The 288,358-nt window shown below is 40.0% G+C and overlaps 1 protein-coding gene across 1 annotated transcript; it reads left to right on the top strand.

The window, feature by feature from the left end:
• Positions 1-66,912: 66,912 nt before the first annotated feature.
• LOC139696651 (sodium/potassium/calcium exchanger Nckx30C-like) lies at positions 66,913-282,848 on the top strand. The gene is made up of 7 exons (XM_071595469.1): positions 66,913-67,071; positions 67,121-67,388; positions 87,861-88,117; positions 265,363-265,543; positions 266,554-266,669; positions 267,629-267,765; positions 278,902-282,848. The coding sequence occupies exons 1-7, from the start codon at positions 66,913-66,915 to the stop codon at positions 279,140-279,142; spliced, it is 1,359 nt and encodes a 452-aa protein (XP_071451570.1). The 3' UTR covers positions 279,143-282,848.
• Positions 282,849-288,358: the final 5,510 nt, after the last annotated feature.

Below are 288,358 nucleotides of genomic sequence, written 5' to 3'. Positions count from 1 at the left end.
ATTCTGCTATCGTAATGAATATTTAAATCACATATTCAGCCCTAAAAAATTATGAATTTGGACCGATCGACGAAAATCCTTGTCTAGACATAGGAAGTGATTTATTAAGTTGAACCCTGTTTTAAATTAGAACGTCCTCGAAATGGCTCCTTTCGTTCCGACCGTTCCATAATTCATTTCTTAATCCGCCCTGTGACTCATTTCGACGGCATATGAATCACGACGGACGGGGAAGCAGCGAAGAGATTTCAAAACCACGACTGCATGCCACCACAGAACGTTCGCGCGCTCGACGATTGGCTGACAAAAGGGTTTTAAAACACCCCTATTGCTCACCTCCACTGAATTCGACTGTTGTGCAAGTTGCGAGTCTTATCGCACGTATCACGGACACGCAAAGCGCACGGACGAAGTCAAAGTCGGGTGATGTATGGTGCACCTTCCTTGCTCTTGCCAAGGCGGGCGTAGGAAAACTTTCGGAAGGTTGCCTCAAGGTAAGGGAAAAGCCCCCGTTTCACCATTCTCGATCCCCACCGTTTGCGCGGGGGAGGGAGAGGGTTAGAGAGAGAGAGAGAGAGAGAGAGAGTAGAAGGGGCGACCGGCCAATCATTAATTGTAAATAGAACGCTTCTTCCGCGAAATAGAAAAAAATACGGGGAAGGCTCACCTATTTTGGTGAACGGGGGAGGGATCGAGGGGGTTCAGCGTGCATTCGTCACACTTTCTCGATTACCTCCCCTTTTCTTTCTTTCTCGCACCCCCTCTCCCTTCTTTACTTGCCCCATTTTCATTCCACCCCGAAATTGTTGCCAACCCTACGCCAATGCCCCATTCTGACCCACCCCACGGTCACCCCCGTTCCGCGCCAGTTGGACCCACCTCCACCAGCATTCCCAAAACCCCTCCTCCTTCGTGCGCCCTTCCCCATCGCTCCTCTCCTCGTCGGCTTTCGGGAATCGGGGAGGTTTGGCTCCTCCACCACCCCCAAACACACCGCCATCGACCCCTTGCCATGAATCCACCAGTGGAGAGAGGAGTCGGTCACCCGCTCTCTCCTCTCCCTATCCCTTGAACCCTCTCCCCCGAACCCTATCCCCCACCACACCCTCACTCCAAAACTCCTTGCCCCTACTGCTTCTCCTCCCCTTCCTCACCCCACTCACGGCCTAAGTTATTGCCTTGTCATGGCAGAGCGCCCCGGCGGCGCATAAAGAGGGGGACGCGCAACCGCCCTCGACCCTCCTCCCCTACCCATCGGCCGTTCCCCTCCCCCCTTCCCTTACAACCCCCTCCACGACCCCTCGCTCTCCCTACGCCGACCTTCTCGCAACCTCCAAGACCAAATCAGCCTCACCCTCCGTCGCCGTCCCTCCCTCCCTCTCCGGGAATTCAGTCCTGAAGTGGGGAAGGAACCAACCCCACGCCCGCATTTGCCCCACGATCCCCTGCACCCCTCAGAAAATGTAATCCGCCGCTTTCCTCTCGCCCACTTCCTCGACCCCCTCTCCCCGCATTCCTCCCCTCTTCGTTCCCCCGTCGGCTCCCCCACCTCCAAGTGGGCCCAGCACGCTCCAAACAAAACTACCTCCCCATTCCTCCCTTTTTCTCTTGCTTCCTCCGTTGGAATGGCATGTATGGTGTGGAATGCGCGATATAAATTAACCTTTGCTCACAATTAATCTCCATTATTTTACTGTAATCGCCGCTTCGTGCGAGTCTTTCGAAGAGCTTTTTTTTTATCCTCCGGAGGTCAGCTCAGTACTGTCAAGGCAATTTTGGATGCTAGGTTCTTTACCTGAGTTTCTATTTCGAAAACTTTCAATCAATGCATTTCGAGTAAAATGGTCATCATAGACTATCATCCACTTCTTTGTTTTTCTGTATAAATATATATAAAATAACACCAATTTACTAGGTATCTATTAAAAGATTAGCATCGCAACAGAATCCTGATTTTACGTTAGTAATATTAAAGATAGGGATTAGCTGATTGCACAATAAAAATAATGTTTATGAAATTTTATCAACCATGTGTTATTAATGCAATTTTATGGCATTGATGTTAATATTTAAAGTCATTGATCTGATAGGATACTAAATAAATGCAATCCAATAAATTAAACTTGGAATTTAAATAATTAAGGGACATTAAATTGATCTCAACTGTGACAAACCCAAAATTTTGTCATAAAAACTCTCTACTGAAAGTGGTGATTGAATCCTCAGTCTTTCGGTTGGGTTAATTCTGACAGATTCATTAGTTAGTCATTTGTATGGATTTCCGTGACCACAGAAAAAACAAGAGTGGGTAAATTACCACTTCAAAAGGTTTTCATCGAAATTTACAGATAACCTGTAAAATTCATCCGAAATCTATCCAAACTTTTAACTTGTAAAGTTTTAGTTTTTAGGGAAATACACCCTATGATTTTTATAATATAAAACGAGAACTTTCCTTAAATTACATCCGCATAGTTCCAACAAAGAGGGCACTGTTTTACACTGTAGAAAAATAATCATGAAAAATAAACGATTGCGAATTCTTAACATCTAAAGTGCTCGAATAATAGTAAAATGCATGATTCAGAAAAGAGTAGCCCTGGAATGTGCCCGGTTATATTCTGTTATCCAGCGATGCCAAAGCCATCGAACCACTTAAGCTAATAACGAGCCTCAGTCTATCCGGAGAGTTACATTGCATCGACGGATGACGGAAGTTTGCAGTGATTAGCAAACAGGAGATTATCGAGCCAATTTTCCTCGACTGCTCCGAGGCCTCGACTGCCGGTTATAGAGGAACTGAGTGGGGATTGGAAACGGGCCTGGCGCCCAATGGTTCCGGGATCGTGATCAAATACCGCTGTAAAGACACATCAATTCGGTAACTACATACTCCCCTGGCTAATGAAGTACACCGTGTTACACTAAATAGTGTACATCCTTGGCAGCGGTGATAACTTCACTAAGAAGCTGACGATGCCTCTTGCGCATAATTCTAAAGAATTTAATGAGGAATTCCAATCTTTTGAAACAATTCCTGAGTATGCACGTGAAATAAGAATGAAATTACCTGAAATTGGAACCCCTTCCATAGGTATGGCAGGAAATGTAACAGATTTAGTGATCACTCTTTGATTTCATGTCACCTTGATCATGCTCCGAATATCCCTGTAAACATCTCTTTCATATTAAGCATCGTTTTCCATGTTTACAGTGTTTCATGATTTTTCAAGATGGACAAATCAGATACCGCCGTTTTTAGAAAAAGCAATTTCCTAGCATTGAAACAAAATATTGAGACTCAGTTCCATGAAGTTTTTCTCGTTGAATCAATGTGTCACGGAATTTTCATATTCCGAGTGGCCATAATGGGAAAATAATCATGGTTCGTATGCGTGTTAGTTGTATATTTCTGAGTTTTAGAGCATTTTTTTGACAAAAATGATATAACTGTGGTATTCAAATGTGACTTTGAAAGAATCCAACATATTAAAACGTTAAACCTATTGTAATTATGTGGTTTTTAACAATAGTGCCTTTGGCAAAATAAAAACAGATTAATTAGCATCTGAAAGAGTGGGATTTTCAGCATCTCCTTTAACTAAGCTGGGCGTTTATGACTCCTTATCCTGTAGCATAAAGTGATATTTCTACATTATGTGTTACATTTAAATGCCATAACCACTTTAATTCCTACGCAAATATTTGAAAAGGCATGAGATACATTGTTTTGAATAGTAAATATTGAGAGTGAACTGATATTTATGTCTTTAGTATTCCATCTTAAATGGACAAATTTCCCAACGAGGACAAGACAAATAGTTGAGACTGAAAAACTAATCTTTTATTAGTCCTCACTTTATTCCACACCGTTGGAAGTGAATATAGTTCATATGGTGATGCTCAGTCTCAAGGCTCCAATGAGCAGTGACGATTTGGTCATAAGGTCAAAGAGGTTTGCAAAGTTTAGAGGGGATAATGGAGGGGAAATATCCCTAAAAATAATCTAAATCGTGAGGAAGGGATCAATTACGATCGATGAGGTCGACCAATTAAGTAATAGTCTGCAGCGGCGAGGGAGATGAATCAGAGAAGAGCCTGGGGAGGGGTGGAAAAAAACGAGCAAAAGGAAATGAGATAGCATGTATACTTTAAGCGACAGGATGGAGAAAGATGTACCGGGTGAGAGGCAATGGGAGGAGAAAGGAAATTGAGGGAGGAGGGTACAAAAATCACTCCTACCCACCCGCGCTTCCTGGTCTCTCCCCGGACGGATGGGGATGAGTTCCCCACCGCACACCAACCTCTGTCCTCCCCCCCCCCTAGCGGCGGCGGCGGTGGTGGTGTTGCCAAGTCCACTCACCCCCTCGCTCTCGTCTTCATCTCCTTCCTGTGCCGGACCATCACTCTTCCCTTCCTCTCCGAACAGCCACGGCCACTTCCTCTCTAGATGAGAGAGAGAGATAGAGAAAGCCAGAGCAAGAGAGGGGGTTGGCGGGGAGGACGAATGCGGGGTTTGTGAAAGGGAAGAAGAAAAGATACGACAGGTTTCCCCTTCTCCCCAACTTTCATCCTTCCCTTCAGCCCATTCGTATCCCCAGTCTCCTCTCCTCTTCTCTTCCTCGCCCTCCCGCTGAATGAAACGAGGGGCGGAGAGGGGAGAGAGGTCCGGACGGCGGATATCTGCGTCGCAAACGCGCTTTTCGAACGGCCATAAATCTGTCACCGCAGGGTCTCTTCATCGACGTTTTGTCGGTGTGGATGGGACGAAAAGGACATGGGAGTCAAACCGCTCCCTCCAATCCCCGATCTGCGCTGCCGCCGATTCGACAGAGCAGGGCTCTCGACGTGGATCGGGCCCTTCGTTGGGCTCCTTCCCCGTGTGGTTCTCTACCGCCACATGAGACGGCCCTTACGGTCCTGTGGCATGGTTCATGTCCATCCTCGTGGGTGGGAGATGATCACATTTTACGTCAAGAACGGTTTCGCGTCCGAGTCTGAAATAATGCGTACTCCGGGATTGATTGATTTTCCGCCTGCCACAGAGAAAAGATTCCTTTCCTTTGTAGGTAGGACGTCTTCATTTTAGTCCCAGTCTTTTTTCATCCTCCAGAACAGGAACTTCGCGTATCCGGGTGTTTTGTTGGATGATAGGCGTGCAACTCACTGCGTGCCTCGTGGAGTTGAAAGGGTGTGAAATGTGGCCATATAATGGAGTTGAGGCGGTGAAAAGTGCACGGACTTGTCTCTCTCGAGTTCGCAGCGACAGCCCCTGTTAAATTCTCTGGGTTGTCCTGCAATATCCACCCGGTAACCCCTCGGGTATCATTTGGAGAACATTTCAAGGGCGTTACCCGAGGTATACGAACGAACGTTAAATTGTAATCCCAGACACCTTTTGGATGTTTAGGATAATCCCGATGTCGGGCCCTTTCCCTTTCCCCATTTCATTCCAAAGGCTAATCAACAGCCAATCTACAGCAATTCGAATCTCTCTTTCGCTTTCCTAAATAACTATTGTTCACTATAGAATTTATGGTGATGCAAAGAAATTTATATTTAGATCTATTTTATATATTTACGTAATTAAATTCATTGTGTCCCAAAACGGTTTGTAAATAATATTCTTTTAGTAAACAATATCCTTATAAGTGTGTATAGTAAGAACGATCGCTACCTTTTGTCGAAATGTATCGGAGCAAATGAGGAATATTTTGGATGATTGATATTTGTCAACCTAGAATGAAAGCTCCTCCCACTGAATCAGTAAAATGTCATTCTTTTATGTTACCTTTTCGGAGCGAAAACGTTATCTGCGAACTTTTTTAAAATTTTTATATTTCGAGCAGTAGAAAAAAGTAGGAAGTTGGTACGTTTATATTCTCAAAAAACTTATCCGTCGATCAATGTTTTACACCCGAATTTTATCTTTTCGCAAATTTATTGTTACGAAGGAAGTGTCAAGATTCTTATGGTTTCTAATATTACATTTGGAAAATATTAGGCACCTGCTATTCAGTAGGATGTTCTTCTCTCCTATCTGAAGTATATTGAATTTTAATTTCGATAACTTTGACACTTTCTGTACCCCTTATTGCGCTATTTAAGTACAAATAAATATAAAGTTATTAATTATGATGAATTGAATTTACACGGAAACGTTTTGTAATATGTATGAATGGGACACATTTTGCGGTTTATAAAAAAAATTTAAAGGTTATTTATATTGTATTCCTTGACTGAATTTTGCTATGAGAGACAATGGAAATGTGTGCATTGATTTACGTGTGGCAAATCATTGGTGATGGATTTTTCATTGATATCCTGATCCCTGCTTTATTTTCAAATCGATATTAACTCAAATACGTTACTCCTTCTATTTGACGATAAGTTAAATTGCGCGATTTCTTGGACCCTTCCGTAAAGAGAAGATAAATGCCGAGGTCTGGTTTAGCTCTATCTGTCCACCCTCCCCTACGAAACCTAACGCATACCAAGCTGTGTATTTCTAATTGCACAAACGATCTAAACTATGGTATCCTCAATAAAAAACTGAAAATAATCCACCACTGGTAATTATATTTGTTATCTTGATCGAGTGCGATTGGGAGGAGTGAAGTCGCAATATGAAAGGGGGTGGCGTAAAAGTTGGAATCGGACGTAAACTCATTGCCGATATAATTCAACACTTCTCCCGCGTTAATGCAATGGAAGCGTGCGATACGATGACAACTGATCAGGAAGGCGGTGGAGGCACGTTGGGAGGAGGGGAGGATTGATTACGGTCGGTGGTAGGAAGGTTCCTTGTGGAAATCCCTCGCCATGACATCAGCTGCGGCACGAGGTCCCGTTACCATCTTCCCCGGAAACTCCTGGCGGGGGAGAGAAGACGGGGCAGGGGGAGGAGGGGCCCATCGCTTGGATTCTCCCATTTACCTCGCATATTTCTCGCTCGATAAAGACTATTGTTTTCAAGGCCTTTCTCTCTTTCCCTCCCACCATCTCCCCCCCTTTCACTCTCCACTTCGAACCCCTACCCTTCCCTCCCCCTTAATGGCGGATGACGCCATCGGCTGGTATCAGTTTTCGGTGCGATATTCACCAGGTGACGTCACGCTTTCTTTCCCCGCTCATACCCCATTGTCATCTCCGGTAGGTTTCACCCTCCCCCTCCTCCCAGCCCTTCCCACAACCCACTGCATTCCCGTAGTCTCTCATCTGCTCCCTTCCACCCCCCCCCCATCACCCTCAAAACTCCAGTCGATTTCTTCATCGAGCCTCGCGTATGATGTGGTCGCGGAGCTCATCGTTTTTTCGAGGGTCCGTATGGAGTTTTGCGTAAGGCTCCCGGATCAGTACACTGGAGTGATACGAATTCGATTCGATTGACATTTGCAACAATCTCCCATAGGTGTAAACTGATGTAGAGGAGAGCCTGGGTCAATGCGGGTCTCGGATTGGCGACCTGAGGTGCGTATCTGAAATGGTATCTATTATATACACCCAAATATTTCTTGAGTACATTTAATATGTACATGTGTTTATAGCCATGGGTTTATGAACGAAGTAATTTCAGCCTCGGTGAACGAGGTGCACTCGGGCATTTAGAGGAAAAAATGGAAATATATGTATGAGTGTGTATATATATACATATATATATATATATATATATACATATATATATATATATATATATATATATATATATATATATATATATATATCTGGTCCGTCTCCTTCGGTTGCCCATGGTAGGATGACACATAACTAATAAGCAACGGAGTCGTTAATTCATCCAATGACGCAATCCGGGCTAAGCTTGGGGGGATATCACTCTTCAATATTGATTCCTGTTTTATGTGCATGCCGAGGAAGGATTTTCGCGAGGGGTTGCTAAAATTTTACTCTCTGCTCCGCGGAAAATTTCCGATCCCTTCGTTAACAGCATTTCAGAATTTGGTATTTGCGTGAACCCGAAGTAGAAATTTAAAGAAAACCCTTCAAAGTATGGCTACTTATTAGAGAGGTTCTCCTCTATTCCAATTGTGTGGATCTTATCGTATGTTATATGATTGCTGACTCCCATTTAAGGGTGGAATTAAACAAATTGTCATGAGGAGATAGAAACCTCTTTAATTTAAATTGATTTTATCAATTCGTGTGTACTTCTATGAAGCTTAATTATCACTGCTAACTATATTATTCGGGTTTTAATGGGACAGTCGGTATAATAACCTCCTCGTAACAATTAGAACGGCATACATTGTTTTTCTCCACTCATTACTTAGTCTTTTGAAGGCAGGACAGAATGTCATTCAAAATTGAATAATAACTTCCAATAAATATGTTAGCCTTTTTGTATCATGTAGAATTCTGTTAAACGTTAAATTCTACCAATCTCTTTCAATATTAGTATTGCGCTTTTGGAAAGGAAAATATTCATTTCATGACTCTCATAAAACATGGGTTAAAATAGTATTTACAATTTAAACTATTTACTTTAATGCATTGATTCATGAGCTGATTTTTACTCATATAAAGTATTTGTGTCAGTTTAGAGATTTTATACCAGAATATGAATAATGAATACATCAATTCGAACCAGTGAACGTTGTTTTCAGTATTTGACCTGCGTATGTGATTTTTGTTCTTAATAATTTACTATGCGCCGACTGCCAATGTATCGTTAGACATGGGAAGTTACATCCAAAGTCAGCGATGACATCATTTTCGGAAAAGAATTTGGTCAAAATATGGAAATTTTGTAGATTCTCTTCTATTTTTAGACGGTTTGAACTTGGGTGAACCTGAGTGAATTTTGAGTTGGCAGTCCTGTAAGCAGAAAAGTTGGCAATCGATGAAGGCAATGGAGTTTGATATCTTGGTTGCTCTAGCAACAGAGCGTCAAATCAACATATGATATCAAGGCGCCCGGGCAGATATTTGGGATTTGACCTTTATGTAAAACCGATACGGAGAGCCGTTTGGAGAACACACGTAGCTGATTTTGCCAAGAGGTAAAACGTTCTGAGTATTAAAAGCGTTAGAATTGTCATTCCTCTTGTGAATCAAAAATATAGCTTTCGTTTAGATATCTAAATTTCGCTGCTGGAATTCATTGGAACCGAAGAAATGCCCGAAAATCATAAGATAATAATGCAAGAAATCAAATGATCCTTGAACTCGACGGAAAAAGGTGAGGAGAGTTCAGGTTGGAGGAAAAGGTCGCCAACCTCGATATTTCGACTAGAGAATTTTACAAAAGTTTTGACCCGCGTGGATTTTTGATGGTTTTCAACGAACCCCCAATTAAACTTTCTCCAAGGAAGCTTTACTAGCACTTCACGCAATTCACGTACACCCTTGGTTACCCCATAAAAAACTTAAATTTCGCTGGCGAAGTCAAAGCAATGATGACAACTGGCTACTTGAGATTGAATTAATGGAAAATTCACAATAAAATGAAATCAATATCAACTGACGTTATATATCACGGTATAGGGGAGACAAGAAATTTTAGCGCCCTCATGAATATATCTTCTGCGACTTCTACGAAAATACATTAAGCCCCCTAGATTACATCTTCGCGATAGTAAACCTGTGTGCTTTGTTATCAACAGATAACCTATCTTGGAAGCCCAGGAAATCATAAATTTGAGATATCACGAAACGATATAGGGTTCGATGATCGCCATGCTCTCCTTGTAGGTAAAAAAGTCAACAGCTTACCGTAATCATTAGGAAATAAACTGTGGATGTTCATATACAATAAACTCGTTAAGTTACAGGTACACCTATAGCTAAAGAAGTGGTGCTTTATTCCAATTATGAACTTGTTATCTGTACAGGGATGATATTCTTACTAATAGTGTATTCTACTTTCCAAGATGTTAAATTGCTTGCACAATGTAACCATCCTCGTTTTTAAACGACCAAAAAAACGCGAATGGACATGAGAGTAGTAAACAAACATTCATGATTATATTGTGAGAAATATTTCATGAATTTTTATGACCACGTTTCCATGGGAATACTTACAAAAAACTGGGCAGAGGAAAAATATTGCCTATTTAATCTACGTACTTGTATGTGTCTCGGTCTCTGAGATTAGTCTATTGTATTCACGTCTAATTCTCCCAATGATAATTGTGGACACAGCAAATTGCCTGAAATGCGTGCTTGGTAGAAACGCCTGCCGTAGGGGGTAAGGGGGGGGGGCGGAGGGAGCGCGTGTGGCGGACGCTTCCGATTGTCTTTCATGGTGAGGAGAAGGGGGTCAGCTGCACGCGAGACGGTCGCGAATAAAATTTCGTGTAAGCGCAAATGGGAAAAAGTAACGGTCAAAATGAAAAGGAAAAGCTCTTGTACTACGTGGAGTGTGTTTAAAAAAACGAGTAACGCTATACGTAATGACTAGATAATTAAATGCATTGAGTCTCTCCTCCCAAACCCTACCACCTACCGCCGATACGAATATTGCGCACGGAAGAGGGATAACTTTTCTTCTCTCCCCGACCAGAATTGATTTTTGGTTCGCGTGTCCGCCAACGTTCCCTTAATGCGCTATTGGAAAAAATGGACACGCAAATAAAAGATCCGAGAGAAAGCAGGGAATAAATTTACATTCCCGATATTATAGCTTCCGAAGGACGAAAGGACGAGCTGGAGGAAGCAAGGCTATGATGCAGAGGAGGGGAGAGGGGCCCGAGTGGGGTGGGGCGTAGGCGGGGCGGGGAGGAAGGGGTGAGGAAAGAGCAGGAAAGGCCAGACCAGGGAACGGTCGAGAGCGTACCGAGGGCAGAAAGAGGTTCTTGACTTTGGAGAGGGTCCTTTCGAATTGTCTTTGAAAGCATGAAAACATCAATACATACGGCACGCTCCACTTGTACCTTGTCTTCAGGCAGCATGTCACGATATAAACGAATGGATTGACTTCTTTTGAAAATAGTACGGTCGGTGATCACATGAAAATAAAATAAATGATATTTGTTTTTACGGACGACATTTTAAATATATATTTAGCCGTAAATACTAACCACTGTGTTTACATTTTTGGTAGTGTATGCATGTTTACCTTATATGTGATTAAGAGAAAAATTCGTGCAAGTTTCTGTTTTCTGAGGAAAACTTTTCAAAATAAATGGTGGATGGCACGATCATCTGTCCGCCGTAATTGAGAGTGACAGCGCACCAGAGTTTTTTTGACTCTTTTCGTCTAATTTCACTTGCCTTCTTTTTCTTTGTCTCTCACGCAGCCTCAGTGTTTGAAATACTGGGATAGATTGGCTTCGAATTCTTCAAGTTCTCTCAAAGCAAAACCATGACGTCGTCATCATAAAAAATAATTGAAGTCACTCTAAATGGCATCACTTCACAATGCGAATAACAGGCACTAAGGGTAGCGACCATTAGGTTTCGATATAAATGGTGCCCTTTTCCAGTTCTCGTACTAGAGGCACACCGCCACTATGACAACCAATATTGACTACTCCTCAGTGATAATTGACGTAAATCACGGAAGTTGTATTTTGATAGATAACGCGATCTATTTCTGACATGAGTCTCGTTAAAAGTTTCCGTCTTAAAATTGTTAAACCTGACGTTTTCTCTGCCTGATAATAATAACAAAAATTACACAACGTCCTAAGCACGCACCTCCATTCTAGTTCAATCTTTTGCCATCTTGAGGAGAAATAAAAAAATTGGCCCTATCGGCGCCCGCGAAGTTTATAAATAGTTTGACGTGACTATAGTATGTGGATAGTAATGAGCGGGCGGATGATTCACTCTTGGCCGGGGGACGTTCCTTTTGTCCCCACCACCCGTAGAAGCCAGGGACAGCGGACACTCCCAGTGGCCTCCGAACCGTGGTTACCGTAGAATTAAGGAAAAAAAGACTTTTTCCCCGTCCATACGACCATCCATGGTCATTCTCTTCGCCTCGTGGCACGAGACTCACCACTCACCGTCATGCCATATTACTCTCGATCCACGCTTCAAGTTGAAATTTCAATTAGTAGAAAGAAAGGCGCAAATTTTACTTTAGTTTTTCATGAACTTGTATTGCTGCCGTTTTGTCTTCTTTGGTACATCACACCTGGCACTGAGAACCACCTATTACTACCACCCCTTACAGTTTTTATTTTCTCAACATCCCCGCCGCAACGGTAACTACCTTCGCCTTCTTTCTTCTAGCGATCCGCTCTCTCTATTTTCAACCTCTCTCTCTCCATATCTGCCTCTCCTTCAAGTCGCAAGAAGTGTGGGAAAGGGGAGGGATTGGGATGGAGAAACCTTGGTTGTCACGCGCCATTTAAGAGACTGAGCTTTTACGCTAACAGCGATCCTTCACACGTCATTACTGGCCATTGATCAACTTTTTAAGGCATCGAAATTTGGATATGGATTTTCTTCGCCTGTTCATGACAATGCCTTTCGTCCTTGGCACATTTATGGAGTCTGATGACGAGAGAGAATGCACATTCCCTGTTGGAAATTGCGTTATTTAAGGAGAGTTTGGGGTAGATATCACGTAATGAGTATGTTCAGTTTCTTTTTTTTTGTGTTTGCTCATGGATTAATCTAAGTTGACCGAGCTTGAAAGCATCGGTGAATAGATTGCACGATGGGAATTATTGACTCACTGTTATCAGGGTTTCTCTTGAAACGAGTAAATATCGCCATGATGTGAATATTACGTCTAATATACCGTAGGATGCTGTGACAAGTTCTCAACACGTTTTACAGAACGCTGATGTTACTTCATGTATCAACACTCTTATTCAATGCAGGTATCTTCACGGTATTACTTAAAATGCAAAATTTTATGGAAAGTAAAGCCTTAAGTTAATAGATCTGAAACATTCATTGCATACAATTACAACATCACTTCAATATTTTATTTCTATCTTGAAATCACAGCAGTTTAATTAAAAGCAATATATTATTATATCTTGCAATATTGCATCCGTAACGTTTCACGAAGACATTTGAAATGGTGCTAAGTTCATCATTGATACACATTGTAAAACATTCACCATATGCTATTATTATTTTAAAATTTTGTAGCGACATCGATTTGGTAGCTAATGTAATTGAATTCATAATTAAGGTCAATTCTAAGTTAAATTCAAGGAAATAGTCGAGTATTAGGGTGGCGGTATTAATTAGTGTTTTAAGGATTTCCAAGCGATCTGTTTTAGAATCTGGCAAAAAATCTCCTGCAAGACACCACATTAATGCCCGAGAAGGTTCGGAGTTAATGACCTTTGGATTAGCCCGCAAACATCATCTCACTGCGATAATCGTTTTGGCATTTATAATGATAGATATCGATCGAAGTCGATAGTTAGGAAGGAGGAATGGCCCTTTACAATTGATAACGAGATATTTAATATTTTTTTTTAATTTTCCTCCAAGCATCAGGATATAAAAAACCTTGATATTATGATCACATCGATAGAATGGAGCATAATTAAGGTGTCCCAGAAAAATATCAAAAGACGCATTTAGAATAATAACTTGAGTCTAATTCAGGTTTATCTGTAACCGAAATTTCATCAATAATATTTATGCTGTTAAAGTATGGAGCTCGAAGCCCTTTGAGCATCTACAAGCTCTTCAGTGCCTTCTCCATGGAAAGCCATAACTTGAATTTAGTAATTACTTTACGTTTTAGAGTTACCAAATAATGTGTTGACGATATATGCTGGATGTAAAATTTTTTTTGTAAATTGAAATTTCTTCTGTGTTGAAACGATTATTGATATTTTTTAAAGTTAACCAGCTCCAGTTATTTAGGTCAATATAAGTTGATCTATACTTTATAATTTGCGTTATGTGATATTTGCATTCGTGTGACATTTTCCGTTTATATTATGGTCACTGACAGTATAGGAAGCTTAAGTTTACCTCGAAGAGTTGACGTATTTGATGGGAAACTCGAAATATTATCCAAAATATTTACAGCTAATAACAATAACTTTGAATAGGACAATTGATAGGACAGTGCGTCCCCTATGCGCAAAGTTGATGCCAAATAATGTTGAAATTTAAGTTGCACATGGTGTGAAATTTAACGAATCAAAGCTTATCCTTGCAATTTGCGTATATTATATGGATCGTGGAGAGCCAACAATAATATTTTCTGCCATCAAATGTTTTAATTCGGTTACTTCAAGTATGTTTTTATTATGATAAGTAATATTCATACAAATTACGAAAGATGGTAATATTAACTCATCATTACTCACAGATTACGTTTGGTTGCCTCTTTTTCCTAAATAATGCCATAAGCACCCCCTAGTTGTTTGTGTTTTGATGGATTAGTCGGCAAAATGAAGACAATAATAATGTATGGCCCCTTCATTTATAAATCACATTATTTCACGGTTCGATGATTATATTCACAATGAAATACGACGATGCCGTGCCCAAGGCGGTGCCGTGCGACCGCATGCCATGAATAATGGGGGAACAACAAGTAAACTCCCCGAAGAAAATACCTTGAAATCAGCCTGGGCATTCATTTCCGCCCGCGACAAGATCTCGGTAGGTTAAAAAAGTGTAAGGGCAGCCAACAAATCCCAGCGGCGAGGGTTTACGGAAAACTTACGAGGCAATCATTCCGCGAAAGTGGGTGTTTTCGAGGAGGGAAGAAATACCAGGACCCATTTAATTGGCTGCATTATCTCCCACCACAGCACGACTTATGTAGTTTTTCACAAGGCCTCTCGAGTTGCAAAATGATCCGAAGTCTCCATTTCATTTCGTCCCTGGCAAAATGCGACTTTGGGGGCATATGTGGGGTGTAGGGGGATCTATAAGGGATGGGGTAGGAGGAAAAAGGTAATTAAGTACGCGTGGCGCATATCTCGCAAGGGAATCACCTCTGCCAGCCAGGGAGGTTGGAAGGAGAGGGACAAAAATAAATAAACCAATCCTGCATTAGGCGCCGTCCATTTAAAAGCGAAAGAATGGGGGGGAGAGAGAGGGGGCACTCAATTCGGAGGGGGCGCCTTTATTCCGCCGATCCCTCCCCCACCATGTTTACTCCCCTACCCTCTCTCCAACTCACTCTCACGGCCACATTCGCGTAAACTGTCCGCTGATGGCGCGATAAGGGGACCCGGACTGCAGTTCCCGCCCTTTCCGACCCGTCCCCCTTCCACCCTATTCTCCCACCTCCCCAACCTCCCCCACCTCCCCCACCCTGTCTTCTCCCTTCTCCACGAAACCCCTTCCCGCTCGCTTCAAATACAAAGGCGCATAGTGTAAAGGCCGCCGAATCCGGGTCAATAGTGGAACTCCGCACGATTTATCTTTACCGCCGTCTTTTGGGCAAATATCGGTCGGTCATGGATGGCGGGAGAGATGAGACAAAAAAATCGCCCGGCGGTACGGCACCACCATTTCTTCAGTGCCGACGGCCCAGGAAGAGGTTACGGCTAGCGAGGGAGGGTGGGGGTTGGGACGCGGCGAGGGCACAAAGGGCGCAGACTTGTAGGTTTCAATGGGTTTCCACTGAACTTCGGATTTTTACGACGCGATGGGGATCGGAGGGGCAGGCGCGAGGGATATTAGTTGAAAAATATTTACCCTCTCTGCGCGCCTTCCACTTCCCGTGGCTCTCCTCCGACTGCAGCCAGCACCACTGCTCTCGGGGTGTGTGTTCCTGTGGTCGTCGTAGTGTGACGAGAGTCTCGTCCTATCTTTATCATTGGGAGGGGGGGCGACGTTCTTTCCCTCTCGGTCGCCGTTCTAAAGTACGTCGCGACGTCTCTCCTCCCCCTTTCCCGGAGGCGTTTCAAGACGCACGTTGTGGATGTGAGCGTGTTTGTTTATGCAAGGGCGGCTGAATTTTAGAATTATTAGGCGGTGGAGTTTCCCAGAAATACGATGAATGATAGAGAAAAAAGCTGCAATGATTATTTTCTGATCCCCGCTCTGCTGTCAGAACTGGGTGGATATATTTTGCTGAAATAATCTCCCAGAGAATTACTTCAAGAAGTTCAAGAATAATCTACTGGCGATTCAACACACCGTTACTTAGAAATGTGATGTTTTTGATGCGTTTATTGATAAAAAATATTCATGTTTTCAATGCAAAGTAATTCTTAGTATGAGTGCATGAAAATTTGTATTTTAGAATATTTTTATTAGAATATAGCCACAAGGATATTTTTATTAATGTTTATTCATTAAGTCAAAAGCATAATGATTCGAAATAATTAAAAAACAATCAATGTTACACACTTTTGTAAAGGAATGTGATGTATTAGAACTCAATGGCAAAGTTAGAGACTATCATTCGCTGGTTCAAAATACTTCTAGGGCTCAAATAAGGGTCATGTCATCGATCATAAATCCCACATTCACAGAGCGGTACTACACTGTAGAATTTTGGCCATTAAAATGTATTGTTAGGGGATGATATAAAATTACTATTGAAGCTACTGAAGGCCGCTTAGCGGAATAAAAGTTATGACCTATATTTTGGGCTCCCTTTTTTTACAAAACCAGGCCTCCTCTCCTGACGGACCTCATTATTGGCATCGAGAGTTCCTCCGGATGCAAAGAAGAACTTTTCCTTCCATTTCTGGTGTCTTGGAAACTATTAGGTAGCTTTGAAAAGAAGATAACGAAGCGCGACCTGACATGAATGTGTTTAGGTTTCAAATTCACGTCTAGTGCTTTGACGTTTCCTTCTCACTTTACGTGTGCACGATTTGCTGCATTTCATCAATGACGCATAACAACAAGCAGGACGTGAAATGCTTTTGAAATACCACCACGTGTATTTATGCTCACAGTTAATCCTTCAGATGTGGTTTTTCATCGAACAAATATTTGCTAAGTTCCGAAAATGTACGTCCGTCACGCTCAAATCTCTTCAGTGAATTACAATTTGGGTATATAGTATATCAGTGTGTTTCTAAAGGGAGCATCGGCAAATCTGCAGTTAAAGCAAATATATAAAATATTCTGACACCGAAGTGACCATGACTCAATTCGCCGTCAGTACTTGGTATTGTGATCGTAAAATAGTCTTTTAGAACGTTTTCTTACTACTCGTATTTTAATTGCAATGAAAACAGATGAGCTGGAATGCAATTATTTTTCGTAGTAACTTATTTTAGTATAAGCTCTCTTTTATCGTATAAATACTGATTAAGTTACTATCCCAGTGTTGTATTTACAGTATAGTGTACAGTATGTATCTCGGGTATTATGACATAATCTCAGAAAATCTTCATAAACACTTTGGAGCAAGCGTCCGCTAAACATTCGGTGTCCAAGTCACTAAAAAATAAATTTTGAACGAAGTATTAATTTTACACTATTCCAAAACTACTTTTTCGGATATTTTATAGTTTATTTGAATCATGTGATTGAACAACAAAGTTCTACAAAAAGCAATTTATTATGCGCAATGTTGCTATTGACCTTATTATAGTTATTGATATCTCTGGAAGTTATATGACTCGTTGGTATTCGAATTTATACCTGATTTCACCATCAAAGCATTTGCTACGAGGATCCGGGAGACAAGGTCGCGTCACCGGAAGAAAATTTAGTGAAGATTGATCGCGGACCAATGGTGAGAGGCGGCGGATGAAAACTCTTCTAGACCCGACCCAAAGGGCGTCCGGGTGGGAAAGAGAGTGAGGGAAAGAGGAAAAATATTCCCAGTGTGAGATGTTCGCTTTGCCTGACTTCCATTTAATCGCGCAGGCAGGATCAACTCTGGGCGGAGGGCCGATTGGGACGAGTCCACAAAAGCGTTACGGAGCGCTATTCGTTAAGCGAGTTATAAATAAAAAAAAGAGAGAGAACCGGTTGGGGGGGGAGGGCTGCAGACCTTTATGGCGAAGGAGCGCACATCCTTTTCGCCGCCCGTTTGCTTCGGCTTCAGGGAAGAGGATTGAACGAACCGCGGGAGCGATGGGTGGGCGGGAGTGGAATGATGGGAACGAGGCTCACTCGCCCTCCCGAAGCCGCTTTTCCTTCCGCCCTCTCTTCGTGGGGCTGGCCGTTCGAGTCGGGAGGGGCGGGAGGGACGGCGCGCGGTCCGTTTGAAACGGAAAGGTCGATGCGACGCCGCCGTCGACGAAGGCCTCGGGAGCTTCGAAGCGCTCTCTCTCTCTCTTTTCCCTATCGACCCGGGCCCCCAGAGGTGCGCGCTGTGACCCAGTGAGTGAGCGAGATTGGGCACCGCATTGGACGAGGGCGTGTGAAGCATCGGTCACGCCGTTTAAAGCACCTCCTCTCTCTTTTTTCCCCCATCTACTCCTGGCCACCCCATCACGACTGACCACCCCCCGCTCCTCACCCTCCCATCCGCGTGCACACGCCTCCCCTCTTTCGCTCTCTCCGCGACACTTAAGCCATTCCGTTGCCCTCCTCTCGTTACGCCACTCACCCCGGACAACGACAACATCGCAGCCGCCGCCGCCTCCTCCCCCTCGGCCCCGCCCCGCTCGCCCAGCAATCCTCCGCCGTCCCACGCACACACACGGGACGCGCGATTGCTCATGCTGGGGGGCGGGCCTTCCTCCGCCTCCGCACTCCCCAGCAGCGGCGGCGGCCACACCTCCGTGGGAGCGGCGGGGGCGCGGCGAGGAGCGGCTCGAGGGGGGGAGGCACCACGGCGTAGGGGGCGGTCCCATTCACCTGAGTAAATGGGGGTGTGTGCTAGCAAGAGGGGGTGTGTGAGAGAGAGGTCGTGAAGTGTTATCGCAACTACTTAGTCACATTATCGACGCCGCCATAAGGTCGAGTTAATGAGGACTTATCGGGTGAGCGATAACATACGAGTGGTTTGGGAGTAATCGCACATGTAATTTTAGTTGGGGAGTTGAGTTGAGGAAAAATTACCAAGCAAATCGCAATGGTCAAACGGGGAAGGGGAAGATCCGTCCCACGAGGTGCCAAAATTTCTGCGAGTGTTTTTTACCATTTGGTTCACAACCATATCGATGTTTAACCGTGCATCGGCCTCTCTTCCTTTATCACCAGGGACTGATTTATGGAAAAAAGATTCTGATTCAAACGTAATGACTTTTAGTGTACGAGTACATTGAGGTATTTATTCTGGTTGTATTTTAAAAACAGCGATTCAAAAGATGTATTTTTTAAAGATATTTTCACTCTTATCCGTGATTAATCAATTTCTTAGAATTAAAACGACAGTATTTTAACTAAATCAAGGAATAGAACGGAATACCGAGGTGTCTCAGCTAAATCCGTCGATTGGTGTGCGTTGGCTTTATGAGCATAATACTCGGCGACCAAAGACCATCGATGCCCCTGGCGATATACTTACGAGTAGTTCTACACGTTTTTTTTTATTTCGCCGTTGAAGAAGCGGGATGCTGAAAAGTAACGTTCATGTGAGACAACATTTGGACTCGATTCAGGGTAATAGTGTTTTAATATTTCCTCGTATTTACGTTTTCTCGTCCGTGGCCCAAAATAAGTACAGTGAAACTATTAGCGGCAGAATTTTTGAATGAGGCATTCTTGAGTTCAATTTGTCATTGGTTAGTAATGGCGCCGTGAGTAAGAGGTGCCTAGTTACCATCTGAATAATCACAGAGCGTTTTCAAAGAACTCAATGATATTCGGTTAACATGACGATGCTTTCTATTTAACTTTCACTTCAAAAATTAATTAATCAATAGATATATAAAAAGCAAGCCTATTTCTTTAATGAAGAATCTTCATATTTTTCCTTGTTTTGCAATCATTAGAATTTTTATCGGTATTATTTGTTCATTTTTGGTAAAATACTGCTAAGCCTGAAGCTGCTGGTGCCAATGTTGCTGGGTTAAATAAATAGTTCCATATTTTGGGCAGACCACTGAGAGTTTATAGACCCCACAGCTGGGATGCAGGTGTAGCTGAGGGAAAGTGCGGAGAGGCGGAGATTTAAATTTATTCAATTATTCATTTTTGAAAAATCTCCGGATTCTATTTTTCACCTGTCATTGGGAATCAATTGTGACGCGTCCGTTTCACAAATAAGGTTATTTATATCGCATGCCTCATTTGCAAACTCTTTTTTTACGGCTGTGGCGTCACTCGCCACTCCTCACCATCATTAGCCCCGAATCTTTTTTGTGAGAATTGTTTAAGTGAGAATATTTTTATTAAACTGAAGAACTAATTTAGTTCCATGTAAATATTTAAAGCATGGAATTATGGTCAGCACATTTTCATAAAAACGAGTTGCAGTAGTCACGAATAGGCATGCATAAATAGATATGTTCTAACATTTTAGTAGGCATTAATTTTCAGTGAAAACGTTTTTAAAAGTTGCAAAAAATTTATTCTCAAAAACTTGACGCGTATTTAGATACACAGATATTGTGCGAAATGGAAATGGGTAACAAAAGCATTGCATATAAAAAAACTTGCGTTTTATTTTATATCCTCTCACATTTCAGGCAGATCCAGCCTTTCTCGACCATCATCTCTTTAATTAAATCATATATTGAAAATGTAAACGCATACATAACTTATGCATATCATACGGGTATGAAATAGGAATTTGTCACAACATCTAAGATAATATGGAGTTAATGTAACTTTAACAAATGAGTATTTAGAATTTTAATTAACCAGCTTTTCGTAAATGGAATACTCTTTCATTTCAGTATTCTTCCCTAAAGTACTGTGTATGAATTTTTTGAACCAACAGTAACCTCAAAATGCTAACTATATATATTTAAATGTATTTTTTACAATTTTTCCTTGGAATTTTCCGCGTTATTGGTTTTATGACTCAGATAAATATGTCGATCGAATAAATATGTTTTACCTAGAAATCAAAAGGATGAGGTCTCGAAATGCGGCCTGGGTGGTTTGCTAATTTATTTTACTGTTAATTTTCCTTTGTGACGTGCGCGTTTAACGTACGAGCATGCGAAAACTATCAAAAAACTTCGATCCCGATAAAATCACCTTTGCTTGTTAGAATTACTTTGATCAAGCCCTCTGTTTTGTAACCTTAATATTTTATCCTCGATTCTTAATTTCATCTTTTTAACTAACATAACCTTTATTAACTTCTTATTACCTCACCTGTCCAAATTTTAAATATCCTGTCTGTTTCTGAAATAATTTCCTAAAGTTTCATTAAATGACTCGAGAATGAAGTGAAATTTCATGGAATTTGAAAGAATCTTGAATAATTTTCAAAAGACTCATTCCAAAGGATAACGCACGGTTGTTGACTTATAGATTGCGCTTCGATACCAATGTGAAACATAAAATTTTCTCCCACTGCAATTAGTGCCCACAAAACATACTTTTTTCTCCCCAATTACAGCAGTCTTCTTAGTTTCCCGCAATGAATTAAAGGCGAGCCGAAGGGCAAGAATGACCGTGCACGCCCGATCCCTCAAGATAGGCCATGATTTTCCTGGACAAAACATGCAAACGCCCTTGCTTGTAAGCAGGAGTCTCTCCCGGTCGTTGTGCCCTCTCCATTTCTCCCCTATCTTTCTTTCCCGAAAGGCCTTGAAGGATTAGCCTCTGCCAAAGGTTGCCTGCCAGATGGGAAGGGAGGGAGCGTGCGAAAAAAATCAATTGCTTAATGTATTCGGGGCTTTCCGCCGGACGATATCTCCGGCTTCCGTGAGTTCATTCACATTTACATGCGGCGAAAGATTTTTTGGCTTGGAAGAGTGTGCTTGCTTTATCACAAATAGGCGGAATATAGTATGGCTTTTCTAGGCGGGAAATGGACAAAATATGCGCCTGGAAATATGCAAAAGGAAAATCTTATCCTCTCGAAACTTATAGCGTGGGAAATTTTTTTAAGAAAACCTAAGAGGTGTAAAACAGTGTTCTAGGAAAATTCCGTATTGATTTGTATTTTATGAAACGTAATGAAGGAGGAAACAGTATTCGAGGAAACTCCATTCATTCCACATTTTTGTAGCATTTTATTTCGAAACATGAGGAATTGTACCGGTAAATTTATTCTTTTGACTCCGTTTGACCAAAATAATCCGGCAGCGACTTTAGTTTTCGCGTTTCTTGAAGCGACGGTTGGTGAGAGAAATTCCAAACCAGGCATAATTTTTCTCCACAATTTTGCAATCTTTGAAAGCCGAGAGAAGAATGTTATTTTATGATTGGTGAGAATGACCGTGAGGAATAATTTTCGTTAAAGAAACACAAACATTTTGGATAAGAATAAATTAAACAAGTTTTCACCTTTCGAGGCTTCTGTAGCCATATGTATTCATACTTAAAGAGCTCTGCGCATATTATACGCACATGCATTATTAAACGGGGAAGTGGAGATGAATGCGATTTGAAGTACAACTTTTTCACCCGAAAAAAATTTTCTTTTGCCGATTGGACCGGCAAAGCAGATACAAAGTAGCTTCAGCCGTGTGGATTCCATATCAAGTGCGATGGCGTCCACTGCAAGCAGAATAAAATGGAAGAATTTGAAAAGAAAATTGCAGAATGAATTACCTAACCGGGTAGAGAGGAAAGTCACATCTTTTGGGGGCGTCGCCAGTAATGGTAGTGGGTGGCATGAATAATGGGGGTTGAGAGGGTGTTGGGCAGTTTTCTTCAATTTTGCGCCGCGGCTGGATGGGGGTGGGGAACGATGAAGCGATAAAATCAAATTCCGAATTTCGAAACAGTCTAGTGCGGAAGATTTGCAAATTTGTGCCCCGAGACCTACGAAGCTTCAAAATTTGGCCTTAATCAAATAATATCTCTTTCGCACTCGAAGACCCTTGAAAGTTTTACCCTTAAGGTTTCGGTGGTCATCACGCAACACATGAACATTTTCAACGTCAGTCTCGTCACCTTGGGAAAAGTTGAAGGTTAATTACACAAGTAAAGCTGTAAAAAAAAATCCTCGAGTACGAAATTATAGGAAAGCCGCAACCCAATGGAAATTGAGACCTTGAAACAATCTTTGCGTTTATATAATCTCGAAGGTCGCAAAAATTATAACTGGACGGAAATTTTTAAGAAATGATCAATTCAACTCTTATGCGAAACTCTTGTTTAGGTTCAGCTAATAACACTTGTCCTATTGATTTGATGAGCCACATTAATAAGTTGCGTTTGGGACTTATTTCAAAGATCTCATTATCCGAGGGTGTGTCTATGATAAGGAACAAATAAGGTAATTTGAGTTCCCGGGTAAAAATAAATCTTTACGTAATTCCCTACTGCCCCAATACGTTGCATAATGCCAAGGTTTATAAAAACGGAAAAACCGATAGTGGCAACACAATGTATGGAGATATCTTCTTCCTCTTTTATTTCAAGGCGAAACTTTACCCTTTCATTCTCTCGGGCCCTTAACCTCATAAAAAAATAAGAAATATACAAAGGTGACCGAGGGAGTCCATCAAGAATTCGACAGAAAGTCGTTTGAAGCAATTACTAATTCAAATTTCTGTCGAAGGTCAAAGCGCGGTATAAAAACCGAGGGATTTCTATGAATTTTCTGTCGTTTCCACACCTGCGAGGATTGAGATAAGAGAGATGGCGATAAAAAATACGAGGTGAGTGAAAGGAAAGGAGACCTTTTCCCCCTCCTTCCTTGTCCCCCGCCTTTCCTCCTCTTCTCCCCTCCCCCCCCCACTCCCAACACAACCACCCGTATATTCGGGGAAAGAGAGATATAAGGAGAAGGAGAAATAAAGTTTATTTTTTCCGCCTCTGATCAATCTCTCGCCTATTGGGAATAAATTGAGCCAGGGCCATTCGCGCGCGGAGGGGCAGGGGATCGAGAAGGTGGTGCCCGCGCGCGCGCGTGTGTATGTGTCGTGGGTGGGGCCGGCTTTTTCTCGTGCAGCGGCCACTTTGGACGACCCGGAGGTGGAGAGGAAAAAAGGCGGGGAAATAGAATGGGAGGAAGGTGGGAGGGGTTGTGGGCGTGTTGGGAGGGAGAAATTGAGCGTGGGGAGAAGATTTGTACGGGACGGGATACGGCTGGGTGCAATTATTTTCGGTCACGCGCGGGGGCCTCCCCTTCCACGTCGGAGGCGGGCACGGGGGAGGGGATAGGAGAGTGGGTGCCCCCGAAGAGGCGGGGGAGGGGAGGGCCTTCGACGTGGCGAGGGTTTCTGTTCGGGAGATCCACGGCAGAAAGGCTAGAATTTGGACTTCATTGAATCTTCGACTGGGCTTCAGTTCCGTTCTTACCTTTAAGCTCTTTAAACTCGGTGCACCTCTTCAAGTGTCGTTCGGGTCGTCCAAGTTCCGTTCCCTTTCCGGCCGTTAAGGAGCGTAGAGGTCCGGAGAAAGCAATACGTCTACCTAAAAAAAAGATGCCGGATAATGTGTTAAAATGCATTCAAAGTGTTCTTGATAGTATTGAATAGTGATCTGACCAATATATTCACAGAAGAAACTGTGCATAAATGGTGGTTGAACTTAAAGAGGATTTTCATAGACGTGATATGAGGTGAAGGGATAAAAATATCGACTTTACACGTCACCAGGCAAAGGGTTCTTAAGACGCCATCGCTTATTATGTACAGAGTAATTTTCGGAGATTTTCTGGACTATTTCACTACAATTCCTGGATAAAACTCCCAAATTGGTTCGATAAATTCTCCAAACCCTTTTTTCCAAGTAACATGGCGTGCAAACGGATTGATTCAAATATTTTACTAATTGTTGTATTTATCCTTAAACTGAATGGATTTTTTATTATAATACTGTGTAAAATACATTATTATTGTATATTTTTGGACAAAATTGGAATTTCTTTCAATTAAACAACACTAACCGTAAACTCATTACATATAAAAAGTTTTTGCCTAAATATTGATTTCGATTTCGTACGAACTGAAACTTACTTGCTACTTACTTGCAAGTTCGAGTGAATGGCGATTAAAAAATATATTCAAAATTAAAGAAGTAACTTCGTAATTCCGCGTAATGTTTTTAAAATACGACCTAGGTTTCGACCTTGGACGTCATCATCAGGTAGTTTCTACAGAGGACCTTATTATAAAATATATACCTTCATGGCGGGCGAGAGGGTAAGGCGGATTAAAACACACTCACGTGTATGCGAAGTGGTCATTTTATTTTGCAATAGTTGCTCTTTAAAGACTCTCAGGGAAAGGATTCTTCTTTTAAAGCACATTGTAGAGCAGGAGGACTCGGATATCTCCTTATTTTTTCGAGTTTTATTAAATATGGAGAAAGACTATTGGAGGTAGTTGGGAAGTCAATTATCCTATGGATAGAGATGAGATCGTTCCCTCTCCTCGTTATCTAAATCAGTATCTGTTGATTGCCCACAATGTAAAAAACTAGACGTGTGTGCCATGGAGAGTGGAGAATAGACAAAGCACAAGGAAATAACTTGAAAAATATGGTGACCCTTTAACGGCGATGAAATAAGAGTCGACGTATGAGTAAAACCTTCGCAGCCGGAAAAAGCCAAAGATGAAATTTTGTATTCATGAATTTATGGGATTTGTTTTTTTTCAGCTCATACAGCGTGACCGTATGAATCAATCCCTTAGCAAATCAATTTCACTGAAATGTACAACTGGCAGGTATTCAAGGTTTGCGACTTTAAGTAAAGAAATTTCAAACTTTTTGGCACGCACACTCAGTTTTACTTCGCACGCTTTCACGTTAGCTCCATCCGTAGCTCTCAGTAAATCTTAAAGATACACATGCCAGGTGTTTTTCACTTGGAGCTAAAGCACGGTTGGCGTTTGTGATTTTTCATCGCTTTTGGATATATTACGCATTCAGATAAATTATTTACAGTTAAAAACTACTTTAGCTGATCGATGTGCACCACCGCGTGTTTTAATAAGTCATAGTTTTTCACTGAGATATATCCATGAAGAATAATTTCTACGAATGCTCTTCTTATCTATTTAAATTTTTATTTCGCTTCGGGCATCGATACCGTGTAGTGTTTCACTCTATTTTTGCTATGCATTGGCGCAATTAGGTTTCCCAGTTTCTCTAAATTCACTCAGGAGATGAGACCACAAATCCAATTACTGTCGAATACTCTGCTGCTGCCCTCTGAGTCTTCAACTCGGCCGTAAACTACGCCGTGTCGCAGGTTTCGGTGGGAGACATGGCGGAGTTTGTGATTTCTCTCCGGGGAGGGGTACACTTGAGTCCATCCTGCCTGGTCCCACGGTCCGGTTGATTTTGACGAGGGAGATAAAGCTGAGAGTAACTAGAGTTTGGGTTGAAGTGGTCTCGTTGACGGAGGGTCACGAAGGCAAAGCGGAACGTAATGAGTTACAAGTGGACTTTAAAAGGGCAAAGAGCGATGGTAAAATTTGTCCCATTACTGCTGAGAAATTCCTCGGATTACCATTAGATTATGTCCACTATGGAGTAATTATCAATGCAATTATTTAATATATTTTAAACAAATTTTACAACCGCAATTTTTCTAAGCTTATTTTAATAAACGACACAACAATCAAGGTCATAATAGATTTAGTAAAAACAAATCCGCATTCAAATTCTTAGTCGTTCCCAATAAGCAGTATTCTGATTAGATTACTGCTTTCTAAGGATTTTTAAAATTTCATTTTCAAAGTCAAACAACGTGATGCTCCTGTGTCCTCACGAAATAAACACTGCAACATAGTAGAAAGGGGATATACCTCTGAACATACGTCGCACCGATTTTTTTTCAAGGGTACCGTTGGAAACCTGGAAAATTTTTACTTGACATGTGAAGCGTGACCAATGACGATTGGTTCTTCGCTGACGTCACACGCACACATATAATATGTATATATGTATGTTTGTGTGTGTGTGTGTGTGTGTGTGTATATATATATATATATATATATATATATATATATATATATATATATATATATATATATATATATATATATATATATATATATATATAAATATAAAGTTAGCCCTACCGAACAAAAACCTACAAACACAAAAAGAAAAGAAAATCACACATTTTCGAATTTTCGGTGGTCAAGCCACCTTTCTCAAGGAAGAGAAAGAAGAAAGAAGTTCCAAGGAACTCCTGTCATTATATTCCCGGTATTCCTTTCATTATATCCCCTCTCATTTCCCTCCTCCTCTTAACTTCTGCCCCTCTCTCCACGGTTCGCTCTCTCGTATTATTATTTTTTCCCTCCCTGCAACACATTCGATGGAATCTTAGTTTTGTTTCATCTTCCACTCCGCAAACGCATGTTGGGTTAATTCATTCGCTATAGAGCTGGGGAGGTCGGAGGCAAGGAGAAAACCGGAAAACGTGGAAGAATCTTGTAAATTTTTAAGGACAAAGGAAGGTTTCTTATAATTCAGAGAGGTTTGCTCTCGGGAATTGTTTTACCCTCTTTGTAAGGACTCCGTATTTGCGGTTGAAACTGAAACTTTTTTTTTGCAAATTATGCATTCTTTTAAAGTGAGATCTTCAGGAGAGATCCTTGATGAAAATGATAATGTATAGATATATGGTTATGCGTGTATTGCTTACGTTATTCACACTTATACTTTTCACAATTGAAGGGGTGGCACCCACTAACAACGAAGAGCCGGCGAAAGAATGAGCAATTTTTAAATTTTTAAAACATCCCGTCCTATCAGAGCGGGAAAATGGCGGAAAGAGATGAAGCAGCAGATATACAAAGACATTGGTTCAAGGACATAGAGATAAATGAACATAAAATACTCATGGGAATTTTTCAGCTTTTCGTGATCTGATCACCTTCTTTCTCCGGCTGAAGGGGATGTAATGAATGCCGTAATGTTTTGAAACTTCTTTCCCTTAATGTCTCTTTAATGATTCTCTAGTTTGAAACAAGCTCCTATTTTATGTATCCATGTCTGCTTGCACATGGGAAATCTATTTTACAAAGTTAATCCTATTTCAGCGAAAGATTCATTTTCAAAACTTCGATTTTAATCCTTATTAAAGTCTTTTGCTTTGAAAGCAAGGTTGTGTGATTCGATAAAACGTTATTCGTATTCCGCGTTTTGGTATTAAGCTTCCTAATTGATGTACGAGTCAGTAAATGCCACTGTATGAAACCGCTCTTTTGACGTTTTTTATGGTCTCAGTCATTCATCTCACAGCTTTTTATTACGAATACAGACTAATGAGATAACGACCGTATTTAACCAAGTTTTATAGTGCCTGCTTATCGTATGCATTAAAGTTGATGCTTTGTTTCACCGTTGAGTAATGTTGCAGTCTATCATTACTCAATCGTTGAAGTATAAAGTGGATGTTTTTTTCCGAGTTTAAAGGAATTTTTGTGCAAAATTCTTTTTGCTCGGTCTCTTCGGAAAATATTAAGTTCTACGCCTACAAAAAATAATTTTTGTGTCATTGACTTTCGGTGTAACTTTTATGCGTGACGCTTTAGGAAATTAATGGTCCTGAGTAAGTGCTATTCATCTCATATTCAGTATAAATTTAACTTGAATGGTCCGAACTTTAAATGTTCTCCTTTTCGAAAGGAAGTTGATCAATAAATAAATGCTTTCAAATATGCTCACTAAAATGTTCAAGTCAAGGATAAAAAAACCTTAAAGAACTTCCACACATGGCTAGTGTGAAAGGTCGATTGGTACGGAGTCCAAGCAGAAAAAATTTCCTTGACCGGGACTTGAACCACGAATCTTCAGTATTCCGAGCTGATGCTCTAAAGAAAGAGTAAATAGTAGCTTGATGGAGCAGGAATAATTTCTCGCCATGGCGTCGTTTTTTTGATTTTTTAAACTTATTAACTGAAGTGTTTTTAAGTCCCGATAAATCTATTTCAGCGGTAAAAAAATCATTCATTCCCCTTGCACTCTTAACGCTTATCCCCGGAATAAAAAGAGAATACTAGATTTAAATCAAAAGGCAGGATAATTACAGCATTGTTGCACGTATTTCCTCTCATTAAAACTGCTGATTGGATGCCTTAATTGAAAAACCTCCTAGTTAGATAGGGCATTGACTGTTCATTAGCATTCGACTCGAGTGTTGGAGTTGAACTTCAGCTGACAGCTGAGAGGCAAAAACTACGAATTGAATTCATAATTTAAAACTTGAACTAATTGTTTATTTTTCCTTCAATCCACCATGGAATATTAAAAACAGCACATTTAATTGCAAAATTTAGTTATAACTTTGTTTTGAGAGTAATAATCACCTCAATTGGATTTCTCTCGGCGAAAACTGTGCAGTGTTGAATGCCGAAGTGGCGCATATAACACCAGAATGCAAATTAACGCAATTTTACATGTCGCATAACATGCTTAGCTACGCCAAATCAGCAGAAATTTCATCATTAACGCAATGCGTTTTCAAATGAATATTACGATTTCATCTATCAGTAATTATTTTTAATGAGGTCCACTCTTCTCCGCAGGAGGGCAACGTTAATTACAGAGGTACGTATTGCTTTTCCTTTAAACTGAGTTCCAGTTTCGCTGGCGTAAACTATATTTACAAGCCCTAACATATATTCCACAAGGGCTGAACCATGGTTCTTACAATCAATCATTGTATTTTATTAATATAATAATATATTTATATTTGAAAATACAAAAATTATTTTATTCACAAAAGAGGTTAGAATTTAATTTTTTCAAATCAATTTGGATTTCATTAAAATTAACCTGAGAGAATGATGACTTACATAAGATTTGATGAGTGCTGCTTTTTACATTGAACAACTGCAAATTAATTATCGATCCTGCCTATATTATCAGTTTCACGCGAATATTTTCTTTCGAGAAAATAGCCTCAAACCGTGCAATATTATATCGTTTGATAAATAACGAGAACTTCAAATTTTCTTCTTCCTCAACAAGGTGAGGGGATGTCATAAATTGAGGCGATTTGTGAAAAACATCCCACCGTTACTCTATCCAGCAATTAAACGAGAAGGAAGCTACCATGTCCAAGAAGTCATGCTCTTAAACAAAACACTGGGCGCGGCCGAAGTGTATTGGGTCGCTCGTGCATCAGTTATGAGCAACTCAGCTGTTGTTTATTTTAAACCTTGGTTCCTTTCCTATTAGCCTCGAATGGTCTACCGCAAAAGAGATATAAGTTGGCAAAAAAAAGACTATTCGGAGTTCCTCATATTTTATGGCGGCGTAAAACGCTAAAAGAACAGGTCGGTCGTTTTTTACCACCGAGAATTTTTTTTTAATCTCTTCTGTTACAGTTGAGGACTCTTTTAATGCCGTCGCTCGGAATTTGCTCGGCCTTTATTATTTCAGATAGGGTGTCACGAATGTTTGATCACGTGCCGACCGTCGTAAAGAATACGGAGAGTTGTTTTAAGCTCTGCCTTGGGGGCTCGTGCATGGCGAAACGGTCTCACAATGGGTGCGGAATGAAGCTAGGGGAGAGGGGATGGCAGTGGTGCGGAAGCAATGAATGAACGGCTTACTTCTGCAAACAGGACGCCGAAGGGAATACTTTATTTTGCTGAATACAATAACAACTACATGAAAGAAACAACTCCTCTTTTCCGTCCCTAGCCGCCGTCGCGCGACGATCGTCTTAAATTGAGAACGCGATCATCAATTTTGCTCTCTTGCTGCGTAATGTGAGGGACGAGTTGTTAAAGTGTTTTTGCAAATGTTTTGCCACCCAAATAATTCAACCTCGTGATTTTTTCTATATCCATAGGATTGAGAACCATGGAAGGTTTTTTCTACTTAATTTAATTTAAATATTTAAGTCGTTAATTATGATCAAAAACCTCTCGGCGTTTTTTTCAGAATTTTCGAACTTACATAGTCGAAGGAAATGACTCGTAAAGTTGAAATCTCTATATAACTTTGTCAAAAGAATTTTGTCATTCTCTAGCTGCGGCATCTACTACATTTTAGTCTATTTTATTGTTCTTTGATGTGAAAGAGCAAAATTGCTGATGTAAAAGTGGTAACTTCCCCGAAAATTTGGTAGTATGAGTTATATTTTTGGTACATTACCGATCTTCATCCGGAATTTTATTTATGATACTTGTCGTAACCTAAATTCGAATGGCAATGGAAGCAAAATTTGGGTGCCGATACTTTTTGTATCATACAGTCGGGCGCTGGTGTTTTAGCTGCCGCAATTGTACGAGATCGTAGATTCATAATGCCTCTAAAAAGGAAAGCATTTTAAAAGATGAAATTTAGAAAATATTGCGATAATTTTCTAATTTTTCGGGAAGAATATTTAGCTAGACCGTGTGAATAATGGATGTAATGATGAAAACGGCATCATCTCACCCGATTGTAAAAAATATTTTTTTTTTAATCATGAAAATAATTTTTATGGAAAATAGGTGAAAATTTTTCAGCTACCTGTAATTTTTCATTAATTTCATATTAATAACAAAAAGTGTAAAAGTACGATATATACGATTTACAATTTGGGAATAATGCCTAGTTGAAATATCCATCCCAAATATTTATCTTTTCCTCCATCAAGACGATATCTTCATGTCGGTCGATGCCTTGCCATCAGTACCTTGCGTTACAATTTTTATTTTACTTTATGACCTACCCTGGAACTTGGACGTACTAATGGTAAAAACCTAGTTTCTTATGTTTGAGCAACTATTACTTGTAGAGTCTCATGTGGGCGAATTTCCGGTCAATACTTTTGGATTAATTTGGTACATAGAGATGCAGTCGATGAATACTTAAACGAATCAAGTAGGGTACGAAGTATTAATTTCATAGTACTCCCGAAAATAATCAATTATTCGATGTTTTTCATCTTCTGGTGACTTAAATTAACGTCTCTTCCATCTTAATAGATGCTATTCACTATTAAGAATCGAGACACAATTAGCTATGCACAGTAATAAGTGCTCATTTGAGCTTGTTTTCTGTTGGCGACTGTTACTGCATTTACTGGAGTTTTTTACAGAAATTCAATGGGGAAAAATATTGAATATGAGATGGAATTGGATGGATGGAATGAGAAGGAGTGCAAAATAAAATAAAATTTCTTGCTGTAACTGAAAATTTTGATATAATTAAGTGAACGGTGGTTTATTTAGTATGGTGTTATTTTTATTTGGGTGCTTTCCTATTTTTAATTTAATTAGCTCTAAATTTGGAATATTTTCCTTCATTATAGTTTGGAGATACTCATTTATACAAATATATATTCATGAACATTTAATCTGTGTTTATTTAGTTACGTAAATTAGTGATATATAAATTAAATAGTGGGCAAGAGGTGATTATTATATATCGGTGTGAACAAACTTTGGTCATAAAGGAGCAGAATTCTTACCCCAATAAATTTATTTTACGCATTAGCACATTATATTCCATTTGTGCGCTATAGTAAATATCCATATTATAATTTCTTCTCGGTAGAGTAATACGAAACATTAATGAATGACTAGAAGGTCGCACTTGCTTAGTAATAGAAGAGAAAACTTTCTCTTAGTTTCATGAGCATTCATAATGCATTCATTTTGATAAAATAAATAAAAAATGTGAAAATCAACAAATGAATTGATGTGTACCTAAAATGAAGTATAAGACGGTTATCACGACATTGAATACCACACTATTTTATGACAGAATGCAAAACTTAGCCTATTTGGTGTGCATTTAACTTATAGAATAGTTAATTCGTCTCAGATACAGGAATTGTTTTGTGCGGCGAGTTGTCACTATTGTATTGTAGTTAAGAATTACATTTTAAATCTTCATCAAAAAACTTATTTTGCAATTATATCGATATTTTAAATGGGTCAATATCATACAAATAGGCACCTATTAAACATTCTTTGTTTCTCAAGAAGAGGTCCTTTTTAAAACATCCGAACAATTGTTTTTGTTTTGTGTTCGAACGGTATTCATCACATTTGCCCTCATAAATGGAAAATTTACCCTCTCGAGACCTTTGATGCCATAAATTTATCCCCTCCGACGTTTGAGTAGCGGGAATAGAAAAACAATCCGCCGATGGAAAGCTATCATTTTTATCACCTCCCTCACATACCCATCGCGGAATGCATACGAGGAAAAACTGACGACGGAAATAATATCCAATATTCACATGCGCCATTTAACACGGTCGCTTCATTCGGTACCGGTAGTGGGGAGGAGTTGGTGGGTACACGGGCACGAAGTGCGGGAAAGAGTGGAGTTAGGGGCTCTGGACTATTGGGGCCTAGGTGGAACGGAAGGACGAGCAAAGGGTAGGGAGGGAGAGGACTAAGAAATAAACGGACGAAGGCAATGGAGGGTTTAGGAATGGGTTCGACTCGAGGGTTCGACACTAGAAGCATTTTAAATGCTTTCCTTAAAAGACAACGATGCCGGGCGTAAAATTCGGGACGGCAAATAAAAGGTGGGTTTTAGGATATGGAGGCGAGTTTTGGTGAGGGAAAATGGAAGCGGAGCAGGGGTTGGAGGGATGAGAGAGAGGGCAAAAGTGAAAGGGTTGGTATTAATCCAGTAATTTATTCGCTCGATTCGACATTTTCTTTAGCACCACCACTCGGTGATTCAAAGTGTTGGTTCCATGAGAACGCTTTATAAGGACGCTGCCTCGTTCCTTCCCCAAAGCAAGGATTCAATTCCCTCCGCAATTTCCTTGGAAATGTTAATGAGACATTCCTAATGTTTATTCACTCTTGCGGTTGACTAGTATTTATTATTTCATGATGCTAAACGCGTAGATTACCAAAGTTTCTCCAAAATGTCTACTACCTTCAAAGTATGATTAACTTTAATAGTAAATATCAATTTCACGGATGCGATTTTGGAGATTGATCTTTTTATCAAAATTCAAAGTTTTCTTAGAATTTGTATCTTATTGATATAGGCTATGAATACATTTATTAATCAAATAAAACAAAGCGTTAAAACCACTGCTTTGTGTGTAGAATCCAAGATGTGCTCCTTTCGTCTTCTTTCGGGGTATTTCAGGAAATAACGTCCCAAATGGCTTACCTCCGACTTGAGGCGCCAGATGGATTGGCCGTGCAAATAGAAACAATCAATTTAACCGTAGCCGTAAACTCGAAGCTTAGTTTAATAAGCGAAGGTAGAGCCTACCTTGAACCTCCTCCATCCACAATAAGGGGTTGGGTGGCTCATTTCCTAGCGCCGATTGCAGTTTATGGCATTCAGAAAATCACATAACTACGTTTTAGCGAAGGGGGGGGGAGTGAGCAAATACGTCATCCAAATGTGAATCTGGGGCCCTTCTGTTAATAGCTAAATGTTCTACTTACTAGGAAATCATGAAAACTCAAGAGATTGGAAGGTAAGATGATGGAAAGAAAAATTTAGGGAGAGTTCCCGTACGAAGGACCAAGGAAAACGTAGGAAGAATGGACAAAATTCCAGGTGGAAGCAAAATAAGTCAGACGGAGAATAAGTACTGTATCTTTGTGTCGGCATGCTATTGAATAAACAAGGGCGGAAGTGCGAGGCTCAGGCCTTTACGTTGACTGCGCTGCCATCGACGGAGCCTTAACTCAAATCTGGCAATCGGGAGAGGAGACGGACGATTGTGAGAGGGTTGTGCCCTCTGATCGTGTCGCCCCAATAACCAAAGCACCCCCTAGCTCACCCCTCTTTTCCTTAATCTCGAGTTCCGAGGTGCCTGGCGCGTTTACCCCCGAGCGGACCCGGATACGTGTCGACGTCTGTGTAGTGGTGGGGGAGGAGTCGTTGCCCTCCACCAGCCCTCGCCCCCAAAGACCCCGGGGGCGCTAATCGACCCTTCCTTAGGGCCGAGGGGCCTGCTGCCTCCCTTTGCGTGTTGCTCTCCGCGGGAGGTGGAGGGGGGGTCGGGAAGAAGTAGAGTGGGCGGGGGGAAGAGTCAAGAGGTGGAAAATCCGAATCCTCAGCGCGGCGCGTGGGAGGACAACAGTCTTTGCCGTTTACCCGACTCCTCCCCGGCGGTCGTGCTTTCGTGTGGGCGCGGGAGTGGTCGTCGAGTGCTGGACGGGGCGTGGAGGGGGTAAGAATTCCGGTGGAAGGAATGCGGAGTGGGGGGGAGTTTCGGAGGAGGCAGGCAAGTGTTTGAGAGCGTGGGGTTTAGTATCGCGGGAGAAGTATCGCCTTACAAAGGGGATTCGGAGGGGGGACGGGAGGAGGTGGGCGAGGAAATAGGAGAGCTCCTTGAGAAACGAGTTTGTTCCACGCCTGACACCCTCCTCCTCTTAGGACAGCGATTTCCATGCTATTTCCGCCCGTGTATTTAGTGAGAGCTTACTTTCATGGCATATTACAACGGTTTGACATTTTAGTACACACTAGTCAAAAGGAACAGAATCATGAAGCGCGTATAACAATGTTTATACGTGAGTGAAAATGTCACTCAGTGAAACGAGTAAAATACCTAGATTTTGTCCAGCACTATACTTTGCATAATGTATTTCCGATCAAAATTCAAATTAATTTTGTCGGTACACTCCATCCTTTACCATTCCTCTAAAAATGTAGCCATCCCCCTTATATTAAAAGAAATATTCGATGGACTTTTTTCCCTTCGTATGAAGTCGAGATTCTCCAATGAGAAAAGTTTTATTTTCATTGTGTTTTCATTCATCCTTCGCAGAGAACCTGACACTGATCTGTTTACTCTGTTAAAAATGTGTAAAATTCAGAATTCAGTAATTATCTTGAGAGAGAAATGAAAATATAGTATCAATAACTTCAAAACGGTAATTTACATTAAATAATTAAAATTTGTCAAGCGAAATTCCACAAAGCGAATTATTTTAAGCAAAGGAGGAAAATATTTATGATGAATTCATAGTGAGAACTTTAGGGGAAGTATTCCCCGTGCCCGGATAAGGAAAATATTTTATTCTCTCATAGGCTGAATGCCACGACCATATTAACCTTTACGTAAGCCTTACGCGAAAGGGTGTAGCGTATCCTGCGGGTAAGAGGAATTTAATTTTGCATTGACTCCCAATCCCCCAACCCGGGTGCCGGTGAACTCGGGCCTTATTGCCCCTTGAGATCTTAACGTCACTCAATAAAACCAGTGTGCAGATATTGTTTTCTCAGCGACGTTATTTGCAGGATTTTCATTGGAAATATTGTTTCCCCTGCCATGATCCAACTTCCCACGATTTTTCGTCTTATCGTCTGTCACTCAAGCCTTGTTCATGTGATCTGATAAATGAAAAAAGGGGAAGTTCCAGAGCTTTTGTTATAAGAATTTGACACAATGGAGTGCAGTCGATTTCGTTGTGTGATATAACGATAAAGATATAGATTTTTACATGCTGAAAGGTCGTTACACCTTTTCCATCTCATGCGATTTTAAAGTGATTCTTGAAAGTGTTTCAGGGGGGATTTTCATAAAATAATTGTATTTTTTTGTGGAAAAATATATTTAAATATTCACCAAGGATAATGGCTTTTCATCCGAGAATGGCGAGGGTTTTTAGTGTAAAATCTAATGAAGCAGTTATTTTGCTGATTTCGGCAGTCCATGACCCGTCATTTTTTACGAATCATTGTTAATTTTTAAGCATTCTTTTTATTGAAGTTAGATTTTCTTAACTTTGGAGAAAACTTATTTAGGATCGACGTTATTCCTACTGAAAATGTCGTTTCTGCTTTTTTGTGGGTACCGTTGGTTCATGTTGGCGACAGGTTGCCAAAAGCAGGTACGTGTCTCATAACTCGAGGTTTTTCGCTGATTATTTCTTATCAATTATAACTTGCTCTAATCACAGATTCCCTTGTTTGTGATGGAATTAGTTGGTGATATTATATTTGCACCGGGGCCCATATTTTCCGCATGATTTTTATATATTACTATAGCACAAAAATGTAATTATAAATGATACTTTTAGTCTTCGAAAACAGATTGAACTCGCCAAATACCATAAGTATTCTTGTTACACGATAAAATAAAAACAGATCATTATTCTAAGAGATTAATTCCGTTTTCGCGCGAATGTAAGCGCGTTTTCGGATACTGACGGCTTCCACCTCATCGGGCAAAAGCCCTCTTCCGCTCTCGGGTATTGGTGGGTAGCTGGTCTAAAGATCTCATCACGCCTCATCAAATAGGATCAGACGCTTTGAAAATTTTCCATTTCACTGGGGAAAGAAGTGTCGCTCGCCCTCAAGTTTTTTTTCCGGAAAGCAGATGGATATAACTTGGGATGACCTTTCCGTAACGAGAAATCACTTCTTGAGCAGACATTGGAAAAGCCCTTTGACTTTTATAGCATTCGTATTTCAAAGATATTGAAATAGGCGCCGGTGTCCCTCATAAAATAATTTCAAAAAAATAGCAGACAAAATCTTTTCGAGAAAGAATGTATGGTGTAAATGAACATTAATCTTCACGCATGTCCAACATTTAAATCGTGGCGTGGCGTTTCTCGGATTCGCATCAGTCGTACGACTCCTGTTTGAGACGACATGCTATTCAAAACCTTTTTTGCAGCCTAAATAATTTTTTTACATCTATTAATTTGTTTTACATCTCGGAACAAAGCGGTATTCCTCGAAAGACGAATCAAAGAAATATGAGGCTACTCAGAGAGCACAATCGGTTATTTGTGAAATTACTTAAGGTTTATAGGTAGGGAAAGTAATAGAAAAAGACATTATTGGAATTTCTGCATATTAATTCCGACTCATGCACAACAAAAAGCGTATTTAAACGAGCGATGACTTTTTACTTTACTTACTTTAAGCGAGCAATCACCCATATTATGCAAGATGTTTGAGAACTGTCCACCGTAATAGTGATATCTTAACGGCTGTTAAATTAACTCTGTGACGTTTTTCAATGGATATCGTGACTGCGTAAACTGGAAATCTTTGCGATCCACGTGTGGAATCTGACCTCTCTGGGTAGAACTAATTCCAACAGGAGTTCTATGGCATACCACGACGAGGTAATATGTCGGAAGTCATCAGGGAAATGGATGCATGGGTGGAAGGTGAGTGAGGCGGGTGAGATATCCCGTGGGAGTGTGACTCATGGCATGAGAAAGGGGGCGCGGCAAGAGGGGGGGAGGGCGGGACTGCGGCGACTCGGGGGTGGAGCGCGTGGCGTCGGCAGGCTCCATTTCACTCGAGGGCCATCAAGCGGGCTGCCGCGGACCCGGAATACCCGAATATCTCCCCTCAATCACGCCCCCGCTTAAACTCGGCCGTCAGGCAAGGGGCCTATCAGCATGGGGGAAAGTTTGCTAGAGTTAATAAAGTTGGCATTTTCAGTCGAAGGTTGCGATTTCGAAGAAATGAGAGCCGAATTGGATGAGGGGAAGGAGATTTTTTTTCTGCGTGGCTTCGCGTGCGTCGACTACGTGCGCTCCCGCCTGGGATAACGATACGTGAGATGAGATGAATAAGGGCCGCCGAGAAAAGAAGGAGGGGGAGGAGGGAATCATTCGTGAATAGAAGGTGGAAGCTGGAGAGAGAGAAGCATAACAGGAGGTAGTTGTCAAGCAGAGTATTTTTAGCTGGTTTTGCGTTGGCGGAAGACTGGGATGGGAGGCGGGTGGAGGGAGATGTGGTGCTGGGTTTGGAGTGAAGATGAAGCGGACTGAGGAGCAGGTAAAAAATTTGGGAGTATCATCTTTTCTTCTTGGATTTCTTTCAGATTTAGGTTTTTCATATGCGAATCTCTAAATGGGACAAAAAAGGGATCTCTCTCTCTTTCCCCCGCCCTGTGTCCTGGATATCACGAATTCAGCATTAAGTTTTAGATTAATATCTCCAAACGTAGCTAGAATGTTTCAACAGACATGAGAGATATTTAAGCACAAGCGTTACTAGACATAGCTCGTGAAATGTGGATAAATGGGAAGGGAAAAATTACTTTCTGCTACGGGCTCGAGCTATGAATTCCCCTTATTTGATCCGACTTTCAAGCAAAAATCTTAACTCTTATATAGTATTTAAGGAAATATATAGTAGTCCCTATAGTACTTAAAATTATTAATTATTAATATTATATGTAGAATGTTGCTTTTAAATGTTGCTATTCTATTCTATTTGTGTATATTGTGTCAGCCCATTATATATATATATATATATATATATATATATATATATATATATATATATACACACACGAGGGTCATCCGGAAAGTAGTACCCGTTCGTGAAATAAAGACACAAAAGTAAATATTAACAAACATAAAAAATTTTATTTGAAAGAGGATACTTTAAACTACTTCTCAACATAATCTCCAAGCAAATTAAGGCATTTGTCATAACGTGTGACAAGTTTCTGTATTCCTGCTGCATAGTCCTTCGCCGCCAGCTCATTGAGATACGCGAGGGACCCATCTTGCACAAATTTTTGCATAATGCAGATGGTGTTTAACAATTTCATGAACAATTGTTCGAGAAACATTGGGAAAATGCTCACAGATGTCATCAATTGTGACGCGCCGATCGTTCCTCACGAATTCGTCAACTGAGCTCACCAGTTGGTCTGTAATGACAGACGGTCTCCCCGAACGCTCATCGTCGTGTGTGTTCCCCCTCCCCATGTTGAAGTTGCGACACCACCGCCGAACAGACGACTCGTCCATTACATTGTCTCCATACACCTCCTTTAATTGGCGATGAATATCACATGGGCGAACGTTTCTTGCATTGAGGAATTTAATCACTGCCCTCACTTCACAACTGGCGGCGTTCTCAATTTTTTTAAACATTGTAAACAATCACAGAAACAACACAGGCAATGCTAGCGTCACGCAACTTGGCTCAGAGAAGGCAGACAAGCCACTGAAGCTATCTGACCTCGTCCAGCGGCTACTCGCGTCGTCAGCACTTCATGCGGCACGAACGGGTACTACTTTCCGGATGACCCTCGTGTGTGTGTGTGTGTGTGTGTGTGTGTGTGTATATATATATATACATAAATACAAAATATATAAAAAAAATACAAACACACACTATTATATCTATGTATGTATATATATATACATATATATATATATATATATATATATATATATATATATATATATATATATATATATATATATATATATACATAAATACAAAATACGTATATACAAAAAAATACAAACACACACTATTATATATATGTATGTATATATATATACATATATATATATATATATATATATATATATATATATATATATATATATATACATAAATACAAAATACGTATATACAAAAAAATACAAACACACACTATTATATATATGTATGTATATATATATACATATATATATATATATATATATATATATATATATATATATATATATATATATATATATATATATATATATATATATATAGATATAATAGTGTGTTTGTATTTTTTTGTGTATGCTATGTCGATGTAGATGTTGTTGGAGGGGAGAGGGTGTGGTGACGTGCCGCGGCTGGCGAGAGACCAGCTGTGCGTGGGGTGCGGAATAAATGACACATTATCGCGGGGAACAGGGATGGAGAAAGGGGCCGGTATTTTTTTCCTCGAGACGTAAATCCGGAGGCCAAGGCTAATCTTAACCAAAATATTCTCTCAAATATCCCTTTTCATTTATTTCCACCCTCTTTCTCGGTTAAATCCCGACGCTCTTCATCCTCGGTGCCCCTAATTTTTTGCTTGCTCAAATCTCAGGCTCTTATTTCCCTGAGTTTTTGAAGTACTTGATATTTTCGCCCGTCCACCTTTAAAGAAACTCTGTTAAAAGAACCGACGCGCCATGTTGGATAGCTCGGTCGTTTGGAGTGTAAGCGTCTTACGAAAGTCTGCGTCTAAAAGGTCAGGCTAGACCACAGGCCTAGAATAACATACGAAGCACTGGGATAGGCTCTAATCGTTACTTGAAAGCCTGCAACGGTATTATCTACTCTAAAACGAGATATCTCAACTGACGAATTTGAATGTCAGGTTAGAAAAGTTATTACATATACGTTATGTGGCCAGTTAATCATTTTTTGAACATTCTTACTCCTTTGTGAATAAAGAATTACGCTGTACAGTCTTTAGTTTTTGATAATTGTCTTTTTTAAACGATCTAGCACCACAGCCAATTTGAATATTTTTAGATAGCTATTACTATCCAAGTTTGAGATATGTCAGTCAACTATTGACGAGGGAAGTTTATTGGTATGATATTTCCGCGCACATTCTGTTTTTCTTTTTTTATATTGGACGTTGATAAGAAAACGTTCCTATCCAGCTTTCCAATAACGCATCAAAGGTCCATAACTTCTCCGAGTCATGGCCATAAATAGACTCGCCTATAGAATGGGCATAGAGTTCTCACTTCTTTCTTCGCTTCATGAGGCAGCAATAATTTTATCGACGCACGACTCAGTCTTCTTATTATAATTCCCGAACTTGCTCTCCTTTGGACTTCGCGATCCCACAAGTTAACTTCATCATGCTCGATTTATAAGTGTGTTACGAATATGTTGCAACATACATCACTTTGATAGGGAACGAAAGGAAAGCCACGATTTCTTTCAGGCAAGGTAGCGGACGAATAGGTCGCCTCATTCAACCTTTGCCGAAGTCCTTCCTGTTGTGAGGACGACAATAATCAAAATGAGGGCCCACACTCAGAGAGAAGGTGCTGTGGGCTCTTTACGAAATATTTCTGGCTCTCCCGCCTAAGCTCATCCCGCGACCCTCTCTCAGCTCGTTAAGCAAGTAAGGGGGCTAGAGAGAGAGGGAGGGCCAAGAGGTCAGAGAGGCTGCGAGAGGTAGTGGCCTCAGTGAATGACCTGGTTGGGTGGGTGTGGGGTGGAAAGAGATTTCTTCTTGTCTTTCCTTCGTCCGTTCGTGGGAAGGGGAGCGTGGGTGAGGAGCGGGGGTTGGGAAGGGAGGACGAATTTGGGGCACTCTGGGCCCGAGTTATCCACGCCCAAGGCTGGTGTGCATTCATTTTTTTCCAGGTGAGGTTACTGGAGAGGGTGTGGGAGTTAGATAGCGAGCATGAATGCCCGCGTTGAGGTGGGAGGGAGAGAGAGAGAATTCCTTTTTTTGAGGTGTGGAGGTGGGTCTAACACTGGGTAGAGTTATTGCGAGGGGGATCCCAAGGGGGGGGGGAATGGGGGAAAACGAGAGGGGGAGGGTAATGAATGAAGTGGGAGGGGGGTTGGGCGGGCGAGTTGGGGGAGGAAAGCGTGGGGGAGGAGAGGGGGCTATTTATACCACGAATCGATACTCAAGGGGGCCGTATGGCTTTCGTCATTTTTCCTCCCTCTCACACCCACCCTCCTCTTTTCCTCTCTCCCCAGTATTTTCCTGCCACCCCTCTTCCTCCTTCCTATCTCCCCCCCACTTTCCAACCCCCTCCCACGTGCCGCCGCTCCCTTAACCTCACCTGGACACTGCCTCCCTCTCGCATTCTCAGAGACAGCTCGTCGAGAGTGGTCGCCACCAATCCCGACGTTCCCCAAGCACAACTCTCTGCTTCCCTCCCTCCCTCCGTACGCTTCGCCACTCCCCATCCCACTCAACATCCCGATCAAAACCTCTCCCCCCTCCCACGCGGAACCCTATGAGAGTCCTCCCATCCGCACTCCTATTGAAATGTCTCCAATACCCAAGTGCCCAAATCTCCCCGACCCGACGTAAAAATGCCTATGACTCCCGTGACGCCACACGACGTTCTCCCTCTCAACCCTCCCACAGCCTCATTTACTCGCTCTCCTCTTCCATTTCTCTATCCCCTAACCTATGGTGTACGCAACTTGCTTAACCAATTTTTCGCACCTTTAATCGCGAAGACGACGCAGTGTACCTTCCGCCTTCGTCCACATCATCCATCGGACAATATATCGTGATTTTCGGCTCACTGAACGCGCCCATTTCTCTCTCCACGCTTTCTTTCTCTATCTGACGCCCTTGTGTTTCCAAATGTTTACTTCTTCGTCTTTGTTGATCCCACCTCCGATCCCTCACTCTGTCACCATCCCCTTAAATGACAAACTGTGAGCCTCCTCAAGGACTGTGACTTTTTTCCTGATAGGGTGCCGGGGGGGAGACGTGAGCTAAAAGTTACCTCAAGACATCTCTTGTTTGATGGTCGATGGCATCGGAGGGGCGTGCTGCCCCAGTTACGCCTTCTAATCATCAAATAAACGCATCTAATCGTATTTTTTTCAAAGTTTCCGCGGCCTTTCTGTGCCATGTTCAAGTCACTTCCGTTAGGCGTACTTTTTCAAGGCAGAACGCGGTAACGCCAAATTTTCGTCGCCTCCCAGATATGTCTTTAGTAATCCGTTTTTTCTTGCCAAAAGCTTCCCAGTTTTCTTCTCCAGCCAAGGCCTTTAGGGGTAGAATTTTCGATGCAAATTTAGAGATCTTCCGTAAATGTGTGGCCTGCAAATTGAAGAGCTCAGAATTTGAAACAACATGAACATATGGAGAATTCACTTACACCTGTCATGCGCTGAGAAAGTTCCAAAAATATGTTTATTTTTCTTTTTAGAGATGGCTATTCTTCGATTTTAAAGTCATCCCGCACACTGAAGAATTCGATGCTTGGTTGATTTTTGGAAGCAAGTATTTTGTTGGCTCAGTAGATATGTTCATGATACACCAACGGATCAATATCCACGCTACTCATATTTTTTATCGAGCGCCTGATCCTTAAGGGATTCTTTTATGAGGTATTCAGGCCAAATAGTACGCCGGTGTCATAGAAAATTGAAAATGGTCGTTTGCGAAGGTCATATGGAAAGGTTGTCCGGGAAGGTCGCAACAGCCCCTCTATGATAATATTTTTTACTCGTGCCCCACGGACGTTCATTTGCGGCAATTTTATTCATTTCCTTTGCCGACGTGAATATGGCAAATTCGTCAGAGCTTTACTTCCTTCCCGATAAGGGGCGGGGCACTCCGTCAAAATTTTGCGAGGTGGCGTAACCAAAAAACAGAATCGGGGCAGGCTGTTATTTAAATACGAGACCTTTTCTAATGCGCCCAAGGAGAAAGAAAGAAAGAACTCTCCGAGATATGTATCTCGGGGACTTCCCGGGATCATTTTTCACACGCAATGCCCCTGAAGAACCTTCAAAAATACTCTTGGCTCCCGTCTGAGTGGCCCGTCTGCATCCGTCTCCGTCACTTGCTGCAAAAACCCTCCAAAACCCATCTCTCTCCGTCCTCCTCGACGGCCACTTGCACCGTCCCGGCCCACTCCTCCGCAACCCGTGCCCTCTCACCGCCCCACTCATCTGCCTTAGTATCTCGTCATCGAAGGCCCCTTTTGTGAGTGATCCTCGATGCTTATTCCTTTGTCTACCCACTCGCGCGCCTCCCTTCCCTCCTCTCCGATCAACCCCTGATTTACCCTCTCGCGCCGCACTTCTCGAATGCACAATTCCCAGTTCTCCTTTCACTCGTAATCCATCGAGGAACTCATCACCTTTCCGTTATGCTTTTGTCTCCTACCGACGAGACGTAAAGCTTGTTATCTCTACATCTCGCCGCTATCCTCCTCGGCCATTGATCTCCTATAAAAATGTTCGGGAAACAGTTTCGAATTGGACTCCTTCCCACTTGGTTTACGTTTCGATATGATACGTGCACCGCGCAACTAGTGATGCTTCAGGATTGTCCAGTACTCCGAGATACTGCCATGATTGCTAATTCCTCACTCGGTTATCCACAAGGCATATTATTAAAAGTGTGAGTAGATGATATGAATGATAAAATTAATCGGGAATATAATTAATATTGCTTGCACTAGAACGTTTATGTTTATTAATTGAAACACTACGCATATCAAAGGGGCCACGAAAGATTACGGTACTAAAATGTCTATTCTTATTAAATTATTATCTCATTTTCGACTTCTGTGTCAACGATTTTGGTCACTTAGATGGAAGTAATTACATTTTGAACGAATTTTTCCAAACTCTGCCTAGATTTCATATTCTTGATCCAATTTATGAAAAAGCCCAATTTATGGTGTATTTCACATCTCTAAAAGAGATTCACTTCAAGTTGGCTTCGGAGAATATTTTAAGTATTGGTCCAAATTAAATATCCTCACTCGTATAATTTGCAAGTTTATCTTGTTTTACTCAAATATTAGAATAACCTTTGACAAATTATGTTAGTTTCTCCTTATTTTTATTACTTTTCCGTTAAACTTTTCATACGCTATTGACATGTGCATATTTAATACAATTTCATATCCTCTGTTATATGCATTTTACTTAGAGGAGCTTGGTTTGTAAATGAGCTTTTCTTACATTTATGGGCAACATGCGGAATAGAAAATTACATATATAATCGCACTTACAGAATCTAATGGAGTACACTTTGATTCAACAAATAAATTCTCTAAAAGTAATTAAATATTTTTATTATCTTCAAAACGAGAAGGTTTTGGGGATTCCGCTCTAAATGACCTTTCCTTCTGTAATCTTTTTTGTCTATCCCAGAGGGTTCGGACTCATTCATGTCTCGCTTTGAGACATTTTATCACGCGGAAATTTATTGATTATTTCTATTAGAATAAAATTTCAGGATGATTATTATTTGATGGAAATATTATGTCGTCTATGATTCCAATCAAGTAAACATCATTGTAATGTAGAATGATTTCCCATCGACTAAGGATATGAAACTCACCGCGGACAATGAAAGGAAGCAATGCATACCATTCCAGTACTTTTTTTAACTCATTTGCTAAAAATATGAGATCCCTAATGGAATAAAGAGGATACATGAACAGAATAAATACACTCATTTAGGGAAATATTTAATTACTCTTTTTTTCTCTCATTCAATGCGCGATCACAAAAGCCAAATTTACTCTCCCGGAACACTGATGAAAAAACCTCATGAAGTCATATGCCATTCCTAATAGGAACTCATCATGTTTGCGATAAATTTTATAATCGAAGCTTCTATGCAACAATAATAGCGACTAGTCTGGCTCTCAAGATGAAACGTATCTTCAAATTAATGCAGCATAATATCACATGTTAACTTTTATTTTCTTTGAATTTTCGGCAAAGAAAAGTTTTCAAACATGAATTCGGTAAGCAATAATCCACGATATAAGCGCCGAATATTTTGCAATGAGCTTTATGAGCATATATTAATGTCATCAGTCATAAAAATTGCATGTAGTGAATACGTTTAACGTGTGCTTTTTTCGCTTCACTTCCAACTACATCATTCACAGCTTTTCTGTTATGAATAATTTTATTACTGTTGATTAATCTATCATTTTATAATTGGAGTGCCCATTAAGCGGTATCCAATACTGAGACACGAGTGATGTTTTCCATTTAACCTATCTCATATTACATGAAATGCGTTATTGTATCTTTGTTATAGTTGCAAGCAATATTTATTTCTCGATTTTAACCACCACACTATCAAAAAAACGTTGGTTGGATCGATGAGGTTAGAGCAAACCCAATACCAAGTCGTAGCGTAAGAGTGTAATTTTCTTTCCCTCTACCGCCTGTTATTTCCTAGGAAAACGTGGTACCCGAAAAATCAGTTTGTTTGAAGCTGATGGTGCTAATATATATCACCAGGAATCGAACCCGGGCCCCAATGGTCAATAGCCAAGGGTTCTACCCACTGAACTTCCACATACCAATTCAACATTTCACATGTGAGAATTTAAAAAAAACTACTTGAATTTCTATGATATCATGTAACTTAAAATGAAACTTGCCGAGAAAAATGAAAATTCCTACTGCGAAAATATTCCTCGAAAGTGAGCACAAAGCGAATTTTCACATTCGACATCTAAGACGGACGTTATCGCTTGCATCGTAATATCCGAAGGTTACCCTCTGACTGAATGATTGAGTATCCTTCGATCCATGAAATTCTCACAATGTTCTGGTGTCCTATATATTCTAATAATTCTTTCCTTGACCGTGTTTCCCTGTTAATCTAAGGGCCTAGTTTTCAAAGACCCACACGCTATATTGAGCCAAGGATGGCTGTTTCAGGACGTTGGATAAAATTATCGTCGTCGTCATTATTGAATGCATAGTGTCGCAGAAGCCGAGTAGACCAAAACTGGATGATGATGATGATCATAACAGCATTTACCGAGACTACTCGGATTACTCGGTCAGTTTGAAGCGTATTTCGTCTATTTGCTGGGCTAAGATTGACAGATTTTTCTAAAAGTAATATTGAAGAGATATTTTCACGAAGGTTTATGTATATTGTGCAAACTTTTTATTTTATGTTGATTTGTAGTCATATTGGGAATTCAAATTATAAGTGCCCATTCATGATCAAATACAGATGAAAGAATATGTAAGGAAGATTGATTGCACTACATGGAAAATAAAACAGGCAAGCTGAAGCAAGCAAATTAGTTAAATTTGATTTTTTTTTCTTTTGGATGGATAAATTGTGGAATGAGCTCAAGCATAAGCTTAAGCTCTTTCATAAGCAATAGTTTCTACCATAAACTAAATCTTTGGAATTATTTTTCTCTTCCAAAAGGTTACAAATTATAACGACATTGAAAGTAATAAAATATCATAAAAGACTTTTATGTGAGATTATACTGCAATGATAATATGCATTCATTTTTAGTTAGTAGACGCATTCAAAAATCATGCATCATAGATTTCTGTGTGTTTCCTTCCTTGCCTCATGAGGAATGGAAATATCTTGCATAGAAATGAATTCGTCCCTCTCCTAAATACATTTTTGAAGTAGCTACGATGCGTGCTACGCATAATATTTTAAAGTCGCATTCACACTTCAATTGTTTTTATTTGAATTCAAGTCTTGATCCTTTGAAGAAGTTTGTTTTCGCAAGTTTCAAACCAAAATTTGATAATGCATTTTATTTTGTGGAGTTAAATAAATGAAAGATTTTGATTTTATATTCGAAAATTTGTTCCTGATAAAAATATAAATTTAGAAGCTTTAATAATATTTAATAAATTGCAAAAATCGACGATTGGAAATATGATTATTTGAATGCGATTGCGATTCTTGGCCAATTAGTTCGGTAGATAGTAAATATTTCACAATATTATTTTAATCGATTTTAAGCTGAAATGAAAAAGTCATAATTCGGTGTACATGGTGCTCCTATTTGCCATAGAAAGGAATGAAGGTTGGCACATTGTAATTCAAATGTAGAATTAAATATGGAATTTTAGTGTGTTATCACTATTGTTTTGCTTTGAGTTGGGAGGAGAAACGAGTTAATTAATGAAAAAAATAAAACTTTGGATTGTTTGAATGTCATTGTTATTTTTAGAGGGCTTATTTAAAAGATTTTTCGTTGACCGTTAAACATTTACGTCTCATTTCGTAAAAAGTTCATATTTAAAGGCAATTTAGAACTTTTCAGGCTCTCGCTTAAGTTATTGCTATGTTTAGTAATTTAATTGGGTAAAACTATTACCCATGCGAACTCAATTTATTAAAAAATGCAATACGTGAAATTTTAAACGGTGTATCAAATTGACTAATTTATCTTTATTTTTTCTTTGAAATTGAAAAATTAAAGTAGATAACGAGAATTTAACAAAGTTTCCATCGTTAAATTTATTTCGTGAAGTCTTTAAATCCATGATACTTTAGAAAGAAACCAAGCAATCGAAGCTGAGTTTAGAAATAATGAGAGGCATTTCGACGCTCGGAAGAACATGCAGGGAAGATTTCAGCAGGGGCCGGCCGTTAGTTCTGGGCGTATTAAAGAAATCCGCAAAAGCTGCTTCCTTCTCTCTCCAAGGGGATTTTAAAGATTGAGAGAACTCTTCATTCGCAGGTGCCTGCCTCTTCAGTCCGCCCCGTCGACTTTCCTGCACTTAGCTTCAGAAATCAACTCTCCCCTCCCGTTCCCCAACGGATCTCCCAACCCAAAGGAACACCCCCGTAACCCCCGTTTTTCCCCACCAGCTTTCCTCCCCTTACGCTAATCTCGCACTTCCCTTGTCTTAATCTCAAGTGCCATCGGCTTCGCCACCATCTCCTCCACTAACCTTTCCCCCCACCCCCTCTGCCTCCACATGGCTGCCTCGCTGCCCCCTTCCCCCTTCCCATCCGATGCGTATCCAACCCCTCCTACCTCACCGTCCAACGCCTTCCTCCCGTAGGGAAGGGCAGGCCGGTGAGAAAATGAGGGGGGCCAAGTAATTTACGGCCGTTCGGCCCAAGACACCTACCTCCTCCTCCCCCGTTTCCCCTCCTACCTTCGCCAAGTGAGGAGAGTCAAAAGCGTTCGTCGGTCCCGCGCGCAAATAATTCATGCCCTCCTCCCTCCCGCCGCGTTCCAAGCCTCCCGCCGGTCTCTCCCTGACACCTCTTCCCCCCGTTATTCCCCGCCCCCGCGGCCGTCGGCGTAAGGCGCCTCATTTTCGCATCGCATAAAAATAACGAAATAAATAAACAACCCGTCTAAAACCCTGGGTAACATTTTATTCCCTCCTCCAACTCAATTTGCATTTTCCTTCGGGTTGGAATTAAATAACACTAGCGTTCGTGTTGGCCACACGGGTGTGGCGAGCTTCCACTGTCAAAACAAAGGGCTGGCGCGGATTTGAGAGGTTGTGGTACAAATATTACAAGCGTACTTTATTTAAAATGCCACACTCGTGTTGAAGTTTTTTTCCGAACGTAGCCATAGGTTCGGCTTTCAGTCGGCGAGTTTGGAAATTACCTTGGCGAGCAGGCTAGAATATACTGTCAATTTAGGATGCACAAAAGAGGATATTGCTGTGGGTTTTCAAAAAATTGTCAGTGAAAAATGGGCGAGACACATTTCTGCATGATCATGACTTTTTCTCCTATCCTAAACTTGTAATTAATGATTAAATGGACATTAATATAAAGCTTTTTTCCTCTTCCGTTTGGTCTGATTCATTAATTTTAATGTAATACTACTTTCTTTTTTCTCTTCATGACGGAAGACTGATTTTGGAATGTGTAAGCATCGAAATTTTATTTGATGAAAAGTAAAACAAATTTTGTAAAAAACTTCAATACGCATAGTAATTCAACCATAAAAATAATTATAGTAGTTAAGGCGGGGATACTTGTACACGACACTCCATGGAGGCGGTAAAAGTATGCCTATGGCTTTCGACCAAACGCGACGGCTGTCATACCTAGTATACAGCGTGGGAGAGGCAAGGTTCTCGTGTTCGTCATCACTTGAAGTCCTTGTTCAACCGAGTCCAGAGTATCGGGAAAAAAGAAAGAGAAGATAGCTGCAACTGTTAGAGTAGGAACTTGAAACGTAGCACATTGATGAGAACAGGGAAGTCAGCTGTATAAAGCAATAGGCGGATAAAGGGAATATGGATGTTCCAGGCGTGGGCGAAGCGAGGTGGAAAGGCGGACGGGACTAATAAAAGGGTGGTTGCGGATTAATTTATAGTGAAGGGGAGGAGATTCCCACGTGGGTAGTCGGATTAGTGCACAGTAATGAGAAGAAAGCTACTGAATACTTGCGGGGGGGAGATGAGTAAGTGAAGATCAAAGTCTCTGATAAAATTCTAAATGAAGGTAAGGGATGGGAACATCAGACAAAAGGTTGGAAGATTTTAAAAGAAGGATAGTAAAAGCTACAGGGGAAATAATTACATGCAGGGGTGTGATTAATATGAAATACGGAACCATAGTTAAAGGAGTGGGATTGAGAGAATTCAAGTGAAAAATGGAAGAACGCGATCGCGGATTTTTTAAGAATTAATAATAAACTACTTTCAAAATAATAATTCGAGAGTTTATAAGATGAAAGGCTGTGTTATTTGAATACCCCAGGAAAATAATGTATTTTCATAGAAGAAATATCAGCTAGCAGACAGAATGCCTAAATATCTAGATACTAGGAGACTTTTTTTATAATACATGTTTCGTGCATATTCTTTTATGGTTTAGCGAATTGGACAATATCAGCAGAAGAAAAAAGGAATGAAAGTGATAAAAAATGATGCTATAAGGGAATAATAAAGATGTGGGTGGATTGACTAATGAATAAAGTTTAATGATAGGTGTGAGGAGAAAGAAGAAAAATAAAATTTAAAGAAGGAATGCATTTATTTAAAAAAAATTGAAATACCCTGACCTGATTTATATAGCCCCTTTCGAGGAAGTGAAAGGGAAGCTTCTGGGATGAAATATATGAAAATTCTAATGATCGGTTTCAAAGAGAAATATAAGATAGAGTAGCTCTTAAGAAACCTGAGTGAAGAGCTATGTTAAGTTATTCAAAGAGTTAGTGTCCAGTAATGGTAATGCTGATATTATGTCTGTTATTGAATATTAATTATAGTCTCTTTTGGATAAATTTATCTTATTCAGTTTTTTATCCTTTCTTTTTCGAAAATTGCTATAAAATTGTTTAGAAAATGCAAGAGAAAAAGCTCAGAGTTATTAACAAATTGAGTAGCTTCAGGCGTGATGTGGTGGAGGTCGAACATAATGAATAACCTGAACCTGATGATGATGTAATACATCGAAACCCGGTCGTAAAATATAAAAAATTTTATCAAGTGGAAAAGTGCTTCGATCAGTTATTCACTCAGAGTTATTGTGAAAGTGAGTTTAAAAGTTTCAAAATAACGGGCATAGGTTTGAAAAATACGAAAAACGTGCAAATCAGTCATATGGTTTTTCATGGAATGAGGCGAGGTGAATCTTTTTGGAGTTCGAGAAAGCGATTTGCCTGGGTCCCCACTTTTAGAAAGCTCATCGAAGGGTAGCTTGCGGAGGTAGTAGCTTTCGCTAAAGGGGTACTGCCATTGCTTTTCTTTTCAACATGTAAATAAAGAGAGGATTATTTTTTTCTAATGGTGGGCTACGAACTATTGTTAAAGTTTGAAATAATAACGATTAACAAGGTGATACGATGCTCATGATTTTGATCCTTTTGGACAATAGTGGCTTGGAGAAATCATGGCAGAAAGCGAGTCAACTAGGCCTCGAGACTTTTGGAGACCTTTTTAGCAGCAGAAATCATTAATATTTTCATTAAAAATTTAAAAGAAAGCGAAATGTCTTTGGGCAACTATTTTTATAAATACAGTTAGTCCGTAGATGTGCCGCAAACGTACAAATACGTACATTATTATTATATGTATACTCTCACACGTACCACTTGCACAATGCAAAATGGACAATAATACGTGTGTGTTACCGAGTAGGCCGGAGGGGGTCCAGGATGAATCGTAGCCTGCACAGGTATGGGAAAGGGAAAAATACATGTGCCGGTTGACCGATCAGTTAGTGACCTCTCTCTGATGACTTTGTTCCCAAACTACTACGAGTGTCACATAACTGTATTCCCACCCCACCTGCCTCTCCCAGGGATTTTGTGTCCTCTCATCTCCACTGGAGCTCCTCCAAGTCTTCTCTCACTTCCCCAAACCCCTTCGCTCACCTTCCCTTGTTGCACGCATGCGCTCAGATTTTGATGAACGAGAGCAGTATGAGCGATAACCTACCTGTCAAACGTCCCCCCCTTCTTTCCACCTGACAGCAACCCAGCTAGCAACCTGGCCTCTTTCATTTTCAAACGATAGGATATTCTCTCCCTGCCGGATAATTTCTTCCCTACTCCCATCTCTCTCGCCCATCTCTCTGTCCCATTTTAGGGAATTGGTGCCGTCGAGTGCTCTGGACGATGCACGGTTTTGCGAGTGAGTTCCTTAATGCGTGCAGAAACGATAGACATGGCCGTTGAATTAGATTTCGATTTGACGATGTGTGTGTGTGTATGTGAGTGATAAGGGTGTCCCGCTCTTGTGTCCATTGTAGGCGCGAGGCGAACACATGACTTCACAATTCATAGTCTCATGGCCAGATACCCTTTTCCGTGCACCCTTCTCCTCACTCCCGACCTATCGGACTCAAAATCAGAGTCCGTTGATTTGATTGAGTAAAGCTAGCGTTGGGATGAATATCACTCGGGCGTGGATCGCCCTTGTCTATGGCTCCCCGCACGCACCATTGGCTGCCACTGAGGCGAGTAGCTTCACTTGCTTTACATGCTCGCGAACCACATCGCCGTCGCCCACGGCAGAGTTTCTCTTCGGTAAGGATGTCATTCCCTTTTTTCGCATTTGCCATTTGCATTTCTGAGCCCATGTTAGGCATATAAATTTGCTGGATCGATATGAACAATACTTCTCATTATATCTATGGGCATACGCTAACCGATACACTAGAATGAATTATTGTGTATTAATTACATGTGATGAGGAAATACCGATACCCTGTAGTTTGAGAATGTTTTCATTTTAGGAGGCAATGATTCAGCCAAAGATTATTAGAACCTCACAATTCTTTCTAATATACAACACAGCACATGTCTTTTGAAATGTTAATCGACCACTATCGTTATGCCTTTTTATAGAAACCAGCTATCGATGAGGACCTTTCTTCAGTATTGAGAAAATATACTTTGGAATTACTCTTATTATTCCATGCAGAGAATGTTAGCATTTTCCTTCATCGGCATGCTCGTATTAGTTGTCAAAATAATGGCGAGAGAAAGAGAAAACTTGTTAAAATTGTGTTATTATAGAATTAGTTTAATTAAGACGACTCTCGTCCCCTGATTTTTATCGATCATCTCATTTAACTTTCCTTGACTGAAAGTACCTTTCACAGACTTTTACTTTTTGCATACTCTAATAACCAATTGATCGCAAAACGATAGATAAAAATTCTAGCGCTAATGAATAAACATATTCAATAACATCCTTGAAATGTAATCATTTGTAGTTAAAATACTAATGCAATGAGAAATACTAAACTTCATATTTAAAAAAACATTGTGTTCGTCTTTTAATGAGAAAATAATAGACAGATGATGTCAAATACAAGAATACCTATAAAAAATGCAAAATAATTTAAATAAAAGTGTTTTTTGAAGATTAATACCGGATGAACGATGCTATTCACTTAGAATGTTTAATTCTGAAACAAGCGTCGCTCAAATTCACGTACTTAAAAATCTAAGAATAATAATCAAATTATTAGACTATAACTTGTAAAGAATTCTAACCTTGGATAAAATTTAACAATAATTAGATATATCAACATGTAAACAAGAAAAGCGAGGATATTTAAGCATTACAGGCTTATGTGCTGACCAGTCAAAGTAATCAAGGTATATTTTAAGTTCGCTACACCATAAAATAATGCTTATTTTTTAAGGTAGCTTTAATTATGTTTAGACAAGGATTGATTTTACTTAAATAATCGCCGATTAACTTTTGCTGAATTGTTTTCCAAAAATTTAATCGGCACTTTCACCCTCTCAATAAAAAATAAAAAGTAGAATATCAGGTCGGCTAGTTTTAAATTTACATCATTTTATTCATTTCTGTTATTAAAGTTTTGAAAACATTGATCGGCATCTTAATGTAGAGATTGACCTGAGTACATAATTAGTTTATTAGTACTAATTATGTATTAGTCTACTATTATTTTACATTGGCAAGAAATGAGGTTTCGTTTATCTTTAGGCATAATTCAGGGCATTACGGGTCATGATTACTCGAGTAATTTTTCAGTTGACATTACCATTCAAAGCTTCGTAATTATCTTATTGTCATGTAAGTTGATAATAGACGTAGTTACTTTGGTTGCGTGTATTTTTCGTATAATATCTTCTGCTTCCATTCCGCATGGTCACAAGTAGAAATTTGGAAGCTCGCATTTGAGGCATCAATCATGCCTTCCTTCCACGCCATGCACATTCATATTTACCGTCTGTCATTTGTTTGCATTGTTCGCGTAGATCTAGCCCCGAAATTCAATATTTTATATCTCACAGTTTTTTTCAGGAGTTCCTTTTATTTTTCAAGCATTTTCTTTTCGACTCTTTGCCGGCTCACATTTTCAGCCATCTGTCTTACTGTCACTTTTATCGCGGAAGTGCCATCATACTCTTGCATTTTTAATCGAATAACTGTGGAGGTCAACAGATTTTCACGTTTTATTTCTCGTTTGCAACTGACATTATTTTGGGCTTGAAAAATGCATCTGCTTCTCTCACGGGCTAGCTTATAAGATAGCATATGTACCAGAGGACTAGCGCTTCGGTTTTATGCCACTTGCCTCTCCTTCCCTTCCTTCAAATCATCCTGTAATACTTTACACCATGGGCGCGTGTCCTTCTTTCCTTATTACCATTCTCTTGCTTCAGTTCTACGCATTGTGCAATTTAATCTAAGTTGCCACTTGCCTTTAAGCACAACTAAATTAAGGTCGTACATTGTGCAATACGGGACAAAGGTTTCGGTGCGTTAAAAGTTATCTGGCTCTAAATGTTATAATAGTGAATAAAAATAATATTGGTGTAAGAAAAGATTGAAAGGATCGAAATTCCATCTTAATAAAGAATACTTAATTCTGGTGAAAGGTGAAATAACAACTCAAGTCCTTAACTTATTAATGCTTTGAATTGAAGTGTTTCACTTGTTTAAGTGCAAGTACGTTATTATCAATCCTGCACACTAATCAAGCATTTGAAATTATATTTAGCCATTACAACTGAGGGAATTATTTGTCATTTCTTGACCCTCATAACCTACCTTTCTGCACATTTTTTGAAATAATTCATATCGAGAGCATTATGGATATAATTCATGGTTTTACCGTGGTATTTGATTTATTCTCGAAAGTTTTCTGGGCGAAATTACAGGAGCATATATGACATAATATTGGTGATTGAAGTTGAATTGCTTCTCCCTTTTCTTCTCTTATATTCTTTTGACTATTTGAACCTTTGCGAGGTGTTCCATGCTTTTTTTCAAAACCCTACTAACTGTTTAGGTGTTATTGGTGTGCATCGAAGTCGGTTTGACTCTTTTTTTTTGATCGAATTTCAACAAATGCTCAATCCCATTGAATATTTATGGGTACCTCTGAATTTAAGTTCTGCTAGCATATGGTAATCATTCATATCTCTCCTTGAAATATCATCTCCCAATTTTCAGCGTTGAATATGAAATTCCTGTTGCGTGAGTTTAGGTGAATATATTATCCTCAGGTGATAGCCGATTTTTCTTGATCCTCAACATATTTCGCCATTTCTCCGCTCAGAGCGGGAAAGCTACGCGTGGATTAACTTTTTCTCCACTCGACATATGTGCGACAAATTAATTCCTCTTTGGAACTCTGAGACTAACTTAACTGCTAAGGCCACTGCACATGCGTTACAGCAGCCTGCGGATTCCGTATCTGCACAATTCCTATCACAGCACAATTCCTTCCATTGCAAATTCTGTCTCCGCACTCCTCTAGGTTCTACCCTCTCTTTTCATATTCAGAAGGAAGGTGGCTCTGAGCGAGGTGTTGAATTAATTGTCTAATAATAGGGAATTATGAAAGCCGTGCGAACTGAATTTGTGAAATTTTCCACAATGCCGACTTATCGCAAATTTTGAAGTTCATTGTTCTATGAGTTCTCCTTTAGCTTTCTTCTCTTCTTTCGTGTGGCTTTAGCATATTAATGATTGAATAAAATCCTACACATTCTATTCCTTCAATATTTAATGTAAGCACAAGCAGTTGGTTTGATTTCTGTTGTTGATTGTGTGTCCAATGTAAAGAGATATAGATATTCTACTGATCGGACAGACTCGTTAGAGTGTTGGCTACGTTAATCCATTAGGAATTAGATTGGGAAACAAGTAATATTTAATGTTTCAGAACTTATTTACTATGAATATACATTTTTTACTCAAAGATATTAATAAGCCTGAAATTATTGCAATCACGTATTGTTCATGGAAATAAATAACCCATGAATAGAGTAATTTTTTATTTAAAATTCTTAATCCGATGAGCAAAAATAAGTTTTGTCAGGGATAACGGACTATATTTCAGATGTGAACTCCAAATAAAGAGTAGTAATAAGTTTAATCTATTCTCAAACCTTTTCTTCCATAGCCATTACAAGCCACAATCTGAAACCGTTATAATGACCTCTTTTACATTTTATCGTAACACTCGTGGACGCAGAACGACCTGAGTTGAACCTTTGAAAATGTCACGAATAAGTTTTTATTTCCAACGGAACCCATATATTACACGTACAGATTTACTGAATGAGGCCTAACAAGAGAAAAATAAGTAGTTTTATCTACTAAAATACCGAACTATTTCAGGCAATCTAGCAAAGTTATCGAAGTGAAGCAGTAACGTTATCTAAGCGAAATAGTGACGTAAATTAAACATATTTCAGAGACATCTCGTGAAATAAATCGCATTATTTTGCTAGCCCCAGCGTCTTACTAATTCCTAATTACCGAGTACTTAAATTTGAGTAACCAGTAACGGTTATTTGAAGATACTTAAATGATTTCTGCGCATAATAAGGTTACTTTCGCCGACATCAGTCTCGAAATGTGGTACTCTAAAGTGGCAGACGATCAACATTTCTGACGGTGTTGTGACCTCTGTAAGAAGGATTCACTACTACGTCTCTATATCAAGACTTTCATTCTTTTACCCAAATGGTTTTTCTTAGCGCTAATATTAATTTTTCAAAATTCAATTTGATCACGCCAGTTTTAGCTTTGAGCAAATCTTTCTCAAACCGATACCCTCTTTTGCTTCTCTTCTGCATCCAATCTGGCTCTCATTTAACTCAAAATATTACTGTGACGCATCACTAAAAAGTGTCTCATTATATTGTGATCATACATCCATACATCATGGAATGAAGGTTGAGGAAATGTATTGAAAAAGAAACGAATCGAATTCAAACCAATTGAAGACGACTAAACGTTGGGAAAAGCGGAGGAAAAGAAAATTTGAAAATTGCCTTCAAGATAAACGTAACTCGTGCATAGTCAACGTCTCTAATGCGTTCGTCTCGCGGCTATCATAACTGCACAAAAAAACGAAATATTTGATCATAGTGGGACGGCTGCACTCCGACTACGATTCCAATTTCGGTATTTTAGCTTCCCGCGGGAAAATTCCTCTCTTTCTCTCCAACTCTCCCCTCCCTTTCCCCCACCGCCCTACCCTCTCTATTCCCCCATCACCGCACTCTCACCGCTCTTCTCATTCTCCGTCTCTCTGTTTTCCGTTCGGAGAGAGTTATAAAAGCTCTGGGCCCTCTCACAATTCTCCCTCGCTCGTAAAACGGGAGCTCCGATACAAATGACTAGGCAGTCGCCGAGTGGTGGCCGCGAGTGCGTGCGTTCGAACGTGGGTGTCTGTGTGTTTGTGTGTGTATACGCGGACGCCTGTCTGTCTGTCTCTCTCTCTCTCTCTCTCTGCCAGTCCGTGTAAGTTTCCCGAGCCTCACTCTTTCCCTCAACTACCCTTCCTTTCTCCCTCTCTTCTCCTACACAGCACTCCCCCTTCCCCCCCACCAGACGACGGCAAGGGGTGTTTTAGGGATCAGGAAAACCACCCTGAAGAGTCCGAAAAACGAGCCATTAAATCTGCCACGGTGAAGATAGATCCCACACACCTCCCTGTTGAAGTCATTCCTTTGGGTAAATCTTTATTTTTTCTTTTTTTACTAGGTATTCGTCGCTTGGAGGGTTGAGCTGTGAGCGAGTGAGTTTTTAGGGGTGGGCATGAAAGTTACCTTCGTTGTGGGTGGGAAGGGGTGGGTTGTCCGACGGGATGGGTAGAAAGGTCGTCGTCAAAAAGGTGGCGGTAATAACCGAGTACGCGAAAAAATACCCCACCCATCCACCACTCCCTCTTCGCCTTCGAGCACGATGTGTGGTGGCGGTGGGGGGGGGGCGAGAGGGGTCGCGCGGCGGTGTGTGCGTTGTTACACGCGTAAGGTTTATGAATGTGCTCGTCGCGTCGCCGCATTCGCCGGGCAAATATTTGATGCAGCGCGTAGTCGCGCGCGTGGTTAAAAGGGTCTCATGTGTGTGTGTTTGTGTGTTAGCGGGGGAATGCTCTCGTCCGTGAGGTGAAATTTTGCCATACTAAGTGTGAACCATGGTGGACTCTTGTTCGTTTTTTTTTTAAAAAAGGACAGCTATATGAGGGCTCTCTTGTTTTAACACCGCTCGTGTGTCTTTCGTGTCTCGGTACCTCGTCGAGATACGTACGCTGATTGCAGATCTACGATCGCTATAAATCGTCTTATGTTTTCGAGTCATTAGAACCCCTTTCGTGAGCATCGGCGATCCAATTTCAGTTGTGCCTTCTTTCTTGCTTCGGTATATATTTTCCTAACCTTCTCCTTGTTTGGCCTTCATTCTCCCGCTCAAATTATTTTTTTCCATGCTAATTATATTATCTAACTCTTCATTTATGTTCTAAAATATGTTTTAGCGCAGACAAGATATCATGTGCAACTTAAGATTCGTATCGCTTAGATTCAACCCTGAGTTAAATTAACTATTCAATATTATACCTATATGTTGCCTCTAAACCTATTTTAAGTGTTACTTTTTCCAGAAGTATATATTTGAAGGCAAAAAAAGGAAAATTCAAAGCGTTCCAAATACAAATCAATATTCAAATGAATGGAAAATGCAATCTTAAATTAGGGTGGTACAAATGAAGTTAGAAATGAGATGAAATATTATTCATGACATAATTTATCGTATTCACATGAAAGTAACATTATCAAAACTATAATTAAGTCACTCAAAGTTTAATGCCTCGAAGATTTTGGATTCCACAGGGTTCAGTGCCTTCTACCACATAATATATTTGAGTAGCGTGATACTTTTATTGAAAGTATCTTTCAAGTTAAACTGTAATCGTTCGTTTAAAACCAAACCCCAAGACTAATCACATTCATAAGGTTTATGTAGGAAGAGCCCAAGTGGTCTATTTATAGGACACAGTAAATCTCTTGGATTTATTGCCGTGCTCTTAACGCTTACGTGGGCAATATCCAGGGAGGTCTCTTTAGCAGTATCGAAACGCCAGTCCCATTTCGCATCGATTTCCACCCACCCCACACCCCCTTGACTCGTCACACCTCCCCCCACCTCCACTCGAACCCCTCCGACCATTGTTCTTGGAAGTTGCGCGCGGCTCAGTCAGCGGACATCACCGTCACATCATCGAACAATCGCACCGCCGCCGGCGCCATGGCGCTAAGGGCCCAAGACGCCGGCCGTAAGCGCCCGAGAACCTGCATGGCTAATGTGAGCGGGGGGGAGCGATAGTGGGGTGGGAGACGTGGGGAGAGTTCGGAGTGGCTGAAGCGAGGGGTGGGCCAGGGAAGGCGACGGTCAGCTAGGGGTCACGCTATCCTTGTAGATTCCAAACTCTCCCCCTCCCACCTCCTCCGCTTCCCTTCTCTCCCCCTCCCACCTCATTCGCCTCCCTTCCCTCCACTGCCCCCTCGGACTCCTCCCCTGAGCACCTCACCCCCCGTCCCCACCACCCCTAACCCACGCCCAATCAGTCGCCCCTCCTGCCCACGCCCACCCGCCCCCGCCGCTCCTCCACCCTCTTCTTAGCATCGGCACCCACGCAGACGACACCACGGAGTGAGCGGCCCGCGGCGCAAAGCCGGCCGGTCGGCCGACGAGCAATCTGTCTGCTTTATCGCGTCCGCCCGCTGCCACCACCCCACGACCCTCTTCCCCATCCCCCATTCCTTACACACGCTCTCCACCCCCGCCCCGCAAGCACACCCTTTTTTTCGCTCTTCCGAAACCGTCTCTCTCTCTCTTTCTCAACCTCCCCCGGTCGCCGCCTCGTAGTAAAAGCTGGAGTTGTATGATGGGAAAGAGAAGGTGGTTGTTTAGATGGTGAGGAGGGGAGAGAAATAACGCCGACATTAATCACGAGGTTTATCAGTACGAGCTCTCCGACTTTGTTCCACACCTCTCCTCTTCTCTCCCTCGCTCTCTCCTCCGCTCTCTCCTCGTTTCCCACCCCATCCTCATTCCTCCTGTGCGAGTCGCCGATTTCTTCCCGCTCTCATACCTCCTCCTTCCCTCTCCCGCCTTGCCTCTGCTTGGCCTTCCCCTCCTCCCTCTCACAGAGATAACTCGTGGCGTGGAGGAAGACACTCCGAGGGAGAGAGGGCGGGAGTTCCTTGTGTTAAGCAAAACGATCGCTTCGCATTTTCATTTCTTTCCCATTAATTCGACGCTATGCTTTCTCTTTCTCCCACCCTCCCTCGCTTCTCTGACCTTTGCCCTATCGCACCCTCTTGCGGAATGTTTTCATTCCGTGCTTCAAGCCAAATTAAATGTTTAATGCAATGACCCTGTAAGATTCATTTTAGTGACCCCTTCAAATGTGGACTTGGTGATATTATTATGTTTTTACTATCAATTTAGAATGGGGTCAACTTCGAAACGTTTTCCATTGTTATCTTGGCTTTTGCCTACATATTCTTAAAGAACTTTTTCAACGAGGAAAATAAGGAACAGGTTTTCCTATGGGCAAATTTACACAAACACTTCTCATAATTAATCATACATTTTAAGACGTTGTCGTCATTAGCACCGGTTGAAGAATTCGTACCCTTGTATTGTTTCCTCCTAAGCGCAACTTAAAGAATACGTAGTCTTTGAGAATCAGCTTTTATATCAATTCTCGTTATTTTCTCTAAAACTCATATATAATTATTTATCGTGCGGGTGACAATGCGTTAGTTGAAGTAACCTCGTATTCAAACTGTTACAGAAGCTATAAGAGAAAGAGATAAACATGTGAATCTTTGTTACTATAAAGAATACATGGACAATAAAATAACGCCGGTTTGTTTAAACTGGAAATCGTATTAAGGTCTGTTGATAAGATTCATTCATAGGGATCCGCAGAGATTTCATAGATGATATGTTTGTACTCCAACTCTAAGATAAAATGGCGCTACTTTTGCCGTTCTCTGTCATTTTCTTAGTCAATAAATAAAGGTAGCCGATGAGTAATATGCAAGAATATACTATAAGTAAGCAGCCAACGAGGCCTTCCATCATGCCATTCCCATAATTTCTTTACTAAATTTTGAGTCATGACGATCTCAGGTTTTCCTAGGCAAGTAGAACGAACTTCGAGTTCTCGGGTAACACACCGAATGACGTTGTTCAGCATCGACTTCGCATCGTTCTTGGATCTGAAAACGATGGCCGAGTCAGCCATTGAAACATCCTCGCCAAAGAAGACCAAAGAATGCGCTACCAGAGAACTCTTAAAAACACCGTCATGAACCCTCATTCGGTTCTCAATTGCTCACAAATTAATGAACAAAACTTGAGAAATTTAACCAAAATAAACTGGCGATTACCGCGATGATTTAAATTTCAAAAGGAACCCCCGCCGTTCAAGAGAAGTAAAACGCTTTCCTTCTTGCCACCTGACTCATGGGTTAAACATACGTACAAGATATGAGAGCTTCTAAAACTCTTTCCCCGGCTCCGTGCGTTGATGTCAATAGAAAGTATGGGTTTTTAATAATACCACCGCCTCCAAGTCCAAGTTGACGTCACTTGCCGCCGAATAGGATGCGGGAGTATTCAAAGAGGGCGGGGTGAGTGGGGGTTTGGGGGCTGGGGTTAGACAGAGTGAGGGGAGAGATTTATTAGAGAGTCCGGCATTAAAAACCGATCAGCGTCGCGGTGGCTCTGGATGACGATCCTTTAAAATGGCGCCGCGGCGAGACATATCCACGTCCCCGTCGAGCTCGCCCCGGTGGTGCCTCGAAACCCCGCGTGGTGATCCTCATTTCGGGGCGGAATAGCTTTGCCATGACGCGACGGGCGATTAATGCACCCGAGCGTGGCAATTTCACCTTTCTCCCGCCCACCAATCTCTCTCCCCCTATCTTCCTCACCCCGCCCTTCCCTGAAAAACACTCAATGCGTACGCGGATGCATACAGCCTCCCCCCCGCCACAACCCCGCACCGCCCCCACCCAAAATTCCTCCTTATGCAACGCGGGGCTGAATAATGCGCAGGGCCACCCCCGGTCGAACTCACGCTCGTAAACATGGGGTCTCTCTCTCTGGCCTCTCGGAAAACTTTTTGGAATCGGATTAAGCTGTCATTGCCGGTTTAATTACCGCCATTCTTCCTGACACCGTTCCCCCGCAAGCCGCTCGCTTTCAAGGTCCTTCACCTTCCCCCTCCCTCTCCCACAGTGATCCACGGCCATCAACGCTTTTTCCCGCTGGTATATCCTCATTCTCCGGGCCACCATCCCCTCAAGTGCTTTCCCACTCAATTAAATCTCCGCGGCCGTGATTTCGCTTCGTGCTCTTTGTAGAGGGATCTTTTTCAATCAATCTCTTCCTCCATTACTGCCAAAGTCACTCACCATTACGCCCATTTGTTTCACCCACGAGCTCCTCCCGTATGATCTCGTCAATTCGTCTCCGCTCTTCTTCCAAAGGAACTCATACACTCCTCTTCAATTCGATTCTGATTGGCATAGATTGGATAGAACTCTCATCCTTTTCCCGATGCTCAATGTACCAGACCGCTGTTAAAGCGGTAGTTTTGACTATTTGGTATCTATCAGAATTTTCGTTGATTTATAAAAACTTATCGTAGGAACAATATGTGTGCAATGAATTATCTTGCAGAAGAGTAAACTTTCAAATTTTTAAGAGCGGATGTGTTGATAAAATTTTATTTAGAGGGATATCAATTGCATCCGCTTTGACGGTAACGGTATTTGATGGTGAAAGCAGTGTTATTAATGATTTCCTCGCTTCATTTTATGTCGATGATGCAATTTTTGCCGCACATCACGATGATAAATCTCCACGGATCGGGATATAACTTTAACTGTCCTATTTTATCGCGTACCATTAACTTTTATGTTGAATTTTGCAAAATTATCAATGAATACTCATCAGCAAATCTGCATCGGAAATTTTCGTTAAATTAGTTCTATTCTCAGAATATATTTATTTATCCTTAAATTTTCATACTAAAAACTAGCATTTTCCCAGAACTAAGTGTCAAAAAGTACAGATAATTTTCTGATAACCCTTGAACGGCGTCTAAAATTGCTTCAGGGATTAATATAATTCTTGAGTAGGCATAATAAAAAGAGATTTACATATATTTTGAGTGCCATGTAAATTCTTAGTAAAATGGCCAAAATAGTTGGCAAAACATTTCTGCAAGGACAAAAAAATTGGGGAGTTTTATGTAGGAAATTGGCTTGATAAATCTTTTTAACGAAGAAAACTTTCAAATGAAAGTTTTTTAAATGAGAATTTTGGGAGATTGCAAGAGGGATTTCGCTGATGATGAGCCCACAAATGGGGTAATTACGGTTAATAAAAGATACTTTCTTTTCCACAAAGTAGGAAGTTACCTTTTTTTGGAGGAGAATGCGATGCAATGCCAACGTTTATCAGTGGCTAAGATTGAATATACTTGTAAAGGAAGAATGAAAAATTAATATATCTAAACCCTTGTCTCCTTCTCAGTACTTGAGATGAATAAGTGTATCGGGATCTTTGCAAAACAATGGAGTACATATGATAAAGTAGATACTAAAAGTAGATACTTTAAAGTCTTTGTTTTCGAATATGCAAATGGATTTCAAACCATCTCTGTCAAGTAATTGGCGTCTAACGACCACAATATCTATTATGAAACAGAGACACTTTTAGCGCATTCCGTTTCACCGCCATTCATTATCCGTTAGGATGTTATATCTTTGGATCAACATAACATTAACGCTGCTTGTTATAACTCCGTAAAGGGTGACTATAATATGAGGTGTATCCTAAAATGACGATTACCTACCGGTTTATATGGTTTAGTCGGGACGTATAATATACTTCCTCCCATCCGGAGCAGATCAATTAACAACGTAATGATATAATATACAAAGTGGAATGAATATTCTTTGTGATTTCCGCAGAGGAAACTTAGGGATAAAATATATTGCCTACTAACTTCCTGTCACGTATTGAATATTTGACCTCCACCAAAAATAATTACTAGAATTAATTTGCTTCGTTCTCTCTCTGTCAATTCTCTTTTTTTCTCAATCAAGCGATCTCAAATTTGAAATAACGCCAAGTATAATTTCCACTTAGTCACATAATCGGGCTAAATACTATTCTTGAGACTTCTCTCCGAGGATCACATGCCACGAGTCCACGGAGAATATCAATTTTCAGATTAATTAGAGCAGAATGAAAATATCTCCTCTTCGTGCTGATTACGAGCTGATTTATTACTTATTTGCCGCGAAGCAACAGAAAATTAATAATATCGAATTAACTTGGCTAACATTTGACACTGGGCAATGTCAGTGTCTGTGATGAGATAATTTTAGTAAATTTCTTAATAAAATACTTTTTATCCAAATCTACTTTCACCCAACCACCGATGCTTAATTTAAACTGTACCCAATCTTTCCTTTATGTATTCATTCATTTACACACTTTCTTCGTATTCTTAAACTTTCGAAAATCATGTTCATATATATCCCTTTTTTTTAGTGCATTAATTGATAATACGTACAATCGATCATTCTTGAATTATGCCATCCTCGTTCCTCATTATTCTAACATTTTCTTAATACCATGAACTATAACCATCATAAATTTCAATTGATTCATGTGGATGAATATTATATTATGGTGCGTTCAATCCTGAGTAACGAACAGCGTCAGTATATTTCTGTCGTAACCCTGTACCTACTTGGGTACACGTAGAGAGATCAGTTTGTCATTCATTCAGCGCCTATTTCAAAGGGAATAACATTACCTTCATTTCCTTTCACTTCTCCTTTAGACGAGGCTAATGTTGCGGAATCCTCTCCGCTCTCCCAACTTTCTCTGATTCTCGTATTTATTTAAAAATATGCTCATATTAGATAAAAAATGTGTAGACGCCCACCCTAGCAAAGGAGCACCCTACCAGTTGCAACGCACAGTTCAGTGAAAAAACGAGCGAGTGCAGTCTTTTGGATGGCATACTCACGCGAGTTTTTGATGAAAGCGTGCTGATAACCAGTCTAAGCTTGTTATTTTATTGCGTAATAAACTGGTCTATAATATAAGACAAGATCTCTACCATTGGCTCAGGTACAACTAAAACTCGGTATTGACTCCCGATAGCAGAATATTATTACACGCATATCTGTAGACGGTAACAAATACTGGGTTAAAAAATTCAAGCCGTCACAGCCATTATAACAAATGTCTTGCGAATTGTTTTTAGGCCATATAAGTTTATTAGGAATAGTATCTTGCCGATTCTTACACGTCTTGAAATGGTCAACCTCTGCACCAAACATGAGAGAAAGATACTGTTTCTCGTGTTATATGAAGGAGCTAGATCTTTAATCCATAAACAGTATTTTGTGATTCCCCTTTAATGTTCTAAATACATAATATAGGTTTTGTTTCCGTAAAATCAAATAACATCATAGGCATGAAACATATTGAAGCGGAAGTGCGATGATATGTAATCATTGAAGCTTTATATGATATTTTCGTCGATGAAGCATCGTTTATCTCCTTTCCTTAGTGTACGAAGTGTTACTTGTCTGACTAATCATTGCGGAAAAGAACTCGGCAGTTGAATCTTTATGCAATATCTATGTGAATTGTATAAAAAGAAGAAAACGACATTAAAAATTATTCATGACCTCCGGAAAAATGTTTAGAATATGTACTGTTACTTTATAATTTTAAAATATTTAAGTGGAGTAATATTTTATTCACTTGCGTGGGGGCTTATTCCGCAATATCAGTACTCTCCTGCTAGATTAATATAAGCTAATAACATGGAAGAATGTCGTACTCGATACGATTCCTTGGGCAATATTTCCTACAAAGCCCATGTAGTGTACCAACAACACGTTTAATTCAATTCCAATTCCAGAAATTCGAACATACTCAACATTCTCTTCCAAAAAAGAAAGAAACCATTTTACAAAGCCTTAATTGTAAACTTAAGAAACGGAATGCTCTACCCCTTCGCGTTTTTTTCTGCATGCGTGTTATTTTTTACTGCGAGCGTTCCTACTTAAGATTATTATTTATAAATTTTGTTAGTAGTCTGCACGTTTTTGTTTACTTTGAAGTATCATGGAAGCAAATATAACGAAACCAACTAGATTTGGGCAACCGTCCAATTATTCCCTGACCCCTGATCCAAAGAGCGTGTTCTGTCAATCAATTGGACCACGCTATCGTCTGGATGATGCTGCTTTCACCACTCTCCCAACGCGGATATCCCCCTTCCTAGTTGTCCTCCCCGAGAAATTCTGACCAGTCTGTTTCCTTTCATTTACAGCACGGGACCGCCGGGACGACCTCCAGCCAGACCAGCGTGGGGGGCGGCTCGGGTACCGGGGGCTCCGTGGTGACAGCGGCGGGGGCGGGCGCGGGGGCGGGGGGCCACGCCCCCGCCCGCCCCGTGGCCTCTTCGTCGTGCTCCTCGTCGTCGGCGGCGGTGGGCAACGCAGGAGGTGCGGGTTCGTCCTCTTCTGCACATCACTCGGGCAAGTTCAGGCACGGCCTCCTCCAGCTCATGATTCACACCATCGACCCCCTCCACGACGGTGAGTGCACACAGGAGGGGCGACTCATTGCACCTCGAAATGCACACGAATCCAAAAAAAAAAATATATATATATATCTCGAGGGAAAGGGTTTCCAGATATGGGGTGTAGGTTTATGGGTGGGGGATGGTAGAATTAGCGGGTGTGCGGAGGGTTATTGGGGGTGGGATGGGACATATAGTATCCCGCCCACCCACTCAATCAGAGGGTTTATCGAAAATTGGATTGGTAACTGAAGCTAAGGGAAAGGTTTTCGAAGGGGAGGGGGTGAAGGCTGTTATTTGTTTACAATTCTTGGCTACAGCCGTGTTTCTAGTCACCCGGAACTTAGAGAGTTATGCGTTCTACTCTGATTCTAATCAAATGGGGAGATGGGATGTAGTAATATCAGACACTCCGGCAGGCAACGATTCTTCGCGTCCTCTGCAATTCCCCTCCCATTCCCTTATTTTCAATTTGTTTGACGTATAATGCATTTAAGGGTGTTCTCTTCCATTTTCCATTTATATAGATATGTAGATATTGCCAGACCACATCCTCTAAGCATTCATTAGTAATGCCAAGTTCTTTCATTTGGGCCTTATTTTACGCTGGATTTGTGAATAATAATATTGTGTCCCGCTAGACTCTGCACCACTAAACCGATTAGCTTCTGTTGAACGGAATCATCTTTAGGCTTCCGTAGTAGCATCTCCGTTGTACAGTGGGCAACATTATCGCCTCCATTCCAGTCGGCGTCTAAAGGTGGAAGTCAAATTTTGACTCCATATATGTATATAGTAAATGAGGGCGCCCGTTCGAATCGAGGCAAAATGGTTGCCAGTCATAGCAAGCCAACCTAGAGGAAATAAAATGGTTCATGCTAAAGGAAAATATATGCGCTACATAATTGCTAAATATTTGTGCACGTGATTGTTTGTATGAATTGAGGAATGTATTTATTCTCTTTTAGAGCTTAAGTATGTTTTCCTTTGCTGGTATTCATTCATCGGTGAAAAACTATATCTAACTCAAAGAGTGAAAAAAGTTTTTGATTTCAGTACTAAAAAAATTGATTACGGTTTATTCAAATGCTTTCGAATATATTTAAAGGCGCACCTAAGTTTAATGTTTGATACGCTTATCTGGTACTCACTTAAATATAATTGAAGTGTTTTTGAAGCCTTTTATTTATATGTGTAAATAATGTTCTCTGGCATTGTCAAAAAAATAATGAATGAAAAAATTGAAAAGAAATGGCACAGTAATAACTTTGTAAATTAAGAATAGCGTGTTACTTGATGGAACAATAAAATAACTTTCCTAAACCTTTTGGGCTTAGTAAAAAAAGCTCCAGGGGTTTCTGTGTGTCAAATATTAGTGTGAAATAATATTTATTGTTGTTACTTGCTCATGGATACTAATTTCACACTCACCCATAATTTTCGTGTAGCAAGATGTCAATCAAGGCATTTCTGTTATTCGATTAAATTTCTAGGGTCATTTTATGTTTTGTCAAGTCTGGTTGTGATATAATGTCTCATAAATACGTAGCATATGTAAATCGAATTCCATTATTTGTGTTTAATGTTTATAATTAAAATTATTTCCTTGCGCTCATCCTACAGTTTCCATTAATGCTATATGTTTAAGGTATTAAAAAATTAGCAACGCTAGAATGTAGTGTTTCTGCCAAAAATTCTAATTGTTTATTTGCTGCATTGATAAAATATTGATAGAACCAATTTGTCGTATAGCTATCAAATTTTTACCTGTGTACCAATTGCGTGATGTTTGTGAAACATAAATTAGGATGTGTGTGTGATCACCCTAAGCGTATTAAATATTTTAATTTTATATAATCCTATAATCCTTATTTTTGCACTAATTTAAACTTTATCAGCATTAAACGTGTGTGTATATATATATATATATATATATATATATATATATATATATATATATATATATATGCACTGTATTAATTCATTAATGCAATCAAGGCGGTGATTCTTGCTGTCATGTACCTAGTGCTAGTTCCATATATTTCCGCACACACCTTGCGGTGATGTGAGAAAACGGAAATATACGAAGTCATGAAAAAATGAAATCCACTTTATTTTTATGGCAAATTATTTGCATGATTCTTTCATAATTTCATGATGAAAGTCATGATATAAGACACGAGAAACTGCCTTGCTTGTTTCTTTTAGACTCATACATTTTATAATAGAATGTAGCAAATACTGTCGCAAATAACATCGTTAAAATATATTCATTAATAGAGAACACCCTTAAATTGTGGTATATGTACCACTGTTCGAAATCTTAAATAAATTATTTTAATACTTAGGGATTAAATAATACAAACAGTTTTAAAACATCCTGTTATGCATAAATAGGTTAAAACTTCTAAATAAAGAGTTCAACGTTTAAAAAAAATGGGGGGAAAATCCTTTAAAATAAGGTGAAATAGGGCGCGAACTGTTTTTACTTTTTTGGGTGGAGAGAGAAAACATAATTTTTTTGGCTCTTGATTATTTATTTTACCATGTCAATAATCCCTTATGTTTTTGTTTGCTTTTGAAGACAGAGATAGTCCTTTTCTCCCAGGATTCAACAAAAAGGAATTATTTTCATTTTGTTCGAGAGGAATGAGCGAGTTTCGAAAAAGTGAGAAGAGAGAAAAGAAAAGAAAGAGAAAGAGAGAGAGGGAGAGCGAGAGAGCCTCCACACATTTGCACTCATCGCAGTCAAGCATATATTTATGTCTGCGGTCTCACTCGAGCACGTGGTTGGTGGTGAGGCCATAATTCGCATGACAAGCACTAAATCATGAACACCAAATCGGAGGTGCCACACATACCGCATTTTCATCCATCACGTAACAGTTTGGTGAGCCACAAAGTACAGTATTCTCAGAAATAAGCTTGTTAATAACACTGTAGTTGCTTTAGGTAATGCATAATGTTAATATAGAGGCTTATTCCCCAAGTGTACAATTTATTTTCAACCCTTTCAAAGACCGCCACGTTTTATGCTAGTCATTAAGGCGTTAGAGGAAGTTGTAACTTGCTTTTATTTTTGTTCAAATCAGTCTTCGGGTCGCTGAGGTTCCGTCGATGATCTTCCTCGGAGACTTGGTTTGGAACAGGTAGGGGAGAAGTTTTTTAAGCTCCACCCTGAATGCATAATCTATGGCAGGGCTTGCAATGCTAACTTTTTGTGGGAGAAGAATTTTTTAAGAGAACTGCTGATATCGTCATTTTTTTATTTATCAAATTCAGCGAGTAATACCCTAAGGTATTTATATTTATCAATGTTACTTTGTTCTTAATTCCCTAGCATACATTCTTCTGTATTTAGGATGCTAACAGCAATAGATTGTCCTTTGACTTAATGACTAGAATGTAATAAAATACTTTTACTTACTTACAACAATACCTTAAATTTTTTAAATGGTAAAAAATAGCTCACGAAGGATCAACTGTCCTCTCATATTATGATCGATTTCTATGATCGTGCACCATGATTTTTAGGTATAGAATTTCATTGTGTGTCGACACAATTCACAAGTAGTCTTGATACTAGGAATGAATATGCCTCGTACTTAACTTTGAATAAATGATATAAAATGGATAGTTTCCACTAAATCTCTTCCTAAAGAGTCAATTCTTCACGTTTTTCTACGAGTGATTCTAGAACTTTGAATAAAATGCATATTTAGAATATTTTATAATTTTTTTAGAATCCGTTCTCCATCCGAAACGTGAAATTTCAACTCTCGAAGAGCTTATGTACAACGATTTACTCAATGTACAACGTGATCTGAATATTTAAATACTAAAATAGCCTTCGGTTGATTTAAAAAAAATTTATTTCCGACTCATCACTGTGCGTATTTTCACTCTCGGAGCACAGAAATGAAATGATAGATTATTCTGCTGCAGCCACTGAAAATCCTGCATCTGAAACTCTAGCTGATTCAAGGTTATTTGGAACATATCCCAGGAATAAAATTAAATGCAGGAAGCACTAAAAGTTGACCCCGAATAAACTTCCTTCAATCACAGTAAATATTTTCCACAGTATCTTTTTCTATTATATCTATTTCTCTTCTTCTCATTGGAGTTGCCAACTATTGTGTGCCGAGGCTTTTAATCATGTTTTATGCTATTCAATCATAGAAAGATAATCGATGTCACGAGATAGGAATTTGTATATATTTCACCCTAGATATAAAACCTTACCAAGAGTTGAAAACTTGAATAAGATCCAGTCTTTAACATCTGTGGCTCAAATTAATAATCTTGGTTTATTTATTCAATTGTGCATGCAAGTCTTTCCTGAACCCCTAAACTTTTTTCCACATAATATGAAATACTATTCAGTTGGTGGATGATTTTTGAGCTTTCTTTTCCTCCAACGGCTGAATTTAGCTCAGCAGCTATGATTTATTTTATTATATAATATGAATTGGGGTATTTTAATAATTTTCCGAGATATATTTCTAGTTTATCAGTGGTTGATTAATCATATAATAAGCATGTTACTGCAGTATTTTTTGGGTTGTTCATTGCAGGAATAAGTCACCACTGAAAATTGCATTATTATTTTTTATGATAGATGAGATAGCGTTGTGAGATAAAATTAATTCAATATTTAGAGCAGTCTAATTACTTACGCATCTTGTTTTCAAATATTGTAGTTAAATGTGGACTTCGACAAGATAAAATAATGATGAATACAAAGTAATTAAGTTCATATCAATCAAAAGTACAAATGACATTTTATCTAAACATGCCTCAGGCCTCCGTCGGCCTTTTATTGAGAAAATTTGAGAATCTTTTAAAATTTCTACTTAGCCTGTTTAAACGAGCTTATGAATTCTTAATTTCAGAGCTTTGTAATGCTAAAAATTGATCATTTGTTTCATCATAGGTAAATTAATGGTACTAAAATTTGATAAAGGACTGCTATAAATGTCGTGAGAAAAATATTCCTGAATACCGAATTTTAATTAAAAGGCAAACGTTAATCTATCCGAGCCGCAACCACATTCAGGTTTAAATATTTATTCGCCAATTGAGTGTATGTATGATAAAAAAATTAATTATTAACGCGCCAAATGACAAAATGCACATATTTCAAAACTGTAAGGTCATACTACCTTGATCAAAAAGTTCCCGGAATAACCACCGTGTGGCGCTCCCATCGTTCCGATTTGAGTTCTGTTTTTTTTGTTAAATTGGTACATCTGTTGTTGATATTCCCTTTAAATCTTAGTGTCATAACTTGACATTTGCAAAAGTTACGGTCGGTTTTCGGTATGTCCATCAGTGCTTCCTGCGATTTTTCCATTACTTCCTCTCGGCTGCTAAAACGCGTTCCCCGTAATGGTTTTTTAACTCGATTGAACAGAAAGAAGTCACAGGGAGCCAAATCAGGTGAATTCGGTGGCTGTTGGATGGTATTTGTCGCATTTTTCGTCAAAAAATTACGAATAATGATAGCACTGTGCGACGGTGCGTTATCATGGTGCAAAATCCACGAGTTTTCTGCCCACATTTCTGGTCTCTTTCGGCGAATTGCTTCACGCAAACGTCTCATAACGCCCAAATAATACTCTTTGTTTACTGTCTGGCCTTCTGGCAAAAATTCATGACGCACTACACCGTTGTAATCCATGAAAACCGTCAGCATTACCTTCTTTTTTGACTGAAAACGACGTGGTTTTTTTGGTCTCGGCTCATTTGGTGAACGCCATTCACTTGCCTGATGTCTGGATTGCGTGTCGTACTCATAAACCCACGTCTCGTCTCCAGTAATGATCCTTTTGATGAATGTGGGATCGGATTCAGCCTCGCAAATCATGTCTTTTGCGACGTCAACACGGTCTCTTTTTTGCATGAAATTGAGGTCTTTTGGCACCAACTTTGCTGCTACACGACGGAAACCCAAATCATTAACCACAATGTCTTGGGCGGATCCATAGGCAATGTTCAAGTCCTCCGCTATTTCTCTGATGGTTAATTTGCGGTTATTGACCAACATTTCTTTTACTTTATCAATTTTTTCACCGACTTTCGATGTCGATGGTCTGCCACTGCGTTCATCATCTTCGATTGACTCACGACCACTTCTGAACCGCTCGTGCCACTGGTGAACGACCGTTTTTTTTAGAGAATCGTTGCCGAAACACTTTTCCAACATTTCCAACGTCCGTGCGCCACTAAATCCGTTTTTTACGCAAAATTTAATACAAGTTCGTTGTTGCAAATTTAAATCCATTTCTGAAATTGTAAAAAATCGCCAACACACACAGAGATAGATGTACTCTTGGCTACGTAACTTTTGCAAATGTCAAGTTATGACACTAAGATTTAAAGGGAATATCAACAACAGATGTACCAATTTAACAAAAAAAACAGAACTCAAATCGGAACGATGGAAGCGCCACACGGTGGTTATTCCGGGAACTTTTTGTTCAAGGTAGTATTTCGAGTTCACCAAAACTAAATAAAATGTCGAGTAATTTACATTGCTCAATTAAAGAGCAATAAAAACTATGAGTGAATCGGGTTAAAATTAGCACGTGGTGGAAATTCATGAATTTTTTATTAAATTTCTGTTCTTTGAGGAGAAATTTCGTTGCGGAGGAGTCCCAAATAGGTGAATTTAAGTACGTAACACAAATTTCATTTTCGCAGGATATCTGGAATGAACAAGGCAATTGTTGAACTCGGTTTCCTCACTACCAGAACATCTTTTGTCCTTCCTCACACATTCCCTTCATTGGCGCTACAATCAACCACGGTTGTCTCAATCCACTCGATTGGGTTAAAGTTATTTTGGTTTCCGGGTGCTATTTATTCCCTTGCCCATACACCGAAACGTCCCTCGTTCATACAGCAACGGCTGTAACATGCGCCCTCTGCCCCTTCCGTTTCAAACCCCTCTATGTCCACGCCACACAAACCTCCCCCCCAACCTCTTTCCTCATCCTCTCCCTTCGCACACTTTCTTTGCCGCAACCAGTACCACGCATCCTGTTTCAGAAGGTCGAGCGGAACTTCCGGCGAAAACACTAAAATAAAAGAGCGAACGAAACTGGTGTTCTCTCTAAGTCTTCATTCTCCCATCCACCAACCCCGTCCTCCCCCACCGATCTCCTCCTTTCCAGCAATTCCGACGTTCCTTCGTCGACAACCCTCGCTCCCACTCCCCGTCCGCTTTCCTCCTTCAAGCTGCCTTCCTCCCATGCCTCCGAAATCCAACTGCTATTTTCCACCCGCCTGCCTCTTCCTTTCCCTTCGACTCCCATTCGACCCTCCGCGAATCTCCTGGCCCAGGAGCCGGTTTCTCTCCGGCACCTCTCTCTTTCTTTCTCTCCCCGACATCTCTCGGTCCCCTCTTGGTCACCAAGTGAAACTTTTTTCCCTTTCTTTCTTCCGGTCTCGGTCCGACCTTATCCTCACCCTCGCCCCGACTTTGCTTCGACTTCTCCAACGCTTTCTCCCGATTTCTCGGTTTCTCCTCAGCTCTTTTCTTCCTTCACTTCCCTTCCCCAACTTCACCTCCCCTCTCTCTCACTCACTCTCTCCATTCACTGTTTTCGTTAACCGCCCGCACCCATCCCATCTCGCTGAACCCATTCTCATGCTGCGAGTAAAGTTCCGTATATACGCACTCCATTCCCCGGAAACTATTTGCGCGCCTCCATTTCGGGAACTTAATTGGACGACGTGGGATTTAATGGGCGCGGGATGCGAGACCAGGGAAGCTCGACGCTGTTGGAATGAGTGAATGTAGGGATATGAGAAGAACTTATATTCATGGAGGCAGGCACACTATCCCCCTTGGGGCGCTCGACGATGGAGGATAGGCAACGAGGCGACGGGGCCGGGTCTCCGAACGGCCCTTTGCGGGCAATCCATCCGTTGGAATTTCTATCCTTATTCCTTTGTTTCTTCCTTGTCCTCCTCCTCTGAATGAGAACTGGTGCCGTCGAGTGAAACTGAAACTTGAATCTATACTCCTTGTTTGTTTGGGAATGGACTGTTGTAAATGCTGCCAAAGCTGAATTATTAATTAATTGAGTACAAATATATTTGTTTTTTTTCCGCATTTTAAACAAAGTGATTCGATTTGTTCACTGATATAAGTACTCACAAAGTTATGTTGGTTATGCTAGCATGGTTTGGCTTGAAATAATCTTCAATTTCGTTGTCATAAATTTGCCAATGAAAGTCCCAATCACGTGCCTAGCGCACCATGTCCTTCGAAACTCCACTCCACGACCTTGAGCAATAAATATGTCTTATTAGAGTCTTACTTTATCGCCTCCCAGAATTCTTATTCCATCCTACTCACTTATGCCTGAGTGAAATGGCTGTCTCATGGCATTACAAATTATTTAGTAAATTACATGGCGTAATCAAATAATTTACATTTTACATTTTTTCATGGCTGCAAAGCTAAAATACATATACAATGTAACAAATAATTAACCTTAACAATTAAAGTTTTAGTAAACATAACTAATTCTCTTCTTTTAGAAAATTGAATAGTCTGATCGTTTTGTTGAACTTTTTTCAAAATGTTTCAAATTACGTCAATTCTTAATTGATATATTATATTTTATATTATACCTTAAGTGAGTACTGTTCCCACAAACATTTTTCTACTTTTCAGTTTTCATATCGATCAAAGAAGTGTGTTCATCGATAAAGTTATTAATGAATGTCATCATCTCCGAAGTCATGCGAAAAAGTTCTTCACCAAAAGTCATTCAAAATAAGTATTTTTACGCCTTGTAACTTTTTGGTTGACTTTCTTTGGATAACTACGGTCATGAATGTTCATTTTTACAACCGCATTTACGATCACGCATTACGTTAGCAAGTCAGAGATTATTATTCTCCCCCAACCATTTTGAAAGAACTCTAACAAAGAATTTTTCTCACCGCCCGAACGACGAGGGGGAGGCGAGCCACTCGCAAAGAGCAGTCGGCCACGCCTCGCCTCCCTCTGCCCTCCCGCCAACACTCCGCGCGGCCGTATCCCCTCGCGCTCAGATGCTCCTGGGGCGTTGCAACGAGCAGGATGAAGTCCTATCGTAGTGTATCCTCTTTGTATGTCGATTGCACCGTGCTATGGCGGAAAAGAAGCTCCAAAGGCGTCTTGCTAAAAATTATATTCGGTTCTCTCTCGCCCGCTGACGCCCTAAAGTGGATTGTGAATTTCTCGTCTCGGCAGGAACTTTTAAATCTCAAGTTTGAATGCCTCGCAAGTACACAAAAAAACAAGACGAAAAGAATGAACGAACAAACTTTACTCCATTTCGTTCCCCAAGTCATTTTCATCACTATTTTGAAATGCCTTAAACTTCAAGTTATGTCCGTGAAGCGAACAATGCACGCGTGGCACCAGCTGTAATTACTCCAAGAATCTGAGTTCTCCATTTATGTTCTCCTTTTGATTAGTGAAATAAAATAAAATGAGAATCATAAAACAAATTTTTAATTTACTTCTCCGGAAGATAATGCCACTTTATTCAAATGTTTAAGATTAAACAGAACACTAAAATCGACCTCTAAAATCCTTTCAATTAAATCAAAATTACTTCAAACACTGCATATCATTAAACTATATTAGCATAATTCACAGAATAAGTCAATGCATTTGACATAATTAAATATTTAAATTATTGACGTAACCCATCGGTATTAATTTAAACCAAGCATCCTTTTTTACAAGTGATAAAATAGTTACTGAAGAAAACACTATGGAAACCAGGTTATTTTAAAAAAATCAATAATAATTTTAAGACAATATAGACTAGTTTTTCATCATCATCATACAACAAAAACATCATTTTTTTATTATCACCATTCTAAATTGACTAAAATTATTGATTGTCGTGCATGTAAACATGGGTTTCTACCCAATTAACTGCACTTCATCATTAAATTCTTAACTTTATTGAGGTTAAACACGATTTTATCTTTCAGTTGCACTCTTAAACAATATTACCTTGCGTCATCTGCATGTTGTGCCAATAAAGCAATTGTATCATAACGCACACCTAAACTTAACTATTAACTTGACTGACACGATCAACATGGAACGGTACGTATATCAACTCACATTCCGGAAACTCCAAGGTCTTCCAAAAAATTGGAAAGTTTCCAGAGTGATTCCAAGGCCTACTAATGTATTGCGTAAGAAAATACATTGATTTAAGTGGCTGTATATCTAAATAATGATTTCAAAATGGTGTAATTCATCAAATTGTTCATTTTCAGTTGATATTTTCCCTCCGGGTCTCCGTCCAGCATCGAGCTAATTTCCGCAATATCATCCGGAGACCCCGGGGGTGATTTGCATTCGGGGTAACCACGTCCGACGCCGCCGGATAGGTGGTTACCCTTGGTAGGATCTTCGGTAGAACCTTTAACTCCACTGAACACACACAGAAAGAGGACAACGACTTTGATAATAATTAATTATAAATCTAATTTATGAGGATATTTGGTATCAATATAAATAATTGAACGCGTACATTTTTTAAGCATCAGGAATTGTATTAAGAGTTGAAGTGATAAAGCTTAAACTATTAATAACACTTCAGTCGTGCTTGAGACTTGAGACTTGCTTGAGTCTATTTAGCCGTCTTATTTGGTTACCTTTGAATAAAGTGAAATCATGTTCTCTCTAACATTTAAACGCTGGAAATGATTGATATAGTTCATATTATTTTTGTCCTCTACTGTCGAGTCTTGAACTGCATCATAACTACATCATAAATTATGGATTCAATGAAGAAAGCAGCTAATGGTATATAAACATATAATGTGGCCTTATAACCACCAGATAAATTTAAGTTTGTTGGATAATACATGTGCATTCAGTCGTGCATCTCATCTTTCAATGTAAATATTTTTACCATAGGTGGTACCATCGGATATACTTTCTGGTTGAAAGAATTTGTTTCATCCGCTCAAAAATCCATATAGAATGATATATACATCCATTTGCAATAGTTTCTTTAAACATTAGTAGTGACATGACTTTCAAGTAGTATCCATCATCGTATTCAGTTTCGATGGAAATTCAAAACACACTGAACCAAATTTAAAAATTTTAGGGAAGGAAAATTTGAATTGACCTCGGCAATTGAAAGCTCCGATTGGACCGGATGGGAGGAACATGTTTACATACATAAGAATAAGAGTTCAACCTTTACACATGCCTTGTTTCCCAGCGTCGCTGGTTCCACATTATAATTTAAGAACTGTACCACGTCACCAACAGCACACGAAGTTCTTACGGATATACGTGAAAGTTGAATCTCTGGTCAAACTGGTGGACAAACTTTGCGGATTCATATGAACACACTCACGCTTATACACAAACAAGCTAAATTTTGGTGGTTTCAGGGGAAGTGTTTCCCACGCGAGGGGTTGGCATTTGTGAATTCAAAACTTTCAGCGAAAATGGCACGAATGACTGAGTGCACGCAAGACCAGATAATAAAGCAAACAACGCTGGAGATTATTAAAACAGAAACATTGTGTTAAATATCCGCCAATTGAAAAAAAACGTTCCAAAAAAATTATACACTATGGTATGGAATTAATGTATTCTCCATATTAGTTGTAATGCCTATCCGTTTATACCAACTAAGCACACAAAAACATGGCGGCACTAAGTACCGTCGTAATAACTAATGTTCAAACTGTACAATATTACAGTTGAATAGGGGGAAGAGGGCTACAATTTTGATTTGTATGCGGGAGTAATGGAGAGAAGGAATAGAACTATAACCAATCGTTGGTGTTTCTGAAGTTTTGAATATGAACACACTAGTACGCAGCGGGAAAATGATTAGTTAATGTTGCAATGGATTTTAGTTTGTCATGAATAATAGTATGCTCTTTGGACATTAAATTTAGCCTTATATGTGCTATTTTCCTCTCAGTGCTCTTGTATTTACTCGTATGTCAAAACAGCTATCACTCGGTTATGTCTAAAAGACTTATGCATTTTGGAGTGAAGCATAGATTCATGTGAGCTCTTATGCTATACGCCAACATAAGGGTTTATAATCATTACGTAACGGTTAGGTATTTTTTACGTGCTTGCGACTATGTTCGTGTATTTCATTGTCCATGGTCACACGCTTGCAGTAACATTATAGCTGGATCCTGGATGGTTGGTCCCAAGCGTAGGATTCATCTCTCTGGAAACCGCATCTAGTGATTAGTTTGGGCGTGAGTGCTTGCGTGCGCGCGGGGTTCCTCATGCCTGATCTCAAGCGAGGGATTAAATTTCCTCATGAAACAATTAGAGAGATTACCGTCGTGGAGACTCTTTGGAATTTAGTGAATTGCCATAACGTGAGAGTTGCCTCTTCGTCATGCAACGCGGAATAGGAGTGTCACCGTCCTTGATCATCCTCGTGCGTCGCTAATCGCTGGTAGGAAAGTGAAATTACATTCATGAAAATAAACGCTGATGTTTTTACACTGATTGTGTTTAGTGTTCACACTCTCTGCTAAAGTATTAATTCCTCGTCAATTGTCACAAAGGGCTGGTTCGGGATTTAGTGAGTGAATGTAAAATAATTGTCTCTCGTGTCCAATTCAACCACCAATATTTGCGATAAAATGACTGTGGTGAACATTTGGAGTCTCCATTTTCATTTGCTGTTAATAAGCCAATGTCGGTACTAACCTTTAAATAGGTAATTTAGAATTAATACTACAACATCTGCAGTTGATTGAGATATCTAATTCCCATATTTACATTCACAAACATCCATAGTATCAAAATACGTACATAAAATATTTTCATAATTATATTATAAACATAAACAGGTTATAAAGATACTAATTAATCATGCTTAGTTTTTCGATTTTTCCAATTTTTTTCTCCTATCGGCTAAGGAGATTGTTTTCCCAGGCATTAAAAATTTGAGAATCAATTTCATTTGGTGACCAATTTATTGGATTAATATACAGGTATATAGAACCCGAACTTGGAAGTAATTTTATTATGAAAGTGGTGATCCGGATCGTTTTGAGCCCCTGTGGATTATTCAGAATGTAGTACTAGGTTGCGTACATCATTCGTCGGATGGGATGATAAAGTTCGGGCCCTTTTGTCAGATTCTGTTTAAGAATGGAGCGTTTAAGGCGTCCAGTTTCTCTCAATTTCATTTCTTATTTCTATCGCTAATATTTTTGCTTTTAGTTCTCTGCAAATTTATGTCTCTTATATCTCACATAATGAAAAAGGCACTCGTTCCCAGGAAACCAACTCATGTGATCAACTTTAAATGTACATTATTAATAAATTCAAATTTGCTTTCGTAGGAATGAAACGTTTTTATAAATAAGGAAGATAATCTGATTGCATCATATTGAAAACTCGAATATTTTCAATGTACCTTTTGTTTTTACAACGAATTGCAATTTTAAATAACATTGTATCGATGCTAATTATTATTTATTATTATTAAAAATACACAAGTGCTGATAGACATTGTCAGGTGGCACACAAGTCCCAAATAATCGCAAAAGATAATAGATAAAATCAGACTTCAAAACACAAATCTCTTTAACAAAACAAGCGAATCCCCATCCCACTTACAACCATTAATCAGCAAGAAAAATGATAAATTAAAAAATATATATTTATATAATATAAAAATATATATTATTATATAATATAATACACCACACATCAATCAAATTATTACATATATACCTTACATCTATTCTTAAAAGTATACATTCTGTTAGGAAAGGGCTCGAATATTTTTGCAAGTAAGGTGTTCCAACCAACAATTGTTCTATTTAGAAAAGAAAATGTTCGATAATATTGCTAATATTAAATGAACTATCAATCAATATCTTAACAGATTATATTTAATAAAGTTTTAAGCCTGTAATCTTACCTATTAGCAAGATAGTTGTGAAAAGTCTCCTGAATAAGCGAGATGAACATCCGTAATGATGCGTAATAGGATAAATTAATTTGCATAACTTATTTAATTTTTCCGAAAAATATTTAATGTGAAAATTTATTATAGCCAAATTTTCAATGTATTATTATTGATATATTTTCTACCTGGACGATTTTTGTGGTCTGAAAATTCTTCTGCTCGAATTTTCGTATTACTTTTTTTCTAAAGCCAAAATAATAAACATGAATTTTCCTTTTGACGAATTCATTCATCACATTTATTCCGATATCCTTGGAGTTAATCATAGTTTTTACAAGTCAACTGCGAGAAAATCTTAACTCTGTATTAAAATTTATTATTATTTATATTCTAAAATGATAACTTTCTTATCACAGAAATATTACTTTAAATATAAATCTCTGCGGGAGTTTTGCAAATTTTATGACATTCTGTAAAATATCGAGGCACCAATGTAGTAATGATACTGTGTGTCGAAGTAGAGAGATGTCAAATATTCAAATTTATGTTTTTTTTCATTTAGAGGGAGGTTTTACGATATGGTTGACTGATAGATATGATAAATGAACACGAACACATTCGTACTCACGGAGCAACACAAGTCAATAATTTTTACATCATTTGATTGGCAAGGTCTCTTCAGACTTTATTGATTCCCTTTACTATTACTTAAGTCACTGGAATAAAACAGTGGAAGTGGGAAAACTTGATACAAAATTTGTATTGGCTTAAATCTTGCGGTTCGATTTTTTGGAGAGCGTATTATTTAATCGTAGGAGTACATAAGGAAGCAAGTCCCAGCATAACTCAAGGGTCTTCCGTAAAATTTGTGTTTAATTATCCCTGATTAACGACCAACCTCCTTTATCCACGGTAGTTTTAAGTATTACTTACCTAAATTGGGAATTCAAGGGAAATTTCACATAATACTTATTACTCAATAATTGAGTAAATTACACATTTCATTCAAACTGCTATTCGGTTATGAATTTCCAGAAATTACGACCTGAGGAATCACTCTAAAGATTAAATATTATGCTTCATCGAGCCTGAGAAAAGGTCCCTTAGAGTAACATGAAACTCAAATGAGTTACCATGAAATCTAGGCAGTATTTGCATTTAAATTTCGCGTTTTCTATGGGTATGACTATTGGAAACTCATACCCATAGAAAACGCGAAATTTAAATGGAAACGATTCCTAGATGTCTTGGTAACTTATTTGAGCTTCAGAAACATTTACTTTAGGGCCATATTTCATGAGTGGGCATCGCTGTTTCGTTTTTACGGAGCGACCAACCTCCGGAATGCGTGGCCGCAATTAGGAACCTAGGTCTGGAAGCATTTCACTCGGCCTGTCCCAACCAGGGAGAACGGGAGTGGCATAGAGCGGGGGTAGGTTTGGGTCAGGAGGAGGGACCGGTGGGGGCACGGTGGAGGAGAGGTTGGGGCAGGAAAATGGCGCTTTACTCTGCATGCGGCAAATCCCCCATCCCCTCCCCGACTCTTCCGGCCAGTCCCATTCTCTTAGGAAAAAAAGAGAAATAACCCTCTCCAACTTCCCTGCCGAGTCATTGATCCTTTTCCCTTCACGTGACAATTGCCGTGCATCACGGGGATGCCCCCAAAAGCAGTTGAGCGTATTTTCCATGTGTGTGTGAGTGGCGAGAAACAATCGCGGACCTTCCCAATGCCGCAGTGATCCCGTCGGCGGCGACCGCGGTCCCGAAAAAGTGGAGAAAGGCGGTCGAGCGGAGGGAGGGGCAGGAGCGGACGGGGTAGGGAACAGGGAGGAGTGCGGGATGTGTAAATGAGGAGGGGATGGGAGAGAGAGAGGAAGGGGGGATGGAATCGCCAGGAAATGGAGGGAAAGGGGATACGGGGGGAGTGGGGGTGGAGGGGAGTGGAGGGGCAAAAGAGCCGGTAATTTGGTGCAAGTGTCGCCGCCGTTTGACCGCGGATTCGCAATCGAGACGAGGAAAATAAATACACGTATGCCTATGTATAAAAATAAAACAGAATGAGCTTCCAAAAAAAATGAGTCCTCGCCAAAATCTTTTGGAAAAGAGACGCGCAGAAACGTCCCGTACCACAATCGATGGGAAAGCTTTCACTTTTTTTCTTTACCCCCGGGGCGCCATTTTTGCGCGGTGAACAAAAGAGGAGGGAAGAGTTTACATTGGAATTTCATTTCGTCCTCAACTGCTACGTCTTCCTTCCTCACCCATCATTCCCTCGGCTGTAAGGGAGCGGCATTGAATTTCACATTATTTTATTTACCTCATAAGAAATAATTCAGGAAGAATTAATATGTGTATGCGTGAATATATATATACGTATGTATGTGTGTGTATATATATATATATGTATATATATATATATATATATATATGTATTAATATATGACATATACACACACACACACACACACATATATATATATATACACAGATATTATGTGTGTATATATATATATATTTTTTATTATTTATTTGTGCTCATTCTCAATTCATATTTTTCATTCTCGAATGGGAAAGTTTCAAATGGATAAAATCTGATTTCCCGCATACCCGCAGTGTCATCTAAGGGAAACACTTGCGAAAACTCATTTATCAATCTCCACGAGTATTGATTTGTTCCATCAAGAGTTTGATTTACACCGGCTCGGTCATCTTTTCTCCATTTCTCGGGAAATCATCAATTTAGCAGCCCGTCTATTCGAGAATTAGTTAATATTGAGGATCGCCGAGTTGAGAATATAGATGGGGGAAAAATAGGAAGTCATCCTTGATAGAGGGGTCTGTGTACCTTGAGCAGGGGACATCATTTCTTTTCATCTCATATTCCCAAGTCCCTGTATTCCTCGGAATGGAAAGGTCGACAAGAGTTATCTCCAAGTATGGTTGAGCAGAGCGGACTCCAACCAGCCCTGAGACTATTTAAGGACTTTTTTTACAGAGATTAACAGTCCCTTGTCAACTGGCACCATTTTTTCAATATTAAATCTGTCTGTAACCCCAAAATAGAATGTGTCGTTTGAAAAAGTTACTTCACAAGAATAAACTCGGGCGAAAGTATGTTTGTTTTTTACTCTCCTGACCTTTTCATTTAAATTTTTCTAAATATTTTAATTGGCATCGTACAGCCATTTTTTTTGACAACTTTAAATTTTACTCCTAATTTAACCCGATTGACAGTTAAATAATCATGCATCAGGCAATTTGTCGTAATTTATTTTAGACTCCATTGATTTTGCTCTATTGTACTAGCCTCAGTAACTCACTCGCCATTAGGTAGTCTAGAGGAAAACTGATATGTTTGTCAAGGTTTCCGATAACTCGACAGTAGTGGTTAGAATTCTATAGGCCTTTTACATGAGCCTCTCACCTCGTAAAAGGTGATTAAATACATGGACTCTTAATGACAGGGAGATAGAGGCTTTTGAAATGAAGGGCAATTATCACTTCCCATCAGCTGGCAACTATCAACGGAGAGCAATCACTTCCGCTTACGGAGTAGTGCGTTTATTTCAGCTGTTTCTAATAGGTTGAAAAAATCGACTGCCTGATGCATCAAAATAATTGATTGGATTAAATTAAAAGCAAAAAATGCTATTTTCAATCGTCAAACGTGCCTTAAGTAAAAAAAGTTAATAATATTCACTCTAATCTTTAGAAGAGAACATGTATGGGTCCGTTTGAACAATTACTGTTACTATTAAAAATAACGTATATGCACGTACCTCTGAACATATTCGTGAAAGTGGTATATACCGTCTTCATCTGACGATGAAAATTGTGTACACTCTAAATTCAGTTGCCAGTGATTAAAAAAAATCATATTGATAATTTCTGCTATCACCGCGTGACAATCAAGACTGGATTTAGGAATGGAAGACAAATGCGCTGCTCTGATTTAAGCGGTAACATTTATCACCAACATCAACTTCGCATTGGTTTCAAATCTCCTCCTTTGAAAATACATGTCTCTCCTATTTAGAGATATTTGACAGGTTTTAAAATCAAAACGACATGGTGGGAGTAATTAAATGACTCGTCTCTGACTGTCTTCCGTTCATAATGGAATCGATTCTTGCCTAATTACCAACAAAAATCCGTTTTTAGAGTTTTATATTTGATTTTTTTCGAACTCCTAAAAGCAATGGCGTACTCAAATAAAGCATGCCACCGCATTTCCCATTCAGTAAAAGATTTTTCAAATTGAAGGACAGATGACCTACACAGTACCTCTTTCCCGTTTCAATGCGATTGATTCAATCACAGGACTCAGCAAGTCCTCCAACGTTTTACGTAACCAGCCTCCTTGGGCGGAGAGGCCATTTGTCTCGACGGAAGGGAGGAGTGCGCGTTAGAGCCTTGCGTACAAGTGCTGGCGTGCAAGCGATGATTAGTGGCACGCGCCCCTTGTCGACTTCCCTTTAACACGCTGATAGGGGGGATAAAAACATAGTCGTCGCTGACCCCTATCCCTCCGGCTCACTACTTCCGCCTGGCTAACCTTCTCCCTTCCTCCCCCTTCCCGGTGTCATGACCACCCTTGGCCCCTCTCCCCCTTTCAAACACTCTCCCCCCCTAACCCCCTCACCCGGAGGCTCTTCAGACTACATTTCCCTTTCATGCCATCGCGAGCGTTATGGCCACCGACATCATATCCGCGAATTCATTCCTCCGTGCCCCGCGGCCGGCTCATTCAGCGCACCACGAGAGAGGGAGAAAGAGAGAGGGCACGTTCGTCGCCCCCGCTAACACCGCTTGTCTCCTTTCCCCACCACCTCTCATTCGCGGTGTCCCCTATCCTGTTACTATCCCCCTACAGCTACCTCACCCTCGAAATGCGCTGGCTTCCGGTGATACACCCGGTCGGCCTCCAAACGCCTCCCTCCATCCCACCCCTAAACCTCCACACCCACTCTCTCTCTTCCTCTCCTCTCCCCCTCAAACACTGTCCGAGGGCGTAATGCGCTCTGCTGAGCCAAACGCCTCTCATACACACTCCTCTCCCTCACTCATTCACTCACTCCCTTCGCCCCCGCATCGTTCCAATGCCCTCGAAAAGACCCGCGTTGATTCATTCCGTTTAGGTTTTTTTACTTTTGAGAATTTTACTATTTTTTTATGCTTAATAGCGTTCTGAGTGATGGCCACGGACGCATCGACAGAACTTTTCGTTCTTTTTTTGCGACGCTTTCCTTTCACGCGGTCGTGTATAAAGAGGAGGAAATTCGTATGCGGGAGCGACATATACAAAGCAGTAAAATTCATTATCGAATAAAATACTATCGATCTATTATGTGTTTGTACTCCGTCATAAGTTTGTCATTACGCACCGTAAAGCACGAAAAAGTAATTGAACTTATCTTTAGATATGTTTAAACACTGAAAGCGATACTAAAGTTTGAATTAAATTGCCTGGTATTGGAGGAAATGATTAATTCATTTGCAGCATTGCCATTAACAGTAAATGATGTGCCATATACCCGTAATATATACGTCCTTTTCGATTGAATATTAGCCCACTACCTTCATAAAGCATATTACCGTTAGGTGATGGATATATTGAAGAAACTGATTTTCTGCTTGCTTTATTACCCTACACCCTCAAAACCCAACCAATCCGACATTATTGCTGCAAACCTATGGCACCTACCTACCTTGCGAGTGGTTTGGCATTTAATATGATAAGAATAAATTATTTAAAAGTAACTGTAATTAGAATATGGTATTTTGTGTAGAAAGTCACTTGCTACCTTAGCTTTAAAGTATAATATAGCCATTTTGTCGTATACGAATTTCGTCGTGGGTGTGGTTATCAGTGGTTATCCCAAATGGACTCATAAGGTAACATCAACGTAGTGCTGTAAAGATGCTGTAAAACACAGACTGAATGCTTGTAATAAATAATGAATAAGGTCCGAAAATTTAGTTTTCTAATGTTTATTTACTGAAATTAAGTAAATACAAGTTTACCGGTTCTAATACTGAAAGAAACTCCTTCCAATTGCACACAACTGCCAAGGATCGACCCAGTTTTTCCATTTTCTTATTGATAACAGCCAAAGACAAGTAAGTTTTGATTTGAACAAATTAAATTTTCGTCCAAAGCTATACTTCAAATTTCATTATTAGGGATGAACCATAGTACGTCGATCTTTTGTAGCACTGATCAGAGATATATTTTTGGAGAAAACGTTGACTATTCAATTTTTATTACAAGCAGAAAATAAACGCATATAGCACGAGTAGATGGTAAAACAGCCAGAGGTTGTTTGAAGGTTCAAAAGGGTTATGCCTTGAGGGGTCCCGTGAAGGGAGTCAACGAGGAGGAGATGAATCCCCTCCCCCAAAACCGGCGAGTGAGAGAGGAAAAAAAAGAAAGAAAGGACCGACCGACTGCTACAGCGGTGTGCACGGTAGGTTCTTTTTTGCGGGTCGAAGGGGATGATGGTGTCGGGTGTGCCTGACGTGCTCGCCGTTATTCATTGCAGGAAAAGTGGACGAGAAGGCGACCCAGCTGCATGCCATCGCCTCGCTAAAGGTTCTGCTGGACGCCACCAAGCCCCCCGCCAACGGCGCCGCCACCACCACCTCATCCACCGTGGCCGTCGCGGGGGCCCCCAACCACATGCAGTCGGCCGTGCCCCCGCCCACGGACGTGGGAAGGGGCGGCAACCAGGAGACGCAGCTGGCAGGCGGGCGGGGCAGGGAGCAGCCCAACGGCGTGGCCGGCAGCATGGAGGGCGGAGTGAGTGCATGAAACCCTTTATGAACCGAGATAAAGAGAATTCAAAAATCACACTTGAACAAATATGGCGAAACGAATGGGAAACAAAAATGTTTGCGTCTCCCCTTCATACAATTCGCACCTCCCAAAGGATTCGAAAAGGGTTCGTGACACCATATAAATCGACCAACATTTTTTTCTAGGTGTGATCTAAATTTTAATAATGCTTGTTATTCTTCGTATTGATATTCATAAGCCTTTGATGTAGTCGAAGCCTCAAATTAAAAGCTGTGTTAATTGCTGTCAGGTTAAGAAGTCAAGAAAATGAAATTAATACTTGATGTCTAATGATTATGCAACGTGCGTGACACATGTGTACAAGTTGTCACATAACTTTACGGGGCTCCTAAATGACTACTTACAATACCACTTCCCTTTCTTCACTTAAAATTTTGGCGAGGCAAATTAATAAATACTATTACATATACAATTGGTAAATCAATTATATAAAAACAATCCGATGGTGATTTTGACCATGCCCCAGGGTAATGCAAATTAGGTTTCTATATTTTTTCGCGTTTCCCAGGAGGACATGAGCAAATTCAGACGACTTTCTACGACATGAGTTATAAATTGAAGATATAAAAACATTGATATAAATTTTCTATCATTATTTTTTGCATTAAAGAAATATTTTTTAGCATGACAAAAGACGATAATTTCATGAAACTCTGCCTGCTGAACTTCGTCGCCAAAATTGCGATAAATCATACTCCTCGAATAATACTACATACGAGTACTGAGGAAAACCAGAAACTGTTTTCAAGTAACAAATTTCCTTTTAGGTATAATAGTTTTAAAGACATTTGTTTACTGTTTTTTACAATATTCATGGGTGAATTGGAAATTTTGTATCATATGTTTGGTGTCTATGATCTTGAAATGCAAGATAATATGAATTTAATAATACAGAATGTAGTAAAGCGTTGAGTTTGTTGACGGATCTATGTATCGATGTTCCGCGGATTATGCTATTAAATATGATATCATCTTTCTTGGAGAATAATTGTAGTTGATCCTAAAATAGATAGACGTTTTTCTTGCATTACTCAAAACCAAGTTGAATGGGTACATTTATATAGTGTCCTATTTGTTAATTCAAAATATAGCTTCATATATTTTACCTCTAATTAAATTTATCCGTTAATTGCATGACAATAAATTAAAAATCGTAGTATGAATCCAATTAGTATCGACGTTACCATAATTAGAATTCACGATTCACCTTAAATGTCAGTCAAACGAGGCTATAATGGACATAATAGTTATTGAAATTATGAAATTGATGAAAAAAGGGCTTGAATAAATATAAAATAATTACTTATTGACACAAAATACATGGTTGAATTATGAAATGTTTTTATATTGTGGTATTTTACATGTATTCCGGCGTAAAAGTAAAGAATTGCGTTGAATTAGAGAGCTAAAAAATATATTTCTACACCCTACCTCTCCTCAACTAAAATCTTCACCAAAACTAGTTAGGATAACATACAATAGTGAAAATGATGATGCCCATAAAATTATTCCAATTTTATTGATTAATATCAATTAAATTTATTTATCATCAATTAAAGTTATCACGCAAGTTTATCCTCTATCAGATTTTAGGAAACTAAACAAAACTAATCGATGACTTATCATTCATTTGTTTTAATTGTTAGGAAAATATATTAAACCCCAGCGCTTGTGTCGTCCAGGGACTTCAGAGCTCAAGTCCACATGTATGTTGTGGTGTCAGTGCCTCTATTAATCCGGGCGTTCTTCTTTCCACGGAATGACGGGACAAAGATGAGGTCGACGTTAATTGTGCTGACCGAGATTTTGGCCATCGTCATAAATGTTATCGGCTTCCCTGCACCCAAAAACCCCGCGGTTGGGAAAGCCGATGTGATTTTATTCCTCCCCTCCCTCCCGTCACCGCGTCCCATAAACATCACCTCCGATTGCCGAGGGCGAAGGCGAGAATAGAAAGGAAGGTTGGGCCTCGTCACTCAAAAACGCTCGGTGAATTCGGATTCATTCGTTCCGTGAATATCTCGGCGGGTCATAACGGGAGGATCTTCTCCCTTTCGCCATTCTATTAAGTGTAAGTGCTCCCCAGCAAGCTGTCAAAGGACCATTAATGGGCAAATAAAGCCTAAAATTACTACAAACATGAGAACGAGTCTAAAAGCCCTCGAATCCAATCTCTGCACAAACCGACAAATTTACCATGGAAGCTACCGTACTTATAAGCGCTTAATACGTAATCTTGGTAATTAACGGCATGAATTACGGCCTTTTGAAATAAACCCAACCGGTGCCACATGCAACGGGTGCACGAGCGTCATTGTTATGCATTACTGCAAAGCTGAAATTCACTTCGTATAGTTAGTTGTTTCTGTGGGCAGTAACAGCAGAGCGTGTGAACGCATTCTCAGAGAGAACACTTTCTCTGCCCATTTTTGAAGAGGGAAAGATAAAACTGATGTTATGTCATATCCTGAGTAACTGAAATGCGTTAACTAAAATTATGATTAGAAGTCGTGGTCTCACGCTCGGGGCAGTGCATTTTTTAATATTCTATATTAATTAAGATTATAATTCTGAGGTGGATATCCAATGTCATAAATTATCATTTTTCAGGTGATAAAACGTTACACAGGAAGTAATTCCCCTTATGCCTTTGCCCACTTGCGCAAAATACACCCGATTTCACCGTCAATAATCAATACTTGAACGCTGGACATTCCCTCGTTCGACCTTAATTTTCCTGATTCCATGGAAAACAATAATCCGTTATCAAATTGAAAAGCTAATGATGAGTAGAGTTGAATATAAATCCATAAATTTGATTAATTACGTCTAATTAATCCGCAGTGAAGAGGATTTTTCCGTTTAATAACACTTAATCAAGAACCTAAACGACACACTGCTGAAACCGGGACTTAAAACTACGACATGTCAAAAAGACTTGTAGGATGCATTGCATTAAATACTTAATGTTTAGTGAATGACTAATCAAAGTGTATTTTTGAAAAATAAACTAAGGAATTATGTTATAACATAGATTAAAACTTGCATTTTATCGAGCTTAAAACATAGGGGTCGTGTGTGTGTATGTATATATATATATATATATATATATATATATATATATATATATATATATATATATATATATATATATATATATATATTTGTATGCATGTATAAACATATGGTTTTTATAAAATATTTCCTAGTTTTTACTTTAAAAACATCAACTTATACACGTACCTATGGAAAAATACTCCAAAGTCACTTGCCATAAAACAGTAACTTGATTAAATACATGACCTTTTAAAAATTGAATTGATGCGAAATTGACCAACCAAGGTGTGCAAGCAAACATGAGAGGACACACTCTGGAGCTGGTGAAGGGCACCGTTAAGGTTGTCGAAAGGTCACACTAACCTTAACTCACCTTGATATCACATTATATGCACGTTCTTTTATTAATAATCCTGGCTGGGACAATATTTCTTGACACCACATTTTTCCCCGAAAGAAATCGCTAAGTAGATTGAAGCATGAGCAATTGTCCCAAAAAGCTTTAATAGATTCTGGAATTCAAACTTTATGATTAATTTTTAGGTTCTCCAATGCAGTTCCACATCGGAGAACATAAGAAAGGGAGTATTCTCTAATAAACGACGGAAAGTAGCGTATCAGTAAGAAACCTCGCCCCAAGAAGATAATTAACATGAACTTAAGAATAACCACGTTGTCAGATAGCTTCGTCTTAAGGAAAAAAGAAAAACAAAGAAAAATGTTGGTACCCTAAAAATATTCAGATTAATTCAGATATCGGCAGTAGGGGAATATTATAAGAGCGTGAATGAAGAAAAGAAGTTTCTGCACATTACAACGATATATTTATCAATTTTATCCTTTTGTTAAATCAAAACCTTCAGGTACTCTTACATTACTATTATGATTAATTTTATTGATATGGACAAAGTAGAGCAGAATCCAAACGATTAATGGTTACGAATATAAGTAAGTGAAATTGATAGGTTTTGTATTACATTAGAATATTATATTCATTTTCCACTATCCGATGTAACACTTTGTAATTGGGTATCAAAAAAAGGGGCCCAAATATGGATTTTCTACAGGTACCCAGACAACCTAAAGTAGATCTACAATTTGGTTCATTTTTTTTTCCTTCGCTTCTTTTAGTCACTTTACTCTAAATCAAATTTATCACATTCCACTCTTTCTCTTGGTAGATATTATTCATTTTTGGTGACGTGTCTCTCTTGTGGGTCCCAAAGGCGTATCAAAGCGGAAGATTCTTTTATGTGGCTTATTTTATCATCTGTTGTGCTACCAGGGGAAGTAAAACTGTCTGTTCAAAGAATTTTACTTGATCGAAAAAAGATATCTTGGAAATATGCTTTAAAATAATCAAGAAATTTTCATTTTGCTTTCAGATAATTTTTCACCGTCAATAGTTTAGAGTATATACTAAGTTTCAATTTGCGAACATTCTCTAGTTATACAATCTTCACTTTATGATTTATCTTATTATTTCTATCAAATCAATATTTATGAACACGTGAAGGCAACACATTTTATTTTGAAAGGAATTCCTCCACGCATGTGCATGTTACTTGGTTTCTTTCATAACATCTATTAAAATATAGATCGACGTTTTTTTAGGCACAATTCTCAAACGATTAATTTTCCATTTTATTTCCCCACTAAGGAAAACTAAGAATTTAATTTTGTATAAGTTTTGCGCATACTTTAGGAATACGTCATAAATTTACTGTGCTGCAATTTATTAGAGGGTATTTTCCAGACAACGAGGACGGTCGGAAGGAGCAAAAGAATAGAGGAAAACCGCCAACCCTTTTGAGAGAGAAAGAGAGGAGGGAGGGAAGGATTAGAGGATCGCTGTGGCGAAGCTTAGAAGCGTATTCTTTCGTTTTCAGGGGAAGAATTATCCTCGGATAGAGATTATGCAAGAGAGGCCTAGGGAGGGTGGAGGGGGATGAGCATTAGCGAGGCTCCGAAGCGAGTGAGGCCAGAGAGGGTGCGTTCCCAGATGTCCCTGGCGTTAGGGAACAGGATGGGAGAGGCAGAGGAAGTTGGCCTTCAAAGGGATTAGGGGCTGGTGGGGGTGGTAGTTCGGCGAGAGGTAGTAAATGGAGTTGAGAAGTTTAAGAAAGAAAGGAAAGTAGTGAGAGAAAAAAGAAAAGACGATAAGCAACGAGCGCGACAAATTTCAAAGAAGGTGTATTTTAGAAACTGCGATCGGTAGACAGAAAGAGAGCATTATGTAGCGCAAATATGTCATATGAGACGAAAATGGATATATATATATATATATATATATATATATATATATATATATATATATATATATATACATACTAGTTCAATGAATGCCTTTCCGCTGGGTTTGATTTCGTTTCTCTGAAATAACATAACCACTCCTTTCGACCATCAGGACTCAATCTGGGGATATGAAATAAGAAAAGAAATGGAATGGCCGGTGATTGGCTGAAGGATTCCCCGAAGGGTGAGGTGCTGGGGTGTGAGGAGTTAACTCTCCCCCTCCGCTCGCGGGGGTTGATTCTCCCGACCTTTCCGTCGAGGCAAATATTTGGAAGAGCCTGGAGCTATAATGTGCTCACTGAGACTCGGCATGAGTTTGCTTTGTGTAAAATTTAATTGTAGCGCCATTTATTAGGTTTATGAATTTTTTTCGCAAATTGTTATTTTTCAAACTCGAATATGTCCCATGAGTCGAAAACCTAATAATTATTTTCAGCAGTCACTACCGCTTGATGCAAATTCATGTCATTTTTTGACCTTTTCACTTATGTAGTTTCTTTCTTAATATTCGGAAATAATTGGGGTCACTGCGAATTACGTCTAGAGAAATGTTACCTCATTTGACATTGAAAGGACTATATCTTGATTTTTTCATGAATTTTGAAGAACATGAATAATTATTTACTTGTCTTCTAGCTTAATTCTTGCAATTTATTTTGAGAAATATTCATTCAGTGCTATCTGTTGTCAGAGATCACTAAACGAAGTGTCACTTAAATAAAATATAGTTTAATGAATTGTGTAGTCACCACGAAATTCGTCTATATTAGATATCAATTTAATTTTTTTTTTAAATCTTGATAAAATGATTGTTTATCATACGAATTTTTATCAGTAACTGCACTCAAAGGAATCCAAGCTTATTTTAAATGGTATATTAGCACTATTTATATCATTAAACTGCAAATTTATTATCTGGAAATTTGTGGTGATAGGAAACCTCGACTGTCTAACTAACCGTTCCCCATTGCTCATAACGTGCTGGGTTCATTTTAATCACCCCCACTAATCATCTCCACTCTGCCGTTTCTAATTCTAATGTTTTTCCTCCTAGAGAGATCTTCAGTCAAACGTCGTTCTCTACCACAATTCAGTATTTTTCCATGGGTTTTTTCTAGGTGTCTATCCTAAGATTACATTCATAACTAATTCGTTGCCTCTACGTGTACCCAATTGAACCGATCCTCTTTTACTTACCATTCTCGGGATAGTCTTTTCCTCTTCTACTCATCTCTGTAGGCTGTACATGTATCTATTAAAAATGAAACGTTTAGGATTTTTTAAATTTCGTTTTTATTATACCTAGTTGCGACACAAAAATTGCGCCACTGGCCTAACGGGGCTCAATTTTTATTCTCTCACGAAATACCTGTAGAACTATTTAACTCTTGAATCCCTAAAGGCTTTACGAGGACGTGTGGTCAAAAAGGATAACTCTACGAAGATCACGGAGGGCAACTCGACAGCGAAAACACGTCTCGTTCGTTTTGAGACGAGGACGAGAGTAAGAGAAAAATCTGAGGTTGTCCCCGCATTTCGCGGTACCTCCCGACCGACCATCACCCGCCCTGCGGTCCCCGGTGTGGTGGGAGGGTGAGGGTTTAGCGGAGAGGAGCAGGATTGCGGGATGAGTGGGCCAGCCGCCAAGCTAACCAGGATCTCTAAATGACAGAGGAATGTGGAGGATTGTTCTTAGACGTAGTGAGCGGTTAATGGGAAACGCGAATGAAGGGAGATTGAAGGGGATGAGGAAGCAAAGGCAATGAGGGGGGAGGGGGAGAGGACAATGAAGAGAAGGATAGATGTTCGGGGACGGGGTGACTCTTAGTTGAGGAGGAGTAAGAAGGCGATGATTGTACCCTTAGGACGGGGCGGCAGCGACCGTGTTTTCTCCCGGGAGACAAAAGGGAGGGAGGAAGGATTAGTTGGGCGAGGAGTTATGAAAGGAAGAAGTGAACGACGGGGAAGCATTCTTCGTCGAAGGCCACTGCCGAGAGATATCGGAAAGAGATACCCGGAGTAATTGAGTGAGAGGAGTCGCAGAAGAAGGAGAAGTTCGAAAGACACTCTCAACCTCCGTCATTGCGCGAGACGGGACGGTCTTTTTACTACAACGCCCTCGGGCAGTGCTCGCCCCGCGCTCTAAAGCGTTTGTTGCGCAGATGTCCCACGTAGCATAATTGTACTCGTCCTCGATTTAATTGTATGGTTGCACAAGTGCGCGCTCGTTACGAACGGTTTTCCTGTTCTGAGAGGATGAGGAGGAGGAAAGGAGATGGGGGACATTGATGATGTTTAATTACTGAGAGGTATCCGGCATAATAATGTGCCTTGCTCCTAGGGAATGAAAATATCCCATGTTGTAATGATAGTCTCGCAATCTCGCCCTTACCCCTTCTCAACCTGTTTACTGCCTGCGTCCTCAGAATTGTAAATTATCTTTAGCAAAGAGTATGTTACCTCTTTTAAGGTGAAACATTTAAACTCATAAATTCATGACAAGAAAAGTCTGCTTAGCAACCCATAACTGTGCGGATTCACGGAAAAGATCTGGCTGCAAAAGTTTCCTAGTTCCGGGAAAGGATTAACCAGATATTCCTAGAACAGGAACGCTTGGATGTTATCTCGTAATCCGTGAATAAATTTACTAACGGAAACTATATATACATACTGATCATATAGCTAGCAAAATATTTTTATGATATTGTAAATTTTTTATTTGTTTTCTTATCTAATTCTCTGGTAAATTGCTTTGAGATTCTGAGAAATAGCTATATCATGATAATGAATTCTTCCTATAAATTAAAGTTCTTATAAGATTGAAGAACCGGAGTGGAATCGATTGTTTAAGCTGGATGGTTTTAACCTGATAGAAGTAAATGTATTTATTCTGATAAAATATTTAACCTACCACGCTTCCTCCGTATTTTTGATAGGAGCGTTTTCGGAAAAACGGTAAACTAATACCAATTTTATATTTTAACATGTTTTTATTCAATTTTCAGCTAATCGTATTCACATTCTTAGCTCAATATTTCGCGATTTACTTGGTTTCAGTTTATGCATTCTGTCCTCTGGTTCTCTATTATTAAATTTAAATAGTATTAAATATGGTAATTTAAAAGTTTAAATTAATGGACTCTTAGAGCCCCTAGTATAGGAACAACCATTTTTGTACTCTTAGCAAAGTTACTCAAAGATGTGCGAGAGACTAATGACATTCATGGCTGGCTAACTTAAACATTCTGTATCACATCAGCGGCATCAGTAAGTGGGTATATATGAACCAATATTTCCTGTTCCGGCAAAAGGGATTTGTGAATACTGGAAGTATGTTAACGTCCTAATTATCTCTGAATTTCATAATGGAGGGCGATTTGAAGTGTACTGAAACTATCCTTTTAGAAATCTGATATATTTTAAAGTATACGTAGTTCATTAATTATATTATATTGGCATTCATGTCTGATATCCATTTAAATTACTTTTTTCATATATTAAATGTGGGTATTAAAAAGTTTAAATAGGTAGTATTAATCGCGTTATAAAACAGGACTGCCTGCACCTACAAAATGTAAAAATACTTGAATATATATGCAAATATTTCGTCAATCATTAAAAATATGATATACATTTCTATGATTTTAGCATGTTTACAATCTAATTACCTTTTAAGAGTGGGGCTATAACCTTAGTAAATGATATGACAAATGACCGCGGTTACGAGAGTGACCAAATCGTGAATTTGTGTACACTTAGCACAGGGTCAGGTAAGTAGTTGAAGTAATTCTTCTCGAACCGTAATTATCATCCGATTTATGAGACGCTTTTTTCGGAACGGTAAGAAAAGGTTCAACACTTCTAGCTCATGCAAAGGCGTAAAGCCCTCAAGGCGAGTCTAAGACATTCTTTTCATTTTTAAGAGTTTTCAAGATCCTCTAGTATTTCATGTTAGCTTGTGCCTTGGGGAGAGAAGAGCGGAGGAAGAGGAGCTGGGGGGTATGGGTTGGATGGACGGGGACAAGAAAAAAGAAAATGTCAGATTTTCGCATTCAATACAAATTTTCGACGGCTCTCGACTCCGCTCTCGGCGCGTTCAATATTTTCCCCCGACTCAGCACGCGACGTCACTCTCTCGAAGTCTTAGCGGAGGGGATGTTCCTTTTTAGAACGGAGGAGCTGATGGGGCATATCGCCGCTAGGACGAAAGACCTAAAAAATAATTTTAGTCGCTTCCCTCGAAGCCAACACCTTCAGGGGATTGCGGAGGAGAAGGGGATCGGGAGGCGGGGGAAATAAGATGTGTAGACGTGTGAGGAAATAATATTTTTTTAAATCAGTAAACAGAACGGCGCGTTCTTTATCAGAGGGACTCCTACAGAGCGAGAGGCGATGTACGTTAAGAGGTCCACGTCTCCCCTCAGTCTTCCTTCGAAGTGGAGGGAGGGGGCCGCGAGGACCCCTGGCGGGCCCTCCGGGCGGAATGGCCAGGGGGTGGTTGGGGAAGGGGTTTGACCCGAGGAAGGTATCTCCTCCCCACGCCCCTTCGGCCTCCTTGTCGCAACGGGATATTGGCTGATTAATTGGCTTTTATCGGCATCCCCAGACACATCGCTCTCTTCTTTCGCGGGAATTGCTCAATAAAATTCGCCCGCCCGAAGGGAAGGCGAGAAGCGAGCAAATTTCAAGTCATCGGATTAAGCTGAAGGTGCTCAAGTATGCGTAAAATTGAGTGCTTTAAAATTGCCGCTTATAACGGATAACCGAAGACAGAGAAGGGACTCTTGGATGGAGAATGTTTACTTAATATTCGGACCCTCCCAGAAACGATGACCCAGGCTGGAACTAATGTTCTCCGTGTTATACTTCTCGAGAATTAGGTCGAGGAGGCGTCCCTTATGGTTGGCTGACTTACGTATCTTAATGAATTCCGTGCTTTAAAGTTGTTTCAATATGTTGAAGTTGAAAATAATCCAAGTTCAGAAAATACGACCAGTGTGACAAGACAATTTTACTTACGCTGTTAATCTTTCGCCAAATCACGTGCCTTTTGAAAAATAAGCAATTCCCTAAGAAAATAATTTTCTCTTGGAGACGTGACCGAAATTGAAATACCGCAAGCAGGAAAAATACGCCTTTTCCTGCTACGAAGATAATAACAGCACAAGCACAATGAATGCGGACGTTTGTTTCTAGGGCAAGACCCTCTCAGGGTACGATGCTCGCCAAGGAGAGGTGGCAGTTTCCCCAATTTCCTCAATATTGGCCATATCATCGCGGAATTCTCCGTTTTAATTTTCGCCGCTCTCCGAGAAAAAAAATTCAACTTTATTGGTGAGAGAGACATAGAGTCGAACGTCCCGAGGCAGGGAGAGGGATACCGTCTCCTTCTGCAATACCAGCGGGAGGTGGCATTTTTTTATATGGCAAAAGGCAGGGCATTAAGAGAGCGGTCAAAAGGACAGAGCGAGGGGAGGGAGTCAAGCGGGAGCGGTGGGATTCTAACTGGACGGCGTTGAGTGGATTAAAAGAGGAGGTAAAGGGGGGTGACGGAAGTAAGAACGGCATTTTGACACATTACACGGACATATTGTCACGAAACAAGTCATTTCGTGAGGAGATGATGATGTGTTGTTGATGAAAAGTCTATTCACGATTGGTTTCCACGGAAGCAATCAGTACTAGTGAGTTAGGTTTAGCTAAGTGGAGAGGGGAAGCGGAATTGAGAGAATCTCAAGGAATTATGAATAATGAGGAGGAATAGATGAGGAGGAGGACGCCATGGATGAGGTAACTACAAGCAGTCTATTGATCATCTTCCTTTTTTTGGAAATAAATCATACCTTGCCAAATCATAAATTTAGTACAACGAAAAAATATATATATGTATATATTTTGCATATAGATACATATACAATCACAACCTACATTAGAATCTATCAGAACTGTACACAAATTGTTACCATTAAATGCAAAAAGAAAATTAAATGACAATTTAAAAATATTTTTGCTGTAACAATAGTCTATTGCTAAACAGTCTAAAATTTCGACATTCTAGTTTTTAAGTCATCTATTGTTATTGAGGTAACTACAAGCAGTCTATTGATCATCTTCCTTTTTTTGGAAATAAATCATACCTTGCCAAATCATAAATTTAGTACAACGAAAAAATATATATATGTATATATTTTGCATATAGATACATATACAATCACAACCTACATTAGAATCTATCAGAACTGTACACAAATTGTTACCATTAAATGCAAAAAGAAAATTAAATGACAATTTAAAAATATTTTTGCTGTAACAATAGTCTATTGCTAAACAGTCTAAAATTTCGACATTCTAGTTTTTAAGTCATCTATTGTTACCTTGTTCCCTGTGAATTTATATGATTTCAATTATTTAAAATCGTTATAAATTTTTATTTTTACTCGAAGGAAGGCGTAGGAAATGGTACAATCGATATAAATTAAATGTTTGGAAATGTAAATTTTGGTAAATCTCTCTCAGCATCTAAATTTGTAAAAATAGATAGGAGTTCAACATAACGTCAGAGCATGGTGACGTATTAGAATAGTAAACGGATGACGGACGGAGTAAAATCCTGACTTTTTGTGAGTGGGTTCCTATGGGAAGATCTGAGGCAAAGGGGACTGGGGCAAGGTGATATGAAGGTGAAAGGGAGGATGCGAACGAGCAGAGTGGAGCGGATAAAGGAGTAGAGGTGACGTCGGGGTATGAGCCTGGATGTTCGAGAGAGGGAATGAATTGGCGGAGAGGCGTTTGGAGAGAGTGGAGAGGATTGAAGGAATGTATTGGAAATTATATTAAACCCATTAAAAAAACTTGACTCAGCCATAAATGACAGGTAGTTCAATACTCGAGTGTAAGAAATTTCCACGTTTTATTTGTTGAATCTCATGGAAAATTAAGTAAATGGAAGAAAATATATAACATGCTAAAATTTCACAAACATCAATCGTGAGAGAATAGAGAAATGTTTCAATTCCTTCAAAATCTACTAAAAAATAAAATTAGTCCTCCTTGAAAGACAAATTTCAATGAAATAAAGTGAATATGAGAATATAAAATGAAATTCATCGTATGTATTCGGAGCTTTTTTCTCAAAGTCTCAGTGTTAACTGTTAAGTGTCAAATACCTTTAGTCATTATTTTCCAAAAAGCTGCAGAAATGGTATTATTACCCGTGCTCCTAACATTTCAATAAATACAAGAAAATTTCGCATTAAAAATTATATTATTAGCTTTAGGAAACTATTCGTTAGTTTTTATTTGGTTTTTATTAAAATTTAATACAATGATGAATGACACTGAAAAAGAGCTAACTGTTTAATCATGGAAATAATTCAAGCTTCTGGGCAATCTGACTGCAGTGACATGGGGAACTTGGGCGCTGCGGAGGAAAAAGTTCAGAGAGGGAGGGAAGAGCGTGCGAGTGTGGATACAGAGATAGGGAATGGAGAAATGGGGAGGGGCCATTAAAGGGAAATTGATAGGTGAATGTAACCTTGGATCTGGATTACTTTGGAGCAATGAAATAGACATAAAAATGTCCTCTGATAGCATTAAAGCTATTTTGCACATTTAAATACGGTGACAATATCAGGGACAACATATCGATAATGGTGTACATTGATGTATAATGGTGCAAATTGCCATTTGAGCTTGTTGATTACTATTCTACTTGAATAAAACTTTCGTTTTCTCCCCAAACATTCATCGATGAGCGTTTGGCAAATAATTGTAAAATCACCACTGGTATTTACTGAAAAAACCATTCATCCGAAAGAGAAAAAAACTCACGGCAATCCTAGAAAATAGTATAGCCTAATAAATCTTGATGAAATATCACTATTTCACTCATAAAAAAATCACTGGACTCGTTAAGAGTAAGTATATCGCAAAGCTGGAAGGGCATCCGGAGAATAAAATAGACGAACGCGAGGCAAACTCTTGACTCGCGCGTGCCGACTACCTGCGCATTGACAGTTGTACCTTATTGCTTAGGAGGGAGGGAGAGGAGAAAGTAAAGGAAAGAGAGGGGAGGAGGAGTGAAGGAATTGGGACGTGGGAGGGAGTGGAGGTAGGTGGCTGCGAAAGAGGAGGGAGGTAGGAAGAGGGAAGGAGTGAACATCAGAGTCGTATTGCGTGCGAAGGGCAAGGGATGGGGAGGACGGGGTGGGTGGTGGTGGGGGGAGGAGATGGCGATAAACAAAGAGGGGAGGGATGCATGGGGAAAAGAGGGAAAGGGGGAAGGAGAAAAAGGAGAGAGACATAAATTTATTATTACGGAGGAAGGAGTCCCTGGGAGCATTAAACATTTAGCCTCGCATCGTGGAATTATACAGAGACAATTTGAAGAAAAAGAAGATATAAATACTCGAGGTCAGTGTGGCCTTTCAGATCCGTGCATTACACAGGTGGTGCCAGCACATTTATAACCCACTAATGGCATCTAGGATAAAAATGCATACAGTTAGCCACTTTTCTGACTAACATAGGCGTAATCCATGGTATATACTATAACTCATAAGATTGTGTAACTTTGGAGATTATAAGATTAAGGTCCATTAAGTACGCTCCGGTGTTTATGGAGTGGCGATATAAGCCGATTCAATCCGTTTTGTTCTGGACTTTGAATTTATGTATTCTTAATCTGCGTCTATAACTGCAACGGATTTAAAAACTGCAGTATCTTTCTTATGCCATTTATTTTATAGCGACTCGCCGTTTTCAGCAAGAAAAGCGAGATTCAATATCATTGCAAAGAATAAAGTTTATTTCCCATTCGTATATTTTTTTAAACTAGAGTAATAACAGAAGTCAAAATAAACGAAAGAGAAAAAAAGCAACCTCCCATTAACACTACTCAATGTATCTATAAGTGATAACAAATAGACAATTATTGGGCATCAAAGCTAAATGTCCATTGTATGTACTTACTCCAGGTGACAACACAGTAGTTACAGAAAGGTGAGAGGACTTGCAAGCAACTCTGAATGCTATGAACCAAGTACTTTGGAAATATAAAAAAAAATATAAACGTGAATAAAATCAAAATCTTTGAGCATGGATGAGTGAAGTTGAAGACAGACAGCACAATTCGAGGAGTAAAACTAGAGAAAGTGAGATCCTTCATCAACCAGGGCAGCAGTATAATTTGAGATGGAAAACTAAACGAAGAATAGCCCAAGCTATGAAGCCGTTCATGAAGGAAAGGTAATTTTGACGATCACAGACCCTCAGGTTGCAAACAAAGGAGCAGTTAGTTTAACCGTTTGCTTGGATGAGGGCACTTTCCGGATCAGAGACAGTAAACATTGGAAAAGTTGACTAGTAACTAATAGAAGCCATTTAAAAAAATGGTTCTGGAGGAAAGTCTTAAAGATTAATCGGATAGTCAAAGTAACGAATGAAAAAGTTTATCGAACAGCAGAGAAGGAAAGGACCAAATGAAGAGAACTCTATAGAAAAGAAGCACTTAAATGATTTGACACTCCTTGAGGCACCGTGGATTAGTTAAAAACATATTAGAAGGGAAAATTGAAGACCCTGCGAGGCAGATCAATAGACAAGTGCATAGGGCTAATTAAAACAGTCGTGCATCAGAAAACTATCACGGTTTGAGGAAAGCAACATTAAATAGAGAAGAATGGGATACCGTAGTTAACTAATCTTACAATTTAGATGCTGATGATGATGAGGACACGTAGAATATCTTTGCAGTAATTCTTATCATCTAGATGGCTGTGATGGTAAAAATTACGAGCGGGAGCAATTTATCTCGCATTTTGAACTGAGAATATATACCTGATTATTTGTGGAATGGTTTATCTCACAATTTTTACATGTGTAGCAATAGTTACTTTTGTTAGAGCTATTATAAACATTTCATCACTCAAGGGTGTTTAAATGTTAATCACTCAGATATTATCACATATTCAGTGAAATCCAAGCAAATAACCTAGATTTAAGTTTAAAAAACACCTAATCTTATCACGCTTAAAACTGATATGGTAAACATATTATTCAATTCCTTGCAAAAAACTCCAGCTCTAGACTTTAAGAAATGTAAATTTCTAAAAGGAGTTGGTATAAATTTAAGCAATGGTATAGGTTCCTTTATTCTGTTTCTTCTAATTTCTTTAGTCATTCATCACACACTGTAGTAGACACTCAATTTGCTTCAATCTGTCGGAATGTCAGTGCTTCTATTGTTATACTAGGGTCTCTAACGTTTACCTTACAGAACAACTATTTTTCATACCATCTTACACATATGAACTCAGATATGTTGTATGTTGATACTATTGTGAATACATAAAATTGAGGGTGGAATATTTTAGATGGATTTGGATTAGAGGAGAAGAGACAATATGTGGATTCGGGTTTTTTCGTGGCGAAAAATTGCTATTTTTTTATTATTACATTTTACACTTGGCATATAGCGCGTTAGATATCTCCCCACCTTGCAAATTGCGTGGTTCCACCCGCTGTTCCCCTATTGTCAGTCTTTAGTCTAAAATACACATCAATATGCGGATATCAATATACCGCTGAATGACATATCATAGTATAAATATTAATTTTTATGTTAAACTATCATAAAATAATATTTATAGTAAATTTTAAAAGTGATAGTGCGAATAAAAATGACATTCCATCAATATGGATATCTGGTTTCTGAACCTACTCCTTCTGAATGGAAAGTTAGTAGAATTTACCTAAGGTATGACCAAGAACAATTTTAAAAAATTTCTGTCTTTAAAATTAACAATTAGTTCAGAAAATCGACTTCTCGCCAGTAAAGCGGATGGACTCAAAATTTAGGTTTATGGAGTAGAACTACAAAAAGCCTCTTTAAGTTTCTATTAGAGTTTAATGCACTCATCGTATCACAAATGTTTTAAGCAAGTTATCAAAAGCGTCCCGTAATTATTTCATAATTTATCAAGTTTAATTTTGGCAGAAAAATGTTTTGCAAAAATTTAAATTAGCATTCCTCCACTCATTTAGCAAGAGAGGACCATTTCATTTTTCACTCAATGATTTATTAAAGTGCCCGCCACACCTGAAAAAAATGGTTTAGCAGCTAAATACTGCCAAATGCTAGTAAAATGAATCCGTCAAAAAAAATTCTTAATAAGGATATGCTTTCTGTACATTTCACATAAAAAATGAAAAAGGAAATTGGAATGGTGTGCGAGAGTGAGTGGAGGGGACGGAGCTTGAGCATGAAAAACGTGCATTGTATGAGTGCGATGTCATGTATCCAGTGGATGGGGGAGGGAGGGAGGAAGGGAGAGTTGAGGTGGTCCAGAGGAGGAAGCAAGTCCGGGAGCGGTAGGGCGGGGAGGAGGTGCAGGGGGTCGAGGGATGTTTGAGGGGGGGGGGGAAACGAGAGGAAGACGATGGGATGGGAAGAGATGATAGGGAGACGACAGGGATGCGCCGGCGGATTGCTCGTCAGCGCGTTGCACACGCCGTCCCGGAGAGATAAAGGGCACACAAGGGGCGAATTTAGGTATGTGGAGAGGACGGTGCGCGGGGGAGGTCGGGGGACGGGTGCGGCAATGTGGAGGGCGGGGCTAGCAGGGAAGGCTCGGCGTCTCCCTCTATCTTTCACCGCTCGTCCCTTAAAAGACGGATACCGAGCTCGCGTTCCAAATCCGGATAAAAAAACAACGACACGGTGGCGCTCAGTTCGCTACTTTCCCCCTTAGTTGGGGGCGGGAAGAGGGAAGGGAGGAGGGGTAGTGCGTAGCTGTGTAAGGGGTGGAGGGAGGGGGAGGAAGACGGAGGGACCTTTTTTTATACATCACGGGAGAGGCGGAGGGCGATGAGAGGAATTCGGTCGCCTACGTGGTGGGCGTGTACGTTATCGCGGAGGGAGTGGGGCGGGTTGGAAGTAAAAGCAAATCTGGGAAGGGGAGGAGGAGTGAGGAGAGGCGGAGTAGGGGGATCAGGGGTGGGGGTAGGCGGATGAGAGCTACGGGAGTACGGGAGATAGTAACGGGTAAAGGCGGGGGCTGGTGGACGACGGGGGAGGGAGGGGGTGGTGATGGGCGCGCGAGGGGTAGGTTGGGACTGACAGTGTTTTGAGGCAGAGGAGGGGGGGAAATTGAATATTAAAAAACGCTCGTGCGTAAGGGGGGGGGCCGTAAATCTGGGAGGGCGGCGGTTGGTCGGTGAGGGGGGAATGAATTGGTGCGGGGGCGGAAAGGGGAGGGTTGCAGGTGGGGGCGAAACGTCAGCGCTCGCAGTCCGTCTTACGCCTTCCGTAGCCAGGATGGGACGAAAGGAAAGGAAATAAAGCTTTGTAAGCAGAACTCTCGCGTAAACTGCTGTCTTTCTTATGAGATTAATCCACGTGAATTTAAAACGCTCGAAACATTGGTGACGCGATTTTTCATGTACGTTGGTACGACTTGAAATTATTACGTTATTCACGAATAGGTTCAATGATCTCTCGCTTTCAATTAACGTACGGATATTCATTATTGTATCATATGTGTAAGATAATATGTGTGCTCTCACCATCACTATCAACATCCCAAATACCAATATGCATGCTCTACTCATGATCATAACACTATAATAAACACACTGGTTTTCTAAACATACCAGTGTGGAGTATAAATAATATATATAGTTGGTTGAAAATTCATTTTCATGTCCCAGATATGCTAACTTGGATCAATACCTTCTTGAATACTCCATCGTTCAAGTAAGTAGTTAATTTGAGCAAAACTGTACTCATTTGATCTGGTATTTTCCCGGCGAATAATCTTGGAAAACTGTACTCATTTGTTTGCCTACGAATTGTGTGTATATGTCCTAAGTATTAAAAAGGTAACTTTGCTCAATATCGTACGCGTCCTTGGAATTTTACGAGATTATTTTCTGGGTTTATATTTAAAAAGACCCTGATTAAGATAAACTCTCCCGACTCAGCATTTTCGTTGAAGAATCGCACTCGAAGGCCTAACTATGTTATACCTCTTTCTTGCACGCAGGATGTAGATTACATCTTGAACACTCGATCAAATCCAAGTGCGACCCATAAGTTCACTTTTACTTGGGAGTCGTTTCAAAGGGATAACTTTTGGCTCATTGCGCGCATGTATTAGAAATCATTTTCATTTCACTTTTACCTTTAACGAAACTTTACAATTCCCACCAAAATTATCCAAACCTCTTCGCGTTGAGAATTCGACGGTGACATAAGTCAAATCTCGAGTTATACGCGGTTTTAAGTTTCTCGTCGTTCACCCCTTTCGACCCGCCCACACCGTTGTCGAAGCGTTGCATCACCCCCGACAGCCTCGCGCCCATCGTACTCCTACCTCCCTCCTCCTTTCCCCTCTTAAGCCACCCTCTTTCCCCTGCCCCCTCCCTCGGAGACGCTATTGGAACTGCTGGGGGGGGGGGGCACCTTATGTCCACGTGGCATTGGAGTGGAACGGAAAAGAGAGGAGAGAGTGAATATATTTACGCAGAAACCGTAATGTGAGTGCTATCATGCGATATGCACATTTTGGGAAAGGGATTTTGGGTTCCTTCGCGTTAGGCGCACCGCATAACTCTCGCAAATAATTATTATTCGGGGATACGTGGGAGCGGTGCTTTTGCAAGGCTCCAGATTACGGTTACCAGAGAGGCTTCCTTTGAGATTACCTCCCCCCCCTGCCACGACCTTTCACGAGGGAGGTTAAGAGAACGGGTCGTAGGCCGCGGCTCGTAATAAATATTAAAATTACCTTGTTTGCAGTCTAGCATATGGATTTCTCGAGGCAGTGATTCCGAAGTAATTAGTTGGAATGTTTCAAAATTAAGTGTATTATATCACCGTCTCATTAGCAAGGGATTTTTGCTTGTTGGAACTGATATATACCATATCAAATTATGCTGTCATGATTGCTGGTAAGTTTAACCAGATTCATTGCTTTGACGAAGTTAAAACACGACAATTGATACAAGTGTAAATGGAAGAATGAGTACATGTCTAGAACATATAGTTTTAGCCGTGTATGGTTATTCTTTAGTTATCCTACTGAAGAAAGTATATCTCAATATCTTACTTAGGCACCCTTTATTAGACATTTGGACCGGAATGGAACCTTAAACCTGTGAGCTACCAGGCTGGATTTCTACCTATCGATCTGAGATCTGAAATTATCATTACTTTGATCATACATACATAATCAGTCAATTTGAAACAATAATTCAATAATCTATTCATTGTATTAGACGGATTCAGTGCATTTCATAGATAAAAAATCATTTGTATCACCCGTCACTGATCATTTTCACGGTATCCGTATTGCTGCCCAATTATTTAGTATGATAAATCTCGTGGATAATTAGAGTGTTTAGTCCATTTTATGAGTTAAATTTTCATTTTCTCTTCTGATGGGAGTTTCAGTGGATTTATGATGGAGCTCTAGCGACAGGTAGCTTCTCTCTCTGCCTCTGGCTAAATAAGCTGGAACAAAACTAACAGATCAACTTACGTAATAGTCCAATTTATTGCTACTCACTCAATGGGAAAAACTAACCAAGGTTTTTTATTTATTTTTTTGAGGAAACGGTTGTGTGGTATGATTTGTTCATATTTTAAGGGAAAAAAATAATAATCCTATGAGTACGGTTAATTTCCATCGCTTTTTGGCAGCGTTTTATATTTTTGCCATTTATTTAATGTTAAATTAATACTACAGTATTAATACAGGGTATTTGCATTAATCGAAAAATTGCCGTATTGATCGCATCGACCTAACTATAAAATTATTAAAGCCTTTTCCTCAGTTATAAAAAATACTATATTCTGCTTTTCGTGAGACGATTATCCGATATGGCTTTTAAACGAGGAATTCCAAAACAAAATACCGTTTTAACGGTTAAAATTGATCAAATTCATGAAATTTATGCATCAAAAGAACTCCAAGATTAAAAAAAATCCAGCTTATGCGCCAAAGTTGGTAATGTTTTCGCGCAAAATTTGGAAATATTTTATTACTTTTTCCCGCATCAGTCCAAATAGAGAGGTTAAAGACTGAGCGAGTGAGATGTACATCGAATATCGTGCCCTGCGCACAAGATTGTTTTAGCGCCGAATTTCCATGGTAACGCGTCGGCACAATCCCTGTCAAGAGACCGCGATGGAATTTACTATCGGAGTATTGATCGCCGTGTGTTATCTCGGGCCAAGGAGTCACGAGTGCATGCGATATCTGTTGCAGGGGGAATGCGGAAGAGCCGAGCTAATGTTTGCACTCCCGCGTGAATGAGACAGGCTAGGCATTTCCCGTGTTTAATTCGGATCGTCACTCCTCTCCCCCCTTCCCTCATCCTGCCGATCTCTCTGTCTTATTCCCTCCCCTCACTTCCCCCCGCCCCCGGCTCCTTCCTCTCTCCCCGTCCACGACTCCACCATCTCCCCACCCCCATGTTCCACCCGCGGATACACGAGGGGGGCGCCAAAGGCTTGCCTCGGAGGGATTGCGGGAGGGCCCGGGGGGGAGAGGGGGTAGGATGAGTGGTGTTAGGGTTCGAGTTAGGGGAGCGAAGGGTGGGGTGAGGGGGGCAGGGAAAGGTGAGGGGAGGTAGGCGTGTGGAGGAGCGACGGAGGGGAGAGTAGTTTGATAGGTTCTCCGCAGTGAGTGATGACGTATAGTAGGAGTGGCGGGAAGAGGATGTACGGCGAAAGAAGGGGAGGGTGCGGAGGAGGGATGGGAACCAGAGAGGGATTCTATGGGTTGGGTGAAGGTGGAGATTGTAGGGGTGAAAGATTTAAAGGGACGTTTTCCCGGAGAACAATATGGGACCAGAATGAAGGAAAGAGTCCCACGTTGCAGGTAGCTCAGTCTCAGGGATTGGTTCCGCATTGATAGTTCCGTACAGCATGCGACGCTGGTGATGCTGTATGAAGTTCAATTTCCATTCTCTTCCGAAAAGTTTCAATTTTTACTTTCCCCGTGGATGATGTTCATGGAGACGCTCTACCTTGCTTGCTTCTTTGAGAAGAAAATCGGATTCCGATGATTAGTATCGAAGTGAAAACACGTATGGCGTGTTTTCGATTTCCTGAAGTTTTTCATCTTGTTTCTCAAGTTTCTCTTAGGCACTTAAGTTGAGAGTACCAAATTTATCACCTTGAAGTTTGTCTCTCAAAAACATTTTCATGATTTTATTCATGATTTCTACTGTAAGAATCCTGTTGAATATTTCTGCTAATCCTTTTGGAATGGAACTAACATTTACTATATATTAGGTATTTTAACTTTATTCAAAAAAATACAAAAAACTGCGGGAGGTGCCGCAACAGTAACTTTTAATGGAGTCATCTGCTAACATGCATTACAATGCAACAATTTCAAACAGTTTAATGAAATTTCAAAGATACGTTAAAATAAAATTGGAATATTCAGAAATCATTAGCTACCATACTAGCTGCATCTCATCTCAAATGCGAATTGATTAATCTGAGTGAAGATGAGAATTATTCATTTTCTAAAACAAAAATATATACCTGGCCTGCCTATTTGATAAAAAATTCAATTGACTAACATTTTCAAACGATTACATTAGAAAAGATACACTCGGAAACCCTTAGAAACAAAAGCAACTTATTTTAACTTGTGACCAATTGGGTGAATGGATAATTTCACCGTGTTATCTTTGCCGTCGAAGTAATGACTGATAATTTTGGCATGATACAAAAAACTTCGAATTGAAGAAATATTTATTATTAATTGAACCGATGTAAAGAATCCTTTTATGGCACACTACTTAGTCTCGTTTTAGTTAAAAATATTCGGAAAATATTGAGGTTATTGAAAAGCTAAATTAATGCTTATCGCTTTCAAATGACGTAGATACATTAATTTTGTCTTATAAATTACAATGTTTTTATTAATTTCTAATATTCTAAAATAAGTCCTAAAGTGTCCGCTTTTGGTAATGTTTCTTCGGTGAATGTCTTAAATAATTTCACTCAACAGTTTGCCTCATGTTAGCCATTCAATCGTAATTTCGTCCCAATCTGCAGTTTTTAGTGAAATGACGAGGGATGATGTTATTTGTATTACTAACTGGAGAAAAAATGAGCTATCTTACTAATACTTATCTTGGAATTTTTTTACCTTGCAACAAGAAAATGTCTCCTTGTCGACCTGCTGTGAAAATAAAATCTAATGACCAAAAATGACGCATATTTAGTCATCGACTAGTAGGACTTCTGCCGTGCGACCTATACTGATGCAAAGATGCATCAAAGTTATTAAGTATCCATATTTAAAAAGATCGGTCATTAAAAATATGGATATATTACGCGTAAATACAGAAGTGTTCGTTAATATTCATGTTAAATGATAAGTAATCGAAGAGAATTATGTACGGGGTACAAGATATTCAATTAGAACTTTTCTCCTCTCATTGACATGGATTGTTTGAACGTTTGATGAGATGGATATGACAGTTTCAGTTCATTTATTGAGATTTCATTTTCGTTTATTTTGATTTTTTCTCAGTTTAGTTATATTCCTGAATACTATTTTTGCTCTCCATTGCGATAGTCGTTCATTCCTTCTTGGACCTTTGTTTACTTGGATAAATCAAGCCGGTGTAACCGAAAGTTCTGTGGAATAGTCCGGAGAGGAAATTAAGATGCTCCCAATGAAATGTGGGAATCGTTGCGCGTAGATGAGATCAAAATCTTCGATGATCTAAGTTCGTACAACCCATTGATAGACATTAAAATTTTGTTTTCGAATTTTGAAATTGTTTGCAAGTGAAAAAGAACCCAGGGTGGGCATCGGTAATACACATTGATAGGGATTGAAAGCCGTGGATGCGTGTAATGCGAACGAACGTTCACGCATAATTCCGTTATAAGGGCAGGGATGGGGAGGTATACGTTGAGTCGGCAATGAGAGGAAAGAAAGGAATGACTTCGGATTGTTCGAGAATGAAATGTCAAGGTACCGGGGGATTGAGATGGCGGATGGACGTTAACTGGGAGCAGGAATGGGATGCGGTTACAACCAGGGGACGTATGAGGGAGTCCTCTCTCTGTTGAGGATGTGCCGCGTTGATCGATAACGGGAGTGATTGTGAAAACAGGATGAGCCGTGTGAGTGACTGAGGGAGCGTATGCGATGGGAGAGGAGGGGAGAGGCGACGGCAGGGGAGGCGTGGAGGGTGAAAAATATCGAAGGGGTTGAATGGAGATAAAGACATTGACGCGGAGAGAAAGGGTGGAAGAGCAGGTGTATCCAAATTTGTGATAAAGTGTGCCTCAACTTTGGGCACTATGGTTATAAGGCGTCAGCGAGGAGAAGAAGGTATTTCTCTCTAAATGAAATCAAAACATCTAAATATGTGATTGCACATAAAAGCAAGCTCCTATCGAAAATAAATTGCTAAACTTATTTTTATGATGATAGAATTTCCTTTCACCAAGAGTATTCAATGTTTTAACTTTTTTATGAGGATATAGGTTAGTAATATAGTAAATTAACAGGTATAAAATAAATGAAAATAAAGATTAAGTAGCGCATGGGATGATTTAAAATACACACCGATTCTAATGTTCAGAGTTGTATTGCTATTACCATCACTGACAATCATTCCCTAATTTGATGTGACACAATTATCTTCTTTTTTATTATCTACTTTTTTTAATAAAAATCACTGAAAATTATCAAGCATTCAACTATCGAACTAAAAATCTCCTAACTGTGCCTAATACATTTATATCCATTTAATTGCTAATTGGCAAAATTGTTTACTGATAATTATCAAATGCATTGCGTTGTTAAAAAAACATTTTATCGTCTTTCTAAGAGAATGAAAATTATATGCCAGTTTCTAGGTACTAGGCTTTAAGCATTTATCCTGGAATAAAAAGCAAAATGGCAAATTATTAGTTAATAGTGTTCCGAACCTTAGAAAATGACCATTGAAGAAGACGAATGGCTGATAAATACGATTTACAACACCCCACTCCAGCACCGCACTCCTGACTGATGAACCGTTAGCCCTTAGTTCTAACGTGTAGTCTGCGACGACTGCTCTTTTACTCGTATGAATCAGCGAAGATATAGCGCTGGGCGATTTGAACGGTGGAATTCCCGCTGAATCCGCTGCGGCGTGATGCTGGATTTCAATGAGTGGAGCCAGAGAATCCTATGGGCGGAGGCGTCGGTAGGAGCCAACAGAGAGAGGAATGTTCGTTAGAGTAGGATGGGAGATCATTGACGCAGAGAATTTTCGAGAGTGGGGATCATTTTCCAAATGATAAGAATTGTTTTCAATCGAATTGGAAAGTTGAACAAGAACTACTTCCGCTCTTCTTTACAAAAATTAAACACCACCTGATTTAGTGGCCTTGTCTAATGAGCACAAAATCTGACATAGTTGAGTACCTCTAATTCCATTTGCATGCTGCAATGCACATGTGCACATATGGGAGTAAATCAAACAAATATGCATTGATTGCCAAGTACGCACGTGTTGTTTTTTTGCCGAATAATCAGACTGCAATGTAACCCATTACTCATTGGAAATGAGCAATTATTTTTTCATGTAAACCTAACAGTGAAGCACATACAATTAGAGCACTGAAATTCATCGAAGGAAGCACAAAATATCTGCCCAAGACTATAGGATCTCTAGGACTCCGATTCCCGTTGGAAACTATTCTCTTGCGTTATAGCATGGCAAATGTACCACATTCTATCTGTAGTTGTGGTGGAGGTATTCGTGGTGTGTCGACGTACACGTTATGGTCACTGATGAAACAAAGAGACAGCATTCATATGGAAAATGTAAGGTAATTTGAGTACAGTCACTGTAATAAGTGGGTAGAACGATGAGATCTCGGATGGGTTAATTAGATGAAGAGAACTCTTTTAAGAGAAGGTTTACTTCCTTATTCTATAAAAATCCCGATTGATACAGAGTTATTTTTTATCTATGTATAAATTTCGTCAATGTATTTACTAAATCCTCGAGTATCCTGGCTGAGTTGGATCATACAAATGTATCAATTTACAAGCCGAAAAAATTATATATTAGAGCATGAAACGTAAGACGATGTTGTCATGTTGAAACGTACCCATTGGAGTAACGAGGTTGTTGAAGGATGATGAGGGAGAAAGTAGAAAAGGGCAAATTTTAAAGACATGAAGAATACGTTTAGTCATAATGGATCCCTAAGAATGTTGAGATATATAGCAAGCATTGCCTCGTGTAAAATTTGACTCAGAAAAGCCAAAAATTGCTGTAAACTCAAAATAATAATGAGTTAGTCAAAAAATGCTTTTCAGAGAGTAGGAAAACTTTCATGATAAAAGTTCAGAATACGATATTTTGAATAGTTAAGCATCGCTTATAATAAAAATAATAAATTTTGAATAGTGGAAAATGAAGTAATCCGTAGCATGAGGCAAGTGAAAAATGCTTGGGTAATTTTTAAGCACACAAGGAATGGTATGTCAAAATATCTGGAACTTTGGACAAGACAGGACAAGTGGGATTTCTTATACTGCAATTTTCATTCTCCATTAAAAGCCATTAAAATTTCATTAATAATATTTAATTCATTGCTTAACTATGTCATATAACATTATCATTTTTAACAATATAATTATTAATACAATAGGTAAAAGTCATCAAATTGGAGGGGTGGTTACATTAGGCGGAAAAAAGAAGTCATACAAATATTATTGATACAGGAAAAAAAATCTCGTCAGGGGAGCTTTCTTCCTCCTTAAGTCAAGCGAGCCAAAGCCAATAACATTTCAGTAATGCTATCCTTTATTATGAAATTTCCACTTATAAATCTTGCGACTGGTTGCTGAACTTTGTCCGACTGTTTAATCTCCCCCAGAAAGATAATGTTCCCAAACTGACGACCCCTATTTTAAAATAGGCCTAACGAAGTTTTAAAGGTGAATCTCTTTGTTTCATTGGAGCTGTTTCCCAGACTTCTTTCCTTTCTCATGGCAAAGTGTAAAGCTCTAAAAGTTCTAGTTACGATGCGTTCGATATATGGTCCCCATTTTAGATCCCTACTTAGGGTTACTCCTAGATAATTGAAGTGAGTCGTCTCGTTCAAAACTTTGCCCATTAAGTAGTAATGCAATTACATAATGGCAATACATAACAGCAATTACATTATATACACTTCCTCTGATTATATTTACATATGATTGTCCTGAAAGGCTACGGTTGTTAAATAAAGTATACTCATATTTTATGTATGAACAAGAAAAAATTTATTTTTCCTTTCCATCATTTATGGATATCAGCCAGATTTTAAGCATGGTGAGCTTTTATGACTGATTTTTATCCTCGAATTTCATTGAATGGCAAAGAGTTAATTGTATCGGACTTTTCCGATTAACATTACATTAAAAATTCAAATTTCTATCGCAGCATATTTTTAATATTTTAGGAGGAATTCGAAGCACAGAAAGGCAGGCTTCTTCTTTTTTGTGTCAGTTCCAATGCTCTCAAAAGCCATTGAAATTTGTTTAGAGTCTAGAATTCCGGAAGTGTTCGCCGAATACGTACTTTGTATGTATGCAATTTATAATAACACTAGCTCATAATAAGCGTTATTAAGGCATTAAAAATAAAACCGCATGGCAATATTAAGCATACCAATTGTCGATCGATCACTGCTTTCTTTGACCACAAATGGTATCATATTATTAACAGAAATCCTCCTTAGCTACCTTCATAAGAATCAACTTTGGTCATGTACCTAACCAATTAATTTGGAGGATTTCAAAACTTTTCAACGGCTGTGCAATAAATTAATACCATTATTAACACGAGTAGTTGGCATTTTAAACCCTGCGGGTGCCTTGAAACCCTTTGCACTGGGATGACGCGGCAGAAGGAAGACAGATGGATGATTTCGTAGGTATTTTCAAATTTTTGTGCACGCTGCGTTTCTTCTTGTCATAAGTGAGTGAAGAATTTGATAAACGTGCTCAATGCATGATTTACTGCATTTACTCGACATGTAGTCTGATGACCTAAGTGAAACAAATACATTATATTTCATTTTTAAAAAAGGTCTAGCGCAGAAAAAACCTGAACTAAAACAGTGGATTTTATTCAACATGGAATAGATATTTACCCATGAGCATGAAAACATTCAAACATACACTTCTATCGTTTTTGAAAATCGAAAAATGTGTTTTCTCCTATCACCAGTGAGTAAAGAATTTGACGAACGTTTGTTCGATGCATGATCACTGATATGAGGGTACGGTGCCCATGCTAAGAAAATGTCCTGATTTTCATTCCATGATTTTCAAACCACTCTCGCAATTTAAGTAGATTAATTATGAATTTAACAATATTTTCGACTAGTATTGCACTTTATCACTCAGAGCATTGAAGAATTGTATTTGAAGCCAAATTTATGGAACCTTGCACTATTGCAAACACTAAATATATCACCAGTGAGAAGTGATATATCAGAACTTCCGTTGGAATATCTTAAGATTACGAAAGGGTGCCATATCTTTTCGCAGCCAGTATTAAAGACACCCTACTTTTCTTTAAGTAAAAGAAACCTACCTTTGGCTGTATTTTGTCCCTGTCACATTGATTTTATACACTGGGGCGCTTTGGTTAATACTTTTTTCGCAGTTGACTGAACATTGATCCTGTAACACATGTCATAAAAAATAGGAACGCTGACACGTGAATGACAGTCTGGCGAAGAAGCGAACTCGAGTGAAACGCCTAGGAATGCAGAGTGTCTTTTTCCGGCAGAGTTGGAAGCGCCATGCGGTTCCCGAGGTCCTAAGCAGAGTGGAGGGGAGGGGGAGCGTAATGAGCGGATGGTTGGGGGCGGGGAGCGGAGGGCGAATGAACACGGAGTCCTTGTATCGAGTGAAGGACGAGGGATTGCCGGGAAGGGCGGGAGGAAGTGGATTTGAGAGCTCCGTGTGCAAAAGAGAGAAAGAGAGAGGGAGTGGATGGGTCGGAAAAGGGTAATGAGGTTTAAAAGGGAATCAGAGGAAAGGGGTTTTCAAGGGGCAGTTTTCAAGCAGACATTTCGGGAAGGAAAAAGGGGTGGCTCGGAGTGTGGAGAGGGATGAGAGGGTGAGGAGCAAAGCGAAAGAGTTTTTTGGAAACGTTCCTTTCTCCAAATAAAAAAAACTGTTTTAAAAAAATTAAGGAACAAATTACGCACAGTGCGCGCACCAACTCGTAATACGCAGGAATTCTTCAGCGAGAGGTTTTCGTAGCCGGAATATTTTCAGAAAAAATTTGAATCTAACCGTGTTATTGTGGCAGATTCAATTCGTCTGTGGCGGAGGGCAAAGTCCTAGCTCAACCCCTGTTAAACGAAAAAGTAACTATCTGAATAAAACTGAATAATTTTAGCACAAATATTACCTTCTGGTTACATGTGCGCTTCTCAGCATCGAAATAGTATGAGTACTGGTCAAAACACATTTACAGTAGCTGGAGGACATATTTCTAATGGTATTATCATCTCAAGCAAATTAAACAATTCTCTTTCACGTTCTATTTCTAGCGAGAAACTTTATTATTTTTACAAGATTATTAATGCTAAAACGTTTTAGGTATAATATGCAACTATGGCGAACACACTCTAAAACAATTCTAATGATCATTACCTGCATAAAACTCGTCTGGTAGAGTTATGAATAAATTTTGGTGGACGTTTTTAAACCCAAGAATAATAAATGATATTATATTCTATGTTTTTCTCCCTACTCCGGGAGGGATTTCGCTCAAAGTCATCCTGGGTGCATTTTAAGGTATCGTTTGCCTTTTATTAAGCACTTGTGCATTATTTCTATGAATTCACCCTTTTATTTAGAATTTTTATGACAGAAGTAGGTATGGTGACACTGAAACTTTAGGAAATCATAATACTTCCATCATGATGACCGATCTTGTAAAGTTAAATACATTCATTTATAGATAAGTATTTGCTGAAGCCAAAATCCTTAGGGTGACTAACGTTGAAATATATTTCAAACAAAATTCTTTTCAGCAGTGCGGTGAATAGTTACCCAGGCAATGTTAACACTGTATTTTATACGCGTTCCAGAGTGGTATGTGGTATGGCACAGCTATGCAATGCCATAAAGCGTACTACGTGGTACTTCCAGTGTATTAGGAAAGCTTTCCACGTGGTTTTATATTTCTCATAAACTGCATGTCGGAGAGGAAGTTAAGGGCTCTGGATGAGGGCATTAAATGCGTCTGCTACAACGGTAAAAGTAGCAGTATGTGCTTTATGGGTCCTACAACAGCTGGAGCCAGGTCGTAGTATAAATACCCCATTCTAACATGAACAATGAAATCATAAAGCACTGTCTCTCTTCCGAGCCGAACCGCCAAATTAATTTTTCCTCGTATTTAAATAATCCGCTACATAAAAACTTAATGGGCCAGATTTTTGTTGGGTTCATTTTACCTTTGGATTCAGTAATTTCTTGATATTTCCTAAATATTTTTTGAAAAAGATATTAGGATAGTTAGTTGTACGAGTTGGATGGAAGTTTTTGCAATGCACTCTCGAATTTGTAAGGTGACTCTGGAAAAGGGACTCTTAAGGAAAAGGGAATTTTCAATGTACAGTGAATGGCGAGGATTAAGAAAAATATGGTTTACTATCTGATGTTTGCCTATGGCAGACACGGTGAGGATTTTTATCATTGTCCGTGGAAATAAAGTGCACTAGAGAGTCCGCAGAGGCGTGCGATGGGTGCTATTTCCGTGGCGCGTCCCACCTTTTTTCTTCTTGCTCCATGAAAGGAAATTGAAATCGTCCGAGTACGCTTTAGTATCCGCCACGAGGCTCTGTAAATTCGATTTTTACCGTGTCGCTGACAGATGGGGAACACCGAGGGGACGCTTCCATATAACTTTTAGAACTTCCACCGTGCTTTGTTACCAGGGATCGAAACTCAAAAAGAAAAAAATCCGTCCACCCGCGCTTAGATCCCAAGGCATTTTCGGCGGTGCAAATGCAAATTCAACCGTGATTGCGACTCTTCAAAAAACTTGGCCGGAATAGACAGCACATATGGCGAGGATGAGTCCATTCAGTAGAAATAATTACTCATAATCCCTCGTGACACGGAAAAGTAGGGCAACAACTATGCATGCGCTTTATTCGGAATGATTGACGAGACTCCTCTTGAGTTAGGGACATCATGACCAGACCGCAGATAAAGCCCTTTATATGTGAATCGACGTCGTAAAAAACAATGAGAGAAGGCTATCCCATTCAAACGATAACGCGTGCTACCAGTTCTTCGACAGAACTCGAATCTCTCTACAATCGTGGTTTTCTGTACAGAGTCTTTCACAGCATTCTCCTTTTTATACAACATACAGGGAAGAGCTGGCAGATGCGATAAATAATTACGTCGGTATTTATTTCATGCCGAGGCGAAAAAGATGTGAGGAGTATGGGTTTAATTATTAAATTCTAAAACGGATTTTTTTATCTATTCCATACTTTTATCCTCTCCACGAAACAAGACGAAACACTAGAAAGCAATAACCCATCGGAAACCATTTCTTTTTTTTGTGGTCGTTCTACTTGTCACAACACTAGCAGGGTGTGTATGTGTATGCTATGCGGCAATTACGATTGAATGCCATGGAACCAGCCGCATCACATGCGGAAGGCGTGCCGGAGGGTATGGCAAGGGCCGGAAAGGGAATCGTATGGCCACGGGGTTTCGAAGGAGAAGGAAGGGAGAGGCGAAGAAGGCGAGAGGGTTGGAAGGATGGGGGTGGCAAAGTGAGGGGGTAGTGGGCGGACACAAGGGGATGGGAAAGAGAGAGAGAGCGTGGAGAATGGTCGGAATGATTGTCCAATTGGAGTGGGGTGGAAGATAGTGGGAGGGAGGAGGAATTATATGGTGCGAGTCGGGAATGGGGAATGTCAGGACATGTCGGACAAAGGAGGGCAAATAAAAAGAAAGCATTTTATTGCCAAGGTTATGACTACTGTAATCCTTTCTTCCAAAAGACCCTAAATGACGATAAAAACAGTTGAACGTTGGCCGGGAGGGAAGGAATGAGAAGGGAGGAGAGAGGGAAAGAGAGACAGTAGGGATAAGAAAGACAGGACAGAGAGTATGGGCGAGAGTAAAACAAAACTAGAGGGAAGAATGAAAGAATAAAAGGATTTTTGGTGAGTGAGGGAGGATGATTTTTTTGTCTTTCATCTCCCGACAACCACCCGCCGCCGCCCATTCTCCACCCCTTGTTCCTCCCCCGCGGCCCTCCTCCATTGCTCTCCTCCCATGCAGGCGTTATGTGGTCCCGTTTGCCATCATCTCACTCTCCCTTCTCTCTCTCTCTCTCTCTCTCGTCGTATGCTTTTGAAACTCTGAAGGGGGAAAAACCCGTGAAAGAGTTTCTCAAAATTAATTTTCCACTCACGCTCCGATTTTGTGATTTGCCTTTTTTATTAAATAAAATGCGCTATCTATTTTTCACTTCCGTGCGTCAGAGAAGCGTCCAAAAGGAAGCCTGAGTAAGACAAATGATTGCACGTGTAGGCGTAAATATGAAACTCTCTAATTGCGCAAGCACCACCAATTTGTGATTCACTTTGTTGCGTGATTATACCTGTTTGCCGTGTGGGCTATTTTTTTCCTGCAAGCTTGCGACGATGATTTGTAAGTGCTCTTTTAAGGGGATTAACATTGCTGACCTTTTGGTTAGAAGCAAATCTGGCCATTTATTACTGATGGAATAGGGAAAACTGTTTAATTTTCCAATGTAAATTGGCGTAACGTACCTGGGAAACTTTGATTTCAAAAATTATTCTCAACCTGGAATTGATGGAAGAAACATTTTCACGTAGTTGTTTTTTTATTCTTAACCACGTGTCGGTTGGTATGGAAAAAAATAAACCGATTGTCAACAAATGCTTCCAATCATTTCGACATGTTCAAGCGATGACTCTTAGGAACATTTTTGGCCATGCTTGGATAATTGATTTTAGATATATGTATTAGAAAAAGGTTAAGTTGTTGAAGAGCGTCTGAATTTAAATTAATAGTTCGCTTGGATGAAAGCACTTTTATTAAATTGTAAAACGGAATTTAAATTAAGTTGCAAATGCGGAGTTCAATTCACGCCTCCTTTCCTCAAGTATAAATTAAGATCGATGCATAAAAAAACTGATGAAATGGCTGATTAACTCCAGCCACGCCTTTTCAACCATTTCATCATTATTTTTCTACGACTCGGCACATTATTAAAGAAAAAATCATGCGAGCCTTTCAAAATATTTCGACGGTCCCTCAACTTTTGGCTATTGCTATGTTTCATTTTTTTTAGCCAAGGTATCACCTAACTCCCGAAAACGTAATTGATTTTGAATTGCCAAAACTTGGGTGGTTAGTTAATTAGGTTTTCCATCATCCATCAATGGGATAAAAACGACCTTTCACGCTGCCGCTGATGGACGGGCGGGTTGCGTTGCGAACAATGGGAAGAGAATGCCGGGGATCGAAAAAGGGGGTGGTGTGCAGGGGGTACGCTCTATACCAACGGTGGCGAAGGGACCCTTCGGATGATTTTGGATGGGGTTTTGGGGGGAGTAAGGGTTTGACGAGTCGAAGGAAGAGAGCGTGTTGAAGAGACAGGAGGGGGGGGGGGCTGGAGAGATCCCCGAGGGAGGAGTGCGAAGGATACCGAGGGTGCTCGCGGGGAGAGAGCGACCAAAAAAACCGCGAGTACGTCAAGGAGATTCCGGTAAAAGCGAGCAGAGGAGAGATGAAGTACCGGAATGAGTATGCCGGGTGAGGGTAGGGTGCACTTCGTGAAGGTCTCGGATGGGTGGGGACTTCGCGAGTGAATGCATGACTCTCATAAGGGTGAAAATCTAGAGCGAAGGGCAGGGCTTGGTTTGGACATTACTGGGTCGAATTTCATACACACGTAATGTTCTTTAGTGCGTTTACTGCGTGAGAATTTATAGCTTAAGGTTGCCCCCTTTTTCGTGGAATGTGCAATTTTCCTCCCTTCATTCCTCTTTTTCCCTCAATTTCATTAGAAGAAGTTTAGCAAATCATATTAAACAGAAAAAGGTAACCAGCGCAGACTACTCCCACTGGATGGATGAGAATTTGAAACTGCAGAATATCCATTTCTTCGTAGCGTGTGCAGTATTTGTCCTTGATCTTGTTGTCTCAAAATTGTAAAAACATTTAAGCTAGCCATATGAAGCTGATAAAAGAAAACACAAGAAAAATATCGGAATGTTTCACCTCACAGAGTGCAGTACTCAATTAAATGGTCTCTAGGGAAATTTAAAGATAATGCACCAATTTGAGTAAGTGGCTGTTTATGAAGCTGAGACTCTGATGACTGCTTTGATGAATTGAGTGGTTGATCTTTTGGATTAAGTGACTCTTTTGGAGGTTAAGATTCTGATGACGTTAAAGTGTAATTTTTTTAATTCTCCCTTGAAGGGGTTAATTCTTACACTTTTGATATAAATAGTGGCCCAACGTTTTACAGATTGGAAAAAATATCAGTTTTGCATCTGACGTCTTCAACGGCAGTTCATTCCGAGTACTCGTGCACTGTTGCTTGCACGTTTTTACAATCAAAATATTCTGGTTGGAATTTTCCATTCTCCGGAAAAACGGTGTAGGTCCTTGAAACTAAGAGACCAGCAAATATGTAATTTTATGCCGTACCATAATGTTCCTCATGACTTAATAATGAACTAAGCAAAGAGCGGACGATAAACATGTATTCGATCAATAGTACAGTGAATATAAAAATTTGGCATTTGAATGTTAATGCATATTAATGGTGTTATTCTTATTTGCTATCGAATTTAAAATATCTTTAAACTTTGGAAAATTTGGTGAAGTACTCATTATAAATTGGTTGAAAGTTACCAGCATGTAGATAGTAGCTACACTCCTACATTTTGGAATTAGAAGTAAAAATATACGCATTGCACATCAAAGTAATAGTATCATTAATCATGACTTTTGGTTACTTCTCTACATTATTATTCACTGTTTAGGTTGTCCTAAGGTATATCCGTTCTGATTACGAATTTTGTTTGAAATCCATAACCGTAGATAATATTTTATGGGCACGCTAGGTAAGTGAGGAAAGTTGGGAAAAATTGGATTTTGTCAAAATTAATGCCCAGTCGGCTGAGAATATCGAACTTATAGTCTTAAGGGATTAGAAGCAAGGTGTCAGATTTAAGCGAAAAGTTTTTTTTTTTAGGATGCAGGGAGAGCGTTCTGAGCGAATTAAAAATTTGAAGAGCTCTGAAGGATGCCGGATGCAGGGCAAAGCCGCGCACCCGTCAAGATTCGAGGACAAAGGAAAAGAAGGGCCTTTGCTTGCATGCTTGTGCTGGAGGCGAAGGGCTTGAGAGAGAGAGAGAGAGAAAGAGAGAGATAGGGGAAGAAGGTGCGGCGGAAGAAAGGAAGGTGGGAAGCAAGTGGAGATGAGGACGAAGGAAGTTTGTGCGTGCGCGCGGGAGGGAGAGAGGGACGGCATGGGAATGCAGAGCGAATGAAAATGGACGAAAGTAAAAAGTAGTTAAAAGATTAGTGGAGATAATGTGTGCCGCGGAAATTAAGCTGAGGGGGCGGGGGTTGAAGTGGGGTAGTGGCGGGAGAAGGGAAACTTTAAATACTCGGCATAAGGTTGGAATTAGCGTAATTCCCGCGCGGGCCGGACCAAGTGGGCGGGTGGAGGAGGAGGGGGAAGGGGGCCAAGGGTGCGGCAAACGGTGGGCAGATGGGTGTGGGGGGTGGTGCGAGGGCCTCGTGGAAAAGACGCGGAGGGAGGGAATTGAGGGGAACGGAATGACGGAAGATGGAAATGGGCGAGGGGAACGGCGCTGGGAGGGGAGTGAGCCGCTGGGAAGAAGTTGGGGAGAAGAAAGGCTATAGATGGGGTGTGCCCTAGGTTTAAATTCACCCAACGCTCACAGCGAATAGTGCCAGGGAGCATGAGCGCGGGTGAGGCGCTTGATGTTTTTGGACGCTATTTTAATTCCATATTAAAACCAGGATGGGGCAGGGGCCCGCGATAAACTGCTCTCCGGAAATGAGGGCAACGGAGAATTGCATTCTAACATTATTAAAACATATTATCCGCAAGATATTTGTACGCGCGTAACAATTTTACAATTTTAAAAAGTGAGTTGCCTGAGAGGGGTCCGGGTGAGCATTACACGATCTTGCCATATAAGAAGCAGTCCATACCAAAGCGAAGACATTGTTAATTTTATCTTTTCCGATTTTCAAGGGGTCGCTATTGTAATGCACCTAATGAAGAATGGCAATGTAGAATTAAATCACGGTGAAATTAAATAAAATATATTCTTTACGAAATTTATCAATCGTTTGACTTGACATTTAAGTCGGGGAAAATATAATTATATTTCACCTTTTTCTTTTCACCCTTACTTTTTCAATATCATGCTCCTGAGACCTTCCTGGAATTTTGTATCCCTGCATTTTTATGGCCCAAAATTTTATGGCCGTGTCTTTCAATTCCAGCCCCGTGGAAGGGAATTCCAAAGAAAGATGTCGGTGAAACACGACCATTTTAAGGTTCCCTAAGAAGACGCCATAAACCGAAATTAAACAAGACTAAAGGTTAAAGTAAAAAGCAGTGAGAGAGAGGCTGCCGCAATATAAAGAGGTTCTGGTTGCCTATACGTAATTACTATGCAGATACGAATAGACAACTTCACAATGTATTTAGTGAAAGAGTTTGATTGGATGATATGCAGTCCCAGGCAGTTAACCTATTCATTTAAGTCAGATTAATGCTCGATTTTATACGACTAGTGGTAAAAGAAAGGCGAGCAAAAGAAAAAGCTAACGTTTTCAAGCTCCTCGCACGACACACAGCCCTCTCCCAGTCATATATACCGTAAGAAGACTGCATCCTCATTGCGGGCAGAGAGACGTAAATTTGAAATTCCTTCTCCTCTAATGTCAATGAAGACCCTGAGTCGACCCGGGGATGAAGCGTTACAGCATTAGCTTTGGAGCAGCTTTGAATTTTTGGCTGCGGCCCAAACTTTCGTTAAGAACCGAGTCGGCGACAATAATTCTGCTTCCGACCCACACTTTCACATTATCCCAGTTTCGCGAAAGGTTCGCCAAGTTAGATATTTCTTTTCCAGTGCCTCCGACGAGCCACATACTACCTTGATCAAAAAGTTCCCGGAATAACCACCGTGTGGCGCTCCCATCGTTCCGATTTGAGTTCTGTTTTTTTTTGTTAAATTGGTACATCTGTTGTTGATATTCCCTTTAAATCTTAGTGTCATAACTTGACATTTGCAAAAGTTACGTAGCCAAGAGTACATCTATCTCTGTGTGTGTTGGCGATTTTTTACAATTTCAGAAATGGATTTAAATTTGCAACAACGAACTTGTATTAAATTTTGCGTAAAAAACGGATTTAGTGGCGCACGGACGTTGGAAATGTTGGAAAAGTGTTTCGGCAACGATTCTCTAAAAAAAACGGTCGTTTACCAGTGGCACGAGCGGTTCAGAAGTGGTCGTGAGTCAATCGAAGATGATGAACGCAGTGGCAGACCATCGACATCGAAAGTCGGTGAAAAAATTGATAAAGTAAAAGAAATGTTGGTCAATAACCGCAAATTAACCATCAGAGAAATAGCGGAGGACTTGAACATTGCCTATGGATCCGCCCAAGACATTGTGGTTAATGATTTGGGTTTCCGTCGTGTAGCAGCAAAGTTGGTGCCAAAAGACCTCAATTTCATGCAAAAAAGAGACCGTGTTGACGTCGCAAAAGACATGATTTGCGAGGCTGAATCCGATCCCACATTCGTCAAAAGGATCATTACTGGAGACGAGACGTGGGTTTATGAGTACGACACGCAATCCAGACATCAGGCAAGTGAATGGCGTTCACCAAATGAGCCGAGACCAAAAAAACCACGTCGTTTTCAGTCAAAAATGAAGGCAATGCTGACGGTTTTCATGGATTACAACGGTGTAGTGCATCATGAATTTTTGCCAGAAGGCCAGACAGTAAACAAAGAGTATTATTTGGGCGTTATGAGACGTTTGCGTGAAGCAATTCGCCGAAAGAGACCAGAAATGTGGGCAGAAAACTCGTGGATTTTGCACCATGATAACGCACCGTCGCACAGTGCTATCATTATTCGTAATTTTTTGACGAAAAATGCAACAAATACCATCCAACAGCCACCGAATTCACCTGATTTGGCTCCCTGTGACTTCTTTCTGTTCAATCGAGTTAAAAAACCATTACGGGGAACGCGTTTTAGCAGCCGAGAGGAAGTAATTGAAAAATCGCAGGAAGCACTGATGGACATACCGAAAACCGACCGTAACTTTTGCAAATGTCAAGTTATGACCCTCTGATTTAAAGGGAATATCAACAACAGATGTACCAATTTAACAAAAAAAACAGAACTCAAATCGGAACGATGGGAGCGCCACACGGTGGTTATTCCGGGAACTTTTTGATCAAGGTAGTATATTCCAATCGTAAGAGATAAATTTTAGGAAAATATCAGTGAGTACTCTTAGGAAACGGTATTGTTCGGATATTATCCGGCAGTTAGCAAAGCATAGTTTACAAATGGAATTGAGTTTAACATATGAAGAGAGGTTGGCGCTATAAGTATACTCTCTTGAGTGTTAATGAATTTGGAAAAAAACGAGGAATTGTGGCTATCGTACTACTTATGAATACGCTGAAAAATTTATTATCCACAAATGATGCAGATTTAATAGAGACACAATAGCCTTGTTATCCGTATGCGATAAATCAAAATGCCGAACTCACATAAGGAACAGTAAGTGTATTCACATGTGTATATAATGGCGGAAACGAATTATTTTGATATACTTCCATTGTAGGAGTGGTTTTAAGTGCGGATATATTATTAAACCAAAGCTGTATTATATTTTGGGTAGACTCTTGACTTTTCCAAAGTAGCCTTTTTCTCTGAAGGTATATTATGCTAAGTTTAAAATATCAAATTTATTTTCCCGATAGTTGCCGTTATTATTTTAATAAGCAAAATAGTAATCGAGCCAGTCACAAATGACTTTTTAACATTAGTTCAGATGTCTTTCCTTACAACGGCCGAGATCATGAATGTGATTTACGTGGGATATAAAATTTCAACCACAGTAAGGTTTAGTTAGCCTTCAGTTCTCAAATCACGAATATTAAACAAAATCAATATTATTCAATTCTTGGTAATATTATCTTGAAAAATCGTCGATAACTCCAATAATTTTTAATTAAAACGCTTGACCTTAATATATTGACGGCATTTTCACGGATGAAAGTTGAAAATGAGCTTAAGTTAACGGAAAAATAATTATGAAAAAGAGAGGGTCAGAAACCTCCAGTGGTCTTCCCAGCTTAATTAAAGGACGTGAAGCCATTATCGGGATGGGTAAGGGAGGAATTTGAGATTGAACATTCCATGTGAGGTTCGACACAGCAGTTTTTTTTCCACCGTCTGAAAGATTATAATTCTGGACAATTAAGGAATTATATATTCACAGGCACACGCAAATTAATATGCCTCTCTTAGATAAACCTGAATAAATACAATGAACCACTTTCAAATTGTATTTTTACTTTTCATTTGGTACCATATGTACATGTATTGCAAAAAAATATTTACAAGCATATTTTCGGCCAAGAGGCAGAAGGGTTTGTAACGGATTGGCCGTCAAAAGAGGCCGAAGAAACGAATCACGAATTTATGACGTGCATCGTATTTGTTGGTCCTTTTGAAGAAGTAGTAGCCTATTCGGGAACCGACCTGATGGACCCGGCTTCAAAATACGCGAGACTCTCCGTAGCTCTGCTTCAGTGGAGCTATGTCATTATTCGAATAACGGATCCTGAGATGCGGATGAATTAGAGGAAAGAGTTCTCGCCGCGATGTGCGTAATTTAACACGTCGTGTGGCTAGGAATAGATCTCTCTCAACCCTCCCCAATCAAACTAACCTTCGTTTTTACTCCCTTGGTTTTCAATAGCGTGAAATGAATGGGATGTGGCACATAAATGTAAAAACCAATACATACGCACCACTAGCTCCCATGCTTTTTAGGTTTCACGGCTCTGGAATGCTTAAATTTATTCGGTGCACGCGAAAGGGGTTTCTCTCACTTGTCCACGCTACTAGCCGCCCTCCGTCCATTCTGCACGGCATTGTCAAGCATTCTTTTTTCGTTGACGGAGCCAGTCCACGCAGGAAAAGAAAGAACCAAAAACGGGTCCGCCTCTTTCATTTTTATTCCGTGCGGTGCGTACGAGAGACGCCGCCCAGCGGGGAGAGGGGTGGGGGAAGGCGAGCAACGCAAGGGCATGCGGGAGGAAGGGAGGGCGGCGGGAAGGGGGAGCAAGGGAAGCATTTTGCGAAGGGGCCGTAAGGAATGAGAGCATCTCGGGCGAGCGAGGGAATTCTAAGGGTTGGGAAAAAATAAGGGCGTGAGGGTTGTCGGTGGCCGGGGAGAGGTCAGGACCACAGACCGTGGAGAGCGGGGGTTGGGAGTAGGTTGCAGAGAGGAGAGAGGAAGAGATGGGTTGCAGGATGAGGGGATGGAGGGGAGAGGGCGGTTTGGGGAAGGGAAGAAGATGAGGACAAGGGGTGTGGGGAAATCCCTGAGGAGAGAGGGAGAGACAGGAAGTGGCGCTTTCGGGGGGGGGGGAAGAGGGAATGTGAGGGGGAAAGGAATATGGGGTGATGGGAGGGAGAAGCGGGGAGAAAGGAGAAGGAGGAGGGACGGCGTAGAGGGGAGGGGAGAGAGAGAAAGGGTGGGAAGAGGGATGCGAGAGAGGTCTGGGTTAAGGGGGAAATCTTAAATCGAACGGGATAAGGTTTGCGAGTGAAAGAAAGGTTTATAGAATGGGAGGAGAGGGAGGGAGGAATACGGTTGAGGGGTGGGGTCGGAGGTGGCGGCTGGGTGAATGATTGCTTCGAGCGTAAGGGGGTGTGAGGGCCGTGATGCGGAGGTGTGTTTAGGTCGTTGGTGCGTTGCCCCTTTTCTTTTGCACTGAACTTGGGAGGGGCACCACGGCGCACACTTCTGAGTGCTATAGGGCCAATCGCTGCGGAGACAGGGATGTTTAGTAGGCCAGCCTGTCAAAAGCAATTTCCATTTATTCAACCCGAATATGAAATCATTGAAAAGTAAATTATAACGGACGTCGTTTTATATTGTATTGCGCACTGTTAAATCCACACAATTTTTTATTACATGTGAAATTCTGCCGATAATTATATCCATTATTGGAGACAGATTTTCTCTTTCCTGGTTCAAGATGGTTTACTATGCCGCCATTGAAATTTCGTTAGGGTGCCTTCTATTAACAGTATTTTTTTGGCAGTGCTTCAATTTTTTGTACATTTGAAGACCCCGACCTCAATATTAAAGGTAATCCGGTTTATTTTTGTGTCATACCTGCAGTTTGGTTGACATGGAAGTGTTAACGCTTTATCAAATAGTGTTATTATTTATTGATAATAACTTTTCAAGTTCCGGATTACTCTATTTTCGCCTTTTTCATTCATTTACACGGTTTTAACATTTACAGCATATATTTTTAGATCAACGTCATATTTTAATAAATTGGTCAATACATTTTTGTCCTCGCCAAAAAAATTTGAATGCGGCCCAGGGCCCGCATTGAAATTCCCAATGAGCACTTTAACTTGAGATTTGACAACCGGGGTTTCATCATGTCCGGATTTCATTGATTTCTAATTATACGTGTAGTCAATTTAGGTCTAATTCATGGTTTACGAAGTGAAAATTTCACGCAAAATGGATATTTACCGATTGAACAATGGGTCCAAATGTACCTCAATCTGCGCTTTTCAAAAGAGTAAGCTGTAACAACACATGGTCAATTCAAGTTATGGTTCAATTTAGGTTTCAGATATAAAAACGGCTAAGACTATATTGCATAATATAGCATAATCAATCAACTTGAAGGCAAATACCTGCCGTATCCGTACTCAAGGTGAAGTTCGAAGCAGTCACCATTAGGTTGTCAGGCAGGGCCGCGACCTCCCTGAATCTCGCGGTCGGTGAGGGCTTTCCCAAATCCTTCCTCTGCAAAGTCCTTTTCCCCTCCTTCTCCGATTGCCCATACTGTCTCAAGAAGGATCAATTTACCTCAGCTGTCAACATGAATTACCTACCAACGGTATGGGATGCAATGTGAGGTGGTAGAATGAGGGTGAGGGGTTAGAATGGAATGATGTCACCGTTCCCTTTTCCTCTCCAGTATGGGATACGAGGCAGTGGCTAAGGGAACGGAGGAGGAAAGGATAAAGAGGGGCCATGAAGAGAGAGGCGTGGTTGGGAGAACGAGAATAGGGTCGCGATAAGGAGGGAGAATATAGAGCGGATTGACTCCGCGCGTGGATCGAAACCCGATTTTATTTTTCTTCGATGGGGTTGGAAAGGAAGGGCGCATTGCCCCATTTTTACGGTGCCAAAGGGGGCGGAGTGCGAAGGCCAGGGGGAGATTCCCCCTTTGAGGGAGGCGAAATGGTGTAGGGGTTTAGATGAAGAGGGGCGTGGGCGGAGGGCGTATCAGCTGAGGGGCGAGAGATAAGGGGAGCGTTGGAGATGTGGGGGCTGGGGGAGATGGGGTCCATCTGGGGTGGGTTTAGTCGGGTCACCGGGTAGGGGGAGTAGGTGCGAAAATAAGATATATGTGGCATGCGGTATTATAGAAAGGGGCGGATGGAGGCAGTGTATGTCCGTTCATGCATAGATATACAAGGATGTGAATTTCCATTCTGAAATGAAAATATTCCATAATATGCAAACATTTAATTCCTTAGTTCATACTTATTAATACTTAAGACGTATATGAAAAGTAGAATTATTCCAGAAAAATGCAATATAGCCTATGCACTGATAGCTCCACATTTGTGATGTAACCAAAAAGTCCATATCTATCCTCGATTTTATGAAAATTCAATGTTTTGAAAATCTTGAATTTGGAACCAAAATATACGTGTGAATTTATATTGTCCCAATAAAATGCCCAATGAGTACAACACTCGGTACAACAGTATTTTATATATTCACCGAAAAAAAACGATCCAGGACCAGTAATCAAACAATGCAAGTTCTGTGATCCTAAAATTTGTTCAGGTCATCAAACTACACATATATTTTACGGTGGAGTAAGCGGTAGAGTATGTCACTCAATCCCGACAAGTGTAATCCATGAAATGGGGCTCAGGTGCTGTTTCACCCCACCACCAAAGGATAAGAATACACACTTTGCACACACCTTTTTACTTTTATTGAGGGTCAAGAGAATGGGAATAGGGTCGGTATGCAATCGTCTATGGGACGTGCGGGAGGCTTGGGGGTAACGATGGGGGTGGAAGGGGAACGGGAGAATTTGCAAGGAAAGGGCCGAGGACGACGGTGCTTCCGAAGGGTTTGCTCGCTTTAGAGTGGTTGGGGGTTCGCCGCCATCGACCTTCCCATTCCCTCGGCACCCCCACCCATTCTTCTTCGAAGAGGTCCTTGGGGCCTCGAAATCACCAGAGAGGATAGGGTGAGGGGGGCGGTACGCGGAACCTGGGGATTCAGATCCCAACGCTGGTTCCACGTTCATTACGAGGGATCGAAAAAGTTGAGAAAAGGTCGCGATACCACAAACATGTAGGGAAATAAGTGTACATATATATATATAAATATATATATATATATAAAATATGTATGTATATATATATATAATATATATATATATATATATATATATATATATATATATATATATATATATATATATATATATATATAGTACAATACAAAGTAACACACAATATAGAAACACAAAAAAAAGAAGAACACTCACACGTATTTTCTTGATATTTCGACGGAAACAATCCGTCTTCATCTGAAGATATAGAAGTAATTAAGTAAGTATTACTTCTATATCTTCAGATGAAGACGGGTTGTTTCCGTCGAAATATCAAGAAAATACGTGTGAGTGTTCTTCTTTTTTTTGTGTTTCTATATTGTGTGTTACTGTGTATTGTACTATTCGGCACTTCCGTGTTACGTCTACGAAAGCATATATATATATATATATATATATATATATATATATATATATATATATATATATATATATATATATATATATATATATACACACAGGTTCGATTCCCGGGCAAGGCACTTTGGGCACCTGCAGCTCCACCTACTAAAGCTCCACCACTAAAGTGATTTTTCGGGTACCAGATCTTCCTGGGAAACCATAACCGGCACAGGGAAAGGAACTGGCCCCCCTACCCTGATGTGTGAATGTGACACGCCGTATAGGGCTTAGTACTGGGTGAACTCTACCATCACCTACTAAACCGACCTTCGGGTTGATGACTGTGTTTATAGTGTGTATATATATAATATCCTTCCCCACCTCTCCTGTGTTGTCTTTTATGTGTGTTCCCATCCATTTTCCTTATATCTATTTCCATGTAAAAGACAAAACAGGAGAGGTGGGGAAGGCGGAATCGAGCAGATTACTAGTGCAAAAATATTTCCTTGAACGGGACTCGAACCACAGATCTTTCGACTTTCCGGGTCTATGGTCTAGCCACTTGAGCCATCGAAGAAACGCGGTTTACAATGAAATCTGAGGGGGGTTTATTCAACCAAGTGCACCGATTCTTTGGCAGATTCACGGTATTTCCGAGAGACAAAAAACTTTGTAGAGTCATTGTGGTCAAAAATACTTTTTTAAATCGATTCTTGATCTTTCTCTTAAAATTATTTCCTTTCGACATTTTTTCATGAATTTAACATGCTTCCAGTGATGTAATTGTTTTGCAAAATGTAAATACATTCACAATGGTGACAATGAAACTCATTTCCGCAAAGAAAGTCGAATTATCAACTTTTGAACACTCCCATAAGTCACTGAAGATATTCAAAATAGGAATGCACATAAAAGCGATAAAACTTATTGATTTCATATTTCTGATTAATATAATATCATGCTTCCGTTCTCTTGACTGAATTCTGGATCCATCAGGACCAATGAAATAAGGGTTAAATAAGTAGTTAGATAAAATTCAAATAAGTTGAGAATTATAGTTTAAAAATATCTTTTATCGGAGTGCTACAAAATTATGCACGGGTCAAGGAATGAAACGTCACGGAAAGAGCACGTCAGACTATGGCTTTTAGAAAGAAATTGGGCATCGGGGTTTGTTTTTGGAACCAAGGTGATCAATGCTACAACGGCTGGGGAGACCAACCGGATAAATGAAAATAAGTCGACTCCCAAACTGATAAAATTGAATAATATTCGTCCTTGACTATCAACAATGGCCGGTTGACCGAATTAACTACTCCATAATAATCGACTTGAACTCCTTCTTGTCACCTGTACTTGATTTTTCAAACGTTTCATAAAACAGTTAAATAACAATTTTCCACACGTATAATATCCAAATTGCCGGTTCTAATTTCCCCAGTTATACAATTCTAACGGTCCAGTTCGCCGGGTAATATGCAACGACGGACGATTGTTTCAGTGCTATATGTTCGGGTTCTTCCTTCTCGACGTCCTCAGAGTATTGAACTCCGTCGGTTTCTCAATCCCCGCGCTACGTTGTGAGGTTTTCCAATCAAAGGTAGACTCTGAACACTCTATCCTTGTGTACTTCCTCGTTCACACTAAGTTCAGATCGTCTGCAAACATTCGAGTTCGCTGACTTAACTGTACTTCGTAGTTGTGCGTTTTATCTTCTTTCCAAAATGAAACCAGAGAACTTTACTGCTTCATTGATCCAGGAATTCTTTCATATTGAATTCGCTCGTATGCTTCGGCTCTATTTTATCTAACCGTCTGTTTGCACATGGCCACATAGGAATGGAAATAATGGCAAGGCGAACGTGATGTGGATTCAATGCGAGTTCGTGCGCGGGACTTGGCAGGTATTTTTCAGCGCCCCACCGCGGTTTCAGCGGCGGTGTTCTGCAGGGACTCGGTCTCTCCCTGGCCTATTTGAACTTTCGCCAGCGACCGTCGAGTATTTGTCCACCGCGACCGGCAGTCTTCCCCACTTTTCTCGACATTACCCCCTCTCCCCTCAGATCCATCCCAGTCTCCAGCCCCCCCCCTTGGGTACGACTGCCAACGTAAAAATCTTGCGCTCACGCCCAAGTTAGTGAGTCAAGGGAGAGCACAGTTTCCGTGCGACCTATTTTTGGCAGTGATTAAATTTGGCTAATGTGCTGCGCTTTCCAATTGCCTCTGGAGTTTGTCTACAGTTTGTGCAATGCATCGCGTGCGTCACCTTTTTCCGGGGTCGTCGTCGGTCGCGCTATCCTTCATGGGCAACTCCTACATGAAAATGGAGCGTGAAAGCCCCAGGTAAATGTTGTAAATATACCATCCACATGTGTGAAAAGGACACGGCCTAACATGACTAATCATAATTATTCTTCCACCGATTCGCTGATGTGGGGATTTTTTTTAAATTTCGAGTTGAATTCTACTACAATGCAGACCTAGTGTTTAGTGTAACGTTCAGCAATTGGTTGAGTGTTTTTCAGTTCCGATGAAATCCTGGTTCATTCCTTTGAGGAATTCCACCCAAAAAAAATTTTTTTATTCTACCATTATCTGCAAACCAAAACTTCTTGAGAAACCTCATTTGCAGGGGAAGCAAACGGACCCCGCCCCTCCCCCCGCCCTGAATGTGTGAATTTCACATATCATGGATTTTAGCAGGAGGTCAACTTCGCTCATCGAAGTCAGTCATCAAGGTGATTTCTGTGGTAGTAGCCATTAAGACACTTTGACGATCCCAAAAACTAATCATAATTATTCTTCCACCGATTCGCTGATGTGGGGATTTTTTTTAAATTTCGAGTTGAATTCTACTACAATGCAGACCTAGTGTTTAGTGTAACGTTCGGCAATTGGTTGAGTGTTTTTCAGTTCCGATGAAATCCTGGTTCATTCCTTTGAGGAATTCCACCCAAAAAAAATTTTTTTATTCTACCATTATCTGCAAACCAAAACTTCTTGAGAAACCTCATTTGCAGGGGAAGCAAACGGACCCCGCCCCTCCCCCCGCTCTGAATGTGTGAATTTCACATATCATGGATTTTAGCAGGAGGTCAACTTCGCTCATCGAAGTCAGTCATCAAGGTGATTTCTGTGGTAGTAGCCATTAAGACAATACTTTGACGATCCCAAAAATTTTGGCTCCAAAAAATTCCGCAGTTTTATCAACTGTGGTCTTTTTTAGGGGTCGGATTTCTTGGAATGCGGTCAGAAAAACAAGAGAATGCGTAGGTCTATTTTAATCAAAATTGCCATACCCTATATTAAGTATCGCTTCATACTTAACATAGGTCATCTAAAGTTGAAATATTTAGGCTATGGCAGTCATTTCCTTGCCCCTTGTTTCCAAAGGTTTCCTAGAAAGTTTTTGCACTAACAAAAGAAAACAACTGCTGCTTAATGTGGAATTTCCTGAATCATTACATCAATTTCAACTATGCGTTCCACAGCCAAACACTTAAACCACTAACCCGCTGGTTGATAGTTAAGAGGATTCAAGTAGAATATTCCTAAAGTGTAAAGGATTAAAAGCCCCTTGTTTAAGAGAAATAGGATAAACCGTGCATATATGCATAGAGCGTGATTTTAAGAGTATAAATAATATTGCTGAAACAACACGTTGCCACAAAATCTCAAAATTTGAAAAATCGTGTTTTACGGCTGGCTCCAATAAGAGAATATGCCGTCCTTGCATTTGGCAGTCTTGAGGTACAGGAGAAAAAATTTCACCGAAATTAATTTTTTTTAATACAAAGTTAATAAATCGCGAACAACAGTGATTTATGAAATGAACCCAATGTGTTCCTCACCACAAAACACCTGGGATAAGCCTCCCTCGGACCAACCTGCTCTCACATGTCCAGAGAGGTGTGTGAAGCGTTCTCTGGTACTTCATCGGGTCATATATCATTTATTGAATGTGAATGAGATTGTGTTTCATCAATTTTCAATCTGGCGCATGAAACATCTTGCAAGAATTCTTCAATTCAATTTGTCTGAAAGATATGGAGATTTTCTAAAATTTTAGTCAAGCATTCGAGTAAAACTAATTCGTAATTCTAATCTACTACCTAATCACGCACTCCAGAAAAAGAGGTGTATACACTCTTAAGTGTCGGAATAATTATCTTAAATAATTTACTAAAAATAAATCAAAAACTCCAAAATACTATTATGCTTAAGTCATACGATTATAAATCGTTTACCTATTTATTAAGGCGTGTACGCTGTTAATTTCAAATAGTTTACAGAAGTTAATCTCCAATATTTTCTGATTCGATCATGAATTTAGTAAGTGGCTAATAATAGATGTAATAAATGTATACGTCCTCTTTGCACGATCTCAACTGTATGCGCACCCCTGCAAAGGTTGTATTCCCGTATCCCAGGTGCTATTTATGCCTCTGAATGGTGCTTTAAATGGCTTAGAAATACCGAAGGTGGATGTTTTGAATTTCAAGCGCAGTGCTTCCAAGCTTCGATGCCTTGCAGTGCTAAAGGGAGAGCACGTTCCAAAAGGGTTTAAGCTGCAGTTATGACGTGTGGGTGGGCCGTCGATTGCATTCCACATTGGCGGCTATCGGAATGCACAAGATCGTTGCACTCGAGCGAAAGATAATCGCTCCGAGGAATGTACGTATCTTTTATATTGGCCGCGCGGGAGCAAAGTATTTCACCCCGGCTTCCGCGCGCAGAAATCTTTCCGCCCCCCACCAAACCCCATCTCCCCTCCGCCAAAACCTTGAGTGGCTCCAATCCGACTCCGGTGGCGGAATTGAAAAGGGCATCATGAGAGCCATTAGTTTTAAATATGCTGCGCCCTGGATTCAAATGCCTCGAAGATTCTTCGAGGGCTCTCCCTCCTTGGACTCGTAATAAATTGTTCTTTTAAGATCTCCCATCCAGTCTCCTCGTCCCACATCCCTTGCCGTTTGTCTTTCCTGACTGTCAGCCGGAAACCCCTCCCCTTTTCCGGTAAATTGCAAATCGGGGTGGACGGGAGTTGGGAGGGCACAGCGGAGGGAATTTGGTTCCGTAAAATGGTGAAATATGGCGGGTAGGGGAAAACTTATTGATGTCACGTGGATTTGGTTCATGCGGACGCCTTGTGATAGGCCTTGGGGAAAGTGTCTCGAGAGAAATCCTCGCGCTCCTCTTCCCTGCCTCCCCTTCAAATCCTTCATCCACCCAATCCTGCTCCTTCCCCCACGCCTCTCTCACTTCTCAGCGCTCTGCTCCACTTCCCCAACCACCCTATTCTCTTCCTTCCTACTCTCTCTCTCTCTCTCTTCATACCTTTCTTTGTTTAATTTATTTCCTCGCGTTGTTCCCATCCTCGACTCCTCTCTTCCTCCAGATATCCTCTCCTCCCTCACCGTGCTCCGCATTCGTTTCGACTGCCCCCTTCGCGGCGGGCACTTCCTCCTCTCACTCCGCGCTCATCTTCTGAAAGCAGTAGATTCTTCAAACACCGGATCCCTGGGAAGTCATTCCTGGTTTCTGCTCTTCATAGTTTTTTATCAGCTCACAATTTAAGTATTCGGTTGGCACATCAGAAGGGACAAAATCCATGTCGCTCACCCCCGAAATCCATATGATGATATCAAATGGAGACCGTCTCCAGTCGTCACTCAAACAAAGGTCGAATCTTCAAATTATCATTCAAGTTATGTCTGTTGGAGACAGTACTTAGTATGGGGTTCTAAATGTACATATATATTTCACATTTTTTCCGAATGATCGTGGTAGCGCAATGCTTTCGGTAAGAGGCACCCGAATTCTAAACCCTAGCGAGTGCTTTGATCGACCTTTTTTTAAATCCGAGTGATATGATTTTCACGTTACAGAAACAGAGAAAATACTTCAGCTGTAAAGTGAGCTGTACTTCCACCTATTATGTGAAGCTTAATTTTTGTGTGGCTTTCTTTAGGCGCTATTGTATTCACATCTTATCGATTTTAATGTTTCAAGTTCTTTTAAGTAAAGTGTCTTTAATTAAATATTATCCCTTCTTGTAAAGGGGCTGCGCTACAACCTGGGTAACATTTTTCGAAGCTAATAGTCGATCTGCAAATCCATTGAAGATTATTAGATGTAATATTAAACTTTTAAGTATGCTTACTGAATAATGTTGGCAAGGTAATAGCGCTGTACCAATTATTACCAGCAGACTCAGAATGTGAAAATTATAAAGAATTGTAGAATAGCCTGTATAAATGAGAAATTGAGCCCTAAAGACAACGTAGTATTAAGGAAAAAATATGAAAAAAAGACTTGAACTAGGATTTGTAAGATGAAGAAGAAGTTTTTAATTTTTGAAAGAGGTGCACACTACCATTGTTTCTTTTCGTTTATTTCTGCCTTTGATGAGCCCGTCTCATAAAGGATAAGGGGGATCGAGGTCGGAAGAGGAAGTTGGGAGGTGGTGGCTGAGGAGTGGATAGCGGTTTGGGGGATGGGAGCACGCGCAGAAGGGGGTGCCTTGTACCGGTACCCGGAAGGGAAATGTCGATGGGTATTTCGGGGGGGGGCAGGAAGGGGGTAATGGTTGGTATAGGATTGAGGGTCCTCTGCTTGGAGCATAGTACGACATCCGCCCCGTGGGCGCGGGAACGGCGACTAACATCGGAGGACCTCGAGGAAACGCCACTCGCTGTCCCCGGCGAGAGTTGCGATCCTCGGGCCGAAAAGTTTTCCCTCCTCCGCCCTCACCACCGGACCACGGCATAAAAGTTCTAGGGGTGAGGAAAAAGTTGTAAAGGAGGGACATTAGTTGTTGTTTCGAAGGCCGGAAGGTGAAAATGTTTCAAGGCCCCGAGAGATAACTGACCCAATTAATTCGACTTTGATTAAACGTAAAAAGAGGATAAAAATTGACAATAGGTCACAATTGTCGAGTTTCATCAAAACCACTTCGTTTTAGAGTTTTATTAGCATATTGTGTTCCCATAAATGGGAACGTGAAAGGTACTTTAAATTATGAATAAGTACCACTCTCTTTTTAAAGATACCCATTATGATTGGAGGATTCTTATTTGAAAGAATACACTGCAACCGCTACTGAAATCACGCGAAAACGGTATATCTTTTACATTCATAAAAGGAAATTAGTTCTATCAAAACTCCAATTTAGCTGACACGAGTTGCATATTACCCGTGAAAATTCAAGGCGTGGGAAAACCTTTTAAATGAACACGGGAATGAAACCTTTTGCGAAACCTCGTGATGAATTTGTTCCAGAAAAAATTGACGACTTGCATAGTAAAAATTAACATTACGAGAGGAGTTTTGCGAAAAAATATTAATTTGGTTTGATATGAAATTGAAATTTTTTGATTAAAAAAAATATTTTCCTCCGTTCTAAGCTGAAAACCGAAAACGACATCTGATGAACAAAAGAGGCTAGAAATTTGTAAAAATAATGCGTTCAAAATCTGTCGCCGTCAGAGGACTACAAAGTGAAAATATCCGTCGCTTGTTTTTCAGTAATATACGCCAATTTTTCTGTTACAGCTAAACGTGTTCGTATAACGCGGCGATTTCAAAAAAAATCCCATTCCCCTTTGTTTCTATTTATTTTACCATCCCGCGACGTCCTTGCTCGGTTGCTTTGCATTCTCTCCGGGGGAGAGCGTGTCCAGCAGTAAGCATTAACAAAAATTGCACGCTATGCGAGAGTAAAAATTAGGGTGTGGGGGCTAGAAGAGAGAGGATTAGCGGTTCGTGGTGTTTGGAAGGGGCGGGAACAGAGAAGAGGAGATGGGAGGGAATCGGAGTTCTATGAGGAGTACAAAATTCGGGCCTGGAGCGGATTTTGACGACTGGGATACAGAGGGGTTTCAGGTTAGAAGGAAGAGACGCAGTGGCGTCACTGTGCCCAACTCCCCTTCTCCCAGAAACCCTGAATCCCTTTCTCTACCCCTCCCACCCCACCCTCCTCTCTTTCGCCCCTTTTGCGGCACACGGATGATAAAAAATTAAGAATACCTCACGCCTGGTCGGGAAGAGGACCGAGGGATTTTCTTTTTCATTTTGTTTTTTTGAAAGAATCGGGTCGGTGAACGGTAGGAAAGTATTGGGGAGGGTGTCCTTTGGTGTGAATTGGGGCGGGGAGGAATGGTGGGTTTTAGGATGGGATGAGGACAAGGATTTAAGTGAAAAGAAACTTGAGGAGGAAGAGCAATTAGATGCGAGAGTGTCGGAAGGGGATGGAGGAAGAGCGAGAGGGACAGAAAGGGGGAGATAGGAGGAGGAGCAGGAGGGAGTGACGGTGGGGTTCTTGGGGTAGGGTATAGTTTTCGGAAGGGTTCGAGGGAGAGGTGGACTGTGGCGGAGGAAAGAAGTGTCGGAGCGCGGGGACTAAGGGGTTCACGAGAGAGAGGACGGAGGAGGAAGTAAGGGGAAGAAGGGGGGAGGAGAATTTGGAGATCGATGAAGTGGGTGAGTTGGTGAGAAGAGGAAGGTGCTCGGGAGAGTGAAGAGGTTTTGTGGGGGGTGGGGTGGGGGGAGTGTGGAACGATGAATGGCGGTTTGATGGCGGAGGCATGGGATGTGAAAGAGGGTGGTTGTGCGAGGGAGGGCGGAGATGAATGAGGGGGAGTTGGGGAGAGGGATGCAGAGAGGGAAAGGGTGAGAGGGTGGGAGGTAGAGACAAGAGGGGAGAGGGTGAAGGAGGGATCCACCGGAGGAAATGAATGTAGGGGGAGGTTGAGAGGAGGGACGGGCGAACGGTCCTGGGGGGGTGTAATGGATTCGAATTGGGGGAATGTGTCGGCTTGGGAGATGAGGGGACGACGGCCTTTTAAAGGCGGAAGGGGCTTGCGGCACGACGGTGGTCCGCAGTTTTTTAAATACACGGAGCATCATTGGGATGCGCGCAGGGCCGGTCGCAACGGGACCAGGAGCACGGCAGCTACCGGTGTCGAGCGAGTATAAGTCTCGCCGCCCTCCCCCCCCCCTCCGCCCATTTGCGCGCTGCGGGGTGAAGATACGTATTGATCATTCGCGTTCACTTTTTTTTCAATGAGAGAGGCAAGTTCTATGGATTTAAAATCTCGGTATAAAATCCCGTGACCGTTACAGTGCCTATTTTTTTTAAGTCTTTTTAGGATATCACCATGCGGACGTTCCCTAGCAATTTCTAAGCTAGTATATTGGGAATGAGATTTTGTGTTAATGATACAATCACTTTCCGCACGGCCGACTAGTTTTTGGCAAAGTACCCGTTTCATGGGTAATTAAATTAAATTGCTCTTAAAATTGGTCTCACGGTGTTGAGAAATGGGTATGGCTTTCGATGCATGATCTAGCTTATCTTTTTTTCTTTTCTAGTTGACGTTAGGTTTTCAATATTTTCTAGATGACATTCGGAAATAAAGGTTTTTTAATTACAACATTAAAAAGATTTACCCCTGCTTAAGTCACCTTCAACCTCAGATTGTGTATGAAGTTATAGATCTAAAAACCAGTTTTTGAAGAATCTGATTGGGAGTTGTATTAAAAATTTCATAAATTCATATATGCGATAAGATAGGAGTTCTACATTAATGCCTTCTACATTATGCTGAATCAAAATTTGAACTTCTATCAATAGAGAACACCATTTTTGATTATGCACTAACCTCTCTTATCCTTTCATCTCTTCACATACGAGATAAAAACTTAAATATTTTTTTAAAACTGTGGATTGATATTCATACTAGTAGTGGATCTCAAATTTCCTGTAGGACTTAATTTGACAAAAATGCGAATTTTATATGTTTAATACCGACGCCGTTTATAGGAAGTTAAGGGTTAACCACTCCGGTATTTGAGAGAGACTACAATTTTTCATTCGCAGCACATATTTACGAGTGTAAAAAGAAAATAATAGACTGAAACAAAAAAACTATTTGTGTGTAGGTGAAATGAAGACTAATTTTTTCCTCTAAATTTAGAGTAGCGAGAGTAGTATGGTATTCGTGGAGGATGTTTTGTACTACAAACGTTAAAGTTCCAATAGAAAACCGACGGAATGCTTTTAAATTGAGAACGGACATCAAAGCCCTGCCGAAAGAAAGATGAGTAGGTGCACTCAAAATGGGCGGAATTTAATTCACTGTCCTTCTCATCAGAAGCGTGGAACGTTTCAGAACCTTTGTTTTATTTGTTTCCCTTCTCCCGACTTCAAAATTAGAAATTCCGTGGATTAATGAAATGAATTTGATTCATTTCTGCCACGCTTTGAATACTTTAGGAGACTGGGGAAATCGAAAGAGTTCATGAGCAGAAAATAAGCAGGCTAATTTAGATTTATAATTTTCATTTATGCATAGGGAAAAGGTAATAGCAAAACTCAAATACCCACTAATCTAGAAGCAATTCATGTCAATGATATGATGCCACTATATATGTATATATATATATATATATATATATATATATATATATATAGGTGGATTATAGATATTAGTGGCTATATATATATATATATATATATATATATATATATATATATATAGATATATAGATTTAGATTTTTAGAATATAGAAACACAAAGAAAGGACACTCACAATTTGTTATTTGACGTTTCGACAGCACGGCTGTCGTCTTCAGACGTCTGAAGACGACAGCCGTGCTGTCGAAACGTCAAATAACAAATTGTGAGTGTCCTTTCTTTGTGTTTCTATATTCTAAAAATCTAAATCTGTGTTTTTACATATTTGTGCGTCGCCGAAGAGCGTTCCATTTCGAAGATATTTTATATATATATATATATATATATATATATATATATATATATATATATATATATATAGCCGGTGCACTTCAATGTTTTTTACTAAATTAGAAAAAAGGTAATAATTAACCTCTCATCCGGCTGAATACAAACTATATATCTTCAGGGAGTGATTATGAGGGAAGAAAGAATATTGTGAAGGATGAGTGAGAGGAGGGAATGAGAAGGCAAGGAATGGGGAGACAGCTGCGGAGGAGATGAGAAGGTATAGAACGGCTGAATGACAGGGATGCCTTTGGTCCCATGTGCGAAGGGTTGACGGTGGATGGGTTTTAGGAGGGCAAATGCTGAGACGGATAGTGCGTGGACTGGAGGGGTAGGGAAGAAGGATTGTGTAGAGAATGGGTAGGAGTGGGACGGGGGTTGAGGGGATTGATGAGGTTTAAGGGAAGAGTACATTTCCCAGAAGGAAGAGAGAGAAGGATTGGAAAAGGAAGGAAGGGAGGAGGGAGTTGAGTAAAGCCTGGGCTGACACATGGATGGGTGACAATGAGAAAGATATCGATGTATCTACGTCCGATACGTCTATCTGGAATCGTATTGAAACCGGTAAGTCGTGGTGCCCAGAGAGCAGTTTGATACCCTCAGGTGTGTATTTTATTCCGTTGTCTTAACGTCTCGTCTCCAGTTACAAATTTGTGAAAACACAAAGTTCTCGCGAAAAGCAGTAAGCCTTGGATAAGATGTGAGATCGCCATTCTTTCCCAGCAAGCCAAATCCGAGCGGGGTTTTACCTTCCCCTTTAATCGCAACCTTATTCCCTACCCCTCCCTAGATACGTACTTTTCTTGAATGGAGAAAATTATTTAAAAAATCGTGAATCCAGCTAATAACTATATATTGTATTGATATTCTGGACGACTATCGAGGAAATAGGTGATCATGAGCCAAACACTGATTTTAAAATTAAAACTTCGGTTTTATTTAGTGTGCTTATTATATATATTCATAACATTAGAATGCCCACACTTGCGTCCTCGAATTATTGAATGTTTGAAAGGTGGGTGGGATTTTTATTAACTCTAGAGCCATTCCCTAAGGCGTAGAGTGTGGTAAATTCAACTATGACTCCCTTGAAGGTAAATATTTCACAAAATAATGTTCCATTACTGCAATTATTTGAGGGATAATACGTTGGCAATGTGAACGTAGAGACACCCTCAAATACCGTATTTCTCGGGGTCGTCTGCTACCCTCAGAAGTGGTCGGCCCGTTTATCAATTTCCGAGTGATAAATTATCGGAGACCGTTGTCCTTAAAATTGTGTTTTGATATGGCCATATATTAGGGGCTCAAATAAAATTATTGGTTTTACCAGTGACGGTGTTGCGGGGGAAAAAAGAGCAGAATATTCCGATGCACCGATGCACACATTGCGGACCATCATAGGGTGGGGTTGAGGGAGGTATACAAGAGGGGGAGAGTTTGATACTGCAGAGGAGAGTACGATAGCTGGAGAGAGGGGAGGACGATGCGTTCTGAATTCTCCATTCAAGATGCGAAGGAACCAGGGAATTTACGGTTGCTCGAATTAAATTGAATAAAATAAAGTATTCTATGATTCTTCCTCCAAGAGCAAAATTATGTGTGCGCTCGAAAAGAATTTACGCCCAAAACAAGATTGAGATATCAATATTAAAGATAATGAAAAAATATAACGTAATTATATGCGTAAAGCACTAATACACTCTTATTAAATCAACAAGATATAATTATATATATATATTTATTTATTGTTGAGTGTGTGTGTGTGTGTGTGTGTGTTTGTGTCAGTATGTCCATTGACCATTAAATATGTACAATAAGATGCTATATCCTAAAAACTCGGCACCTCTACCAATAAGACCGCTCTAACGAATAATGAACGCTCTATTCGAGAGTTCGTTCAGTTTCTATATGAAATTCATCTTGAATACCTTAGATTTATTCCTTAAGTTAATTCTTTCGATCTCTTTCTCTTTATTATTGTGAAAGGCATTTGGTAAGTGGTGTTGCGGGTCTAATGTAAGCTAATATTACCTGTATCAGTTCGTGCAATGGCTTCCATGTCTGGTCGATTGGAGATGTCTATGATGAAACTTGGTCATTTGTTATGGAAACGGGCATAAAGAATTTGACAAAAGAAATATTTTCTCCGGCTCTTGTAACGTCTCCATTCAGATCTTCGATAACATGATGATATGTGGCCATCCCTAAGCAGGTAGGGCATGAATCTGATAGGACGGTCGCAGGTTGGGGCGGGTGGCGATCGGGAGGGCGTGGGGGATGTGTTTGACGCGTCGGCGCTTGGCAGCCGTGGTGGAATGGGGAAGCCATACTGCAGGAGCAAATTTATGGCTCTTATAATTGAGTATTATCGCGTCGACGAAGGGAGGATTCGGGTGAAATTCTGACGGGAGTGTAGGGCGGAAGGCGAAGGAGGGAGAGAGAGATCATGGGGAGGAAAGAGAGCTGTCGAAGGGATGTGTTCTTAAAGAGAGCCCTTTGAAGGGGATGGGGGAGAATGGGGAACACTGAGCAGGACCGGTGAGGGTTTTTCTCGGACCCGGGTAATTTTTAACTCTGATGCAACTGTCCGGGGAGGGGAATCTCCAGAGTCATAGGGTGCCCGTCTCGTTTCCCCCTCGTACCCTAGCCCTCCCATAACCCTTCCCACCACCTCTCCCTTCCCCCGCTACCCCCCACCAATCCTCCCACTGCGGGCGATCCCTTTCCCCCAACTCGTGTGCGAAGAATTGATGGAGCCCAAAGCGGCGGCGTCAACTCCACGGGTGGATCGTTCCCGTTTCATCTCCAACCCTACCCCCTCTACTACTCCTCATCCCCATGCCCTACGCCCCTTCCTCCCCATGGACCTCAGGAAACCGACCCACCCCCATCCTCTTTCCCTCGCAAGGTCCCTCGGGAGCAGCCATATCAGCAGCCTTGTGGCTCACTTCACTCGGCACTGCAATAAACATTTTCGACAATGATGTATTTCCCAGGGTCTTGGCGGCCGAACTACTCAAACGGGATGTCAAGAGCAAGCAAGTTCTAAAGGAGATTTACCCCGGATAAAAAATATTTTTAGGGCATGCATCTATTTAAAAGTGTTACACATTTTTCTACAATATTAATTTATTCACTATAACCTTCTATTGACCTTTGTAATAATATTTGTGGTAACATTGATGTAATTATAACAATGTAGATATTTGACTATGCATACAGTTTATTAATGCTTTTGGAGCGTAAGTACTATTAGATTTTGGGGAACGACTCGCAGAAATCCTCTTCATTTCCTAAGATGTAGGTAAGTTTGTGAGATTAGAGGACGCATCGATATAAACTGGAAGTGATGTCTGGGGGAAATAAAAAATCGTTCCATCGATTAGCATGAAAGATATGGATGACTTAATTAGTACTGCAAGGCATAGACGATATTGATGATTCATGGCTTGGGCGATGTTTTAGTATCGACCATTTCGTTATAGGTGCGCGAATGCCACCCATGCTGCTTCCATAAATGGAAAGAAATTGAAATATTCAGCTCCATTCTCTTCGAAAAATTATGAAGGCGTTGGATAATAAAGAAGTCAATGAAGCACACTCTTGAGATATATGGATTATGTACCTGAATATAATAACTATACGGCATATATTCAATTACGTCCGATTTCACCCGATTTCCCCTTTTATCGCTAACATATCGAGATACCCTGATCACATCGATCTTATTCTGTATCATGAGTACATATCGGATCCTCCGACTTGTAGCCTCCGCACCGAGTTTGACGCACCCTACCGTGGAATAGAAAGAGGAGAGGAGATGCCCCCCACCCTGGGAGGGAAAGGGGAGAAGGGGCGTGGGCAAGGGGAAGAAAGAAGAAGGAAATTCTGCATCCGACGAGCGCCCCGCGGCATTTCGCCCGCGACGGAGAGGAGTCGACGGACTTCTGCAATGCATACGGAATCGCGGCGGAAGATTAATGGGATAACTTGGCGGGAGGTCCTCCGTTATCCGAAGAGCTCAGATCCGGAGTCTCGGTCGGATTTTGGGAGATGTTCCGGTTTCTGCATCCTCGAGGTCCGGCGGTGGCGCAGTACTCACGCGAAGCCCGGTCCTCGGGGCGTGCACGCCCGTGCCTCTGCGGCGCTCGGATCCGCGACGTGAATTTCAATATGCGACGTCGCCATTTTTTTATGCGGTGAGCGTGCCCAGGTGGGTCCTTGAGTTGGGACATCGAAGCTTTTCCATCAGTATCGCGACTACCCCCCCCCCCCACCGGGCCTGCATTCAATAAGGAACCTGCTTTATTTAATCTCACTGTGTCACCGAACGAGTTTATTAGCGACACTGTGATTCTGCTATCGGATAAAATTGCCAGGATCGAAGCATGTTTTCGGTACGAATCAATCGATTAGAATACGACGGACGTGTAAATCGAGTGTAAGCTGCGACAATGCATCAAAATGATTAAGGATTAATTTAACCCTTTAAAAAAAATTAAGTTTAAATCCTCCATAAGAGGTGAAAGTATGCCAAAGTCTTTCCTGATGGAGAATTATTTTCAACGGTGAATGAAATTGTTGTCAATTTAACGCAAATGCACGATAAATATGTTTATAATTGAAAAAATTCTAGAAATGTTAATATTAGATAGAAAACGTTATTCTGACCTCATGCGTATATCGCCAAACTCAATGGTGGTACGTATGCGTCGTTCTAGAATGGAATGTATCATTTGAATATGCGTGTATATATTTGTAACTGAAAACCTTGGCGTATGCCTAAGAATTTGAGAAATATCTCTTACCATTTTGTTTACTTTATTAGAAAAGCGAAACGCAAGCCATAATTTGGAAAAAAAAATTAGTCCGGTTTCTTTAAAATTGCACGATTACTCAGGTTTACCTAAACGTTTCAAAAAGACTATCATGTTTCATTTTCAGAGGTTAGAGTGAAATTGAGATTTTCTTTACATTGTAACCAAATCCGAAAAGCTCATGTCCTGTGAAATGAGAATTGTAGTTTCTCTTCCTAAGCGCTCCCACTCTATGGAACATGCATGAGAATTATACGCATTGGTCTCTCGTAGAACGAGTTCAGGTTCAGGACGGCTGGATGGATGAGAATGAGATGTGGAGGAGAAAATCATGGACAGGAGAGGGGAGGTGTGGGGAGGTGCTCTGACGCGCGCTGGTGCACGCAAAAGAGGAAAGGGGGTAGGGGCGGGAAGGGGAGGGTTGGGACCCATCCCCTCACCCTCGGCGTTGACGGATTGGCTCTTAGGATCGATTGAGCGAAAATGTTCGCTCGAAGTGGAATTGAAAAATGCTTTCGAGAGGTTTTTCTGATATTTTCGCAGGGGTCAGAAGGGGTGTGTGAGAGAGGGTAGCGAGGGGGAAGAAAGGGCTTTTTGTGGGGGTTTTCGGGGAGGGGGGGCGGGAGTGGGGAGGAACGGGAATAGGAAGGTGCCTGCATTTGAGAAATTCGAGTGGTTATGGTCGACGCCACTTGACATTCGCGGAGTGCATCAATTAAGAGATCTGCACCCCACCCTCCCTTCCCCAAAACCTCCAATTCCGTCTGCAAAGCATGTGGTAAGTAACCAATGGCGCGCCATCTAAATTTACGTCAACCCCACCCTTCTCCTCGTTCTCACTTACCCATTCCAGTCCCTTAGTCTCACTTAAACGCACACTTCTGACCCCCCTCCCCTATTTTCTCTCCCTCCGTAATACTTCCCTCTTTCGAATGGTTAACGATGCGTCCTATAGTTCTCCCGACCTCGCAGTCACCAAGCACGCGTATTTCATTTCCTTTGTTGTTCCTTTGGTGGATTAATTTGCCGAGTCCATCGGATGTGTTGCGGCAGTGTGGGGGCGGGGAGCGCTTCTGTTTTTTCTTCTCTCGTCAGTTCTGCTCATTGTTTTACGTCACGCCCTTTGAGTTTCACCCATCACTCTCTCTTACCTCAGTTTGTCAAACACTTTCCCTTCATACGTGCCATCTGACTCTTAATCCTCCCTGCAATTTTGAAAATTGAAGTCATTATTTAATCTATACGGTTGACCATAGGTCCTCCCAAACGACGGAGTAGGATGGTATCTTTTTTTATCGGCCTCATATGTTGTGTCTGCAGTGTTAAATTCGCACTGTGTTCGTGTAGTTTCACACTTATCGTGCCCCTCCTTTCCTCCGTGTGAAGCTTTACCGTATGTCCCTCTTTTGCTGCGGTATATGTTGCATGCGGACCATTTCCCAGAGCTGGCCGAGCACTCTTAATCAAATATTTTAGAGTGCTCTACGAGCGCTCGTATATTCTGTAAAATATTGAGCGTCGACATGACGGAAACAGTCTATTTGGGATTTTTTTCGAACGAAAGTTTACTGTGCTTGACAATGGCTTCGTTAACATTTTATTGGGTGTAAAATACTGTTAAATATTGAATACCGGTGCATATATGAATTATAATAAAAAATTTAAATGAAATTGAATTAATTTTGTTTTCAAATCAGATTATCGTATTAGGTAAAATTAAATCAGGCGATTGGATGAAGTTAGATTTGAGGGAAGACATAGAAAGTTATGGGAGAATGTGGTCAAAGAGGTTCGGGACGAGGGATATCGGAGGCATCATGAGCAGAAGAGGATATAGAAGCGAAATAAGTTCTCAAGGGCAGAATAGTAAAAAGTAAGTTAGCGAAAGGGAGTTATTTTCCCAAAATAACATAACATTATATTGATCTGTAGACTTCTTAGACATCTAGTTGCTTAATTCATGCTTCTTCTGGGATTGCCTTATTGTTTTGTGTTGTTAAGGACGTGTATGGCAGCAATTCCGAATATGTATCAAACCCAAAGTAATTTTTTCCTAGACTTTTTCTGCCCCTCGAAGGAATGGCGTGAAAATTATGTAAGTAAGGTGTTCTTAGGTTGTTCCCTGCTTCGATTATCAAATTTCTACCGAACACTTTTGGTCAGTGGAATAAAGTATGCTCAAGTGGTATCTGAACTCTAGCTTGGTGAATACATTTTTTTAAATGGCCTTAGCGATAAATAAACTGTCGTACGACGATGGATAGCGTATCCACTGCCCCCTCCCACTGCCTGCCCCCTCCTCCTTCATTCTCAACTAATGTATCCAAACGTGCTTGTATCACCAAAAGCGTGAACTCATTAACTCCTCTCTATATCTGTATCTCTATCTCTCTCTCTCTCTGGGCATACTTCCCTCCCTCTCTATGCCCTCTCAATCGAGAAAATATTTTTGTTCGGAGCTGAACTGGGAGAGGAAACCCTTTCCTTGAATTGTGTTTTATCTTCAGAAGTTATCTTTTTTTAAATTATCTATAGTATTTGCGTAATGTCAAATGATGACGTTCCTCCCTCATCCCTTGGGGTGGTTGATGCCTTCCTTCTGAACGCCCCAAGGTTTACTCTGCGCTCCATTTCTTGTCTTTCCCCAACGTGTTGCCTCTGTGCCTGAGTTGATTGACAGATAAACCCTCGAAGATGACGGAATGTCTTCGAGGAATTACTTTCGCGGTTGCCACGGAAGGTCTGATAAGTTGAATGGTGGTTTCTGATGAGCCTCAATATTTTTCTCGAGTTTTCATAATGCGATAAACCTAAATATATAATTCAGTAACAGCATTAACTTAATTGAACTACTTGAATATTTACATGGTGGAAGTTCACCATGGAATTTTATTTCTATGAGCCAAGTTTGACAAAAGCGTTATCAATATGAAAATATACATGTCCAAGCAAATGAATTTCTAGATGCTTGCTTTGCGTACACTTTCATTTTAACAAACAATCAGGGTATGCCATTATTACTATTTTCTCATGCACCTCGCCTACCCTTTTATAACCGCTTCGACAAATGACTATTTTGTTAACATGGAATATTCGACACCACAGTTAAAGCGAAATATTAATACATAATTTTCCCATTATAATTATGGTTCTTTACATTTATTATTATTAAACATTTCTGGTTCAAGGTTTTTCTCCAGAATACAATTCTCTCCGAAATGAAATTAGACATTAAAAACTTTTTATTTAGTTTCATTTTTTCTTTTATTTAGTTTCTCTACCTAGAATTTTTAAAGCCTCTAAGATTGCTAAATCGAAGGACTAAATAGATTCAAGTGCTACTTATTACTAGTAAAAAGTTGTTAGATGTCATAACTGTTTTTATCACGGACTTTGCTTGCTAAAAAACTTCTTACTCTAAAGCTTCCCCATCAATTTACGATTGAATTTTGAGGATTTTTCTTGATAATCCCCATCTCCCTCAAGTTTCGCTGTCACATTCATTAAAATTTTCCATTATACACAGCCTTTCTGAATTTATGTATCGTCATTTTCAGAATTGTTTTCCGTAAGAACGTCCAATATCGTTTACTCCACAGTTTCAATTTTTCTCGTGCATTAATAATAAGGAACAGGTGCCAAGTCTTAATTCAGAGTCACAGAAATGAAATGACACTGAAATTTCCCTGAAATGTGGCTCCATTTATTCAAGTTTGAGGGTTTATATTTATCTTCTCGCAGAGTCCGCATTTGAATATCTAAATGGGATGTTTCTGGTGTCGCAAATGGATGCAATCTATTAGATTGCCACAATTCTTGACTATCCCAATTTCCTTAGCCTTTTCTGAGCGACGATGATTTGAAAACGTTTTACACGAAAAACGTTGCATTTAACTGCCGAATGGGACGTTTGAAAACACCACTATGATAACTTGTACACAGCATTGATAAACGGGGACATAATTCGGAGGAAGATGATGGAAATGACAATGAACTCCATTCGTTGACTTATAAAAACGAACGCAAAAATAATGTGTCAGAATGCATACAATTTAAGTCCGGCATCCTTCGGGGTGGTTTCCACATATTTTTTCTCTATTTAAACGAATGGCAGCTAGTATTGCATCCCTTTAAATTGCATACATTAAAATTTATCGCATGTTTAGAAATATATTTTATCATTGAAACTTGTCTTTCAGGTGAAAATGTATATATTTCAGTTTATTATATCCGATATCCTTTAAATCTTCATTTTTTATACCAGATTAAAGCATGAAAATTTAAAGCTTAAAATGTAAAAGAATTCAATAAATTGAGCTTTGATATTGAAAGATAAGGTTTTGAAATTTCAACTTATTTTCACGCCCATTAATCTTACAATCTATTCGTATGGCATTTTTCATCCAAAAAATTAACGGCGATATTTAATTTTAATCGGAGAAAAGATTATTGATCCATTTCACAAGAAGAAACTGGTGTTGGTTCTCAAGCTGGGTTTTGATGAATGAATAACTAATAAAATGTATCAGAATTCTTTACGGACAGAACACATGAAAAGTTTATCGAAATCCGTTATTTATATGGAAATAAAATTATCATAAAGCCATGGAATCCAGGTGTCTAACTTGGTTGGGAGTATTTCACATAAGCATCCTTACATAATCATTTAAGAGGTATTTAACCGATATCATTATTGCATATAGGCAGACGGTTAAATACCAGCAGGGAAGAGGTGTATTGCATAGGCAATATTCCATAGTAGAAGTGACTAAAATTATGAAAACACTTACTTCAACAAGAATTAACATATTAGACCAAGCGAAATGTTCCCACTTTTAGTCAAACTCATTTGAATTTTTTCTAAGCTATAAATGCTACTCAGTGAGCTTATATAAGACCTTTCATGAAATGATATTCAAATCTCGTCAATTTCTCTGGAAATAATAATATCTTAAAATTGTCATTGTATGTTAAAAAAAATTTTTTGGGATAACCTACAGTGTCAGCAGTAAATAATATCAAAACCTATTCAAGTGTCTTAGTAAAGGAAAAAGAAACAAACTTCAAATTTAATTGAAGTATATTATAATATATTAGAGTTTGTGGTTTTTTTTAAATATACCTTATGACTAGTTATTACAATCAATATTGCCCAAATGACTGGTGATAAAAAAATCCCCCAAATCCAAAATGTTACGCATAATAATTCATGCATACCTTTCTATTTATAACACGCCTGCAATCTTAAGTATCTAAGAATCATAAGAATTTTAGCTGCATCGGTATCGCGGCTGCTGCCTTTTTTTATGTGAACACTATTCATATTCATGCAAAAATATTACTCAGTAAATTATTAAATATTCTACGCACCATCGAAAGAACCAACAGACTTCTGAAATGCGTGTCTGGGAATTCTTATCAGCGGAAATGAAATTTTGGATATCTACTCCACACCAAAAAGTAGTTAAAATATACTAGCGGAATTTTATGATTATTAAAATCCTCTCTGCAGCTTCAAAGCACAATAGAATGATAAAATACTTTTGATCTTAATGAAAATTTTTTATTCAAGTGGAAAAGCTGTTAATCAGAATTTAAGGAACATGAAACTTAATATTCATGCAATGAATGCAAATTTGACGTTAATAAATCAAAAATTTTATTCGAAATTTGTCTAATAAGAGTCCATCAGATAATTCTTTTCGGTAAGCTAATTTAATACGTAATAAAAAGGATCATTGTATCATAATTACAAAAATTAAAGCTCATTTTGTATAATTTTGAAGGAAATTAACTGAACAATGAAAGTTCCTGATTATTCCTTTGTCAGTTTATTTCCCTACGTGGTTTTTTAACTCTCAAGTATTCCATTAAGTGATATGTTTCGCTCAATTAAATGCAGCAACCTCGAACAAACCGTTGTAAAGCCAGTGCGAATGTATTATTAAACCGGAAGAAACGAGGTGAAACGCTTGGCTTCCTTTCGCGCCCATAAATAATGTTTTCAACCCTTTGTTTTATTTAAACTCTTACCTTCACCATGCAGCTCTGTCCCAATTAAGAAAATTATTTAACGTTTATCACGCTCGTGATCAAATGTGTTTCTATTTTGACTTATCGATAAAGGATCAACATTTAATTTGGCCAGATTGAAATTAATCACGGCCACAGACAAAAAAATAATAATTAAGGATCCGGTTTGGTTGGATCAATGAATTCTTATTTGAAATTTTGCATTTTTCTCCGAGCTGGGCAGAGCAGGCCACAGACGGAACTGATTCATTGATTCCCACCCGGCCACTAAACGGTTTTTACGGTCCTTTTACGCTGCAATTGGGGCGTAGGAAGGATTTCGATTTTTGGTCACCGCGGCCCTCCGTAGTCAGTCATCCAGCCCCAAGGCTGAAGTCTCCTCCCCCCTTTCCCTATCCTCGGAAGTCACGAGCGTCTGACGCTTTTGTGAGACCCAAAAACGGGGAAGCAAAAATAAAAAAAATATAATGATGAGAGTATAATATGAAGTAACGGTGACAATAAAACCTCCGGATTCACCCTTTGTGGAATAAAGGAAAAAGCGTTCCCTCAATTTAATTTATTTTAAAAAACCCTGAATGCACACGAGTTGGGAGAAGGGGGGGGGGCTCTTTTCCCTCCAAGGCTGCTTTTTTTTCGTACAGGAAATTACTGGTTTTAACAAGGCTTCGAAAAGACAGGACGCTACGTGAGGAGACTTCTTTCAATTTGCGGGAATTGAAAATTTCGGAAACGTCAGAGATTTCGAGCGCCTAAGGCCGTGTTTGAGGGGGGGGGGGAGGGGTGGAGGGAGAGATTTGGCGAGAAAGAAAAAAAGTGACGGCGAGTGAGAAGACGGAGGATCCTTTTCCCTGGAGAGGGCGGGAGGGGACGGTCGGATGGGTTGTGAATGACAGGGGGACGAGGGAGGGGAGGGAGGGGAGGGAGGGAGAGAAGGGTTTTAGCGGTAGAGGTGGGCGATGTGGCAATATATTGACATCATGTCGATAATTGGTTCATGTCGACCCTGTCGGCGTAGATAATTGGAAGAAACCGGCTTGGATGGCCGATCAATATCGCCGATACATAATGCCGGTATGGAAGGTATTGCCGTCACATGAAGTAATATCTTCAGGATGCAAGTTTTCATCCCAGTGAAAACACTTGTTCGGGTGGTTCATTTCCATTCCCATGTCACTTCAAGCATTAAACATGACCGGTGCATATAAGTAGTGTAAATACCGGTGTGAAATTGTATGTGCCTACCCCGTGACGCTAATATCAATGGATGGCATTGGCGTCATATAAAGCGGAAGACTGCCATTATACGTGCTCACCGCCTCCATGATGCCTTTCAAGCTACTGTGTCGTTTTATGGGACTAGAGCGAAATAATTACGAGCATTTAAATTCTAAGTTCAGGACCTTAGGTTACAATACTGAAAGTATTGATATATGGGAGCGATGCACTGACCCCGAGGATTTGTTTCCATTTACTAACGTAAAGGCATGCCCTTATGTACCACACAGTTTTATCTGCTGACCGGAAGGATATGGTTGCTTTCCCAATAAGTTTAAACAACTCTTGATACACCCAAACTGTGTGGCATTTCAAATTCCGAATCTTATTGCGAAATCTCAAGTAGCATAAGCAAAGGGACTGACACCTTTTGGTTTGTCGATTTATGAATCTCAGACGCTATATCGTGCATAGTAACGGTGAGTTCTACCCTCCACTAGTTGACCAACCTTCGAGATGATTACTTTGGTTGTTGCATGGTTACCCAATACTGATCCCAGCGGCGTTGAACTTATTCGCATATAAGGGTGGGGGGGCAGATCCTTTCCGTGTGCCGCCTCTGGTTTCCCAGGAAGTTCTGGTACCCGAAAGATCACATATCTCGGGTGAATCTGAGAGTGCCCTGAGAAACGTGTCCCAATCGAACCCGGGACCTCCGGTCAGTAGTCCAACCCTCTACGCCTGGTCCACCATGTCCTCATGCCAATGTAGACTAAATATCCTTCTTTTCGATAAGATCAGCGCCGCTGTATAGTATTAGCAAACCGTGATAATCTCGACGTTTGTCGTAACGGCGTTCGACTTTGGCATTTGTATATCCGTATTTGTTGCGGCTCTAGGACGAAACGACGCGCGATCCTCACCCGGAAGCAAGGCGAAGGATTAACGGCAGCTGTTAGTTGTACCGCCCACATGAATCCTCCCTTCCCTCTGCCACCCCCTTCGACCCGGCTCACAACTCCAGGATTCGTCTCTACCCTCCCCGCCATTCTCCCCTCCGAGAGCCCCGGAGTGGGCTCGCAGCGAGGGCGGCGGCGCCGGCGGACCCCTTCGCGTTCCCAGGTAGTAAGTAACCTCTCGTCAACCTCCCTCCCTCCTGCGGGTGAGTAGGGCACTAGGAGGTCGGGAAGCAGGAGCCCGGGAGGGGCGGGTGATTGACTGAGTGAGTGTTGCGGAGGGTGGGAAGAGACGCGGGCGTTGGGTGGGCGGACTGACGAGGGAGGGGAGGTAGGAGGGGTGGATGGGGTGGGGGTTTGTGTCGGTGGATGTGTTTGTCTTGCCTGCTTTGGATCTAGAGAGAGAGAGCGACAGTTGCGAATTACTATGGAGTCATGTGCCTTGCCTTGCATGAGAAATTACACGCCCCCGCAACCATTGTGGCAGATGTGTTTGCAATGTCCCAGTGGGCTCTCCAGGTTTTTCCAGGTCTTTTTCCTTGCCGCGTGGGCGATCGCCTGCAGAGTTCGTTCAATCATAGATAAGTCTATGATACACGTGGTATTCTCTTTTACATGTAAACAGATACCTCTTAATATCACTGACATTCCAATGAAGCTAAGAGTAGGTCGCAAGGGCTCCATTTTCTATGGTGGTTATTTCTAATGTTTTCCAACTGAGCAAGATAGCGAAATGAATGTTAATAAACAGACGTCACTTGTGTAGATTATATTCGTATCAAACTGAGATCTCTCACACATTGGCCGATGTTATTAAGAAACACTATAAATCAATTATTCTCCATGTTCCGAGATTTTTCGACATTTCCGTATTTTAAAATTTACATTATGGTTGTATTTTGCGTACATGATTTCAAAATAGCAGATATGCAAGTATCCCGTCAATGTACTCAACTCTTCCAAAGGGTCGGGTGACGATAACAGACGATTGCAGTCTCGGACTCGCCCCAATAAAGACAATTCATTATCGTTACTGTTCCCACCATTCCCCTTTCCCCCACCGCATTCCCTCCCTCCGTCCTCGCACACCACTCGCCGCCGCGCGGAGGCGGGGATTTGGGAGGTACATGGTGTGGGCGTGGGGTGGGAGGGTGCGTGTGGATTCTCTCTTTTGAGGGGGGTGGAGGCTGGGGGAAGGGCGGACGGGGCGAGCTCCATTCCCGCTCGTGAGGGAAGGAAGGCTTCGTGTAGCCGGGCCGGGAGAGAGGCGGTCGCCGGGATGTGCTGCGTGGATGAGGGAGGGGTTACTAGGTGACCGCGAGAGGGTGTTCCTCTCGCCGAGACACCCCTTCGGCCAAGGTGTGCACACACACACACAAAACCCCGAGCCACCCACATCACTGCCCTGGAGCCCCGCTCCCCCCCTCCCCTCTCCGCACCTCTCTCACACTCTCTCAAGCGACTATTTTGCTTTTCGTAATTTGGTTATTCAGTTTACTATGTTTGTTTGTGTGCGTGCGAGGTTTTGTCACGCCGAAATGCCACAGCCATTAGTCTCTTGAGGGGCGGAGAAGGGAATATCTCTTCCTCTTTAAATTTCAACTCGGTGGGATAGTCCATGTTTGTTTTTTTGCACATTACACTTAGCGAGCTCACGTTAAATCACTCAAATCTTGCTCCAGGAAATGCATGTTGAAAGAAAAGATTAAAATAAAATTGCCTATGCTATGTGAAATATCCTTACCCTATAAATTCAAAGGTATATTATTATTACATGTGATGGACAGATAAACACGACATTCTAAAAAACCAAGTCGATAAGTCAGATCTATCTTTGGGCAAAACTCTTGACCGCTCACTGCACTCTAAAATAAACATCTCGCCTCGAACTTATTGATTCATGAGAATGATACAGAAACGGGAACGCTCCTAGTTCCGTCGCAGAGCATTGCATTGTTCACGAGTTAAATGGAGGGATGTATTTGAGTGATCTTGTTGGCCTTATCTTTCTATCTAAGCCAAACTGCGTATATCAAGTCTCCAATATGCTACACGGGCTTTGGATATTAATGCATCCTCCCGAATTCCTGGATTAGCGCGAGAGGGAAACATTTGCTGTAATATTTCCGTTCGTTGGTCGAGAGTAGTATTCAAATACGTTAATGGCTCCAGTCCTTTCTCCAAAAGACGTTATTTAACATAGTTCCCCTCCGTTGTCCTATAAGAAGAGTGCGTTGATTTTTTGCGTTTTGTTCTCCTCCAATCTGCAACGCTGCTTAGGAGTTATCTAAGTACCCTCTATGGGGAGGGGGTGAGAATGTTCTCGATGCATAAAAAGCGGGAAAATACATTCTGTGCATTAATGAATAACTTTCCCTTAGTTTGACAACCTGCTGAAAAAATTCATTCCGCGTGATTTAAGTATCACATGAAATTAAGCGTTTTTCAAATGTTAGGGAATATTTCCTCCATTGTTCTCCTTATTCGTCGAGAGTAATTTCCGCAAATTTATATCAAGAGTACGGTTCTCCTTTGCGATATAATGAAGATAATTCACCAAAAACCTTTTTTCTCCCATAATAAGGAGATAGTTAAAATTATAAAGTAGTAATTTAGCCATCCATTGCCATATGTCTTTGCTGTAATTGTGATTTTTTCTTACGCCATATATTTTGCTGATCACTCACTCTCCTCACTTGCATCTTCATCCCCTTACCTCTCATTTTTCAGTTTCGTCTGTAGATTTCTATTTTCCACAACGGACAAGTTGCGACAACTTCAATCTCCCCCATTCTCCCCGAGCTGACTCATTCGTTCCTCAGCCAGAGTTCTTCACTTATCGACAACCATTGCGTGGGTTTTAAAAGTATCGCAAAGGCTTTAACGGATGAGATCTCGCCATAATTATCCTAAAGTTGAGGAAAGGGGACAACTCTCTGAGAGGTCACCATATTTTTTAATGATAAAACTTTCAAGTCCAAAAAATACTCCTCTTTCATCCCCTACCACCCTTCTCCAAATTCCTCTCCCACGTCTCCCGACCTTCGAACCTCCATACTTTCACGCTCCACTAAATGAGGACCTCCCCTCCTTTATCTCATGAACCTAAAGACGATATTAGTCTGAACCTGGGTCGTGAAATTTAAATTTCCTTGAGATATTTATATAGTGTTCCATTCTCTGTCACCCACTAGTCTCATGTCCTGGTAAAATTGATATTTCTACATTTTTGGAAGTTCCCTTTGCGGGGAAAGTTTAGTTAGGTTTTGGTTGGTAGTGCCCCTCGATGCTGTCCCGGTATAGAAATCTCGGGAGAGAGCGTGGAAGACAGTCGGAATGGAGAGACGTTTTGGGTGTCACGAATCTCGAGATAACAACTGGACTGTATTTCATCGCAAGTAAATGTGCTCAATCACGTGGACAATCTGCAATTGACAGAACTGAGAGCTTATCTCAATCCTACCGCAGTATGTAACTGATGGAATTACTTTAATGCTCTTTCTTCTTTTAACTCTCAGTACTCATTTGAAAAAAATATGACGGCATTATTGATTTGTGTTCGCGGCATCGCCCACAGTTTCTTTGAATTTATGGAATAATTTAAATAGCTGTATCGTTACTATAGCTATTACTTTGGAATTTTCAGCACTTAAGAGCTGGAAGTATGAAAAATTGGATTATTAATTACGGTTTAATCTCTTCAAGTTTAGTCTTCTTCTCCCGTTCATTCCTCCACAGTTGCCTCCTCGTTTCCATTACTTCGAGCCTTCCCCTCGATTGTTGCTAGTACTCTTATTATAGCTGTTAACTATTGGATCCATGCCACAAATCAAAATTTAACAAGGCGTATTTTCGTTAAACAAATTTTATTTTAAATTGTGTGCGTAAGTATATATATATATATATATATATATATATATATATATATATATATATACACACACACACATATATATATATATATATATACACACACAAAAAAAAATATATATATATATATATATATGCGTCCATTTATCTGGATTGAAATACATCTCTCGGGGAAATATTTTGCTAATGATTCATTAGTTATATTCATTGTCATTCAAATAAAATGTTATTTAATTCTCTGGAAACCGCTGCGGGCAATGTAACATTGCAGTATTCTGAAACGCGTGGTCATTAAATTTTTGAAACCCATCGTAGGCAAGTTGGGGTTTGACTTCATTTATCGACGTGTCTATTTCACTGCAGTAGTTTTTTTCACATTGCACCGCATTGTGTACGTGGCAGTCCTTCGTCCATACTAAGTCCATGTTCACATGATACATAGCAAATAGAAACGCCTCGTGCAAGGCTCGTTTAGGGGATGTCATCCTCCCTGTGCCTTCAAGGAAAACTCACCCCTTGGAAAATTAAGTAGTAGCCGGCTGCATTGCTTTTTGGCTTGGCTGTCGTCTCATTCCCGTCGTAGAGTTTCCCTTTCTTCTTCACCCCCTTACCAACCGTTGTTCTGCCTCATTGACCCTTTCCTTTTTAGCCACGTTTGCTTCGGCACTTGTCCCAGCTCACCCAACGCTCCCTCTCCCGCGATTCCCACCCTTCGTTCTCCCCTCGCCGGGAGCCCTTCGCCCCCGCTCCTGCCCCTCGTGCCTCGACCGCAGACCACTCCCAATCCGACGCGATCGACCACTCCCCAGGCCCCCCACCTCCCACCCACACCCACTCCCCTTCCCACTCCCCCCTAATCACTCGCCCACTCAATCAATTACCCTCCATTTGTCTCCTCTCACTCCAAAAGGCGCACTTAGTTTGCGCGATCTCTTTATTTTCATTTTCTCTTTATTTTCGCGATCTTTTTATTTATGATGTGAGCCAATTATAAATTTCGAAAGCATTGGAATCGTATGGTTTCATTTTAATGTGTTCATCTTTATTATCGTTTCCTCTAATTTTTTGGAAATTAAGTAATATATTTCATACCGTCCGCATGTGGTTAATTGGTCCTTGGGTTTCCAATAAGAAACCAAAATGATGAAATTCACATATAAATATAGGCACTTAATTTGTCTACTGGGGTAATTTATTCGTTTAAATGCACCCGTTAATTGACGGTAAGGGACCTCATAGCTATTATTTTTGTTGGATAAAAAGATATTAAATTTACCGAAGAATAATTATTTTTCCTAGAATTTCTTCAAATCAGAAGCAAATTGTAATTGAGAAGGATTTTGAAAATGAGCTATCAAGTCTTTTTTTATTTTGGGAAATTCTAACTTGTATATGTTTTTTACTTCACCACTGACAAATATTTTTGCATGAAATCCTTAGCTATTCTGTGGATTGGAAAATTAATTTACCAATGCTATTTCAGGGGATGCAAGTCCCAGAATAAATTTACTCTCGTTCGTTTATCTCCAAAAATGTCTTGCTTGCCAATCTCTCCCCCTCCTCCCCTCACGTCCCCTCCCCACCCTCCGACCCCCTGCATCCAGCGTCTGAAAAAAGAACATCTCCCCATACACAGCCACTGTATCGTTTCAATAAACTGTCGCACTTAGTTTCAACAAATTGATTCCGTCGTGCCTCTCGTATATCTGACGCTGTTTTTCTCCCCCGCCGCCTTCCCTGCAGCCACCCTCTCCAACCTGGCCCCCGTCCTTCCTTACCTAGGAAACCCTTTGTATCTCCCTCTTCTATCTCGCTCTCTCTCTCTCTCTCTGTCACTCCCGCTCCACAATTCGATTGATAAAAAGATACACATTTCCTTTTTCCCATTTCCGCCCCATTCCCCATTTCCTGTCCCTTAAATTTAAGCCCCGCTACCGTCACACTCTCGCGCTCTGTTTCAAATCTCCTCCTCCCCATCCCCCCCTATCTCTCTCTCTCTCTCTTTCCACTCATCCACTAGCTCTGTTGTTTTCGTGAGTTGAGAAATTCGCGGATTCTATTTTTGGCTTCTCGGAATAACGGTGGCCTATAGAGGGAGACCCTCTCCATCGGATGAGCCAGTCCTCCGTTCTGCGTGGGCATGAATTTGGGGCGAATTTTTAGATTGCGTTTCGGTGATTATAATTGTTTCATTCGTTTATGAGGATGGAGAGCGCTGTTGGTAATATCAAGGGTGAGGCTGGAATTGAAAAACTGTGACCCAAATTCCAAGGCCGGCCGGACCCTACATCCTACGGGTTTGGCTACGCGGGTCAGTGGTGATTTAAAATAATTTCTTTTCTTTAAAATTTTCCTGGAAAAAAATGTGAAGATAAATAAATCGGTGCACATTTAGGGATTAACACGCCTCTTCATTCAGAAACGGTGTACATTTATTTTGTTGGTTAATTCATTTGAATGAACTCGTATGGTAATATTTTTAATCATTCGTTCTCAGTTTAGGGATGTAAATGTAAGAATTGGCTCATAAAATGGCGAGAATGGTGCGCGAAAAAACATGTTCGCCAACAGCTAGTGTGATTCAGAATAATGTCACACCAAGTCTCACCATTTTCTAGTAAACCTCAAGCAGCCAAAATGAGTGCGTATTTTATTTATGACTCATCAGCTACTCACACGCAGTTAATATGGTTCTAATTAATTTCTTCGGTTCTACTTTCAAAAATAAGAACAATCAGGAATTTGGTTATATCATTTGCAATTTTCATCTTATTTTTAGTTTTACTTATTATCTTCGGCTAAGTGTTTCAATAAATTTGTTTCTCTCGATACCTTGGCTTTCATGATATGCGTTTATATTTTCCTGCATTGAAGTTTCAGTTCAATGTCAAATTTGGAGTGGGGTTTCCTATTCTACAATGGATGTAAATTTGCCAAAAATTCATTAGATAATGTTGAAACGAATAGTGTGAAACAGTACAATATATAGAATGAGCCTAGATTCTCGTCTAAATATCATAAGCTAAATTATCTTTAACTTAAAGACTCCAGCTTAAAGAGTTTTAATTTCAAGTACAAAAAATATATTGGTTTCTTAGAAAGCTTTAATAAAATTTTAGTTTTTTACTCTAAATGTAACTGTAGCTAATGAACATATTACGCTACCGCTTAAACAGATTCGAGCGACCCACAAAAAAGTCTGTAGTGTTAAAGTTACCTCTTTTCAAGCAAGAGCCCTGAAATAATTTTTGCATAGAAATTCAAAATAGTACTTGTCGAGATAATCAATTGTGTATTGAGATTGACAAAACTTAATTTTATCGGAAACTGCATGAAATGTTTAATAAAATAAATTCTGAGTATTATTTAACCTGGGCATAATTGCAAAACCTATAAATACCCTTTGTTGCTCAAGAATAACGACAATAGAGAATAAAATGTGTTTATACTAAAACGATTTATTCCGTTACATTATAACTACGAAGCTGCATTATTTTACCTTTTGGTAATGGTCTTAACTTGAGTAAAAATAATATTTATGTCCAAGAATCACATTTCAATTATTCAAAAATTCAGTATTTCCATTCATTTTTAGTATTTATAGAAATTTTCTACCAAGTCTCTAGCCAATCCCTTCAGCAGTGTTAGTGAACCTTCAAAAATATATACAAAAAAACAGATTATCATGAATTTTCTTGCATGTAACATAGTGTTAATTACAGTAAATTACGTTTATCAATGTAACTGACTTCCTTACACAGCTCAAGACAATCCAGATAAAAAAATGCTAATTTACAAAATATTTTAGACAATTTAGACAAATACTAAACAGAAATATTTACGATTATTCCAAACTACTAAAGAAAATAAACGTAAGGCCGATTTCACAGCTTAGAATAAACACATTTGAAAATCCTACGGCAATTACTTCACCGCGATCATACGTTACCGTTTAAACAGATTTGAGTGACCCACATTAAAAAATACGTTCTTATTGATCAGCGTGTTGTTACTCGCGGCGAAAGTGGACAACTATGCAAATACTTGACAGAGTCCAACCCTAAAATAGCAATCACGTTCCAACCTGAGTGGTCATTGACATTTCCAAACAACATAGAATTCCCCATCTTTGTCGTCTCGGGCCGAATTCCCGCTTTAAAGTTGACTCCTACAAAGTGACCGGAACAAACCTAGAGCCTGTTGGTGACATAAATTCAGCTTTGCATTATATCCCAAAAGCTTTCTGTTGGAGTCCAACCGTCCCTACCCTTCCCAGGCCAATCCATTTCTCTGCTCGCAATTTCTCCCTGGCGTCGTCGGCGCGTTTGGCTAATGTCCGTATCCTTGTAGAACATTCGTGCGGCGCGAAAATCGCTCGACCGATCAAGGGAGGAGGGTATTTCGGTCCTGCAGGTCAGAAGACTAAACTGGAATAGTAACGAAGCCGGTCGGAGGGAGTTGACTAAGGTTTAATTTTCACCGTATGCTTGAACAAAATCGTGTCGTGAAGGATATTCCGCTGCTTGACCTGGTTGGAATGGAAGCCATCACAATTCAGCCTGACATCGAAGGGATCGATTCTCTCAAAAAATTCTGGTTGAATTAGTAATTCATAATATTACCATTAAAACCATGATTGTCAACCCAACGATCAGTTTGATTGGCGAGGATCTTAATTATATTGTCTTAAATTCCATATTGGCATTACGTAAGTGATCAATATTATTTCCGGGTTGTTCCAATTACTTTTCTTGGTGCCGGCTACTGTTTGGGTCAGGAATTGTGAACATAGGATGAAGGATTCCTTAAGTCGGTCTGTTTTGACCCTCAATACCCCGCAGCTACTCTTAGTAGACCCTCCCACCAGTGCAACGCGGAGCTCAAGTTAATTCTCTCATTGTCAGCGGTTTAATTTTGGAGATTTATTTTATGGCTTTAAGCGTGTCTATAATCAACGCTATGCGGGTCAATTACATGTATAATGTCCTTCGATTCAGCGATTAAGTCGAATCATTTGCAATGAACTGCTAGTTTAAATCCGTGTCTGAAATATCTGTGTCCAGTCGCTCCAAATATGGGCAATCCAATAATAATAATGTGGTGCTTTCCTGTTTGGCCATCATGATTCCTCACAAAACTTGAATATTTTCCCTCTTGCCCTTTATACGTAAATACTAAATTAGATCCTACTGCGCAGCATCTCAAATACTCTATGTAAGCGTATTCAAGGTGGTGCTCTAACCAGCGTGAAGTTATACCTCCCCTAAATAGTTTCACACGAATATTTCTTCCCTAATAGTTTGATGAACCCGAATATTTTCGATTCAATCCCGGAGATGTTTCTGAAATGTTGTCTTCATTTCAGGTCCGATATTTTGTTGTTGCTACCAGGTACACTTGGCCCGCTTTTCTTCTCTATGTTTCCAATCCCGAGAGTCTGTAGAGAGCTATAAGGGCGTATGGATATGTTTTCCTAGAGAGTCATGTCAGTACAATTTTTCATATTTCATTGGATACCCAGTTTATATGCCTATGAGTATGTGGGCGTCATTGTCGCCGAGGGGGCGCCTCCGGGAGTGGAGGTGAAGCAAGATGGGGAGGGAAATTACCGGGAGGAGGTAAAAGATGGAAGGGGATGGGCGAGCGCATTATTAGCTCTAAACTTCTGTGAGGCAAAAGCCAGGGAGGGAGGCCTCGTCCGAGCGTGCCTTTGAGTCAAAAGGGCGAGCAACAGCACCGGCCTGCGCGAATTCTTGACGTCGTCCGCCGCCCCGCTTGGCACGGGTCTCCCGCCTCCTTCTCCCACCCCCCACCCTCGACTCGTTCCCCAGCACCCAATCCCATCCCTCTCTCTCGAGACCCCTCGCAACCTCCCGCTGGCCGTAATCGCCCATTCCCTCCTCCGAAAGGTCCGAAAACCGTTTCCTCCTCCTCCTCGTCGCTCGCTTACCTCGACCAATTACCGAACCATTCTTTCCCCTTCCCTTCTCCACACACACGTCTCCTCCTTTCGTCCCCTTCCAGCGCCCAACCCACACGTTCACTCCCACCCGCCTCGCCCCCCTCCCCCCCCCCCCCCAGAATGAACATCCAGCCCACTCCCTCACCCCGTCGCCTCGTAACACGCACTCTCCACGTCAAGTGCTCTCTCGCCCTCGGTGCCTATTTAGAAATAGACTCGCTCGCTTTTCGGCATGCCCTTTTGAATGACTGGAACTGTACCCTTGGGGCGATAAAGACTGGACGGGCTTGACTGTGGCAGGACGTGTAAGCCCAACAAAGATGGTGCTAAAGCGAATGGATGGGCGCTGGAGAACACTAAGTGGGGAATTGAATGAGGATCTCCAGTCGGGTCATCGTATTCTTTTATCTCCTGCATCCCCGAGGGAAACGATATATGATTATTTTTTTCCTTTGGATGGAACATCACTCATAACGTGAACAGCTATTCTAATATCGTAATTCATTGGTCGTGTAGTCATTGGTATCGGAGTAATATGAGGGAAGAAGATTAAATCACCTGAATAACTAAGTTCAGGCGATTTAATTCTTTTCCCTAATTTTACTCCGAATATAATAGACCATAAAATGTGTTAAATCATTTGACTGGCCACTCTCCGATTCACCATTTGATCAAATATGGTTTAAGTTTGTGTTTTAAATACTCTTATCTCACTTTATGTCTCGACTTACTTGACTCAGTCGATCAAAAGTGACCCTTTTTTTTAAACATTTTCTCCAAACTTTGATTTCTGTGTTTCATTCCCTACCACCCAAGGAATTTAAAATTGCAATGGAAAATATATTTCATTATTCATTATTTTTTATGATTTTCTGCATTATCACTTATAAATCGTATCTCAAAATTATAATGTGCCCATTCCGAACCAAATTTACCTTTCATTTAAGATTCATCGTAGTCTTTCGTGTTGTGCCGACTAAGCTTACTAATATCTATTAAGACTGCGGTCCTTTTAATGAGCAAGTATGATAAAAAATGTTACTACTACCTACATATAATTTGTAATTTAACATAATGTAACCTCCCATTGCAAGCCTCTCCGAACACCTTGCTGACCTTTCATTATTATTAGACTCAGAGTTTTCAGAAGATTAGTGGAAGATGAAAGAAAACAGTCTTGAAATAAAACTATTAGCCTTGATCTTACCTAATATCGAAATATTTCGTGATTACCAACTCAACTGCATAACATTATTCCTTCTATTTAAATTAATCTTGAAATGTTGTAATTTTGTATTAATGGATAAAGTATACAATTATATCCAGGCGTGGTTGTATTTTTGCTTGTTCCCTCTCGAATATTTCTCAACTATTCTTCGTGATCCTATCAAAAATATTCATTTTCTATTTCCATTATTTTTCTCACATGTTATAATATGTTGGTTGTATCCCTCAGTTACTCTTATCATCACACGGTGTAAGATATTGAAATCGGATATTGTTATTTTTTGCCCCAAATACTAGTGCCACAATTTATCTGCTCCCTCCCATGCCCAAATTGTCCTCTTTCCGTTTAATAAAACTGGGCCACTTGTACCTGTTTCTCGGAAGCTTCTCAAAGGCAGGACGGAAAGATTAGCGGCGGTCGGACTGAATTCTCCTTTCTCCCTCCGCCTAACTCCCTCTCTCTCTCCCTCACGACGCCTGAACTCGCTCCACCGCAGTCGACTGGATATGCCCATTTTTCACCCCTGGGATCCCTTACTCTCTCACGCATCGTGGAGGTCTAATACAAATCGCCGAGATAAGTCCCCGGCAAGGGGGAAGACTTTTAAGCACACTCCCTCAGCTGCTCCGGGTCTTACCTGTAATGCCTCCTCTCCATCACTCCGCAAATCGTCTCTCCCTGCCTGTCGCGCAACAATTTTTTTCCCCGAGCCCGAAAGAACCGCCCATCAAAGCCTCCTCTCCTCCACCGTCACTCCTATAAACTGTATATATCGCCCGGTGATTTAGATTTTGTTGTAACCTATATTCCCCCGCGGAATCTGCGCGCCCAAAGCTTGGGAAGCATTTCCGGTTCTCTTCGCGTGACGTTATACATGTATTATGCGTTTCCATTTTCGAGATTCGTGATTCCCCGACTTTATTGCACTCTCGTAATTGCATCTCGTTTGTGTGTGCTCGTTTATGTACTCTCCTTTCTATATGTTTAACTGCTTTTCTACCACTCCAGGGGGTTTGGAATGTTATGATTTTTCTCTCAAGGTCTCCCGTATTTATGTGCTTTCTTCCAGCACACGCAATGTATTGGAGGAGTTGGAAGAAGACAAAAGGAAAAGGGAAACGATGACCCTAATTGTGATTTTCTCATGCTGTTAATTTCTGCCTTATCACTCACTCTTGCAATAGTTTTTACTATTGGCATTGAAATCGAGTGCAGAGCAGAGAGTATTGGAATAAGGTTCGTTTGATACATTTCTCCCGGCCCAAAATAGTTTTGATTTTTTTTATATCTTAGAGAGGTCAGACTGGGCGATAAAGCTGTAGACCCTCAAGCGTCCTGAGATGAAAGTAGGCCAATGGCGATGATCCGTTCAGACCCTCATACCCTCGGCCCCCCGATCCACACCCCATTTATTCCCTGTCTAAAGGAAAAAGTAATCACTGCCCCAATTCCCAAATAAGTTGATCTGCCCTTCATTCAAATTCTGTTCGCCATCCTCACCTTCTCCTTGTGGGATGTATTTTGCCCTATTGTTCTATCCCTCACGACCAACCTTCCCCGTTATTCTTATTCTGCCTTTCCGATTTTATGCTATAGAATAAATGCATTGTTCCTTGCTATTTTAACCTGTTTCATCTCCTATTTATTTGGCCAATTGTTCGACTCTGTCCAAGAGCACGAAGCTATTTTAATTAATACGGCAGTGATCACGCCGCTTACTTCTTTTATAAGCATTTAATTTAATCATTAATATGTTACTGTCGTGGTGATTCATCTTCCCTTAGTTTGCCATTTTCTCCTCGTTACTAGTGGGTCTCTTGATTAGTGGGTATTACTATGGTACATTTGGGTTATGTGCAGCTACTGCTCCGTTACAAGTTGTATACTATTGCATGGTTTATGGGACTTGTTGTCCAAGACCAATAGGGCAAGTTTCAGTTTAGTTCCCCGCCCTTCCCTCTGCAGGAGACACCCTCCTTCCCACTCCACACCCTCCTCCGCATTTCCAACCCCGCCGCCCCCTCCTCCCTCGTATGCCTCCCACAGCCCGACTCCCACCCGGGACCGGAATGGGCGACTACTTCCTCCGGCAACGGGGAGAGCAAGGGGCAGGAGCGGAGATGGGCGCAGAGGATGCAGCAGTGATGCACGATGGAGAGGGGGGAGGGGAAGGGAGAGGTGGAGCAGGCAGACGAAGGCCCACGCTGAAGTAAATAAACGGCTCATTTGGGAATGCTGAATTGAGGTCTTTAAGATCCCTTATTCCATTTAACCCCTCGTCATAATATTCAAGGCAAACAATAGGAAAGAAATATGAGAAAAGCTCGAAGAAATATGAGTACAATCGTATAAAATTCAAAATAATAGTAATAAGATGGGAAGGAGAGGTTCACTTTGAGAAAAACCAACGGATTTCGGATATGAGGACCCTCCCTCGATTGAGAAGTAGAACTCAACATAGAATATTCTCACGGAAAGTTTCTTTATTATTCTCACCTAAAACTAAGTTTACTGCTTGGTTGGCCCACGATAAATTTAATCCTTCGAATGCTATTTATACAGCAACTAGTGATGCCGACTGAAGACGTGGTTTTGGCACGTATCTAGCCATTTGAAACTTTTTCGAAATCATCGAAATCAAGCTACCAAACATTTTGGGGAAGAAAAAATTTCAAAGAAACTGCGGAAGGTGCCATGACAGTAACTTTTAACGAAGTCCTCAAATTCGCATTACGATGCAGCAAATTTAAATTTTAAAAAGGGATTTTTAAATTTTACACTTTTGGTACAAAAATTTCATAAAAATATTATTCCTTCCACTCGTAATACTTGTATTTTTTGATATTTTTACTTTAAATTCGACGTAAAAACTGTTATATTGGAACTCATTAAACTTTCCCTAGACCAAATGCCTCCAGCTATTGCTGCAAGTGTGTTTTGGTGATTAATTATGTATCCTATTCATTCACTGGTATGAAAGGAAACAAAATATCTCACATCTAAAGATGACCTGATTATGTCGCGAGGCGACGAAACTGGGTCGTACAACAAAAATTGTATTTGGGATTACAGGGCATTGTTTCCTTTCATAATGAAGCAATTCCACAGAATCACGTCTTCTTTTCCTTCGTTCATAAGTTTCATCATACGCTATTACTCCACCAATTCCTAATGCATTGACCTAAACTCTGGGTAATATCCTTCGGATGGACTGAGTTTAAGCAAGTGCAAAGAACTTTTTCCTAAATTAGTAATAATATTGTTTCAAAATCAATATAATTACTAGGCGATAAAAAATAATATTGCTATTATTGAAATAAATGAATATTTTGAATAATTGAAATAATTAAGTGTTTTTATTCCATAATTTCGAGAACCTCCCCTGTAAGCTTCCTTCTCGTGGAGAATGTCTTCAATTATCAAAAATTGTTAGGGAAATATTATTCGGAGTGGCATTTTCGTGGCTTCATTGGTACTCTCAAAGCTGTCTTCGTTTTGCTTGTCTTAGCCCAAAACTCCTAGAGATATTACAATAGTTATGGAAGCCGAGATAGGGGGTGGCGAAGTTGGTGCATAGAATCAATTGCTACAAGTAACGAATAAGACGTCCAATTAGGTCACCAAAACACTTTGTAACATATCTGGAAGTACTCCCTGTATAACTACGACAAGACAAACTACGCAAAACTTGGGAGTCTAATTTCAACTTTAATGTAAGCAGAATTTTAATTCTTAATAACTACGTTATGTATTTAAATTAAGTTTCGTGGAAATATCTTCGAGTTCATTCCTTATAATTTATAAAGCCTATTAATTGGCTTAAAATGTCGTTAAAACGTTTTTATGCCTTTTATTTTCCATTCAGAAAATACTGGAGTTGGTAAATAGTCAGGTACCTACCCGACGATAAAGACACCAGTAAAATCTACGAAAAAAACACGAAAAAAAGATGACGAGAAAGTCATGTAGTTAGTAATACCTTAAGTTGGTAAATAGATTGTTAGCAAATTACTACAAGAGTGAATATATTTCAGGGGAGGATGGAGAGGAAGTGAAGTGGGAAAGGATAGAAAGGATTAATGGGATGACATCAGGGGAGAGTGGTAACCCCTCACCGATATCCTTAGTCTCTCTTTCCCCAGTCATATTTCTCCCCCACAAAATTCCGTGGCGATCAATCTCATTGGCAGGAACAGGTGCTGTCATACACCTCTCTCTTGAATCTCCCATCGAGGTTTTTTTTTGAGAGAACGAAGAGAGATCCTCGACAAAGAGGGAGGACTTGCAAACATCTTTGAAAAATATCGAACTGGCTGCTCTTTCCCTCCACTACCATAGCCCCACCACCCTGCAGTATCTATGCCCTTCCCCAATGATTTTTTTCATCTCTCCACTCTTCCTTAAAAAGTGGCTCTCCATGGAGTCGCAAAGACTCAGGACCAGCAAAGCGGTGAATACTTAATGAAAGCCATAAAAATGTTCAATTACACAGAATGAATACTTTTTGTGAGACTGAATTAATATTTGATTGAGGAAGAAGTTCGAAGAAATCTTGATTCTAGCGTTCCAAATGGGCAGATGTAGGTCACTGCTTGTATAATGAGCTTTTGAAGCCAATCTAGTTATTACGGTTTCAATATTTTCGTAATTCCTTGGTTTATTTTTTATAGTGCAGTCTCTCAGTAACAACCTATTGGTCAAAGATTCCAGAGTAAAAGGTTTCATCACCGTTCAAAGATGCATGAATATAATCAGATTTGACTTGATTCGGGAATATTCAATCCTTTAAGTAATTAAAGGATTCTCTACTTCAAGTTCCTTTCATCCTATTCCTTGACTTCTTATATTTAATTTAGTTGCATATGATCATCACTTGTGAATAATGGATTGGAAGTAAAAAATTATTTATTTGCCATGGAGTAGGACGCGTTTGTCCTGTGAATGGGGTGATAGATTACTGACTGGAGACCCCGTATTTGATTCCCAGGGATGCCTTTGGGATATTTTTGGAAAATCAGAGCCGAAACAAGGAAATGTTTTGGTCCCCCTACCCTAATGTGCGATTTTACACGCCATTGGGTTTATCACTAGGTGAGCTTTACCCTCACCTATCAAACCCGAGTTGATTTCCGTGGTTGGTTACTCGTTATTGAAATCCGTCGAGTCGACCGCGAAAATCAAGTTTCAAGGTTTCCGTGGACGTAAAAGGCATTTGAAGTAAACTTGACTTCAAAAAACATGGCACACCATCCTTACTTACCAGGTACCTTACTCCAGCGGCTTAAATGGTGAAGAAAAATATTGTATCACAAATTGAAGATCCAAATCTTTCGGGATTACTTCCGCGTGGGTCCATTTTCTGGGACAACAGCTTAATCGGCGTTGCCGTCAGCGTCTTTAGGTCAGAAGATTCGAAACGTCCGTCCTAGAAAACCGAAGACCTAAACGAAGGAAATCGCGGAAGATTTGTATCTTCAATTGCCACACTACGCGGAAGCATTCATAGTGAGCTTATCACAGATGTTGTTATACGCTATTATTCATTCGCAAAGCATTTCATTTGTCGCTCCCAAATGCGTTAGTTCAGGTTCCATAATGCCTTGTTACGCTCAACACTAGGGGTGACTCAAAATTTATAAAAATGGTAATTTTTCAATCTTAAAGATAAACTATGTATATATGTTGAAATCGTGTACAAAAATTCATAGCCTTTTTTATAGAAAAATATATCATTCGACATTGGAGGATTCTAACCCAGATTTCCCAATTGACGTCGGCTTGCCTATCGCGGGCATAATCGTCCGAAATAGCGCCCATTGACGAAGCAATTCTCCGTAAACATCGATCTATTTCTCAAGTCAAAGACCAAAAAATAGAACGAATTCGACGTCAATGGTTGCTTCTCGCTTCGAAATATAGAGATTCAAACGGTATAGTAATACACTCTCAGGTGTTCCAGCTAGTTCTTGCGAGGTGCACTGTTTAGAGGGTGATTGTATTGAGGGACCCATTCATCAAAGAGACAAAGGAATCAACAAGTTAAGCGTAAATTGTTTAAAATGTGTATTTTAAATGAAAATTACGATCTGAAAAATCTTCAGAATTCAAACCAGGGTGACGTGAAATGACTTTGTCCACATATTTTTTAATGACTTACACCCATGAGCGGCACTACAAATTTCTCTGTGGCAATTTCATTGGAATTACTTTCAATCGACTATTTGGCATTGGGAATTTTTGGATGCGTAACCAATCGCGTGCACCCCCAGCCAGCAGAAGCGCATCCCCCGCAACAACGGACAACCGCTACTTGTTACGACAAAACTCAAACGCGTTAAAATGCCAATACGCCGGCCATCGGTGACTTGCGTCGACACGGACGGCGTTTGTTTTAGTTTACCATACAATCCAATTATTTTAGCCCGCCATAACCCCGCAACATCCGCCGGTGTACGCACTCCCATTAGATTGATAAGCACGTATCCATTCGCGTGAACGGTACAACCATTCACGGGCGAGGGTGCAGCGACGACGCGCAGTCCTTCGGGGGGAGGGGGGCAGGAATGGTAGAGGAGGGCGAAGAGGGGAGGTCGGTACATGCCCCTCTGTTGAGAGCCGGAGAGGCGGTGCGCCGACGGGGCCTCCGGCAAAGCCTTCATCCCCTCATCAACTTTGCAGCCGCGCTCGGCGGGAGAAGGCATTGAGATGCGAGCCGGGATGTTCTGGCCGCGATGGATTTTCCGCATTCCTCGGGAGACTTGGTGCTCGGCATCTGGGGCGCACTAATGTTCTCGCGGCCGTAAAAATTCCGGGAGAGGGGTAGGAGAATGCTTCGCGCCGTAACAATACCTGCGGCGCATAATGTGCCCCGGTGCGTGCGTGTTACGATTTTGGGGGAGGGGGGATGTGGAAAGGGTGAACTTTGGTGGGGGGGAGGGATGGAGAACTGCCGGGAGGGTTCTGAGGGAGTCTCTGTGGGTCGTGTTGGGTGCGGGGTTGAGCGTCTTGCCCTCTCGGTCGCCCTCCTCTCACGCCGGCAGAGACAACCTGAACTGTTCGCGCCTGAGGGAAATAACGCGGCGGCGGAAATTCAATCTGTTGATGCGGCCAACGAGATCGCCTCCCTTTCTTCCTCCATTAATTGAAGAGACCACCGGAGGTCAACATCATTAGTCATCAATCCTCGGATCGGTTTGATGCTCCTCCCCCAATCAGACTTCGGATCTGTTAACCTTTCCGGGTTCCTCGCCTAGTCTTCCCATTAATCCCTTTTCCCTCCTCGGTCTTCGGGAAGCTATCACCTTCAACTTGCGTCCGATTATTTCTCGGTCTTGATTTCAATTTTCACTCTTGATTTGTTTATTTTTCCACCCTTTGAAGCGCCTCTTCGCGAAAGTGGTGGACTGATGAAATGGATTGCAACGCTACGAGAATTATCTAGCTATACAACAACCAAGTCGCCACCGTGAGAATGAATAGCATACGGCAAAATGAAGTCAAATTAATCAAGAAGTCAGAGAAACATCAATCATTGCTTTTCAATGAATACTTTGAGTGGGCAAAATAAGCGAGAAATAAGTTTGAGGTATTACATTGAATTAAGAAGTAATTAGTATGAGTCGTTTGTAAATTGCCCCAGCTCTGCATTTTTGTCGGTATGAGTATTTGGGAGCATACTTGAAACGCATTCTTAACTAATTCTAGAAAATGCCACGGATATCTATTCTCCTAGTCTGAACTAACTTAATATGTGAGGGAAGACATATTGACAAAATTAAAGGAGAGAATAGCTGAAGCATAGGAGATGCCAACGGTCAAAGTGCAACAATTATATTCAAGAGAAGATGCCATCACAAAGGAGGAAGTCATCTGCACTAACTATCATTTTGAGTTTTCCACTCGGGATCAAAGACAAACCATAGGAGGCGCAGATAGGAGAAAAATAGGAGACATACTAATATAGTGCTTGAAGTTGATGCTGTTGAATAGATAAAGAGGTAAAATGAGGAGGCATATGGACAAGTAGAAGAATTCACATGGCGCGGCATACAATACAAGGTCATGAATGCGAGGAGCACTGTGCGCACGAGGCGTTATTTCATAGAGATACCGGGAAAATAAAAAAGATTGAACAAGGAAGAGAAAAGAAAAAACGTACCGGCCATGCAAAGACGGATTGTGAAATGGAAGAGGTATCGAAACTGTATTATCCTAAATATTAAACGCTCTCTTCTAGAAAGAACCATTTTTTAATGTGAACATAGGCTAGCACATTTATTTTTATTTCTTCTAATCCAGAGAAATATTCTGGAACTTACGTAATAGAATCCACCTCTTCTCCGAAAAACCTGATATTCCTTGGCTTGCAAGTTCTCTCCTGAAGTAGCTTACGTATGTGAAATGGGAAACTCTTTTATTGGGGTGCTATTCCGCAGACAAAGCCACTTTGCGAGTTCGGTTAAAGCCCGTTTGTTCAGCCTTCCACGGAATACCTTCTACTAATGCACCCTCCATATGCCCTCAGCCATGATGGACGATATCTGACCTCGGATTTATTGCTCACCACTCCCGAAAAAGATTTAAGTGAATTCTCAATACCGTTGGCTTGTCAGAAGTTTTATTTTCCTCCTTAAAAGGAGGCCTGATTTAAAGCTAAGCTTATTTTACTGACAGTAATACTTCCAATAACGCGACCAAACAGCGTGTATCCTGTGAAAGTTGTCCTTGTAGCGTTTCTTGAAAACACGGGAAAAATACCTATACTTTGTTCCCAGCGGAAGAGGCGAAATATTACCTCCGTCCCTGACAATTCAGATAAGTCAAAATCTTTAATCCTCTCCCTCCCTCCATTTCTCCTTACTCACGAGCCTTTTCTCTCTCCCAGATATATAGAACGTATATATTAGCTTTCCTAGGCATTTGAACTATCGCGGGAATTAATGGCGGTGGTCTGGCCGCGACACTGGAGAGTGCGGCACTCCCTCGATCCGTATCGATCGCCCAAGCAACGTGTATGGGCGGCGGGGGAGTGGTGTGAGGGGACGGAAGAGGCCCATGGGGAAAGATGGGGAGGGGGAAAGGGGAAGGGTAACGATAAGAGGGGCCGGGGGACGGAATATCCGAACACACACAATTGCCGGCTAATCCATCACTTCTTCCCCTTCCCCATAATACAAATACGGACGGCGTTAGCAGCGGAGACGGCCCTCCACCTCAGGGGAGGGGGCAGGGGACGGTGGACGGAGTAGTTGGATTTGGGGAAGGTGGGGAGGATACTTCAGAAAGTGCTACAGCGGCGGTAAACAAACAAAAAGCCATGGTTCAGCCGAAACCTGAGACAAAGAGGCGATGAATCACGGGTGAAAAAAAAGTCGCCAAACCCTCCGCTTCATCAACCCCTCCCCCCCCCCCCCCCGCCGCTCATGGCCGAAATTGGATTTTAATAGACGTGAGAAGATATTAAAATAAATCTTTATTCCCTCGTGGGGGATAGTTCTTCGTTTTACCAGATTATTCTTTCATATCCCTTTAGTTATGATGTCGAACAGTCGCTACAATTTCTATTGTTTACGTTTGGGATTGACTTGCCGGAGACAGCAGTTATTCGATTGCTTGCTTAGAGTTTCGGTGAATTTGTTACGGGATTTAAATGTCACACATTTCCAAAATATACACGTTAATTTTTAGGATCAATGCATTCTTTGTCAAATTTGGAGGCCTTTCCCATGTGATGTGACTCAGTAATACACGATATTTGATGAAATTCTCCGAAGGAAAACAGATTTTGTGTGCCCTTTATTCGAACGCGTGAAATGCCTCCAACTATGGGTAATTTTTGGAGATATCCATCCAAACATCTTGTTCTAGATTTGATGCAGAAATATTTGCATCGTCTTGTTTTAATACACTCCGAAGAGTGAGATCACATTATGTCCAAAGCGCATTTAATTCATGATGTTTGATTATTTCATCATGCATGCTCATATAGACGCACAAAAATTATTTAAATTGCCAATTTCATGGATTTAAACGGGGTGGCGACACAAGTCGCTCCACATGTCTCTCTAGTAACATTCAGGGATGAGTGGGAAGAAACTTTATCTGCGCAAGCCCGCAGACAAGTGGGTCCACGAAAATGTGACTATTAATGAAAGAATTAATTTGTGAGTATGGCTTTTATCTAGTACTGAACATTTTTAATCTAATGGTTTCGAATGTACCGGCATCCATTGTTGTTAAATTTCTTCCCACATGAGTTTCGGCTTCGGGAACAAATAAGCGTTAACGGAGAAATGCAAATACAATTGACAGTATTTTACACAACACTTATGGTCAAAACAATGGTTTTCTCATGGACATTAAGGTGTACCATGCGATACAATATTATTTCATTCTAGGATAAAGATTTTCGAAATTTACTCGTTAGAAAGACTCCTTTTAATTGTAAAATGTGTTACCAAAAATATTATACCAAAGACTCAAAGTCTTTGGTATAATATTTTTGAAAAAAATGTGCAATGAATTAAAACGCAATCACTTTGTTATTTTATAAGTTTTTTTATTAAAAACAAATCGAGCTTAGGCACAAATAACCTTTATCAGTTGAAGTGCTTTGTAGAAATTCCCCAGTTCATATGCTATCGAGACTGGTAGGTGGACTTCCTGGAATGTAGGAGAGGGTGTATGTGTCTTTTGTTTCAAAATTTTTTCATGAAAGCTGACGAGTTCCCCCCTATTCTTGATCAAAAACTCCTTGATTCAAGCGTATCAATCCGAATTAAAATGCATATATTTTAAATCTTTCAACTTTCACTCATAGGGTTGAAACTACTTTGATTCAATTTTACAACTATGACTTCTAAGCATTGTAAATTACCGTGGAAATCCGTAAAAGATATGACAAATTGTTTTCAAATGTACAAATCAGCGTCCCAATTTAACTTCTCAAAGGATGACCTCATAATTTCCTATGTGCATCTAATTTTTTAGTACGAATGGCACCAGATGTGCATTTTTATAGCATATCAATATGTTTTTATGAAGTTCACCAACACAATTTTTTAATTTGGGAGCGAGGAGGATATTGGAGGTCAGGGATAGCACGCGGTACGCAAACATTAGGCCTGTTTTCTCAGTAGTCTAGATGGGTCGTGGGAAATATTTCGCTTTCTGCCCAAGTTTAATTTTAAGTGGTGGCATTTCGAGTTAACTTATCATAGCACCAATCTGCAACTTATCCTAATAAGTTCACCCAAGACCATTCTCGTTGAATATGTCACATTCTTTCCTTGCTAAAAATTCCAAGTGTTCTATTGATTTACTTAGTGAAAGACGATGCTCACAAGTTGAACGTTGGAAGAAAATAATTAGTTTCCATGGGATGAGGCTGTCTAAATGTTTAAAATATTAGGAAAAGACTGAAGAGTAACTTGGGGGTTGTATTGGACGACTCCGTTAATTTATGGCAATTCTAAGTGCTACAAAAACGAATGCTTATAGAACGCTTGAACATTTTTGTTTTTGACTGACCGGAGCATTTTTGAATTTTTAAATGTTTCGAATGTAGACATGTGATACTTTAATATTACATAAGGTAAGAATAAGCTAATGCGCATGCGCTGACGAATCATTTTTATTTTTTAATGTCGACATCGAAAATTTTGAAACCAGGCAGTCAAAAATGAATCGGCAGTAATATTTTCCAAGAGAAATAGCATCATAATGTATTATGAATGAGTGTGTATAATGTAAATTATTACATCATTTTTGCTAGATCACATAAAATTGAGTAACGTATGCGTTTTCAGCGAGCTGCATGCTCAAGAAGTGATTTAATTTCACAATCAACTCAAGCCCGTCACATTACGTGCAATCCCCGTATTAATCAGTTTTGATGCTGAGTTACCGTCTTGGTTTCTCAACAGCAATGTCAAGCGAGCTTTGAGAGCCTTAGCAGCCCTTTTACTGTGGAAATGTGTGTCAAGGTGCTAATCCCCTGCCAAAACATGCACTTGCAGGGATCTAGGTCTTTTTTCTGCGACTTCCACCTTCATTAACTCATAGGTATGTGCACCAGGAGCACTGTCGAGCGAAACCCTTCTTGTACCACTCGGTCATTCTGCCCTCGACCTGTTGCAAGGCTTCCGAATCGAATCCTATTCGGAATTTAAAAAAAAAACGTTCTTCCATCAAAGTCCGCGAGTGGAGGTAGGGTGATTGGGTGGAAGTGGGTGAGAGACCGCCGCAATTTGGTTTTGATGTGTTGGCCGACGCGAGCTCATGGCTCATCACCTTGATTATTTTAGCTGGGAGGGAAAGGATGAAAGGGATCGGGCGGGAACGCCGCCCCCTCCTCGGAGAGTCGAGCCGCCCCTCCCGGTCCCTCTAAAACGCTGCCCTCGTTCCCGGAGAAATCTCGTTGGCGCGTTCGGTTATGGAGCGTGAAAGTGGACGCGTGGCCTCACTACGTGCGCGCGGCCAAGTTCACTTTATCTTTTAATACCACGCGTGCGTGCGAAGCACAATTGGAAAAAGAGGGTGCTTGGTTTCTTTAAGCTTCAATTTAGCTTTTCTGTTTGCCTTTGTGAGTGGAACAATGGTGGTCTACGCCGCCTTCAGAGGTCCGTTAAACGGGCCCTTGTCCTTGTTTCCACGGCGAAATCTCTTCCTCGGTCTTAATAGTGGCGATAGATTATTTTTACATATTACAATCAAATTAACCGCAATTGGTATTTTTTCATGCTTTGCTTTAACCAATTGTGCTAGGGCTGCCTTTTTGGAAATGTAATTAAATGAAGATTAAAATATCTTGTGTAAGTAGTCACCGACAAACCTTTCATTGAGAATCACGATGATATTTCCGTTATTTATTCCCACAAAATCATTGCAAGTGTTTTTTATTTGTGAAAAGTTTACTTATCTAGACGACCATATGCCTCAACATGACAAATTTTAAAAATATCGATAAATCATGAACAAACTAGCAAGGTGATTAAAATAGCCTTGTTTAATATATTTAATGCTCCTTTAGCTAATCTTAGTTCACTAAATCAGAGGGTCCTCTTTTGGTAAAAAGCGCGTTAAAATTTAATGTATTTTATGCAAAATAGGTGAGTGAATCGTCGATTATATTAAATGACAGATATATGAAAATATGTCTAACAGCTGCGTGATAATTTGTCACAATATAGTGCTAGTATGCACACATACACGAGATTTTGTTTCGGGTGAGCACCTAATTAGCGCGGAACGAAAGTAAGAAAACCTCGGCAGGAGATTTCTGAACCATTTCTACCAAATACCTTCTGAGGGGTGGAAGATACTTTTTGTCTCTTTCTATGATAAATTCACTATTTTTTACTTTCTTCGCTGTCAGAAAAATGCTAAGTAGCATGTATTCCGATCAATTTCCCATATTCTGCTACCAATTTTTGTTGATTTCTCCAATTAAAAACATGCTTTGCGGCAGGAATTTTTCCTTTATGGATTTCTAATTTTGAATCAATCAGCTTATTCTAGTTCTCTTTTGCGAGATTGAACCTTTAGTTTTGCTTGACAATTATTAAAATATTTCCACTCATTTTTATATTTATTTACGTGCATTCTATATTATTAATATTATGTCTTTACCCCATTGCCCCAAAGCGTTAGTCACGTTGGTCGAGTGGTGTAGCTGGACTTAACCTATGGTATTCATTAAAAGAAGTTTTGTCTTCGTTAAATGGTCAAGAGACAAAAGTCAAAACAAGAAATAGAGAGATAAACAGCATACGATATCCATTGGCGGGAAATAAATTAAGGAAAAATAAATAAAACGATGAGCAGACAATTTCATTTCCTTGATGTTCTCTCGTAGCCATATTTCGCGAAAATCGTTCCACCAAGGAGTACTAATCGATGCATTCAAAGCCGGGTTCGAATTAAATGGCGCATTCAACATTGCCTCGAGCACCCATTGGCCATTGTTCGATGCCACCCTCATGCAATGTTGACCTTGATGGCCTAGCGAAATTGACGATTATATATATATCCATCTCAAAGCGGGAGGAGTCTAAATGGGTGGGTGGGAGGACGAGGATCGCGGGGGAGGGGGCGAGATGGGTGGGGGGAGTGAAATGTGATTCTTCCCACGGAACCCTCTCTCAAACCACTCTCGCCCAATCACATCACTCGGCCCCGAGTCGTCCTCCTTATCCGTCACGGCACCCCTAGCAGCTCTCTCCTTCCCCCTTCCTCTCTCCACCACCCTCTGCACCCACCCCTTATTACCCCGACTCATCCTGACTTCGACTCCCCTCTCTTTCCGTCCTCCTTAGGAGTCCTCTTCCGTCGCATCCACACAATTCCTTCCATACCTCACGCAGGTCCCTCCCCCACTTTTTGCTCTCTCTTTCTCTTCCACCCCTTACGCCCAGAATCAGAATCCCGGCCGCGGAAGGAGAAGGGCTTAATCAATCACCTTGCGCTCCTCCGTCTTCTCACCTCTCTCTCGCTCTATTTCTCTCCTCGCCCCCCCCCCACCCATCGCCTCCCACCCCTACCCTACATCCATCTCCCTTCCACACTCACTCCAGTGCTTCACCCTCCCTCGCCCTCTCTTCTCCTCTTTCTCGTGCCATCCCTCATCCCCACATGCCCTCTCCTCGCGGGCGTCAGTAACAGAAATTCCTCAACTTTTGCGTGGGCAAAGCCCTTGATCGTCTGCCAGAAATTCAGGCGATGATAACATTTCTTCCTGATAACGCAATTTAATTTTGGAAAAGGAAGGGAAGGGAGGAGAAGAAAAAATATAGGCAGTCAGCAGCGAGCGCTCTTTTGCTCCGAAAGCTCCTTTTGTGTCAAGGGATCCCGCAAAGTGAGCGACAACTCATCCAAAAAGCGCATCGTTATTTGATAACTTTTTATGAGCGTTTGGATGGGGTCGCAATGTCTGCTATTGATGTTTTGATATCTCTATGCTCATGTTGCTTCTCGTTGTAAGAGGTCGAAACGGTTGCTATAAAAAGGGAGTAATGACATGTCTGGGCTCTTATATTCCTTGGCAGGAGATTTCCTTTGTAGCGAGCGTAACCTCGAAATAGCTTAGAAATCCGAAAAAATTAAATGCGTCTTTCGTTGACATTCCATTTTATATTTTTTCAAAGGAGCTATAAAATTCTATTTTTAATTTTTAAACCATGAGAAAATGTTTTCTTAAAGTCTAGAAATCAAATTAGGGCATATTTACTGTCCCAAGATAGTTATTTATGAAGAGTAATTCAAATATATTCAAGAAGCATATAAGGATCATTAAAGTTAATAGTTTTCCATTTCAATTGATGAAGTTTTTAATTTTAAAGCAATATTTATTCCCTTTTTTCCATAGTAATGAAATAAATATTCATGTGTCGTATTATGCTTCCTCTTCCTCGGCGTTTATTTAGAAAATAAATCAATATGTCTACATCCCTCATTTAGAGTATTTATTTTAAAATAGAACAATTAAATTCCAGATGTCCTTTCAGTTCCTTCTCAGAAATACCTTTAATCGCATCTTCTCCCCTGTCTTATTTATTTTCCCTTCTGTAAAACCAAGGAAGATTTATTTTCCTTAATATAAAGCCATCTTTCACTGAAAACAATGAAACCTAATGAATTTAGGAATAAAAATTTCCCCTCGCAGAGACTCACTAAGTCGAGAATCATCATCAAATATCACCATTTCTCACTGGTGGACCTTAAAAAAGTTGGTTCAATTTGTGAAGTAAATCTGCATTAAATTTTTAAGATATTATTTATAATTTGTGCTGTTTTTTGTGAGAATATTCAAAGATAATAGTGCAAAATTATCACGCGTCGTCATTTACCCTTCTAATCCACTATCTGAACTAGTAGTTTAAAATAATTGCTGCTCAAACCATAATGCGAGATTCAAAATTAGATTATCTGAAGATCTCGTTCCGTGATGTCAATGGGAACTATTGGAAAATATGAAGAAAAAACTTAATTTTTTTAATAGGATATTTTTCAAGTAAAGTGCCGCTTGTAAAGGTTATGAAAAATACGCAAGGCTTTATTCGACCAAATGTGTTACAAGGCCTTAAGCTAACATTCATTCTGAAGTTTATTATTTTATTCATCGTTTTATTTTAACGGCCTAGTATCGTGCACCGTAGTTTCAAGCCCTATTTCTCGGCCTATTTCATTGCTTCCATGGAGTACTTTTTATGAGCACTACCATTGCTTCCCGAGACCAGCGTCAAGGATACAAACTTGGCCATTGGAGCATTGCCACGGTGATTTATTGTCGTAATTTCTGCTCTCACATTCTACAATAGTGCTTCGTAGATGTGGTAATAATCCAAAGATGTTCAGCAGAGAACTACTGATTGGTAATTATGGATAATGAACAGATAATTACCATCTCGGTCAATTTATGAGTTTTTTTCCAGTACCACTACGCCAGAAAACTACGACAGAAATATTTTGGTGAATGAAAAACGAAACGAAAATAATAAATTTTGATTGGTGAACACATTTGTCGGGAAGGGCAAAAAATATAGGGTTGCTAGGCAAAAAATGGAATGGAACCCATTGAATTCAGAATGGTGGATTTGGAGTATCTTTTGTAGAAATACGCACCTTCCTGCGTTAACAAATGATAATTTTCATCTACTTCCAATTTAACATTAACGAATTTCTCAAAAAAATCTCTCTTCCTAATGCTTTCAATCGGGCATTGCTTTAAATAATACAATATCCTTCCGTTTATCTTTAGGTGAAACATCGCATAATATGTTGTCCATCTGATATCTTAAACAAGTTTACCCAGAATAGTGAGAAATGTTCGGCGATTTGAGGCACACTGATTTCTTTCTTTTTTAATTTTTGCTTAGTGTTCAAAAGATAATTTGAAGCAAAGGAAGCACCCTGCAATTCCCGTCCCAAAATTCGCCGCCTTTTGGTTTTCCGCTTTTTGTCACATTTCTCCCGCTCTTCCGCTCGCAAATCTCACCCTCTTGCTCCGCGAGTCACCCCGCAACACCTGTCACCGAGATTAGCCACAAAATAAAAAAATTAAATGAGAGAGAGAGATGATATCACCTCTTTACTCGTGCCGAATAACAATACGAATGCCATATTTCCATGCGTTCCAACGCTGCGCCCATGACTCACTTCATTTGTTTTTTTTTCCTGCTTCTCCTCATCCTCCGTAAAACAGACTTTTCCTCTACTGTGTTTATTTTTATTTCCTTTTCTTTATTTTTAATAGGGAGCGCATTCCCACCGTGGTGGCAGTAGCTTTGCCGTCATTACCATTAACGATCGTTTCCCATTTGGGCTTCCGCTTCCTCGGTCTTTCCGGGTCTCGCCATTGATCACCTCTGCTGCTACCTCACCAACTTCTAAGCCGTCGACCGGTCCAAAAGAGAACCCAAAGGGAGTGGAGGGAGGGGGCGTGGGATAATGTTGGCGGGTTGGGCGATGGGTTGAAAGGGGTTGTGAGGAGGGGTAATGAGCGAAAGGATGTGGGTGGGCGAGGAGGGGGAGGGGATGGACGCAATGCGAAGTGAGTTAAGTGCCATTGGAGGGACAGCGTGTAGGATAAATAAATGAGGGGCTTGACCCGAGTGATATTAACACACCCGGGTTCTCCCTCGCCCACCTCCGCATAGAATGTAAACAGATTGGAGAGAACTGTTACAAGGAATAAGACGCAGTTTAGTCCACCAGACTCGATGACTCGAATAGAGGAGTGAAAGGTCGATGGAGAAGGTAACTATAGATGTTAGGCGCACAGGTAAGAAGTATCGTGAGACAGAAAGCATCATTGTATGTATCTTTGTATTTCTTTGAGATTACAATTTCACCCAACTCCTTCCGTGGTGTTACGGGATGATTTACGGCCACAATAAAACATTTACACAATTCCCATCTGGGGACTTTATGGGTGGGTATATTCAACGAAAATCATAAGATAAATTTCCTCACAAACACAACGGTGAGAACGGTACTGCGGTGGTAAAAGACATATAATTACGCCTCCTGATGACAGTTATAGCAATAAAAATAGTTCAAGATAGCATTAAAAATTTGATTCGTGATACAGGTAGTGAACGGAAGTAAAGGCAATAACAGGGAAGAGCATGTAGATGAAACAAGTTGACTAGTGAATTCAACAGCTTATTTGTTTATATATATATATATATATATATATATATATATATATATATATATATATATATATATATATATATATAACTTCTCGTGGTTTAGAAGTAAACCAGTCGAAACGAAGAATCACCTCGTGCTAATTCCACTTGTTTTTTCTCCCCGGACTTTCTATATGGGAATAACAACAAATATGAATAAAGTTCTTCTCATTACAGATGATACGAGAGAGAGAGAGTGGTAGGCGAGGGAGAGCCGAGGGCAGAAAAGAGAAAGGGATTTAGGGAAGGGCAACGAGAGAGGGGCGAAAGGAACGGCGTGCGCGGGGAGACGAAGGAATTAATTCGAGAGTGAGGGAGAAATATAGGGGCGAGGCTGTGGGGGGGACGAAGAAGAGGATAGATGAAGGCGGTCCTGCGGGTGAAGGGAGGGCCAAAGGGCGGGGAGTGGCAGGTGGATGTGGGCCCCGGCGCGGAACGGGGCAAAGATAAAAACAGATATCATTAGCTGCAAATAGGTGTCCCAAATGATCGGGGTCAATTTACAGGAGCTCGTTTTCTGGATATGACGGATCCCCCCCCCCCCACAGGGCCCTTTCCCCAACATCCCCCGCGGGACGGCACGCGAGGAACCCGCACCGATTTGTGTTTGGAAGCCTAGCGCTGATTTTTCAAGACATCGATCTGCCCCGTTAAGTCCTAATCAACACTGATGCGTTACGGGCAACCGTCATACGTTTGTAGATAATGGCCTCTCATGAACTGAGCTAAGATGTAAACATGATAATTATGATGAAAGGCATTAGGAGAGCATTTGTACCCCGTAATAATTCGTGTTTGGGATTACCAAATATTATTCGAATATCAAATATTAATGGATATTGCCAAATATTATTCGTTTTTGGATATCTGTATTTTTCATATAAAGAATTAAGGGAAGAGACTCCACACAAATACAGATTTTCAGTTCATGGAATTGATGCAAAACTAATTTGATGGTGTTAAAACAACGATTGTTTTTTTCTGTGATTCAATCATGCGTCTTCATTGGGCACATTATGCGATTGAAAAGACGTGTAAGGAAGTGGCTGTGAATATGAAGTTAGTTTAATTCCTAGAGATTATTGCTTTCCTATAGAATTAAAGTAATAACGTAATGTAATGATTGTATTTGACGAAAAATAGAGTTTCGGATGCCTATATATTATGAATGCCAACTCATTCACTGTATTTACGTAATTTCAATAGCTCAGTTCAAGTAGGAAAACAATTTCAAAGCGTAAAAATCTTTCCCCTCGCCGGGATTCAAGCCCGGATTCTTCGATGTCCATCTGGTAGAGTGCTTTGGTCACTTAAGCTACCGAGGCATCCTCTTACACTTATAAATTTTGTTAAAATTATGGTCGTCAGATAACGTATCATAGTTTAAAATTTTACATTGCTCTTAAATAAAATTCTTCAAACGTTATGCGCCCTTAAACCAAATTGTTTCTCCCATTCATCTTCTGAAGTTAACTATGGTAGAAATGTAATGATGATTTAAAAATCAAATACGACCATTGGTTTGGAAAATATTGTCAACGTTTTTTGTAAAGCTCCTCTTTAAAGTTAGTTTTGAGTGACTAAATTTGATTGTATACACAGCTTTGACTATTTCGTGACCAAGAACAATTGAATTGTCCGATTCGTAAATAATCTTAATGTAAACCTTTTTGTGTACTAGGGAGAATTATTATAATACGAATAGAGCATTAACAGGCACATTGAAAAAAAAGCAGTCAGTAAATTCAAGAAAATTATTTATCTTGGCTTTTTCTTGAGTTCAAGGCGAACGGCGTATCTTTTAGATAGAACTTGGCGAGTTAATAACACAAAATGAAGTATTAACGCTAGTAAAATAAGCGTATTATTTATTACCGTAGACACTGAACATCTAACTCTTCACGCAACCACAGTGGAAACGTTAGATAAATATCGTTTTATATTGTAGGTGTGCCTCGCCAATATTTGACCTGGGAAATCACGTTACCTATATTAAGCTGGGGAGTTTTGAAGAATTGATTATAAAAAAAAATGTATGAGTTGGGAAGGTGGTTTTCTTAGTTTCAAAAGTGATGTATTCACGTTTCCTTGATACTCTCACGGCGTTTATCAATCAAACCGTGTGCGAGTGTAAAAATGTGAATAAATGCAAAGTAAGTTTAAGTATGAAGTATGTTTAAATATTGCGATAACATAGTGAAAACGCATCTATGCGTCCTTTTAGTGCATAGTTACGTTTTGAAATTTCAGTAGAACCACAGCTCTAATGTTTCAAATTTATGACCATTAATTACTGACCACAAGAAAAAATATTCCAATGATTTCTGTAATTTTTTACGATCTCCTACCACTTCACAATAGCAAAACCAGCATTTTTAGACGTATCTGTAGGAGAGTTCATGTCTCATTCTATCTGATTATATATTTGCAGAGTAATTTTCCCATCCTTGAGTGCAAGAAAGCTAAAATTCTGAGTAAATGGTGCAATACCATAGGGAAATCAAAGAGACTACAGTTCAGTGACCATTTCCTCAGCGTGAAGGGTTGCTCTGAGAATGCAGAATATTAGTACTCATCAGGCCGCAAGGGCTAGCCGAATGAATTGGAGGGAATTTGAGACGTAGTTTCATGAACATTTCGTTGATAGTCCATCACTTGATCAACATCATAACTTATTCATTAAATGAAGAACACAATGAATTTCTAGAACAATGGAAAAATAACTTGTGTTCTTCATTTGATGAACATGAACATCCACAAAATTGAGCCAGAAACAATCGAATACATTATAACTAATTACTAACCAATCATTATGTTCTGTCGCATTTGTTGAATTTCCACTCGATGGTTGTTTTCATGGCCACTAACATAAAAATGTTTACAATGATCACTGTTGGTTGTCAATGGTGAAATGCAAACGATGGTAAAATCAGTACATTGACGCTGACCATTCATTGGTTCTCGTTTGTTGAAAACGGGTCTATGCAATTTATCTAGCTACTTGAGCGCTTGACCTCCGGTTACTCTCGTCGCAGATACCTTAGGTATATCCGCCGACGTTTAATTTTATAAGTGGGTGATGACTTCGGAAAAAATTAAGTGCATTACGCTACTCTAAGCATTTTTCACGATATTTTAGCTTTTTCTTCATTAGTATTATTCAGAAAACTATTCAGAGTTTCATCCCGGAGTCCTATGTACACTTCAGATCACTGTTGCATCCTCAAAATTTGCATCTGTGTTAATAATTATGTGAAAAACCCAATGTCAGGTTTGCCTTTGATATTTCGGAATCAATGAATTCAATCAGAGTCTTGTCACTTTCCTAACCCAGTGCATCAAACCTCACTATCGCTGATTTCGTTTTACTATCGAACCAATGCTCCGCACGAATTTACTCGCGCGTTCACTCTCGTCGGCTACAATTGAAACGTGATTATCCAACTGCATTAAGAATTTAGGCTTTTGAAATTGGCGGAGAAGCTGATTGAATCGTAAATTTTCGTTTGCGTTATTATGAATTTTTCCTAAGAAAGTATCATCACTTTTTATGATATTGTATTTATAAAATGTATCGGATATGCCTGAAAAATCTTCAAAATTATGTATCTATCTTTATTTTCATAAAATGCTTTCGTCTCTTATATTTAAATTTATTAGTATTTTTTATTTACTTCATTAAAAACTTAACTCGAGGAAAATTCTTGAATAAATCTTGCTTTAAATACTGCAAATGCTATTCATATTTTCCTTTTTTTATTTTAAGTAAATTGGCTTTTACAATTTTGAAATAAAAAATCTTCACTAACTAATCGAAAAAACTATTTCCAATTTCATGCCAAGAAGATGCTTTTTTGAAAAAAAATTTGATTTGTCATATACTACTCCTTCCTACTGCTACAATTATATTTTACGCCATTTCACTCTTTGTGGCGTGGATAAACTGGCCAATAATTTTCCTCTTTACGTTTTTACTACATATTGAATACATACAGCATTAATACTCACAAGTAATTTTTGTGTTCCCATGGACATATAAAAAGTTTAAATCATGCCTTTTATCCTCCATCCGACTCTTTAATTTTATCCCTTTCCGAGTCACATCGGTGGCAACTCACATGTTTTTAATGGTGACATGTTTTTCAAAAACATCTCCATTAATCACCTGTTTGCTTATCCACGTTTCTTTCTCCATTTGTCAGATTTTGACTCTCAAGAATAATTTATCTCACCATAAATTTTTTTGACCTTTTTCATCAAAATTCCTCAAATATTTAATCCGTTTTCATACCTTTGCATTCCGGTAATTTTTAAAATAAATCTTCTTATCCTATTTCTGAAAGATGACCTGGAAACGTTGATTTTCGGTGTTCTCAATTGTTGAGTTTTTGCAAGCAAATGCGATAAATGGAACTAAGTCGGTAATATTCTTTCAAATTATTGGAATTAGATATGCTGCAAAATAGGTGAACTCACAACGTCTGAATAGAGCACTTGAACTTAACAATTTATGCCGATTGGCTAAAAAACTACGGTTTTTTACACCCCGTTTGGTTTCCCTTTCCTGTTGTGTTTTCATTTAAATTGAGGCGTAAATGTCGAAATGAAAGCGATGGGCTAAAAACAAAACTGGTTCGGGGTGTTTTCAATGGGTCGGTTTGTTACTTTGATATGCGTCTGATATTTGTGTGATCATTGGTATTCACCCTTTAATGTATACACAGATACGAAGCATAACTAGGGTTACTTAGACGACCGGTACATTGTTCTAAATTACTTAAAGTATCTGGTAACTTTAGACATAATATTTACATAATTTTATGTTGAAATTTTACAGTAATGGATTCGAATATTGGGCCTCACTGCATGTTTATTTGTATATAATCCACTACTTCTTAAAACGTACGCATGAATGGTTATATAAAGTACCAACGGAAGAATGAATAAAACTCATCAAAATTCGGCTTGTCTCCGCAAATCCAGAAATGCGAATTATCTGTAGTTCACGAAAAACTCATAAAGGGACGGTTGTGAAATACTTTTTTTTCAAAAAACAAAATGGATTTAAGAAAACATCATGTAATTTAAGGATATATGAAAAAATGAATATAATTGAGAAACCAATCCCTGGCAAAACTGCCAACAAATCTTCCATCAGACATTCCGTCAGCTAGAATGCTAAATCTTGCTATATTATCAAACTACATTAGTATTGCAGAATTTGAACATTTATTTAACTCTTTAGGTAATTAGTTTCGTTGAAATGTGAACACATGGCTTCCTAATAAAACGAATAACTGGCATCATCTGAGTTACTGCTCTCCATTCCGTTATATTCCCTGGAAAGGACCCGAGGTGGACGTGGCACTGAGCCAACAGAGTGAAAATCCAATTTCGAGCATTTTTAGCTGAATATTTTTTGTCGTGAAACTCAGATCAATTCCTGCGACCATACACAAATTACTTTCAGATAAAGTAATTTAAGCAATTAATGAACAAGAGAAATAATGTTAACGTAATGAAATAAAGATTTCTAGAAATTTACCATTTCACTTTTAACTGATGCAGTAAAAGAGAGGGCTAACTTTTATCTGCATTGCGTAAACCAGCGAATTGATTTTTTTCATACTTGAAGTCTCCGAGTCATATCAATCTGTAAAACCTAAAATTAGAATCGTCATTACCATTTATAATATCCATGAATAGTTAGTCACACCATATAGTTTTGTCAAACCATGAATATATATCTTCACTTCAAATAATCAATATTAAACGTATGTTTATTCTAATAGGCATCATATTTTCGTTTTCTTATCGACGTAGCCCTCTGTTTCCTGTCTTAAATGACTGAACACACTTATCTTTTCACTTTTGATTTCAGGAAGGAAAAGCTGGCGTATATCGTTGGTGTAATAGTGGCAGTAGCGGAAGTAATAAAGAACAATGAGACTTGTATTAATGTTGCTGGATCGTCAATTGTTCCGTGATTCAGCCATTATTTGTCTTCCCCCAACTAAATCCAACAGTAAACAACGATTAAAATTGTCAATTTGATTGTCAAACCTATACAAATGCCGTCAAAGAGTGATGAATACAATAACTGAGATGTTTAATTATCTTATAAACACAAATAAATAAATTCTTCTTCGTCAGTTTTTAAGCTATTATAACTCAAAACACAAGGAGTAAAAAAAACTCAGTAGGATGGCGTCTCTGGATTTTTATATTTTATGCTTTACCTTTCACTACTACTGTCCTCTTTTTTCGATAGTAAAATCATTAGTATTTACGTTAAATCGGCACTGAAACTTAAATGATTACTCTTTTAAATTATTTTCAATAATGGTACCAGATCTAGGCTTTTCATAAGTGTGATACACTTTAACACCAAAATGAATTCGATGCTGCGTTTTTCTTATGTATTATTTACGTAAGGTTTGTATGAAACTACTCATAGAATTTTATGAAATCATCTTGAATTCCATACGCATTTCTAATGCATGCAATTTTTTAAAATATTATACATAATAATGAATAGATTAAAGTGCATCTCCTATTACTTTTTGATCCTTGAGGATCCTGATAAGTTGTGGGGATGCTATCAATTTCTAATGCAAGAAAGTGATTTCATTTTCTTTTTCCTACCTAAGCACGCACATCAAAGGAAGATGTTGGAAAACTTGTAAGAATATTGTCACTTTCTATTCCGTTCAATGTAGGGATATCCGCTGAGGAGTATGGCTGAAGTTAGAAATACTTTTCATGAAGGGAGCGTTTGCGTTAATACGTCTACTTTTGGTTACAAAAGATTTTAATTGTGAATTTAGTAAAATTAATTCTTATTTTTTCAAATTTTCTTCCCACGACGCCAACAAAATAAAACTGATAATTCGCATTCATTTGGGGGTTGATTCTTCTCAATTCGTCTCAAATTTATCCTATATTAATAATCGAGAAAAGATCTTGTCTTATTTTTAAGTCCCTTGTAAATAAGAGAAACTGATTGTTAAATGGACGATAAATTAAACAGACATCCCCCGTCTAACCAATAAACACACTTTGCATGTTCCTAATAATTAATCAGAGATGATAAATTATTTCCGATCGGTTACTGTCAAGTATGTCTATTGTTAGGCAGATATTTCTGTTTCGACCTATATTTAGCTAATTGAAGTCTAAAACGGGATGCAAAATAATTGAATTATATACATGCGGTCTCAAACGTTTGTTGAGCTAACTTATTATCTTTGAGGGAAATCGAGTAAGTAATTAAGACAGCGCGCTTTCAGCAAACGAATGGAAGCCAAATTTTGATTGGTCAAATATACTGAGAAGAATATAAAAAATAAAAAAAACCCAAATGGCATTGCCTATCAAAAAATAATATATTTCTTGATAGGAGAAGCACCAACTCTAAATCGTAGAACATATTTGTTTTCCTCCACAAAATTGGATTTCTCAACATAAACAAATACTTCGTCTTCAATTGTTGTCGTACTTCAAAGCTGCCAATTTTATTCGAGCACCGTAGGCACACTTCAGAGGGAAGGGGTGAATTGTTGGAAAAAGCTCTCTCTCTCCCTCCCTCTCTCTCTCTCTCTATACATATATATATATATATATATATATATATATATATATATATATATATATATGTATATATTCAAAACGCTGTATTTTTGCACCGCGAGGCCTAGTCCCCCAAAAAAATTGGATGTGTTCATAGATATGTAGCGAATCCATGGAGTAATCCTGCGTTGGTTGCATGTGACGAGGAAAATCTTGCGGTCTCCTTATTTTTTTTAAAGAGATTTATTAAAGATGGTGAGTGAGTGAGGGGCCTGTCAGGGAGTCGGAAGAAAAGGCTGAGGGGAGGGAGAGGGAGGGATTTTCTCTTTTTGCTCTCTGGAAACGAAGGAAATAACGGTCGACGGGGGGTGTGAGGGCAGGAGCGTGAAGGACACGGGCGCAGAGGACGAAAAGTGAGATTTACGCGAGGGGCAAAGGAGGCGGGAATACTCTCACGGACGTTAAGGAAGAAATAAGGATTTATCGAGTAGATTTATCACACTTTTAGTCATGTCGCATTTATCTGAGTCTCGCGGGGGAGGACGGAGGGAAACTCGGTGTCACTGCAACTCCTTTTAAATAACTTACCCACACATTCCCAGCCTAATTTTCAACATTCACGGAAAATACGTATCGAAGAGATTTGATGTTTCCCATCAGCCTGATTTTTAGTACCTTTTGTGACCATGACTGACAGATGTGGCCAAACTTAACGGACCCTAGAGTCGCATCGAAATTTTAAAATACTCAGAAACATAAAGCTTGGATTTGCAATGTATCCACGTTTCGTATTATTAATCTGTTTGTTGGCGAAATTGTTAGGGCCTGTTTTTCGCATTAGAGCCTCCAGCCGCGGTTTGACCACAGGTGCACACTGCCACTGTACAAGTCGAAATGGTAATAAATTAACTTCCCTGGGCAATATATTGCGGAATATCTTGCAGGGTACGAGACAACCAGTGTTATTTTTATAGGAGTATTAAGCAGTCTTAAAAACAGTGGTTTGTCTTTATTGATGAGTTCATAATTCTTTATAAAAATGAATTAATTCACAAAATTTTCAAGAACTTAATAGATAAATATAAACTTCAATAATAATTTCATGGTTGAATTTTTTTTCTTGTGATATCCCACACGTTCGAGGTAGAATATCGATTACTAACGAAGTGTTAAACAGCAAATTTTTTATCCTTGTATTCATCTGAAATTTTACAGTAAATAATTTTCTTCCTTGCCTTAGATAACATTAATGATTTTTATTTTTTCTTCACTGAATTTTCCAGGAAAAAAATCAAAAAAGCCCCTGGCAATATTTTTGTATGCGCAGTGGCAATATGTAACGTCTAACGTCAGATTTAATGCTTCAGATGTGTGCCAACAGTGGAAAGAGCAGTTGTGGAAAATTTTTCTCAACTCCACCATCAAAAACTATGAAATTAATAATTTTCAGATGATTAGGAATCCATTATTTTTTAAACAACGCTCTTTTTAACGTTCGCTCCTTCGTGCACGTGGTAATCGTTCCGGAAGCGAAGCCACGAAGAGGCCAAGGGAGTGTTGAACGCAGAGAGAAGGGGATGGGGGGGAAGCCCTCCCTCCCACCGCAACCTCCCATCCGCCACCCCTCCCTCCTCGCTAATCACTTCACCCCTCCACCGATGAGCCACCGCAACCATCTGCCGCCGTCCTCCCTCCGAAATGAGATACAACGCTATCCTCAAGAAAGGAGCGCCGACAACAAAACTTAATTATGATGCGGAGTGGCGGATGGACGGGGTTTTGGGGGCGAGGCGGAGAGTGGAGGGAGGAGAGTGTTTCATGTCGCGGTCGGGCGGGGTGCGGAAGAGGGGAGGGGCGGAGTGAGGAAGTGGGCGCGGGGAACGAGCAGCTCGGGACGGAGCGGAAGAAGTTGAATGGATGAGAAATGAGGAGCAAAGGTTCTTAAAGGCAGCGCGAGGGGGCGGTGGAGGCACGAGGGAAAAAACGAGGGCGTGCACTCGAAGCGCGTGCAGCGCGGAGTGGAGTGGCGTGGAGGGCGTGGAGGCGGAAGGGCGAGGCAGAGGGTTGGAGGGCGAGGAGGTTAACGTGGGGGCGGAACGCGGGGATTAAGAGTGGATATGGAGCCACGTAGCATGGTAGCACACAGGATGATGGAACCATTGCGGGTCATGTTGGAATGAGAGCGTACGAAATGAGATTGCCTATTATAGTGATGATGAAAAAAAGATTTACAGCGATACAAACACTTCTTTTTTCTTTTAGACACAACGCATATATTCCGGAGTGAGGTGTTCGAGATGACATGGTGACATGAGCGGAAGAATATGCTCATTTCAATAAGGTTATATTCATATATATATAATTTATACGGAAATACTCATTTGTAAAATTTTTTCCCGCCTTTGTTCATGGCATATACTCGTATGGTAATAGTCAACTCGATTTGCTTTCTAAACTTTGTTAGAACTAAAATTAACGCTCACTCATTTATTAAAGTAAGAGTGGTCAAAATTTGTTGAAAATCCAATTTGTATCGGAAAATCTAGAACTTGGTCTATGACGAAGTAGTCATTTTCTAGGGCTAGATATATATATATATATATATATATATATATATATATATATATATATAAGAAATTTTAAGGCTCTCCTTAGTAGGGCCTATCGGCTCTACAGTCTCTCTAATCTCATTTCCATGAACACTCCCTGCCGGGAGTAAAATAGGACGTGGAAAATTGTGAATGGAAAGATATTAGAGAGATTTCGCATACACATATGACTGGTGCCCTAACAACCCCCGCCACAGGCACATTCGGTGGGTTGCGATGCATTGATGTGCCGACCCCGGTGGCGGCGGGGTAACGTCCTCGTCTGCTATTCCAAGGGTCGCGGGTTCGATTCCCGCCTGGGTGAGTTTTCCTCTACCTAGGGCTTGGGTGTTTGTAAATGTGATCGTTGTTACCGTTGTTAATAGTTCGATGTAAAGGCAAGAATGTGCTGTTTTCGAACTTACACTGAATAAATAAATAAATAAAAAATAAATGTAGATGTAGACGCCCTCCGTGGAGAAGGACGCTGAGCCGTGCTCTTCACCCGCGGGATCGCTCTGTCGTAGATTGACGTTTTGTCCCCTCTCTTCCTTTACTCCTCTCCCCGATCCTCGCCCCAACTGCTCTAAATAAACCAGGCCACCTCGTCGTACACCTCCCGCCGCGCCGCACTTGCTTACAACCGCCGGCAGCGACGCTCCCGTGGTCCCAATCACGCCTGCAAGGCCATGCGATTTCAACTAGGTCTCGGGGGCAGCCTTGTCCCTAAGAACCGAGCTAACACCATCCCCCCCCCCCCCATCCTCACGCGTTGTCTCGGCGCGGGCCGAAAGTATCGTTCTGCGACCCTTAAATTAGCAGCTTGCCTAAGTCTCCCCCTCTCCCCACCCGGGGATGATGATGCCGACAGGCATTGACTGAGCGACGGTCTCCAGTGCTCTGGCCTCGGCATCTCCAAATAAGGAGGAAGCGCTCACCGTTTGCTCGAATGAAAACACCTCCCGCGTCCTGTTTCCACCTTATAATTTCTCGTTTCTTCGAGCGATGCAATAGAGGTATTGCGAATCACATCGAGAGCTCTCCGATTTCTGTTTCTGTTTTGTAATTCCTCCCGGAAATGATTACCTTGCGTTTCGAGGGTAAGTTCTTTTCCCCATCGCTGACGTAAGGCATTGTATCGATTGCATTAATGTAATAATTACCACAATATTATAATGATATACTGTATTTTCTTGTTCGCAGAGTGCCAAATCCTGTTTTGACCTAAGATATCATTTCCCAGTAATTCCAGGGAGTGGTAACGTTTTTATGGCCGAATTTCATTTTTATTTTTAAACTTTTTAAATACTATATTTCAGTTTTATAATCTCTTCTAGAGACTGCCTGTTTAGTCTGTGGTTCTTAGATCATTTTCGATATTGATAACTGGGCAATAGTTGTAGTTGTAATACACATGCCTCAATAGATCTGGGATTGAAGGCCGCATACGTTTGGGGTACTCGTAGGGTTGTGCTTCATGATTTTCCTCTTTTAAAAGTTATAATCGTAATGTATAATAATTAATAAGAAAGTTTGAGATACATACTATCCATTGACGAAATACTTCTATCGCGGGCGAAATCGATAAAATATTTGGGTAAATTGTTTGTAGAGTACTCAATGTCGCCCCTGAAAATGCCGCTGAAGGGTCCACTCCGTAGCACAATTACCGTGATTGGTAAAACCATTCTATTTTCATGCACCTGTGCACTTACAAATATCACTGTTTTTAGTGAATAGGATATACTCACCTTTGAGTGATTAGTGTGCTCATTAAAAATATGGACATCTTATCATTATTTGCCGATATTTTTGCCGGGCCATTATGAGGCATGGAGGAGGAAATGAAACGTTTCCTCCCACTTATTGTTACGAGCACGGAAGGGCGCGGAGGCCACACACACACCCCCTCTCCCAAGCCCGAGAAAGCGCATTTACCTGTGACGCGACGTCACGTGAAACCAGAGAGTCGCCCCCGCTCCCCATTGGCCAAGAGAACGGTGGAACTCGATCGCGCATTCACGGAGCGAAATAACGACTTGCCGGAACGGAATGAAATAATGATTGAATCAATTCCGAATCAACGGCATGGATGTAATGGAACCTTCTCTCTTGTCTTCCATCCCTACTCATCCCCCTACTCTCTCCCCCTCCGGGCGTCGAGTTTTCCCAGAAGTTTGCCGGGATTAATCCCTCCTCCTCCTCCCCATCTTGCGTTGGAATAACTGATCCCGCAAACACAAGAATACCCCGTTATTTTGAATTGAGGAGGGATAGCAAGGGGTCCCCCAACTCCTCCTCCCTGCCACCTCGACGAAGGATTCATCGGATTCCGAATTTCCTGACGTATCCAGCCAGCCGCTCTATCCTATCCCCCCCTTTCACTCCGCTATCATCCGCCTGCCTCCACCGCCTCCCCCCCCCCCAGGGGCGTTGGTATCCGATCCTCTCTCCTCTACCACCTGGGGGGGGAGGATTCTAAGGCCGTCAAGGAAAGACACAATTGCAGCAGACAAGCACAAGGTAATCCTCTCCCCACCCTACCTCCTACCATTCGAAATCTCCACTGCCTCTCCCCCGAGGACCGCTCATTCCTCCTCCGTCTCATTCTAATGAGCCATTGGAGGCCTCGGTGGCCGAGGCTTCTTAATTAGTGAGCGACGGGACGGAGCTCGCGAGCGTCAACCCAGCGGCCAGGTAGAGGAGTGAAGGGAGGAGGTGGTGGTGGGCGATGGGGTCTGTGGAGGCAGGTGAGAGTTAGGCAGAGGGATGGGTAGGAACCAAGGACTGTTGGAGGGAGGGAAGAGTTGCGGAAGGAGATGCGGATAATGTAGAGGGGATGTTGCATTTTAAGTCCCTCCTGCCGCCAACCCCTTACAATTATATTAAGGAAACTTCGTGTGCTATTAAAAGGAATTTTAGTAAATACTTGGGATTATATGAAAAAAAGAAGAACGAGGAAAAGGTCATGCAGAGCAATTAGCGGAATAGAAAATAGACTCCGCCTTAAGAACGACTCGAGATACAATGGATGCGTCCGAAACATGGAAAAGGGAAAATTTAAGTAAATTACCTGTTTGAACAAATACGAGAACTAAATAAAGAGAGAAGGAAGGGAGATGAGCTAAGAGACCATGGGGGAATTTACAGCATTGAATAGGAAAGAATTGAGAGCTGCAATCAACTGATGAAGGTCTAATGAATTATATAATTCATTAAAACTATTGAGGCGGCTTTCTATACGATGAAAGAAAAACTAGAAGTTTAATAGGGAAATTTAGGAAACATTTCCATTCGAAGAGAGGGAGAGAAATGCACTTAATATTTGAACTGAACGAAATGGAAATTTATTCGAGAAATGAGAAAAAGTATGTACGATAACTTTCATACCGTGTTGGACACGATAATTTTTTTCGAACCGCTGCAAATACGTACATTTAGTAAATATTTGTAGGAGGGTATTTTAATAAGTAGTTAATTAATCAGGCCCAAACGTTGATGCGTGAACCGTTAACTAGAAATTTGATAATTAATGTGAATATATTTAATTATTTTTAATTTGATATATGCTCTAGGACATATTTCTACGGTATACACGTGTGTGTGGTGAAAAAGTATAAAATCATCCTCTACGAACGCAGCTCACAGTTCTATGCTCGAGAAACTAATTATTACTGCTTTCATATGGACTTTGACGATTAACAATATTGATTATCCTCATAATAACCTTTAAAGCGTTTGTATTTGTTAAATTTCAGAGAATTTGTAATGATGGATTAATTATGTGGGTGACAGATTATTTGCAAAACATAAAAATGAAGGTCCAAATTTTATCCCGAAATTCCAATGATTACACATTTCCTTTACCCTCCACTGAATACAGGGTGCTTTGATACGCTCTAATGAATAGCCATGGAGGACTTCCAAATAGAGTACGCAACCGAATTCCATCGAAACCGGGAGGAACATGAAATTAATTATAGCCAATCGGATAATATTATGATATTGGCACTCGGAAAAACACGGACAAACATCAAACTGCAAACAAGGTCGCATAAAAATCATTGTCTCCGCGAATTTACTAAAACAGACTGACGATGGAAGGAGCTAAAAATGGTGGTGCAAATTTAGGAGAGTGAAATGAAATAGTTGAAAAGGAAAACGGATGGGGCGAGTAGATGTCTGCCTTTCCACCGGACGAGTGCAAAATCAAATACGGCTTCCGCTTCCTCATGTCCCACTGCCCAATAATAAACGCACACATATGCGAAATCACAAAAATTCAAATGTAAAACTATGATAATAAAGCCATTGCGTTACAACTGAGATCAAGAACTTCGAAATGGATAATTTAATGGTGTAGTACGGTATTGGTAGTTTGAATACGCTAACTCAAAGGTACACCGAAGGGGGTTAGTACCCATCCGTAAAAGCAAGAAACGCGGTGTACCTGCGAAATCATATTGAATGATAGTTAATGTTACGGACATGGCTCGCAACGATAAATTGAGAGTATTATGCGTCGTTATTTCACAGTTTGGGCAATGAAATCAAGAAAAAACGTCCTCATTTGGCAAAGAAGAAATTCTCTTGCATTCTCGTTCATCAAGACAATGAACGGGTGCACACCTACGCAGTTTTGATGGCGACTTTTACGTAATTGAAGTTCTAATTATTACAATATTCCCTGGTATTCACCAGATTTTGACCTAGTGGCTTTTTTTCTTTTTACAAACTTTAAAAAATGCCACAAAGGAAAACGATTCGCATAGAACGAGGAAGCCATCGCCAACACAGGTGCCTATTTTGAGGACCTCCCGAAATCCTACTTTTTTTGACGGCTAAAAAAGTTAGATGAAGCACTGGGAAAATTGTGTTAGTTAAATGGATATTGTGTTGAAAAATGGAAAAAACATCAACCCAAAATAACATGTTTTAATATTTTTTTCCTATGGACTTATTGAACGATCCAGGTACCAGGAATCCAAAAAGATCACCAAGTCCATTTTACTTACATTACATCTACAAAATCGAGAGGCGAGAGAAACTTCACATTTTCAAAATCATTCACCTAGACCGGAATTTGATTCCGTATCCTTCGATTTCCGGCCGGGTGATTTAGCCAGAGGAGGGAGTAAAATAGGCAGAGAGGGGTTTGGGTGGGAAGAGGGGGAGAAGAATGCGGAGACGAGCCCTCGAAAACGGGAGTCGGGCGGGAGGGACAAGAAATGGGTAAGGGGTGGGTGGCTCTCAAAAGCGAAAGGGCAAAGGGGGTGGAAGTGTGGGACGATGAGGAGGGAGAGGCGTGGGAAAGGATTGGCCCGTGGGAAGGTGGTGTCAGGGATAGGGGTTTCGGGTGAACTGGGTGTTGGAGACGGTGGAGGGATTCCAGGAGATGGCTAATGTCGTGTGGCGGCAGCAGATTGGAGACGTAGGGCGGTCTCTTAGGAGCGGGGGAATCGGACGTGGGCGTGGGTGGGAGCAGGCAGCAGTAGGGTGGGGGAGGAGACGAGAGAAGGGACCGGGAGCGGCGCCCACGGCTCGGGAGCGCCCGTCCCGTGGCTGAAAGTACCGGAGAGTCTGGGGCGACGCAGCGGCGGATACTGGAGTGGAAGGGTGCGATGGTTCGGGCGGGGAGAATGGGAAAAAAGACCTAATAGAGGCAAGAGAGCTCGACGTCTCCTGTAATCTCCTGGGAGGAATTATATTGATCGCCGTTCCTCCCCCCTCCCCCCGCGGCATGTTTTAATTCGGAGGTGCAGCGGAGGAGGGATAGAGCGTGGGAAAGCGCGACTCATTGGAATGCTGCCGTCACTCCGAAATTCTGCATTTGCGGGAACGAATGAGGGTCTCTCTCTCGGGTGCAAGGTGTTGCCGATCCGCCGATGACGGTCGAAATTTAATCACCACCTCAGAGCATGCGAACAACTAGATTCGGGGGCATTACTCATGCACCAATTCCATTATTTCACGGATAATGAAAAAGTCATTTAGCATCCTTTTCCCATCTCTAGGTGCTATTTGTAGATTCAATTTAAAGTTGTTTTTTTCATTTTTTAAAAACCTAATGATCAATTAAAGGACCTTGGCTCATTATTCCGAACGAGCATGTCTTATTATTGAAGTTTCTTTTTACATAATAATATCCCCCAAATACTAGGCGTAATTAGACAGAAAGTACTTTTAAATTTTCTGCTATCAACATTTAAAAAAAATGCAATGTTTTACCGATGAATAAACATTCATTCTAAACCGCTTTTCCATTAAATTATACTCGTACGTTGTTTATATCCTGGGTTTGCACGTACCCCTAGAATAATATTAACTATTGTAAAAAATCTCATCTCGCACAAGACTTTCCGTCTCAATGATTTGCAGCAGCCGTAGAGGTTTTTATCCAAAGGGGAACAAGATAGTATGACTCGCCGGGTCGGACAGCGTTATTCTCTGTCCGATCCCACGGTGCCAGGGACCCCGGGGAGCGGGGAGCCCCTATCGTTCGTCCCACCATTACATGCATTACACTGATTGGAATTCAAAGCTCGGAGTCGACGCCACCGTACAGACGGCCCGAAAACGCATCAAAACATCGCAAGCAAGAGAGTAAGAGAGTCTCCTCCGTGCGGCGGCACACGTCGAATCAGTTTCGCCGGATGCGGAACCAAGTGGGTGATCGACGAGGGCGGATTCCAACAACGCCGCGGACGAAGCGCGCGGGACGGGATCTCACACACACCCACATCCGCGCAGAATGCACTCCACGCTCACATGTGGCGACTGCGACGGGAAAGGAATACGCTCAGGGTTAGTGTGTGCATGAGTTGGTCGGGTGGAGGGCGGGGGCTCCGGAGGGCGAGGAGGCGAGAGAGGGCGGAGCGGAGAGAAGGTTTTTCGGGTCTGGGAATCCTCATCCCAGCGTCCCTGCCGTGCTATGTAAGAGTGGCGACGCGGAGTAAAAGGGGCAGAGAGGGGGAAGGATCGTGAGAACGGGTCGGTGGTGTGGCAGGGTATTGGGTGCAAGGGTTGGGGCGGGGAAGCGGAAACGAGTGGGGGAGGGAGGAGGGGTGTTCGGTGAGCGAGCGTAGGGGAAGGAGGCCGGTCGTGAGCGGAGGAGGGGAGTCGGATGCGGCACTTGTTCCGAGGGAGGGGAAGAGTCGGAGCGGGAGGTGGCGGAGGGTGAGTGCGGAAGGAGAAGGGGGGAACGCCTCGCGAAAGTAGGGCACGAGTATGATGCGGGGAGGGAGACCAGAGAGGGGGGCGGGAACGGGGGACCGGGCGGCCGGAGATAGGGAAGCGGGGGAGGTCCGGGGGCGGTGGTATGGAGTACAAGGGCTCTGGCAGAATGAAGGGTTGGTTGGACGCAGCTGCGAAATGGAGTAAGGGGACGTGGCGAGGTCTATGGGTGGGGGATGGCGGAAGGGGAGTGAGGGACAAAGAATGCCGGGGGAGGGGGTTGAGAAGGGTCTTGGAGGGTGAACTAGGGTATGGAGGTCCGAGAGCTGAAGGGATTGAGAATGGCGTGAAATTGGGAATGGCCGTGGGTGGAGAGTTTAGTATCGCGTAAAGGGTTTTTTGAATCGGTTGGAGAAGGAAGATCGAGTCGGAGGAGGGCTCGGAAATGAACTGGGGTGGGTCGGGGAGGGCCGAGACAGGACGGGGAAGAGGGGGGGAGTGGTGGTCTCTAAGGACATGGACTGAAGACAAGATCGGTGCTTTTCAAGTATATGTGGTGGAGGATGAAAGCCAAAAAGCGTTAGAGGAAGGAACGCTGTTTTAACTTCCCGTTTATGTAACAAACCCGGGACACCCTCCGCTATCCAAAACGGGTATTAAGTTTGCAACCACGCGGAGATTATTTCACGACCCTGGTGAAACGTTTATCAAATTTTTTCAACCCCCCAACTTCCTCAAAAATAAATCGCCCTCCTTATCCTTGTCCGCTCTCTCGCACTTGGCCCCCGAAAGTTTTTACCTCGCCCGTGCGCATTGAGATGGCATAAAATATAGCATAAAACGCCCGGGGAAGGTCATAGAATCCGCGGACGAATGAAGGAGGGTCAGATTTTTTGGTGTTGGACGAGGTGAGGTGAGGTAGGAGGAAGGGATGTACCCTCTTACATAACGTAGGGAGAGAGAGCGAGGTGTGTTTTAAACAATCTGAATAAGGTTTTTGGGGTGAAAGGATCGGAGATGCGCAGAGCAGAGGGCCGTCGGAGTGATGCCGTCGGGGATATTATTTTTTCGCGTGTGCGGGAAGGATGGGTGTGGGGGGGGGCGAAGACATCCGGGGGACTGGAAGAGTTGTCTGTATTTGAGAAAGACGCGGAAGTGGATTTAGCGCACAACTCACTTGAGGGGGATGAGGGGAGGTGGAAAAAAAGCATACTTACGGTTAGCGCAATTCCTTCCAATCCTCCCTCCCCCCTCCCGTTTGTTATTTTACGGACACTGCAAGTTCAAGCTCGCCAAGAGCTGTCGTAAAATGCGGCGAGCTGCCGGGTTTCCAGAGGACGGTAGGCACACACAATGCGGGTCCAGTGATTCGAAAGACTTCGCCGCCCCTTCATCCCTCCCTCCTCCACTACATCCTTCTTCTTCTTTCGGGGAGTTGGGGAGATGGTAAGGGGGAGGATAGGGTGGGTTTCCACTACTATTACCTTGCCATTTTTAATTTCAAATATTTTGCTCCATTTCGTTTCCATTCTTTTAATCCTGGGAGAGGGAACACGCTTTGCCGAGTTTTGTTGTAGCCGGGAGATGATGAAAAGGAAAACATCAATTGCGAGGGTGTGGTAGAGTGAGGCTAGGAGGATGGGAGACATTTTTAAATTGCTACCTCAGGAAGAGGGGAAGTAAAACCGTGAACCGCAGGCCGCGCAACTAACTTCCTTATACGTGGTTTGTGGGAGAGATGTGCGCCACTGAGGGGGGCACGGATCCACCAAACTCGCATTGATCGCACCCTATGGGAGAATATTTTGGAGCGTAGGGAGGGAAGCATTCGGTCTAAGAAGTGGTGGCAGCGGGAGTGACCGGAAAAGCGTTTTGGGGCGAGAGGGGGTGGGGAGGGGTGGATGGCGGCACGGGTGGGTTGGTGCATGAGTGTGGTCGCCGGGGGTGGGAGAGGGAAAGGCGGAGATCGGTGATGGGCGACCCCGTCTGTGCATCAGATGGGTGGAGATCAGGAAAGTGATTCACCGAGACCACCTCCATAAATCCTCAAGTAAACTCTCCATCGAGGCACTACATGCATGAATCCACTACCACACCATGCGGTGCCAACGCTCACGTTGGGGTGTATGGAAGGAGAGTTGGGACAAGAGCCGTTCATTATGTCGCTGTTGTAAACTATGAAACGTCAAAGACGGTGCGCGGGCAGATTACACCGTCTTTTTTGTCAAAACTGATCGATTTATTTATGGGTCTTGTGGTGGATTTTTTCTGGGCATTATTCTTTATTGTGATGCTGCGGGTCAAGGTGGAGAGTTCTTTAAAGGAATGGCAGATAGCATTGCGGATGTTTGATTACTATTTCTGGCGTTTCTGTGATCGTAAATTTTATAAGGGAATAAGGAATTTTCAGTGTGTATGTTCTGAAGTTCATTTTTTATTTTACTCGGGTTGCATAGTTTTTTTATGTAGTTTTGTGATGTGGTCCCAATCACGTGTGCGGGGGCAGGAGTAACTTACAATAGTAGTTTTAGAATAGTAAATTAGTTCTGTTCTGAAGTCCTTAGCATTCCTTCTCTCTTCGTGGCGGTATCTTCAAAAATTCAGTCTGTGTTATTCAAAAATATAACTTTTTTCTGTTGCCAATAATTTTGCCAAATTAAGGATGCCTTATAATATTATATGAATACTTAATGAACACGATTGGTCCAAATTACTAGGCTTTCTTAACGTGACCTGACGAATGTTCACACTTACTTTACATGCTAATTACCTACAACCAGTCAAAGGCAGGGGGTGTTTGGTCATTTTGCTCCACTCCTTTCACATTCACATGACATCCCGTGATACATCGAAAGAGCAGGTGGAAGGAGGGCATCATTCACTATTCATTCAACATCTCTTATACAGATTACGATTATCATACTATTAGTTATTACTCCACTGACTACACTAAGAAGACAAATAAGGAAACCCATTAAAAAGGAGGTACTTAAAATGCAACGCGTTCATTAAATACCAGTTAGAATTATACTCATGCAGGATGGACAATTCAAAAATATATCAGCCCAAAATCTGTACTTACACGACACCCTGCGACTCGGCATCGAGGCGCGTGGCGTGGGGCGTTTGGACGCTATTCATGAAGTTGGCTGAAGGGGATTTTGATTGTTTGCTCCTAACTATTTTTGCTTATGGTTAATCATCACTGCCGTAATGTTTCCCACCTGTGTTACTCCCACGCATATTGTTTTAGGTCACCAGCTAGTAGTAATTAATGTAAATAATTGGTGGTTACTGGTATTACGTCCAGTTTAATTTTCGCGAAGTTCGAATTGTCGGCCATGATATTTCAAATTGCTGTCGGGAATTGTGCGAGGGAATAAGAATTCCTTATAAATGTATTTTCAACACCCAATGTCCCTGAACTACTCGCTGTGGTCTCGCCTATCACTGCAATTGAAAGGTTAAATTATCCCCTCAACGCTAAACTTGAACGATTTGTATTTATCTCATAGTTATTTCTATGAGTCTTTCATGTGATCTTCATGGATCTAATGGATATACTGTATGAAGCCAACTCAAGCTACCAAAAAATAAATCATATCAAGATTTCCATTAACGATGCATGTAGCTTTTCTCCGTGCACTCACAAAACTTCGGTGCTTGAAATCTTTGAGAAGACTAATATTGAGGTTTCCTTCGATTTCCCTCTCGCTCTTTTTCATTGGAGAAAAAGCTTGATTTCAAAATTAAAATCCTTAACGTGATTATCAGTTAAAACGAGGAGAGAGTACGATTCAGATATCCTCACAGCTCTCCCCCTTGCTGCACTAAGGCTGCAATTAGGGCGTGTGGCAGGGGATATTCTGCATCTATACATTTCCCCGCAAGTCGTTTTAAGGACAAGTGGCAGGGGGTGTTTGTTCACCATTTCCGTCGAGTGAGAAAAAGTTGAGTTTCGGGTCTGAGACGGCGTTTGGAACGCCGGGCACTCTCTCAGGTGCGCGCAAGGAGGAAAGGGGAAGGAAGCGGTTCCCAATCCCCTTCCCCCTCACCCCCTTACTCACTCGCCAGAGCCACGGCAATCCCTAAATGGAATATCACCCCCTGAGCGTCAATCTCCTTCCGACAGAACGCCCTAAGAAATAATAATGTCCCGAGTCTGGTGTGCTCCCGCAGACATGAATGTTCGCTTAAGTACCGAAATTCATGACTAAATATGGCCTGTTGCCCTGATAATGGCTCTGCAGGACATTAAACTCTGGAACTGAAACGATTGAGAAGGCAATGAAACATCTGCGAGAGAGAGGATTATCGCACATACATATATTCCAGTTGACGGGGAAGTGATATGGGAACCTAAATGCTCTGCGTCAAGTAAGTGATAGGAGTCTTATTTTACGCATACCTGTCTCAATTTAATCAATTAAAGCTATGAAAATTCGATAACTAATTACTATTCTCACAACATTGACCTGAGGTTTAGTTTTATCCCTGAGCCATTGAAATGCAACACTTTTATCGAATAGTTTACAATTCACTCACTTGATGATTTTCCTCATACACATTGTGCATTACCTTATACTTCTTGTTGCAATGATTCAGCGGTTAAAAAAATCTAAATATGAATTATTTTAACCCTTCAATGGGAGTGGAAGATAAGGCCGGAAGTATTTATCGCTTTCTTTTGACCTGATGAAAGCCGAAATACTAGACGAAAGGTTATTCGCTAAAAACAAGGAAGGCCCGTTGACGTTCGCTAAGCAGTTCTCTTGTACTACTATCAAATCTACGGATTAAGCTACCTTCTCACGCATATGGGTGAACATGTAAATACTAAGACGTTCTCATTGCATCATTAATGTTAGGTTAATATAGATTGATGGAAAGATCTTCGCATTTCTCGCTCGTATATCGACATATGTACACACAATGGCTCAAAAGCCACCTCAAGGGAGAGTGGCGGGGGGTGTTAGTGCCCCGCCATGCATGCAAAACGATTAGGTCATGCATGCATTGGAATACATATTGGCTAATACAAAAGTAGAAGTACGCTTATCCATGAATAAATATGATGATGAACATAATTATTAATACATTTTGCTCATGTCCACGAATAAAATAATAGTATAGACGAGACGAAAGAAAAACTTACACCATGGTAAACTTGAAGCTAGTTCAAAAAAAAAACATTTATCAAATAAATGTACTTGTTTGAAATCATCTATGAGAACAGCTAGATAAGAAATGTAACAGCAACAATAGCATCTATGACATTATAAACCTTCGACTTCAATCTAACGATGGTAAAATAAATGAGAGACACCTAGAGTAAATATGAAATTCATATCCAATCCCATTATTTCTACTGCAGTTCACCTGGTTTATTCGCCTATAACTAATTTAAGATATGAGGTTATTATCTATTAGCTCAGTTTGACATCCCCTCATATCTTCCCTTCTTAGAATGCTGATGTAATTAGAAGTTTTCCCTAAGTCTTTTGCAAATTCTCCGAGTGTGTTCAATTCGAATTTCGTCAGGAGATTTGATGGACGTCGCATTTAATCATCGTTCCCTTGACGATTCCCGACCTTACGTGCGTACGAGTTTGCCCTGAGAGCTAAAATTACGTGAGAGATTTATTATTAACATTCGGCAAGCGAGTGGTTGTCATACTGCTGAGTTCACCATGGCGTCTTTTAGGTTTCAGGCTCCCGTACCATATGCCCATCCTTGTGACTTGGAGGCGATATAAGTGAGGAATGATATTTGTTTCTATTTCACCCCAATGTTCTCTATTATTGCATCCGAATTTTATTGTGGCTAACAGGTTTCGAAATCTTTCGTATCGATTGTTCGGCTTCAATTAACTAAATGTTTTATTTCCGTACGATAATGATAATGCCAAAGATGACAGTTTCAATACCACTATGCATTACTGCAGGGCTAATACACAGAATCCGTATATCGTGTATTCGTATTGGAATGGCTTAGGAGTAAAACAGGAGACCGAGAAAATCTTACTGTTTTCTTGGTACATCATTAAAAACGAGGAGAGGATTTTACTTAAATATATTAGCCTAGGCTGGGAAGAACAAACATTAGCTAGCTATTAGATGTTAACAACATAAGCTTAGAAATAAATACTGGTCTTTCGTGTTTAAGCTGACTGAAAGGCCATCATTTGGGACCAGTATAGTATTGGTTGAGGTTAGATCCATAGTATAGGTAGGGTAAATGATATCCTATACGAATGGTAGAGAAATCATCGTAATCCGGAGGCACCATACGGGCAAAGCATAAGGGATGTTGGGTGCTCGGGTGCCGCGGTGTCTGTGGTGCGACCGACGAGGCCGACGACCGCAAAGAATGTGCAGCAGAGTCGGTTCAGTGTGGAAGGGCAGCTTGGAGGGAGGCTGAAGAGGGAAGAGGAGAGTTTAGGGGGGTTGGAGAGAGGGGGCGGTGGAGGGAGGGAGGGAGTGATAGTGAGAGTGAGGGGAGCGGGTGGCAGGGTGGAGTGAGGAGGGGAGGCGGGAGAGGAGGGGTGTGTGCGGTGGCTGACGGAGAAAGTAGGATCTCTCACCTGCCGGCAGGCAGAAAGGAGGGAGGGAGTGGAGGATGAGGGAGTTTGACGTGTGGGTGGGGAGTCGGAAGAGGTTTTGGTAGAGTGGCGGGTGGAGAGAAGGGGGCGCGGAGGGGATGCGGCCGGCGAGGAGGGAGGGCGTACCGGGGATGAGATTAGCGCAAGGACAATGAGTGGCGGGATTTTGTGTCCCAAGAGCGGGGAGAGGGCATTTAGAGCGGAGGGGGGAAAGGCGGCTTAACATTTTTCGCGAGTGCACGGGCAAGATTTTCCTCATACCCTCCTCTAGCAATAGTCTTGGGGCATTCAAACTTACACTATATAGTGAGGGGGAGACGGAAGCAGCAGTAATCATTAGAAGTGCTCAAGGTGATGTATTTTCGTATGTTGGGTTACCTAACTAGCCGTTTATCAGCCGAATTAAGGGCCGAAGAGCGGAAATGTTTTTTTTAATATCAAATCAATTTTCCATTATTTAAATTTTTCGCGAAAATCGATTTTGATTTTAAATCATTTCTTTTTTTCACCATAATCGTACTTTGCCGATCGCTAATTTTTAACAAAGCTCATTACTTTGTTTACAGGTCGTTGCTCATCTATGAAATTATAGTAGTATGATTATTGACTGAGAAAATATTTCAAATACAGAATTATACTACTAATTGGCCTTACATGTTTTCGTCAAATGATTTGCATAATCACAATATTCATGTGTAAGACGTAAGAATAATTCGTGTATTAGAATAAAATAAGTGGTATAAAAAGTTATTTCCTTGCGTAAGATAGCCGTTAAAGGCCTTTTTGTAACCAATAATTAATCTTTCAATCTTGAAAATAATCAGCATCTACACAGTAATTATCACTACACTTAGTAGTTTGGTGAACTATCGCAAATAAATTAATATGGCCAGAATACAGGCATGATTTATAAGTAGAACAAAATAATTTTGCGTTTTTATTAATATCGTTTTGTAGAATTTTTTCGATTCCATTCATTTTTTATTAACTTTAACTAGTCGGAAGCTTACTTTTGAGTTTTTTTCATATTTCTGATGTATATTTTATTATTAATGATTATTCTAATTTTTGCTTTCATTTTTGAATCAGGCTATTTGTGGAATTTTAATAGGTCGATCGAACGGTTATTTTTCAAATTTATATACCAAAGAAATGTTAATGGAATACAAGAGGAAGTGAATTAGTGCGTCTTTTAGTAGAAATTTAATAAAATTGTATTGGTATACCATACTGTTGGGAATTACACTTCCACAAGCAGTAGGAAGATGCCAATGAAATCGTGGATGGAATGTTAATTCTCCACCCAGTAGTGCTACAAAGAATCTCAGGCGACAGGATTGATGCGGGTAATGGGTTTTTATTGAACTAAATTAAAGGAAGGCAGGTATATTTTGCTGTCTAGTATAAAAAATAACCTTTACTTGCGAGTGAAGTGCCATTACTTACCTGAAACGTGTAGTAATTTATTTCGAAAGAAATTTTGCAAGTGCACGTAACAGCTTATGGTACAGAATTTTCTAGCATTTAGTTTTCAAAGATTGAGAGGGAAAAGCAAAATAATTGAACCCACATCAATAATTTGGCAAAGCATGTATCCTTAAACGTCTCCATTTCCGAGAAATAGGAAATCGGAAATGCCTCGATCTCCTCACGCGTCTAGAATGAGAAATTTCAGAGCGTTAAATGCAATATAAGACGTGCGAAATACTATAATGGGGCAACTACACTCACCATATATTCGCCATGCCTCCATTGGGTTAGTAGTCAAATCCGTGACTGTTGCGCTTCGGCTACTTGTTATTGGTTTGAATTTACCACCGACAGACGACTTAATTGGTTACTCATCATCATGAGGAGGCTTGGTAGAAAATTATTATTATTATACTCAAATAAATCTTTCCACCAAAGGCAGTGTTATCAACCTAGACATCTAAAATCTAGATATGTAAAATCAAAATATAAGGGAAAGGATGTGCCACCTTTTCCTTTTCCCCTTCTGTGCCACCAGCGGTTTTCCGTGAAATTTGGATACTCAGAAAATCACGCCTAAGCCCCTGTATAAATATGTATTTTTTTATGGACGAGAATGAATGATTGAATCGATTAGTAGTGATAAATTTACTTAAAATGCATCCTTTTTCTTTGAAAGACTTCCCATGAGTAGGGGTTTTAAGTATGTTGTCCCTGGTTCAGGATGTAACGAATTAGTTGAGGGAAAGGTGTGGAACAGAGGCAGTGGTGTCGCTCACCACGGGCACGTAGTGACGACTCTGAAAGAAGTGCTGTGGCTTTATCTCGACCTGATGGTTGAGATATCGCCCCACCTACGGCGATGTTTGACCGGGTAGAGTAAACAATGCCTTATGAACACCAAATGTTTTCCCATTGAGAATTTAATATGACGACTGCCCAATTTGTCGATCCTTCAACCGAATGCATGGAGCGAAGCCATTGAAAACATTGTCGATATCAGAGAAAGCGGCGAGGCCAAATCAAGCTGCCGTGTTTGGAGCTATCCAAATATCCTACGTCATACTGCAACACTTTCTGGCCAAGTTACCCACCTTGGTTTTTTTAAATGGTTTCATGACGTTTTGTGGTAGGTGTTTTGATTGATTTTCCTCGACACAAAAGTTTATTGCGTCAAATAGAGCCAGGATAACGAGTGCATCCCCGTATTCGTGTATTTTTTTCTTTCTTATTTTACTACTGAAAAAATTCCTTTTTTTTGAGAACTTTCAGTTATATACATATATATTTATGAGTTACAATGTTATATACATATATATATATATATATATATATATATATATATATATATATATATATATATATATATATATATATATATATATATTTATATATATATATATTTATATATATATATATAATTATATTATTATATATATATCTAGAGAAAAGACAGGGAATGCGTTTTAAAAATTGCGGATGTCATAGTATGATCCGTATCGAATCAATGATGTCCCTTGTTTTCCCCATAAAAACTTGACTGCTCCTTGAGTGAAAACCCACGTGGTGCAAAATGTGATATCAACGAATGCCTTGCACTCAAAACTCGTAAATAGAAAAATTTTGCAATGGATATGGGAAGGGCGCTAAGCATACTTTCTTCGCGGTGTAATTATAGGTCAGTAGCTGTCTTTCGCTTTCCTCCTCTCACTCTTGACTAGGGCTAGTTTTCCGTAATTGTTAATACAGTGATAATATAATGCGTTTGTATACAAACCTTAAGATTAGGGATATTAGAAACCCCATGGAAATGGTGTTTTTTGGTATGCATTAGTTGAAAGGCGACATGATATTAAACGAAGAAGAAACTGAAGGTAATGAATGAACTAAGGCAGCTGAACCGATTTTACGCCAAGATTTATAATAGTTATCGAATGACTTTTGGGGTATTTATGATCTAAATGGCCAATTCGAATGCTCCGCATTGCAAACAATCAACGATTTCTCTGGCAGCTCTGGGAAATGAATCGCATCCCCGAATCTGCCCTAATTTGACACAGTATAGATCTTAGCGCAAATTTAGCATGATTATTTCAATATTCCCATGTTCTGAATGTGTTCTGAAGACGTCTTTTGTAATTTTTCTATATTCACAATAATCTCAGTATTTTTGGAATAACGATATTGGTTTTCCATTTCTAATATGCTAGATATATCCATTTTTTTCCCGTTCCATTTGATGCATGCCTCTTCCCTGACCTTCCTACTCGTAACTAACACGTATTTGGCAACCTCGTGGAATGAAGGCAGAACTACATGCTGGGTATTGAAACGATTATTCGGAGCCTTAGCATAAACGAAGGGAACTGACGTCGTCCTAGGGCCGAAAGAAGGAGAGAGGAGTTCGAATCCGGATCTTGGACGAGACCAACCAACAAACCCATAGAGTTTTCCGGAACGGAAGGAGTACACCCGGAGGTCAATGTGGGCAAAGTTGAGGGGGTGAAGGTGGGGGAGGAGTTGAACGAGAATTTTCGGAGGGCCCCGTGGAAAAAAAATGTGGTGAAGGGGTGGAATGGTGGGGTGAGGGACCGAAAAATGAAAGGAGGACTGAGATGCGGTGTATGCTTGCGGTGGGAAGCGAAGGTTTTGAAGGTCATGGTGGAGTAAAAGGGCAATGGGTTGCAGGGGAGGGCGGAGCGGGGGGACAGGGGAGTGCTCTGGGGGGCAGAGGACCGAGGTGAGTGGGGAGTGGAGGAGGATACAGGGTGGATGGCGATTGAATTGTTGGCTTTCTGGTCGCCGTCCCAATCGAGTTACTCGCTCTGCTGGTCGATTACTTGCTGACGATGCGCCCGGCGAAGGGGGAATCGCCGGCGGGGATCGAGGGATCGCCACGCATCTAAATGGACTATACTGACACCAACTCATGAAGTTTTAATTCGCTTACGATGAGGATCCATTCACTTTCGATTATTTTCCCGAATGCATACCCTTTGGAAGGCTTATTTGCGCGTGTTAATATTCGTCTCTCGACTCTATAGTTCCTTAGGTCCCTGTGTTAATGAAATCGATTGCGAATTTCTCATAATGAATTTATAATTAATTATTAATAATTTTATCGCATTAAATTCTGAGGAAATTGAACTGCCAACAAGAAATTAAATGTGAATTACACAAGATTTCATGCTGTGGTTTTAAAATTCATGAACTTAAAACTTACATACCCCGTATCTTACGGAGAAACAACCTGCAGGATGGATATAAGGGTAAAACTAAAAAAACTTGGCTTGATTAGACAATTTTTTACCAATAACATGAGTTCGTAAGAAAAATCAACGTTTTTTTTAAAAAAACAGCCATCCAAGTTCTTCATTACCACATTGCTCCTTGAATCTTCTATTCTTTTCTTAATTCAACCTTGGCCTTCTTCGGAATATTTTCCCTTCCATATTTTCTTCCGTTAAGATCTTCATGGGATTATTGCGCTCAGACAAGTTTTGGGTCAAGGCTATTTAAAGGAAAGAAGAGAGTTTATTTTAGATTATACAGGGAAATTTATAATTTTTGGAACCTTTTTCTGCTCCATTAGGGGAAGTAAGTTCATTGATAATTAGATAGATGTTATTGCAGATCCATTTGAAGAGTAAAAAAACTGTTTCAAGAGAAGATTAACAGAGGCAACCACAGTAGAGGAAGAATGAATATGGTTGGTTGTCCATCCAATCACGAAGGGAAAAACTAGGCTAGAAAATTACAGAACGCTCGAATTTGCGTCTGACACCGTAGAGAAATAATTAAAACTTCCCGCTCTATCAAAAGATTAGGTCACCCAATTAAAAGCAGATAATTACACACTAATACTGTCAGATTTAAATAATCATACTTTCTCCAAACAAACCAAGAACATAACAAGACCAAAGTTATAAACTATTAAACGAAATTGATTAAACAAATTTGTTTTTTTTTTATTATTTTAAATAATTACTCACGATTTCATGATAAATAGCTAATGTCTTAACACCCCCCTACCGCGCACCTTGGTGGTATGGACTTACGTGTAAATGTAGCCGTGTTATACCACTCTTAGATAAATGCGTTAAAAGAAGAAAACTGCCGTGTCTCACCAGTGAGGTGGTTTCCTCTGGCTCTAGGTGTCAGTAACAGTTGATGAAACTGAAGCGGCAATATTAGGGGGCGTGCTTGAGGGGGCCAACTGTGTAGAGTAAGTAGTGGCCTGTTTTTTTATGAAGCATCCGCCGACATTATGATTCTTAGATTGCATGGTATTCTGCTGTATGATGCTATTTTTGCTGAAATGGTTTGCGAAGGGATAGCGCTCATTTTCGAGAAAGATATTTGAATTAGTGATTCTCGGTCCTGCTTCCCACGGAGCGCCAGCTGCTTCGTCCCTCTTTCACCTGCATCCGATCTCAGCAAACGTTGCAGTTGAAGAAATAATCTACAGCAATAATAATCCTTTATCTCTCGTATAGTGAAATACCAGTAAAAAAAGACAGATTTGAATAATTCAGCGTTCTTTCGTGATATTTTTCATCCTAACTGCTCTTTCATGAGCATTTTAGTAAGAACACACTTTTCTTTGGAAAAATTGACTGCATTCAAAAACACGCCCAGTTGCATTCAACATGTCCTTCTAAGCCTAGTGAAACAGGTAAAGCTGTAGGTGCCAACATATTCGATGTCACTAGCAAGAACAAAAACTCTTATACTGTGTGTGTGCAAATAGGTGCATATATATTCATAAATTCGAGTCTAGTGACGCGCAAAACTAGCATGAAGAATAAAATATTGCTTCACTTGCTCAGTCAACGTGGACCCAATATTTATTTTCTCGATATTGGTTATCAATGAAGTTCGTTCGAGTGAGAGTAAGAAGGGAATATGTCAAACCACCATGTGCCCAGGCACGCCGACGTGCCGTAAGGGAACTTGCGTCGGCCAATGGCGACGACATTGGGAGCCCTCAAACCCACTCACCCTGCTACAAACTGAATATTCAGGGGATGTGTTTTCCTGCAATAGCCACGAGTCGCTTGAAAAAGACGCCCACGTGCTGCGGCCCTAAAAATATCCAAATAAAAGCTTGACGACTTGGGAAGCAATTGCCTGAGGAAGGAAATATTTCCATTTCGCTCCGCAGAAAAAATCAACTCGCATGCAAATACTAATGCATATAAAATAAAGCAGAACTCTAAAGCCTTTTAACTACGTACTTGGAAATGATAGATTGACAATTTTCCTCTGCTAATTCTTCAGATTTAATTGCTGAATTACGTTCTCACGGAAGCATAATATCAATGAGGGTGTGCATTAATTACATCCATTAATTTCAATGCATTCAATTTTCATTAACTTTAAATAGTCATGTTTTAATTAATGGAAATTAAAGCATGATTATTAGGGCGAGTATTTACCTATTGCTCCAAGTAGCACCACACGGTTAATGGTTTAAAGTGGGGAAATGCGTTTTTTAGTTTTTTTTTTTGGGAAGTGACCACAGGTCATTTACGCCATTAGGGATGGATGGGAAAGGTGGAAGGGTGGCGTTGGCATTAGCCTACTCTTGTCGAAAGGCGCCAAGGGTTCCGCAGATTAACGTCCCATCCGACGGACGTCGAACTCACTCCTATCCACACAGCACCTCAGTTAGGGATCGGGATACCACTGAAAAATATTTGTTGTCTCTAGGATTTGAACTTGGGCCCTCTCCGTGGGAAGCCTGTATGTTAGCCACCGCACCATCCCAATCCCCGTGGCAATGCGCTCAAATCCAGAGAACGGAGAATTTAGGCAGGGGAGTAGTGACGGCTTAGAGCAGGGATTGTGGCATTGAAATATATATGGCTGCGGAGTTGCATTCAGAGTAGGAACTGCAGAGACTGCTATAAGATATATGGCTACGGGCACTCCGTAAAAGGATTTCCCAGAGCTTTGAATCTGTGTATTCATCCCAGGGAGGGAAGTGAAAAGGAATGAACAAGTATGGTAAGACACCATACCTAGAATCTCAGTTTTTTATTTAGTACTATTGCTTAGGAAACTGAGAAAACGCAGCGACAGCTATTCATCCTGGCGGTGGATTGTATGGAGGCGTAAATGACGCGCGCCGCAATTAATGCAAAATGCATGAAGCAGCCATGTGTAGAGAACAGAGTGAAACAGGTAGAGAGAGGGGGTAAAGGAGGCGTGGGTTGGCGGGAGAAAAGGAGGGAGACTAAACAGAGGAAAGGGCGACGGGTGGATGCCAGTACCACAGTGTACCTTACCGCTTGTATACGTAGCTTCTGAATTCATATGCTGGTAGAAGAACTACTAGTTCAAGGAAATGTTCAACTGTGATAATGTTAATGCTCCTCTGAAATTTAGAGAAATTGCACATGGAGATATTGAAGACTGTAATCAACATTGTACCAGTAAGATTTGTAAGTAGAATCGAATTGGAGCTCGTTTTTACGAATTAAAATTGTAGGGAATTCAGGAAAAATATATGACCCTTTTTGATAACCTCAAAAATGAAATAATTGCCACCCCAGAAGTTTTAGACAAATCGACTTCCCAAAGATCGAGTTAATGAACTGAGAAGTAAATTTATAAATTAGGCGGATGATTGTTATTTTTATGACTGCCATTCGAACTTGCGCTATCAAAACAGTGAGGCTACACTCCATAAAGTTAACACTATATGAAAATAAGAGTTAACACAGGCAAAGCAATCATTGAGGATGCAATGGTTTAGCTGAAAAAAGGAGAAAAAAAATCCGATGGGTTTTGTAATGGTAAAGTGTTAAATAGTTGGTTTGAGTAATCATGTTATCGTGGCGTTCGCACCAAGTGTCCCAGAAGTTACTCGCTGTAATAACGAAGGGCTTATACTAAGTAGTCCCTCGCGATTCGGGGAGTCGTCAAGGAGGGCGCTGGGATGGGAAGGAAGGGGAGGAAACGGGTTTGGGGGGAGGGAAGACGAAGAAGCTCGGCTCCTTCCGCGTGCCCTACCTCTCGGGCGAGGCTGACTGAAATGATTCGAGCGCCACCGACGGTCCCGATTCGAAAAATCCTCAATAGGTGGGTGAGACACCCCCTTCCCTTCTAACTCTCCTCTACCCTTTCCCTCTCCCCTCAACCTCCACCCCCGCATCCCTGTGCACGCATCGATTCTAATTTTCCTCCAGGGTATCATTGACGCCCACAAGTTTATTTGTCTATTTTGATGCCTTTAGTCTGGCTGGATACAAACAAAGTGCAGGCAACCCTGGGTGCATGAGACAACTATATTTGGGTCATTGTTAACCTTGACCAACACCCCCTCCTACTTGTATTGTTATTTAACCTTATTCATCTCACTATTTCTCTTATGAAAAGGGAACAACGGAATTTGCGGGCTAGACGTTTCTCATCTCTTAGATTATATAAATTGGGTACGGTTGAGATGTATGACTTCTTTAATCGAATATATATTTTAACAAAAACATTCAAGTTAGTAAATTAATCTGAAAAAAAACATTCCAACTACCTACTTATTCGTTTATATTTATTCTTAAATGTATTAATGTGAGGAATAATTTGGAGCTTACCAAATGGAAATATATTCGCAAGTTATTTTAATTAGAAAAATGTCAAATAACCTTTGTTGCTCATAATTTGAGTTGTCACCCAGAAGTTTCCAACATTCATTTTTTTCTCGAAAACGATGAAAAACAATACAAAAAACTACATAGCGCCACTAGTGTCATTTTTTAGCCAATTCTTCAACTGGCACTGAGCTGTATGGATAGGAAATTAGTTTTAATGTTTGCTTACGTCATTGTGTGAGCGTCACTTGGGGAATAGTTACTCTTTGTAGAATAGTAAACGATGAATATGCTCTAAATTTGTCTTAAACTCGCCATTCCAAGGAGAGAAAACCCGTCGAAAGAAAATTTTGAAATAGTCTGGTCTGATAAAAAATATCTGGTTTGGCATGCGAAAATAAACTGCCACTAGTTTGGTTGCGGTGAATGACGAACGCCATTAATGATAAAACATTCATCTCTCCTCCATCGTGGGCAATGGAAGGACACTCCATGACGTTTGCAAAATTTCATAGCACATTTTATCGGGCGTACTCAACTCTGAGTATTTCAAAACTACCCAGTCCTAAATGATCATAACCTCCGTCCCATAGTCATTTCGAGCGACGAAAGCTGCGTTTTTTATGGATACGATCCGGAAACAAATAAGAAAACAATCGTCCCAGTTGAAGAACTCAGCTTTGCACAGGCGAAAGAAGTCAAAAGAAGCGTGAGTTACCTTGGTACTAACAAGATTAAATATGAAAAGCGTTTCACTTCAGAGGCAGATGGCCAGTACGGCATTCGACTGAGCTATTCTAAGGAGGTTATGGAAGCTGTGAATTGGAAACGGCACACGAGCGACTGGGTTCTCCAGTACGACAGCTCACCGCCTTTCTACTGTTCAGCGTGTTTTTTTGACCTCGGTAGTCGTTCTATTCCCCCGCAATTCGTTCTCTTTAGTCCCCAGTGAAAGTCGAAGGCGCTATGATTAGTGACCTTGGAGGAGATCCGATTGATTTCGCTGGCGGTGTTGAATTTGATGACCAAGAAGGAAATCCGGTCATGGCAGAAGAGCTGAAATCAATGAGCACGTTCTGAATTAAACCATTTTGAAGAGAAATACAGTGAATAGGACCTGGAAAATATCTCTCTCTCATTTGGACAAATTTTGAGTAGTAGCTTACACATATGAACTCATCTCATCCTACCTTCCAATACCATAGTAGCAACAAAACGATGCTCGAACAAATAAAATGTTAAGTTTCCATTCTCAATTTCGTCAACAATATATTAATCACTCAACGTTATCAATTTTTCGTTGCTTTCTCCTTGAACTTACTCGAATGACTCCATAAATTCATTATGTACTCTATAACCCCATGTTTATACGCAAGTTTGTAATTCCAGAGCACATTGCAACGTTAAGCCAATCAGTATAACTGTATCAGTGTGGACTGAGTGAAGTGTTTCATCGTAAATTCAGAGCACCTAATTGTAATATTCTACTTATAACGGACTAGATGTTAAGTAGGTACTCTCTGATATTTCCAAGATTAAGTTTTTACTATTCTTTTTAAATGTTCTCTAATACCGTATGTTCGTCCTCCAAAAAATTTGAATTAATATGTTAACTTACCATTTGGCCATAGACCGAACGTTGGCCTTATATCAAGTACTCTGAGCTTAGAGAACCATAAATCTTTAAACGAGATCCTTCCGTTTTTTTCGCATGCGTGTCTTCACCGCGTACAAATATCGTGGCCATCCTGAAAAATCTAATTTAATTCGTCGAATTCTCTTATGTAGTCTGAAGCGGATATTTGTCAAAAATGCCTTTAATAAGACATTTTTGGTTTGAGATTTTTGAATAAAAGACTTTTCGCCTTAGATGTCCATATCTTAGATGTAGAAGCACTCACGAGAGCAATATGACATTTGGACGGCGCAATAGAACACAAAAATTATACAAAGAAACCTCGTAAAAGGACACACATTTAAGATAGTTTGAGCCCTCGGCCTTCTCTTAGGCCTTATTCTACTTTCCTTTTACTTGTTCTATATGAATATGTTTGTGTTTTATTGTGCCATTCAAGTGTTATATACATAAACATGTGCATGTATATGTCTGTATGTATATATATATATATATATATATATATATATATTTATTTATTTATTTATTTATTTATTTATTTATTTATTTATTTATTTATTTATTTATTTATTTATTTATTTATTTATTTATTTATTTATTTATTTATTTATTTATAAATAAATATACATATATATATACATACATACACACTTAACACAGGGAAAGAGAGAGAGAACAATATATATGAATAGAAAGAGAGAGAGAAGATAAATAGGAAGTCATTCTCTACTTGAATGCCGCCTTCCCATCTTCAATGTAAGAGCCATTCAATTAGCCTTGAGGGACCATTTCCTGAGGAGCGAGCAGCCCAGGGGAGGTAGGCAGGGGATTGATGCCACCGTACTTCGTCCCATTTCCATTCTCCTCACCCCTGCTCAGCCATTTCTCTCTCTCTCTCTCCCCTTCCCAACATCCCTCCCCCTTTCCCCCACCCCACCCTCGGGGAACACTACTACGTCCCTTAAGAATGCACCACAGAGAACTAATAGATTGAGATGAGAGTGAAAGGAAAGGGATGTGTGTGTGTGTGTGTGTGTGTGGTGGGGTGAGACGCGGGGGGGAGGGACGTGGAAGTCATCGGCCGGGGGTGGATGGGAGAGCGCGCCGCACAGCACGACCCTCTTTCCCCCTTCGGCGTGTCTCCGGGAAACAAATGGCTCCGAAATATCAGTCGTCGGCGTGTGCTGGGATGGGGGAGTGTCCTCGGGCATTCTTTCCCATCTCCCCGTCGCCCGCTCCGCCGAAGGGAATCACGGCCACGCGCGGGAACGTCGCGTTCAATGCGGGGAGAGAGAGACAAGAGGGGCGGAAGGGTTGAGACGAGGGAGAATGAGGTGGCTTCTCGAGAAGGAGTTCTTTCAGGAGAAGAAAAGCTAAGATTGCATCATTGATCACGTACACGTCATGGAATGCCGGCTACTATGGCTGCAATCATATCTTTCCAATTATCTTGTGGAGACAAAGGGTTTCAATGATGATGCTAATTAAGGGGATTTTCTTTTTCCGTTCCGGAGCTCTTTCTTTTCCCTCTCCGCACACCTACATGAAATGAGCCTTCAAGTACTCGAATTGAATGGCTTGTTGACGACAGTAAAAATAGTAATTTCGCTAGTGTTCAAAAGCACGGGTCAGGAAAATGGTTTTAGAAGTAGGTTATGGAAAAGAAGGGGGTACCGTCCTTGCTAGTTATTTGTCTGGTGCAGATAAAATAAAGATGTTGAAAATTAGTCGAACACGGATGCTTAACAAAGAAAAATGTTATTAATATCCTAGATATTTAGGTCCTCTAAGTAATACTGCCAAGATACAAAAAAAACGAATGAAGGCTCGTGTTATCATCACATGTGAGCTGTGGTACCACTTAGTGAAAGTGATGACCTCATCTGTCTTAGAAAGCATTTTGTATAATGCGGGATTGAAAGAGTTTGAATGCTGAATCTGAAGCGATTTGATTGGCTTGAAGTTAAGCTGACCTGCAGGGTGGGCAATATTCATTGCTTGCGATTTTTTTCCTGACGGTGGAAGGAGTATGGCAATTTAAGTAGGTTTGGGACTTTACACTTCACTTTTATTAACTAAACTCTCTACGCTGGCCTATTTGAGTTTGAATAGAAATCTGCTAAAATGTGAAAGTGTCGAGACAGTGATTCAGAATAAAAATTTTCCGTCTTGAGAAACGCGTGAAGAAGCTAGCTGATTCACCAAACCGAGAATTTCTCGAGTAACATTTAAATAGGTGCTTGAAAATTGACAGCGAGGAACGATGAATGGCTCCGCCAAAGTAGATAAGCATAATAAAAATTTACCTGCTAAAAAAATAACGACGACATTAGGCCCAGAGGTATCTCGTAGTATAGTAAAGTTATATAATCAAATAACAACTAAATTATCAGCTCTTTACGCGGCCTATGCTAACAATACTCCTCCAAAAGAGCCGAAATTAAAGAATGAAATTACTCGAGAAGCTGTTTATGACATGTATCGTAAATTTTCGGTTCATATTCCGGCGGTGTTGAATATTTTTCAGTAGTATCTCGATCGCTACTTGAGGTGCTTTGTGGAGGGCACTTTGAGTGAGTACGCCGTCCGTCAGATGGGACGTTAAGCTGCGGACCTCTGGGCGCCTTTCGTAAAGAGCAGGCTAATGCTGACGCCGGGTTTCTCTCCACCCTTCATCATTTCCTGTCCATCCCTAATGGCGCAAATGACCTCAGCTTTCGGTCACCTCTCCTAAATACTAGCACTACGTAAATTTTCTTAGCTTCCTATAGTCGTGGGTCAACACATTGATTTTGTGAGAGCCTCTTTATGAAATATATTGCATCATCTGTAATATATTTTCTTATTGCCCTGTATCATACATTATGAACGATAATGCCGATATTATTATATTTACAATACGTTTTCTCGTTCGAAAAATGTCTTTGTGTACGCACGCATGTAATGAGCGTTGATTTTTTAGTTCATACGAATTCGAGAACAATATTCTTAATTTTTTATGGCATCTAATGGAATCAAGGGAACTTGGTTCATATTTACAAATGAAATGAAAATTTTATATTAATCCTCTTTTCAATCATTGGTAATTTATGATAAAATCGTTCCCACCGTATAAATGTTTGTGTCGGTGTCAATGATTCGGTGTTTTGAGACCTTGAGACAGTTCATGGTAAATTTGTTTGATATCTCCTTGACTGCATGATTCAAAAACTGTTCTTTTCAGTCAATCATCCTTAATCTAACCAAAATGGAGGGAAATTGATAGTTGTGTGTGTGTATGTGTTATTTGCTACATTCTTTAGGAATGTTAATATTAGCACATCATAGGTACACCATTAGCTTCGGCTTACTTCATCGGGGTGAGTTGAGAGGAGACAGGATGGAAAGCCAGACGATGAGGAGAGAAACTTTCGTGAAGGGGAAGAGTGTTGTCGGAGTGACGAGGCATAATAGACGAGTTTAAATGACTCCGTGCCGGCGGAATTGGAAACATGTCAGCCGCTCTTATTGTCAACCAAAAGGCAGGCAGGACAAAATGTTCGAGGGAAGGTTGGGTGCGAGATGAAGGGAGCGGTCCACAAAGTGACGCCTCAAACCGCTCCCATAGGCGTGCATCAGGGAGGGGGGACATGGTTTATTAGGAGAGAAGGGAGAGTGAAATCAGGAAACAGGCCTACGATGAAGGCAAATATTAAATATGTACGGAGTCGGCGTCTGAAATTAGAGCCCCGGCCCTAAATTATAGCAAATGTTTTAATATGGCTCGCGATTCCCTTTCGTTTAACGCTCCCCACCTCACAAGATACTATGTATGAGAATTGCCGTGCTTATGTTTTGACTAATTCTACATCTTATGCTTATTATTCATACATTGCGCAAACTAAACCTTTGTCTAGGAGATCTCATAGATTCCGTATGAATTGAACGTACAAAGCAAATTAATATCATATTTCTTTTAGAATTCCGAACTTTCAAACATTATTACGATTAATAATTTAATGCTTATTCTCTCATCGACGCAGATGTTACCCTCAAGTGTGAGCATTAAGTAGTGACTACAGAAGTTTTTGATAACGTAACGTACCACAGCAGTAAAAATAAATAGCACTCACCACCAACCCTAAGGTCCTATGTGTGTTCTGGTCTTTCTCTCCTGTTATTCGACTGGGTGGTTCCGCCTTCGGTCGAAGAAACAACAAAATTAATATGTGATGTCAGTAAAGCTTAATTCTTTTGCTTTCCCATATTTTTATGAAACACTGGGTAAAATAGCAGCATTAGACCTTCCCGAATCCTTACCTCAAGCGTCATTGACCCACCTTCTTAGAGGGCCACTAACATAAAGCGAAAGGAATGTGAACATGGGGGGATGTGAAAAAAAAGAAAGGAAGATGGCCCTAAGGCTAGGATAGAAGAAGAGAAGAAAGAGGGTTTGCGTAAGTGCGTATTTGTGCTTCCGCGTGCGTGTTCCTACGGCGCCTCCCCCCTCCTCCCGCTTCGTGAGAGGCTGCTCCGTGGAAGAGTGGCGGTGTGGGAGGGCGCGGAACAGGAGAGCGGGGGTAGGGGAGGAGAGGAGGGAATTGGGCGATGGGCCCCACGAGTAAGAGTTGGTGGAGCGGCGGAGTGGTGTGTGCGGTGAGGAGGGAAGTAGGGCATTAAGTCACGTAAGAGAGGAAAAGGGTTTTCTGGGGCTGGGAAGGGCGAGAGGGGGATGGAACGCACCCTACGGCCCCTCCCCCAATCCCCCCATGCCTCCACTCCACCCACGCACACAAAGATGCGTGAATCATATTCTCGGGAGAGAGAGAGAGAGAGAGAGAGAGAGAGGAGGACTAACAGGGAGGGAGAGAGAAATGAGGAGGGGGAGGAGGGGAGGTGGCGCGGAGGAGAATGGATGAGAGGGGGGAGAAGAAGGGCTCCGGGAAGAGAAGGGGAAGGCGCTGTGTGCCGGGGATTGGCTTTGCTTAAAGGGTTGAGGGAGTTGGAACGGCGTGTGTTGGGAGAGGACGTTACGGTCGCATAGGGGTATCGCAACGGCGGGGAATGGTAGGGTATGGAAGGGGTGTGTAGGGGGGTGCCTCTTTCGATCCTCCCCGCCCTTCTTCTCATCCCTCTCTCCCTCTTTTTCGTTCTAGTCCTTGCCCTACCCCCTTGCCTTTACCCTTTCCCGTGTTCTAATCCCCCTCTCGTCCTTCCCTCCCCCTCCCGGCCCCCCTACACACACACACAGAACCCGTCACAAAACACTCTCTCCTCTTCCGCGGCGGCCGGGTCTGCGCTCAACCCGGGACGCCCCGTGCCTGCCAGCCCTGCCTGCTCTCGCCGCCTCGCTATTGATCCAGGCCGCAGAGAGAGCCGAGTCGAGCCGGGCCCCCCTCTCTCCCCCATTCCCAACCTCCGCGCCCCCTCGAAGCCCCACACCCCTCCCCGTACGTTTCCCCCCTCCTTTCACTCTCCCTCCCCCACCTAAGGAGCTCCCCTCCCTCCAGCGCCCTACTTTCTCCTCCCTCGCCCACTCCCCGCCTGCCCCTTCCCTCCTGAACCAACCCCAACGTGTATACTACACCCCCCTTCGGCCCAGGAGCAACCTCCACCACCATCCCTTCTCTGAGCGGCTCATTATAATACGTGTGGCCAATTTAAAGGGGAGCGGGTCCGCGAGGGGGCGGAGGTGCCGGGGGTTCGCGTACGCGCGGTGAACGGATTGCCGGGGAAAACGGCGAGTCCCTCCGGAATGCACGCGGGGGCGTCGCTCGGGTGGTGCTGGGCTCGTCGGGCCGACTGCACGCAACTCCCGCTCCGAGGGTTGCCTCTGGGGGAGCGCGGGCCGCCCGGGCGACCAGCCCCCCGCCGCCCCTGTCGGTACGCCCTGCCGGACGGCCTCCGCCGGCTTTACCTTCCCCGTCCTAGTCCCCGCTTCGGTCTCCGTGCTCTCCTTTGCCTCCCCAGCGCGAGTCACGAGCGGAAGAGAGGGAGTGGGGCGGGAGGGGCACAAGAGGAGAAGGGGCAGCAGGGGTGGAGGTTGGCCCTACCTGCACGTGAGGGCCGCTTGTGTGGGGGGGGGGGTTGGTAAAAAAATCGACACTGACTGGACTACACGAGGCAAAAAACTCACTACCGTAATCAACACTAAGTTTGGTTTGGGAGGTATAGATCACCTAATTCCGAGTGTTGGGGCAGTTCCTTTCATTGTGCCAAATGTGGCTACCCAGGAAGACCTGCTACCAGGAAACTCACACGGCTTGGGTACCCGGAATCGAGCCCGGGCCCCCACACCGACGGAAGCGAATTTCCGGTTCTAAGCGCTGCCTCGCGTCCAACTGCCTTTGCCTCGGGCACCGCCTTTCGAAAGCGACGCAGAGTAAACCCGGAAAACTTATTTCATTTTCCCCATATTGAAATATTTTCATGATGAAATTTAAGGTGATGTTGACAGAAAAATATTTAAATATTATTAGTCCTAGGACGGTAGACTGAAAGAATACATTACTCATTTATTACTCACTTATTTTCTTGAGCAATTATTTAATGAGTAGCATCAAGGAAAATACCGCGCAGAAAATCATATGCAGTCACGTTCAAAAGTGTAGCATGGTACCCAAATGATCAAGACCATTCCGTGAAAATACGAGATATTTGACGATAAAATTTTATAGATACATTTCAAAATATTTTGATAATTAATTTCAGACATATATCTGTGATTCGAGCACAGCTCGTCCATTAGCATTAAGGTGTGTTAGCAAGCCATACCATTCAAACAAACTCTCAAAATTTCACCATAAAGACTCCTAGGCTGTTTACCTTGATAACTAATGTGACCAGCAATTGGAAGACCCAGGTTCGAATCCTGATCAGCAGTCTTCTCATGTCTGATTTACATGCAATAATCAATTAAAATTTGACTGATACATGAGACTCAGTAGAGATTAATGTGACCGAATTGTATTCATGACGGATTATTGTAGTATTTATGCCAACCGTAGTTATGCGTGGTCGTCCGAAAATACTGGAATTCCGATGCACTGAGGAAATGTCTTAGAACCGTATGATAATCGACAAAATACTGTGTGGTAGTAGCAATATAAATTTAGTAGTTTACTACTTTGCAAAGGAAGTTTGCATGTGGCAATCCCGTCCGATTCATTATTTAGTGGACACAACGGGCACTGTTACGGGAAGATGAAGGTTCTGCCGCATCTGGCGATATTTCGCACCCATGGATTCCCATCATCGTCGGCAATCACATGGCGGAACAACATCCACGCCCGTGGAAACACTGGCAGCTGGGGGAAGGGCGAAAGGAGTCGCCGTCCCATGCCACGAGGGTTAAAAGGCAAAACATCCGGCTGCATGGCAAAGTACGGGAGGAAATTGCGTGAGGAGAAACTAAGGGTGGACCAGACGCCAAAACCCCTGCCAGTCAGAAAAAGAAACCACAATTGGAGGGATGGAGAGCCATTGGGAGGGGCACGGGTGAGAATCCGAGGGATTGAGGAGGATGCGGGGAAAGGGAAGGTGGCGCCTGGGCCGTGCGCACGGCGCCAACGCCACAACACGCCCCACCCGCACCTGGCCGGTGACTGCGTGCGCTCGTGGCTTTGCCAAGTTTCTGCGGGGATCGAGAGGGGGGAGAGGGGGGCCGGGAGTTCCCCTGTGTTAGGAGGTGATTGGGTGCCGGGTCGGAGGTTGTGTAGGCTTAATGTGGTTATGAACGTAAAACGAACAAATTTTACGTTCCTTTAATTGAATACTTTATTTAATTGCATCAACTTCGTTAAAACAGGAAATAGTGATTGAATTAAATAAGTTGACATAATAATTAGCTTGAGATATAAATTTGATTCTTTAAACATAGTAACAGATTTTACTTTGAGAGTCTTCGGCTATTAAGGCATTATCCCACTCTCCAACTCAAGGATATCCAGGACAAATGCAATATCCTTCCCGAAGCTAAATTCAAAGTCACAATTGGTGGGTTTTTGGCATCACGACTGTTAATTTTTCATTCGTTAACCACACCTACGTATATATACACTCGTTCACGTCTAAATACTCTGCTAATCTTACGAACAGGTTAAAGCAGAGTTAAAATAATATAAATGGAAGGGCATTTTATTTTATTATTGGATGTTATAGATTGAATATTCTCTAATCCTTAATCTCAACTTAGTTTTCACTTTTAAAGTTGTACGTACAACAAGGTAATTTCACGTACAAATTTACATATGCGATCAAAACATAAGCGCTGTCGCAGTAATCATTCCAAGGCACGCGTCCGTGGGGGAAGATGGTAAAGAATTTTGCATCCCTCGTATTCCTTCATTCCTTGTTATAAGGCCCTTAATTTCCCCCTTTGCCTCACAAAGAGTGTAACGGATCGTAGAGGGATAACAAACACCCACAAACAAGGAGAGCCAAGAGCTTACTTCAATATTAGCTCTCGTGGCCTCAACGAGAAAGAGAGAAGGCAAACACATATAGGTACGCAATTTTTGAATTTCCGTACCGTAGATGAAGTTCGCGCGCACGGAATGCTTCCGCAGTGTCGTGCCGAGAAAAAGAATATTGCATATGTAGTAGAAATAACCGAGTGAGTGGAAATGGGGGACCCGAGTTCGATACTCAGTGCCAGCTCCGTCCCCTCCCCCTGTCACACCCTTCCCACTGAGAGCGCCCGTCACTAATTTTCCTTCACGTTCTCTTTCGAAACCCCTTTCCCTTTTTTCCACCACGCGAGGTGGACGCCTCTCTACAGCATCCTCCGCGTGATTTAACAAGTAATTAAGTATTTTAGCGCCCAGTCCACGCATTCCCTCCCCCCCCCCCGGATCTCATCGCGCTTCCCTCCTCAACGCACGAAATGCACAAACGATCGCACACGCACACGTTTAACGACCGCGCGCGCGTGTGTGTGTGTGTGAGTATGAATACATGTGTATGTGCGCAGGGGAGGATTCGGGGTGGGGTGGGGGAGGAGGGAGAATGAGAAAGGGAGGGAAGGGATTGGTGTGGGGAGGGAGGATGAAGGGAGGGAGAGAGGTGTGGGGGAGGAGGGGCTGGGGGAGGGTTTGGTGGTGGTGGAGAGGGCTTTCCTATATCGACCCACCCCCGCCAGCCGCTGCAACGGGCGCCGTGTCAAGGCCGAGGGCCGAATCCCTCCCCTTGATTGATCCGTCGAGTGGAAACACCTCGAAACCCTCTCCCCTCCCTCACCCCACCTTTCCCATCCGTCTCTCCAGAAACCCCACCCTCCCACGCCCTACCGTTTCGGAGCGAAAAACTCTACACAAACCTCCTCCACTGCAATTCTCCCCCGCCCCCCACCCACTCACACACACACACACGCCCTCTCTTAATTCCCTCCCACGCTCCCCGTACAATTTTTACTGCCACGTTCTTTTCTCTTTCTCTCTCTCTTTCTCTACCGGTTTTCCTTCCATTTCCCCTCCCCGCGAGTCTGTCCTCTCTCCCTTATCCGTCATCCCCCTTTGTTTCTCTCAACCATTCCCGGGTAGTCTTTAGCCCATTTCGTTCTCACTCGCGCTCATTGCTGCTCTAATTCTCATCTTCTCATCCCTCGATCTCCGATTCTTTCTCCACCCCAGACCCCTCAAACACCACACTCTCTTCTTCTCCCCCGCTCGAATTATGCAATTATGCACCTTGGACCAGCACTGTAAAATTAATTTCGATCGTTATTTATGTCATCGCGTCACATCACGCTGTGTTGCTAACTTGGCGAATTTAGCCCGCTCCATCGGAGGAAATTAAGATCACAAGAGAGTTTTACTGTTATACGTACGTATCTGGGGCGTAGATTTTCAAAACGACCTCATGCGGAATTATCATAATTTAGAGAAGAGCCAATGGTGAATCATTGCGCAAGTCAAAATCAGAATAAAATTATCATGCGCATGAGCATAGGTTTATAACGGAAATATCATTGGAATGCATGAGTAAGGGATGATATGTCTGCCATTTCCCTCCCTGGTTTCCTCCTCTAATTCGCGTTCAACAGCATCATACATCCTCTCTCTCTCCCCCCCCCGAACCCCTTACTGCCAGCTGAAACTTTTCTCCCGCTTCCTCTCTCCTCCCCCTCCCCTGCTCATACACACCCCCTCCCTCCCTCCACCTCACCCGCTCCTTCAACCCCCTTTGCTCCCCGCGGCGCGAGAGATCATGTGCCCGACAACGAGAATCAGTAAGCGTTTGCGCAATCGCGGTCATTGTGAGGAAGGCGCTGACATCGTCCCTACCCCATTTTTTTAAGGAAAAGAAAGAAAGGGGTTGGTGGGTTATTGGGCCAACTCGCCACGGACGGAATGGATATTGAGAGAGGGAGTGAAATGCAGTATAAACTTCCACCTACTCAGTGGGTAAACGAATGGGTCTGCGAAGAGCACTTCTAAACGCCTAATTCGACGGGCAATGCAACAAAGGTGCCTCGATCATCATCTCTGCCAGTGCCGGTGAAATTCGTTTAACTGAATAACATATCGTCCTTCTGCAAAGCTTTGGTATCGATGAACGGTGGGTAAAGCCGGTTAACCGATTGAAGCGGCTTCGATTAAACTATTGATGGCGCGGGGCGGATGACCGTTCTCTCCGACTCGCCACTGCTATTGGTGACTGCATCGGCCCACTTCCCGAAGGCTCTCGGCGGATCGGTCCCCCGACATCACGAGTCATTCATTAGTCTGCGAGTCGCGAGCGATAAGAGGCCTGACGGGCTCACCGCCTCGCAGCCAACGCACGTGTTTGAGCGGAATAACAGTGCCTGCCGTAATGAGATTTGAACTGGTCTAGCGAGAGTGAATGGCTAGCTTGCTGTGGAGTTGACCAAAGTGCCGGCCTTTTGTTTAGCCGTTAGAACTAGAATACCAGTGGTCTTTATGGCCACTCCGCCCCACTTAAATTGAAAATTCTTTTTTAATTTCTCATCTCTTTGAAAGAAGTGATTTTTGTATGTACATGCATATATATGTATATGTATACATATATATATATATATATATGGATATATATATGTATATATATATATATGTATATATATATATGTATATATATACATATATATGGATATATATACATATATATATATATATATATGGATATATATACATATATATATATATATATGGATATATATATGGATATATATATGTATATATATATGTATATATATATATATATGTATATATATATATGTATATATATATGTATATATATGTATATATATATATGTATACATATATATGGATATATATACATATATATATACATATATATATACATATATATCGATGATGTAGAAACACTCACGAGAGCATTATAACATTTGGACGGTACAATAGAACATATAAATGGAGAACATGTAAAGAGCACGGCCTGAGTAGACCTCTAGCTTAAACTTTCTGACATGTGAGTGTATATATATATGTATATATTTATATGTATATATATTATATATGTATATATTTATATTTATATATTATATTATATATATATATATATATATTTATATGTATATATATTTAGGTATATATACATATAAATATATACATATATATTAAATATATACATATATACCTATATATTATTATTATTTGGTAATCTACCGGTTAAGGTAGGTTTTTTAATGGAAAAAATTAATAATTCAACAATTTGTGACCCCCATCAAAACAAAACATCCCACTCTACATCAGGCCCCTCTTCATTTCCGAGTACTTTCTTCCTCCCTTCATCCCGTCCAACATCCCTATCCTGTTCCTTCCCTTTCCTCGTTTGCCTAACATTCTCCCCTCTATCACAGTCTTCAACATCCCGCTGCCGGTCAGTACACACTTCATCCACTTTTCCTGCCTCCATAGGATTTCTCCCAACAAACCCCTCTCTTCGCCCACCATACCAAGTACTTCCTCATTTGTTTTCTTCTCTGTCCATTTCACCTTCTCCATTTTTCTCCACACCCACATCTCAAAAGCCTCCTGTCTACGTCTATCCTCCTGCTTCAATGGCCACGTTTCCGCACCGTACATAGCTACGCTCCATATCAAAGTTTTTACGAGTCTTTTCTTAACATCCTTACTCAACGTCCCTGTCATCAACTCCCTCCTCCTTGTGAAAGCCTCTTTGCCTAGCGCAATTCTTCTCCTTACGTCCCTACTACTTTGACCGAGTTGGTCCAAAACACTACCGAGATACGTAAACTGTTCTACCTGCTCTAGTTTTTGCCCTCCTATTTTAATGTTAAGCTTGGCCTTTTTCTTTCTAGAAAATCGCATAACCTTTGTTTTATTAATATTGATTCTCATCCCATACCTGTCGCACTGAATTTCCAATTCACTCAGCAATGCCTGCAGCCCCTTGGCTGACTGACAAACTAAAGCTTGGTCAGCAAACCTAACTGATTTTACGAATTCCCCGCCCACTTTCATTCCTACCTCGAGTTCTTCCCATGCCTCTTTGATCATTTCCTCTGCATACAGGTTGAACAGCAACGGTGATAATGGGCAACCCTGCCTTACACCCCTTCCTAACACTGCCCATCCTGACTCCCCGTTTCCCACCCGCACCTGAGAAGTCTGAGACATGTACAGGTTGCGGATTAGCCTCCGTTATATATATATATATATATATATATATATATATATATATATATATATATATATATATATATGTATATGCGTGTGTGTGTGGATCCATATATTCAACGCACACGCATGCACACACATGGCCAATTCTATCGATCAATTCATTCTATTAAAATTTTTTGCGTTAGATTTTAATGATTAAAAAAATGCATTCCGCTTTTGTATTACTGGTCACTTTCCCATCTCCTCAAATTAACATTCCAATATTAATCAATTAATTTTTTCATGAAGTATAATGCCTTTCATAATATTGAACTACTTATTTCATCAAAGTATTTATGGTCGTTTTACTTCGATGGTGCCTTTTAGTCTAATTGTCTTAATCGTTTAAAACAACATAAATTATATTATTTAAGCATTTTTTCTGAACATATTCTGATCATATTCTGTGTTTATACAGCTTGGTCTACTGTTTACACTTGGAATCTACAATCCATCACGATTTATTAAAACCAGCTATTAATTTTCATCAAAAGGTAGAAGGTTTTACACAAAATTTTAGATTTTTTAAAATGCTTCCGTAGGTTTCTCTTTTTCAAGTACGTGAATTAAATCTACTAATTAGACACAAAATCGTAAAATTCTTGGTGATTTGTTTGATGCCAGTGAAACAAAAAGATCACCATAAACTTGGGAGAAGAACCCGATTGCCTCGGGTTCGATTCAAGCCCCGAACGGGGGTATTTGTTGTCGTCTAATGAATGTTTCAGTTGTGAGATCACGCTGTGATACGATTTTAGCCGACAAGGCATGTTATTAAATCAATGCCTACTTCCACTACGGAGCTGGCTTTGGCTATCACAGTAATCCCAAGCAATCAACAGCTAATCCCAGAGTAAAGAGGATTGAATTTCTGCATTTGACATCTTTCAACATAAAACATTAATTCGTATTTTTCCTGATTCTGATTAGAAGCTCTAGTACTCCTTAAAGATTATCAGCATAAAGAGAGAGAGAGCTAAAACGGATATGATAGTTCAATAAACTCGAAAATGTCAACTTTAGAGCGTCGATTATCCATATAATCAACCACTGTAGTCAATTCGATAGGTTGGTCTATTAGGTAAGGATAGGAGTCCACCTAATACTAAGCTCAAAGGCGTGTGCAACTCATGCATTAAGGTAGAGGGAGCCAACATTTTTTTCCCTTGTGCTGCCGATCGTTTCCCTGGAAACTCTGGTACCCGAAAAATCACATAGCTTGGGTGGGGCTGAGGATGCCCAGAGGCGTCACCGGGAATCAAACCAGGTTCTCCGGGCAGTAGCTCCGCGCTCTATCTACTGGACTGCAATGTTCTCTTATTATTCGAATGTGACCAACAATTTCCAGTGGGACCAATAATGTAAATTGAAAGCATTATTTTCCGAAACTAAGAGATTTTGGAACCTAGTTTTTCTTGAAAACGCAGAGGCTTAGAAAATGTTACATTAGCTCTTATATAAGCTCATATAGTATGTGTTCACCAGACAACTGAGGCATTGGCAATAAAATTCAGTGTTCCATGTGAAAAGAATATTGAATAAAAAAATAAATTGCTAGTGGTGAAATTTGGATAATCGATAATCGAGAATAATTGTGTAGTAATTGCTTTAAATGAAAATTGAGAAGTTTCCAATAAAATTTACTTGTCAGTGTGAAAACAAACGCCAATTAAAAATAATACATTCCCAGTATTGAACTGAATTTGAATAACCGGGAAATACTTGTGCATTAATTGCTTAATAATGCTTTTTTTAAATATGGAGTCGACGCTCCCGCGTGAAAAGCTTTTCCTTTCAATATTTGACGACCTCCACCCTTCTGCGCGGTTCGCCAACTGTCACACCTGACCTCTTGCCCAACTCCTCCCTCCTTCCAGATTTCCCCCTCACCTCCCTCCCCGGCGCATCGTTTTCCTTCCCATCCCACCTCTCCCCCATCATGCTTCACTTATCTTCTCCTCTTTCCCCTTAAATTATTTACCCTCGTTCCTTTCCGCCAACCTTCGCATCCCTCCCCTCTCCCCCAAATCCCCCGGCCGATACCCCCGCGCCCCCTAGGGGAGGCCTGAGACCCGTTCGCTTCCTCCTCCCGCTCCCTCGCCCTACTTTTCTCCTCCAGTCCCCTCCCTATCCGCACCATCTATTTACAAATCCCCCTCTGCACGCCCCGCACACACTTTTCAACCTTCTTACCTTTCCCTTTTCCCTTCTCGCCGCTGTCCGTCCATTTTCTCTTCCCTCGGCTTCCCTCTCGTGCGTCTCCCTCGGCCTCTGTCTCAAGATCCCCTTCCCATCTCCCTTCCCTCCCTCCCCGTTCCGCCCGGCTCTCTAGAGGGACCGACGAGTGAGTTTCGTATTCCGAGGTCCCTTCGTTCACTATTCAGCAGTGACGAAAAAAATGAATCCCCCTGGCAAATAATACCATAAGTCGAATGAAGCTATAGATAATTTAATTTTACTAAGGTTTTACAACAATTTCAAATATTAAAATAATCTTAAATTGGCGCTAATCGCTGAATCCGCCACGTGAACGTTTGAGCTTGAAATTTGCAAATTTGTTTTGAGTGCAATTCTTCTGTATAAACGCTGGAGTTTTTCGGAAATGTGACATCGGATTCAAGTTTACACTGAAAGAAAGATGTAAAAATGAATATTGTTGTTCGTTTCATAGAATTTCCATCAGGATTCTATATTCTCAGATATTTACTAAATGGTTAATATGGCTATTTTCAATTTTTATTATACTGACTCTTTAAAAAGAGTGCACCTTCAATAGATTTTTATTTTTTTGCATTTTTGTTGGTTGTTTTTTATGTTGTGGGTATTGATTTTCTTCATTATATGCAATGCCTATTATTTACCAACTTTTTAAATAAAAGCTGGAATTTCATCAATTACAATTGCTACCAAAGGAAATAATTTAATCTCCAAGTGGGACATCATTTTAATGTAAGTAGGTGCAATGAAGACTAAAATGTAATTTAAGTCTATAATCGTCTTGCTTTTTCAAGTCTTCAGTTATTTGATGGGTCATGTTATTTCATGTACAATAAAATTTCTGCCTGGTGGTAATATTTGTAGTGATTGGTTTTAGATTTTCTGGAATTTCAATAACTACTGTCCATAAACTTTGATGAATAATTTTATTATTTGTTTGAATAAAATACGGAGTTTAAAATTGTCAAAGAAAAACTTTGATTAAGGATTGCTAAACTACAGTGACCACCAACATTTTTCGACCACATATAGGCTTACATGCAGACCGCCTCAGTTGCGGCACTGTCTATTTTCTCTATCTCCTCCTCGTATTAACATGTCCTCCCCTTGATGACTTCCCGCATTTTTTACGTTATCAGATCATCGTCTACGATCAAAAACCCTAGGTTATACTTGAGTATCTCTCCGCTTGGTTATTCTCACTCCTAACCTCTTCATTCCTCAGTCTTGCATCGACTTGACTTGAGCCATACTTGACTCGATATCATCTAATCCAGGATTTGTTAATTAGATCTTCGGCATACATGTATCATAAGCGCGAATATCAGAAAGAGGTGAAGTTACTCGATAATATTGGAAAAAATGAGAAAAAGGCTGAGTAGCTAATGACGCGGTTGTTCCTAAAACCGAGTAAAGGGACGGAATGATAAATAGAAGGATTAAAGTGATTCTGCACGTCAAGAGACGCAATGTTTTACTGAAGTCCATAATGGAAAGAAAAATAGATAGATATGAGAGTAGATCATTAGTGAATCACGAGAAGCAAGTAAAAGAATACATCAAAAGGAAGTAGGTATGATTATTAGTATCTTCAGAAAGTTTTCATGCCTCAAAATATGTTATAGTTAGTAGTTTATTTTCTCCCCTCATTTAGGGGAGGAAGTTTTTCCATTTGCTTCTTTTTTCGCTTCCTCATCCTTGCAAGTAAATCTATGCTTGTTACTCGAGCCATCCATTTAATCAGCTAGATTGCGGCATCATACTTCCATCGCTTCAGGGCTTCTTTTCTCTGGTCCTGCCACAATCCATCGAGTCATATCCGAAGAGAAGTATGCATGTTCAGCCATGTTGAAACCCAACATTATATCGCCTTAACAGGTGTGACAGATCGCGAGGTTTGCCACCTCCTTGCACGGTGTATACATTGCCTTCGGTGCTCAGAGTCGATTGAAATGCACGCTGCCGCCTCCAGCAATGTGCACACTAAAAGCATCAAAGCGGTGACAAAACGCAAACGCCGAACCCCCACGGAAATAAAGAAAAAAACATTGTACATATATATATTCGTATATGAATCCGGTGCGAAGGTGAGACTTTTACACTTGGATAAAGGCGAAATATTTGTGATTTATTCAAAGGAAAAACGCGTCTCTGTTTTGAGAAAGGGTTCCAAGAGAGCGAATTTGACGAGCCACCCGGCCCCTCCCAATCATTTTTCCTCTCTCCACTTCCTCTTCCCTTTCCCAGCCCTCTCAGGGAAAAAACCCAGGGAAATGGAACGATATACTTCCCTTGGATGGTTTTTGGGTCAAGCAAATGGGCTCATGGGTCGGGCCGTCATGCCGTTGACCAAATATTTATCACGCTATGATCAAACGTTTTATGGTCAACTCCTTATCAAATAGTGAAATTTAGGTATCTTAAGTAGCAGTTCGCTTTATTATTAAAATGTTTGAGAGATTATCCGTTACACGAGGGAATTGTAAGTTAGTAAATACCTTTTAAAATAATGCAAATTAGAACGGTCTTGATTATTTCCTGCTCCGATTGTAACGGCAAACATGAATCATCAATAACTAAGTTTTTAAATAGAATATTGGTTAATAGATATTATAGATCCAAATTTTAGCAAATAAAGCCAAGTATTATAGATACCAAGTGCAATAATTTCTGTGCTGAAGAGTTAACTAGTCTTTTTCTTACTTTCCTGTAAGTAGGAATACTATATTTGATGTGCGATCACCATTCCTCGATGCAGGCGACAACTTCACTCAGAGCCATTAACAGGAAAAAGGTGTTGTGGGAGACAGAGCCAAAATTCTAGGCTCCGCTCTAGTTGTAAAGGTACTCCATCCCTATGGTTAAATGGTCATTAATCTCCCCCCCACCTTGTCCCCTCGGGAAGTCTCTCTCGATCCACCACCGCACCCTCCACGTTCACCGCGCGGAACTCCTTTGTCGCTCCGGGGGAGGGTATGGTTGGAAGGGGTCGGGGGAGGGCACACGAGTGGCGGTGCATCGCCCTCTCTCCCCCCCCCCGTTTCTCTAATTTCCATTCTGCAGTGCGTGCATGTTTGCCTCCGCCCCTCGCCCTCCGCCTTCTCCACACCCGCCCACCCACCCTTCATTCGCATTCTTCGCGTTCCTCTCCCTCGGCCCGCATTACTGACGTCATTGATCCCTTCTTCGGTTCCTTGTTCCTCCAACCCTCGGATCCCTCTCCCGACCCCCTTCCTCTCTCTCCCTCCCCGCAAACCCTTGTCCCCATTTCCCAACCCCCCACCTCACCGCTCCCTCCACCCCGGAATACATCCCCACCCACGTTATCTCTCGAATCCCTTCGCTTCCCTCACCTCTCTCTGATGTCTCGCATATTTTATTTCGCATCCTTTTACTCTTCCCCAATCCCTGCTACCCCTCCCTTTATATCCCATCTTCGTCCTATATCCTTTTTTATCCTTCCGAAAACCAACCACCTCCCTCAACCCTATCCTTTCTTCATTTCCTTAATTTGTTTTTGCGGATTCGCCCCGATATGGGGTCCCAAGCACTCTTTGTTTTTCAGTCACAGAGAATGTATAGGGGCGCCTAGAGACAAATTACAATTGGTAGTGTTATAGTGGCTCCATTTAGACGCCTCAGTATTTAGGGTCTTGTCATAACAGTGTTTAAGGTACAATTTATTAAAGTCACTCGGCTTCTCACAACAGCAATCACGTTCATGAGGCAGCAATTTGTCACTTGCGCCAACGGGAGATAGTCGTCGCCAAAAGAGGCGTTAACATTCCTGTAATCGTTTAAAAAGCTAACACAAGAAATCGAGCTTCAACGAGAGAGGATAAAATACTTTTCTTTCAGCCAACCCCCTTTAAAAAGTCATATTTTTTCATCAAATGTCTGAAGAACCTTAAGATGCGAGTCATCAATCGCGCCTGCTTTATGGTTAATAGCTAAAATCTCTTTTTAATATTCCTGCACATATTGTTGTGTTGAAAGATATGTGTCAAAACACGGCACTAGAAAGTGAATAAACAGTGAGGAAAATACTATGCAATTAAAATTCATACCGGATTGATTGGTTTTTCTTAGCCGGCAACCAAATTTTCTTAGACGGGAAGGTCCCCCCTCTCGAAAGCTCTTACATATTTTTCTGGATCCTTCTCCTCCCAACCTCCGCTTATCTTCTCCCACCTCCCACTTCTCTTCTCCCACCTCCCGCTTTCCTCTCTCCCCGGTCCCCAAATTCACATCCACCCCTCGGAAGCTCCTACATGTCAAGCTTTAATTGCCCCCGAATCCGCCAGAGTGTTCTGACGCCACCTCCTTAATCCCGGGTGAACATAAAGCGTGTGCTTTCCGAGTGATGCTCGTGCTGTAGCGGACTGTCCTACCTCAAAAAGTTATATTTTCGAGGTAAACTGTATATACTTGGTAAAAATTCCAAATCCTGTAGACTTATTAGGCTAAAGTGACAGAGGATTAAGAGAAAAATCTAAGAAGCAAAAACATTTGGTGCGTGAATAAATTTGATCTTTGGTATTTTGAGCAATTTTCATGCACGAGTCATAAGTAACACGATTTGTCTTGACGTGCAAAACGGCGACTTTTCGTGATATACTTTCAGCTTTTATTGAGTAATGTTGTCTATCCTAATTCAGTACCCTTATCCTTAACTAATCTACCGCAATATCGATGTGTGTAACGCTGATTTGCACTTACATTGCGCTTAAAATGGAAGAAAAATTATATTTTAAGAGTTTATATTGAGGATATATATATATATATATATATATATATATATATATATATATATATCGCAGACATCGATTATGTGAATTGGGCAGTTCGGACAACCAGCATTGAAAGTCACCTCTATACAAAAATTTACTTTGATAATGTAGATTTTGTTGAAATCGAACAACTTTATCGTGGCAAAAATACACGTGTGAGAAAGAAATTCTTCAGAAATCAATGACTCCACATTTCTTTAGGATAAGCTGGATGAACCGACGATGTACATTGGACTTTATCCATTTCCTTATATTACACTTTCTCCAGCTAATCCTAAATACTTCCCGCATATTCAAAAGTAGACAAGCGCATCATTTTAATGTGCACCGTCCATGATGTATATGAAGTAAGTTTATGGGATGGGAATGTAATAATATCTTCTAGCATAGTTTCTTGCATAACGAGCAATTAACATCTAAGGAAAACCTCTCCTAATATATGCAAAATATTTTGAGAAATAAAAATCTTGTACCTGTATGATACGAGTATATTATTTTTTGTCATATCTTTAAGGTTAAAAGTCTTTTCTCAGAATACGGTGAATTAATCACCGTTCTGTTATGGCGGTTACGCGTACATTTTCATCCATTGCCCTCAAAGAAAGGAAGAGTGATGAACACTTTGATTGAACTTCCTTCGCTGAAAAAACTATACAGCTTTTAGTGGAATCACTTCGTTGTTTAAGCAATAACTTTGAGTGGATGTAAATAATATATGTTCCTATTTGTTGAGAATTTTTCTACGGTTGAATTTTTTCTCCCCATTCGTTGCATGACTTTGAGGCTGACAGCACTCCACCTCCCCGACCTCATTTCGGCATACCGCTATCCCGGCTCACACGATGGAAATATAGATTCTTGCTGCATATTTACGCCATGTTCAATTTTTTGTTGCCATAAATTATAGGCACATCATTGCATGACTCACTCCAGAGAAATTTCTCTCTCTCTGATTATTCTTGATGCTCATTATGGAACTCATAAGGGTTAAAAACATTTTATCGGTATGGCTTACTCTTACCCGGTGATTTAGTTCCGATTTCTCAATAAATATCATTAATTTCATTCATGAATTCATGTTAATCAAATTCATATTAGTTAATTTCAACAAAAAGAGGGTTCTCTTTTTGTAGAATTTTTTTCTCTTAATGTAGACTCCGAAAATCCGAGTTTCATATGGTGTGGGTTAATATCGACAGCTTTGACGACAAAGATGGTAAAGATTAAATTCCGAGAATGCCGTGTACACCGCTGTGTATTTCCCGAGAAATAGGGTAATAAAGGTGCGTTGATGTTATCTCGAAAATTGGAATTTTGTTCTATTGCCGCTTGAATCCCAAGAGCATGGGTCACCTTCAGCTTAGTGAATATCAAAGGAGTCTTAATTTGAATGATGCAGTGCCGAACAGAATAAGAATTCTTTAAATATTTCATCTTTAACTTCGGCGGGTCCGGTGGTTGTACCTACAGAATGAGCCCCGCCATTACGGATTAGTTCGTCTTATGGAGAAACCATTTGCCATCTTCTACGCTATTGTTAACTAGCTCTCGCCATATTTTTCGACTTCGTCCCATTCCGTCGCTAACACCTCCATGCCACGAGAAACATATCAACTCATTCAACTATGATACTCTGCAAAGAAAAGTTAAGTCGAAGGAATATTCGGTTCGGATAACAAAGTTAGTGCTTTGAAAGCAGTTTTATGCTTGTATGATGCTCGTATTAATAGGTTATGCCGAAGTGTGTGAAGGATTGGTTTATGGGTTATGTTACGACGGGTTGAGTAGATTTGGGAATGTGCAGTTTGGCGGGAGTTGGCGTCCGGAGCCGCAGCACGCAGGACTTATCCTCTTCCGACTCGAATAATTGGGATGCCTCACCGCGGATGTCCTTAACGACTTAACATCCAGGAAGGTGACCGCGGCGGCCGTGGCACCGACTCCAGTCCCGGCGTTTTACTCCCTCACAGGTGACACAAATCTCAATGGGCGGTGTACAGAAATATCAATGAAATGTTTTCTTATTGAGATTAATTGAGATTGACTTTATAACACGCTCGCGGTGAAATCTTTGACTCGTTTTATGATATAATAAGCACAAAATTAAAGAGATAACTTGAAGCTTGATAGTTCAATTTAATAATGCATGCATTTTCCGTGTATTTGTGTCAGTATTTGATAAAAAATTGAAAAAAAATAATTTCTTTATCCAAAATTGATTGTGAATGTTTAGGTGGTTAATAATCATATTATATTGAATAATATCCTTGTCATTCTGCTACGATTTCCGTTTACATATAATTGGTGAGTTATTCTCAAATAACTTCACTAGTGAGCCATCCATCGCTTAAACGAATACAAAAGGACCTCGTAAACGAATTACATGATGTACAAACTCGGTCAAATGCCGTGCTATCTTTTTCTTTGGCTTAACCTGAATTTTTGTTTTAATTTTTTCCATGTACATGGAGACTTGAGTTTGATGTGAAATAACTATTCAATGGGAGCCATAAATTCAAAGTAAAGCGACTTATTTCCATCTCATTAGTATTACCGTAAATGTATGGAAAACGAGTTGAAATATCACGTTGAACTCCACGTCCATACAAATTTCACATTTTAACTTAAAATCATCCTATTCCACGACTCCAGTCTTTCCCACTCTAAAAATTTTATAGTTGGTGGACGGTGTCTGGGGAGTGGACAACTAAGTGCCTCACCGGGTAGGGTTTCTACTTTTCATTGGATCCGCTATAGCGGGAGTGAGTCTACCGCGTTGTTCAAACGGATTTCTGTGAGCGATTCACTTTCATATACAAAATTGAAAATTAGGACAAGCCTCAGAAACAATAAGCATTCCTCAGCAAATGGTCGACACCTGAACTTTATTGCGTCTGTCGTAACATTGTGGAAGTCTCTGATTATTTAAAAATCTGTGAAACTCAGCGTTCGTTTCTTCACATTGTATGACTGATTTGTGGACACACCAATTTACTCTTTCATTACACGATGATCATTGCAATCAATTATGATTCCGAACACACTTTAATGAGTTAGCAACTCATTAGTTACTCAGAACATAGCATGAATCGATTAGAAAGCGACGTTTTTACTTCCCCACTTGGTGCTCAAGGGTAGATGGCGCCAGAGTAATAACAACCAGTTTCGCCGGAAAATGGCGACTTTTACTCCGCTCATCCTAGTGAGTGTGTGTGTGTTGTGGGTGTATCGTGGGTGCGTGCAGAATAGTGGGCACGTGCGTGCGTGGGTGGGGGAGGGCGAATGGGAATTCTGCAGGGGGATGAGGGTTGGGGGGATGAAAGTATTGGTGAACGGTCGCGTGGGCGCTATCAGGGGGGTGGGTGTGGAGCAATCGATTGGCACGTGGGGTGGAGGAAGAGAGAGAAAGAGTGAATCCGGAGGTGCTTCCCCCCCCCTAGCGTGTGCGGCGTAGGGACGTCGTGGTGCTCAGCGGTTATGAAACCACTGTTTGCAAGTGGAGGGGAAAGATCCGACATCTTTTCAGCGCTCCGCAAGTGACGAAACACTCTCAAAACAGTTTTTCTTCTCAATTTCTCCCTCTTCCCTTCCTTTTCTCTCTCTTTGATTTCCACTTTCGTCGCTTTGCTCATTTTTTAAACTAAAATAAGTAAATTAGTGTGCCCACAAAGCATACATGTGAAAGGGTTACTGGAGGAAACTCTAGTTGGATTTTCTTCCCAAGCACGGAGAGAAAGAGTGAGGCTCTTTTAGAAAAGTACAGAAAACAAGTTTACGCGTGAAACCGATGGAAGTGTGGGGTACCGCGCTTTCGGGGGTGGATTGACGCCAGCCTAATTAAATAAGAGAAATACACTCTTGCCCTAAATGATGCAAATACCTTTTGTCCCCGCGGTCCCTCCAAGGTGTCTTACAGAGTTTGACGTAGGTTGAAATTGGTCTGTTTAGCACATCTCTCACTCCATAATTGCCTTAAAGAATTAACGCCAAATTGTGATAAGAATCTTCGCGGAATTAGTATAATCCAATTCTCTTGGTCTTTGTTTGGTGAATGAGGACGGTGGACCAAAGCTGGTTGGCGTAGTTAGCTGAGAGAAACTCGACTTTCAGGGAGAAAATGTCAGCGAGATTGGTGAAAGTATCGCGGCTTTAATATTAATTTTTGACGGTGTTCAATACGAATGTGTGCGGCGTATTTTTGATGAATTCCTGATTAAAGCTGTGAAAAATCCGATGCTATGATTTTTATTCCCTTGTGCGAATCTGGTCGAATCTATCGCTGAGGAATTCAGCCTGGTGATTTGAAATTCCTCTTGCGTGGGTTTCGGAGAAAAAGATTTTGGCAAATACTCGGTCGTGAAATTGGTTTTTCGGATTAAACGGGCCAAAGTGGTGCTCATCTGCTTTTCGGTTTCAGCGCACGCGATTCCACGGCTGGAAAATGCACAGACCCATTCGTGTTGATGCGCAGCGTTTGAGGTTTTGTACATCACCAGCTGAATTTTGATTCCCCCCACGAGAATTCTCCCATACGTACGCGTCAAGTGAAATACAACGCATGATAATTGATGTGCAGTTGTGATATGCTAATACATGCCACTTGATGTTCTACTTAGATAGCTTAAACAGTAGTTCCGTAGTTCCTAGAAGCGTAATCTATATTTTTTTATAAAGAGGCAGACCAAATTATGATCTGTAAGACATTTTCTTGCATAGGAGAATAGAAGATTTTCAGTAATAGCAGCGAAATACCATTTGCTGTACAATCTTTATTCATCACACCTCTCCACGGTGAATAAAATCAAATTTTTATATCACGATAAAATTCATGTGGACGTAAAAAACCAAGTTAGTGTTAATTTAAAAAGATGTGTAACAGTTAGATTATTTTAAATAATCGAATTCTATGCATACTTTTTTAAATCACTTAACATAGGCTATGACATTTTAAATCACTTCACATATTTAAATTAATAATATGTCCACTTTATCATTCTAATATGCTCCTTACTTATTGATTTATATTTCCAATACCTCATATCAAAATTATTTGAGGGCTTAATTTTTCAATCACTTTTTAAATAAATTATTTCAACTCCATCCTCTGTGATTTAAAGACTCACACATTCGTTGTGTACATATCCTCGCGAATATTCATATTCACCATAATTCAGTGATGCATTCAAGGAGAGAACGGCAGATGAAGTTCTTTTATTCGTACTGCAGTGAAACGAGAGCAAATTAAAATTACTTTTAGTTCCCTAAGTTTACAGTTACCTAGCGTTCATTGATGAGGAATTTTAACATCTTTTATCATTTATATATGCTGAAAAAATGAAATAACAGATCTTAGCGTTATTTTAAATCAGTTAAAACTGCCCTGTAGTCTTGAAGAAATTCATTCCATTAGAATAAATTTAAAAATCTAAGTTACCATACGTTCAATAAATATCAAATACTTCATAATATGCAAATTCGATGATCACGCCAACCAAGTGATCAACAGTTAACATTTTCTGAGCTAAATAAGCAATAGTTGATTCAAGAATTTTTTATAGGAGTCCATTGGGTGGTATGCTTAATGATAATGCCTTTATGATGGCGCCTTTAAATGTATTCATTGCTGATAAATAATAATAAACTAAAAACCTATCATTTCCCAGACCCCCCAACGACCTGGTTGACGCGCATCCTAGAACCCGTGGTGGCTGCAAGAGTGCCCTTGTAGTTCTTCCGGATAGAAATAAATTTTGTCTGCCACCCATGCCACTTGGTTGCCCATGTTTTCCTAAGTTTACTTGTATGAACTTTTATATTATTTTTTTCTTCCTTTTTTTGTTGCTTTCTTGTTTGGCGATTACATTTTCTCATATTTTTGCGCAATATTTTCTCAATTTTGCGCAAGTCCTGTATGATTCCCAGGCACCTAATTAAATATTACGTATTTATTTTGTACTTTTCTGAAAATAATTTAGAATATCCATCTTGCAGTTGCCGAAAATAATATAAGAAAGGGTTCTACCTTGATATTTGTTTGACGGTTTCTTCGGCCTTGTTTTTTTATGAAAATACGCACCGAGAGACGAATTTTTTGTACTATGCCCCACTTTGTATAATTACACATTTTATTGGAACTCATTGGTATTGTCGGTTGTAAGAGTTTAGTGAAAGCTAGAAACGATGTACCTCTGCACTTCTGGAAAATGGCAATAGATACTAGTATATATGATACACAGCCCTGACCAATATCTTTGTGTTTCTTAAAAAAAGAAACATTTTATATCAGTATCCCTGGTATGTATATGCCTCTGTAGCTTAATGGTAAAAGAAAAGTGATAGTTGGACCTGTTTGAAAAAATTAGGCAGATAACATCACTTAGCGATATCTGCAGAGTTCCACTAATACTTAATTATTAGTATTATTACCTACGATCCTTTCATGTCCGAGGAGAACGGTGATAATTGGTGCGAAAAATGCCAATTAGTCGTATTTCATGGATGAATATGGTTTCAATTACATTGGAAATGGGGATCAGAAAGAAAGTAACCCATTTCACCCGTAAATACCCTGGAGTGTCTAGCCTCAGGCCTAAGTTTAGCTACATGCATTTCATTCGTTTAAGTGTTTCTTAACTTATCGTTCCAATACTTTTATAAAGGTACAAATGGTGATTTCGACTCTAATTTAAGCTTGGAGCAAATAGCTGAACATTTAATAACCAAAATTTTAGTGAGATTTTTATATAGATACCTGTAACTACATACTGAATTTCATAACATGAAAATCTCTCTGATTATATTCAAGTATGCACAGATTTTGCGGCAGAGAAATGAATACCACAAACATGCGTAGTATTAAGCGTGTAAAACGATATTTGTTGCCCATTATCACTCAGCAGGATGTATTTGGCAGACTCTGAAAATCTGAGTCTAGAGAGCATCCATACGTGATTCTTATTTTCAATTCTATCTCACTGTATCGAGAGTTGTTACTCGTTAGACGAAACGTCTTAAAGAGATGTTTTTCTTCTTAAAGAGAATTCCAAACCCATTTTTACCCCTTCAAATGCAACGACCTTTGCATTTCCATTGAATTTCTTTTATCCCTTTTATGCCGCAAGCGTTTAAGACATCATAGTTTTGAGTTTCCACAAAAAGCTGTTGGTGCAAAAAACATAAATGAAACAGAAAAAAAAGTTTAGTGCAACGACTTCATCTTACGGTTGCGTTACTGGATAAGCATTTTTCCCTTTTGTCCCACACTTGAACTTCCTATTACATAAACTTACTCCTCTCCTCCCTCCATCCTGTCCCTCTTCTTTCCTTCAGGGTGCCCATACCCCACACGCCCTTACGTGCTCAGCGTCACTCCCCTCCCCCATCTCCTTTCCCCCTCCTCAAACTCCGCTCCCTAATCAAATGCCTCTCTCCTCGTCCCTGCTTCCACCCCCTCCCAGCCGCCGCACTCTCCACAAAGGCTCTCCATCTCCCCCACCGTCTGCCCCCTTCCCCGCGGCCCTTAAGGGTCTCTCTGTCTCTCATTCCCCCCTCTTTACCCATCTCGCATCATTCTTTCCCATTTGCTCCCTTTATCATTCATTCCCTCGCCGACCCAGGCCCTCGGCCGCCACATTCCCTTACGCACGCCCCACATCCCTCGCCGCCGTCGGCCTTACCCTGCCGAGTTCCCCCCCCCCCGCTTTCCCACCTCCTCGTTCTCCCGCCTCCTGTCCCATCGGACCCTAACCCTCCTCTCTTACCACCGTTTTTTCCCTCCTCTCCCCACTTCTCTCCCCTCCGTACCGCCCTCTGCATCTCCCCGTCCTCCTCCCGAGGAACACTCTTGACCCAATTCTCAATTCCGCTCCTTTCCACACGCTGCCCCGCCCCCCATTCCTCCTCCCACCCCCACGGCGACCTCCTTCCACCCCCGCTCTCATCGCGCTCCTTTTGTTTCCCTCTCCACCCCATTCGAATACTCTTCCGTCCCCTCTGCCCCAAATCCACTTTCGACCGCTCCGCGTGGCCTTCCTCCCCCTCGGACAAACCCCGTCCGCATGTGCAGGGTCTTGGAGCCGCCATTCGCGTCTTTCTTCGGTCCCCGTCCAAAAACCTGACCCTCATTCACATTTGGATGTAGTATTCGGTTTTCGTGTGATTCGTGGGATTTTACCATCCTTGGCGTTAATTGGTTTTCAAATGTCATCTAAATAAAATAAAAATGTCTTTCAAAGTAGAAATTACGGTTTTTATGCCACTGGAGAATTTTGCCTACTTCGAGTTTCTAGTAATACTGTTGATCGGTTATCTGAAAGTTGTAGTGCTGTTTGGTGTTACCAAGGGAGGTGTTGCTTGTGTTCATAGGGCAGCACAATACCTATTTGACGAGTGGTCTAAAGCATGTGAAGCAGATTAATGGAAATGAGGCTGTTAAACTAATGTTCCGGGTGGTTGCGGCGTGTGTTTAAAATTTTAATGTGAACTCAGGATTATCAATAAGATCAAAATTTCTGAGTTAAATTAAGATAATACTTTATGGTTCCATAGTGTATAAGTATTTATTTAAATAAAATAATTAAATGGTTGTATGAATTCCACCCGTCGTCAAATTGAATTTCTATCTGGAATAAAACTTTTGGGTTGAGAGTAGTCCATTTGAATTTTTGACTTATTGGATTTATACGAAGGACTTTTCGAGTGTTCCGTTTTACTATATGAGTTTCCTCATTTAATGAAATCTGTAATCAGTTACGGTATAAATCCGGTTGGTTTTGCCAGCACGGCATTTTATCAGCATACTCTTTAATCCCCCTTTGCAAATGAAAGCATAGATCAAATATTTAAACAATCGTCATTAATTGCAGCGGTCAATCATGGGATATTCTCATAGTTTTGTAAATATAACTATAATATGTATGAAAGAAGAATCTTTTTAGCGTCGAAGATTATTCACAGTTTACCTTGAATTGGGTTCTTAAACAATTTCTTGAAGAAGCCTGAAAACTTCGTGTGATTCATGAGAAACCACATTTTTAATCGTCATTTAACAGCCTTAATTCTATATTTTAGACATTTTCCTTCATACACGAATGCTTTTCTGTGTGCAAAATTAGCTTAGCATAACTTATTTTTCATTCATCCTCACGAAACCTGACCCTTACCTAATTAGACTATAATTCTTTCAATCCCATTACTATATTCTCATTGATTTCAATTCACTCGACTAATTGAGGCAGTTGTAACAATGAATACATGTATAATTGAAAATATAAAAAAGAAAAAAGAACATGCAATACATTTTTTTTATATTTAAAATATTTTGTTGAAACTTTCAGTCTAAAACTTTACATTTGAAAGATATGGTAAGTGAAAGAGCGTCGTTTTTTCTGCATCCGCGACCATTTGAGTTGAGCCTAATCTACTTCCATTTTTTTCCTGGAAACTCATTTTAATTTGATTGGTGTAACATCGGAAGTCGTATAGCGAGGTTAATGTAATCACAACATCATGTTGTGGTATCTCAGCTCTACGGCACACCTCTGCTGGATACTTCTAACTAGTACGCAAGAGACCGCCACCAATTCACCCCGTTAAAATGGGCACTTTGAATGCAGAGCGCCATAATAGTTACCGTCCCTTTTGTTAATGCCCGTGCAGGTAAGTGCCCGCTGTCATTCATAGGTCGGGCGTACGGGATCGTTCACTCCTATTCAACGTGCTCACGAGAGAGTCTCTTCGGGATAATTCCGCGTGTGGGCAGGACACGGATACGGCCGTCGCCGTCGGTACGCGGGATCGCAGCATTTCATTCATTCGTCCTCTTTTCCCTTTACCCCGCTGCTTCCCTTCTTCCCCACACCCTCTACTCCCTTCTCTCCCTCCCCACCCACTAATTCTCTTTCTAACCCCCTCCCGCTCCTCCCCGACCTACTCCCCGGCCGCCCTCCCCTCCCATTACTCAGTCTCCGGACATCCCACGCCGCGCTGCGTAGCGGAGCATGTGCATATCGCCGCCGCCCTTGAGGGACGCCACTTTCCTCACCTTTGTGCCGGGGAAAAGAGGTACAGCTTCCTTTCCCCTTTTGAACCCGCCTTCGGTTTTTTTCCCTGAGACGACGGCGCGACTCGCGGGGCAAACTCGGGAAGTCCCTCGCTTACCGTAGACTTTCGCTTTGTGTTGGAGGAGGTGTGGGGGTTAAGGGGAAGGGGAAATGAAAAGAACAATGCTTCTAGCAGTTTAACCGGACGACCTGGCGGGATAGTTTTAGACGCTCCTGTCTTCGCTCATTGATTCACGGATTGAGATGAACTCAATTCAAAATTTCACTCTCATTCTTCCTCAATTGAAGTTTGAGGGGGCCAGTCTATGGCGGTGTTATTGATTAAAAGCATATTGATCGTAGAAGTGATTGTATTTGCTAATGACCACGAAAGGATAAAATATTTTGTCGGAAAATAATTGACAGAATGAATTTTTTTTGTGACATTTTATCATCAGCATTAAACCAAGTTTAAAAATTTAAGACCTGATGTGGAAGAAAGATCCCTTCATCAGGAATTAAAACTATTGCACATTTCCACAAAATAAAATATTTACAGCGGCGAACTTTGCGGCTCACTCTGAAGTTATACTTTTTCGCTAAATAAAGCTTAAACAAGCTCGCATTTTGTGGATATATGTATATTTTAATTTTTCATTATTCAAATTTATCTACCGTCATAACGAGGTGATTTGAATTGCATTGCGTTTCAAAAACATGTAGAGCTCTGGACACTGCATGAAGAATAGTAATCACCTACTCTTCCCCTGCGTTATGTCTTCTCTCTGACCATTGGGTTTGATTCCTCCACTGAGTCTAGGATCTGGATTAATATCGTAGCAGAACATTTACTCTGCTTCCTGAAGAATATAAATATATCTGCACAGAAAATATTAAATTAATTAATAAAATTATGAAGCAGCATACCGTGAAAAGGACGCACAATGGTACATCAGATATTAAATTGAAGAAAATCTTAGTTTCCAAAAAGACTGGATTATAATTGATAGGATAACAAAACTTCATCCAAAACTATTTACTTGCCTAAGCATATAAATTATAAAATTAAGTTTTTTGTGACAAAAATAGGTATCTTACTGCATAGCAACGATGGATTCCCCTAATTTCAAGGCATAACTCTAAATCAAATTTTTCATCTACATCTAAATATGAACTGCCAGTTAATTTGGCAAATATTAGCATAAGGTTATTAAACCATGAATACAGTAATCAGCGCGACGGTCAGTTTGGTAGGAGATGGTATTTTACCCATTGCTAAGCGCAACGGCGGGTGAAATTTACACATCAGGGGAGGGGGGCCGGATTCTTTACTGTGCCGCCCATAGTTATCCAGGAAGTTCTGCTATCCGAAAAATCACAGATTTTGGGTAGATCTGAGGATATACAGAGGCGTACCTGGGAATCGAACCCGGGTCTTCTGATCAGTCGTCCAACAATCTACCCCTTGACTACCATGTCCCCTTATGAGGTAATTAGGATAATTAATAAACAATATTAACATTTTGTCTTCATCTCTAAAAATGCGAAAACCTCCCAATTAAATATAATCTGAGTAGAATTTCTCGTTAAAATCCTCGCTATTAACAGTTTCCAGCTAGTAACTCTCCGAGTTGCGTAAAACTATTCACGCAAGTCTTGCAGGACCAGGAAAAAATACTACCCAACCGTCACAGGAGCGTAATATCATCTCCCGAGGGACGCTTAGAGAAACTCATCCCCACCCCTGCATCCCGATAAAAAAGGGCGCATAACAGTTAAACCAATGGCGTGCCACCAACTCACTCCGCCGCCCCTCTCCACCAATGCTGCCCCCTCTCTTTCCTGCCCCGTCTTTGAACCCCGCCCCAACATCATCTTATCTTTTTTTCCTATTCACTCCAAACCCTCTCTCCTCACTCCCTCCCATGGCCCCCACCTCCGACCTTCCTCCGTGTCTACCTCCACCGTGAATTTCACGACGAACCGCCGATCTGGCGAAGAGAGCGTGGCGAAGGTGGCCTTGCCATTTCGTGCGGTTGCAAAATTCATCCGCTGGGGAGCTTCTCCAGGGTTTTGGAGCACCTCCATCGGTCAGTCTCCCATCCCCCAAAGGAAGGCAGGTCGTTTGGCGACGGGTGGATTAGCGAGATGGTTGAACACGCTCCACGCGATGTTGGCAAGCCCGAATTTGAAGACGAAAATTTTACTTCCCTCAATGTTGTCAGAATTCTTGTCTCCGGAAACCGATTTGATCAAACGTGGAATTCTAGTACTACAATTAGTAAATTGCTTTTAAAACGTAATTTAGAGCATCTTAAATTCAAATTATCACGTAAGATAATATTGCAACGACTCAATTACGTAGGTTTAAACATAAACATCCGAGTTAACACTTTAACCATACCAACACAATGAAGGAACATTTACTTGCATATAAGATTATTATCGTTGTGAAATTTTGTTATTCAAATAGAGAAATGAAATATTTGTACTCAGTGTAAATCTTCTGTCTTTGAATTATTACAATTATTTTTTGTTTTTCGATAATTTTGAACAGCAAACAATATATTTAATATATTGTCAATTTTTCACGAAAATAACATTGGGAAGGACAAACATTGTAAAAAAATATGACGATATTTATAAAATCATTTTTAAAATGTCTAAAATTTGTCGATTTTGAGTAATACTACTGGTAGGTTATCCATATACATGTTAGTTTTGGAAGACGTTTTCAGCTATCCGAAAACCGCACTGATCCATGAAATTAATGAAGTTTAATGGTGTAAAACACTATCCATTCAAAAATGTAATTAATGCTATTAATTCACATGTGTAAATAACACAATTATTATCGTGATTATTATTATTAAGTGCCTAAATGTAAAATGAATAATTCAAAAGAATTCATCTTACACGATAGCACTTTTAACTCACCATATTTTGTTGGAGTCATCTCATCTGTTTTCAATATAATTTAGGTATTTTATCTTAATTTAGTATTTAGGTAATCTTGTAATTAGGTATTCCCACTTGTAGTCCATTTTTCAATATGTTCTAAAAAAATTATAATTATATATAATTTATTATATATAATTATAATTATATAATTTAATTATGTATTTTGAATTCAGTCCTATTTGTATAAAAATTTACATTAATTTTCCATTCGATTTTTTATTATTGTTAATGCCCACAAAATACTTCTTGTTGTGATCATTCATGTAAATAATGTGCTTTTCTTGCATTTCCTCTATCTTTAATGACTAATTACCACCGTATTCATTTCATTCTAATTTTATTAACCAAAGCACGCAAAATCTAGATTAACTGGAAAATAAAACTTGCGTGACCTCAAATTGCTGTGATTTCGTAATATACCTTTGTTTACTCATCGTATTGCATTTCAGTGCTTAATATTTTTCTAATGGAAATAAAATTATACTTATAATAATCATTGCTTCCGTGATTTTATCTTGGTCAGATACTTGAATGATATATTATTTACTCACTTTTTTATTTAACAGAATATTTTCGTGTCATTCCAAATGCGCTAAAATACTCAAACCTTGTAGATATTAAATGGAAGCGAAAGTAAAACTATTGGCATAATATTTATAACTAGATTATAATAACAACCAAAATAATTTTTCAAATATATCTGATACCAAATAAACACGGGTAGCAGGAAAGGTAAATGCTGAAAGTAGTTAGAGGGACTGGGTTGTTAAATGCTGTTATAGAGGGGAGAAAAATGCGTAATGGAGTAAGAGAAATGGAAATAGTTAACTGTAATTTAGTATGAAAGGAATTCGAGGGGACCGAGTTGGTGGTTATCTTACTGGCTTCCCACACAGAGGACCCGGGTTCCATTCCCGGCGGCGTTGAGTATCACGATCCCTACTTGAGGTGTTTTGTGGAGGGCACTATATGTGAGTACGCCGTCCGTCGGATGTGAAGTTAAGCTACGAATCCCTTGGCACCTTTCGACGGTAGTAGGCTAATGCTGACGCTGAGTTTCTCTCCACCCTTCATCCTTTTCTGTCCATCCCTAATGGCGCAAATGACCTTAGCTGTCGGTCGCCTCTCCTAAATACTACTACTACTAGGAATTCGAAAGCCTGTGTAGCTGACAAACGGTTTCTTGTAGTTAGGGGTTTTAGTGTATTTTCTGTTGTTTTAGGAGGGCTTAAAAGTATAGTAATGCTTAGTTCCTGGGTCCATCAAAATTCCACCTTGATTGGTTGACTTCTGAAGATAATATTGTAAATGGGAATTGGATTATTTTCGTGATTATTTTAAGTGCTACCAAATATTTGATATTTTCGTAATTAACTAAAGCGCAAAATAAAATGTTTCCCTAAAATCTGAGAGCATAATATATCTATATTATATCTTATTTATTTTACAGCCCCGTATCAAATTGAATATGTATGTACATTAAAGTATTCGAGCAAACCAGACGGGTTGATCATTACATCAACTAGGAATGTCATTTTAATTTAACTTCAATTTCAATCTGATTCGCTTACCGTCAATTTATTAATATTTTTTGCTATTATTGCATGTTCAAATTTAATTATGTGATGAGTTTAGTAGAGCCTTCGTGCGAAAAACTCGTAATTTCTTATTCAAGAAGTTTTCCTTTACTCATCAACTAAAAATGTCCCTCTAATCAAAATAAGCGTCACACATAATGCATTTGTCACTTTAAAATGCTGGAATAAATATTTTTCCACCTGAATTGGAATAAAAATCTTTTTTTAACGCCCGAGTTGATTCTCAAAATTTATCTCTTTCCTTCTTTCATCAAAATCATTTTGCTTAATTGTTGTTGACTCCACTGTTGTTATTTTCTCATAAATCCGTCAAAATATGATAAATTGAAAATACTGCGTGCCCTACTTTTGGCACGCAATGGCTTGGGTATTCTTCGCACGAAAAGACCAGATTTCATGTACGCACTGTGCATCATCTCTTGAGAATTGCCATACTGTACTAATTATATAAAATTATATCGAGGACCTGTATGCAAAACAGCTCCAGTCCACTCTTTCTTGATTTCTGAGCATTTCCAACCCAGCGTAGGGCACTTTTGGTGGAGAAGTTGATGTGTGCCTCTTTGTTACACTTTGGCCTATAAGGTCGTTGAAATGTCACTATAATTTATTCGTACGTTTTCAAAAAATTCAAACTGTAACATTTTTCTTCTACTTTTAAATTATAAATAAACATTTTTAATCAAATAAATCAATAAACTCATGCACAAGTCTTATGAAAATAAGCCATATGATTGGGATCTTCGGTTCAACATGCTCTGACCACCCGTACATCGGTAAAATCCGATTGTAGGTTAGGGTAAACGTTTAATTTTTAATAACTCCAATGAGTAAAAGTTTCTGAATAACTTTAATGTTTATTGTTTTTCAAACATTAAAAAAAGTTGTAGTTAGTCTATGGATTTTTATTTTTAAAATACTGGAATTGATATTTGAAACATTTTACCAATAGTTGGTCGACAGAAATAATCTCATAGCCAAATTTTTCTGCAAATAAAAAACTATAGAAAATTATTATTTGTTCACATAAGGGAGGATAAATTTTTATACGGGTTAAGTTTAAAAAATGGAAATAAATTACCAACTCAAAGGCTGAAGCTACCAAGCGCATTTCGTATTGTCACTTGCCTAAGTGAATTATGTACCTAATACATATTTTAAAAACCTAAGATGAGAAAATTTTACCTCATTCCGAAATAAAGGATAGCACAAGTACACACAAATAGTGATGTAATTTGAATATCATTCTATTGCTAGGCAATTTGTATATTTCTATTACTTATGGCTTGTCTCTCTGATTTTACTTATAGATGGCTCCTGGTACATTTAGGAATATTAGCTAAATAAATATTGAATATGGTTCTTATTCCTTACTACTGAAATACGGTGAATATAACTTTCATGCTTCCGGCAATTCTATTTCTGTAGGACATTGATTGCATAAAAATATTTACGTCATCCGTGTATATAGGCAACCCACTAAACGTCTATCCTGCTCCGTACGCCACGCATCTGTTAACCCACCGGGCAAAGCTATTAGGCATGAAGTACGTAGGCAAAATGCAATTATTGGCCGGCATGCACCGCAATTCCTAGTCATACCAAACGGACTTTAAACTTTCTAATTGAAATCCCCATCAGGTCATTCTACCAATTGGCACAAGCTTCTCTTGCTCCAGATTAGTTTCCTGTCCATTCGGCATTCACCCCAAGTGTTTGATATGATAACTTGCTCCATTTCCACGAGTATAATCTGGTTCGTTCGCTCTAGAGCTAAAATAAATTCAAAACTGACGTTTCTCTGCATTGATCCCGAGTACTCTTGATTTTTCGTCTAGCTTGGCCACGTAATAATTTCATTCTGTGATATTTTCCAAAGTCAGTGCAAGGACATACATAGCTCATGTCAACCTTAAGAATCGCGAAAGATTTTCAGTTTAGTAAACTTTATGGGCTTTGGGCTTCATGTTCTTCGTGAAATAAGAACTAAAAGTGTGTTTGGGAGGAGCCTCCCGGATGCCATGTGTCGCACTTCAGGGGAAGGAGGAGGTCATGGCAAGCATTACTGAAAGTTACTTGGGAAGCGGATTGGAGTAAGACGGAGCTCAAAGCATCCGTCACCTATCACTTCCTGTTACGTAAGCCTGGAGGCGAAAAATCTCTTAATAAACCCACGCTGTTTGTTTTCCGTGAAGCAAAGTTCGCAGTCAACCATCTCTTAACTTCGTAGTGAAAAGTTAGTTTAAAACCGAGTAGGGCAATCGGCCGCGCGTGCTCTGGAGCTCTCTAAGGGCTGGATTTTACAGAAAATGGCACACCCTTGTAGCGTCACGATAAATAGTACTTCTTCATTATACCTTATACTTTGCGTTTTATCTTTTGCTTCCCATTTTTATTCTCCTCCACCTCACCGATTTGGTGGGGCTGCTCCTGTTTCTATACTATCTGAGTAAGGTTTTGAAAGTTTCGAAGAAGGTCAGTCTGACGATTGTTTAAGTATCTAAGAATTCAGGACACAGAAATGAAACACACAAATAGTACTTATTCATTTGGGAGATCATCTAAAAAATATGGAAAATGGGTGGCGTAGGAACTCACATGGGGTGGTGAGCAAACAGAAATGACCGATATTTTTTCCACGTGGATAGCACAGATTGAATATTTCTTTAACACATAACTAAGTCTCTTCTCTGACTCCTACACTTCTCATCTGACTCACCAAGAACACTGCTTCAGTTTGCTTCCACATTTGAACGTCCAACTGAGGGAAATTATTTCCAGGAAAATGCTTAGTTGACGTAATTTACAGTTTGAGCTCAGATTTGATATCACGTCGATAAAAATGAACACCTTAAGTAACTTTTAATTAAAATTGACGATTATTTTGTATTCATTAATTAGTGAGGCATCATATTCATGATTATATCTACGCTCAAATTTATCTTCCATAGCTTAGCTTGCAACTTAGCATATTTATGTTTCTTGAAGATTTTTGATTGCCAATCTGATGTTTTCAGAAAGATATACGTACTTGAAACTTCCATTTTATGGCCATTGGAAATAAATTGCTCAACCTATATTCAGGCGAATTCAGTTCTTATCCGTTCATCTTTTTTGTATTCACATCATATTCTTATCATTATCAGTTATCAGAGGAGAGGAATAAATTTTCACTTTATCTCTGATCATGAGGTAGTGATTCCTTTTCCCTTTCAGTGCATTTTGTACCTTTGGCGTTATTTGAGATCAAAATATCACAAAGTTAATAGGTTTCGATGATATATCTCAACCAAGGGGAACTGCGAACCGAAACTCCATTTCAAAAGAACTCAACGTCCAGCGATATAATGTGTGTCCATTATTCGGGATTATTCGGTGCGCCAAGGTGAAGTTCAGTCCGTGAGGAAGGAAATTTTCTAATATGTACCCGCCGCGATCGTTAAGGTAGATTTGAAGGGGGAGATATTTGTCTTCTTATCGTGGCTCGACGATTGGGAACCTTGAAGGGGGTTTTCCTCCTCTTGGAAGGTTAGCAATCCTCTCACCCTGTGGCCTTGGTGGCCGCCGGCCTTGAATCTTAAGTAACGGATTATCATACCGGTGGGTAGCGTTTTCGCCATTTCTTCGGGTGCGTGAATTTTTGCCTGCCCTCCTCCAAACCCGCACCCGTTTCCCCACACTTCCCTTCGACCTCTGACCCTCTCCCACCCTCTCAAAATCCTCACCCTCCACCTCTTCCATGCCTCCGTGACCTCCGTCTTGAAGGGGGCACGGCAGAGAAGTCATGACAGCGGGGCAAAGGAGGATTCGGCACGCGACAGGGTCAGTGCACTTGTTTCGGCAGGGGGAATTGTGGACAGAGAGCGGGAGATAAGAGAAACGGAAGAAGGGGAGTGACGAAGAAAAGAGAGGGGTTGGGCTGAGGAGGGGAAAGGTGTGACAGGCGGATGGACTAATGGCACTGCTTTCAGTTTAATTTTAAATCACCGGTGATCGTGCAGTGCGGACGGGAGTACAGCTCGAAATTATCAATTTGGTTTACTCTTATTTCCGACAATGACGACCGAAAAAGACCCGTAGCATTCAGCTTTCGTACCTTTGTTGTAAATTTTTACAAATTTTTGTCAGATATTTGCCAATCCGGTCGATTTTCAAATTTAAGAAGGATCAAGCGGGAGTAATAAATTTCTAACGCCTTCGCCAAAATATTTCATTTGACCTGATAACTGTGTCATTCTCAATAAAAATGTAGAATAAATAGAGTATAACTAGATAAAATTTCGTCGTCTTCCGATCTAATACGTGCATATAGTGAAATGACATTGATAAATGTTCAATGATTCAGTTTGTGACTTATTATAGAATTTTTTCTTTTTTGTGGGAAAAATAATGTCAAATTTTGTTCTCTATTCCAGCTCTTACGTATAATTTACGTTCGAACTCTACGTGAAGAGAGTTAGTGAAAACATTTATATCAAAATCTTTTTATCTGTTTTTCCAGTTAACAAAAATATGCAACTCTTTTGCCTCGGTCATTTTCACCGTTCGGTTTAAGATGTTCCGAGAGATTGGTGAATATATTATAGTCGATAACTATTGTAGTGAATAAGTGATAACAAAATGTATAAAAAAGGTATTATTTCATATGAAATGGATCATTTAGAATTTGATAAAAGTGTAAGAAAGAAATCGTGAACGAAGAAGAAAATACATGTTTTTACTCTAAAGATTGATTTGATCTGCCAAAAGTGGCTGTATGGAATTTTTAGAGGAATTGCAGAGTGAATTTTTTAAATCACCGACATAGCAAGTCAGACTGACTTGTAGAGTGGTACAAGAGACTTAAGTATATTTTGGACATAGAGGAACTTTCAAAAACTCACCACGACGAATATTAATGATATTAATAATTTAACTATTTTTCGTATTATATTTAGGTTTTCTATTTCTTCTTCTTACTTTAATTTACTTACTCGCTTCTACTATACTTCAGGATGATACAGACTCGTAATAATGGATACTTGTTTTTCTTTCTCATAATTCGGACACAATTGACTGACATCTCGTTTTCAGGTAATAATTTTTTTATTAGAGAATTTTTTCCCGTACTTTTATAACTTTAAAAAAATTGTAATATAAAAATACGCGGGATAGTTTTAATTGGATTCCATAATAATTCCATATTTTCCTAAAATGATTCCATTGTTCCCCTCTATTTAAGAACTAAATCCCGTAACTCGTCCATGTGACGGCTGATATTTCATAAGATGGAGGCGTAGTTGCATGCTCTCGAAAACACAAAAGTTAATTAAATCAGGAAAGTTTAAATCACATGCTCTCTCTGGTCTCCATAGCATGTGTACCCACACGTGCGGGGCAATTAGGACCAGCTTCTCTCCATCTATGGATTCCCAGGTAAACCCTGCGCCCTGAAATGTACACACACAGGTTTGGCTGCATGCTCTCAGAGTCCACCTTCTGGATTCGTATTCGGTATATAACGGTCATCAGACCATTGCTCTTTTCAAAACAAGGACTACCGTGACACGACATAGAGCATTTCTATGGACTGGAAAATTGATCATATTTCTTTCGAGCGCAATTAAGTTTCGAATTAGATAGGCAGCATTTAATCTCGGCGGGAGTGGACAGGTAGACAATCTAGCAAACCACTGGTAAACGCCTGGAAAGGGAATGATCGCAGAGGGATAACGTGACCTCTAAAGGTGGATGAGGGAGAGAAAAGAGTATGCGATGGAGGGGCGGGGTTGAGAGAGGAAAGGGGGAGGGGTGGCAGGGGTGGAGAGGGATGGGGAGGGCTTCTCATCGCGTGATAGAAGAGGGAGTGATAAAGCATGGCTGTTAGCAGTAATGAGAAGGTGTATCCAACAATGAAAGAGTGCCAGACTTGAGTCAAAGAGCAGGTTTTTCACGCCCAGTACTGCCATATCATCGCTTAAGAGAAAACAGGACCTACGCTTGTTTTTAAATATCCCCTGAAGAAATATAAAGGATGTTTTAAATAAGTGAATATGACGGTGGGGATAATTTACCTCTCCTTCATGCAGTATGTCTGAAGTAATTTTGGTGACTTTTTTCTCCTCCGTGGTGTTTTAGGCAGGTTCACTCGTTCAGCAAACTATGCTCTCAAGCTCCATCATAACTTACATCGTTGACGCGATAATTTTTGCTCGTGAAACTTCTGTTAATCTGAGTCAATAGTAATCCATCCGAAAATATATTCTTAAAAATAATAGAATTTTCTCGACCATGGAAGACATCTATGTAAATATCATTTCCAACCAGCCACCAATTGAGACAGTGAACATCTGTTCCAATTTATCTTTTAGACCGCCAAGTTCCTTAATTATATTGATAGGTTTATTAATACATATTATATTAATTAAAAAGTCTATTGCTTAAGAAAGAAGGAAATATTAACACACACTGAACACTAACACATCTCTTACTCTCTGCTAAAGCAACAAAATCCCATAACCGACGTCACCAAAAACCCTAATTCAATGCCGCATACTTTCTTCCTCCCATCATTTCATCAAATATGCTTATCCTTTTCCTCCATCTTTCTCGCTTCCCTAACATTTTCTCCTCTATCACAGTCTTCAACTTCCCGTCTCCAATCGAAATTCTTTGCATCCCCCTTTCCTGTCTCCTTTGGTATTCTAATTTCAATTTTATCAACATAACTAGAAAGTACACATGATGAAAAAGTCATTAATTGCTATTCTCGATTTATGAAATGGTCACGAATCATTTCGGTATTGCGAAAGCATATTCATGCACTGACTATTGTGGGGTTGTGACTATTTAGGGAAGCCCTAAAAATGGGTTCAATATTTTACAATACCGAGGAAGCCCTATGAAATGTTGTTAGCAGTAATCTACCGACTTAGAGTATGTTTTTGATGGACCTTGACATTACCGCCTACTGTACCTGTTAGCGTCAACTAGTGTGACACATCACATCCTAATATCCCGTATTACATTGGACACTAACTCATCCTTTAGCTCTGAATACTTTCCGTCTCCCTTACTTTATACCAAATGCTCATTCTCTTCTTCCTTCAACCTCACTTTTTCCTAATTTTGCCCGCTGTGATCAATTTCAGAATTCCATTGCCTGTCAGTATCTATTACATCTTCTTGTTCTGCCTTCTTTGAATTTCTCCCATGTCTCTTCTCCTATCTTGCCGTGAACTTCATCACTTGCTTTTCCGTACGTTTTGTTTCCTCTATTATTCACACCCTTGAATCTAAAGCCTCTAATCCACGCTAATCCTAAAAGGCCAGATTTCCGAACCATACAAGACTAAGTTCCATAATCTAGTTTTCACTACTCTTTTCTTTGCGTCTTTACTGAAAACTCCAGCCAACAATTTCCGTTTCTTAGTAAACTCTTTTTTTTTTACTGACGCATTTTTACTTTTAAGGTACCCATTTATTTAGTACTCATATGTCATCTTCTGCATTTAGTAATTTCCATCTTCTCTATAAAAACATTCCAAATTTCTCACCAAAGAAGAAGGCTGCCCAGGCTGTCGCAAGCCAGCCCACGGGCTTACCGTTCACCCCATTATTAGGTGTATGCTTGGCCGTAATAATTGTTCACATATTATTATGACATTTTTACTTCTGGCGTTAAGGCTATGTTATTTTTGTATAGCTAATGTTTCGAACTGAGTATGTTTGATTTTTCTGAACAAACTCTCATGAGATAGTGTCGATGCAATTCTATAGTGTGGAAATATATTGACGTCTAACATTTGAATTCTGGCTTACTCAATGAAAACCTGTCCTAGGATCTGGGTATTAGTTTTGGGAGAAACAGGAAAAGCTCAGATCTCCTTAGGGATCACTTAGCATTCATTGGATGCGTGGCCAAAGTTCGTATTTTTATGCCATCAACCACTTTATGGCGCTATCTACAGGAAGTTATTGGAAATAATAATCCCTAGACACGGAATAACATTTGAAATTTCTATGAGGGTAAATGTATAGTTTCGTAGAAATGTAAAGGAAGAGAAATTATTATTAGCTCACCATCTGAAAAGATTCGTATCTTTTACCCCTTACCTCAGGATCACCCCATTAACGCCTCGTACAAATTCGTATAAAATACCGCAATCACACTTTTATAATTGGCCTACCCTGCACTTCGCCGTAACCATGCCCTTCTCCCCCCCTGCTCCCTCTCACCTCATCCCACCCTATATTTCTCCCTACCCCCACTGACTTTGAAACATCTGATCCTTCCCTTCTGCTTGCCACCTCCCGAGATAGCGTGGCGGGCGTCTGAATCTCCTTCCGTCGGCGGCGGATCCTATGCCGGGGGCGCGCCTCCCCCCACGCCACGGAGAGGGCGTTCAACCCCTCGGGAAAGGACGAGTGGGTGGCCAATCGAGAGGTTGTGTGGGTGAGGGCGTGGGTAGTCATTTCCCCAACAACAATCGATCACTCGGATGTACAGGGTAAGGTCGAAGCGGGCAGCGGTGTTTTAGGTCCCCTCGCGCTAAAGCTGTAACTAACCAACCAAACAAGCAAACCTTCGGGAGGGGAGAGATTCGGGGCGGATTACCATCGCTCATCGAGGGGGCTTTTTATAGACGCTGTTTCGCCCTCTTCCGTTAGTGGACCTTGGGATACGCGAATATTTTAAATAAATCTTGGGTAGGATCGATCATTCTCTCAAACTTTCTGAATCCAATTCCTTGCCCAACTTCATGAATTATTCATATTTTTTAAGTTTTCGATGAAATCGTGAAGAATTAAGAGGGATTTTTAGACTTTCCCATGCACCGATCAATTTGTCGAAATGAATTCCTACTTTATATAATCGTCGCTGGTTGATTTTGTCGATTCAAATATTATTCTACGATCATTGGCTTTCAGGGTGCGATTTTGATGGTATTTGAAAACGGTATTATTTTATCGTACGTTCAGAAATTTTTTTTATGTATGAATGCAATTGTGCATAAATAGAACTGAATAGAGTATTTGGATATCATTACGGTTTTTTAAATTATGGGTTAATCGTCTAAATAGCCGGTATAAAAGTTTATATTTGTTGTTATGAAAGACGCCTACAATAAAAAATAAACCTATACTTACTTTAACTGAATCTATCAAAAAACTTGAATGCAATTAAACATAATACTAATATTGCAGTGAAAGAGGTGGCATTTTCCCAGGTTTATTTAGCACGCACTGCGACTGGTTTTATTTTTATAAAGACTCTTCTGGGACCTTTGTGTACACATGTAAGGGGAACCGGTTGACCTGCGAGAAATATAAAATTGTGGAAAATTGCAAGACATCTATTATTTGCACTGATATACCATAAATGCATTAAAAATATGCACTATTTACATTATTTTACATTGTCAAAATATTTCCTTCCGATAAACTTAATTTACGTACTGTTGATTTAATTTCAGTTTAGCATTATAGATTTCCTTGAAATAACACCCCCCCATGTGCATGGTGAAGTAGCATTTCTAAACGGTATATTCATTTCTTTTTTATGGCTGGAAAATGTAACCCCAACTTCCCTGAAGCCATCAAATGGTGAAGTTTTCAGAAATCGCCGAACCAGTGCGCTCACTCCCGATGCTGGGTGTTTCCATATCGTTTCCCAACCTTATTCCGGAAATTTGGAAATGTACATTTCTATTGAAGAACACCCGTATAAAGGGGGATTGCGTCTCTGAAGTTCTGGAAAAATTAAAAACATTTTCTCGTGACGTGTGGATTAACTGCCATTTTTTATTTTCCTGTTTTTACTCGTTCAAACTCTCAATTTGATATCAATGTTGGGTTTAAAACGATATATTCTTACCAACTATTAAAACATGTTAATCTATGTATAGGACATGCGTCCTTAGTGTCGAAAGACTGATGATGTGGTTAAATAACGTAATATCTGTCAAATTAATTGCAGTCCATTAAGCAAAATGCCACTTCTAATGCGAACTTTAAATAAAGAATATCTTAATATTCTGCGGAATCCTAATATCCGTCTGAATCATATCGAGATCACACACTGCACGACTCTTCCTCTTTATTCTGAGTCTGTAAAGTAAAAATTGAACAACCATTGCCAAAACATATATGAATGCCCTTTTAAAGTTAAAAATTGGAGGATCCGCGGCGACTGATGCGTTACTTTTTTTATCTCAAGTCACGGTCTTCCAGGATTATTTTTAAGTTTAATTTTGTTTTTTTGACATTTCCCAATAATGAATATCGAAATAAAAACAAATGTTCCCAGTGGGCTAACAAGAGTACCCATGTTTCGAAATCTCATCAAAAAATGTACGTTTCTTAAGATGTTGAGCTTCTCTCGCTAGTGTTTTCGGAGAATTCCTTAGGAATTGAAATAAAATAAATGAAGTTAATTCTAAATATGGATCACATTTAATCAATCGAGTTATTAAAATAATAAAAGGCATGAGCTATATCGAGTAGTTTTCTATGTTCCTCAATCCGAAAAGAACAGAGGAATCATGGGTATCGTGGGTTTGGAAAATTTCGATGCACTATTTTCGAGAACAATATATTAATTTGTCAAATGTCGGAAATCATTTTCTTCGGTCCGAGGAGCAGAACGTTTACCTAAATAATGGAATAATTGACGCTATTTCTCGTGTGTGTGAGTGTGTGTGTTAATTTGACTGAAAAGAGGTGACGAGGTGATACAATGAAAGATTCGGAGGATACAGAGGGAAATGACACAATCTACTCCAAAATTATCACAATATGTTGTTGAAATCTGCTTGCTTACGGGAAAAGTCCAATCCGCCGATATCTTTATCTTACTTCGTGCGCCGTACCATGATGTAAGTTCATCCGATATCGTAAGGAATGCCTACGACCTAAAGGCGAATTAACTGACTGGCTGCTGCAATTACCACTCAATATGCCAACAACGTTGTCGAAAAGGTTCGGTGGGAAAGGAAAGAAACCTCTGACCTTTAAGTTGTGACCGTCGGTAATAAAATATGAATGTAAAAGAGAAAACCTGGCTCAAAAGATGATGTTGCTCGGAGTTATTAAAATTTCATTAGTAGATATTTATTTAATTATCAAGCTACAATGGATAACCAACTTTTGCCGTGGACTTCTGTAACTTAAGCTTAGCCGCGCAAGATAAGACCACGGAAAGCGGAATCACAACCAGAGTAAAATAGCTCTGGAAGCCAACATAACTTATTTTCTCTCTAGTGAAAGGTGAAATTGCATTGATTGATAATATTATTTTTGGAAAATTTAATGTTTGTATATCTATGATTTGAATGTGACAAAATTGTAATGATAATGTTTTTGCCTTGCTCCATGGTAGTTTAAATATATCCTCGAACATTAAATGTTCTTAATTCTTATAAATACCTAAAAATTCGGCGTTCATACTCAAAGAGGTAATTGTAAAATAGATTTAAAAACTGAAAAAATAATGAAAATAGATTAAAATATGTCTTGAATGTGAATATTACGGGGGGATTCGTGGAATTCGTTCGCCAAAACGTCGAACTTTTCCCACTTTGAGTTAATGGTGTACCAAGGGGGGCTAAAATTTCTTCACAAGTCATCCCGGTATCAAAAGGGACAACATTTTCCGCGAGCCTCCTCCCAGCTCCATAAACCCTCCTCGCGTTTCTTGCCTAACGCGGCGGCGCCTCTTCCCTCTCTCTCTCAGGGCGGCGTCGACCCGGAGGCCGGAGACGGCGACGGTGACGGGGACGGCGACGGGGAGGAGGAGCCCGAGGCGCTGGACATGTCTTGGCCGGACTCCACCCGGAAGAGGGTCACCTACGTCCTCGTAGCCCCAATCGTGTTCCCCCTGTGGCTTACCCTTCCGGATACGCGGACTCCGAGAGGTACGAATGTTTTCTCACCAGGGCCACGGCAGCAAACGGGTGCGTGAAGACATAACTCGGAAGCATGGATTTGGCAGCCAAGAAGACGGAGAGGAGCAAATGTCACTGAACTGGCATTCACCCAGCTTTTTTTGCACTCATAGAATCTGTTATTTGAAGGAGTGAAAAAGGTTACTCTTAAAATATACCTACAAGTTGTCATTTATTTCCGCCACAGTTCCAGCATTATTATGAACTTAATGAATTTATGAAAGTTGTAGAAGAAATTTTAAACTTCAAATGAAATTTTTTATACAGTGGAGTCTGAATACTTTAAGCATTATTGAATATGTTGCGGTTGTAAATTAAACAAAATACTTCTTTGTAAAGTAAGCTTAGTCAGTTTCATCTCTACTTGCATGTGAACATTATTTCTATTATAGAAGGGATAGAAATCATTGAAACTTACATATATGTAAACTTGAAGCTGAATGATACAAAACCATTTAATTATTTCACATAGCGAGTAAAATTTGATTTTATGCAACCTATATAAAAACTAATCGCTGCCCATTATTATAGGTTTTAAGGATTTGCAATAAGTTGAAAAACTAAATGTTATATATATATATATATATATATATATATATATATATATATATATATATAAAATATGTAATATTATATAATATATTTTTATAATATTATTAATATATAAATATATATATATATATACATATATATATATATATATACATATATATACACACACACACACGAGGATGGTCTGAAAAGTTTCCGACCTAACAAAGATACAAGACATTTTTTTCTGAAATTTGCTGAATTTTTTGAGGTCGGAAACTTCAGACCACACATGTATATACTCGTATAATATCAAAGCCCTTTACTTTTTATACTTCATGAATTCAAAGTATTAATCACCTATAGAGTGACTACTTCATCAAGAGACAAATTCAGAAATGATAATATACGGCATCAGGCGCATTAAAACTTTATTTTCTTTCCCACAGGCAAAAAATTTTTTCCAGTGACCTTTATTGGGAGCATAGTCTGGATTGCCGCCTATTCATACCTGATGGTCTGGTGGGCGGACGTAGCCGGCGACTCTGTATCTATACCGCCGGAGGTAAGATTGAGTAAAGAATGTTTTCTAAATAGGTCTAACATTATCAGGCTTAATATTGATTCAGAGAATAATTATAATAGAGAAATATATAAAGCCCATTCATATTTCTGAATATTATATTATTAATTGAAATAGTTCTTTGCATTCAATATTTATTTTAGCGCAAGGAAAAATTCCTAAAAATCACGGATCATGAACACTTTATTTTAAAGATGATATGGGCATCAAAGATCTTAACCTTGAAAAATAGATAAAACACAATCTCATGTGATCCAAATAGATGTCACATGAAAAATCTTTATTATTTTACTACAAACAATAAATCTGTAAAAATTTCCAACATAACATAATATATGACAAAATGTGGCATATTTTAGATAATTATGTAATAATGGATATGCATTTAACTCCTTCATAAATCGCACTTAGTGGGGGTGTGAAGAAAATATTCTGGTTGAGATAAATTTGGTAAGCTATCAGAAAATAAAAAAGTACTGTGCCAAACTTAATTACAAACAGGATCTTACTGTAGACAATCAATTAGTAATAAAATAATTATTTTATTAAAATATGAACTGCAAATTAGGGGATTTCTAATGAAATATCCCAAATCCAAAATAGCTGTATTGCAACAAATCAAATTATTATTCAAAGCTACTTGCAACCAGATCATTTTGAAAGTATCAATCAGGAACCAGGATGAGTTGAAGTTTTTGAAAATTGTTGATCCATGTATAATATTGTAATAAGTCAAGTCAGCATGCATTATATATTACATTTGAAAAGAATGTTTTTAAATCATTAATTTTTATGGATTTAATGAATGTATCATTCATTTAACAAGACTTTTTCGCTAATTTTCTTAATCCACCTTTTCAAGATTTTCCCATTCTTCTTCATCATTCTTTTTGCTTCGTAATCTAAGGTGTTAAGTTAAAATATTCCAATTTTCTTCTCAGGTAATGGGCCTTACCTTCTTGGCAGCTGGTACTTCCATCCCTGACCTTATTACAAGTGTTATAGTGGCACGCAAAGGTTTTGGGGATATGGCTGTCTCATCTTCAGTTGGGAGCAACATCTTCGACGTCACTGTTGGGTAAATTGCAAAATCACTACCATTCCCATTGCCACATATATTTTTCCTCCCTGACCGCGAAACTTGACTACATTAGCATCTCAATCAACCGGGAGCAGGTTGATCTGGATGTGGATCAATCGGGATGCCTAAAATAACGTTTATTTTGCAAAACTGCTTTGTTTTACAAAGCTATTCTGCATGACGAATTCTGAATTGGAGAATAATATCCAAAATCCAATCGTACGTTTGTTTTCATTTTCTGATTCGTTAATTTATTCGTCACAACATTTGTAGTCATTACCCTACATGAGCACCTTATTAGGACGAAGAGGTGTTTTGTAATTTGAAGTTCCTTTGTGCAAAGTCAATTATCCCCCATCCCGAATAGTTGTGGGATAATCAGTTTCCTGCAGAATAGGCAACCCATTGATCATGCAAAATTCATTGCGTGCATGATAAAAATTCTTGTCTCCGAAATTTCGCCAGATGTCATTTTCGTCCAGCGGATAACACCTTCATGTGTGTTAGGAGCGTGGCCAAGAATTATAACGAAAAAATCATATTCTATATGCCGCAAAAATCAACAAAATGTAATATGCAATGCCTACATATGTCATGAAGAGTTGGTCTACCAGAATTTTTTTATTAGGAATATTTTTTCTCGTGGACTCCTATTAATCGAGAGGTAATTGTCCTTTGAAAGATAAATTAGCTTCTTTATTTTACATTCTAGATCCAGCATTGTCATTCTTTCACTCTGACCTAGATTCACCTCTATTATTCATAAAATTTCATTTTCACCGACCTATGCCATTCCTTCATCAATCATCTTAAGATATCATCTATCATAATATGGTTTTCATACATATTATAATTTTGACCTTTTAAAGCTCAAAACACCTTCCTGCTTCCTGAGCCCCATATTTCACTATCTTAAGTATTCCTCTGTGGATTCTACCTGTCCCCCATAACAACCATTTAAACTGCTTAGCGCATTAATTATAACATTGCCATGAAAGTTAAATATAACTGTGAATATTTTAAAGCTGCAGCCACCCATCAGTTTTGCTCATTAAAGAAATATATTTACACATCAGTAATGCAGTCAATCAGTAATTGGGTCGATTAAGTTCCCCAAAGGCTGAAATCACATCTTCTCATAATCTGAATAATAGAAATTCCTTTACAAGAACTTGATTAATTAGTCTTACCAAAGGTTCACCTCATAATATAAGTATAATCCATGAGAAATAACCACTCGTATTCAAGTGCCAATCACTAAGCTAAATGCCTAGTAGGCTTTTTCTACTTTTGATGGGGCAAAGCTGACATGGAAAACTACCCCTTTTTAAAAGGCTGATGTTCTGTTAAGATAATGATTAATTAATGAGTATATTGATAATTCAACTTCTAATCAACCATAATTACACAATGGGAAGTTGAAGTGCCATTGACTGATAATCATTTAACAAATGTTCTGATTGATCCATAGTCTGTTTATGGACCAGCATATGAATGAATCTAAGGAATCATTTCACTATCTTAAAAATAATAACATTCCATATTCATCATCTGGATTTTACTTATATATAATGCAAAATGTACGATGAAAATATTAACAAACAATAATGGCATTAAATTTTAGTTATTCTTTTCATTATTTGAATATAAACCACAATGCACTAAAATTATCACAAAAGAGGATAAAAAATTACATATAAAAGATTTATCTTGAATATATGAACATATTTCAAATATGTCCTTCCAATGACTAGGAGACTGGCAATCGGATTGTCCTTATATTTGTGGCTAATTTGGTCGCTTAGACAGTTTTTCATTAGATCCTCCCCGAACATTTTAATTAGCTCATATTCAATAAGACATCAACCTTTGATGGTAATATAATACATTATTTTTGCATGCTATTACAGTAGAACACTGATCAGCAGATGTCTGGAAACTGATGGGTGGTCTATCCAAGAGAAAATCCTTTCCCTCTCATCCATTCATGTCCTCTCCCCTTCCTCCCAAATACTATCTATTAATGACATTTAATCTACCACAATGGTTTTTCCTGGATCAAAAAGTAATTACCTCATGATGTATATAATCTCACACTTATGCTATTGAACCAACTTGATCATTATTTCATGTGGGATCAACAAGAGGGAGAAATTTAAAGAATATTGTCACCAACTTTTCATCAATCTTATTTGTGTTGCCTTCAGAATGATTTAATAATAGACGAGACAAATATGGCTTTAAAAATTATTTAGAAAACCTTGATTAAATATTCATTATGAAAGCAAGGTGAATTTAACATAATGGAGCCAATTTGTGCAGAAGTTTTTTGTGTAGGGGAGGTTGGTGACCTTGATTTGTTAGTTCTGTGAGAGGTGAAAAGGTATTGATAGAAGATTAGGGCCAGGACTCTAACTCTGAACTGCATGATCCTGTTGGTCAAACCTATTTTCTGCAATCATTTTCAACTTAATGATCTGCATCTTGGTGGGAGAATGTTGGTGGATATCAGTAAAACTAGTGTCTGCCAAATGTGTAACTAGTTTAACTTAGTCTAGGATGGAGGCCTAAATTGTTATGACTGCCCTTAAAATTTGATCCTCAATAAATTTTGTGTACTAAGTACAATAACTTACCATAAACAGTATGAAATACTTAATAGCAGACCTCATTCTCATGGACTATGACCTTGACTTGATAGAATATCTTCTACATATCAACAAACACTTGAGCTCTATTGGAAGGGGTAATTACAATTGTTCCTGTTGGGGCCAAACATGTCAGCAAGGGAAGGAGCTAGATTGGTACAAGTAGTCCAGATTGCTAACGGTAATCCATAAATTCTGTTCCTCAGGGAAGCAGCAGCAAAAGTATCTGATACCAGTGGGTTGGTCAGTAAGTGATTGTATCACATTAAAAACATTATTGAGGAAGGCAACAGAAAGCTACCCAAGTTATCTTTTCCATGAGAGTATGCACAATATTAGCTGATAATGAATCCTGCACCTGTGTGTGACTCTACACAAAACTGGGCTGAGAATTATTCTGGAATTAAGGTGAGGTAAAGCTTTCTGAGGTTGTCATTAACTGAAATCCCGACAAAGCCAAGATAAAAGTAGTGGAAAAGAAAGCTCGGAAGAGTATCACAATTGTAAGAATAGGAGTCTGGAATTTTGTGATGATTTTAAAGATAGGGAGGGTTGAAAATATCAAAAAAGAAATGGAGAAAGGTTTGTTAATATATTAGGTATTTGTGAGGTGGAATGAAAATATGTTGAGGATTTGTGAATTAATAGTTACAAGGGTTTTATATAGTGAGTTATGAGAATAATGTGGAAGATCCATAGTACTGAATAAAAAACAGGAGAAGGAAAAATGCCCTATGTATTGTTTAGAACCAGTATTTAAAGGTTGCAATATCAAGCCATCTGCTGATTTTCCTGTTAAACCTTATTCCCTAGATACCACCTTCTCATTAGGATACAAGTACATAGCTTTTTACAGCATGTATAGTGGAAGCAATTCCTTGTTTGCTGATGTTGTGATCATCACAGAGGCAATCATTTTGCTGGTCCCCACAACCATTGGGTGTTCCTCTCCCCTCTTTACAATCACCCAAGATTTTCCTGAATCTTCATATCACAATCAACAACATTCTCTGGAGGAACATCGACCAAAACAATATCTAAATTTTCAAAATGTTTTTCGAGAACCTCTTTTGGACCTTTTCCTGCACAAATCCTTTTAACATTTTCTCACCAATGTACAGTGAGTTCACGTCGTATTGACATGAAACACCGCATCAATTCAATTCCCATGCATGTTATTTTAATGTTTTTCCTGTCATCCCAACCCATTTAAGAACTTCTGACCACAAACTGGAAGTCTAGCGCTCTTTAGGGAATCCCCTAATCTGCACATTTAGGAATGTCTTCCGTTAGCTGGTCATCTTTGGTAGAATCTTTGTTCTGAGGATTTCTTCAGGTGCCTTTTCTGCAGTTTGCTGTAGATTGTTGATTTTGATACTCCAAACTGCATGCATGCGGCATGAAGTGCGAGGTTTCAACATTTTACAGCCTAAAAAACCATTTGACTATATCTCTTATTGTGTCTATGTGAGTACTAGCCTCTAATTATCATCACATTCATCCTCACCATTCTACTCGCAGAACTACATAAAATTGAATAATGAGTTATAGAAAATAGAATACCATTAGAATACAAATGAAAATTTTAACTTGTAATGAGAAATAATGAAGAAAAGTAATGTATGAAATCCAGAAGCACTTAAAAAGAGTATATAATTGCTTTACGGCAGTTAAAAATTTCACCCAACTGATTTGCTGCAAACTAATCAAATCAACTACAATGGGAAGAAACAGATCCACTGCTTTTATATTGAATATCAAACCAAACATTGTATCTTCCTTTGCCTGGAAGATATGATTAAATTGTACAACAAAGTGGAATTCAAGAGAAAAAAAATGTAAGCAACAGCAGGCACGATTTCCCGAACTTGTCCCAACTTGCAGTATCTAATTGCAGATAAAGGGATAGAACTATTGCAGAGAGGCAGCAGACCTTAAACATGGCATATAAAGAGTAGCAAAAGAAACAATAAGAAAAGTAAACAATAAGAGAATATAGAAGTCATATTATTATTATTAGGTAATCTACCGGTTAAGGTAGGTTTTTGGATGAATATAATTACTAATTAAGTAATTTGTGACCCCTAGCAGAACACAACATCCTACTCTACATCAGGTCCCTCTTCAGCTCTGAGTACTTTCTTCCTCCCTTCATCCCGTCCAACATCCCTATCCTGCTCCTTCCTTTTCCTCGCTTGCCCAACATTCTCCCCTCAGTTACAGTCTTCAACATCCTGCTGCCGGTCAATACCCCCTTCATCCACTTTTCCTGCCTCCATAGGATTTCTCCCAACAAACCCCTCTCTTTGCCCACCATACCAAGTACTTCCTCATTTGTTTTCTTCTCTGTCCATTTCACCTTCTCCATTCTTCTCCACACCCGCATTTCAAAAGCGTCGAATCTACGTCTATCCTCCTGCTTCAATGACCACGTTTCCACGCCGTACATAGCTACGCTCCATATCAAAGTTTTTACGAGTCCCCTCTTAACATCCTTACTCAAAGTCCCTGTCATCAACTCCCTCCTCCTTGTGAAACCCCTTTGCCCAGTGCAATCCCTCTCCCTATGTCCCCACTACCCTGACCGTGTTGATCCAAAACACTACCCAGATACGTAAACTGCTCCACCTGCTCTACCTTCTGCCCACCCATTTCAATGCTAAGCTCGGCCTTCTTCTTTCTAGAAAATCGCATAACCTTTGTTTTATTAATATTGATTCTCATCCCATACCTGTCGCACTGAATTTCCAATTCGCTCAGCAATGCCTGCAACCCCTTGGCTGACTGACAAACTAAAGCTTGGTCATCAGCAAACCTAACTGATTTTACGAATTCCCCTACCACTTTCATTCCTACCTCCAGTTCTTCCCATGCCTCTTTGATCATTTCCTCTGCATACAGGTTGAACAGCAATGGTCATAATGGGCAACCCTGCCTTACACCTCTTCATAACACTGCCCATCCTGACTCCCCGTTCCCCACCTGCACCTGAGAAGTCTGAGACATGTACAGGTTGCGGATAAGCCTCCTTTCCATCCAACCTATTCCTATTATCTGCAATTTTCTCATTAGTTCTTCCCAATTCACTCTATCAAACGCCTTTTCAAAATCTACGAAACAGGCAAATACCTCCTGGTTGTGTTCTATATTCCTCTCGATTAACAATCTCATTACTGCAATGGCATCACGCATACCTCTCCCCTTCCTAAACCCAAACTGATCATCCCCTAAGTAATCACTTGCCCTACTCTCTATCCTTTTGTTTATGGAAGCCATATATCAAAGTAGAATCAACCCGACCTTCGGGTTGATTACTGTATAAACAGTTTTTTTATATCAAAGCAGAGATGATGAGGATGGAAAAGAGAAGGAAATGAAAGAGCCTTAACATTGAGATAGGGAGAGGACAGTACAGAGATATAAATAATTAATTTTGTCTCTAAATCAATAGAGTAAAGGAACGATAGTAGAATGGACAATATAAAAACCAAGAGAAATTGCAAACTAAGGAAATATAGTGTGCTATATAATAAGATAAGGGCATTGTCATGATGCATCTACCAAAGGAATAAGCTATATCAGGAGGCTAAGACAGGATAACTATTCAGGTAATCAGAGGATATCCAGGGAAGGTGAAAAGTATGCATAGAATGCATGTGTATACCTCAAAAAATAAGGGACAAATGAAAGGAGGCGTTATTTTTGACTAATGCATACATTTTTCTGGGATGATATTGGGCAGAACACTTTATTTGACCAACTTTTATGGGTTCTGAAAATGACTAAAGTGGCCATTTGTGACTGATCATAAGTTCAACATCACATGGAGCAAAGATAGAATATACCTAGGATCACTAGAAGAAGCTTATACACAATGCAAACCACTATCTTGACAAAGATTAGTTTGGCTTTATAAAGTTGTGGGGAGCATGCAACACCAATGCAGTAATTAGAAAATTAATAGGAAGAAATTGAACACATTTTCATGATGTCTGATTTTGCTTCATTGGATTATGAGAAGGCATTTGACAGAGTAGGAAAAATCATTTTAAATTCTCTACTCAAGAAAACAAAGTTAATTTTTTACATATTAATCCTGGATGCAAACCTATGGAAAATTATGCATGAATCTTATTACATTAGTTATAATTCCAATCTGATGAAATGCAAGATATTATGTTGTCAGTTTAGAGATATTAAAAAAAAGTTGGAAATTGTGCTCATTTAGCAATAGGTTAGCATTGGTCTTTGTGTTGGGCAATACAATTTGGATCATTGGAACAAAAATGGCCATCATCCAGGTTATCAGATTTACAAATCACAATAGCTCGGGGGCCTAAACCTTTTTACCATTCAGTAATCTTTTCATTTAATAATATTTGTCATATATAAATTGACAAGAATCTATGGATATATTGTAAATGTATATCTTGAGAAATGCATATCCTAGGATATAGGTGTATAAAAATTCCAGAGCTTACTGATAATAATAATAATACTTTATTCATTTTGAAAAATAGTACAACCATATTAAATGCCGTCAATATAAATATTATTTAACATATAAACATAAGTTCTTAAATACGATGAAGATTATCACAAAAGAATTCATCCAATGAGTAAAGTGGGTGGGCAAGTAACCAGGTATATACCCTATTCTTGAAACTCAGGATACCATCAGATTTCAAATGAGTAGGCAGATAGTTATACAGTCTTATGTTCATATTATGAAATGTGTTGTAAGTTGGTGACAATCTACAATAAGTAGTATTTAGATTTGATGTACCTCTTTTGGAGTAGTTATGGATATTAGATCTGAATTGGTAAGTTTCTATATTGACTTTCACATGAAAAAGACCTTTAAGATAGACTAAACACAGTCATGATTCCGTACCTAATAGAAAAAGGTTTGCAGGAATCATGTGGTGGTATATCAGCAAGAGAGTGAATAGCTCTCTTTTGTAGTAGCAAAATTCGTTTAACATGTGGGGAATGACCCCACAATGTCCAAATATGATGCAACATATTTGTTCATTTGTGTTTTATTTTAGACCTTTCAGAGAGGAAATGCCCACAGTCAATTTTAATCCCATGATGCTTGAAAGCAATAGGGAACTTGAGTCTACATCTTACAATAATATTCTGCTGTTGTAGAAAGATTAAAACATCTTTGGAGCTTTGGAAAGACACTTAGACAAAACATTTTGATGGAAGTGAAAAATAATGGTTGCGAGAGAATAATTTCTGCTCCCATGAAATTATTTCTAACCCCAAGATAACTTTGTCGTCACACTTATTTACAACCTCCAAAAACCTCTTATTTATAAACAAATAGCTAAAATTAGCATTAATACGTACCTGAGAAATAATGGAGGAGGGATTTTAAATTCTCATAAAAATTGTATGTTCATAGTTAGAGGATACCAATCAAGGCATAATTTACAGCAGTACTCAGGTAACAGTTCAGTCCTCTATGTCCTACTACCTACTGCTAGAGAAAGAAGTGATGTACCTCCACTAGTATATGATACCTACTAATGATGGCATCGAATTTTTACCTCAATCTAAAGAATAGTTAGCTTCTGGTTTAATGAAATATAGGCCACAAGGAGACTGAGGGGCTGAGAATAATTTTATCTTTTCCATGCAAGAGTGCAAATACAACTCACATGTGCACCTGTGTAAACATGGTCCTGCTTCCCATTATCCACATGATACCTAATTATGTCTTATATCTCAATGGTTACATTCAATGTATAATACGGATTTTATCTCGCGATTAGGTAAATATAGAGCTGCATTATGTTCATATATTATACATATCACAATGGAGAAATAACCATAACCATTTGATTTCAAATCTTCTTATTATATTATTCTAATTACATCATTCAGAAAATTCTCCAGAGTAACAAACATACTCAAAAGAGTATTTCTAATTTTAGGGAAAAAATTTAAAATTGAAAAGAGTAATTCTAATTTTTGGGAAGGTGATTACCATGTTTCACTAGATGGTAATAGTAGGTAGGCAAAAGTAGGTAGGCACCTCCCTGGTTAAAAACAGTGAACTCAGAAAAAATACTCTCTCTAAATAATATATAAATGATGTAAAAAATAATTCTTCCTAAATTTTGTAGCTGGTGAAGGCTTCATTCTGCTCCTGGGAAGTTTCTACCACATCACTTGTTTTGTTGTTGAGCCATTTTAGGCTCAATTTGCTCTTGCATTACAGCGCGTATCCTGATAATCCTCGCTATAACTTGAGAAAAACATTGTACATAAAAATGTTCCTCATGATGTCCTGAACTTCATTTGAGATTCTTAGAAAACTCAAACACATGCAACTCCATTGATATTGCTTTCATAGTGAATCACTGATGAATAATGATTTCAAACATGGGCAATATCATTCTCCTGTCTTTTTCTGGTTCCCTCACAAGCGTTAAAACGTAATGCCAGCCACTACTATGAGACTTGTGTGATTTACGGTAATTTGAAAAATTCTCAGAATGGAATAGAAATAAACGACTTACCTCAGTGAAACTTCTTTATTTTTCAATGTATTCTCCCTGGATTATTCACTTCATCCAGTGATGTTCGAATGTCTTGATTCCATCTCAAAAATTAGATTCCTCCAGGCCTGCAAAATACCCCTCTACTTTAGCTGTTAGTCCTTTGTTTAAAGAGAAACTCCATCCATCGAGAAACATTTTGTGCTTGGGGAAGAGATGGAAATCCGATGGAGCCAAATCAGGCAAATATAGCAGAAGTGGCATCAATTTGTATCTTAGTTCACGTATTTTTGACATGGCAATGTAGGGCATGCATTGTCTTGATCAACGATGACTTTCTTCCTTACCAAGTGTGGTATTTTTTCATGTATCTTTTGGTTTAGTTAGTCCAGGAGTATTGTCCAGTAATTTTTTGACCAGTGGGAAAATAGCCTATCAGCAGAATCCCTTTCGCATCCCAGAAAACTGAAACCATCACCTTACCAGCAGGCCATATTACCTTTGCTTTCTTTGGTGGTGGTTAATCAACATGTTTCCACTGCTTTCACTGCTGTTTTGTCTCTGGGGTATATTAGTGGACCCAAGTTTCATCTATGGTCTCAAACCTGTACAGAAAATCTTGTTGATTGCTCTTAAAATGGGTCAAATATTGTTTGGGAATTTCTATTCTGATATGTTTGTGATTCTGTGTCAAGAGTCAAGGCACCCATCTAGCAGATAATTTTCTCATATCCAATTCCATAGTTCATATGAGATATGCCTCTTCAAATGACAACCCTACAGTTTCAGCAATTTCTTGCACTTTCAGTCAGCAACCCTCTATGACCATATTATGCATTTTTGCAATAAATTCAGGGGTAGTGGTACATTTTGATAAACTACAACGTGGATCATCATCTAAACTGTCCTGACCAAACTTAAACTCATTTGTCCACTTTGCAAAAGTTGAATATGAAGGAGCAGGGTGCCCCAGTGTTTTCTGAAAGCTGGCATGGATTTCCTTTCCTTTCATACCTTTCTTTATGAAGTATTTCCTCACTGCTCGAATCTTAATTTTTTCCATCTTCACAAATCACCACAAAGGAACAACAAAAGAGAGGCATCCACACCACAGATCTCTTCCCAGAGCACTGATGCATTGCGTATTTTCCCATAAGGGATTACCTATTACTACTAGGGAAACTCAATGTTCAAGCACTGACATCTAGCTGTGATTCTGAGAACCTTTCAAACCACCCTCGAACTTACCAATCTTTGGAGTATTTAGATATTTTATAGGCAATACCTTTACACCCCTCCTACCACTCACCTGAGGAAAATTTTATCGTCTAATAAATATGAAAAAAGTTTCTAAGATTATATCACTCACATTTTCAGTCTGTTCAGTCATTCTGAGTCACCTTCTTCCTGAATTTTTATGTTTCTGCTTTTTGGTGTCAGAAACAAATGCACTATGCTTGCAATTAATGGCTTTATTGAAATAGGTTAGACAAATTTCAGAACTAAGCTTCTCAGATAGATCAATTGGGTATTTATTTGATTAATTGTGTGTGCTAAAAACCTCCACCTGAGTTAAATGCATATATTTAGATAGAAGAGTTTTTCAATTCAAGCCCAAGGTTATAATCATGTATTTTGAAACCCATTTATCTAGGTCACCATAGAAAATTTGTCAACATGCATTTTCTAGTCATAAAAATCATGGAAAAAAAGGATGCTTAAATGTTGAACCAAATGTAGACACAGTAACTGCCCTTGTCCATAATGATTAGAAGTTCGAAAAAGAACATCAAACAATGCCATGTTTGCTTGCATAGAATCCTCTATTCTAACATTTATGTACCCATACAGCAGTACCTAAATCTATCTGTAAGTAGAAAAGATCCCCATATTACACGTACAATTAGTAATAATAAAATATTTTCTTTGCCAAAAATATTATTTGCTAATGATCACTGTGTGATGTCATTCAGGTTACCTGTGCCTTGGCTGTTGTACGGCATCATTTATGGTCAGCCTGTAGCAGTGAACAGCGTGGGGATGGTGTGCTCCATTGTCATCCTATTCATGATGCTCCTATTTGTCATCCTTTCCATTGCCTGTTTTCGATGGAAGATGAATAAGGGGCTAGGGCTCACCATGTTTCTCCTTTACTTTGTCTTTGTCGCAGTTTCCCTCATGTTTGAGTATGAAGTTATTACATGCCCGGTGTAGTCTGCTTATACACTCTACATAAGCATTTAAGGGTTACCCAAGTTTGCCAACGGAGATGGCTGAAGTTATTCTGTAAGAAGTATATGTATATGTGTGTATATATGCGATAGAATCAAGGACACTTGCTGTGCAAGCATTGTTTCCAGTATTGGTGCTGTGAAATGGGAAACACAAATTAGTTCTAAAGTGAATCAATGAAATGTTTATGTGCAACCACTGAATAATCATTGGGATTGGCACACACTGCAGTATGGAGGAGGGAAAATGATCCATACTTTTTTCCCTTGTCAAAATTTGGTGGTTGGACTCATATTTTCTATATACAACTGTTGGCTTATGTAAGATGGTTTGGTTGAATGACAATGGAGAAGGTGCAATGCTTCCAAACAATCCTCATACAATTAGATATGAGGAAGCATAGCTCAAATAATCACAACCTTTATCATGTTAATAGCTTCATGATGTCAAAATGAAGTCAGATTTGTTGAAGTTATTTCCAGTTTCTTGAATATATTACAGTATGTTTATACTTGTTGACAGAATTCCCAGGCCTGAAGTATGAAACCATAGTTTCTTCAACTATTTGGATGCGAAAATAATGAAAAAACAGGATGGTCACAAACTTTTGGCTTGTGGTATTGGAATAAATTTGCATTCATAAATTGTATAAAATTAAAATAAAATATAAAACTTACAAAATAAAGCTACTATGTAGGAAAGTGCAAATGTGTACATAAAATTCATAAGGGTATAGTCGCTATTTTACTAGATATTTAAAATATATAAAGGAGATCATATGTATGACTTATTTACCCCACAAATTATGTATACACATTAATATATACTTAAACACATATATTTTATTTAAAAACATTCGTTGTTATTGAGAGATACAATTTAGAGTTGCGTTTTTAATTCTTGTTCTCTCTAATGTGTGTGTGCATATTAAAACATTTGAAGTGTATTTGAAATTTCTCTTCAAAGAGCAATATTAACTTCAATTAGGAGCATCTATGTTAGAATGAACTTTTATGGTGAAGAATGCTTTAAAAACTTTAATCCATTCACCAAATTTGAACTTCTTTCAGGTTCGATTTGGAATAATGTAATTCCACATATTCTATTTCCAACTTTTGCATATGGGATCTTTAAATAGCTTGAGTAAAGAGGTACGCACAAAGCTGTCTATTGAATTATGTCTGGCAAAATTAGATTGCAAGGCCTGTTATGGAAGATGGATTAATACTTTAACTTGACTCTTTTTGTCTCTTTTGTCCATTGCACCTATCTTAGTCATACATTCACACAAACACACACACACACGTCTTTCTCTTTTTAAAAAAAATTGCTTCCATATCATATATGCATATCGTTGTTCTCTCATTCAGTGTTTTGAGTTTAAAGGTGAAGTTGATGCTTCTGTATTTAAACCAAAAGAAATTTTAAAAGCAATAATCCAGTGTTTTTAAGCAGGTAAAAAAGTCACACTTTGTTGTTGTAGGCAGTTGTTGCATGCCTGTAGTGGCTGGTACGCTGAAGAATCTGCCAATGTGATGATAAAGGCACAAATGAGGTAGAGCTAAGCATTTGGGCCGCGATTGTTTAATGGATTGTTCAACAATAAGTGAAATTCATCTCTGAAAGTGATATAGATTCACTCTGTAATAGAGAATAAACAGTTTTCAGTTTTGGTTATTATTACTTATAAAAAGAGCAAAAAAATTAATGGAAGGATGTATGGAAGAAAGCTTACCATGTTATCTAAGTGCCTAGAATGTATGTACATTTTATTGATCTTGTTTTTCATTATCTGTGAAGTATAATGTGGCAGTGTTGTTTTAGGGCTATTAGTGACTAAACCTGGGCTGCAAATTAGAAGAATGAAGTGAAGTACATCAAGATTGGACATAAGGTATAATGTGCCAGAAGATCTTAAAGGTTCAAACTAATAGACCCTCCTCTATTCTTTGTCCATGGGGAAGGAAGCATGAGCCTTGTTGTTGGAGGACTAGGTATAGGTGATGAAGAGAACGTTGTGATAGTTGGTCCAGTCATGTGATTTTTCAACACATGCTGATGTCAAGGATTCAGTGAGTTACAAGAACAATGGAACGACAGCTAAGAAAAGTGAGATTCAGACAGAGGAGTTGTGGCAATTTGTTTTCCCTATTATATATTTTGGATACTTAGGTGATGCATCCATTTTTTTCTTAACCATTAAGAATAAACTCATATATACACATATATGCATATTAAAAACATTAAATAAATTACACTCACTTATTAATTTAGACCATCCTGGTGGTACAATACATTTGTTCTTCTAGAATAGATGGAAATGATAATAGAGAGTGTTAGAGGTAAATTTGTGACTCAGGCTTTTAAAGCATTTGAACATTCTTTTGTGTAACAACTTGAAGCAATGGTTATGATACCAATTAGCCTAGGACATGAATATTAGCCCATATTGCTCCTGTTGAGGTATAAAAATGTGCTAACTTTGCAAATTGCACTATTTCACTTGTTCAAGTACAGGCAGACAGTAGGCACATGTGGGAGTAGTATTACAACAGTCATGTTCCATTTCAAGTGTCTAATACAGAATTACCTTTTGTGTGAACGTTTGTTACAAATTTACGAAGGGAGCATCAGGAGTTTGTTTGTTATCCTGGTACTTGAAAATTATGTAGATTGTTACTATGAGACCATGTTGTGCATGGTTTGTTATATTTTTTCAGACAATACACTGACATTGACACATTAACACAGATACACACACACATTCAAGCACACATGAACTCACACAACAAATATATACTTACATGAAGATATGTTGCTCTAGATAAATAGTTGAAACCTGCCTGAATTAAAAAAAACCTTATTTATGTTTTTATGTCTCCTATTGACTGGTTAAATCAAGTTATTGTATTATATGTATAATCTTGTAACATATACCTTAAAAATTGTTTCATTGGTCACTACTCACTCATTCAAATTAATACTTCCAACATTTAATGATATAATTATTCACTGCAAATTCACAAATAACCCTCATCTTGCTAAGTTAAACCTGGCAAAAAAGGATAGTATAGTAACAGTTCGCATAACTGTAACTTGTGAAAGTACAGCCTTTCACGTACAATTCATGTTTTTCTTTAAATTAATAATTATTTCTTTTGTTTTGAAAATTTTTGGTTTTCAATCAGTGGGTATTGAGTCAGTATTAAGTTGGAGGTTCCATATCCCCTGAGCTGCTTTAAAAACAGATTGGGATGCAAAGTATGCCAGTGTTGTGTGAGTCTTCCTAGGTGTGTGTGCTTTAGTGTGATCGAGATGGTTGTGATGGCAGCCCATTCATCCCTCCCCCGGCCACAGTTCAAATTCACGCACACTTTGTTGAGGTGACACTTCAACCTCTTAAGACAAAGATGTTCAGCGGAAATGAATTCAATTCAGTGAAAATGTTGTCTTCATGATGAAATGTAAGAATTAGTTGGATAACCAGCATTGCTCATGTACTCCTGTATTCACTCAAATAATTCAGCATCAGAGATATGGAAATTCTAACTGGATAGTTAAAAAAAAAGCCAGGATGCCAGGATAGCATATATTTGCCTTACATTGATATCTAATGAAGAATGAGTACCGGGTTGTTTAATTTGAGTTTTTGTGTGACAATCTAAAAATAAAGTTTGGTTGTACATTTTGTCATTATTTTCTTGATCAATACACTGAACATTTCCTGTGCCCTCGGGATTCTTTATTTCATGTGCATCATTATTTTAGACAAATATTTTATGCTTATAATATAAATGCATACAATTTGTTTTTTTAAGTACTTAATAATAAATTATTGTTTGATTACCATTCATTTAACCAATACATGTTTAAGTCTTTATGTTGATTTTCCATCAGTTATAATCCACACAATTTATGGAACTTTTAGAGGAATTTATGTAATTAAATGGATTCCGAAATAAGTTTTAAAATTTATTATACAAGCTAATGTTACAAAAATCAACAAAAGATTCTAAAAAATAAAAAAATCAAAATTCAAATGACTGTCTTAGCAAAATTTAATTAGTTATTTCCAATTGACCTGAATTAAACATTTCCCCAAGGACCTCAAGTTTCAATAACTTCTTTATGAAACTATATAGGAGTACCTACTGAATAAAATTTTTGTGCAAAATACATTTGGTAACATTTTCTCGACAGATGTTGTGGGATACTCGTAAAATTAAAAACTTCTACCTGACATTAATAACTAAAAATGGTATCTACTTTGCAATAATTCAGCACCAACTTTCCACATTAATAGATATGATAGGCTGTCACTGCAAACCACTGAAAAACTTTTATGCCATGCAATACACATTCCTCAAAACGTTAGTGTTCTTGTAGGTTGCCACAGCATTTCTTGCATAACTGTAAGCCATGCAATACATACCTATTCAATACAAATATAGTATTCCTTAAAAATTAACATGGATAAAAATATATTATATATGAAGACCAGGTCCCAAAACATTATAAATGATAGGGTAGTAGAAACAATGCATACAAAGCTGGACTGAATATATAGGGGAGTACTTGGGAAATCTGCAATATACAACATAGTATGTACCTATAAAATATATGCATAAATGTGTTTAGCATTTGTAATATACATATATCTATATTTGAAAACAATTTATGCATAGAGATTAATTGCATACATCTCATTTTCTAATTTAAAATAATTCATATACAGCACACATGATTATGAAGACTAAAGCCTGAGGTGAGACAAGCAGAGAAGAAGCATTAAAACTTTACAACCCTCTGAACTTGAAAATCACTGCCCAAAGGTATAAACCTGCATTGATATAAATTCAGGAAGGTAACTGTGTTGGAACATCCTTGGAAGTGAAGAGAATCAAGCATGAACATTTCTAAGGGAGTTATGAATGAGAGTGAGTTTGAATAAAACAATGTTATGTAGTATCCATCCATTTATTAGTCAAAATTAGAATATTTATCAAGGTTATTATAAATTAACAATCAGCAGCCATGTGTGATTGAAATTTGCCTGTGGATGTTGGGAAACAATTGTGAAACTTTGTATAATCATATTATTTCTATTTTAAAACACATGTGCATTTTTATTTCCATCTATTTTAAACAGAAATGACAGTATGAGGTATGTATGAGGAATAACAAGACCCCAAAGTAGGTATAATGTGAAAGCCAGTTCAATCAGTAAAAACTGTTGAAAGTCAAGAAATTAACCTGATAGAATCGGCTAATACACCTTTTGCAAAAAAATATGGCAATCCTAGTTATAAAATTGTTTTTGTGGTTTACTGAGTGAGAATAGAAAACAATTTGATATCTTAGTTATAATTAGTGACTCATTATTGTATTATTGATAGATCTTTTAATATCATATCATGAGTCATTTCCTTAAAACAAAAAATTAGAGCAGAGTCTGTATTAAACATCAAAAATCTGTTTTATAATTTTATCCGAAGACATAACAGTGGAAATTGATTGTGCTTAAAAACATATTTTCACCTACCTAGGTAACTTTCTGGGATACTAGGCCATTTGGTGTGACAGTTACCCATTTCTATAGTTTGGAACTCAAATTACCCCAATGAATAGCTGTAGATGTTATAATATTTCTTGATTTCTTCAAGTTAAAAACTGAATATTAATGATTTTTAAGACGATTTTGATCAAAAGAACACTGCACATAAATAAGTTCATATCCAAAAAAAATGTAGAGGAAGAAATAAATTAAGTTCCTAATAATTGTATTTCAAAAATATCAATTGGTAGATTAAATGTAAAAGGTAATACAAAATGGATAATATAATAAGATGAGTACTGATATTTCATCAAAATGCAAATAGGATGAAAATATTAGACAATGACACCAGCTAGTGTCACCCAAAGCAAACGGTTGCCACCATCCATTTCACTATTCCCTCTTACTTTCCTTCATACCAGTTGTGCATACAAGTTATCTATGGAAATTATTGTAAGTACAAAGAAAAACTCAGTATAGAAGGAAATATTTTACCATTTTAGTGCCCCCATAGCATAGTGCCAGGGCCATATTCCCCACATTTCATTGTCCCCCATGCCATTAGTGTTTAATGGAACTGATACATTAATGTGCACATGATTGCCAACAAATATTCCATGTACATAAGTAAAACTTAATTGAAATCTGTAACTACCACGGAGGAAATCTCAATAGGGAGAAAACTAAATGCATGCATATATTTTTAACATACATTATATTCATGAACATGTGTCATCTGGTTTCTTGAAATCTTTTCAAATCTGGGCCAAAACTGTTGAGGTAAGTACCTATTTATTTTCTGTTTTTTTTTTTTTTTATGAATACTTTCTTGCTGTTAAATTATGGGAGTTAATAACCATGGCGCAAATGACCTTAGCTGTCGGTCGCCTCCCCTCAAAACTACTACTAATAACCATACTATAATATAGATAGCTGCAATTCAAAAGCTTTCGACAGTGCCTCATCAATGGTACTTTAGGATTGACATAGACTGATCATGACTACCTTAGACCCATCCAACAATAAGGCCTCCTAACCTACACTACATTAAATTGTTCTTTAATACCACCTCTTTCCTCTTTCCTTTAATTTCATTTCACATGCCTATCCCTTTATTAGCCCTTCCTTACTTTCCTAATACTCTCCCCTCTATCATAATCTGAAACACTCCATTGCCAATTAAAACACTCTATGACCACTTTTCCTGGGATAGAAGGAGCAGCAAAGAAAAAAATAGGAATAATAAAAAATAAGAGAATGGATCCATGCCAAGCCAAAAAGCCATGAATCACCAGATAGATGTTACAGCGGATGAAAGAAATAAGGAGAAGAATAATGTTAACTTAGGTATGAGGAAAAAAAAATGTTACCTACACAGACCTAAATAATAAACTTAGGTAGATGAGAAACTATATGGAGCCTAGGAAATGTGATTGAAAGATCAACACGTAGATATGAAGAAATTTTAGAGACAGGGAATAGTGAAAGTGCTCTTTAAGAATGTAAGATAATTGCCGTGATGTAGTACAGGAAAAAAATATATTTTCCATAAGAAAGACAAGGAAGTCAATAATAGAACCAGAAGAGATTCAGAGTGGGTATAGTAAATATGCAGAATAGTTTTAGGGCAAACAGAAATTTTTAAGACATTAGGCCAGCCACCCAGTTTAGAAATAGAAAGGGATTTTTATGTAAAGAAGAATAGCTTGTTCCAGGTATGCCAGATAATGGCATAGAGAAAGAACTGAGGTAGATGAAGTCGAACAAAGTAGTAGGAAAAGATAATATTCCCACAGAATTACATACTATTGATCTCCATCCCAAGAAAAAGCAAACCATCCATACGCAAAATCTCTAGTATGATAAGTTTAATGTGGCATGCAGCAAATTCCAGGGTTTACAGGTTCATTCCTAATATAACCAAGTGCTAGATACCCCAGGAATTATTTGTATGAACATGCTCCACTTTAAATTGGTAAGTTACTGCTGCATGTGGTTTTATTTTCAAATAAATAAAAGCTAGGTTAAAGCAAGAAAGAATAAGCCAGGGAATGTGGGGTATTTCATATAATTTTTTGTTGATCTACTGGTTAAGGTAGGTTTTGGATGGACACAAACACCAAATATATATCTTGTCTCTCCTAGCAAAACACAATCCAACATCCTACTCTACAAAAAGACCCTCTTTATCTCCAAATAATTAATTCCGTCCGACATCAATATCCTACTCGTATTCCTGCCTCTTCCTCAATTGCCCAACATTCACTACTCTATTACTGTCTTCGCCATCCCACTGCCAATCAATATACTTTGCATCCACTTTTTCTGCCTCCTTATGATTTCTCCCAAAAATCCCCTCTCCTTAGGGGTTAGGTAAAGTAATCTAAACAACCCAATGTCCAAGTAAAATTACCAGAAACTTCTTTAATGCAATTAAACCTAATACAAATTACACATTGATTAACACTCAGAAATGATAGCATTTTTCCTGGGGCTTATGATTCAGCAATTGGAAGACTTTTCTTTGCAAAAGACATTGGCTTACATTCATGTAAATTAAGTTGTAGAAGGTGAACAGAGTTCCCTTCTCAATCAAAACAGTGACAGCTGCGGGGGTAAAAAAATATGAGGGCAGGAAATTAATAAAATATTTGGACCACTTGTTAGACAACATGTTGAAAAGCTTGGTAAGAATTACCTGCAAAGGGGAGGGGAATAAAGTGGCAGAATTCCTTAATGAAGCCAACGACTGGGCACAAGCGTAGAAAATCATTCGTCAACATGGGGAGGGTTGAGGAGAACAAAGCAGTCGATCAAAATTACAAAACGAATGATTCTCAAAGATCTCTCTGTAACTAAATGTCTGTCTTGAGGCAATAATAATAATAATGCATTTATTTGTCTGGGGATTTGTTGCATATTCACACATACAACAGATATAGGACATGTAAGATATGAACTTCACAACATTGCTTTGGGCCCATAAGCGGTAGTGTGTGTTCCTACAAATGGCTGGAGTAGATCATTGCAGGTCCTTGTATGGTGACCATGGTAATCGCAGTTGGACCTGTACTGAGAAATATTACCCTTTGCAAGCAAGATGACAGTAAATACATATATGCAGGGTGCTGGTAATAAACCAAGTTCTTTGAAAAGGTGCATCACAATGAGTATTGCTCATAATACATATTACTCTTTTGGATTATGCCCAAATGGGGAGAGGAATCCCAGAAGAGGACACTAAAAGTAACACAATATTAAAATTCACCATTGTAAATGGAGAGCCCACTACATTTACGGAATGTATATTTCTTATGAGGAAGCTTAGGGAACTTAATTTTCTGTGGAATTATAAAGTGTGTTCCTCCCAGACATGATACAATGCAGGATAACTCTCAGGGATTGGGGGGTGGATTTTGGAAAATGCTTACACCTACTACATATACTGAGATTACAGCGGAAACTTTGTTTTCTTAGTGAAATAAATCCGGCTGGACTTTAAATTGGGTTAAATAAAGTTGAGAAGACATCATTCATTGAAGAGCTATGCTATTTCAGCTGCTCTTTCTGTCAACTTTACCACTGAGGATGCTGACACAACAATATTTGTTTTCATTAGCATACTAATGGGCCTATTCCTTTAA

Source organism: Hetaerina americana, unplaced genomic scaffold, assembly GCF_022747635.1.
Source record: "Hetaerina americana unplaced genomic scaffold, ioHetAmer1.1.p SCAF_1, whole genome shotgun sequence".
NCBI lineage: Eukaryota > Metazoa > Arthropoda > Insecta > Odonata > Calopterygidae > Hetaerina > Hetaerina americana.
Note: the sequence above shows the minus strand (reverse complement) of the source record. Positions and strands in the feature narration are given on the sequence as shown.

Excerpts from the sequence above, each read along its gene's own strand:
- LOC139696651 (XM_071595469.1), top strand. The coding sequence starts at position 66,913 with ATGGAAGCAAATATAACGAAACCAACTAGATTTGGGCAACCGTCCAAT. Across the intron at positions 88,118-265,362 it reads CCGGCAGCATGGAGGGCGGA|GGCGGCGTCGACCCGGAGGC; the intron begins GTGAGTGCATGA and ends TCTCTCTCTCAG. Across the intron at positions 265,544-266,553 it reads GGATACGCGGACTCCGAGAG|GCAAAAAATTTTTTCCAGTG; the intron begins GTACGAATGTTT and ends TCTTTCCCACAG.